At 50.7% G+C, this 281,994-nt stretch overlaps 11 protein-coding genes and 1 non-coding gene across 18 annotated transcripts in view; 4 read left to right on the top strand and 8 right to left on the bottom strand.

Moving 5' to 3' along the window:
* The window catches only part of LOC128847515 (zinc finger protein 436-like), a 4,864-nt gene extending 3,603 nt beyond the window's left edge, over nucleotides 1–1,261 (bottom strand). Inside the window, exons 1-2 of the mRNA XM_054047001.1 lie at nucleotides 968–1,261; nucleotides 128–215 (exon numbers count right to left, since the gene is read on the bottom strand). Of these exons, the coding sequence (XP_053902976.1) occupies nucleotides 128–184 (57 nt within the window). The 5' untranslated portion in view covers nucleotides 185–215; nucleotides 968–1,261. The remainder of the gene's footprint in view (nucleotides 1–127; nucleotides 216–967) is intronic.
* A 20,226-nt stretch (nucleotides 1,262–21,487) lies between these two features.
* Nucleotides 21,488–26,241, bottom strand: LOC128847517 (zinc finger protein 436-like). 2 transcript variants are annotated; one of them, XM_054047003.1, is made up of 5 exons: nucleotides 25,974–26,241; nucleotides 25,134–25,221; nucleotides 24,512–24,638; nucleotides 23,775–23,888; nucleotides 21,488–23,461 (listed from the first exon to the last, which is right to left on the bottom strand). In XM_054047003.1, exons 2-5 carry the CDS (start codon nucleotides 25,188–25,190, stop codon nucleotides 22,005–22,007), a joined length of 1,755 nt encoding a protein of 584 aa, XP_053902978.1. In that variant the 5' UTR covers nucleotides 25,191–25,221; nucleotides 25,974–26,241; the 3' UTR covers nucleotides 21,488–22,004. The 2 variants fall into 2 exon arrangements, with proteins under 2 accessions (XP_053902978.1, XP_053902979.1); XM_054047004.1 differs by having other exon boundaries at nucleotides 21,488–23,458.
* Nucleotides 26,242–45,439: 19,198 nt separating this feature from the next.
* LOC128847510 (zinc finger protein 436-like) lies at nucleotides 45,440–52,280 on the bottom strand. Its single transcript, XM_054046988.1, has 5 exons — nucleotides 52,019–52,280; nucleotides 51,159–51,246; nucleotides 50,537–50,663; nucleotides 49,815–49,928; nucleotides 45,440–49,498 (listed from the first exon to the last, which is right to left on the bottom strand). The coding sequence occupies exons 2-5, from the start codon at nucleotides 51,213–51,215 to the stop codon at nucleotides 47,709–47,711; spliced, it is 2,088 nt and encodes a 695-aa protein (XP_053902963.1). The 5' UTR covers nucleotides 51,216–51,246; nucleotides 52,019–52,280; the 3' UTR covers nucleotides 45,440–47,708.
* A 13,645-nt stretch (nucleotides 52,281–65,925) lies between these two features.
* LOC128847523 (zinc finger protein 436-like) lies at nucleotides 65,926–76,505 on the bottom strand. Its single transcript, XM_054047014.1, has 5 exons — nucleotides 76,243–76,505; nucleotides 75,391–75,478; nucleotides 74,769–74,895; nucleotides 74,032–74,145; nucleotides 65,926–73,715 (listed from the first exon to the last, which is right to left on the bottom strand). Exons 2-5 carry the CDS (start codon nucleotides 75,445–75,447, stop codon nucleotides 72,430–72,432), a joined length of 1,584 nt encoding a protein of 527 aa, XP_053902989.1. The 5' UTR covers nucleotides 75,448–75,478; nucleotides 76,243–76,505; the 3' UTR covers nucleotides 65,926–72,429.
* A 9,694-nt stretch (nucleotides 76,506–86,199) lies between these two features.
* On the bottom strand, nucleotides 86,200–213,737 carry LOC128847386 (zinc finger protein 850-like). Its single transcript, XM_054046777.1, has 10 exons — nucleotides 213,519–213,737; nucleotides 108,245–108,332; nucleotides 107,591–107,717; nucleotides 106,852–106,965; nucleotides 105,179–106,539; nucleotides 95,360–95,565; nucleotides 94,502–94,589; nucleotides 93,848–93,974; nucleotides 93,110–93,223; nucleotides 86,200–92,796 (listed from the first exon to the last, which is right to left on the bottom strand). Exons 2-10 carry the CDS (start codon nucleotides 108,299–108,301, stop codon nucleotides 90,389–90,391), a joined length of 4,602 nt encoding a protein of 1,533 aa, XP_053902752.1. The 5' UTR covers nucleotides 108,302–108,332; nucleotides 213,519–213,737; the 3' UTR covers nucleotides 86,200–90,388.
* Nucleotides 111,861–264,158, top strand: LOC128847528 (zinc finger protein 34-like). 2 transcript variants are annotated; one of them, XM_054047021.1, is made up of 5 exons: nucleotides 111,861–112,090; nucleotides 256,875–260,780; nucleotides 261,237–261,363; nucleotides 261,964–262,077; nucleotides 262,403–264,158. In XM_054047021.1, the coding sequence occupies exons 2-5, from the start codon at nucleotides 260,766–260,768 to the stop codon at nucleotides 263,401–263,403; spliced, it is 1,257 nt and encodes a 418-aa protein (XP_053902996.1). In that variant the 5' UTR covers nucleotides 111,861–112,090; nucleotides 256,875–260,765; the 3' UTR covers nucleotides 263,404–264,158. The 2 variants fall into 2 exon arrangements, with proteins under 2 accessions (XP_053902996.1, XP_053902995.1); XM_054047020.1 differs by lacking the exon at nucleotides 111,861–112,090 and having other exon boundaries at nucleotides 256,896–260,780; nucleotides 262,400–264,158.
* On the top strand, nucleotides 150,667–154,864 carry LOC128847522 (zinc finger protein OZF-like). Of its 2 annotated transcripts, XM_054047012.1 has the most exons (5): nucleotides 150,667–150,891; nucleotides 151,516–151,712; nucleotides 152,214–152,340; nucleotides 152,965–153,078; nucleotides 153,392–154,864. In XM_054047012.1, the coding sequence occupies exons 2-5, from the start codon at nucleotides 151,656–151,658 to the stop codon at nucleotides 154,705–154,707; spliced, it is 1,614 nt and encodes a 537-aa protein (XP_053902987.1). In that variant the 5' UTR covers nucleotides 150,667–150,891; nucleotides 151,516–151,655; the 3' UTR covers nucleotides 154,708–154,864. The 2 variants fall into 2 exon arrangements, with proteins under 2 accessions (XP_053902987.1, XP_053902988.1); XM_054047013.1 differs by lacking the exon at nucleotides 150,667–150,891 and having other exon boundaries at nucleotides 151,110–151,712; nucleotides 153,395–154,864.
* LOC128847514 (zinc finger protein 585A-like) lies at nucleotides 180,386–186,824 on the top strand. Of its 2 annotated transcripts, none has more exons than XM_054047000.1 (3): nucleotides 180,386–180,713; nucleotides 182,060–182,173; nucleotides 182,489–186,824. In XM_054047000.1, exons 1-3 carry the CDS (start codon nucleotides 180,587–180,589, stop codon nucleotides 184,108–184,110), a joined length of 1,863 nt encoding a protein of 620 aa, XP_053902975.1. In that variant the 5' UTR covers nucleotides 180,386–180,586; the 3' UTR covers nucleotides 184,111–186,824. The 2 variants fall into 2 exon arrangements, with proteins under 2 accessions (XP_053902975.1, XP_053902974.1); XM_054046999.1 differs by having other exon boundaries at nucleotides 182,486–186,824.
* Nucleotides 202,991–209,104, bottom strand: LOC128847497 (zinc finger protein 585A-like). Its single transcript, XM_054046957.1, has 2 exons — nucleotides 205,015–209,104; nucleotides 202,991–204,930 (listed from the first exon to the last, which is right to left on the bottom strand). The coding sequence occupies exon 1, from the start codon at nucleotides 208,958–208,960 to the stop codon at nucleotides 205,688–205,690; it is 3,273 nt and encodes a 1,090-aa protein (XP_053902932.1). The 5' UTR covers nucleotides 208,961–209,104; the 3' UTR covers nucleotides 202,991–204,930; nucleotides 205,015–205,687.
* LOC128847507 (zinc finger protein 436-like) lies at nucleotides 217,913–226,473 on the bottom strand. The gene is made up of 5 exons (XM_054046985.1): nucleotides 226,394–226,473; nucleotides 224,120–224,207; nucleotides 223,588–223,714; nucleotides 222,153–222,266; nucleotides 217,913–221,839 (listed from the first exon to the last, which is right to left on the bottom strand). The coding sequence occupies exons 2-5, from the start codon at nucleotides 224,174–224,176 to the stop codon at nucleotides 219,852–219,854; spliced, it is 2,286 nt and encodes a 761-aa protein (XP_053902960.1). The 5' UTR covers nucleotides 224,177–224,207; nucleotides 226,394–226,473; the 3' UTR covers nucleotides 217,913–219,851.
* Nucleotides 264,159–267,473: 3,315 nt separating the features above from the next.
* Nucleotides 267,474–275,326, bottom strand: LOC128847518 (zinc finger protein 436-like). Of its 3 annotated transcripts, XM_054047006.1 has the most exons (5): nucleotides 275,063–275,326; nucleotides 273,421–273,625; nucleotides 272,796–272,922; nucleotides 272,081–272,194; nucleotides 267,474–271,769 (listed from the first exon to the last, which is right to left on the bottom strand). In XM_054047006.1, the coding sequence occupies exons 2-5, from the start codon at nucleotides 273,559–273,561 to the stop codon at nucleotides 270,421–270,423; spliced, it is 1,731 nt and encodes a 576-aa protein (XP_053902981.1). In that variant the 5' UTR covers nucleotides 273,562–273,625; nucleotides 275,063–275,326; the 3' UTR covers nucleotides 267,474–270,420. The 3 variants fall into 3 exon arrangements, with proteins under 3 accessions (XP_053902981.1, XP_053902980.1, XP_053902982.1); XM_054047005.1 differs by lacking the exon at nucleotides 275,063–275,326 and having other exon boundaries at nucleotides 273,421–273,800; XM_054047007.1 differs by lacking the exon at nucleotides 275,063–275,326 and having other exon boundaries at nucleotides 267,474–271,766; nucleotides 273,421–273,800.
* A 149-nt stretch (nucleotides 275,327–275,475) lies between these two features.
* TRNAD-GUC (transfer RNA aspartic acid (anticodon GUC)) lies at nucleotides 275,476–275,547 on the top strand. The gene has a single exon. It is a non-coding gene; the product is annotated as a tRNA-Asp (tRNA).
* Nucleotides 275,548–281,994: the final 6,447 nt, after the last annotated feature.

Genomic DNA, 281,994 nt, shown 5'->3' with positions numbered 1-281,994 from the left:
TTGAGAAATAGGGGAATGTCCCGTCTCCCCTCCCCCATCACCAATGGGCCCACTCAGAAAATCAGCAGGTTTATCACACCCTGTCTCCTCCCTGCCCCTGCCCAGGAGCTCCCTGATAATCCCCTACCGGAGCTGGCTCCATCACAGACATTTCCCTTCCCTGTCTCCTGGAAGATGGGCCCATCTGGAGCAAAACGTGGACGTGATTCCTCAGCCTGTCAGGGCAAGAGGGGCGATGGGGGAGGTTACAGAAGGGGCTTCAGTCCATGTAACACCGTGATTCCCTCCCAGACTCTTCAGACCCTCCCAGTAACAGTATCTCTGAGTCAAATGCTAGAAAAAAAGTAGAACTAAAGGGGCCACTTTGGGGGATTTTCACACACTTCCGTGTAAACTCCTCTCCCTTAGGAGCAGCAGGAGCCCTCTGATGGCATCACCTAAAGAATGAGCTGCTCTGGACTCCCCCAGCAGTCCCCAGGGACAGGCAGGCAGAGGCTGATCCCATTGGCCCATCCACACTCCCTGCCTGCCCAAAGCAGCAGTGACTCCGGTGTGGCTGAGATGTGAATCCTGCCCAGAAATCAGACCAGGGCCCTGGGCGACCCCAAAACTCATGAGACACAAACCCCACCAGCACGGGTGTGTCTGACAATAACACACTGGGAGCAGGGTGTGGGTGTGGAGGGATGGGTTTTTGCCTCTGTCCCCCGCCAGTCTCCCCACACCCCCCCTTCCCTCGCAGTGCCCCCAACTGACAACTTCCCCCATTCCAGCCTCGCTCCCCTCAGCCCCACAACCCCCCCGATCGCCCCATCTTCCCTTCAGTGCATCCCCGCCCCCATCCCAGCCTGCCCCCCGCATCCCCAGCACCCGCCTCCTGCGCCCTCCCTGCCTGCCCTCACCCCCTGCCCCTCTTTATCCTCCTCCCCCTGCAGCCCGGGGGTGACGGGGGGCGGATCTCTCTCACCTTCCCTCCGAGCGGGGCCCCCTGGGGCAGGGGCCGGGCCGGGAAGGGGCCTGGCCGGGCTGGGGGCTCTGCCCTGGGAGAGGCTCCTGGGGAGCAGCGGGAAGGGCCCTGCTGGAGATTCCCCTCTCCCGGCTGCAGCCCGGGCTCCGGGCTCCCAGCACCAGCCGCCGGGGCTCGGGGATCTCGCCAGGAGCCTGGAGCCAGAGTCCCCGCAGCGGCTGCGAGTCACTTCCTGCTGCCGGGCCTGAGCCCAGCGATCGCTCCCCCCAGAGCCGCCTCCCAGCTGCTCCTGGGTCCTAGCGATCAACCCATCGCGCTGCAGCATCTCTGTGTCCGGCTCCTGTTCCACTCACAGGCTCTATGGTCAGAAGGCCCCATCATGAACATCTAGCCCAGGGATTCTCACGACCAAATTTGGTGGCCTCAGAGTGTGGCCAGCAACTCTCACTGGTGGCCACTCTGACACTTTCCCCTATAATCCTAACTAACTTTACGAGAAACCAATAAATATGCAGAGGTAAGCAGGGGGAACGGTCTTAGTATTGTGGGGAACTCTTCTGGCTTATACACCACCCTGATAGAATCGAATAGCAAAAGGAGCTGAGTCCTCGCTCCCACTCCCTTTACCTTGAGACCTGCCTGACTTCAAGGACTCCCCTTCTACTCTGGTGTCTGAAACCCCGACAAGGCTGGCCCCAAGATTCCTGCGGGGTCTGCAGCCCCAATTTTGTTGCGATCAGTCAGGACAGAGGCTAGGATGTCGTATCCGCACTCTGGGGTGCTCTTTTCACTCCGGACGCATCCCCGATGCCGCTCTTCAGCATTGCGTAAAGTTCAGAACAAATACGATTTATTAAACAGCAAGTAATAAAAAAAAATTAAGGAAAAATGGGAAAGGGGAAAGGAAAATATGATGTCATCCCACGCTGCCCAGGGTCCCTCCCTCGCTCTCCCCAGCTGTTCACCACACCCAGCTCCAGACTGCTCCAGACCCAACTCCCCTCTGCATCAGTGCTTCTACTCCTCTGCCTCCAACCCAGCTCTGGCTGCTCCTCTCCCCTTAGCTCTGCCCTTCTCTGGCAGGCAGCTCCAGCTCACACAGAGAACTGGCACCTGACTCCCTCATTGGCCTGCCTGCCTCAGGGTTTTCTTTTCTCATTGGATCTTCCTGTCTTTTGGTACTGGGAGAAGCCAACCAACCCCTCCCCTGTGCACTGTTTCAGTAAGGGGCCAACAGTCATGGGGTCAGGCAACTTCCTGGTGTGTGTGAGCTCCAAAGCATCCTTCAGGTGAATTATAAATTTCTTTGTTTACCCCTTTCTTCCTGTTGGTGATGGACGGCCAGATAAGGGTTTTCTAACACCCACAGTCGGTCCTTTGTCATCTCTCAGGACTTTGAGTGGGACAATCCCTTGAACTATGACATATTTCAGTAACAAAAACTTTGACATATGTCTGGGTCCTTATGGACAGATCCTCTTGTTTGAGGCTGCTGATGGGTTTTGCCATAACAACAAATGTCCGGGGGTGTTTGCAGAGCACAAGTGCTGAAACTCAGAAACATCCCTGATTATTCACCTTCCCAACTAGCCAATTGCCCTGCATCCACAGCTGATTGATTGCTGCGAGATCCCACTCACCCAGGCCCAGACTCCCAGTCCTGGGGGAGTGTCCCGCAGGTTGGCGCTGACTGACAGCTGTTGCCAGCACTCTGCCACTGTGACAGCTGCCAACACTGCCCTCACCTCATGAGTATCCCCACCGCACCCCTTCCAGCACCTCTAACTCTACAACCCCCCATCAGCTCCCACCCCCCATCAGCTCCCACCCCCCATCAGTGTCCTCTTTTGGGGCACCTGGAATATGGTCAGCCTAGCAACAAACATACATTAAAATCTCACCATTCTACATGCACTGGTGTCACACGCATTTCAACGGCACAATATTCAGCAGATCATGAGTTTTCCAATGATCCCTCACCAGGCACACTTTGCACACAAAATATCATAACCCTACACAAGTGGTGAACATGGGGTGCAGAGGTTATCACAAGAGGGATCAGTGTGGGGTGAGTGGGGCAACTCTCTGTCATGCCAACGCAGGACACGGTGGGACAGGGGGAGGGCATGACCAGCTGGCTATCGAGGGCCGTGAAGGAAGGCAAGGAGAGGAGCCCCTCCCCAGGCTTGGTCCAGGTCCACTGGAGCTGCTGGGGAGAGGAACTCCTCCCTCACCCCAGCCACAGGAGCTGCCACGGCTGGGGAGAGGTGCCTCTCACCCAGTCCCAAGCAGCTGTGGTGAGAGAGGGCTGGGGGGAGTCCTCTCCCCACCGCAGTCTGCACCCCAAACTCCTCATCTGCAGCCCCATCCCACAGTCTGCACACCTGGCCAGAGCCCTCACCCCTCTGCACACCATCCCTCTGTCCCAGCCCGGAGTCCCCCCACACTCTCCAAACCTCTTGGCCCCACCCCCATATGAACTAGTATGGAGATGATGTGTCACATACTGGTGCATAGAACCAAATTCATTCCACACATGGATGTAAAAAATGAGGCAACACTGGTCACAGCACATAAGATGCTCAGAGTGAGTTTACACTAGGAAATCTGGTGGAGGGTCACAGAGATCTGCTGGCTAATCCGGACCACACCTCCTAGCCTAGCCAGAACTTCAGAGGCTGATGCTGCGGAGGCAGAGGTGGGATCTCCAGGCCTCTGACAAAAGGTCCTGTGGGAATCAGTGCCTCTCAGTGGTGCTGTCTGAATGCGCTTATCCTATGATCCCCAAACACGCGATACCCCCGCACCCAGTTCCCCCTGATATCAAGCTGCACCAGCCCCAGCCATTCAATCCCCAGAGACATCTTCAGAACCCGAAGTCCTGATCCCTTAACATTTGATTCCCCCAGAGCCCAGCACCCTGGGGGATTTGGGGAGGGGAGGAGTTACCAGCCCCCAGGGACACTTGCCCAAAAGGGAACAGCTCAAGTCAGTGGGGAAGCCCAGCTCAGGGGCTGGTGGAAGATGGGGGTTGGGGACAGGTGTCTAGAGTGAAGGTGGGGTCTGGCCCAAGTGTCCTTCTCCTCATCTCCATGGCAGGGGGATCCTGGCTGGCAGGGATGGGGAGAGGGGGGAACTTGGGCCAGGGAGAGGGAGCGGCTGGTGGTGTTTCTTTCTCTCCCTTCCCCGACCTGTGGCCCATCAGCTCAGCAGCCAGGGCTGCCGCAGGGAGGAGGGGCTGATCGGGGCGTCTCCTTCTCTGCCTGGGGTTTGCTTAGACCAGGCAGAGCCAGTGGGTCACTGACCAGCTGATGCTTGGCTGCTGCTGGATCCTCATCCCAGTCATGGGCAGCTGGATGCTTGGGAGCCAAAAGCCCCTGACGTGTGTGGGAACGAGGAAATGGGGTTGTTCCTATGGCCTAGTCAGGGCCCTGAGAGAATTTTTCTGCTGTGTGGGGAAGTCTCGGATGTCCAACATGGTGTTAGCTCCACTTGGAGCGTTTTCCGCACTGAGAACATCTCAGCGGTTTCTTCCCTGTACAGATTTCTAGATGCTTGATACTCCGGGAGCACCTAATGCTTCCCCCGCATTCAAGGCCTCTCTGCTGTGTGGGTCACTGAGGTGTGAAGTCAAATTGAATCTTTTTCTGCAGTCTGGCTATTCCTAGGCTCTCTCATACCTCTGTGGATTCTCTGACTTTTAATGAGGGGTGATCGCTGAATGAAGCTTTCCCCACAGTCCAAGCACCGATGAGGTCTCTCTCCTGTGTGGATCCTTTGATGTGTTATAACGGCTGACTTTTACAGGAAACATTTCCGACAGTCGAGGCAATTCTGAGGTTTGTCTTAAGAAGGAATGTGAGGTGTGCAATAAGACGAGAGCTCCAATTAAACTTTTCCTACTTTCAAAATATTTATAGTGTCTTTCTCACATGTGGGTTTTCTCATGTTGAGTGAGTTTTGAGCTACAGTTACAATTTTCCCCACATTCCAAGCATATATAAGGTCTCGCTCTTGTGTGGATTCTCTGATGTCTAATACGTTGTGAGCTTAGTATGAAACCTTTCCCACAGTCCAAGAACTTATGAGGACCCTCTCCTGTGTGAAGTGTCTGATGTGTAAGAAGTGCTGATCTCTCTGTGAAACCTTTCCCACAGTCCAAACACTTATGGGGTCTCTCTCGTGTGTTTATTTTCTGATGCTTGTTAAGGGCAGTAAACGATCTAAACTCCTACATGCCACAGGGGGCTTCAACAAGGGTACCCTTAACTCACCCAGCAATATTGTTAATCTATCCAAACACACACTTAACCCGGCAGAAGAGTCTGTCCTATCTCGGGGACTCTCTTTCTGCCCCACCACCCGCCCGCACATGATACAATTCTGTGGTGATCTGGAAGCCTACTTTTGTCGTCTCCGACTCAAGGAATATTTTCAACATGCCATTGAACAGCTCACTCACCCAAAGGAACCCTCCTATCAACACTACGAGAAGAAGAATTCTGCGTGGACTCCTTCTGATGGTCGAAATGACAGAGTGGACTTCTACACAGAGTGCTTCCGCAGACTTGCACAGGCTCAGATTGTGAACAAACAGCATCACTTGCCCCATAACCTCAGCCGCACAGAACGCAACGCCTTCCACGGCCTCAGAAACAAGCCTGACATTCTTATCAAAGGGGCTGACAAAGGAGGTGCTGCAGTCATCATGAACAGGTTGGATTATGAACAGGAGGCTGCCAAGCAACTCTCCAACACCACTTTCTACAGGCCACTATCCTCCGATCCCACTGAGAGGTACCAAAAGAAACTACACCAACTGCTCAAGAAACTCCCTGCTATAGCACGGGAACAAATCTACGCAGACACACCCCTAGAGCCCCGACCAGGGGTATTCTATCTGCTACCCAAGATCCATAAACCTGGAAATCCTGGACGCCCCATTATCTCAGGCATTAGCACTCTTACAGCAGGATTATCTGGCTACGTGGACTCTCTCCTCAGACCCTATGCTAGCAGCATTCCTAGCTATTGTGAAAGTTACTAGTGACCCCCCCCCCCTTAACAGAGCAGCCTTTATGTCAACCAGTGGCCATTAGGAGGAAGCAGACACTTCAAGTACACAGTAGCCTGAACTTTTCAACTGTTTTCCCTTCAAGTAGGGTTACCATTCGTCCGGATTCCCCCGGACATGTCCGGCTTTTTTGGGTTAAAAATAGCGTCCGGGGGGAATTTGTTAATGTCCGGACGTCCCCTCCTCCCCCCCCCCCCATGCAGAGCGTGTGCGCGGCTTACAGAGCAGCCGGTGCTCCAACAGCCAGAGCCAGAGCCCTTCCTTCACTTCCCCCTCCTCCCTCCTGAAACTTGACACCCCCCCTCCTCCCCCTCCCTTCCCCCGCCCTGCATTCACACATCACCGGCTGTTCGTCTGGAGCTCCGACCCTGCTGCCCTCCCCCACTGCCGAGCGCGCTGCTCTGCAGCACAGTAAGGGGGCCGGGGGCCAGAGAAGCGGCAGGGAGGTTCTGGGGGAGGGGGTAATCAAGAGACAGGGAGCAGGGGGGAGGGTTGGATGGGTCAGGGAGTTCGGGGGGGGCTGTCTGGAGGTTGGGGGTGTAAGGTTTTGGGCAGAGTACAGGTGGGGGGTCTCAGGAGGGGGCAGTTAGGGGACAAGGAGCGGGGGGGTGTTTGGGAGTTCTGGGGGGGGCTGTCTGGGGGTTGGGGGTGTAAGGTTTTGGGCAGTCAGGGTACAGGTGGGGGGGCTCAGGAGGGGGCAGTTAGGGGACAAGGAGCGGGGAGGCTTAGGTAAGGGGTGGGGTTCTGAAGGGCAGTTAGGAGCAGGGGTCCCAGGAGGGGGCAGTCAGGGGACAAGGAGCGGGGGGGGTCGGGAGTTCGGGGCGGGCTTTCTGGGGGAGGGTGGATAAGGTTTTGGGCAGTCAGGGTACAGGTAGGGGGTAGGGTCCTGGGGGGCAGTTAGGGAGAGGGGTCTTAGGAAGGGGCAGTTAGGGGATAAGGAACAGGGAGGCTTAGGTAGGGGGGGGTTCTGGGGGGCAGTTAGGGGAGAAGGAGTGGGGGGGAGGGTTGGGGGTTCTGAGGGGGCAGGAAGTGGGAGGGAGTGGAAGGGGCAGGGGCGGGGCTAGGACAGGACGGGGGCGGGGCTAGGACAGGGGCGGGGCTAGGGCGGGGCTCCTCCCGTCCTCTTTTTTGATTGTTGAAATATGGTAACCCTACTTCAAGGCCTTAAGGTAGTTGGAGCTGGTCCCAAGCCGGTTTTCACCGACCAGATAGCAAAAGCACGGGTCTGAGCACCACCAATCAAGTGTTAACACTGCAAGGACCTTGGTCTGAATGTGTATAAAGAATCTGTAAAATGTGTGTAAGACAGAGTTTTTGTATCAAGGTGCAAAGCTCTCCTTTCTTCTGCAGAATAAAGCAACTCTTCCTTATCCCTGTCTGGCTGTTATTGGCTCTCAGCTAGGTGGACCCGATATTTCGGTAACAGTTACTGGTGACTCCGCCGGGACTCTCCTAGCTCGGACATTGGACTCCGGACGGCTGCGGCGAACTGGGAATGGCGGCAATGGGGTGTTTCGCCCCTTTTCTCTGCTTCACCGCAGCCCCTGGGGTTCGTGTACCAATAAGGTGAGTCCTAATAGGATAAGGAGACACTATCTGGTTCTGGTTTTGGTTAACCGGTTAATGAATTTCTGTCTTATACATTTGGGCGTTAGGTGTGTGGATGGAACTGAGCCTCCCATTCGTAATTCCTCAGGGAAGCCATCACGTGCGATGAAGCCTTGAGGTCGAATTGGGATCCTTCTGTCCCGTCCCCTGTAGCGGTCAGTATTAGTAGAAATTCCTGTAATAGGATCCTATTAGGCCATAATTCCCTCTGTTTTCTGTGTAATTCTCTGTTAGAGTGTCAGCAGGCAGATGGGTGGGTCTCTGGTAAAACCCTCTGAGGATAGCCCTTCAGATTATATGTTAAGTAAATGGTCTTTACCCGGTGTTCAAAAAGAAAGAGTTACACCTTGTGTAGAAATTGATGTGGCTAGTGTTGTGGAAATTGAATTGTGGAGAGGAGGTGCATTTTCCCCAGAACATGTGCAGTGTATATTGTAGCAGAGGTAAAAGAAATGCAAACCTACCAATATAGGTTGTGTTGTCTTTTTCAGATCACTGGGTGTTTGAAAGCAGGAGTTAGAAGTAAAAGGCAATCAAAAGTCTGGGAAAGTTAATTGTGTCCTTTTCTTTTTAAATAAGAATCTTTAAGCTGTGGATAGCTTTGGATCTGGAAGCAAGCCAGAAAGCATCTGTATTAATGCAATTTTCTAACAAATGAGGTAGAAGCCACTGAAACCTGGGCTGCCTATGAAACAAATACAAGGAAATATGGGGTAATTCTGTTTTGCCTTAAATCAACAAGAGTATGTGTATATAAAGGAAATATTTTAAGCAATGACTGACTGCTCAGAAGGGGTAGACCTCTGTTCTTTTGTCTTTCAGATCATCAGAGAAAATGGATGCCAGCTGAATAGCATTCAACGTACCATGCATTCACTGGTACAATAGGAATTATTTTTGTGTTCTATGGCCAAAATTGTTGTTAAAATTTGCATACAACAGTCTTTGGAAGCAAGGACATGGAAGGTTAACCCATTCCCCATATTGCCCATGGGATCCTTCTGGCTACCTCAGATTTCTAGCCAGAGGGCTGGGGAGGGAGGAAAGCTATTGGACACCAGAGGTTGTACCGAGTGGACTCCTCAAAAGTGGGTGTGCTTGTCCTGGTTTGTTGCTCCAAAGCTCTGTAATAAAGTTCTTTTACTGGAAGGGTGTACATGGCATACATTGAATAATAAGACTAATGTACTGTATAATAGCAATGTGTATGTGTTCATTGTTGGGAAAAGGTGTATGAATGAAGACTGGAAGTTTCCTTTGTAGGTTAAAAGAACCCAAGAAGGGGAGAAGGAAAAAGAAAAGAACGAGTTAACTGGAAAAAAAATAGCTAGCAAGCTCCGTCCAAAGATAAGATGCTGGCCCCATCCCAGGACAATGCCCACAGCTAAGACTTGGCTGACAGCCAAGAACAGGGGGGCCTGAATGTGCCCAAGCAACTATGAGATCTGCAAAACACTGCCAGGCATTAATGAAATGCGTTAGGTTTCTTTTCTCACAGATAAAAGAAGTGCTACCCAAAGACCCTAGCAGCCCTGCTGTTCATTGAAACAAGGAGACTGAGTCTATGTAAAGTCCATCAACAAAAGACTGCTTTGGCTCCATGCTGGAAAGGCCCTTTCCAAGTGCTGTTAACCACCAACACTGCTGTGAAGTGCCAAGGACTGCCTACCTGGACCCATGCTTCTCACTGTAAAAAGACCCCTCCACCTCGGGAGGGCTCTCCGACTGATAAGCCTATTTCTCCTTCTAGCTCTGCTGTGTCTTCTGGACAGCAGGAAAAAGGAAAAAAAGACAAGGTGAAGTGCTAGTAACCTCTCCCTTGTCCACTGACAGACCTACTGTGCCTTTGAATTTTTTTAGAAGACGCAAAACCATTACAGGGTGATGTGCTAGTAACCTCTCCCCTGTATAATGCTGAACCATGACTGAATGATCTAGAGCATCAGGCTTGGCCCACTGCCCTTACAGACACATCAGGAGTACCATCTGATCTGTGGCCATGGAGACATACTTGGAAACTTTCTGGGTGGAAGTGCAAACATTCTCAATGCTCCTTCCAAGCATATGAACCAATTAGGGGGGGACTTGTGCTCGCATCGGGAAAAAATATTGTTTCTATGTTAATCATTCTGGCTTAATTGAGCAGGATTTACAAGCCATTAAGAATGCTGCTGTTGTTTTCCATGCTGTATCTCTTGATCACACCTTTAGTTTTGAGAACCTGCTTCTAGACGTTGGGTCATGGTTTACGGGGCTCTTTCGAACAATTGTTAAATGGATTCTTTTCTTTCTTTTTTTCTGTGTGTTATTTGGACAATGATACAATGTGCCAAATGTCTGTGTAATGCTATGATCAAAAGCTCTGTTATCCATAAGAAAACCCAGTATCTGTCCCTCCAGCTTGATCGCAAATTGCGTAACGGGCCTGACAATTTTTGAATTTGTCAGGCTCGAAGGGGGGACTGTGAAAGTTACTAGTCACCCCCCCTTAACAGAGCAGCCTTTATGTCAACCAGTGGCCATTAGGGGGAAGCAGACACTTCAAGTACACAGTAGCCTGAACTTTTCAACTGTTTTCCCTTCAAGGCCTTAAGGTAGTTGGAGCTGGTCCCAAGCTGGTTTTCACCGACCAGATAGCAAAAGCACGGGTCTGACCACCACCAATCAAGTGTTAACACTGCAAGGACCTTTGTCTGAATGTGTATAAAGGATCTGTAAAATGTGTGTAAGACAGAGTTTTTGTACCAAGGTGCAAAGCTCTCTTTTCTTCTGCAGAATAAAGCAACTCTTCCTTATCCCTGTCTGGCTGTTATTGGCTCTCAGCTAGGTGGACCTGATATTTCGGTAACACTATCTTCAAGACACCACCGACTTCCTGAGGAAACTACAATGCATTGGTGATCTTCCTGAAAACACCATCCTGGCCACCATGGATGTAGAAGCTCCCTACACCAATATGACACATGACGATGGGCTACAAACCGCCAGGAACAGTATCCCTGATGAGGCCACAGCACACCTGCTGGCTGAGCTTTGTGACTTTGTCCTCACCCACAACCATTTCAGATTTGGGGACAACTTATACCTTCAAGTCAGCGGGTATCCACATGGCCCCACAGCATGCCCACATTTTATGGCCAACTTAGAACAACGCTTCCTCGGCTCTCATCCCTTAGAGCCCCCTCCTCTACTTGCGCTACATTGATGACATCTTCATCATATGGACCCATGGGAAGGAGGCCCTTGAAGAATTCCACCAGGATTTCAACGATTTCCACCCCACCATCCACCTCAGCCTGGACTAGTCCACACAAGAGATCCTGCACACCACAGCAAATAAGTGATGGTCACATAAACACCACCCTATACCGGAAACCTACTGACCCTAAAGTTTACCTACCTGCCTCCAGCTTCCATCCAGATCTTGGGAGGCAGACCAGTCCTCGCTTACAGACAGCCCCTAATCTGAAGCAAATACTCACCAGCAACTACACACCACACCACAGAAACACTAACCCAGGAACCAATCCCTGCAACAAACCCCGTTGCCAACTCTGTCCCCATATCTACTCTAGCGACACCATCACAGGACCCAACCATATCAGCCACACTATCAGGGGCACATTCAGGTGCACATCTACTAACGTAATATATGTCATCATGTGCCAGCAATGCCCCTCTGCCATGTACATTGGCCAAACCGGACAGTCTTTACGTAAAAGAATAAATGGACACAAATCAGGATTGGTAACATACAAAAGCCAGTAGGAGAACACTTCAATCTCCCTGGACATTCAATAACAGATTTAAAAGTAGCCATCCTTCAACCAAAAAACTTCAGAAACAGACTTCAGAGAGAAACTGCAGAGCTACAATTCATTTGCAAACTTAACACGGTGAATTTGGGCCTCAATAGGGACTGGGAGTGGCTGGCTCACTACAAAAGCAATTTTCCCTCTCTTGGTATTGACCACTCCTCATCAGTCATTGAGAGTGGACCACATCCACCCTGACTGAATTGGCTTTGTCAACACTGGTTCTCCATTTGTAAGGTAACTCCCTTCTCCTCATGGGCCAGTATATTTATGTCTCTCTGTAATTTTCACTCCATGCATCTGAAGAAGTGTTGTTTTTTTTACCCACGAAAGCTTATGCCGAAATAAATCTGTTAGTCTTTAAGGTGCCATCTGACTCCTCCTTTTCTTATTAAGGGCTGATTTCCAATGGAAACCATTCCCGCAGTCCAGACATTTATAGCGTCTCTCTTCTATGTGCATTCTTCAATGATTATTAAGATTTCTGCTGTTACTGAAGCTGTTTGCACATCCCAAGCATTAATAAAGTCTCTGTCCTCTTTGGCTTGCCTGATGTGTAACAAGGCCTGATCTGAGTCAATTACATGCAAGCTCCTTAATCCTTTCTTGTCATGTGTCACAGAAGTTTAGATCCTGTATGGATTCTCCCATGTTTAATGAGGTGTGATGTCTGTCTGAAAAATTTCCCACAATCCAAGCTCTTATTGGGATCTCTCTCCTGTGTGGATTCTCTGATGTTTAACCTAGGCTGATCTCCATGTGAAACTTTTCCCACAGTCCAAGCACTTGTGGAGTCTCTCTACTGTTTGGATTGCCTGATGATAAACAACTTCTGACTTCCACTTGAAACTTTTCCCACAGTCCAAGCACTTGTGGAGTCTCTCTACTGTTTGGATTGCCTGATATTATTTAACAAGCTGTGATCTGTCTTTGAAACTTTTCCCACAGTCCAAGCACTTCGGATGTCTCTCTCCTGTGTGGATTGCCTGATGACAAACAAGGTCTGACCGCGTGGGCAGCGCTCTGGGGGTGGAGCTGTGCGCTTCCGCGGAGCAGTGTGTCTAGATCTGCGTGGAGCCAGACACACTGCTCTGAGTAGCATGGTAGGGGAGACAGGGACGTGGGGTGGGATAAGTGGCAGCAGCTCCCGGGAGGCAGTCAGGGAACAGGGATCAGGGTGGGTTGCATAGTGGTTGGGGTTCCGGGGAGGTGGTTGGGGGGGGGGTCTCTGGAGGGGCCGGTCAGGGAGCAGGGGGGGTTGGATGGGGTGTGGGAGTCCCGTGGGTCTGTCAGGGGGTAGGGGGATGGATAGGGGTTGGGGCTCTCAGGGGACAGGGAGCAAGGGGGGTTGGGTGGGAGGGTTTTGGGCGGCGCAGTTAGGGTGGGGAGTCTCCGGAGGGGGTGGTCAGGAGACAAGGAGTGGGGGTGGTTGGATGGGGTTGGGGATTCTGAGGGGGGCAGTCAGGAGGTGGGAAGTGGGAGGGAGTGGATAGGGGGCGGGGCCAGGCTGTTTGCGGAGGCACAGTTTTCCCTACCTCGCCCTCCATACAATTTTACAACCCTCATGTGGCCCTCGGGCCAAAAAGTTTGCTCACCCCTGGGCTAAGTCCTTTAAGCTACTTGCACCCCTGACCATTAGGAAGGAAACAGACGCATGAGGGGAAGGCTGGCAGCAGAACCTCAAGTCTCCCATGACAGGGGGAGTTCAGGATTTAGCCAAAACCAACGTCGGTGGAGTTGAGGATGTCGGCTGGTTCCTCTTCTTTGGTTTGTCCAGCTTAGCTTCCCTTTCAGGCTCAGGATGATGAAGGCGCAATGGTCCGAGGAGACAGCGGGTGTGAGACATTCCCCAGGGTACAATCTGGATTGTTGAACTGCTTAATTCTCCATCCCAGGGCATGTTTTACACTGCTTCCCAGTGTTATTAAATCAATAATTTAAAAAAAAAAATCAAGAAAATCAGATTTTTGTTATTTAAATTGGATTTTTTTGATAATTTTTTTCCTCAAAAACCATTTTATCTAAAGATAGTTTTAATTAAGATATATTGTAGCTCAAAGATCTCTCATCATGGAATAGGGATTATAAATTCCAATTCTATAGTATGAGACAATATAGACATGTCATGTTTAAAAAAAGTTTTGTAAATTAGTTCCTCTAGTTCATGCATTAAGGACCCAGTCATATTGGGTTCCACAGGCTTCTATATAGATTACTTAGGTTAATCTCTCTATTTACCCAATGGGACTCAGTGCTCAGTCTAGAAGATACCATCAGAGATGCTTAGTTTGCCAGTTCTTAAACTGTGGCTTTGTGTCTCCAAAGGTAACATGCTTGTTAACAGTAAAAATGTTTTAAAATAAATTAAAATATAGAGGTGAGAAATAACAGACCTCACCTCTATTGTCCCTCTGCAAATTTGTGTACAGAGTTAATCCCTTACAGCTCTCCAAAATTGCAAAGTTTCAAATGAATACAAGACGGTTGGAGGCAGAACAGATCTGGACGAGGAGAAGTCTGGAGACAAATGTGAGAAGAGAGGGACATTCGCTTTTCTGTTAAAATATTATATGTTTGCTGTTGAAGAAACAAATCCAGAATACAGAACGTTGTTGTTTTAGTTAAATAAAACAATTTAAATGTCTGTCTGGTGATGTTCTCCTCCTAATACAGCATGGCAAGAAAATCCTCCAACTATTAATGATTAACCTGTTGAATTGGAGATAGTTCACTCCTAATGACTTCATAAATATCTGCTTCAATTACCTTTGGTAATGAAATAACCAAACAAACATTCATTGTCTGATATAGCTGTAAAACTCATCTGAAAAGTTTTCAAAATAAATCACTGTTTAAAAATGTACAGTGTGGACCTTCTAAAAATGAAACCTACAGCTATCTCTGCGTTGTGAACAGGGCCGGTGCAACCATTTAGGCGACCGCTAGGGCACTAGGATTTGGGGGGCGCCATTTTCTTCGGCAGCGACCGTGGCAGCCGTATCTTTGGCCGCCCCAGTCGCTGCTGGCATTTAGGCAGAGGAAGCTGGGGCAGTGGAGGGCGGAGTGGGCCGCCTGCAGCAAGGGGGGTGGGGCGGCATGCAGGGGAACTCCCCAACCCATCTCCTCCCCAATCAGCTCAGGCACCGCAAGCCTGGGAGGTGGGTAAGTGAAGCAGCGACTGTGTGCTCGGGGAGGAGGCGGGGCGGGCGGCACGCAGAGGAACTCCCCGCCCCAGCTCACCCCTGCCCCACCTCCTCCCCGAGCACGCTGTGGCTGCTTCACTTCTCCAGCCTCCCAGGCTTGCGGCGCATAAGCTCATTGGCGCCGCAAGCCTGGGAGGCAGGAGAAGTGAAGCAGCGACGGTGTGCTCGGGGAGGAGGCGGGGCAGGGGTGAGCTGGGGCGGGTGGGTGCCTCAGGGTGGGAGGTGGGGAGCTGCCGCAGGGGCATGCCTCAGGGCGGAGCTGCCATGGGGGGGGGCGCCTCAAGGCGGCGGAGGGGAGCTGCCACGGGGAGAGGGCGCCTCAGGGCAGGGGGCTCAGGGACGGGGGGGTGCAAAGTGGAAGTTTCACATAGGGCGCGAAACATCCTTCCACTGGCCCTGGTTGTGAAGAATATGTATTAAGATTATAACAGCCAACAAGAATACATTTTTATGTAGAAAACCATGATTAAATCGAGTCTTCCTGACTAGTGATTTAAATCAAATCCACCCTGCTGCTTCCCTGTGTGAACAACAAACCCCTCCACGCTCTGCTCCCACACAGCCACCAGCCTTCAAAGTCACTCCTGGCTGCACTGTACTGAGTGCGACTAGCCAGACACTCAGGAATGTACCAAAAAACACAGCAACATCAACCAGTTTTCTACTCCCAGCTTTGCACCCTGGGAATGTGCATCTTGGACTGCTCAGTCTGTCCACTGTGATGGACAAACTCAATAATTAGTGGGTCGTCCCCATAAAGGGGCCGGATTAGGCCAAAGCCTTGTTCTCTCCAGTCAAATCCCCAAACACTTCAATGAAAACACACAGATCCAGACAAAACACTAAAACCAGTTTATGAACTGGAGCAAGGGGGTTTTCAGGGATTACAAGAGAGAAAGATGTAAAAGGTCAGAACCGGATAAAACTATAAAATTAAAACATGCATTTTAAATCCTAAATTTTACCAATCTAAGTCCTTGGAACACTTGCGAGTTACAGCGCTGTAAAGCCGCTCCCAGCGCTGTAACTCACTCCCCGTCCACACTGGCAAGGCATTTGCAGCGCTGTATCTCCGTGGTTGCAGCGCTGCATGTACTCCACCTCCCCAAGAGGAATAGCGTCTATTGCACTGCTGCTGCAGTGCTGCGGCGCCAGCGTGGCCGTCCAATGCACTGTGACTGGCCTCCAGAAGTATTCGGCAGTATCCCACAATGCCTGTTCTAGCCACTCTGGTCATCAGTTCAAACTCTATTGCCCTGGCCTCAGGTAACCAATCATGTGACCCACCCTTTACATTCCCCGGGAATTTTAAAAATCCCCTTCCTGTTTGCTCAGCCCGGCATGGTGTGGAGAGCTATCAGCGAATCTTTCCAGGTGACCATGCCTCCACGCGCCAAGCGAGCCCCAGCATGGAGCAATGGCGACTTGCTGGACCTCACCAGTGTACGGGGGGAGGAAGCTGTCCAGTCCCAGCTGCGCTCCAGCATAGGAATTCCGATACCTTCGGGAAGGTATCAAAGGACATGATGGAAAGGGGCCATGACTGGGATGCCCTGCAGTGCAGGATTAAAGTGAAGGAGCTGCCGAGGGCCTACCGCAGCCCGCAACACAAACGGCCGCTCAGGTGCTCCCGCCATGACCTGCCGATTCTACAAAGAGCTGGATGCGATACTTGGGGTTAACCCCACCTCCACTCCGAGCACTTCCATGGACACTTCAGAGCCGGTGGGGGGGGGAGGAGGAGGAGGAAAATGGGAGTGAGGGTGGTGGGGCGGATGGAGACACCCCAGAGTCCCTGGAGCCATGCAGCCAGGAGCTCTTCTTGAGCCAGGAGGAAGGTAGCCAGTCGCAGCAGATGGTACTTGGTGGAGGACAAACAGAAGGGCAGGTTCCAGGTAAGCGGGTTTTTTTCTGGGAAGGAATTTTTTCCGTGCGGGCTCTTTGGGAGAGGAGGGTTAGGCATGCATGCCTAGATGCGGAATACTGCATTGATGTGGTTTATCACATCACGGTAATCGGCCTCGGTAACGTCCTCGGATGTCTCATCCAGAACGTGTGCAATGCGCTTGCGCAGCTTTATCGGGAGAGCCACCGTGGTCCTTGTCCCAGCCAGGCTAACGTGTCCGTGCCACTGTGCCGCGAGGGGCAGGGGGACCATTGCTGCACACAGGCAAGCTGCATATGGGCAAGGGCAGAAGCTGCATTGCAGTAGAAGACCCTCCCTTGCTTCCCAGGTCACCCTCAGCTGGAAGATATCGTCCGGGACGAACTCCTGTGGAAAATGTTGGGACAGTGTTCAGTGTAGGTGCCCCCTGAAGCTGTTGGCTCTCCCCAAGGCACAGACACCCAGAGGACAGTGCAGCCCAGCCCTCAAACAAAGCACCGGCGGCAAAGCATGGAGCACTGGCAGCAAAGCACGGATCATCTCATAAGCATCCTGGAGCGCCAAGCACACGCTATCCAGGAGCTCGTAGCCATGCAGAAGGAGCAGTACCAGAAATGCAAACGCGACCCCCCCCGACAGCTCTTGTCCCAAAACTCTTTCCGTTGTGCCCCACTGTCACCTCCAACCCACTTTCCCCAACTTCCGTGTTTTTCACACCACCAGCTGCCTCCAGAACCAGTATCTTCACCACGCAGCTCTGAAAACCATGACCCTTACCCTCTGCACTCAACCCCCAGCACCATGCAGTATAGCTATCCTGAAGTGCAGCACTCACTGCACAGCACACCAGACAGGACATATGCGCATCTGTGATTGTACCGTTCCCCACTCCACCCCCTTGTTTCTTTTCAATAAATAAATTTGTTTTCTTTTTAATAAATGCATTTTTTGGCTTTGAAAACATTTTTTATTATTGCATAAGGTAAAAGACTCCTTAGCCCAGGAAGTAGACAGGCACTGCAAGTCTGATTGTCTGCTTAGCAAACACTGATTCTTAAAGATTGGAACTACTGCACTTCACTCCCATGCAGGACACCAGATATCACTGCTGGTTTTCAGCCTCAAATTGCTCCCTCAAGGCATCCCTAATCCTTTCAACACCGCGCTGGGACACTGTAATAGCCCTGATCTCTGGCTGTGCAAATTCAGCCTCCAGGTGTTGAACCTCGGAGGTCCATGCCTGAGTGAAGCTTTCACCCTTCCCTTCACAAATATTATGGAGGGCACAGCACGCGGATATAACCGCGGGGATGCTGTTTTCGGCCAAGTCCAGCTTCTCATACAGAGATCATCAGCGGGCCTTTAAACGGCCAAAGGCACACTCCACAGTCATTCGGCACCGGCTCAGCCTGTAGTTGAACCGTTCCTTGCTGCTGTCAAGGCTCCCTGTGTAGGGTTTCATGAGCCATGGCATTAACGGGTAAGCGGCATCTCCAAGGATCACAATGGGCATTTCGACTTCCCCACCGTGATCTTCCGCTCTGGGAAAAAAGTCCCGGCCTGCATCTTCCTGAACAGCCAAGTGCTCCGAAAGATGCATGCGTCATGCACCTTTCTGGGCCAGGCTGTGTTAATGTCAATGAAACGCCCACGGTGATCTACAAGCGCCTGGAGAACCATAGAGAAATACCCCTTCCGATTAACATACTCGGATCCTAGGTGGGGTGGTCCCAGAATAGGAATGTGTGTCCCATCTATCGCCCCTCCACAGTTAGGGAACCCCATTTGTGCAAAGCCATCCACTATTTCCTGCACGTTACCCAGAGTCACGGTTCTTCTAAGTAGGATGCGATTAATGGCCTTGCAAACTTGCATCAACACGATTCCCACGGTCGACTTTCCCACTCCAAACTGGTTTGCGACCGACCGGTAGCAGTCTGGAGTTGCCAGCTTCCGGATTGCAATAGCCACCTGCTTCTCTACTGGCAGGGCAGCTCTCAATCTCGTGTCCTTACGCCGCAGGGTGGGAGCGAGATCCTCACACAGTCCCATGAAAGTGGCTTTTCTCATCCGAAAGTTCTGCAGCCACTGCTCGTCATCCCAGACACCCATGACGATGTGATCCCACCACTCGGTGCTTGTTTCCCGAGCCCAAAAGCGGTGTTCCACGGTGCTGAGCATGTTCGTGGCTGACACAAGCAATTTTGTGTCGTACGCGTTACGCGGCTCGATAGCATCGTCGGACTCCTCACTCTCACTGTCACTTTGGATCTTAAGGAATAGTTCGACAGCCAAACGTAACGTGCTCATGAGATAAGTCAGCATAAGCCTCACCAGTTCGGGCTCCATTTCCCGCAGACAGATCACGCTGCACAGAAACCGCTGAAAGATGCTGCTAAAGGTGGATGGAAACAAAGGGATTTCTGGGATGCGAAGAGATGCATAACGGGGCGTTGGGACCAGACCCAGAATCCCCTGCACCCATGCCTCCTTCCGCCAACCCACGGCGCCAGAATGGGAAGAAGTGCTCTGTGGGATAGCTGCCCATAATCTACCGCTCCCAATGGCGCAGCAAATGCTGCAAATGTGGCCACGACAGTGCGCTGGGCAGCTGTCAGTGTGGACAGACTGCAGCGCTTTCCCTACTCAGCTGTACAAAGTCAGGTTTAACTCTCAGCGCTGTACATCTGCAAGTGTAGCCAAGGCCTAAGGAAAATACGAAGCAAGCACGTTTTCTCACCCCACCTGCTGTTGCAGGCAGTTCATAGCTTTTAGTACACAGCCTGGATTTCCTTCCAGCCCTGGTCCATCCTCCCCACTCCAAGGCCCCTGTTGCCTTTCAAGCCATCTTGTTGCCTTCTGTAAAGATGGGAGAGGAGAGGTAAAAATGGAGGCAATTCTCCCTTGTGCTTTTATACCACTCTCCTCTTTGAGGTTCATCCCCCAGTCGGGGGGCAGGCGACAATCAGTCTGTGGCCTAAGTGAGCGTGCAGCCGTCCTTCCGGAGAATTGTAACTCTCCTGTTCCCAGCTCCACAGCTGGTGAATGGCCGGCTGAGCAATTACTGGCCACGTAGCACCTAGCTGGTGTGCAGGTGACATTGTCTCGGAGGAGCTCGTCTGTGGGCGTTTTCCAGCTTTACAGCATGTAACAAACATACAGCAAACTCTCAGAGCTCCATGGACAGTGCTGATAGACACATTTTAATGGGACAATAATATTCAGCAGATGATGACTTTTCCCATGATACCTCGCAAGCCATACTTTGCAGAAGATTTATCATTTTATAAACGTGGTGCCCATAAGAGTGTACACCAGTGGTTCTCAGATGTGTTTCATTGCCACCCCCACCTTGGTGTCTGTGGTCATTTACGCCCCCACCCTCAAAAGCACATATATCACCACTCAGCTCTAAAGGCAGAGTAGTCGTTGGCGATGTGCACAGCTCTGAAGGCCTCCAACAGCAGCACAGAAGTTAGGGTGGCCACGTGAAGAGTGATATTCCTCAATATCGCTGTTCACAGCAGACTTATCACCCCATTGCCACCCCGACTTCTGTGCTGCTGCTCCACCTGGGTTTGAGAGCCTGAGCATTTATCCCCACCTCCCAGATAGGCCTGTTCCTTCCTCATGAGCCGCAGCCAACTGGGGCTGAAAGCCAGTGCTCTTTAAAAAAAAAAACCCAACAACCCACACTGATTGCGCCTCCCCTGACACATTCCTGTGCCTCCATTGGGATGCTCTGCCCACATTTTCATAATTGATAGTGTAGAGAGTCACCATGAGGATGCGGACTCAAGATAGTAACACCTGCTCCTTTCCGTCTCTGGGATCCCCAGAGAAAATGTCCGAGCAGGAAAGCGGAACAGATCCGATTAACACTAAACTTGCAAAATTTCAGCTATAAACTTTCCCTCCATCCCTCAGCCCCTACCCCCAGGGAATTCAAAGAGACTGAGCTGGAATTGGGCAAGTGGCATGGGACATGGGCATAATCACTGAATTATTGATCCCTGATTTAACAGAATACAGGAACACTTTGGATAGCTAAACATAGACTACTACAGTTACCCCTCTTAGAATCATAGAATATCAGGGTTGGAAGGGACCTCAGGAGGTCATTTACTCCAACCCCCTGCTTAAAGCAGGACCACTCCCCAACTAAACCATCCCAGACAGGGCTTTGTCAAGCCTGACCTTAAAAACCTCTAAGAAAGGAGATTCCACCACCTCTCCAGGTAACCGATTCCAGTGCTTCACCACCCTCCTAGTGAAAAAGTGTTTCCTGATATCCAACCTAAACTATCCCCACTGCAACTGGAGACCATTGCTCCTTGTTCTGTCATCTGGTACCACTGAGAACAGTCTAGATCCATCCTCTTTGGAACCCACTTTCAGGTAGTTGAAAGTAGCTACCAGATATCCCATCATTCTTCTCTTCCGTAGACTAAACAATCCCCGTTGTCTCAGCCTTTCCTCATAAGTCACGTGCTCCAGCCCCCTAATCATTTTTGTTGCCCTCCGCTGGACTCTTTCCAATTTTTCCACATCCTTCTTTTAGTGTGGGGCCCAAACCTGAACACAATACTCCAGATAAGGCCTCACCAATGTTGAATAGAGGGGAACGATCACGTCCCTTGATTTGCTGGCAATGTTCCTACTTATACAGCCCAAAATGCCGTTAGCCTTCTTGGCAACAAGGGCACACTGTTGACTTATATCCAGCTTCTCATCCACTGTAACTCCTAAGTCCTTTTCTGCAGAACTGCTGCCTAGCCAGTCGGTCCCTAGTCTGTAGCAGTGAATGGGATTCTTTCATCCTAAGTGAAGGACTCTGCACTTGTTCTTGTTGAACCTCATCAGATTTATTTTGGCCCAATCCTCTAATTTGTCTACGTCCCTCTGTATCCTATCCCTACCCTCCAACGTATCTACCAGTTCTCCCAGTTTAGTGTCATCGGCAAACTTGCTGAGGGTGCAGTCCACATCATCCTCCAGATCATTAATGAAGATACTGAACAAAACCGGCCCCAGGATCGACCCTTGGGGCATTCCTCTTGATACCGGCTGCCAACTAGACATGGAGCCATTGGTCACTACCAGTTGAGCCAGTCGATCTACCCAGCTTTCTATCCACTTTATGGCCCATTCATCCAGGCCACACTTCTTTAACTTGCTGGCAAGAATTCTGTAGGAGATCATATAAAAGCTTTGCTAAAATCAAGGAATAACACATCCACTGCTTTTCCCTCATCCACAGAGCCAGTTATCTCGTCATAGAAGGCAATTAGGTTACTCAGACATGACTTGCCCTCTTCTTCCAAGTCTTTGAAAATACACATTTACATTTCAATCTCTAGCTATCTAAGGTGGACACACTTTTAAAATCTCTCTCTAAACGTTGACCCTGAGTCAATTACATGCAAGTTGCTTAAACCTTTCTTGCCACGTGTCACAGAAGTTTAGATCCTGTGTGGATTCTTCCATGTTTAATAAGGTCAGACCTCCATATGAAACACTTTCCGCAGTCCAAGCACTTGTGGGATCTCTCTCCTGTATGGATTGCCTGATGTTGAACAAGGTTTGACCTTCTTATGAAACTTTTCCCACAGTCCAAGCACTTGTGGGGTCTTTCTCCTGTGTGGATTGCCTGATGTTGAACAAGGTCTGACCTTCTTATGAAACTTTTCCCACAGTCCAAGCACTTGTGGGGTCTTTCTCCTGTGTGGATTGCCTGATGTTTAACAAGGTCTGACCGCTCTATGAAACTTTTCCCACAGTCCAAGCACTTGTGGGGTCTCTCTCCTGTGTGTAATGCCTGATGACGAAATAGGCGTGACCTCTGTATGAAACTTTTCCCACAGTCCAAGCACTTGTGGGGTCTCTCTCCTGTGTGTAATGCCTGATGTTTAACAAGGTCTGACCTCTGTATGAAACTTTTCCCACAGTCCAAGCACTTGTGGGGTTTTTCTCCTGTGTGGATTGCCTGATGTTTAACAAGGTCTGACCGCTCTATGAAACTTTTCCCACAGTCCAAGCACTTGTGGGGTTTTTCTCCTGTGTGGATTGCCTGATGTTTAACAAGGTCTGACCTCTGTATGAAACTTTTCCCACAGTCCAAGCACTTGTGGGGTTTTTCTCCTGTGTGGATTGCCTGATGTTTAACAAGGTCTGACCGCTCTATGAAACTTTTCCCACAGTCCAAGCACTTGTGGGGTCTCTCTCCTGTGTGTAATGCCTGATGGCGAACTAGGTGTGACCTCTGTATGAAACTTTTCCCACAGTCCAAGCACTTGTGGGGTTTTTCTCCTGTGTGGATTGCCTGATGTTTAACAAGGTGTGACCTTCTTATGAAACTTTTCCCACAGTCCAAGCACTTGTGGGGTCTCGCTCCTGTGTGTAATGCCTGATGGCGAACTAGGTGTGACCTCTGTATGAAACTTTTCCCACAGTCCAAGCACTTGTGGGGTCTCTCTCCTGTTTGTAATGCCTGATGTTTAACAAGGTTTGACTTTCTTATGAAACTTTTTCCACAGTCCAAGCAGTTGTGGGGTCTCTCCCCTGTGTGGCTTAACTGATGTCTAATTATTTGTGTCTTTGATATGAAACATTTCCCGCACTCGAGAGACTGAAGGTAGTGCCAGGGTGTCTCTTTCTTGGGATTTGTCTGCGGCGCTGTGGGATCCTCCTCTCCTCCCCCACCGTTAACAGATTCATCCACTTTCTTCCCTGGGAGGTGTCCCAGAAGCCTCTCTGACCTGTGCCAACTTCCCAAGGCTTCTGCCTGCTCCAAGCACTGGGAAAAATTTCCTTCAGCTCTTCCCAAGAAGGTCCCCTGCGGTTCCACTTCCCCAGGAACTTCCTCATGATGATTCCCCGCCTCATTCTCACTCCCTCGCTCAGCACCTGCTGGGAGAGACACAATCCAGACAGGAGTCATTGTGCTGGGGAGAAAGAGGAATAGCACAAAGGGAAAACCCAACACAAAGACTGAGCAACGGGACTCCGCCTCCACATCCCACCCAAACACTCACAGAGAAGGAAAGCTGCAAAGCAAACACCTGCAGAGAAGAGGCTGGGTGGAATGGCGTGAGCTATATCTGATGAGTGAAGCCCTGTCCTGACTGAGATGAGGAAGAAATGAGGGTGCTTACTCACACCATATTTTGGGATCCTAACCTTTTTCCTTCATTCCCTAGATGGTTTCTGTGTCAGTCCTCACCTGTACGGGTGCTTCTCAGAAGCCTTCTTTCCTCGCAGACTTGGAGATCAGAAACCCATGGCTCTTCCCCTCGTTCCAGCCGGGCGATCAGCTCAGGTTTGGGAAGGGGGAATCCTGTGCAGAGGGTGAAATCAGACCAGATTAGGGTGCATGGAGCACTGGTGGAGTATTTGTCAGAAAGGACATGCCGTGAGTGGAACCTGTCCCTGCGCTCTGCTGGAGGAACGTGGAAGCCAAGAGGACGGGAAAATGGTCACTGAGTCTCTTGCGCAGAGGAAGTTATCTGGGGAGGTGAGTTGAATTATTACTACACTCTCACTAGGCTTTCCCAAGATCTGTGCACTCTGGGGGCCTTGCTGACTCACACACAGCTCTGGACTTAAACCCCTGCCTCTTTCTAAACCTGTAGACCCCAGAGCCCTCCCCATGGCTGGAGCTATTCCCAAGGAGGGAGGTGAACAGGGATTGTTCGTGCAGCTGTGAAACAACACAGACAGGACAATGATGGATTTATGCCCCTTTGAAAGCTGGAGGGTGGGGATGGTTTAGCTTGTCCATTGTGTTTTGACACCCATGTCCCACAGGAGAGGGCACAGAGATGCAAGTCTCTCTCACATGGCAGCTGTGCATTATGGAACCCATTTACGTCTGATCTAACGGACATGGGAAGAACCTGACCAGATTCAGACACACAGACCCCACGACTTCGAATAACCGAGGGGACAAGAATCCCTTACCCAGCGAGGTCACCGTCTCGTAGTTCTCCTGCATGACGTTCCTGTAGAGGGCTCTCTGAGCAGGGTCCAGGAGAGCCCCCTGCCCCTGGGTGAAATACACAGCCACCTCCTCGAAGGTCACCGGCATCTGGAACACCAAAAGCCCCCACTCATTACCTGCTGCTCCAGCCACAATCCCACTAGTTATCTGTGAGGACAGATAAAGATATAGAAGCTCTGGGAGCGACAGAGTAGCAGAATCCCACCCCCACCCTGCTCAGAGCAGCCAGGAGGCTTCAGGGGATGGGGAGAAGGTGAGAGCTACTTGTCTCCCCCCAGCACACGGAGCAGGGCAGGGTCTCCTCATTTCCCACACACCTGCGAGACACAGGCTGATACGGGAAGCAGAGCTCTGAGCCAGGGACAGGAATCCCAACAGCTTCCCTTCATATTTCACAGCAGCCTGTGGCTAGTGGGGTCTCACTCCCAGCCCTGTGCAATGGTGTTATATCCTGTTTGAGAAATAGGGGAATGTCCCGTCTCCCCTCCCCCATCACCAATGGGCCCACTCAGAAAATCAGCAGGTTTATCACACCCTGTCTCCTCCCTGCCCCTGCCCAGGAGCTCCCTGATAATCCCCTACCGGAGCTGGCTCCATCACAGACATTTCCCTTCCCTGTCTCCTGGAAGATGGGCCCATCTGGAGCAAAACGTGGACGTGATTCCTCAGCCTGTCAGGGCAAGAGGGGCGATGGGGGAGGTTACAGAAGGGGCTTCAGTCCATGTAACACCGTGATTCCCTCCCAGACTCTTCAGACCCTCCCAGTAACAGTATCTCTGAGTCAAATGCTAGAAAAAAAGTAGAACTAAAGGGGCCACTTTGGGGGATTTTCCCACACTTCCGTGTAAACTCCTCTCCCTTAGGAGCAGCAGGAGCCCTCTGATGGCATCACCTAAAGAATGAGCTGCTCTGGACTCCCCCAGCAGTCCCCAGGGACAGGCAGGCAGAGGCTGATCCCATTGGCCCATCCACACTCCCTGCCTGCCCAAAGCAGCAGTGACTCCGGGGTGGCTGAGATGTGAATCCTGCCCAGAAATCAGACCAGGGCCCTGGGCGACCCCAAAACTCATGAGACACAAACCCCACCAGCACGGGTGTGTCTGACAATAACACACTGGGAGCAGGGTGTGGGTGTGGAGGGATGGGTTTTTGCCTCTGTCCCCCGCCAGTCTCCCCACACCCCCCCTTCCCTCGCAGTGCCCCCAACTGACAACTTCCCCCATTCCAGCCTCGCTCCCCTCAGCCCCACAACCCCCCCGATCGCCCCATCTTCTCTTCAGTGCATCCCCGCCCCCATCCCAGCCTGCCCCCCGCATCCCCAGCACCCGCCTCCTGCGCCCTCCCTGCCTGCCCTCACCCCCCCGCCCCTCTTTATCCTCCTCCCCCTGCAGCCCGGGGGTGACGGGGGGGGGTCTCTCTCACCTTCCCTCCGAGCGGGGCCCCCTGGGGCAGGGGCCGGGCCGGGAAGGGGCCTGGCCGGGCTGGGGGCTCTGCCCTGGGAGAGGCTCCTGGGGAGCAGCGGGAAGGGCCCTGCTGGAGATTCCCCTCTCCCGGCTGCAGCCCGGGCTCCGGGCTCCGGGCTCCCAGCACCAGCCGCCGGGGCTCGGGGATCTCGCCAGGAGCCTGGAGCCAGAGTCCCCGCAGCGGCTGCGAGTCACTTCCTGCTGCCGGGCCTGAGCCCAGCGATCGCTCCCCCCAGAGCCGCCTCCCAGCTGCTCCTGGGTCCTAGCGATCAACCCATCGCGCTGCAGCATCTCTGTGTCCGGCTCCTGTTCCACTCACAGGCTCTATGGTCAGAAGGCCCCATCATGAACATCTAGCCCAGGGATTCTCACGACCAAATTTGGTGGCCTCAGAGTGTGGCCAGCAACTCTCACTGGTGGCCACTCTGACACTTTCCCCTATAATCCTAACTAACTTTACGAGAAACCAATAAATATGCAGAGGTAAGCAGGGGGAACGGTCTTAGTATTGTGGGGAACTCTTCTGGCTTATACACCACCCTGATAGAATCGAATAGCAAAAGGAGCTGAGTCCTCGCTCCCACTCCCTTTACCTTGAGACCTGCCTGACTTCAAGGACTCCCCTTCTACTCTGGTGTCTGAAACCCCGACAAGGCTGGCCCCAAGATTCCTGCGGGGTCTGCAGCCCCAATTTTGTTGCGATCAGTCAGGACAGAGGCTAGGATGTCGTATCCGCACTCTGGGGTGCTCTTTTCACTCCGGACGCATCCCCGATGCCGCTCTTCAGCATTGCGTAAAGTTCAGAACAAATACGATTTATTAAACAGCAAGTAATAAAAAAAAATTAAGGAAAAATGGGAAAGGGGAAAGGAAAATATGATGTCATCCCACGCTGCCCAGGGTCCCTCCCTCGCTCTCCCCAGCTGTTCACCACACCCAGCTCCAGACTGCTCCAGACCCAACTCCCCTCTGCATCAGTGCTTCTACTCCTCTGCCTCCAACCCAGCTCTGGCTGCTCCTCTCCCCTTAGCTCTGCCCTTCTCTGGCAGGCAGCTCCAGCTCACACAGAGAACTGGCACCTGACTCCCTCATTGGCCTGCCTGCCTCAGGGTTTTCTTTTCTCATTGGATCTTCCTGTCTTTTGGTACTGGGAGAAGCCAACCAACCCCTCCCCTGTGCACTGTTTCAGTAAGGGGCCAACAGTCATGGGGTCAGGCAACTTCCTGGTGTGTGTGAGCTCCAAAGCATCCTTCAGGTGAATTATAAATTTCTTTGTTTACCCCTTTCTTCCTGTTGGTGATGGACGGCCAGATAAGGGTTTTCTAACACCCACAGTCGGTCCTTTGTCATCTCTCAGGACTTTGAGTGGGACAATCCCTTGAACTATGACATATTTCAGTAACAAAAACTTTGACATATGTCTGGGTCCTTATGGACAGATCCTCTTGTTTGAGGCTGCTGATGGGTTTTGCCATAACAACAAATGTCCGGGGGTGTTTGCAGAGCACAAGTGCTGAAACTCAGAAACATCCCTGATTATTCACCTTCCCAACTAGCCAATTGCCCTGCATCCACAGCTGATTGATTGCTGCGAGATCCCACTCACCCAGGCCCAGACTCCCAGTCCTGGGGGAGTGTCCCGCAGGTTGGCGCTGACTGACAGCTGTTGCCAGCACTCTGCCACTGTGACAGCTGCCAACACTGCCCTCACCTCATGAGTATCCCCACCGCACCCCTTCCAGCACCTCTAACTCTACAACCCCCCATCAGCTCCCACCCCCCATCAGCTCCCACCCCCCATCAGTGTCCTCTTTTGGGGCACCTGGAATATGGTCAGCCTAGCAACAAACATACATTAAAATCTCACCATTCTACATGCACTGGTGTCACACGCATTTCAACGGCACAATATTCAGCAGATCATGAGTTTTCCAATGATCCCTCACCAGGCACACTTTGCACACAAAATATCATAACCCTACACAAGTGGTGAACATGGGGTGCAGAGGTTATCACAAGAGGGATCAGTGTGGGGTGAGTGGGGCAACTCTCTGTCATGCCAACGCAGGACACGGTGGGACAGGGGGAGGGCATGACCAGCTGGCTATCGAGGGCCGTGAAGGAAGGCAAGGAGAGGAGCCCCTCCCCAGGCTTGGTCCAGGTCCACTGGAGCTGCTGGGGAGAGGAACTCCTCCCTCACCCCAGCCACAGGAGCTGCCACGGCTGGGGAGAGGTGCCTCTCACCCAGTCCCAAGCAGCTGTGGTGAGAGAGGGCTGGGGGGAGTCCTCTCCCCACCGCAGTCTGCACCCCAAACTCCTCATCTGCAGCCCCATCCCACAGTCTGCACACCTGGCCAGAGCCCTCACCCCTCTGCACACCATCCCTCTGTCCCAGCCCGGAGTCCCCCCACACTCTCCAAACCTCTTGGCCCCACCCCCATATGAACTAGTATGGAGATGATGTGTCACATACTGGTGCATAGAACCAAATTCATTCCACACATGGATGTAAAAAATGAGGCAACACTGGTCACAGCACATAAGATGCTCAGAGTGAGTTTACACTAGGAAATCTGGTGGAGGGTCACAGAGATCTGCTGGCTAATCCGGACCACACCTCCTAGCCTAGCCAGAACTTCAGAGGCTGATGCTGCGGAGGCAGAGGTGGGATCTCCAGGCCTCTGACAAAAGGTCCTGTGGGAATCAGTGCCTCTCAGTGGTGCTGTCTGAATGCGCTTATCCTATGATCCCCAAACACGCGATACCCCCGCACCCAGTTCCCCCTGATATCAAGCTGCACCAGCCCCAGCCATTCAATCCCCAGAGACATCTTCAGAACCCGAAGTCCTGATCCCTTAACATTTGATTCCCCCAGAGCCCAGCACCCTGGGGGATTTGGGGAGGGGAGGAGTTACCAGCCCCCAGGGACACTTGCCCAAAAGGGAACAGCTCAAGTCAGTGGGGAAGCCCAGCTCAGGGGCTGGTGGAAGATGGGGGTTGGGGACAGGTGTCTAGAGTGAAGGTGGGGTCTGGCCCAAGTGTCCTTCTCCTCATCTCCATGGCAGGGGGATCCTGGCTGGCAGGGATGGGGAGAGGGGGGAACTTCAGCCAGGGAGAGGGAGCGGCTGGTGGTGTTTCTTTCTCTCCCTTCCCCGACCTGTGGCCCATCAGCTCAGCAGCCAGGGCTGCAGCAGGGAGGAGGGGCTGATCGGGGCGTCTCCTTCTCTGCCTGGGGTTTGCTTAGACCAGGCAGAGCCAGTGGGTCACTGACCAGCTGATGCTTGGCTGCTGCTGGATCCTCATCCCAGTCATGGGCAGCTGGATGCTTGGGAGCCAAAAGCCCCTGACGTGTGTGGGAACGAGGAAATGGGGTTGTTCCTATGGCCTAGTCAGGGCCCTGAGAGAATTTTTCTGCTGTGTGGGGAAGTCTCGGATGTCCAACATGGTGTTAGCTCCACTTGGAGCGTTTTCCGCACTGAGAACATCTCAGCGGTTTCTTCCCTGTACAGATTTCTAGATGCTTGATACTCCGGGAGCACCTAATGCTTCCCCCGCATTCAAGGCCTCTCTGCTGTGTGGGTCACTGAGGTGTGAAGTCAAATTGAATCTTTTTCTGCAGTCTGGCTATTCCTAGGCTCTCTCATACCTCTGTGGATTCTCTGACTTTTAATGAGGGGTGATCGCTGAATGAAGCTTTCCCCACAGTCCAAGCACCGATGAGGTCTCTCTCCTGTGTGGATCCTTTGATGTGTTATAACGGCTGACTTTTACAGGAAACATTTCCGACAGTCGAGGCAATTCTGAGGTTTGTCTTAAGAAGGAATGTGAGGTGTGCAATAAGACGAGAGCTCCAATTAAACTTTTCCTACTTTCAAAATATTTATAGTGTCTTTCTCACATGTGGGTTTTCTCATGTTGAGTGAGTTTTGAGCTACAGTTACAATTTTCCCCACATTCCAAGCATATATAAGGTCTCGCTCTTGTGTGGATTCTCTGATGTCTAATACGTTGTGAGCTTAGTATGAAACCTTTCCCACAGTCCAAGAACTTATGAGGACCCTCTCCTGTGTGAAGTGTCTGATGTGTAAGAAGTGCTGATCTCTCTGTGAAACCTTTCCCACAGTCCAAACACTTATGGGGTCTCTCTCGTGTGTTTATTTTCTGATGCTTGTTAAGGGCAGTAAACGATCTAAACTCCTACATGCCACAGGGGGCTTCAACAAGGGTACCCTTAACTCACCCAGCAATATTGTTAATCTATCCAAACACACACTTAACCCGGCAGAAGAGTCTGTCCTATCTCGGGGACTCTCTTTCTGCCCCACCACCCGCCCGCACATGATACAATTCTGTGGTGATCTGGAAGCCTACTTTTGTCGTCTCCGACTCAAGGAATATTTTCAACATGCCATTGAACAGCTCACTCACCCAAAGGAACCCTCCTATCAACACTACGAGAAGAAGAATTCTGCGTGGACTCCTTCTGATGGTCGAAATGACAGAGTGGACTTCTACACAGAGTGCTTCCGCAGACTTGCACAGGCTCAGATTGTGAACAAACAGCATCACTTGCCCCATAACCTCAGCCGCACAGAACGCAACGCCTTCCACGGCCTCAGAAACAAGCCTGACATTCTTATCAAAGGGGCTGACAAAGGAGGTGCTGCAGTCATCATGAACAGGTTGGATTATGAACAGGAGGCTGCCAAGCAACTCTCCAACACCACTTTCTACAGGCCACTATCCTCCGATCCCACTGAGAGGTACCAAAAGAAACTACACCAACTGCTCAAGAAACTCCCTGCTATAGCACGGGAACAAATCTACGCAGACACACCCCTAGAGCCCCGACCAGGGGTATTCTATCTGCTACCCAAGATCCATAAACCTGGAAATCCTGGACGCCCCATTATCTCAGGCATTAGCACTCTTACAGCAGGATTATCTGGCTACGTGGACTCTCTCCTCAGACCCTATGCTAGCAGCATTCCTAGCTATTGTGAAAGTTACTAGTGACCCCCCCCCCCTTAACAGAGCAGCCTTTATGTCAACCAGTGGCCATTAGGGGGAAGCAGACACTTCAAGTACACAGTAGCCTGAACTTTTCAACTGTTTTCCCTTCAAGTAGGGTTACCATTCGTCCGGATTCCCCCGGACATGTCCGGCTTTTTTGGGTTAAAAATAGCGTCCGGGGGGAATTTGTTAATGTCCGGACGTCCCCTCCTCCCCCCCCCCCCATGCAGAGCGTGTGCGCGGCTTACAGAGCAGCCGGTGCTCCAACAGCCAGAGCCAGAGCCCTTCCTTCACTTCCCCCTCCTCCCTCCTGAAACTTGACACCCCCCCTCCTCCCCCTCCCTTCCCCCGCCCTGCATTCACACATCACCGGCTGTTCGTCTGGAGCTCCGACCCTGCTGCCCTCCCCCACTGCCGAGCGCGCTGCTCTGCAGCACAGTAAGGGGGCCGGGGGCCAGAGAAGCGGCAGGGAGGTTCTGGGGGAGGGGGTAATCAAGAGACAGGGAGCAGGGGGGAGGGTTGGATGGGTCAGGGAGTTCGGGGGGGGCTGTCTGGAGGTTGGGGGTGTAAGGTTTTGGGCAGAGTACAGGTGGGGGGTCTCAGGAGGGGGCAGTTAGGGGACAAGGAGCGGGGGGGTGTTTGGGAGTTCTGGGGGGGGCTGTCTGGGGGTTGGGGGTGTAAGGTTTTGGGCAGTCAGGGTACAGGTGGGGGGGCTCAGGAGGGGGCAGTTAGGGGACAAGGAGCGGGGAGGCTTAGGTAAGGGGTGGGGTTCTGAAGGGCAGTTAGGAGCAGGGGTCCCAGGAGGGGGCAGTCAGGGGACAAGGAGCGGGGGGGGGTCGGGAGTTCGGGGCGGGCTTTCTGGGGGAGGGTGGATAAGGTTTTGGGCAGTCAGGGTACAGGTAGGGGGTAGGGTCCTGGGGGGCAGTTAGGGAGAGGGGTCTTAGGAAGGGGCAGTTAGGGGATAAGGAACAGGGAGGCTTAGGTAGGGGGGGGTTCTGGGGGGCAGTTAGGGGAGAAGGAGTGGGGGGGAGGGTTGGGGGTTCTGAGGGGGCAGGAAGTGGGAGGGAGTGGAAGGGGCAGGGGCGGGGCTAGGACAGGACGGGGGCGGGGCTAGGACAGGGGCGGGGCTAGGGCGGGGCTCCTCCCGTCCTCTTTTTTGATTGTTGAAATATGGTAACCCTACTTCAAGGCCTTAAGGTAGTTGGAGCTGGTCCCAAGCCGGTTTTCACCGACCAGATAGCAAAAGCACGGGTCTGAGCACCACCAATCAAGTGTTAACACTGCAAGGACCTTGGTCTGAATGTGTATAAAGAATCTGTAAAATGTGTGTAAGACAGAGTTTTTGTATCAAGGTGCAAAGCTCTCCTTTCTTCTGCAGAATAAAGCAACTCTTCCTTATCCCTGTCTGGCTGTTATTGGCTCTCAGCTAGGTGGACCCGATATTTCGGTAACAGTTACTGGTGACTCCGCCGGGACTCTCCTAGCTCGGACATTGGACTCCGGACGGCTGCGGCGAACTGGGAATGGCGGCAATGGGGTGTTTCGCCCCTTTTCTCTGCTTCACCGCAGCCCCTGGGGTTCGTGTACCAATAAGGTGAGTCCTAATAGGATAAGGAGACACTATCTGGTTCTGGTTTTGGTTAACCGGTTAATGAATTTCTGTCTTATACATTTGGGCGTTAGGTGTGTGGATGGAACTGAGCCTCCCATTCGTAATTCCTCAGGGAAGCCATCACGTGCGATGAAGCCTTGAGGTCGAATTGGGATCCTTCTGTCCCGTCCCCTGTAGCGGTCAGTATTAGTAGAAATTCCTGTAATAGGATCCTATTAGGCCATAATTCCCTCTGTTCTCTGTGTAATTCTCTGTTAGAGTGTCAGCAGGCAGATGGGTGGGTCTCTGGTAAAACCCTCTGAGGATAGCCCTTCAGATTATATGTTAAGTAAATGGTCTTTACCCGGTGTACAAAAAGAAAGAGTTACACCTTGTGTAGAAATTGATGTGGCTAGTGTTGTGGAAATTGAATTGTGGAGAGGAGGTGCATTTTCCCCAGAACATGTGCAGTGTATATTGTAGCAGAGGTAAAAGAAATGCAAACCTACCAATATAGGTTGTGTTGTCTTTTTCAGATCACTGGGTGTTTGAAAGCAGGAGTTAGAAGTAAAAGGCAATCAAAAGTCTGGGAAAGTTAATTGTGTCCTTTTATTTTTAAATAAGAATCTTTAAGCTGTGGATAGCTTTGGATCTGGAAGCAAGCCAGAAAGCATCTGTATTAATGCAATTTTCTAACTAATAAGGTAGAAGCCACTGAAACCTGGGCTGCCTATGAAACAAATACAAGGAAATATGGGGTAATTCTGTTTTGCCTTAAATCAACAAGAGTATGTGTATATAAAGGAAATATTTTAAGCAATGACTGACTGCTCAGAAGGGGTAGACCTCTGTTCTTATGTCTTTCAGATCATCAGAGAAAATGGATGCCAGCTGAATAGCATTCAACGTACCATGCATTTACTGGCACAATAGGAATTATTTTTGTGTTCTATGGCCAAAATTGTTGTTAAAATTTGCATACCAACAGTCTTTCGAAGCAAGGACATGGAAGGTTAACCCACTCCCCATATTGCCCATGGGATCCTTCTGGCTACCTCAGATTTCTAGCCAGAGGGCTGGGAAGGGAGCAAAGCTATTGGACACCAGAGGTTGTACCGAGTGGACTCCTCAAAAGTGGGTGTGCTTGTCCTGGTTTGTTGCTCCAAAGCTCTGTAATAAAGTTATTTTACTGGAAGGGTGTACATGGCATACATAGAATAATAAGACTAATGTACTGTATAATAGCAATGTGTATGTGTTCATTGTTGGGAAAAGGTGTATGAATGAAGACTGGAAGTTTCCTTTGTAGGCTAAAAGAACCCAAGAAGGGGAGAAGGAAAAAGAACAGAACGAGTTAACTGGAAAAAAATAACTAGCAAGCTCAGTCCAAAGATAAGATGCTGGCCCCATCCCAGGACACTGCCCACAGCTAAGACTTGGCTGACAGCCAAGAACAGGGGGGCCTGAATGTGCCCAAGCAACTATGAGATCTGCAAAACACTGCCAGGCATTAATGAAATGCGTTAGGTTTCTTTTCTCACAGATAAAAGAAGTGCTACCCAAAGACCCTAGCAGCCCTGCTGTTCATTGAAACAAGGAGACTGAGTCTATGTAAAGTCCATCAACAAAAGACTGCTTTGGCTCCATGCTGGAAAGACCCTTTCCAAGTGCTGTTAACCACCAACACTGCTGTGAAGTGCCAAGGACTGCCTACCTGGACCCATGCTTCTCACTGTAAAAAGACCCCTCCACCTCGGGAGGGCTCTCCGACTGATAAGCCTATTCCTCCTTCTAGCTCTGCTGTGTCTTCTGGACAGCAGGAAAAAGGAAAAAAAGACAAGGTGAAGTGCTAGTAACCTCTCCCTTGTCCACTAACAGACCTACTGTGCCTTTGAATTTTTTTAGAAGACGCAAAACCATTACAGGGTGATGTGCTAGTAACCTCTCCCCTGTATAATGCTGAACCATGACTGTTTCAGGAAAAGAGAAGAAGGAACACTTGCTTCATTGGAACCACCAAAGTCCAGGGATTCCTGCCTACAAGAGACATTAAGAACTGACCCTGGTGAAGAAACAAAGAATTATACACTGGCAGGAAGAAACTTCTGGGAACCATGCTTGGGAATGTGGTATAGTACTACACCAAAAAGAAATGTATTAGGATATCAATGAACTGTGATTAACACTACACTAGGGACTGTTAAATTTTCATTACCCTTATCCAATTTCCAGATCACCTCTACATACCCAAATTGCTCACAGGGGGCTGCCATTAGATTAGCACAACAGAGGGCTTGAGTTATTTCCTCTAGAAAGAAAAGTGACTTGACCGGATCCCTATGAGATGGGGCCAATAGTGCAGCAGCAGTTTGGAATATTTTTAAGAACCAAAACATGATGAGAAATTGGGGCACAGCTAACCCAGGTACAGGCTGGAATTGGTGAGTTACAGATTATCTCCGCCCTTAGTTCTATGACCCAGAAGTTGCTGACAGAAACGGTATTGAATATCACTGAGGCTGGGAAGGCATTGCAGTGGGATCTAGCATGTTCAGAAATTCAGGATTTCCTGAATGACCAGCTAATGGCCATTCGGAATGATCTAGAGCATCAGGCTTGGCCCACTGCCCTTACAGACACATCAGGAGTACCATCTGATCTGTGGCCATGGAGACATACTTGGAAACTTTCTGGGTGGAAGTGCAAACATTCTCAATGCTCCTTCCAAGCATATGAACCAATTAGGGGGGAACTTGTGCTCGCATCGGGCGAAAATATTGTTTCTATGTTAATCATTCTGGCTTAATTGAGCAGGATTTACAAGCCATTAAGAATGCTGCTGTTGTTTTCCATGCTGTATCTCTTGATCACACCTTTAGTTTTGAGAACCTGCTTCTAGACCTTGGGTCATGGTTTACGGGGCTCTTTCGAACAATTGTTAAATGGATTCTTTTCTTTCTTTTTTTCTGTGTGTTATTTGGACAATGATACAATGTGCCAAATGCCTATGTAATGCTATGATCAAAAGCTCTGCTGTCCATAAGAAAACCCAGTATCTGTCCCTCCAGCTTGATCGCAAATTGCGTAATGGGCCTGACAATTTTTGAATTTGTCAGGCTCGAAGGGGGGACTGTGAAAGTTACTAGTCACCCCCCCTTAACAGAGCAGCCTTTATGTCAACTAGTGGCCATTAGGGGGAAGCAGACACTTCAAGTACACAGTAGCCTGAACTTTTCAACTCTTTTCCCTTCAAGGCCTTAAGGTAGTTGGAGCTGGTCCCAAGCTGGTTTTCACCGACCAGATAGCAAAAGCAGGGGTCTGACCACCACAAATCAAGTGTTAACACTGCAAGGACCTTGGTCTGAATGTGTATAAAGGATCTGGAAAATGTGTGTAAGACAGAGTTTTTGTACCAAGGTGCAAAGCTCTCTTTTCTTCTGCAGAATAAAGCAACTCTTCCTTATCCCTGTCCGGCTGTTATTGGCTCTCAGCTAGGTGGACCTGATATTTCGGTAAAACTATCTTCAAGACACCACCGACTTCCTGAGGAAACTACAATGCATTGGTGATCTTCCTGAAACACCATCCTGGCCACCATGGATGTAGAAGCTCCCTACACCAATATGACACATGACGATGGGCTACAAACTGCCAGGAAAAGTATCCCTGATGAGGCCACAGCACACCTGCTGGCTGAGCTTTGTGACTTTGTCCTCACCCACAACCATTTCAGATTTGGGGACAACTTATACCTTCAAGTCAGCGGGTATCCATATGGCCCCACAGCATGCCAACATTTTATGGCCAACTTAGAACAACGCTTCCTCGGCTCTCATCCCTTAGAGCCCCCTCCTCTACTTGCGCTACATTGATGACATCTTCATCATCTGGACCCATGGGAAGGAGGCCCTTGAAGAATTCCACCAGGATTTCAACGATTTCCACCCCACCATCCACCTCAGCCTGGACTAGTCCACACAAGAGATCCTGGACACCACAGCAAATAAGTGATGGTCACATAAACACCACCCTATACCGGAAACCTACTGACCGCAAAGTTTACCTACCTGCCTCCAGCTTCCATCCAGATCTTGGGAGGCAGACCAGTCCTCGCTTACAGACAGCCCCTAATCTGAAGCAAATACTCACCAGCAACTACACACCACACCACAGAAACACTAACCCAGGAACCAATCCCTGCAACAAACCCCGTTGCCAACTCTGTCCCCATATCTACTCTAGCGACACCATCACAGGACCCAACCATATCAGCCACACTATCAGGGGCACATTCAGGTGCACATCTATTAACGTAATATATGTCATCATGTGCCAGCAATGCCCCTCTGCCATGTATATTGGCCAAACCGGACAGTCTTTACGTAAAAGAATAAATGGACACAAATCAGGATTGGTAACATACAAAAGCCAGTAGGAGAACACTTCAATCTCCCTGGACATTCAATAACAGATTTAAAAGTAGCCATCCTTCAACCAAAAAACTTCAGAAACAGACTTCAGAGAAACTGCAGAGCTACAATTCATTTGCAACTTAACACGGTCAATTTGGGCCTCAATAGGGACTGGGAGTGGCTGGCTCACTACAAAAGCAATTTTCCCTCTCTTGGTATTGACCCCTCCTCATCAGTCATTGAGAGTGGACCACATCCACCCTGACTGAATTGGCCTTGTCAACACTGGTTCTCCACTTGTAAGGTAACTCCCTTCTCCTCATGGGCCAGTATATTTATGCCTCTATCTGTAATTTTCACTGAAGAAGTGGGGGTTTTTTTACCCATGAAAGCTTATGCCGAAATAAATCTGTTAGTCTTTAAGGTGCCATCTGACTCCCCCTTTTCTTATTAAGGGCTGATTTCCAATGGAAACCATTCCCGCAGTCCAGACATTTATAGCGTCTCTCTTCTATGTGCATTCTTCAATGATTATTAAGATTTCTGCTGTTACTGAAGCTGTTCCCACATCCCAAGCATTAATCAAGTCTCTGTCCTCTTTGGCTTGCCTGATGTGTAACAAGGCCTGATCTGAGTCAATTACATGCAAGTTCCTTAATCCTTTCTTGTCATGTGTCACAGAAGTTTAGATCCTGTATGGATTCTCCCATGTTTAATGAGGTGTGATGTCTGTCTGAAAAATTTCCCACAATCCAAGCTCTTATTGGGATCTCTCTCCTGTGTGGATTCTCTGATGTTTAACCTAGGCTGATCTCCATGTGAAACTTTTCCCATAGTCCAAGCACTTGTGGGGTCTCCCTCCTGTGTGGATTGCCTGATGTTGAACAAGCTTTGACCTCTTTATGAAACTTTTCCCACAGTCCAATCACTTGTGGAGTCTCTCTCCTGTGTGGATTGCCTGATGATAAACAAGGTCTGTCCTTCGTATGAAAGTTTTCCCACATTCCAAGCACTTGTGGAGTCTCTCTCCTGTGTGGATTGCCTGATGACAAACAAGGTCTGACCGCGTGGGCAGCGCTCTGGGGGTGGAGCTGTGCGCTTCCGCGGAGCAGTGTGTCTAGATCTGTGTGGAGCCAGACACACTGCTCTGAGTAGCATGGTAGGGGAGACAGGGACGTGGGTTGGGATAAGTGGCAGCAGCTCCCAGGGGGCAGTCAGGGAACAGGGAGCAGGGTGGGTTGCATAGTGGTTGGGGTTCTGGGGTGGTGGTTAGGGGCGGGTGGGTCTCTGGAGGGGGCGGTCAGGGAGCAGGGGGGGTTGGATGGGGAGTGGGAGTCCCGTGGGTCCGTCAGGGGATAGGGGGATGGATAGGGGTTGGGGCTCTTAGGGGACAGGGAGCAAGGGGGATTGGGTGGGAGGGTTTTGGGCGGCGCAGTTAGGGTGGGGAGTCTCCGGAGGGGGTGGTCAGGAGACAAGGAGTGGGGGTGGTTGGATGGGGTTTGGGATTCTGAGGGGGGCAGTCAGGAGGTGGGAAGTGGGAGGGAGTGGATAGGGGGCGGGGCCAGGCTGTTTGCGGAGGCACAGTTTTCCCTACCTCGCCCTCCATACAATTTTACAACCCTCATGTGGCCCTCGGGCCAAAAAGTTTGCTCACCCCTGGGCTAAGTCCTTTAAGCTACTTGCACCCCTGACCCTTAGGAAGGAAACAGACGCATGAGGGGAAGGCTGGCAGCAGAACCTCAAGTCTCCCATGCCAGGGGGAGTTCAGGATTTAGCCAAAACCAACGTCGGTGGAGTTGAGGATGTCGGCTGGTTCCTCTTCTTTGGTTTGTCCAGCTTAGCTTCCCTTTCAGGCTCAGGATGATGAAGGCGCAATGGTCTGAGGAGACAGCGGGTGTGAGACATTCCCCAGGGTACAATCTGGATTGTTGAACTGCTTAATTCTACATCCCAGGGCATGTTTTACACTGCTTCCCAGGGTCAATAAAAATCAATAATTTAAAAAAAAAAATCAAGAAAATCAGATTTTTGTTATTTAAATTGGATTTTTTTGATAATTTTTTTCCTCAAAACCCATTTTATCTAAAGATAGTTTTAATTAAGATATATTGTAGCTCAAAGATCTCTCATCATGGAATAGGGATTATAAATTCCAATTCTATAGTATGAGACAATATAGACATGTCATGTTTAAAAAAAGTTTTGTACATGAGTTCCTCTAGTTCATGCATTAAGGACCCAGTCGTATTGGGTTCCACAGGCTTCTATATAGATTACTTAGGTTAATCTCTCTATTTACCCAATGGGACTCAGTGCTCTGTCTAGAAGATACCATCAGAGATGCTTAGTTTGCCAGTTCTCAAACTGTGGCTTTGTGTCTCCAAAGGTAACATGCTTGTTAACAGTAAAAATGTTTTAAAATAAATTAAAATATAGAGGTGAGAAATAACAGACCTCACCTCTATTGTCCCTCTGCAAATTTGTGTACAGAGTTAATACCTTACAGCTCTCCAAAATTGCAAAGTTTCAAATGAATACAAGACGGTTGGAGGCAGAACACATCTGGACGAGGAGAAGTCTGGAGACAAATGTGAGAAGAGAGGGACATTCGCTTTTCTGTTAAAATATTATATGTTTGCTGTTGAAGAAACAAATCCAGAATACAGAACGTTGTTGTTTTAGTTAAATAAAACAATTTAAATGTCTGTCTGGTGATGTTCTCCTCCTAATACAGCATGGCAAGAAAATCCTCCAACTATTAATGATTAACCTGTTGAATTGGAGATACTTCACTCCTAATGACTTCATAAATATCTGCTTCAATTACCTTTGGTAATGAAATAACCAAACAAACATTCATTGTCTGATATAGCTGTAAAACTCATTTGAAAAGTTTTCAAAATAAATCACTGTTTAAAAATGTACAGTGTGTACCTTCTAAAAATGAAACCTACAGCTATCTCTGTTTGTGAACAGGGCCGGTGCAACCATTTAGGCGACCGCTAGGGCACTAGGATTTGGGGGGCGCCATTTTCTTCGGCAGCGACCGTGGCAGCCGTATCTTTGGCCGCCCCAGTCGCTGCTGGCATTTAGGCGGAGGAAGCTGGGGCAGTGGAGGGCGGAGTGGGCCGCCTGCAGCAAGGGGGGTGGGGCGGCATGCAGGGGAACTCCCCAACCCACCTCCTCCCCAATCAGCTCAGGCACCGCAAGCCTGGGAGGTGGGTAAGTGAAGCAGCGACTGTGTGCTCGGGGAGCAGGCGGGGCGGGCGGCACACAGAGGAACTCCCCGCCCCAGCTCACCCCTGCCCCACCTCCTCCCCGAGCACGCTGTGGCTGCTTCACTTCTCCAGCCTCCCAGGCTTGCGGCGCATAAGCTCATTGGCGCCGCAAGCCTGGGAGGCAGGAGAAGTGAAGCAGCGACGGTGTGCTCGGGGAGGAGGCGGGGCAGGGGTGAGCTGGGGCGGGGGGGTGCCTCAGGGTGGGAGGTGGGGAGCTGCCACAGGGGCATGCCTCAGGGCGGAGCTGCCATGGGGGGGGGGGCGCCTCAAGGCGGCGGAGGGGAGCTGCCACGGGGAGAGGGCGCCTCAGGGCAGGGGGCTCAGGGACGGGGGGGTGCAAAGTGGAAGTTTCACATAGGGCGCGAAACATCCTTCCACTGGTCCTGGTTGTGAAGAATATGTATTAAGATTATAACAGCCAACAAGAATACATTTTTATGTAGAAAACCATGATTAAATCGAGTCTTCCTGACTAGTGATTTAAATCAAATCCACCCTGCTGCTTCCCTGTGTGAACAACAAACCCCTCCACGCTCTGCTCCCACACAGCCACCAGCCTTCAAAGTCACTCCTGTCTACACTGTACTGAGTGCGACTAGCCAGACACTCAGGAACGTACCAAACGACACAGCACCATCAGCCAGTTCTCTACTCCCAGCCTTGCACCCCGGGAATGTGCATCTTGGACTGCTCAGTCTGTCCACTGCACTGGACAAACTCAGTAATTAGTGGGTCGCCCCCATAAAGGGGCCGGATTAGGCCATAACCTTGTTCTCTCCAGTCAAATCCCCCAAACACTTCAATGAAAACACACAGGTCCAGACAAAACACTAAAACCAGTTTATTAACTGGAGCAAGGGGGTTTTCAGGGATTACAAGAGAGAAAGATGTAAAAGGTCAGAACCGGTTAAAACTATAAAATTAAAACATGCATTTTAAATCCTAAATTTTACCAATCTAAGTCCTTGGTACACTTGCGAGTTGCAGCGCTGTAAAGCCGCTCCCAGCGCTGTAACTCACTCCCCGTCCACACTGGCAAGGCATTTGCAGCGCTGTATCTCCGTGGTTGCAGCGCTGCATGTACTCCACCTCCCCAAGAGGAATAGCGAGTATTGCGCTGCTGCTGCAGTGCTGCGGCGCCAGTGTGGCCGTCCAGTGCGCTGTGACTGGCCTCCAGAAGTATTCGGCAGTATCCCACAATGCCTGTTCTAGCCACTCTGGTCATCAGATCAAACTCTATTGCCCTGGCCTCAGGTAACCAATCATGTGACCCACCGTTTACATTCCCCGGGAATTTTAAAAATCCCCTTCCTGTTTGCTCAGCCCGGCATGGTGTGGAGTGCGATCAGCGAATCTTTCTAGGTGACCATGCCTCCACGCGCCAAGCGAGTCCCAGCATGGAGCAATGACGAGTTGCTGGACCTCACCAGTGTACGGGGGGAGGAAGCTGTCCAGTCCCAGCTGCGCTCCAGAAAATGGGAGTGAGGGTGGTGGGGCGGATGGAGACACCCCGGAGTCCCTGGAGCCATGCAGCCAGGAGCTCTTCTCAAGCCAGGAGGAAGGTAGCCAGTCACAGCGGCTGGTACTTGGTGGAGGACAAACAGAAGGGCAGGTTCCCGGTAAGCAGGTTTTTTTCAGGGAAGGAATATTTTCCGTGCGGGCTCTTTGGGAGAGGAGGGTTAGGCATGCATGCCTAGATGCGGAATAGTGCATTGATGTGGTTTATCACATCACGGTAATCGGCCTCGGTAACGTCCTCGGATGTCTCATTCAGAACGTGTGCAATGCGCTTGCGCAGGTTTATCGGGAGAGCCACCGTGGTCCTTGTCCCAGGCAGGGTAATGTGTCCGCGCCACTATGCCGCGAGGGGCAGGGGGACCATTGCTGCACATAGGCAAGCTGTATATGGGCCAAGGCAGAGGCCCCATTGCAGTAGAAGACCCTCCCTTGCTTCCCAGGTCACCCTCAGCAGCAAGATATCGTCCAGGACGAACTCCTGTGGAAAATCTTTGGACAGTGTTCAGTCTAGGTGCCCCCTGAAGCTGTTGGCTCTCCCCAAGGTACAGACACCCAGAGGACAGTGCAGCCCTGAAACAATCAGTCCCCCTTACTCACCATTTTGAGGCTCCCGTGGGATATGTGTGCTCTGTTTCGGACGGGAAAATTATGCTATTGTGTAGACCCTGTGTGTTTTCTACTCCTTAAGTGCGGGGGGAATCACTACTCTGTCTGGTATAAACAATGCTGCCTCTGTTAAATGTTGCATTTTGCCTATACAGCTGCATCAACCTTGAGACCTCAGCCGTCCCTCTTATCGCCTGCTCAAAGGCTGCAAAGACTCAGGAAGAGACGGCGAAAAAGCAAAGACATGCTGCAAGAAGTGATGTGGCAATCTATTAAAGAGAATGAGAAAGCACAGAACTGGAGAGAGAGAGAAAGCAGGATCCGCCAGGAAAACGTAGCGCACTGGAGGCAAAGCACGGATCGTCTCATAAGCATCCTGGAGCGCCAAGCACACGCTATCCAGGAGCTCGTAGCCATGCAGAAGGAGCAGTACCAGAAATGCAAACGCGACCCACCCTCGACAGCCCGTGTCCCAAAACTCTTTCCATTGTGCGCCACTGTCACCTACAACCCACTTTCCCCAACTTCCGTGTTTTTCACACCACCAGCTGCCTCCAGCACCAGTATCTTCACCACGCAGCTCTGAAAACCATGACCCTTACCCTCTGCACTCAACCCCCATCACCATGCAGTATAGCTATCCTGAAGTGCAGCACTCACTGCACAGCACACCAGACAGGACATACGCGAATCTGTGATTGTACCGTTCCCCACTCCACCCCATTGTTTCTTTTCAATAAATAAATTTGTTTTCTTTTTAATAAATGCATTTTTTGGCTTTGAAAACATTCTTTATTATTGCATAAAGTAAAAGACTCTTTAGCCCAGGAAATAAACAGGCACTGCAAGTCTGCTTGTCTGCTTAGCAAACACTGATTCCTAAAGATTGGAACTACTGCACTTCACTCCCGTGCAGGGCACCAGATATCACTGCTGGTTTTCAGCCTCAAATTGCTCCCTCAAGGCATCCCTAATCCTTGCAACCCCATGCTGGGACACTGTAATAGCCCTGACCTCTGGCTGTGCAAATTCAGCCTCCAGGTGTTGAACCTCGGAGGTCTATGCCTGAGTGAAGCTTTCACCCTTCCCTTCACAAATATTATGGAGGGCACAGCACGCGGATATAACCGCGGGGATGCTGTTTTCGGCCAAGTCCAGCTTCTCATACAGAGATCCTCAGCGGGCCTTTAAACGGCCAAAGGCACACTCCACAGTCATTCGGCACCGGCTCAGCCTGTAGTTGAACCGTTCCTTCCTGCTGTCAAGGCTCCCTGTGTAGGGTTTCATGAGCCATGGCATTAACGGGTAAGCGGGATCTCCAAGGATCACAATGGGCATTTCGACTTCCCCACCGTGATCTTCCGCTCTGGGAAAAAAGTCCCGGCCTGCATCTTCCTGAACAGCCAAGTGTTCCGAAAGATGCGTGCGTCATGCACCTTTCCGGGCCAGCCTATGTTAATGTCAATGAAACGCCCACGGTGATCTACAAGCGCCTGGAGAACCATAGAGAAATACCCCTTCCGATTAACATACTCGGATCCTAGGTGGGGTGGTCCCAGAATAGGAATGTGTGTCCCATCTATCGCCCCTCCACAGTTAGGGAACCCCATTTGTGCAAAGCCATCCACTATTTCCTGCACGTTACCCAGAGTCACGGTTCTTCTAAGTAGGATGCGATTAATGGCCTTGCAAACTTGCATCAACACGATTCCAACGGTCGACTTTCCCACTCCAAACTGGTTTGCGACCGACCGGTAGCAGTCTGGAGTTGCCAGCTTCCGGATTGCAATAGCCACCCGCTTCTCCACTGGCAGGGCAGCTCTCAATCTCGTGTCCTTGTGCCGCAGGGTGGGAGCGAGATCCTCACACAGTCCCATGAAAGTGGCTTTTCTCATCCGAAAGTTCTGCAGCCACTGCTCGTCATCCCAGACATCCATGACGATGTGATCCCACCACTCGGTGCTTGTTTCCCAAGCCCAAAAGCGGTGTTCCACGGTGCTGAGCATGTTTGTGGATGACACAAGCAATTTTGTGTCGTACACGTTACGCGGCTCGATAGCATCGTCGGACTCCTCACTCTCACTGTCACTTTGGATCTTAAGGAATAGTTCGACAGCCAAACGTAACGTGCTGATGAGATAAGTCAGCATAAGCCTCACCAGTTCGGGCTCCATTTCCCGCAGACAGATCACGCTGCACAGAAACCGCTGAAAGATGCTGCTAAAGGTGGATGGAAACAAAGGGATTTCTGGGATGCGAAGCGATGCATAACGGGGCGTTGGGACCGGACCCAGAGTCCCCTGCACCCACGCCTCCTTCCCCCAACCCATGGCGCAAGAATGGGAAGAAGTGCTCTGTGGGATAGCTGCCCATAATCTACCGCTCCCAATGGCGCAGCAAAGGCTCCAAATGTGGCCACAACAGTGCGCTGGGCAGCTGTCAGTGTGGACAGACTGCAGCGCTTTCCCTACTCAGCTGTACAAAGTCAGGTTTAACTCTCAGCGCTGTACATCTGCAAGTGTAGCCAAGGCCTAAGGAAAATACGAAGCAAGCACGTTTTCTCACCCCACCTGCTGTTGCAGGCAGTTCATAGTTTTTAGTACACAGCCTGGATTTCCTTCCAGCCCTGGTCCATCCTCCCCACTCCAAGGCCCCTGTTGCCTTTCAAGCCATCTTGTTGCCTTCTGTAAAGATGGGAGAGGAGAGGTAAAAATGGAGGCAATTCTCCCTTGTGCTTTTATACCACTCTCCTCTTTGAGGTTCATCCCCCAGCCGGGGGGCAGGCGACAATCAGTCTGTGGCCTAAGTGAGCGTGCAGCCATCCTTCCGGAGAATTGTAACTCTCCTGTTCCCAGCTCCACAGCTGGTGAATGGCCGGCTGAGCAATTACTGGCCACGTAGCACCTAGCTGGTGTGCAGGTGACATTGTCTCTGCGGAGCTCGTCTGTGGGCGTTTTCCAGCTTTACAGCATGTAACAAACATACAGCAAACTCTCAGAGCTCCATGGACAGTGCTGATAGACACATTTTAATGGGACAATAATATTCAGCAGATGATGACTTTTCCCATGATACCTCACAAGCCATACTTTGGGGAAGATTCATCATTTTATAAACGTGGTGCCCATAAGCGTGTAGACCAGTGGTTCTCAGATGTGTTTCATTGCCACCCCCACCTTGGTGTCTGTGGTCATTTACGCCCCCACCCTCAAAAGCACATGTATCACCACCCAGCTCTAAAGGCAGAGTAGTCGTTGGCGATGTGCACAGCTCTGAAGGCCTCCAACAGCAGCACAGAAGTTAGGGTGGCCACGTGAAGAGTGATATTCCTCAATATCGCTGTTCACAGCAGACTTATCACCCCATTGCCACCCCGACTTCTGTGCTGCTGCTCCACCTGGGTTTGAGAGCCTGAGCATTTATCCCCACCTCCCAGATAGGCCTGTTCCTTCCTCATGAGCCCCAGCCAACTGGGGCTGAAAGCCAGTGCTCTTTAAAAAAAAAACCCAACAACCCACACTGATCGCGCCTCCCCTGACACATTCCTGTGCCTCCATTGGGATGCTCTGCCCACATTTTCATAATTGATAGCGTAGAGAGTCACCATGGGGATGCGGACTCAAGATAGTAACACCTGCTCCTTTCCGTCTCTGGGATCCCCAGAGAAAATGTCCGAGCAGGAAAGCGGAACAGATCCGATTAACACTAACCTTGCAAAATTTCAGCTATAAACTTTCCCTCCGTCCTTCAGCCCCTACCCCCAGTGAATTCAAAGAGACTGAGCTGGAATTGGGCAAGTGGCATGGGACATGGGCATAATCACTGAATTATTGATCCCTGATTTAACAGAATACAGGAACACTTTGGATAGCTAAACATAGACTACTACAATTACCCCTCTTAGAATCATAGAATATCAGGGTTGGAAGGGACCTCAGGAGGTCATCTACTCCAACCCCCTGCTTAAAGCAGGACCACTCCCCAACTAAACCATCCAAGACAGGGCTTTGTCAAGCCTGACCTTAAAAACCTCTAAGAAAGGAGATTCCACCACCTCTCCAGGTAACCGATTCCAGTGCTTCACCACCCTCCTAGTGAAAAAGTGTTTCCTGATATCCAACCTAAACGATACCCACTGCAACTGGAGACCATTGCTCCTTGTTCTGTCATCTGGTACCACTGAGAACAGTCTAGATCCATCCTCTTTGGAACCCCCTTTCAGGTAGTTGAAAGTAGCTACCAGATATCCCATCATTCTTCTCTTCTGTAGACTAAACAATCCCCGTTCTCTCAGCCTTTCCTCATAAGTCATGTGCTCCAGCCCCCTAATCATTTTTGTTGCCCTCCGCTGGACTCTTTCCAATTTTTCCACATCCTTCTTTTAGTGTGGGGCCCAAACCTGAACACAATACTCCAGATGAGGCCTCACCAATGTTGAATAGAGGGGAACGATCACGTCCCTCGATCTGCTGGCAATGTTCCTACTTATACAGCCCAAAATGCCGTTCGCCTTCTTGGCAACAAGGGCACACTGTTGACTTATATCCAGCTTCTCATCCACTGTAACTCCTAGGTCCTTTTCTGCAGAACTACTGCCTAGCCAGTCGGTCCCTAGTCTGTAGCAGTGAATGGGATTCTTTCATCCTAAGTGCAGGACTCTGCACTTGTTCTTGTTGAACCTCATCAGATTTATTTTGGCCCAATCCTCTAATTTGTCTACGTCCCTCTGTATCCTATCCCTACCCTCCAGCGTATCTACCAGTTCTCCCAGTTTAGTGTCATCGGCAAACTTGCTGAGGGTGCAGTCCACATCATCCTCCAGATCATTAATGAAGATACTGAACAAAACCGGCCCCAGGATCGACCCTTGGGGCACTCCTCTTGATACCGGCTGCCAACTAGACATGGAGCCATTGGTCACTACCAGTTGAGCCCGTCGATCTACCCAGCTTTCTATCCACTTTATGGTCCATTCATCCAGCCCACACTTCTTTAACTTGCTGGCAAGAATTCTGTAGGAGATCATATAAAAGCTTTGCTAAAATCAAGGAATAACACATCCACTGCTTTTCCCTCATCCACAGAGCCAGTTATCTCGTCATAGAAGGCAATTAGGTTACTCAGACATGACTTGCCCTCTTCTTCCAAGTCTTTGAAAATACACATTTACATTTCAATCTCTAGCTATCTAAGGTGGACACACTTTTAAAATCTCTCTCTAAACGTTGACCATGAGTCAATTATATGCAAGTTGCTTAAACCTTTCTTGCCACGTGTCACAGAAATTTAGATCCTGTGTGGATTCTTCCATGTTTAATAAGGTCAGACCTCCATATGAAACACTTTCCGCAGTCCAAGCACTTGTGGGGTCTCTTTCCTGTATGGATTGCCTGATGTTGAACAAGGTGTGACCTTCTTATGAAACTTTTCCCACAGTCCAAGCACTTGTGGGGTCTCCCTCCTGTGTGTAATGCCTGATGTTTAACAAGGTCTGACCTTCTTATGAAACTTTTCCCACAGTCCAAGCACTTGTGGGGTCTCTCTGCTGTGTGTAATGCCTGATGTTTAACAAGGTGTGACCTTCTTATGAAACTTTTCCCACAGTCCAAGCACTTGTGGGGTCTCTCTTCTGTGTGGATTGCCTGATGTTGAACAAGGCTTGATCTTTGTAAATAACTTTTCCCACAGTCCAAGCACTTGTGGGGTTTTTCTCCTGTGTGGATTGCCTGATGTTTAACAAGGTCTGACCTCTGTATGAAACATTTCCCACAGTCCAAGCACTTGTGGGGTCTCTCTCCTGTGTGTAATGCCTGATGGCGAACTAGGTGTGACCTCTGTGTGAAACTTTTCCCACAGTCCAAGCACTTGTGGGGTCTCTCTTCTGTGTGGATTGTCTGATGCTTAACAAGTTCTGACCGCTCTATGAAACTTTTCCCACAGTCCAAGCACTTGTGGGGTCTCTCTCCTGTGTGTAATGCCTGATGGCGAACTAGGTGTGACCTCTGTATGAAACTTTTCCCACAGTCCAAGCACTTGTGGGGTCTCTCTCCTGTGTGTAATGACTGATGTTTAACAAGGTCTGACCTCTGTATGAAACTTTTCCCACAGTCCAAGCACTTGTGGGGTTTTTCTCCTGTGTGGATTGCCTGATGTCTAACAAGGTCTGACCGCTCTATGAAACTTTTCCCACAGTCCAAGCACTTGTGGGGTCTCTCTCCTGTGTGGATTGCCTGATGATAAACAAGGTGTGACCTTCTTATGAAACTTTTCCCACAGTCCAAGCACTTGTGGGGTCTCGCTCCTGTGTGTAATGCCTGATGGCGAATTAGGTGTGACCTCTGTATGAAACTTTTCCCACAGTCCAAGCACTTGTGGGGTCTCTCTCCTGTGTGTAATGCCTGATGTTTAACAAGGTCTGACCTCTGTATGAAACTTTTCCCACAGTCCAAGCACTTGTGGGGTCTTACTCCTGTGTGGATTGCCTGATGATAAACAAGGTTTGACCGCTCTATGAAACTTTTCCCACAATCCAAGCACTTGTGGGGTCTCTCTCCTGTGTGGATTGCCTGATGATAAACAAGGTGTGACCTTCTTATGAAACTTTTCCCACAGTCCAAGCACTTGTGGGGTCTCGCTCCTGTTTGTAATGCCTGATGTTTAACAAGGTTTGCCCTCTCTGTGAAACTTTTCCCACAGTCCAAGCAGTTGTGGGGTCTCTCCCCTGTGTGGCTTAACTGATGTCTAATTATTTGTGTCTTTGATATGAAACATTTCCCGCACTCGAGAGACTGAAGGTAGTGCCAGGGTGGCTCTTTCTTGGCATTTGTCTGCGGCGCTGTGGGATCCTCCTCTCCTCCCCCACCGTTAACAGATTCATCCACTTTCTTCCCTGGGAGGTGTCCCAGAAGCCTCTTTGACCTGTGCCAACTTCCCCAGGCTTCTGCCTGGTCCAAGTACTGGGAAAAATTCCCTTCAGCTCTTCCCACAAAGGTCCCCTGCGGTTCCACTTCCCCAGGAACTTCCTCATGATGATTCCCCGCCTCATTCTCACTCCCTCGCTCAGCACCTGCTGGGAGAGACACAATCCAGACAGGAGTCATTGTGCTGGGGAGAAAGAGGAATAGCACAAAGGGAAAACCCAACACAAAGACTGAGCAACGGGACTCCGCCTCCACATCCCACCCAAACACTCACAGAGAGGGAAAGCTGGAAAGCAAACTCCTGCAGATTAGAGGCTGGGTGGAATGGCGTTAGCTATATCTGATGACTGAAGCCCTGTCCTGACTGAGATGAGGAAGAACTGAGGGCGCTTACTCACACCATATTTTGGGATTCTCAGCTTTTTCCTTCATTCCCTAGATGGTTTCTGTGTCAGTCCTCACCTGTACGGGTGCTTCTCAGAAGCCTTCTTTCCTTGCAGACTTGGAGATCAGAAACCCAGGGCTCTTCCCCTCGTTCCAGCCGGGCGATCAGCTCAGGTTTGGGAAGGGGGAATCCTGTGCAGAGGGTGAAATCAGACCAGATTAGGGTGCATGGAGCACTGGTGGAGTATTTGTCAGAAAGGACATTCCGTGAGTGGAACCTGTCCCTGCGCTCTGCTGGAGGAACGTGGAAGCCAAGAGGACTGAAAAATGGTCACTGAGTCCATTGCGCAGAGGAAGTTATCTGCGGAGGTGAGTTGAATTATAGGCTTTCCCAAGATCTGTGCACTCTGGGGGCCTTGCTGACTCACACACAGCTCTGGACTTAAACCCCTGCCTCTTTCTAAACCTGCAGAGCCCAGAGCCCTCCTCATGGCTGGAGCTATTCCCAAGGAGGGAGGTGAACAGGGATTGTTTGTGCAGCTGTGAAACAACACAGACAGGACAATGATGGATTTATCCCCCTTTGAAAGCTGGAGGGTGGGGATGGTTTAGCTTGTCCATTGTGTTTTGACACCCATGTCCCACTGGAGAGGGCACAGAGATGCAAGTCTCTCTCACACGGCAGCTGTGCATTATGGAACCCATTCGCTTCTGATCTAACTGACCAGGGAAGAACCTGACCAGAGTTAGACATGCAGACCCCACGACTTCGAATAACCGAGGGGACAAGAATCCCTTACCCAGTGAGGTCACCATCTCGTAGTTCTCCTGCATGACATCCCTGTAGAGGGCTCTCTGAGCGGGGTCCAGCAGAGCCCCCTGCCCCTGGGTGAAATACACAGCCACCTCCTCGAACGTCACCGGCATCTGGAACACCAAAAGCCCCCATTCATTACCTGATGCTTCAGCCACAATCCCACTAGTCATCTGTGAGGACAGATAAAGAAATGGAAGCTCTGGGAGCGACAGAGTACCAGAATCCCACCCCCACCCTGCTCAGAGCAGCCAGGAGGCTTCAGGGGATGGGGAGAAGGTGAGAGCTACTTGTCTCCCCACAGCACACGGAGCAGGGCAGGGTCTCCTCATTTCCCACACACCTGCGAGACACAGGCTGATACGGGAAGCAGAGCTCTGAGCCAGGGACAGGAATCCCAACAGCTTCCCTTCATATTTCACAGCAGCCTGTGGCTAGCTGGGTCTCACTCCCAGCCCTGTGCAAGGGGGTTATATCCTGTTTGAGAAATGGGGGAATGTCCCATCTCCCCTCCCCCATCACCAATGGGCCCACTCAGAAAATCAGCAGGTTTATCACACCCTGTCTCCTCCCTGCCCCTGCCCAGGAGCTCCCTGATAATCCCCTACCTGAGCTGGCTCCATCACAGACATTTCCCTTCCCTGTCTCCTGGAAGATGGGCCCATCTGGAGCAAAACGTGGACGTGATTCCTCAGCCTGTCAGGGCAAGAGGGGCGATGGGGGAGGTTACAGAAGGGGCTTCAGTCCATGTAACACCGTGATTCCCTCCCAGACTCTTCAGACCCTCCCAGTAACAGTATCTCTGAGCCAAATGCTAGAAAAAAAGTAGAACTAAAGGGGCCACTTTGGGGGATGTCCCCACACTGCCGTGTAAACTCCTCTCCCTTAGGAGCAGCAGGAGCTCTCTGATGGCATCACCTAAAAAGAATGAGCCGCCCTGGACTCCCCCAGCAGCCCCCAGGGACAGGCAGCCAGAGGCTGATCCCATTGGCCCATCCACACTCCCTGCCTGCCCAAAGCAGCAGTGACTCCGGGGTGGCTGAGATGTGAATCCTGCCCAGAAATCAGACCAGGGCCCTGGGCGACCCCAAAACTCATGAGACACAGACCCCACCAGCACGGGTGTGTCTGACAGTAACACACTGGGAGCAGGGTGTGGGTGTGGGGGGATGGGTTTTTGCCTCTGTCCCCCGCCAGTCTCCCCACACCCCCCCTTCCCTCGCAGTGCCCCCGACTCACATCTTCCCCAATTCCAGCATCGCTCCCCTCAGCCCCACAATCTCCCCGCATCGCCCCATGTTCCCTTCAGTGCACCCCCGCCCCCATCCCAGCCTGCCCCCCCGCATCCCCAGCACCCGCCTCCTGCCCCCACCCCGCTCCCCCCGCCTGCCCTCACCCCCTGCCCCTCTTTATCCTCCTCCCCCTGCAGCCCGGGGGTGACGGGGGGGGCGGGGCGGGTCTCTCTCACCTTCCCTCCGAGCGGGGCCCCCTGGGGCAGGGGCCGGGCCGGGAAGGGGCCTGGCCGGGCTGGGGGCTCTGCCCTGGGAGAGGCTCCTGGGGAGCAGCGGGAAGGGCCCTGCTGGAGATTCCCCTCTCCCGGCTGCAGCCCGGGCTCCGGGCTCCCAGCACCAGCCGCCGGGGCTCGGGGATCTCGCCAGGAGCCTGGAGCCAGAGTCCCCGCAGCGGCTGCGAGTCACTTCCTGCTGCCGGGCCTGAGCCCAGCGATCGCTCCCCCCAGAGCCGCCTCCCAGCTGCTCCTGGGTCCTAGCGATAAACCCATCGCGCTGCAGCATCTCTGTGTCCGGCTCCTGTTCCACTCACAGGCTCTATGGTCAGAAGGGCCCATCATGAGCAACTAGCCCAGGGATTCTCACGACCAAATGTGGTGGCCTCAGAGTGTGGCCAGCAACTCTCACTGGTGGCCACTCTGACACTTTCCCCTGTAATCCTAACTAACTTTACGAGAAACCAATAAATATGCAGAGGTAAGCAGGGGGAACGGTCTTAGTATTGTGGGGAACTCTTCTGGCTTATACACCACCCTGATAGAATCGAATAGCAAAAGGAGCTGAGTCCTCGCTCCCACTCCCTTTACCTGGAGACCTGCCTGACTTCAAGGACTCCCCTTCTACTCTGGTGTCTGAAACCCCGACAAGGCTGGCCCCAAGATTCCTGCGGGGTCTGCAGCCCCAATTTTGTTGCGATCAGTCAGGACAGAGGCTAGGATGTCGTATCCACACTCTGGGGTGCTCTTTTCACTCCGGACGCATCCCAGATGCCGCTCTTCAGCATTGCGTAAAGTTCAGAACAAATACGATTTATTAAACAACAAGTAATAAAAAAAAATTAAGGAAAAAATGGGAAAGGGGAAAGGAAAATATGATGTCATCCCACGCTGCCCAGGGTCCCCCCTCGCTCTGCCCAGCTGCTCACCACTCCCAGCTCCAGACTGCTCCAGACCCAACTCCCCTCTGCATCAGTGCTTCTACTCCTCTGCCTCCAACCCAGCTCTGGCTGCTCCTCTCCCCTTAGCTCTGCCCTTCTCTGGCAGGCAGCTCCAGCTCACACAGAGAACTGGCACCTGACTCCCTTATTTGCCTGCCTGCCTCAGCGTTTTCTTTTCTCATTGGATCTTCCTGTCTTTTGGTACTGGGAGAAGCCAACCAACCCCTCCCCTGTGCACTAAGTTTCAGTAAGGGGCCAACAGTCATGGGGTCAGGCAACTTCCTGGTGTGTGTGAGCTCCAAAGCATCCTTCAGGTGAATTATAAATTTCTTTGTTTACCCCTTTCTTCCTGTTGGTGATGGACGGCCAGATAAGAGTTTTCTAATACCCATAGTCGGTCCTTTGTCATCTCTCAGGACTTTGAGTGGGACAATCCCTTGAACTATGACATATTTCAGTAACAAAAACTTTGACATATGTCTGGGTCTTTATGGACAGAGCCTCTTGTTTGAGGCTGCTGATGGGTTTTGCCATAACAACAAATGTCCGGGGGTGTTTGCAGAGCACAAGTGCTGAAACTCAGAAACATCCCTGATTATTCACCTTCCCAACTAGCCAATTGCCCTGCATCCACAGCTGATTGATTGCTGCAAGATCCCACTCACCCAGGCCCAGACTCCCAGTCCTGGGGGAGTGTCCCGCAGGTCGGCGCTGACTGACAGCTGTTGCCAGCACTCTGCCACTGTGACAGCTGCCAACACTGCCCTCACCTCATGAGTATCCCCACCGCACCCCCTCCAGCACCTCTAACTCTACAACCCCCCGTCAGTTCCCACCCCCCATCAGCTCCCACCCCAAATCAGTGTCCTCTTTTGGGGCACCTGGAATATGGTCAGCCTAGCAACAAACATACATTAAAATCTCACCATTCTACATTCACTGGTGTCACACGCATTTCAACGGCACAATATTCAGCAGATCATGAGTTTTCCAATGATCCCTCACCAGGCACACTTTGCACACAAAATATCATAACCCTACACAAGTGGTGAACATGGGGTGCAGAGGTTATCACAAGAGGGATCAGTGTGGGGTGAGTGGGGGAACTCTCTGTCATGCCAACGCAGGACACGGTGGGACATGAGGAGGGCGTGACCAGCTGGCTATCGAGGGCCGTGAAGGAAGGCAAGGAGAAGAGCACCTCCCCAGGCTTGGTCCAGGTCCACTGCTGGGAGGAACTCCTCCCTCACCCCAGCCACAGGAGCTGCCACGGCTGGGGAGAGGTGCCTCTCACCCAGTCCCAAGCAGCTGTGGTGAGAGAGGGCTGGGGGGAGTCCTCTCCGCACCGCAGTCTGCACCCCAAACTCCTCATCTGCAGCCCCATCCCACAGTCTGCACACCTGGCCAGATCCCTCACCCCTCTGCACACCATCCCTCTGTCCCAGCCCAGAGCCCCCCCACACTCTCCAAACCTCTTGGCCCCACCCCCATATGAACTAGTATGGAGATGATGCACATGTAAGCAGAGTCAGGATGAGCTCTACCCTGATATCTGGTGGTGAATTATGGCGAGTGTGGAAAAGAACTCCAGGGGCTGATCTTGTTTGCATAGGCACACCCACTCGCCTGGCATGAAACAACAGCAGCTCAAAGTGGTTACTTTAGCTGGTGTGGGATCCCCAGTTTCTCTATTATTGGGGCAGGAAGAATAAAGTTTTGTTACCCTGATTCTGTGAATCAAGGCCAGTGGAACTGTTGTATGACAGAAGGACTGAGTGAGTCCTTCACCATTACCTAAGTAGCACTTGCTTGACAAGGGGCATGGGTTACCAAACGCAGTGAATTGAGTGCGGATGGGGTCAGGTATTTATATGTGATGGTATGGGTCCTCTTTGGGGGTTTGAAATACCAATTGCACTACCTTCTCTCTCCACCGTTGAAAGTCAGAGCTAGCTTTCATTCCATTAGGAGTCTAATTATAGGCTGCTGAGCTGAATTCACTTTGGGCTAATGGTGCATTAGCAAGAGTTGAAATCACAAAAGAGCTAAAGTTATTAAGAGCTGAGATCACTGAGGCTGTGTTAACTAGTGGGGGAGCCTGAAGCTATATTGCTAAGCGGCTGGTGGAGCAGCTAGCAGAGTGGAGCCGCACAGGGACGGTTGGAGTGGAGCTGAGCGACTCACAGGTCGGTGAGCAGAGCGGAGCAGCTGCCAGAGCAGTTCGTGGACGGCGGGAGCGGCTCACAGGACAGCTGGTGGTGTGGAGCGGAGCAGCTCGTGGAGAAGGCTGCGGCGGAACCCCACAGAGAGGCAGCCAGTCGGCCTCGGATCACCTAAGGTGCCCCTTAACACCCTGCGTGCCTCCCCCCCCCCCTTGAACTCTGGGGCTGCACTGACCAGGGACAGAGACTTTGGGGTTGTTGGACTTTTGGGACCTTGGTGATTCTTGGGTTGCTGGTTTCAAGAACCAAAGGGAAAGGACACAGCCCAATTTGCTGGGGTGGGTTTTTTGCTCATGAAGCCTGTTTGTGTTGTTTTTCCAATTTAATGCTGATGTTGTTTACCTCATGTTATTAAACATTTTCTGTTACACTCAGACTCCGTGCTTGCGAGAGGAGAAGTATTGCCTCCTAGAGGCGCCCAGGGGGTGGTATGTAATTGTCCCAGGTCACTGGGTGGGGGCTTGAGCCAGTTTTGCATTGCGTTATTGAAACGGAACCCCTAGATACAGAACCCAGCCCTTGTTGCTGCCAACTTAGATGGGCAGAAGGGTTACACACATACTGGTGCATAGAACCAAATTCATTCCACACATGGATGTAAAAAATGAGGCAACACTGGTCACAGCACATAAGATGCTCAGAGTGAGTTTACACTAGGAAATCTGGTGGAGGGTCACAGAGATCTGCTGGCTAATCCCGACCACACCTCCTAGCCTAGCCAGAACTTCAGAGGCTGATGCTGCGGAGGCAGAGGTGGGATCTCCAGGCCTCTGACAAAAGGTCCTGTGGGAATCAGTGCCTCTCAGTGGTGCTGTCTGAATGCGCTTATCCTATGATCCCCAAACACGCGATACCCCCGCACCCAGTTCCCCCTGATCTCAAGCTCCACCAGCCCCAGCCATTCAATCCCCAGAGACATCTTCAGAACCCGAAGTCCTGATCCCTTAACATTTGATTCCCCCAGAGCCCAGCATCCTGGGGGATTTGGGGAGGGGAGGAGTTACCAGCCCCCAGGGACACTTGCCCAAAAGGGAACAGCTCAAGTCAGTGGGGAAGCCCAGCTCAGGGGCTGGTGGAAGATGGGGGTTGGGGACAGGTGTCTAGAGTGAAGGTGGGGTCTGGCCCAAGTGTCCTTCTCCTCATCTCCATGGCAGGGGGATCCTGGCTGGCAGGGGTGGGGAGAGGGGGGAACTTCAGCCAGGCAGAGGGAGCGGCTGGAGGAGTTTCTCTCTCTCTCTTCCCCGACCTGTGGCCCATCAGCTCAGCAGCCAGGGCTGCAGCAGGGAGGAGGGGCTGATCGGGGCATCTCCTCCTCTGCCTGGGGTTTGCTTAGACCAGGCAGAGCCAGTGGGTCACTGACCAGCTGATGCTCGGCTGCTGCTGGATCCTCACCCCAGTCATGGGCAGCTGGATGCTTGGGAGCCAAAAGCCCCTGACGTGTGTGGGAACGAGGAAATGGGGTTGTTCCTATGGCCTAGTCAGGGCCCTGAGAGAATTTCCCTGCTGTGTGGGGGAGTCTCGGATGTCCAACATGGTGTTAGCTCCACTTGGAGCGTTTTCCGCACTGAGAACATCTCAGCGGTTTCTTCCCTGTACAGATTTCTAGATGCTTGATACTCCGGGAGCACCTAATGCTTCCCCCGCATTCAAGGCCACTCTGCTGTGCGGGTCACTGAGGTGTGAAGTCAAATTGAATCTTTTTCTGCAGTCCGGCTATTCCTAGGCTCTCTCATACCTCTGTGGATTCTCTGACTTTTAATGAGGGGTGGTCGTTGAATGAAGCTTTCCCCACAGTCCAAGCACTGATGAGGTCTCTCTCCTGTGTGGATCCTTTGATGTGTTATAATGGCTGACTTTTACAGGAAACATTTCCGACAGTCGAGGCAATTCTGAGGTTTGTCTTAAGAAGGAATGTGAGGTGTGCAATAAGACGAGAGCTCCAATTAAACTTTTCCTACTTTCAAAATATTTATAGTGTCTTTCTCACATGTGGGTTTTCTCATGTTGAGTGAGTTTTGAGCTACAGTTACAATTTTCCCCACATTCCAAGCATATATAAGGTCTCGCTCTTGTGTGGATTCTCTGATGTCTAATAAGTTGTGAGCTTAGTATGAAACCTTTCCCACAGTCCAAGAACTTATGAGGACCCTCTCCTGTGTGAAGTGTCTGATGTGTAAGAAGTGCTGATCTCTCTGTGAAACCTTTCCCACAGTCCAAACACTTATGGGTTCTCTCTCCTGTGTTTATTTTCTGATGCTTATTAAGGGCAGTAAACGATCTAAACTCCTACACGCCACAGGGGACTTCAACAAGGGTACCCTTAACTCACCCAGCAATATTGTTAATCTATCCAAACACACACTTAACCCGGCAGAAGAGTCTGTCCTATCTCAGGGATTCTCTTTCTGCCCCACCACCCGCCCGCACATGATACAATTCTGTGGTGATCTGGAAGCCTACTTTTGTCGTCTCCGACTCAAGGAATATTTTCAACACGCCATTGAACAGCGCACTGACCCAAAGGAACCCTCCTATCAACAATACGAGAAGAAGAATTCTGCGTGGACTCCTTCTGACGGTCGAAATGACAGAGTGGACTTCTACACAGAGTGCTTCCACAGACTTGCACAGGCTCAGATTGTGAACAAACAGCATCACTTGCCCCATAACCTCAGCCGCACAGAACGCAACGCCTTCCACGGCCTCAGAAACAAGCCTGACATTCTAATCAAAGGGGCTGACAAAGGAGGTGCTGCAGTCATCATGAATAGGTTGGATTATGAACAGGAGGCTGCCAAGCAACTCTCCAACACCACTTTCTACAGGCCACTATCCTCCGATCCCACTGAGACATACCAAAAGAAACTACACCAACTGCTCAAGAAACTCCCTGCTATAGCACAGGAACAAATCTACGCAGACATACCCCTGACTGACTGCTCAGAAGGGGTAGACCTCTGTTCTTATGTCTTTCAGATCATCAGAGAAAATGGATGCCAGCTGAATAGCATTCAACGTACCATGCATTTACTGGCACAATAGGAATTAGTTTTGTGTTCTATGGCCAAAATTGTTGTTAAAATTTGCATACCAACAGTCTTTGGAAGCAAGGACATGGAAGGTTAACCCATTCCCCATATTGCCCATGGGATCCTTCTGGCAACCTCAGATTTCTAGCCAGAGGGCTGGGGAGGGAGGAAAGCTATTGGACACCAGAGATTGTACCAAGTGGACTCCTCAAAAGTGGGTGTGCTTGTCCTGGTTTGTTGCTCCAAAGCTCTGTAATAAAGTTCTTTTACTGGAAGGGTGTACATGGCATACATTGAATAATAAGACTAATGTACTGTATAATAGCAATGTGTATGTGTTCATTGTTGGGAAAAGGTGTATGAATGAAGACTGGAAGTTTCCTTTGTAGGTTAAAAGAACCCAAGAAGGGGAGAAGGAAAAAGAACAGAACGAGTTAACTGGAAAAAAAATAACTAGCAAGCTCCGTCCAAAGATAAGATGCTGGCCCCATCCCAGGACACTGCCCACAGCTAAGACTTGGCTGACAGCCAAGAACAGGGGGGCCTGAATGTGCCCAAGCAACTATGAGATCTGCAAAACACTGCCAGGCATTAATGAAATGTGTTAGGTTTCTTTTCTCACAGATAAAAGAAGTGCTACCCAAAGACCCTAGCAGCCCTGCTGTTCATTGAAACAAGGAGACTGAGTCTATGTAATGTCCATCAACAAAAGACTGCTTTGGCTCCATGCTGGAAAGGCCCTTTCCAAGTGCTGTTAACCACCAACACCGCTGTGAAGTGCCAAGGACTGCCTACCTGGAATGGACCCATGCTTCTCACTGTAAAAAGACCCCTCCACCTCGGGAGGGCTCTCCGACTGATAAGCCTATTTCTCCTTTTAGCTCTGCTGTGCCTTCTGGACAGCAGGAAAAAGGAAAAAAAGACAAGGTGAAGTGCTAGTAAGCTCTCCCTTGTCCACTGACAGATCTACTGTGCCTTTGAATTTTTTTAGAAGACGCAAAACCATTACAGGGTGATGTGCTAGTAACCTCTCCCCTGTATAATGCTGAACCATGACTGTTTCAGGAAAAGAGAAGAAGGAACACTTGCTTCATTGGAACCACCAAAGTCCAGGAATTCCTGCCTACAAGAGACATTAAGAACTGACCCTGGTGAAGAAACAAAGAATTATACACTGGCAGGAAGAAACTTGTGGGACCCATGCTTGGGAATGTGGTATAGTACTACGCCAAAAAGAAATGTATTAGGTATCAATGAACTGTGATTAACACTACACTAGGGACTGTTAAATTTTCATTACCCGTATCCAATTTCCAGATCACCTCTACATACCCAAATTGCTCACAGGGGGCTGCCATTAGATTAGCACAACAGAGGGCTTGGGTTATTTCCTCTAGAAAGAAAAGTGACTTGACCGGATCCCTATGAGATGGGGCCAATAGTGCAGCAGCAGTTTGGAATATTTTTAAGAACCAAAACATGATGAGAAATTGGGGCACAGCTAACCCAGGTACAGGCTGGAATTGGTGAGTTACAGATTATCTCCGCCCTTAGTTCTATGACCCAGAAGTTGCTGACAGAAACGGTATTGAATATCACTGAGGCTGGGAAGGCATTGCAGTGGGATCTAGCATGTTCAGAAATTCAGGATTTCCTGAATGACCAGCTAATGGCCATTCGGAATGATCTAGAGCATCAGGCTTGGCCCACTGCCCTTACAGACACATCAGGAGTACCATCTGATCTGTGGCCATGGAGACATACTTGGAAACTTTCTGGGTGGAAGTGCAAACATTCTCAATGCTCCTTCCAAGCATATGAACCAATTAGGGGGGGACTTGTGCTCACATCGGGGAAAAATATTTTTCTATGTTAATCATTCTGGCTTAATTGAGCAGGATTTACAAGCCATTAAGAATGCTGCTGTTGTTTTCCATGCTGTATCTCTTGATCACACCTTTAGTTTTGAAAACCTGCTTCTAGACCTTGGGTCATGGTTTACGGGGCTCTTTCGAACAATTGATAAATGGATTCTTTTCTTTCTTTTTTTCTATGTGTTATTTGGACAATGATACAATGTGCCAAATGCCTATGTAATGCTATCATCAAAAGCTCTGCTGTCCATAAGAAAACCCAGTATCTGTCCCTCCAGCTTGATCGCAAATTGCGTAACGGGCCTGACAATTTTTGAATTTGTCAGGCTCGAAGGGGGGACTGTGAAAGTTACTAGTCACCCCCCCTTAACAGAGCAGCCTTTATGTCAACTAGTGGCCATTAGGGGGAAGCAGACACTTCAAGTACACAAAAAGAAGAACAGGAGGACTTGTGGCACCTTAGAGACTAACAAATTTATTAGAGCCTAAGTTTTCGTGGACTACAGCCCACTTCTTCAGTCCACGAAAGCTTATGCTCTAATAAATTTGTTAGTCTCTAAGGTGCCACAAGTCCTCCTGTTCTTCTTTTTGCGGATACAGACTAACACGGCTGCTACTCTGAAACTTTTCAAGTACACAGTAGCCTGAACTTTTCAACTCTTTTCCTTCAAGGCCTTAAGGTAGTTGGAGCTGGTCCCAAGCTGGTTTTCACTGACCAGATAGCAAAAGCAGGGGTCTGACCACCACCAATCAAGTGTTAACACTGCAAGGACCTTGGTCTGAATGTGTATAAAGGATCTGTAAAATGTGTGTAAGACAGAGTTTTTGTACCAAGGTGCAAAGCTCTCTTTTCTTCTGCAGAATAAAGCAACTCTTCCTTATCCCTGTCCGGCTGTTATTGGCTCTCAGCTAGGTGGACCTGATATTTCGGTAACACTATCTTCAAGACACCACCAACTTCCTGAGGAAACTACAATGCATTGGTGATCTTCCTGAAAACATCATCCTGGCCACCATGGATGTAGAAGTTCCCTACACCAATATGACACATGACGATGGGCTACAAACCGCCAGGAACAGTATCCCTGATGAGGCCACAGCACACCTGCTGGCTGAGCTTTGTGACTTTGTCCTCACCCACAACCATTTCAGATTTGGGGACAACTTATACCTTCAAGTAAGCGGGTATCCACATGGCCCCACAGCATGCCAACATTTTATGGCCAACTTAGAACAACACTTCCTCGGCTCTCATCCCTTAGAGCCCCCTCCTCTACTTGCGCTACATTGATGACATCTTCATCATATGGACCCATGGGAAGGAGGCCCTAGAAGAATTCCACCAGGATTTCAACGATTTCCACCCCACCATCCACCTCAGCCTGGACTAGTCCACACAAGAGATCCTGGACACCACAGCAAATAAGTGATGGTCACATAAACACCACCCTATACCGGAAACCTACTGACCGCAAAGTTTACCTACCTGCCTCCAGCTTCCATCCAGATCTTGGGAGGCAGACCAGTCCTCGCTTACAGACAGCCCTTAATCTGAAGCAAATACTCACCAGCAACTACACACCACACCACAGAAACACTAACCCAGGAACCAATCCCTGCAACAAACCCCGTTGCCAACTCTGTCCCCATATCTACTTTAGCGACACCATCACAGGACCCAACCATATCAGCCACACTATCAGGGGCACATTCAGGTGCACATCTACTAACGTAATATATGTCATCATGTGCCAGCAATGCCCCTCTGCCATGTACATTGGCCAAACCGGACAGTCTCTACGTAAAAGAATAAATGGACACAAATCAGGATTGGTAACATACAAAAGCCAGTAGGAGAACACTTCAATCTCCCTGGACATTCAATAACAGATTGAAAAGTAGCCATCCTTCAACCAAAAAACTTCAGAAACAGACTTCAGAGAGAAACTGCAGAGCTACAATTCATTTGCAATCGTAACACTGTCAATTTGGGCCTCAACAGGGACTGGGAGTGGCTGGCTCACTACAAAAGCAATTTTCCCTCTCTTGGTATTGACCCCTCCTCATCAATCATTGAGAGTGGACCACATCCACCCTGACTGAATTGGCCTTGTCAACACTGGTTCTCCACTTGTAAGGTAACTCCCTTCTCCTCATGGGCCAGTATATTTATGCCTCTATCTGTAATTTTCACTCCATGCATCTGAAGAAGTGTTGTTATTTTTTTTACCCACGAAAGCTTATGCCGAAATAAATCTGTTAGTCTTTAAGGTGCCATCTGACTCCCCCTTTTCTTATTAAGGGCTGATTTCCAATGGAAACCATTCCCGCAGTCCAGACATTTATAGCGTCTCTCTTCTATGTGCATTCTTCAATGATTATTAAGATTTCTGCTGTTACTGAAGCTGTTCCCACATCCCAAGCATTAATCAAGTCTCTGTCCTCTTTGGCTTGCCTGATGTGTAACAAGGCCTGATCTGAGTCAATTACATGCAAGTTCCTTAATCCTTTCTTGTCATGTGTCACAGAAGTTTAGATCCTGTATGGATTCTCCCATGTTTAATGAGGTGTGATGTCTGTCTGAAAAATTTCCCACAATCCAAGCTCTTATTGGGATCTCTCTCCTGTGTGGATTCTCTGATGTTTAACCTAGGCTGATCTCCATGTGAAACTTTTCCCACAGTCCAAGCACTTGTGGAGTCTCTCTACTGTTTGGATTGCCTGATGATAAACAAGGTCTGTCCTTCGTATGAAAGTTTTCCCACATTCCAAGCACTTGTGGGGTCTCTCTCCTGTGTGGATTGCCTGATGACAAACAAGGTCTGACCGCGTGGGCAGCGCTCTGGGGGTGGAGCTGTGCACTTCCGCGGAGCAGTGTGTCTAGATCTGCGTGGAGCCAGACACGCTGCTCTGAGTAGCATGGTAGGGGAGACAGGGACGTGGGGTGGGATAAGTGGCAGCAGCTCCCGGGAGGCAGTCAGGGAACAGGGAGCAGGGTGGGTTGCATAGTGGTTGGGGTTCCAGGGTGGTGGTTAGGGACGGGTGGGTCTCTGGAGGGGGCGGTCAGGGAGCAGGGGGGGTTGGATGGGGAGTGGGAGTCCCGGGGGTCTGTCAGGGGGTAGGGGGATGGATAGGGGTTGGGGCTCTCAGGGGACAGGGAGCAAGGGGAGTTGGGTGGGAGGGTTTTGGGCGGCGCAGTTAGGGTGGGGAGTCTCCGGAGGGGGTGGTCAGGAGACAAGGAGTGGGGGTGGTTGGATGGGGTTTGGGATTCTGAGGGGGGCAGTCAGGAGGTGGGAAGTGGGAGGGAGTGGATAGGGGGCGGGGCCAGGCTGTTTGCGGAGGCACAGTTTTCCCTACCTCGCCCTCCACACAATTTTACAACCCTCATGTGGCCCTTGGGCCAAAAAGTTTGCTCACCCCTGGGCTAAGTCCTTTAAGCTACTTGCACCCCTGACCATTAGGAAGGAAACAGACGCATGAGGGGAAGGCTGGCAGCAGAACCTCAAGTCTCCCATGCCAGGGGGAGTTCAGGATTTAGCCAAAACCAACGTCGGTGGAGTTGAGGATGTCGGCTGGTTCCTCTTCTTTGGTTTGTCCTGCTTAGCTTCCCTTTCAGGCTCAGGATGATGAAGGCGCAATGGTCCGAAGAGACAGCGGGTGTGAGACATTCCCCAGGGTACAATCTGGACTGCTGAACTGCTTAATTCTCCATCCCAGGGCATGTTTTACACTGCTTCCCAGGGTCAATAAAAAACAATGATTTAAAAAAAAAATCAAGAAAATCAGATTTTTGTTATTTAAATTGGATTTTTTTGATAATTTTTTTCCTCAAAAAACATTTTATCTAAAAATAGTTTTAATTAAGATATATTGTAGCTCAAAGATCTCTCATCATGGAATAGGGATTATACATTCCAATTCTATAGTATGAGACAATATAGACATGTCATGTTTAAAAAAAGTTTTGTAAAAGAGTTCCTCTAGTTCATGCATTAAGGACCCAGTCGTATTGGGTTCCACAGGCTTCTGTATAGATTACTTAGGTTAATCTCTCTATTTACCCAATGGGACTCAGTGCTCAGTCTAGAAGATACCATCAGAGATGCTTAGTTTGCCAGTTCTCAAACTGTGGCTTTGTGTCTCCAAAGGTAACATGCTTGTTAACAGTAAAAATGTTTTTAAATAAATTAAAATATAGAGGTGAGAAATAACAGACCTCACCTCTATTGTCCCTCTGCAAATTTGTGTACACAGAGTCAATCCCTTACCGCTCTCAAAAATTGCAAAGTTTCAAAAAGTTCAATGAATACAAGACTGTTGGAGGCAGAATAGATCTGGAGAAGGAGAAGTCTGGAGACAAATGTGAGAAGAGAGGGACATACACCTTTCTGTTAAAATATTATATGTTTGCTGTTGAAGCAACAAATCCAGAATACTGAACGTTGTTGTTTTAGTTAAATAAAACAATTTAAATGTCTGTCTGGTGATGTTCTCCTCCTAATACAGCATGGCAAGAAAGTCGTCCAACTATTAATGATTAACCTGTTGAATTGGAGATAGTTCACTCCTAATGACTTCATAAATATCTGCTTCAATTACCTTTGGTAATGAAATAACCAAACAAACATCCATTGTCTGATATAGCTGTAAAACTAATCTGAAAAGTTTTCAAAATAAATCACTGTTTAAAAATGTACAGTGTGTACCTTCTAAAAATGAAACCTACAGCTATCTCTGTTTGTGAACAGGGCTGGTGCAACCATTTAGGCGACCGCTAGGGCACTAGGATTTGGGGGGCGCCATTTTCTTCGGCAGCGACCGTGGCAGCCGGACCTTTGGCCGCGCAAATCGCTGCTGGCATTTAGGCGGAGGAAGCTGGGGCAGTGGAGGGCGGAGTGGGCCGCCTGCAGCAAGGCGGGTGGGGCGGCATGCAGGGGAACTCCCGGTCCCACCTCCTCCCCAATCAGCTTAGGCACCGCAAGCCTGGGAGGTGGGAGAAGTGAAGCAGCGACTGTGTGCTCGGGGAGGAGGCGGGGCGGGTGGCACGCAGAGGAACTCCCCGCCCCAGCTCACCCTAACCCACCTCCTCCCCGAGCACGCTGTGGCTGCTTCACTTCTCCCGCCTCCCAGGCTTGCGGCGCATAAGCTCATTGGTGCCGCAAGCCTGGGAGGCGGGAGAAGTGAAGCAGCGACGGTGTGCTCGGGGAGGAGGCGGGGCAGGGGTGAGCTGGGGCGGGGGTGCGCCTCAAGGCGGCGGAGGGGAGCTGCCACGGGGAGAGGGCGCCTCAGGGCAGGGGGCTCAGGGACGGGGGGGGTGCAAAGTGGAAGTTTCACATAGGGCGCGAAACATCCTTCCACTGGCCCTGGTTGTGAAGAATATGTATTAAGGTTATAACAACCAACAAGAATACATTTTTATGTAGAAAACCATGATTAAATCGAGTCTTCCTGACTAGTGATTTAAATCAAATCCACCCTGCTGCTTCCCTGTGTGAACAACAAACCCCTCCACGCTCTGCTCCCACACAGCCACCAGCCTTCAAAGTCACTCCTGGCTACACTGTACTGAGTGCGACCAGCCAGACACTCAGGAACGTACCAAACGACACAGCAACATCAGCCAGTTTTCTACTCCCAGCTTTGCATGCCGGGAATGTGCAACTTGGACTGCTCAGTCTGCCCACTGCACTGGACAAACTCAGTAATTAGTGGGTCGCCCCCATAAAGGGGCCGGATTAGGCCAAAGCCTTGTTCTCTCCAGTCAAATCCCCCAAACACTTCAATGAAAACACACAGGTCCAGACAAAACACTAAAACCAGTTTATGAACTGGAGCAAGGGGGTTTTCAGGGATTACAAGAGAGAAAGATGTAAAAGGTCAGAACCGGTTAAAACTATAAAATTAAAACATGCATTTTAAATCCTAAATTTTACCAATCTAAGTCCTTGGTACACTTGCGAGTTGCAGCGCTGTAAAGCCGCTCCCAGCGCTGTAACTCACTCCCCGTCCACACTGGCAAGGCATTTGCAGCGCTGTATCTCCGTGGTTGCAGCGCTGCATGTACTCCACCTCCCCGAGAGGAATAGCGTCTATTGCACTGCTGCTGCAGTGCTGCGGCGCCAGCGTGGCCATCCAGTGCGCTGTGACTGGCCTCCAGAAGTATTCGGCAGTATCCCACAATGCCTGTTCTAGCCACTCTGGTCATCAGTTCAAACTCTACTGCCCTGGCCTCAGGTAACCAATCATGTGACCCACCCTTTACATTCCCCGGGAATTTTAAAAATCCCCTTCCTGTTTGCTCAGCCCGGCATGGTGTGGAGAGCTATCAGCGAATCTTTCCAGGTGACCATGCCTCCACGCGCAACGCGAGCCCCAGCATGGAGCAATGGCGACTTGCTGGACCTCACCAGTGTACGGGGGGAGGAAGCTGTCCAGTCCCAGCTGCGCTCCAGCATAGGAATTCCGATACCTTCGGGAAGGTATCAAAGGACATGATGGAAAGTGGCCATGACTGGGATGCCCTGCAGTGCAGGATTAAAGTGAAGGAGCTGCCGAGGGCCTACCGCAGCCCGCGACACAAACGGCCGCTCAGGTGCTCCCGCCATGACCTGCCGATTCTACAAAGAGCTGGATGCGATACTTGGGGTTAACCCCACCTAAACTCCGAGCACTTCCATGGACACTTCAGAGCCGGTGGGGGGGGGAGGAGGAGGAGGAAAATGGGAGTGAGGGTGGTGGGGCGGATGGAGACACCCCAGAGTCCCTGGAGCCATGCAGCCAGGAGCTCTTCTTGAGCCAGGAGGAAGGTAGCCAGTCGCAGCAGATGGTACTTGGTGGAGGACAAACAGAAGGGCAGGTTCCAGGTAAGCGGGTTTTTTTCTGGGAAGGAATTTTTTCCGTGCGGGCTCTTTGGGAGAGGAGGGTTAGGCATACATGCCTAGATGCGGAATACTGCATTGATGTGGTTTATCACATCACGGTAATCGGCCTCGGTAACGTCCTCGGATGTCTCATCCAGAACGTGTGCAATGCGCTTGCGCAGCTTTATCAGGAGAGCCACCGTGGTCCTTGTCCCAGCCAGGCTAACGTGTCCGTGCCACTGTGCCGCGAGGGGCAGGGGGACCATTGCTGCACACAGGCAAGCTGCATATGGGCCAGGGCAGAAGCTGCATTGCAGTAGAAGACCCTCCCTTGCTTCCCAGGTCACCCTCAGCTGGAAGATATCGTCCGGGACGAACTCCTGTGGAAAATGTTGGGACAGTGTTCAGTGTAGGTGCCCCCTGAAGCTGTTGGCTCTCCCCAAGGCACAGACACCCAGAGGACAGTGCAGCCCAGCCCTCAAACAAAGCACCGGCGGCAAAGAATGGAGCACTGGCAGCAAAGCACGGATCATCTCATAAGCATCCTGGAGCGCCAAGCACACGCTATCCAGGAGCTCGTAGCCATGCAGAAGGAGCAGTACCAGAAATGCAAACGCGACCCCCCCCCCCCCGACAGCTCTTGTCCCAAAACTCTTTCCGTTGTGCCCCACTGTCACCTCCAACCCACTTTCCCCAACTTCCGTGTTTTTCACACCACCAGCTGCCTCCAGAACCAGTATCTTCACCACGCAGCTCTGAAAACCATGACCCTTACCCTCTGCACTCAACCCCCATCACCATGCAGTATAGCTATCCTGAAGTGCAGCACTCACTGCACAGCACACCAGACAGGACATACGCGCATCTGTGATTGTACCGTTCCCCACTCCACCCCCTTGTTTCTTTTCAATAAATAAATTTGTTTTCTTTTTAATAAATGCATTTTTTGGCTTTGAAAACATTTTTTATTATTGTATAAGGTAAAAGACTCTTTAGCCCAGGAAATAAACAGGCACTGCAAGTCTGCTTGTCTGCTTAGCAAACACTGATTCCTAAAGATTGGAACTACTGCACTTCACTCCCATGCAGGGCACCAGATATCACTGCTGGTTTTCAGCCTCAAATTGCTCCCTCAAGGCATCCTTAATCTTTGCAGCCCTGCGCTTGGACACTGTAATAGCCCTGATCTCTGGCTGTGCAAATTCAGCCTCCAGGTGTTGAACCTCGGAGGTCTATGCCTGAGTGAAGCTTTCACCCTTCCCTTCACAAATATTATGGAGGGCACAGCATGCGGATATAACCGCGGGGATGCTGTTTTCGGCCAAGTCCAGCTTCTCATACAGAGATCCTCAGCGGGCCTTTAAACGGCCAAAGGCACACTCCACAGTCATTCGGCACCGGCTCAGCCTGTAGTTGAACCGTTCCTTCCTGCTGTCAAGGCTCCCTGTGTAGGGTTTCATGAGCCATGGCATTAACGGGTAAGCGGGATCTCCAAGGATCACAATGGGCATTTCGACTTCCCCACCGTGATCTTCCGCTCTGGGAAAAAAGTCCCGGCCTGCATCTTCCTGAACAGCCAAGTGTTCCGAAAGATGCGTGCGTCATGCACCTTTCCGGGCCAGACTATGTTAATGTCAATGAAATGCCCACGGTGATCTACAAGCGCCTGGAGAACCATAGAGAAATACCCCTTCCGATTAACATACTCGGATCCTAGGTGGGGTGGTCCCAGAATAGGAATGTGTGTCCCATCTATCGCCCCTCCACAGTTAGGGAACCCCATTTGTGCAAAGCCATCCACTATTTCCTGCACGTTACCCAGAGTCACGGTTCTTCTAAGTAGGATGCGATTAATGGCCTTGCAAACTTGCATCAACACGATTCCAACGGTCGACTTTCCCACTCCAAACTGGTTTGCGACCGACCGGTAGCAGTCTGGAGTTGCCAGCTTCCGGATTGCAATAGCCACCCGCTTCTCCACTGGCAGGGCAGCTCTCAATCTCATGTCCTTGTGCCGCAGGGTGGGAGCGAGATCCTCACACAGTCCCATGAAAGTGGCTTTTCTCATCCGAAAGTTCTGCAGCCACTGCTCGTCATCCCAGACATCCATGACGATGTGATCCCACCACTCGGTGCTTGTTTCCCAAGCCCAAAAGCGGTGTTCCACGGTGCTGAGCATGTTTGTGGATGACACAAGCAATTTTGTGTCGTACACGTTACGCGGCTCGATAGCATCGTCGGACTCCTCACTCTCACTGTCACTTTGGATCTTAAGGAATAGTTCGACAGCCAAACGTAACGTGCTGATGAGATAAGTCAGCATAAGCCTCACCAGTTCGGGCTCCATTTCCCGCAGACAGATCACGCTGCACAGAAACCGCTGAAAGATGCTGCTAAAGGTGGATGGAAACAAAGGGATTTCTGGGATGCGAAGCGATGCATAACGGGGCGTTGGGACCGGACCCAGAGTCCCCTGCACCCACGCCTCCTTCCCCCAACCCATGGCGCAAGAATGGGAAGAAGTGCTCTGTGGGATAGCTGCCCATAATCTACCGCTCCCAATGGCGCAGCAAAGGCTCCAAATGTGGCCACAACAGTGCGCTGGGCAGCTGTCAGTGTGGACAGACTGCAGCGCTTTCCCTACTTAGCTGTACAAAGTCAGGTTTAACTCTCAGCGCTGTACATCTGCAAGTGTAGCCAAGGCCTAAGGAAAATACGAAGCAAGCACGTTTTCTCACCCCACCTGCTGTTGCAGGCAGTTCATAGTTTTTAGTACACAGCCTGGATTTCCTTCCAGCCCTGGTCCATCCTCCCCACTCCAAGGCCCCTGTTGCCTTTCAAGCCATCTTGTTGCCTTCTGTAAAGATGGGAGAGGAGAGGTAAAAATGGAGGCAATTCTCCCTTGTGCTTTTATACCACTCTCCTCTTTGAGGTTCATCCCCCAGCCGGGGGGCAGGCGACAATCAGTCTGTGGCCTAAGTGAGCGTACAGCCATCCTTCCGGAGAATTGTAACTCTCCTGTTCCCAGCTCCACAGCTGGTGAATGGCCGGCTGAGCAATTACTGGCCACGTAGCACCTAGCTGGTGTGCAGGTGACATTGTCTCTGCGGAGCTCGTCTGTGGGCGTTTTCCAGCTTTACAGCATGTAACAAACATACAGCAAACTCTCAGAGCTCCATGGACAGTGCTGATAGACACATTTTAATGGGACAATAATATTCAGCAGATGATGACTTTTCCCATGATACCTCACAAGCCATACTTTGGGGAAGATTCATCATTTTATAAACGTGGTGCCCATAAGCGTGTAGACCAGTGGTTCTCAGATGTGTTTCATTGCCACCCCCACCTTGGTGTCTGTGGTCATTTACGCCCACACCCTCAAAAGCACATGTATCACCACCCAGCTCTAAAGGCAGAGTAGTCGTTGGCGATGTGCACAGCTCTGAAGGCCTCCAACAGCAGCACAGAAGTTAGGGTGGCCACGTGAAGAGTGATATTCCTCAATATCGCTGTTCACAGCAGACTTATCACCCCATTGCCACCCCGACTTCTGTGCTGCTGCTCCACCTGGGTTTGAGAGCCTGAGCATTTATCCCCACCTCCCAGATAGGCCTGTTCCTTCCTCATGAGCCCCAGCCAACTGGGGCTGAAAGCCAGTGCTCTTTAAAAAAAAAACCCAACAACCCACACTGATCGCGCCTCCCCTGACACATTCCTGTGCCTCCATTGGGATGCTCTGCCCACATTTTCATAATTGATAGCGTAGAGAGTCACCATGGGGATGCGGACTCAAGATAGTAACACCTGCTCCTTTCCGTCTCTGGGATCCCCAGAGAAAATGTCCGAGCAGGAAAGCGGAACAGATCCGATTAACACTAACCTTGCAAAATTTCAGCTATAAACTTTCCCTCCGTCCTTCAGCCCCTACCCCCAGTGAATTCAAAGAGACTGAGCTGGAATTGGGCAAGTGGCATGGGACATGGGCATAATCACTGAATTATTGATCCCTGATTTAACAGAATACAGGAACACTTTGGATAGCTAAACATAGACTACTACAATTACCCCTCTTAGAATCATAGAATATCAGGGTTGGAAGGGACCTCAGGAGGTCATCTACTCCAACCCCCTGCTTAAAGCAGGACCACTCCCCAACTAAACCATCCCAGACAGGGCTTTGTCAAGCCTGACCTTAAAAACCTCTAAGAAAGGAGATTCCACCACCTCTCCAGGTAACCGATTCCAGTGCTTCACCACCCTCCTAGTGAAAAAGTGTTTCCTGATATCCAACCTAAACGATCCCCACTGCAACTGGAGACCATTGCTCCTTGTTCTGTCATCTGGTACCACTGAGAACAGTCTAGATCCATCCTCTTTGGAACCCCCTTTCAGGTAGTTGAAAGTAGCTACCAGATATCCCATCATTCTTCTCTTCTGTAGACTAAACAATCCCCGTTCTCTCAGCCTTTCCTCATAAGTCACGTGCTCCAGCCCCCTAATCATTTTTGTTGCCCTCCGCTGGACTCTTTCCAATTTTTCCACATCCTTCTTTTAGTGTGGGGCCCAAACCTGAACACAATACTCCAGATGAGGCCTCACCAATGTTGAATAGAGGGGAACGATCACGTCCCTTGATTTGCTGGCAATGTTCCTACTTATACAGCCCAAAATGCCGTTCGCCTTCTTGGCAACAAGGGCACACTGTTGACTTATATCCAGCTTCTCATCCACTGTAACTCCTAAGTCCTTTTCTGCAGAACTGCTGCCTAGCCAGTCGGTCCCTAGTCTGTAGCAGTGAATGGGATTCTTTCATCCTAAGTGCAGGACTCTGCACTTGTTCTTGTTGAACCTCATCAGATTTATTTTGGCCCAATCCTCTAATTTGTCTACGTCCCTCTGTATCCTATCCCTACCCTCCAGCGTATCTACCAGTTCTCCCAGTTTAGTGTCATCGGCAAACTTGCTGAGGGTGCAGTCCACATCATCCTCCAGATCATTAATGAAGATACTGAACAAAACCGGCCCCAGGATCGACCCTTGGGGCATTCCTCTTGATACCGGCTGCCAACTAGACATGGAGCCATTGGTCACTACCAGTTGAGCCAGTCGATCTACCCAGCTTTCTATCCACTTTATGGCCCATTCATCCAGGCCACACTTCTTTAACTTGCTGGCAAGAATTCTGTAGGAGATCATATAAAAGCTTTGCTAAAATCAAGGAATAACACATCCACTGCTTTTCCCTCATCCACAGAGCCAGTTATCTCGTCATAGAAGGCAATTAGGTTACTCAGACATGACTTGCCCTCTTCTTCCAAGTCTTTGAAAATACACATTTACATTTCAATCTCTAGCTATCTAAGGTGGACACACTTTTAAAATCTCTCTCTAAACGTTGACCCTGAGTCAATTACATGCAAGTTGCTTAAACCTTTCTTGCCACGTGTCACAGAAGCTTAGATCCTGTGTGGATTCTTCCATGTTTAATAAGGTCAGACCTCCATATGAAACACTTTCCGCAGTCCAAGCACTTGTGGGGTCTCTCTCCTGTATGGATTGCCTGATGTTGAACAAGGTTTGACCTTCTTATGAAACTTTTCCCACAGTCCAAGCACTTGTGGGGTCTTTCTCCTGTGTGGATTGCCTGATGTTGAACAAGGTCTGACCTTCTTATGAAACTTTTCCCACAGTCCAAGCATTTGTGGGGTCTTTCTCCTGTGTGGATTGCCTGATGTTTAACAAGGTCTGACCGCTCTATGAAACTTTTCCCACAGTCCAAGCACTTGTGGGGTCTCTCTCCTGTGTGTAATGCCTGATGACGAAATAGGCGTGACCTCTGTATGAAACTTTTCCCACAGTCCAAGCACTTGTGGGGTCTCTCTCCTGTGTGTAATGCCTGATGTTTAACAAGGTCTGACCTCTGTATGAAACTTTTCCCACAGTCCAAGCACTTGTGGGGTCTCTCTCCTGTGTGTAATGCCTGATGACGAAATAGGCGTGACCTCTGTATGAAACTTTTCCCACAGTCCAAGCACTTGTGGGGTCTCTCTCCTGTGTGTAATGCCTGATGGTGAACTAGGTGTGACCTCTGTATGAAACTTTTCCCACAGTCCAAGCACTTGTGGGGTCTCTCTCCTGTGTGTAATGCCTGATGTTTAACAAGGTCTGACCGCCCTATGAAACTTTTCCCACAATCCAAGCACTTGTGGGGTCTCTCTCCTGTGTGGATTGCCTGATGATAAACAAGGTGTGACCTTCTTGTGAAACTTTTCCCACAGTCCAAGCACATGTGGGGTCTCGCTCCTGTTTGTAATGCCTGATGTTTAACAAGGTTTGACTTTCTTATGAAACTTTTTCCACAGTCCAAGCAGTTGTGGGGTCTCTCCCCTGTGTGGCTTAACTGATGTCTAATTATTTGTGTCTTTGATATGAAACATTTCCCGCACTCGAGAGACTGAAGGTAGTGCCAGGGTGGCTCTTTCTTGGCATTTGTCTGCGGCGCTGTGGGATCCTCCTCTCCTCCCCCACCGTTAACAGATTCATCCACTTTCTTCCCTGGGAGGTGTCCCAGAAGCCTCTCTGACCTGTGCCAACTTCCCAAGGCTTCTGCCTGCTCCAAGCACTGGGAAAAATTCCCTTCAGCTCTTCCCAAGAAGGTCCCCTGCGGTTCCAGTTCCCCAGGAACTTCCTCATGATGATTCCCCGCCTCATTCTCACTCCCTCGCTCAGCACCTGCTGGGAGAGACACAATCCAGACAGGAGTCATTGTGCTGGGGAGAAAGAGGAATAGCACAAAGGGAAAACCCAACACAAAGACTGAGCAACGGGACTCCGCCTCCACATCCCACCCAAACACTCACAGAGAAGGAAAGCTGCAAAGCAAACACCTGCAGAGAAGAGGCTGGGTGGAATGGCATGAGCTATATCTGATGAGTGAAGCCCTGTCCTGACTGAGATGAGGAAGAACTGAGGGTGCTTACTCACACCATATTTTGGGATCCTAACCTTTTTCCTTCATTCCCTAGATGGTTTCTGTGTCAGTACTCACCTGTACGGGTGCTTCTAAGAAGCCTTCTTTCCTCGCAGACTTGGAGATCAGAAACCCAGGGCTCTTCCCCTCGTTCTAGCCGGGCGATCAGCTCAGGTTTGGGAAGGGGGAATCCTGTGAAGAGGGTGAAATCAGACCAGATTAGGGTGCATGGAGCACTGGTGGAGTATTTGTCAGAAAGGACATTCCGTGAGTGGAACCTGTCCCTGCGCTCTGCTGGAGGAACGTGGAAGCCAAGAGGACGGGAAAATGGTCACTGAGTCTCTTGCGCAGAGGAAGTTATCTGGGGAGGTGAGTTGAATTATTACTACACTCTCACTAGGCTTTCCCAAGATCTGTGCACTCTGGGGGCCTTGCTGACTCACACACAGCTCTGGACTTAAACCCCTGCCTCTTTCTAAACCTGCAGAGCCCAGAGCCCTCCTCATGGCTGGAGCTATTCCCAAGGAGGGAGGTGAACAGGGATTGTTCGTGCAGCTGTGAAACAACACAGACAGGACAATGATGGATTTATGCCCCTTTGAAAGCTGGAGGGTGGGGATGGTTTAGCTTGTCCATTGTGTTTTGACACCCATGTCCCACTGGAGAGGGCACAGAGATGCAAGTCTCTCTCACACGGCAGCTGTGCATTATGGAACCCATTCGCCTCTGAGCTAACTGACCAGGGAAGAACCTGAACAGAGTTAGACATGCAGACCCCACGACTTTGAATAACCGAGGGGACAAGAATCCCTTACCCAGTGAGGTCACCGTCTCGTAGTTCTCCTGCATGACGTCCCTGTAGAGAGCTCTCTGAGCAGGGTCCAGGAGAGCCCCCTGCCCCTGGGTGAAATACACAGCCACCTCCTCGAAGGTCACCGGCATCTGGAACACCAAAAGCCCCCACTCAGCACCTGATGCTCCAGCCACAATCCCACTAGTTATCTGTGAGGACAGATAAAGGTATGGAAGCTCTGGGAGCGACAGAGTAGCAGAATCCCACCCCCACCCTGCTCAGAACAGCCAGGAGGCTTCAGGGGATGGGGAGAAGGTGAGAGCTACTTGTCTCCCCACAGCACACGGAGCAGGGCAGGGTCTCCACATTTCCCACACACCTGCGAGACACAGGCTGATACGGGAAGCAGAGCTCTGAGCCAGGGACAGGAATCCCAACAGCTTCCCTTCATATTTCACAGCAGCCTGTGGCTAGTGGGGTCTCACTCCCAGCCCTGTGCAATGGTGTTATATCCTGTTTGAGAAATAGGGGAATGTCCCATCTCCCCTCCCCCATCACCAATGGGCCCACTCAGAAAATCAGCAGGTTTATCACACCCTGTCTCCTCCCTGCCCCTGCCCAGGAGCTCCCTGATAATCCCCTACCGGAGCTGGCTCCATCACAGACATTTCCCTTCCCTGTCTCCTGGAAGATGGGCCCATCTGGAGCAAAACGTGGACGTGATTCCTCAGCCTGTCAGGGCAAGAGGGGCGATGGGGGAGGTTACAGAAGGGGCTTCAGTCCATGTAACACCGTGATTCCCTCCCAGACTCTTCAGACCCTCCCAGTAACAGTATCTCTGAAGCAAATGCTAGAAAAAAAGTAGAACTAAAGGGGCCACTTTGGGGGATTTTCACACACTTCCGTGTAAACTCCTCTCCCTTAGGAGCAGCAGGAGCCCTCTGATGGCATCACCTAAAGAATGAGCTGCTCTGGACTCCCCCAGCAGCCCCCAGGGACAGGCAGGCAGAGGCTGATCCCATTGGCCCATCCACACTCCCTGCCTGCCCAAAGCAGCAGTGACTCCGGGGTGGCTGAGATGTGAATCCTGCCCAGAAATCAGACCAGGGCCCTGGGCGACCCCAAAACTCATGAGACACAGACCCCACCAGCACGGGTGTGTCTGACAGTAACACACTGGGAGCAGGGTGTGGGTGTGGGGGGATGGGTTTTTGCCTCAGTCCCCCGCCAGTCTCCCCACACACCCCTTCCCTCAGAGTGCCCCCCACTGACAACTTCCCCCATTCCAGCCTCGCTCCCCTCAGCCCCACAATCCCACCGCATCGCCCCATGTTCCCTTCAGTGCACCCCCGCCCCGATCCCAGCCTGCCCCCCCGCATCCCCAGCACCCGCCTCCTGCCCCCACCCCGCTCCCCCCGCCTGCCCTCACCCCCTGCCCCTCTTTATCCTCCTCCCCCTGCAGCCCGGGGGTGACGGGGGGGGCGGGTCTCTCTCACCTTCCCTCCGAGCGGGGCCCCCCTGGGGCAGGGGCCGGGCCGGGAAGGGGCCTGGCCGGGCTGGGGGCTCTGCCCTGGGAGAGGCTCCTGGGGAGCAGCGGGAAGGGCCCTGCTGGAGATTCCCCTCTCCCGGCTGCAGCCCGGGCTCCGGGCTCCCAGCACCAGCCGCCGGGGCTCGGGGATCTCGCCAGGAGCCTGGAGCCAGAGTCCCCGCAGCGGCTGCGAGTCACTTCCTGCTGCCGGGCCTGAGCCCAGCGATCGCTCCCCCCAGAGCCGCCTCCCAGCTGCTCCTGGGTCCTAGCGATCAACCCATCGCTCTGCAGCATCTCTGTGTCCGGCTCCTGTTCCACTCACAGGCTCTATGATCAGAAGGGTCCATCATGAGCATCTAGCCCAGGGATTCTCACGACCAAATGTGGTGGCCTCAGAGTGTGGCCAGAAACTCTCACTGGTGGCCGCTCTGACACTTTCCCCTGTAATCCTAACTAACTTTATGAGAAACCAATAAATATGCAGAGGTAAGCAGGGGAAACGGTCTTAGTATTGTGGGGAACTCTTCTGGCTTATACACCACCCTGATAGAATCGAATAGCAAAAGGAGCTGAGTCCTCGCTCCCACTCCCTTTACCTGGAGACCTGCCTGACCTCAAGGACTCCCCTTCCACTCTGGTGTCTGAAACCCCGACAACGCTGGCCCCAAGATTCCTGCGGGGTCTGCAGCCCCAATTTTGTTGCGATCACTCAGGACAGAGGCTAGGATGTCGTATCCCCACTCTGGGGTGCTCTCTTCACTCCGGACGCATCCCTGATGTCGCCATTCTGAAATGCATTGAGTTCAGAACAAATATGATTTATTAAGCAGCAAGTAATAAAAAAAATTAAGTAAAAAATGGGAAAGGGGAATGGAAAACATGATGTCATCCCACGCTGCCCAGGGTCCCCCCCTTGCTCTCCCCAGTTGCTCACCACCCCCAGCTCCAGACTGCTCCAGACCCAGCTTCCCTCTGCATCAGTGCTTCTGCTGCTCTGCCTCCAACCCAGCTCTGGCTGCTCCTCTCCCCTTAGCTCTGCCCTTCTCTGGCAGACAGCTCCAGCTCACACAGAGAACTGGCACCTGACTCCCTCATTGGCCTGCCTGCCCTGTCAATGAGGTTGACCTAGTGCCTTGGCCTCTCTCCATTCGCCCTGGGGACTAGTCTCAGGGTTTTCATTTCTCTTTGGCACTTCCTGTGTTTTGGTACTGGGAGAAGCCAACCAACCCCCCCCACACACACACACACTAAGTTTCAGTAAGGGGCCAACAGTCATGGGGTCAGGCAACTTCATGGTGTGTGTGAGCTCCAAAGCATCCTTCAGGTGAATTATAAATTTCTTTGTTTACCCCTTTCTTCCTCTTGGTGATGGACGGCCAGATAAGAGTTTTCTAATACCCATAGTTGGTCCTTTGTCGTCTCTGAGGAGTTTGAGTGGGACAATCCCCAGAACTATGACATATTTCAGTAACAAAAACTTTGACATATGTCTGGGTCTTTATGGACAGATCCTCGTCTTTGAGCCTGCTGAGGGGTTTTGCCATAACAGCAAATGTCCAGGGGTGTTTGCAGAGCACAAGTGCTGAAACTCAGAAACATCCCTGATTATTCACCTTCCCAACTAGCCAATTGACCTGCATCCATAGCTGATTGATTTCTGCCAGATCCCGCCCACCCAGGCCCAGACTCCCAGCCCTGGGGAGAAAGGGTGGCGTTCTGCAGATCAATGCTGACTTACAGCTGTTGCCAGTACCCTGCCACTGTGACAGCGGCCAACACTGCCCTCACCTTATGAGTACCCTCACAGCACCCCCTCCAGCACTCCTAACTCTACACCCCCTGTCAGCCCCACCCCCCATTAGTGTCCTCTTTTGGGGCACCTGGAATATGGTCAGCCTAGCAACAAACATACATTAAAATCTCACCATTCTACATGCACTGGTGTCACACGCATTTCAATGGCACAATATTCAGCAGATCATGAGATTTCCAATGATCCCTCACCAGGCACACTTTGCACACAAACTATCATAACCATACACAAGTGGTGAACATGGGGTGCAGAGGTTATCACAAGAGGGATCAGTGTGGGGCGAGTGGGGCTAAGAAACTCTCTGTCATCCCAACAAAGGACACGGCGGGACATGGGGAGGGCGTGACTGGCTGGCTATCGAGGACCGTGAAGGCAGGCAGGGAGAGGAGCCCCTCTGCAGGCGTGGCCCAGGTGCACTTGAGCTGCTGGGGAGAGGAACCCCTTCCTCAGCCCAGCCCAGCACCACTGCAGCTGCCACGGCTGGGGAGAGGTGCCTCTCACCCAGTCCCAAGCTGCTGTGGTGAGAGAGGGCTGGGGGGTGTCTTCTCCCCAATGCAGTCTGCACCCCAAAGCCCTCAGGTGCAGCCCCACCCCACAGCCTGCACACCTGGCCAGAGCCCTCATCGCTCCGCACCCCATCCCTCTGTCCCAGCCCTGAGCCCCCTCCCACACTCTCTTGGCCCCAACCCCACCCCCACCACATGAATTAAGTGCTGTGCACCAGTATGGAGATGATGTGTCACATACCGGTGCATAGAACCAAATTCATTCCACACATGGATGTAAAAAATGAGAGAACACTGGTCAGAACACATAAGAAGGAATGTGAGGTGTGCAATAAGACGAGAGCTCTAATTAAACTTTTCCCACTTTCAAAATATTTATAGTGTCTTTCTCACAAGTGGGTTTTCTCATGTTGAGTGAGTTTTGAGCTAAAGTTACAATTTTTCTCACATTCCAAGCATTTAAAAGGTCTCTCTCTCTCCTGTGTGGATTCTCTGATGTCTAATAAATTGTGAGCTTAGTATGAAACCTTTCCCACAGTCCAAGAACTTATGAGGTCCCTCTCCTGTGTGAAGTGTCTGATGGGTAAGAAGTGCTGATCTCTCTGTGAAACCTTTCCCACAGTCCAAACACTTATGGGGTCTCTCTCCTGTGTTTATTTTCTGATGCCTATTAAGGGCAGTAAACTATCTAAACTCCTACATGCCACAGGGGGCTTCAACAGTGGTCCCCTTAACTCATCCACCAATATTGTTAATCTACCCAACCACACACTTAACACGGCAGAAGAGTCTGTCCTATCTCGGGGACTCTCTTTCTGCCACACCACCTGCCCGCACATGATACAATTCTGTGGTGATCTGAAAGCCTACTTTTGTCAACTCAAGGAATATTTTCAACACGCCATTGAACAGCGCACTCACCCAAAGGAACCCTCCTATCAACACTACAAGAAGAAGAATTCTGCGTGGACTCCTTCTGATGGTCAAAATGACAGACTGGACTTCTACACGGAGTGCTTCTGCAGAGGTGCACAGGCTCAGATTGTGAACAAACAGCATCACTTGCCCCATAACCTCAGCTGCACAGAACGCAACGCCATCCACAGCCTCAGAAACAAGCCTGACATTCTAATCAAAGGGGCTGACAAAGGAGGTGCTGCAGTCATCATGAACAGGTTGGATTATGAACAGGAGGCTGCCAGGCAACTCTCCAACACCACATTCTAGAGGCCACTATCCTCAGATCCCACTGAGACGTACCAAAAGAAACTACACCAACTGCTCAAGAAACTCCCTGCTATAGCACGGGAGCAAATCTACGCAGACACACCCCTAGAGCCCCGACCAGGGGTATTCTATCTGCTACCCAAGATCCATAAACATGGAAATCCTGGACGCCCCATCATCTCAGGCATTGGCACTCTTACAGCAGGATTATCTGGCTACGTGGACTCTCTTCTCAGACCCTACGCTACCAGCACTCCTAGCTATCTTCGAGACACCACTGACTTCCTGAGGAAACCACAATGCATTGGTGATCTTCCTGAAAACACCATCCTGGCCACCATGGATGTAGAAGCTCCCTACACAAATATTACACACGAGGATGGGCTACAAGCTGTCAGGAACAGTATCCCTGATGAGGCCGCAGCACACCTGCTGCCTGAGCTTTGTGACTTTGTCCTCACCCACAACCATTTCAGATTTGGGGACCTTCAAGTCAGCGGGTATCCACATGGCCCCACAGCATGCCAACATTTGATGGCCAACTTAGAACAACACTTCCTCGTCTCTCGTCCCTTAGTGCCCCCTCCTCTACTTGCGCTACATTGATGACATCTTCATCATATGGACCCATGGGAAGGAGGCCCTTGAAGAATTCCACCAGGATTTCAACAATTTCCACCCCACCATCCACCTCAGCCTGGACCACTCCACACAAGAGATCCTGGACACCACAGCAAATAAGTGATGGTCACATAAACACCTCCCTATACCGGAAACCTACTGACCGCAAAGTTTACCTACCTGCCTCCAGCTTCCCTCCAGACCTTGGGAGACAGGCCAGTCCTCCCTTACAGACAGCCCCCAATCTAAAGCAAATACTCACCAGCAACTACACACCACACCACAGAAACACTAACCCAGGAACCAATCCCTGCAATAAACCCCGTTGCCAACTCTGTCCCCATATCTACTCTAGCGTCACCATCATAGGACCCAACCATATCAGCCACACTATCAGGGGCACATTCAGGTGCACATCTACTAACATAATATATGCCATCATGTGCCAGCAATGCCCCTCTGCCACGGTTTTTTGGTTGAAGAATGGCAACCTCCTGGACATTCAATAACCGATTTAAAGGTTGCCATCCTTCAACCAAAAAACTTCAAAAACAGACTTCAGACAGAAACTGCAGAGCTACAATTCATTTGCAAACTTAAAACCATCAATGTGGGCCTCAATAGGGACTGGGAGTGGCTGGCTCACTACAAAAGCAATTTTCCCCTCTCTTGCTATTGACCCTTCCTCATCAGTCATTGGGAGTGGACCACATCCACCCTGACTGAATTGGCCTTGTCAACACTGGTTCTCCACTTGTAAGGTAACTCCCTTCTCCTCATGGGCCAGTATATTTATGCCTCTATCTGTAATTTTCACTCCATGCATCTGAAGAAGTGGGTTTTTTTTACCCACGAAAGCTTATGCTGAAATAAATCTGTTAGATGCCCCCGGACTCCTCCTTTTCTTATTAAGGGCTGATTTCCAATGGAAACCATTCCCGCAGTCCAGGCATTTATAAGGTCTCTCTTCTATGTGCATTCTTCAATGATTATTAAGATTTCTGCTGTTATTGAAGCTGTTCCCACATCCCAAGCATTAATAAAGTCCCGGTCCAGTTTGGCTTGCCTGATGTGTAACAAGGCCTGATCTGAGTCAATTACATGCAAGCTCCTTAATCCTTTCTTGTCATGTGTCACAGAAATTTAGATCCTGTATGGATTCTCCCATGTTTAATGAGGTGTGATCTCTGTCTGAAAATTTTGCCACAGTCCAAGGGCTTATTGGGGTCTCTCTCCTGTGTGGATTCTCTGATGTTTAACCAGGGCTGATCTCCGCTTGAAACTTTTCCCACAGTCGAAGCACTTGTGGGATCTCTCTCCTGTGTGGAGTGCCTGATGACAAACAAGGTCTGACCTTCTTATGAAACTTTTCCCACAGTCCAAGCACTTGTGGGGTCTCTCTGCTATGTGGATTGCCTGATGTTGAACAAGGTGTGACCTCTTTATGAAACTTTTCCCACAGTCCACACACTTATGTGGTCTCTCTCCTGTGTGGCTTTTCTTAAGTGACTTTAGTGCTGACTTTGAACTGAAACATTTCCCGCACTTGAGGCATTGAATGGGCTTTTCTCCAATGTGGCTTCTCCCATGGTTATTAAGATCTGTGCGCTTTTCCCACAGTCCAAGCATTGAAGGGGTTTCTCTCCAGTATGGATTGTCTGATGTGTCAACAAGCTGTGATCTCACAATGAATCCTTTCCCGCACTGAAGGTAGTGCCACGGTGTCTCTTCCTTGGGATTTGTCTGCTGCGTTCTGGGATCCTAGTCACCTCCCCCACCGCTAACAGATTCATCCACTTTCTTCCCTAGGTGGTTTCCCAGAAGCCCCTCTCACCTGTGCCAATGTCCCCAGGCTTCTGCCTGCTCCAAGCACTGGGAAAAATTCCCTTCAGCTCTTCCCACAAAGGTCCCTGTGGTTCCACTTCCCCAGGAAGTTCCTCATGTTGATTCCCCTCCTAGTTCTCACTCCCTCACTTAGCACCTGCTGGGAGAGAGAAACAATCCAGACAGGAGTCATTGTGCTGGGGAGAAAGAGGAATAGCACAAAGGGAAAACCCAAAACAAAGACAGACCAATTGCATTCTGCCTCCACATCCCACCCAAACACTCACAGGGAAGGAAAGCTGGGAAGAAAACTCCTGCAGATAAGAGGCTGGGTGGAATGGAGTGAGTGATATCAGCTGACTACAGCCCTGTCCTGGCTGAGATGAGGAAGAACTGAGGGCGCTTACTCACACCATATTTTGGGATTCTCAACTTCTTCCTTCATTCCCCAGATGGTTCCTATGTCATTCCTCACCTGTACGGGTGCATCTCGGAAGCTTTCTTTCCTTGCAGACCTGGAGATCGGGCACCCATGGCTCTTCCCCTCGTTCCAGCCGGGCGATGAGCTTCGGTTTCGGAATGGCAAATCCTGTGCAGAGGGTCGAATTAGACCAGATCAGGGTGCATGGAGCATTGGTGGAGTATTTGTCACAAAGGACATTCCGTGAGTGGAACCTTACCCTGCGCTCTGCTGGAGCAACGTGGAATCCAAGAGGACGGGAACATGGTCACTGAGTCCCTTGCGCAGAGGAAGTTGTCTGGGGAGGTGAGTTGAATTATTACTACACCCTCACTAGGCGTTCCCAGGATCTGTGCGCTCTGGGGGCCTTGCTGACTCACACACAGCTCTGCACTTAAACCCTTGCCTCTTTCTAAACCTGCAGAGCCCAGGGCCCTCCCCGTGGCTGGAGCTATTCCCAATGAGGGAGGTGAACAGGGATTGTGTGTGCAGCCGAGAAACGACACAGACAGGACAATGCTGGATTTATGCCCCTTTGAAAGCTGGAGGGGTGGGTATGGTTTAACTTGTCCATTGGGTTTTGACACCGATGTCCCACTGGAGAGGGCACAGAGATGCAAGTATTTCTCACATGGCAGCTCTGCATTATGGAACCCATTCCCCTCTGATCTAACTGACTGGGGAAGAACCTGACCAGAGTCTGACACGCAGGTTCCACGGCTTCTAATAACTGAGGGGACGGGAATCCCTTACCCAGCAAGGTCACCGTCTTGTAGTTCTCCTGCATGACGTCCCTGTAGAGGGCTCTCTGAGCGGGGTCCAGCAGAGCCCCCTGCCCCTGGGTGAAATACACAGCCATCTCCTCAAAGGTCACCGGCATCTGAAAAACCAAGAGTCCCTCACTCAGCACCTGCTGACCCAGATACAATCCCACTCATCATGGGAAAGGAAAAAAAAAAAGAAGCTCTGGGAGGGTCAGAGTAGCAGAATCCCACCCCCACCCTGCTCAGAGCAGCCAGGAGGCTTCAGGGTGGGGAGAAGTTGAGTGCTCCTGTCCCCCCAGCACACGGAGCAGGGCAGGGACTTCTCATTTCCCACACGCCTGCCAGCCACATGCTGATATGAGAAGCCAAGCTCTGAGTTGGGGACAGGGACAGGAATCCCAACAGCTTCTCTTCTTATTTCACAGCAGCCTCAGGCTAGTGGGGTCAGGCTCCAGCACTGGGAGTCTGGAAAATGTTCCCAGCCCTGCCAAGGGGTGTTATATCATGTTTGAGAAATGGGAGAATGTCCCCTCTCGCCTCCCCCGCCACCAATGGGCCTACTCAGAAAATCAGCAGGTTTATCACACCCTGTCTCCTCCCTGCCTCTCCCTCCCCCTGCCCAGCACCTCCCTGAAAATCGCCTACCTGAGTTGGCTCCATCACAGCCATTCCCTTTTCCCGTCTCCTGGAAGACGGAACGATCTGGAGCAAAACATGGATGTGATTCCTCAGCCTGTTGGGGCGATGTGGGAGGTTACAGAAGGGGCTTCAGTCCATGTCACCCCCAGATTCCTGTGGAAGAAACTGAGTCTTCACTCTTGTGTTTGTTAGCAGCAAGTCAGAGGCAGTTTATTTCAAGCAATTGCAGGGGGAGCCTACGGACAGGGGGTTCCCCTTCCTTAGGCAGGTCTCCAAAGTACAACAGTTTAAAGCACATATTTATAGGTTCCCCTCAGTATATCAACGGATACAGCTGAATCTTGTTTATACATTTTCCTTCCCATTATCTTAGTCAGCAGTCCATTCTCCTCTTCAAGCAAGGTTAGAAAACAGCTTCCCATGTAGTTTTCCCATCCGCCTGACACAATCCCCGCTTCTACAAATCTCGAGATGTTAAGGTTAGCCTGTCTTCTGCTCTGTCTCTTAACAACACTAAGATGGCTGCTGCAAATCCCCTCTTCCGTTTTCACACTTCCACATCCCCCCCAGGCTCTTCAGACCCTTCCAGTAACAGCAACTCTGAGCCAAATGCTAGAAAAAGGGCAGAAACAAAGGGGTCACTTTGGGGGATTGTTCCCCATTTCAGTGTAAACCCCTCCCTTAGCAACAGCAGGAGCCCTCTGGTGGCATCACCTAAAGAATGAGCTGCCCTGGACTCCCCAGGCAGCCCTCAGGGACAGGCAGGCAGAAGCTGGTCCCATTGGCCCATCCGCACTCACCGTCCCCCCCCCCGCCCCCCCCCCCCCCGCTCCCCGAGCCAGCAGTGACTCCGGTCTGACTCCGGTGTGGCTGAGATTTGAACCCTGCAGTGAAATCAGATCAGGGCCCCGGGCAGACCCCAAAACTCATGAGACACAGACCCCACCAGCACGGGTGTGTCTGACAATAACACACTGGGAGCTCTGTGTGTGGGTGTCTGGGGGCGGGGGTTGCCTTGTAGCCTCTGTGCCCTGAGGGATTTGTCCCCTGATCACTCCTAAACCTGGCTTGACCAGTTCCAGGAGAAGAAGAGCTTCTCTCCGCCCCTCCCCTCTCGGGTCCCATGCGGCAGAGAAGCTGCCTTGGCATCTCTCCCCCTTCCCCCGCCAGCCTCCCCACATCCCCCCTTCCGTCGCAGTTCCCCACACTCACATCTTCCGCCATTCCAGCCTCGCTCCCCTCAGCCCCACAATCCCCCCGAACCCCCTGCATTGCCCCATCTTCCCTTCAGTGCACCCTCGCCCCCATCCCAGCCCCAGCACCCGCCTTCTGCGCCCCGCCCACCTCTTTATCCTCCTCCCCCTGCAGCCGGTATGTGACAGGGGTGTGGGAGGGTCTCTCTTACCTTCCCTCCGAGCAGGGCCTGCCCTTGGGCAGGGGCTGGCCGGGAAGGTGCCCTGGCCAGACTGGGGGCTCTGCCCTGGGAGAGGCTCCTAGGGATTCTGAGGGGGGCAGTCAGGGCATGGGAAATGGGAGGGGGTGGATAGGGGGCAGGGCCAGGCTGTTTGGGGAGGCACAGCCTTCCCTACCTGGCCCTCCATACAATTTTACTACCCCGATATGGCCGTCGGGCCAAAAAGTTTGCTCACCCCTGTGCTAAGTCCTTTAAGTTACTTTCACCCCTGACCATTGGGAAGGAAACAGACGCATGAGGGGAAGGCTGGCAGCAGAACCTCAAGTCTCCCATGCCAGGGGGAGTTCAGGATTTAGCCAAAACCAACGTCGGTGGAGTTGAGGATGTCGGCTGGTTCCTCTTTTCTGGTTTGCCCTGCGTAACTTGCCTTTCAGGATCAGGATGATGAAAGCCCAATGGTGCCATGCTGGGTCCCAGGAGACAGTGGGTGTGAGACATAGCCCAGGGTACAATCTGGACTGCTGAACTGCTTAATTCTCCATCCCAGGACATGTTTTACACTGCTTCCCAGGGTCAATAAAAATCAATGATTTTTTTTTTAAATCAAGAAAATCAGATTTTTGTTATTTAAATTGGATTTTTTTTATTGGTTTTTGAGGAAATTTTTATCTAAAGATAGTTTTAATTAAGATACATTATAGCTCAAAGATCTCTCATCATGGAATAGGGATTATACATTCCAATTCTATAGTATGAGACAATATAGTCATGTCATGTTTAAGAAAAGTTTTGTAAATGAGTTCCTATATTCATGCATTAAGGACCCAGTCTTATGGGGTTCCAGAGGCTTCTGTATAGATTACTTAGGTTAATCTTTCTATCTACCCAATGGGACTCAGTGCTTAGTCTAGAAGATACCATCAGAGATGCTTAGTTTTCCAGTTCTCAAACTGTGGCTTTGTGTCTCCAAAGGTAACATACTTGTTAACTGTAAAAAGGTTTTAAAATAAATGAATATTTGGAGGTGAGAAATAACAGACCTCACCTCTATTGTCCCTCTGCAACTTTGTGTACACAGAGTCAATCCCTTACCTCAGAATACTGAACATTTTTGTTTTAGTTAAATAAAACAATTTAAATGTCTGTCTGGTGATGTTCTCCTCCTAATACAGCATGGCAAGAAAATCCTACAACTATTAATGATTAACCTCTTGAATTGGAGATAGTTCACCTCCTAATGACTTCATAAATATCTGCTTCAATTACCTTTGGTAATGAAATAACCAAACAAACATGCATTGTCTGATTTAGCTGTAAAACTAATCTGAAAAGTTTTCAAAATAAATCACTGTTTAAAAATGTACAGTGTGTACCTTCTAAAAATGAAACCTACATAGAATCATAGAATATCAGGGTTGGAAGGGACCTCAGGAGGTCATCTAGTCCAACCCCCTCCTCAAAGCTCTATCTCTGCGTTGTGAAGAATATGTATTAAAGGTTATAACAACCAACAAGAATACATTTTTATGTAGAAACCCATGATTAAATCGAGTCTTCCTGACTAGTGATTTAAATGAAATCCACCCTGCTGCTTCCCTGTGTGAACAACAAACCCCCCCACGCTCTGCTCCCACACAGCCACCAGCCTTCAAAGTCACTCCTGGCTGCACTGCACTGAGTGCGACCAGCCAGACACTCAGGAATGTACCAAACGACACAGCAACATCAGCCAGTTCTCTATTCCCAGCCTTGCACCCCGGGAATGTGCATCTTGGACTGCTCAGTCTGTTCACTGTGATGGACAAACTCAGTAATTAGTGGGTCACCCCCACAAAGGGGCCGGATTAGGCCACAGCCTTGTTCTCCCCAGTCAAATCCTCCAAATACTTCCCTGAAAACACACAGGTCCAGACAAAACACTAAAACCAGTTTATTAACTGGAGCAAGGAGGTTTTCAGGGATTACAGGGGAGAAAGATGTAAAAGGTCAGAATGGGTTAAAACTATAAAATTAAAACATGCATTTTAAATCCTAAATTTTACCAAACTAAGGAAGATGTGAAGAAAACAGGATTTCCCACCCCACCCACTCTTGCAGGCAGTTCGCAGCTCTTAGTACCCAGCCTGGATTTCCTTCCAGCCTTGATCCACCCTCCGCAATCCAAGGCTCCTGTTGCCTTTCAAGCCATCTTGTTGCCTTCTGTAAAGATGGGAGAGGAGAGAGAAAAATGGAGGCAATTCTCCCTTGTGCTTTTGTACCACTCTCCTCTTTGAGGTTCGCCCCCCACCCGGGGAGCAGCCGACAATCAGTCTGTGGCCTAAGTGAGCGTCCAGCCGTCCTTCCGGTGAATTGTAACTGTCTTGTTCACAGCTCCACAGCTGGAGAATGGCCGGCTAAGCAATTACTGGCCACTTAGCACCTAGCTGGTGTGCAGGTACCATTGACTGTGGGGAGCTCATCTGTTGGTGTTTTCCAGCTTTTCAGCATGTAACAAACATACAGCAAACTCTCAGAGCTCCATGGACAGTGCTGATAGACATATTTTAATGGGACAATAATATTCAGCAGGCGATGACCTTCCCTATGATACCTCACAAGACATACTTTGGAGAAGAATTATCATTTTGTAAACGTGGTGCCCATAAGAGTGTAGACCAGAGGTTCTCAAATGCATTTCATCAGCCCCCCCCCACCACTTCTTTGTGTCTTTGGTCATTTACACTCCAACCCTCAAAAGCACATATATCACCACCCAGCTCTAATGGCAGAGTGGTTGCTGGCGATGTGCACAGCTTTGAAGGACTCCAATAGCAGCACAGAAGTTAGGGTGGCCACGTGAAAAGTGATATTCCTCCATATAGCTGTTCACAGCAGACTTATCACCCCATTGCCACCCCGACTTCTGTGCTGCTGCTCCAGCTGGGTTTGAGAACCTGAGCATTTATCCCCATCTCCCAGATAGGCCTGTTCCTTCCTCATGAGCCAAGGCCAACTGGGGCCAACAGCCAGTGCTCTTTAAAAAAACAAACAAACAGCCCACACTGATCACGCCTCCCTTGACACATTCCTGTGCCTCTACTGTGCCTCTACTGGGAGGCTCTGCCCACAGTTTGAGAATTGCTAGTGTAGAGAGTCACCGTGGGGATTGGTAGCCAAGATGGCAACACCTGCTCCTTTCCGTCTCCGGGATCCCCAGAGAAAATGTCCGAGCAGGAGAGCGGAACAGATCCGATTAACATTAACCTTGCAAAACACATTTTGGCGATTTCAGCTATAAACATTCCCTCCTTCAGCCCCTACCCCCAGCGAATTCAATGAGACTGAGATAGAATAGGGCAGGTGGTATGGGCGACGGGTATAATCGCTGAATTATTGATCCCTGATTTAACAGAATACAGGAACCCTTTGGATAGCTAAACATAGATTACTACAGTTACCCCTCTTAGAATCATAGAATATCAGAGTTGGAAGGGACCTCAGGAGGTCATCTACTCCAACCCCCTGCTTAAAGCAGGACCAATCCCCAACTAAATCATCCCAGACAGGGCTTTGTCAAGCCTGACCTTAAAAACCTTTAAGGAAGGAAATTAACCTCCCTAGGTAACCCATTCCAGTGCTTCACCACCCTCCTAGTGAAAAAGTTTTTCCTAATATCCAACCTAAACCTACCCACTGCAACTTGAGACCATTACTCCTTGTTCTGTCATCTGGTACCACTGAGAACAGTCTAGATCCACCCTCTTTGGAACCCCCTTTCAGATAGTTGAAAGCAGCTACCAAATCCCCCCCTCTTTCTTCTCTCCTGTAGACTAAACAATCCCCGTTCTCTCAGCCTCTCCTCATAAGTCATGTGCTCCAGCCCCCTAATCATTTTTGTTGCCCTCCGCTGGACTCTTTCCAATTTTTCTACATCCTTCTTGTAGTGTGGGGCCCAAAACAGGACACAATACTCCAGATGAGGCCTCACCAATGTTGAATAGAGGGGAACGATAACGTCCCTCGATCTGCTGGCAATGCCCCTACTTATACAGCCCAAAATGCCATTAGCCTTCTTGGCAACAAGGGAACACTGTTGACTCATATCCAGTTTCTCATCCACTGTAACCCCTAGGTTCTTTTCTGCAGAACTCCTGCCTAGCCATTCGGTCCCTAGTCTCTAGCAGTGAATGGGACTCTTCTGTCCTAAGTGCAGGACTCTGCACTTGTCCTTGTTGAATGTCATCAGATTTATTTTGGTCCAATCCTCTAATTTGTCTACGTCCCTCTGTATCCTATCCCTACCCTCCAGCGCATCTGGTAGTGATCAATGGCTCCATGTCTAGCTAGCAGGCGGTATCAAGCAGAGTGCCCCAAGGGTCGGTCCTGGGGCCGGTTTTGTTCAGTATCTTCATTAATGATCTGGAGGATGTTTAGTGTCATATGCAAACTTGCTGAAGGTGCAATCCACACCATCCTCCAGATCATTAATGAAGATACTGAACAAAACTGCTTGATACCGGCTGCCAACTAGACATGGAACCATTGATCACTACGCGTTGAGCCCGACAATCTAGCCAGCTTTCTATCCACTTTATGGTCCACTCATCCAGCCCATACATTTTTAACTTGCTGGCAAGAATACTGTAGGAGATCATATCAAAAGCTTTGCTAAAGTCAAGGAATAACACATCCACTGCTTTCCCCTCATCCATAGGGCCAGTTATCTCGTCATAGAAGGCAATTACGTTACTCAGACTTGACTTGACCTCTTCTTCCAAGTCTTCAAAAATACACATTTACAGTTCAAACTCTAGCTTATCTAAGGTGGACAAACTTTTAAAATCTCTCTCTAAAAGTTGAATCTGAGTCAATTACATGCAAGTTGCTTAACCCTTTCTTGCCATGTGTCACAGAAGTTTACATCTTGTGTGGATTCTTCAATGTTTAATGAGGTCTGACCTCCGTATGAAACTTTTCCTAGTCCAAGCACCTGTGGAGTCTCTTCTGTGTGGACTGCCTGATGTTGAACAAGGTGTGACATCTGTATGAAACTTTTCCCACAGTGCAAGCACTTATAGGATCTCTCTCCTGTGTGGATTGCCTGATGTTGAACAAGGTGTGACATCTGTATGAAACTTTTCCCACAGTCCAAGCACTTGTGCAGTCTGGCTCCTGTGTGGATTGCCTGATGTTGAACAAGGTGTGACCTCTGTATGAAACATTTTCCACAGTCCAAGCACATGTGGGGTCTCACTCCTGTGTGGATTGCCTGATGTTGAACAAGGTGTGACCTCTGTATGAAACTTTTCCCACAGTCCAAGCACTTGTGAGGTCTCTCTCCTGTGTGTAATGCCTGATGTTTAACAAGGTCTGACCTTTGTATGAAACTTTTCCCACAGTCCAAGCATTTGTGGGGTCTCTCTCCTGTGTGGATTGCCTGATGTTGAACAAGGCATGACCTTCTTATGAAACTTTTCCCACAGTCCAAGCACTTGTGGGGTCTCTGTCCTGTATGGATTGCCTGATGTTCAACAAGGTTTGACTTTCTTCTGAAACTTTTCCCACACTCCAAGCACTTGTGGGGTCTCTCTCCTGTGTGGATTGTCTGATGTTGAACAAGGTTTGACCTCTCTATGAAACTTTTCCCAAACTCCAAGCACTTGTGGGGTCTCTCTTCTGTGTGGAGTGCCTGATGTTGAACAAGGTCTGACCCTTGTATGAAACTTTTCCCACAGTCCAAGCACCAGTGGGGTCTCTCTCCTGTGTGGAGTGCCTGATGTTGAATAAGGTGTGACCTTCTTATGAAACTTTTCCCACAGTCCAAGCACTTGTGCGGTCTCTCTCCTGTGTGGATTGCCTGATGTTGAACAAGGTGTGACCTCTGTATGAAAATTTTCCCACAGTCCAAGCACTTGTGGGGTCTTTCTCCTGTGTGTAATGCCTGATGTTTGACAAGATCTGACCTTTTCATGAACCTTTTCCCACAGTCCAAGCACTTGTGGGGTCTCTCTCCTGTGTGGATTGTCTGATGATAAAGAAGGTGTGACCTTCTTATGAAACTTTTCCCACAGTCCAAGCACTTGTGGGGTCTCTCTCCTGTGTGGATTGCCTGATGTTCAACAAGGGTTGACTTTCTTCTGAAACTTTTCCCACACTCAAAGCACTTGTGGGGTCTCTCTCCTGTGTGGATTGTCTGATGTTGAACAAGGTCTGCCCTTTGTATGAAACTTTTCCCACAGTCCAAGCACTTGTGGGGTCTCTCTCCTGTGTGGATTGCCTGATGATGTACTAGGTGTGACCTCTGTATGAAACTTTTCCCACAGTCCAAGCACCTGTGGGGTCTTTCTCCTGTGTGTAATGCCTGATGTTTAACAAGGTCTGACCTTTTCATGAAACTTTTCCCACAGTTCAAGCACTTGTGGGGTCTCTCTCCGGTGTGGATTGCCTGATGATAAACAAGGTGTGACCTTCTTATGAAACTTTTCCCACAGTCCAAGCACTTGTGGGGTCTCTCTCCTGTGTGGATTGCCTGATGTTCAACAAGGTTTGACTTTCTTATGAAACTCTTCCCACAGTCCAAGCACTTGTGGGGTCTTTCTCCTATGTGGATTGCCTGATGTTTAACAAGGTTTGACCTCTCTGTGAAACTTTTCCCACAGTCCAAGCACGTGTGGGGTTTCTCTCCCATGTGGATTGCCTGATGTTTAACAAGATCTGACCTCTGTATGAAACTTTTCCCACAATCCAAGCATTTATGGGGCTTCTCCCCTGTGTGGCTTAACTGATGTCTAATTATTTGTGTCTTCGAAATGAAACATTTCCCGCACTCGAGGGATTGAGAGGGTTTCTCTCCAGTGTGGCTTCTCCCATGGTTATTAAGATCTGAGAGCTTATTGAAGCTTTCCCCATGGTCCAAGCATCGAAGGGGTTTCTCTTCAGTATGGTTTGTCTGATCTGTCACAAGCTGTGATCTCACAGTGAATTCTTTCCCACACTGAAGGTAGTGCCAGGTTGTCTTTTCCTTGGGGTTTGTCTGCTGCGCTCTGGTATCCTCATCTCCTCCCCCACCATTAATAGATTCATCCACTTTCTTCCCTGGGTGGTTTCCCAGAAGCCTCTCTGACCTGTGCCAACTTCCCCAGGCTTCCGCCTGCTCTAAGTACTGGGAAAAATTCCCTTCAGCTCTTCCCACAAAGGTCCCCTGCGGTTCCGCTTCCCCGGGAACTTCCTCATGATGATTCCCCTCCTCATTCTCACTCCCTCGCTCAGCACCTGCTGGGAGAGACACAATCCGGACAGGAGTCATTGTGCTGGGGAGAAAGAGGAATAGCACAGAGGGAAAAACCAACACAAAGACTGAGCAATTGGACTCCGCCTCCACATCCCACCCAAACACTCACAGGGAAGGAAAGCTGGGAAGCAAATTCCTGCAGATAAGAGGGTGGGTGGAATGGCGTGAGCTATATCTGATGACTGCAGCCCTGTCCTGGCTGAGATGAGGAAGAACTGAGGGCGCTTACTCACACCATATTTTGGGATTCTCATCTTTTTCCTTCATTCCCCAAATGGTTTGTGTGTCAATCCTCACCTGCCCAGGTGCTTCTCGGAAGCCTTCTTTCCTTGCAGGCCTGGAGATCGGGTACCCACGGCTCTTCCCCTCGTTCCATCCAGGCAATCAGCTCAGGTTTGGGAATGGGAAATCCTGTGCAGAGGGTGGAATCAGACCAGATCAGGGTACATGGAGCATTGGTGGAGTATTTGTCAGAAAGGACATGCCGTGAATGGAACCTGTCCCTGCGCTCTGCTGCAGGAATGTGGAATCCAAGAGGATGGGAACAGAGTCACTGAGCCCCCTTGCACAGCGGAATTTGTCTGTGGAGGTGAGTTGAATTATTACTACACTGTCATTAGGTGTTCCCAGGATCTGTGATCTCTGGGGGCATTGCTGACTCACACACAGCTCTGGACTTAAACCCCTGCCTCCTTCTAAACCTGGAGAACCCAGAGCCCTCCCCATGGCTGGAGCTAGTCCCAAAGAGGGAGGTGAACAGGGATTGTATGTGCAGCTAAGAAACAACACAGACAGGACAGTGCTCGATTTATGTCACTTTGAAAGCTGGAGGGGTGGGGATGGTTTAGCTTGAACATTGGGTATTGACACTCATGCCCAATGGAGAAGGCACAGAGGTGCAAATCTCTCTTACACGGCAGCTGTGCATTACGGAACTCACTCCCCTCTGATCTAACTGACATGGGAAGAACATGAGCAGATTCAGACACGCAGACCCCATGGCTTCTAGTATCTGAGGGGACGGGAATCCCTTACCCAGTGTGGTCACCATCTCATAGTTCTCCTGCATGACGTCCCTGTAGAGGGCTCTCTGAGCGGGGTCCAGCAGAGCCCCCTGCCCCTGGGTGAAATACACAGCCACCTCCTCGAAGGTCACCGGCATCTGGAACAGCAAAAGTCCCCCACCCATTACCTGCTGGGGCTCCAGCCACAATCCCACTAGTCACGCAGGAGGAAGGATAAAGAAATGGAAGCTCTGGGAGCGCCAGAGTAGCAGAATCCCACCCCCACCCTGCTCAGAGCAGCCAGGAGGCTTCAGGGGGTGAGAAGAAGGTGAGAGATCCTTGTCCTCCCCAGGACACAGAGCAGGGCAGTATATTCTCATTTCTCACACACCTGCAGACACAGGCTGATATGGGAAGCAGAGCTCTGAGGTAGAGACAGGGACAGGAATCCCAACAGCTTCCCTTCATAATTCACAGCAGCCTCAGGCTAGTGGGGTCTCACTCCAGCACTGGGAGCCTTGAAAATGTTCTCAGTCCTGTGCAAGGGGTTGTATCCTGTTTGAGAAATGGGGGAATGTCCCATCTCCCCTCCCCCATCACCAGTGGACCCACTCAGAAAATCAGCAGGTTTATCACACCCTGTCTCCTCCCTGCCACTCCCCTACCTGAGCTGAAAATCCCCTACCTGAGCTGGTTCCATCACAGACATTTCCCTTCCCTGCATCCTGGAAGATGGGCCAATCTGGAGCGAAACATGGACGTGATTCCTCTGCCTGTTGGGGCAAGAGGGGCGATGGGGGAGGTTACAGAAGGGGCTTCAGTCCATGTCACACCCCGATTCCCCCCCAGACTCTTCAGACCCTCCCAGTAACAGTATCTCTGAGCCAAATGCTAGAAAAAAAACAGAACTAAAGGGGCCACTTTGGGGGATTTTCCCACACTGCCGTGTAAACTCCTCTCCCTTAGGAGCAGCAGGAGCCCTCTGGTGGCATCACATAAAGAATGAGCTGCCCTGGACTCCCCCAGCAGCCCCCAGGGACAGGCAGGCAGAGGCTGATCCCATTGGCCCATCCACACTCCCTGCCTGCCCAAAGCAGCAGTGACTCCGGTGTGGCTGAGATGTGAATCCTGCCCAGAAATCAGACCAGGACCCTGGGCGACCCCAAAACTCATGAGACACAGACCCCACCAGCACGGGTGTGTCTGACAGTAACACCCTGGGAGCAGGGTGTGGGTGTGGGTGTGGGTGTGGAGGGATGGGTTTTGCCTCAGTTCCCCGCCAGTCTCCCCACACCCCCCTTCCCTCGCAGTGCCCCCCCCACATCATCCCCCATTCCAGCCTCGCTCCCCTCAGCCCCACAATCCCCCCGATCCCTCCGCATCGCCCCATGTTCCCTTCAGTGCGCCCCCGCCCCCATCCCAGCCTGCCCCCCCGCATCCCCAGCACCCGCCTCCTGCGCCCTCACTGCCTGCCCTCACCCCCTGCACCTCTTTATCCTCCTCCCCCTGCAGCCCGGGTGTTCTGGGGGCGGGTCTCTCTCACCTTCCCTCCGAGCGGGGCCCCCTGGGGCAGGGGCCGGGCCGGGAAGGGGCCTGGCCGGGCTGGGGGCTCTGCCCTGGGAGAGGCTCCTGGGGAGCAGCGGGAAGGGCCCTGCTGGAGATTCCCCTCTCCCGGCTGCAGCCCGGGCTCCGGGCTCCCAGCACCAGCCGCCGGGGCTCGGGGATCTCGCCAGGAGCCTGGAGCCAGAGTCACCGCAGCGGCTGCGAGTCACTTCCTGCTGCCGGGCCTGAGCCCAGCGATCGCTCCCCCAGAGCCGCCTCCCAGCTGCTCCTGGGTCCTAGCGATCAACCCATCGCGCTGCAGCATCTCTGTGTCCGGCTCCTGTTACACTCACAGGCTCTATGGTCAGAAGGGCCCATCATGAGCTTCTAGCCCAGGGATTCTCACGACCAAATTTGGTGGCCTCAGAGTGTGGCCAGCAACTCTCACTGGTGGCCACTCTGACACTTTCCCTATAATCCTAACTAACTTTACGGGAAACCAATAAGTCTGCTGATTATCTAGAGGTCCTTATCATCCTAGATTGAGCATGTTTCCTAGAAGTAAAATAGGGAATAAACAAAAAAGTTTTCAGTCGGATTGGTATGAAAAGTACAGGTGATTAGAATATAACACCTCAAAGGACGCAGCATTTTGCTTTTACTGCCGTTTCTTCTCCTCTAATGATGCAGCAAACAAAGGTCACACTGATCCAGCATTTATTGATAAGGGATTCAGAAACTGGCTAACGAATGTTTTAAAAACCACCAACTGTCAAAATCTCATGTGTTGAGCTGTTCTTCATGGTCAAGTTTTAATGAAGGGAAAGCTATTGATGTATTGTTGGATGAGGGCAAGCAGGCTTATCTGTCTAAACAAGAAGAATGGTGCCATAACCGAAGTGTAATGGAGTGACTGATTGACATTGTTCTGTGTTTGGCGAAAGGCGGGAGACCATTCAGGGGTCACAATGAAAAAGCTGACAGTTTTGAGAAAGGTTTATTTCTAAATCTTGTCAATATGCTCCAAAAACATGATCCCGTAATGGCAAAGCATGTGCAACAATCTCCTCGAAACGCTACCTATCTGAGTAATCGCATCCAAAATGATTTAATTGTGGTCTTGCACAACGTTGTGCCACAAAAGATTGTGTCTTCACTATATGAAAAAATGGTCTCAATAATTGCTGACAACACTACTGACTGTGGACACCATGAACAGATGTCCGTTGTGGTGCGGTATTTTGACAATGAAAAACATAGTCCAGTTGAACATTTTGTGTCTGTTCAGAGACTATTAACAGTTGATGCTCAGTCTATTTTTGACCAGTTAAATGACGTCCTTGGCAGTCTTAAAATTGACTGGTCATCAGTGATGTCTGTCTGTTTTGATGGTGCATCTACTATGTCTGGATGTACTGCAGGAGTTCAAATGAAATATAAAGAAAGAAACAGTGAAATACTCTATGTACACTGCTATGCGCATTGTTTGAACCTCGTCCTAGTAGATGCATGCACTTCAAGTAAACAAAACAGAACTGTCTTTGATTTTTTTAGTGTTATTCAGACTCTTTATGCCTTCATGGAGGGGAGTCCTGTGCGACATGCAGTAATGGAGAAGATTTCACAAGAAGAAGGATCCCAGTTGAAGACTTTGAAGTCACTGTCAAACACAAGATGGGCATGCAGAGCAGAAGCAGTGGCTGCTGTAAAACAAAACTACTCCATCATTTTACAAGCTTTACAAGAGATTATCGAAACAACTCACCTTGCTGATGTTAAAATAAAAGCCAGGGGCCTTATCCATGAACTAAATTCATTCAAGTTCATCTTTGCCTTTCACATGATGCACCCTATTCTCCAGATGGTGGTAAAAGTGAGCAAGGCTATTCAAGAACCAGATCTCAACTTACTTACTGCAATGACAGGGGTGAAAAGCTTGCGTAACTATTTGGCTGTGATGAGAAGTAGTCCATAATATTTTCAATCTATTTTCAATGACAGTGTGAAAAGGTGTGTAGAGACTGATATATCGATTCCCCCAGTTAAGAAGAGAAAAACGTCCACTCGTATTGATGACGCGTTTGAGTCCCAGCATCACTTTGATACAAAAGAGGAGCAGGAGAGAATAACTTCATTTTACCCACTCCTAGACTCAATGATTACCGGCATTGACCAGTGATTTGAACAGGAGACGTGTAAAATTGTGACTGCAATGGGAAAACTGCTGAGCTTAGACATTGGCAGGGATGATATGAGAATCATTGCCAACAAATTTAAAGTGTCCTTGGATGAGTTGGAAGCTGAAGTCGGATTGCTTCGGGGTTATAACGGATCTGTTCCTAAAGGTAGCACTACGAACACCACCAGACAGTGGCTTGACTGGCTAAAGGAATCGGATCAGTCTTCCATGTTCCAGGCTTTTTATAAATCTATTCAATGCTTTGCAGCTTACCTGTTACAAGTTGTTCACGTGAAAGAGCCTTTTCGAAACTAGCACATGTAAAAAACAAACTAAGGCCTTTGCTACACTTGCAGATGTACAGCGCTGTGAGTTAAACCTGACTTCGTACAGCTGAGTAGGGAAAGCACTGCAGTCTGTCCACACTGACAGCTGCCCAGCGCACTGTCATGGCCACATTTGCGGCAATTGCAGCGCTATTGGGAGCGGTGCATTATGGGCAGCTATCCCACAGAGCACCTTTTCCCATTCTGGCGCCGTGGGTTGTGGGAAGGGTGTGTGGGTGCGGGGGATTCTGGGTACTGTCCCAATGCCCCGTGATGCATTGCTTCACATCCCAGAAATCCCTTTGTTTCCGTCCACCTTTGGCGCCATCTTTCAACGGTTTCTGTGCAGCGCGATCTGTCTGCGGGAAATGGAGTCCAAACTGCCAAGGCGTATGCTGACGAGTCTCGCCAGCACGTCACGTTTGGCTGTTGAACTATTCCTTAAGATCCAAAGTGACAGTGAGAGTGAGGGTGAGGAGTCTGACGATGCTGTCGAGCCGCGTAACGCATATGACACGAAATTGCTTGTGGCATTCACGGACATGCTCAGCACCGTGGAACGCCGCTTTTGGGCTCAGGAAACAAGCACCGAGTGGTGGGATCACATCGTCATGGAAGTCTGGGATGATGAGCAGTGGCTGCAGAACTTTCGGATGAGAAAAGCCACTTTCATGGGACTGTGTGAGGAGCTCGCCCCCACCCTGCGGCGCAAGGACACGAGATTGAGAACTGCCCTGCCAGTGGAGAAGCGGGTAGCTATTGCAATCTGGAAGCTGGCAACTCCAGACTGCTACCGGTCGGTCGCAAACCAGTTTGGAGTGGGAAAGTCGACCGTTGGAATCGTGTTGATGCAAGTTTGCAAGGCCATTAATGGCATCCTACTCAGAAGAACCGTGACTCTGGGTAACGTGCAGGAAATAGTGGATGGCTTTGCACAAATGGGGTTCCCTAACTGTGGAGGGGCGATAGATGGGACGCACATTCCTATTCTGGCACCACCCCACCTAGGATCCGAGTATGTTAATCGGAAGGGGTATTTCTCTATGGTTCTCCAGGCACTTGTGGATCACCGTGGGCGTTTCATTGACATTAACACAGGCTGGCCCGGAAAGATGCATGACGCACGCATCTTTCGGAACACTTGGCTGTTCAGGAAGATGCAGGCCGGGACTTTTTTCCCAGAGCGGAAGATCATGGTAGGGGAAGTTGAAATGCCCATTGTGATCCTTGGAGATCCCGCTTACCCTCTAATGCCATGGCTCATGAAACCCTACACAGGGAGCCTTGACAGCAGCAAGGAACGGATCAACTACAGGCTGAGCCGGTGCCGAATGACTGTGGAGTGTGCCTTTGGCCGTTTAAAGGTCCGCTGGCGATCTCTGTATGGGAAGCTGGACTTGTCTGAAAACAGCATCCCCGCGGTTATATCCGCGTGCTGTGCCCTCCATAATATTTGTGAAGGGAAGGCTGAAAGCTTCACTCAGGCATGGACCTCTGAGGTTGAACACCTGGAGGCTGAATTTGCACAGCCAGAGAGCAGGGCTATTACAGGGTCCCAGCGCGGGGCTGCAAGGATTAGGGATGCCTTGAGGGAATAATTTGAGGCTGAAAACCAGCAGTGATATCTGGTGCCCTGCACGTGAGTGAAGTGCAGTAGTTCCAATCTTTAGGAATCAGTGTCTGCTACGCAGACAAGCAGACTTGCAGTGCCTGTTTATTTCCTGGGCTAAGGAGTCTTTTACTTTATGCAATAATAAAAAATGTTTTCAAAGCCAAAGAATCCATTTATTGAAAAGAAAAAAAAATTTATTGAAAAGAAACAATGGGGTGGAGTGGGGAACGGTACAATCACAGATTCACGTATGTCCTGTCTGGTGTGGTGTGCAGTGAGTGCTGCACTTCAGGACAGCTATACTGCATGGTACTGGGGGTTGAGTACACAGGGTAAGGGTCGTGGTTTTCAGGGCTAGGTGGTGAAGATACTGGTGTTGGGGGCAGCGTGTGGCGTTAAGAACACGGAAGTTGGGGAAAGTGGGTTGGAGGTGACAGTGGGACACAACGGAAAGAGTTTTGGGACAATGGCTGTAGTGGGGGGGAGGCGTTTGCGTTTGTGGTAGTGCTCCTCTTTCTGCATGGCTACTAGCTCCTGGATAGCATCTGCTTGGCGCTCCAGGATGCTTATGAGCCTATCAGTGCTTTGCTGCCGGTGCGCTGCGTTTTCCTGGCGGATCCTGCTTTCTCTCTCCTTCTTTCTCATTCTCTTTAATAGATTGCCGCATAACTTCTTGCAGCATGTCTTCTTTGCTTTTTCGCGGTCTCTTCCTGAGTCTTTGCAGTCTCTGAGCAGGTGATAAGAGGGACGGCTGAGGTCTCAAGGTTGATGCAGCTGTATAGGCAAAATACAACATTTAACAGAGGCAGCATTGTTTATACCAGACAGAGTAATGATTCCCCCTGCACTTAAGGAGTAGAAAACACACAGGGTCTACACAATAGCATAATTTTCCCGTCCGAAACAAAGCACACATATCCCACGGGAGCCTCAAAATGGTGAGTAAGGGGGACTGATTGTTTGAGGGCTGGGCTGCACTGTCCTCTGGGTGTCTGTGCCTTGGGGACAGTCAACAGCTTCAGGGGGCACCTACAGTGAACACTGTCCCAACATTTTCCACAGTAGTGCGTCCTGGACGATATCTCGCTGCTGAGAGTGACCTGGGAAGCAAGGGAGGGTCTTCTACTGCAATGCGGCTTCTGCCCTGGCCCATATGCAGCTTGCCTGTGTGCAGCAATGGTCCCCACGCCCCTCGCGGCACAGTGGCGCGGACACGTTAGCCTGGCTGGGACAAGGACCACGGTGGCTCTCCTGATAAACCTGCGCAAGCGCATTGCACACGTTCTGGATGAGACATTCGAGGAGATTACCGAGGCCGATTACCGCGATGTGATAAACCACATCAATGCACTATTCCGCATCTAGGCATGCATGCCTAACCCTCCTCTCCCAAAGAGCCCGCACAGAAAAAATTCCTTCCCGAAAAAAAAAACCACTTACCGGGAACCTGCTCTTCTGTTTGTCCTCCACCAAGTACCGGCTGCTGCGACTGGCTACCTTCCTCCAGGCTCGAGAAGAGCTCCTGGCTGCATGGCTCCAGGGATTCCAGGGTGTCTCCACCCGGCCCACCAGCATCACTTGCGTTTTCCTCCTCCTCCTCCTCCCCCCCCCCCACCGGCTCGGAAGTGTCCATGGTGGTGCTCGGAGTGGAGGTGGGGTTAACCCCAAGTACCGCATCCAGCTCTTTGTAGAATCGGCAGGTCACTGGGGGAGCAAACGAGCGGCCGTTTGCGTTGCTGACTTTGCGGTAGGCACTCCGCAGCTCCTTCACTTTAATCCTGCACTGCAGGGCATCCCGGTCATGGCCCCTTTCCATCATGTCCTTTGATACCTTCCCGAAGGTATCGTAATTCCTACAGCTGGAGCGCACCTGGTACTGGACAGCTTCCTCCCCCCAAACTCTGATGAGGTCCAGCAACTCGCCATTGCTCCATGCTGGGGCTCGCTTGGCGCATGGAGGGATGGTCACCTGGAAAGATTCGCTGATAGCACTCCACACCACGCCGGGCTGAGCAAACAGGAAGGAGATTTTTACAATTCCCGGGGAATGTAAAGGGTGGGTCACATGATTGGTTACCTGAGGCCAGGGCAGTAGAGTTTGAACTGATGACCAGAGTGGCTAGAACAGGCATTGTGGGATACTGCTGAATAATTCTGGAGGCCATTCACAGTGCATTGGGCGGCCACACTGGCGCCGCAGCGCTACAGCGGCAGCGCAATAGTTGCTATTCCTCTCAGAGAGGTGGCGTACATGCAGCGCTGCAAATGCCTTGCCAGTGTGGACGGGGAGTGAGTTACAGCGCTGGGAGAGCCTTTACAGCGCTGTAACTCGCAAGTGTAGCCAAGGCCTAAGAAGTACAATGTCCCAACAGCGCCTCAACTCACTCATGATTTTGTACATTGAACAAGAATTGGCTTCGTCAGTTAATTACAATGATGTGATTGACGAATTTAAGTCCATAACACCTGGTGAGTGACATCTCATTCTCTAGGACAGGAAGATGAAGAAACCTTAATCTGTTTTGGTCAATTTGGGTTAGCTCATTATCTGGTTAAAGATAAAGATCATGAAAATTGACTATATCTTTGTATAAACCTGGTTATCACTACAGCAAAAATTTGGTATTTTGTGTCTAATATTTAAGTTTGTATTTTTAAGTAAAGTTTAGTTGTTAATTTAGAAAAGTTAAGTTTTAGTTTCTTTAGTTTGTTTGATGAATAAAAATAATGTCCTTTATGACTGAGTATTCAATAAATGTTCGCCTTTAAAAAAAAAAATCCCTGGGTGCACATCCTAATGAAATGTGCTGTGCATGCCTATGGTCTTCTGTGTGGCATCTCCCATGGTTATTAAGGTCTAAGCAGTTCCTGAAACTTGCCCACGGTCCAAGCATTGAAGGGGTTTCTCTCCAGTATGGACTGTCTGATGTGTAACAAGCTGTGATCTCACAATGAATCTTTTCCCACACTGCAGGCAGTGCCAGGGTGTCTCTTTCTTGGGGTTTGTCAGCTGCGCTCTGGGATCCTCCTCTCCTCCCCCACCGTTAATAGATCCATCCACTTTCTGCCCTGGGTGGTTTCTCAGCAGCCTCTCTGGGTGTTACTCTGTATAAAGGTTATACAGGGTAATTTCCTAAGTGTTCGCCCTCTTTATCACTAAGAGAGATATGCACAAACTGTTTGCCCCGCCCATCAGTAACAATTACTCATACTAGGTTTATTAATAAGCAAAAGTGATTTTATTAAGTATAAAAAGTAGTGGTTTTAAGTAATAAAAGACAGAACAAAGAAAGTCACGAAGCAAAATAAAACAACATGCAAGGCTAAGCTTAATACACTAAGAAACTGGTTACAAATAATAGTTGGGGGCCCTGAGATCAGTCTCTCTAGCCTGAGACACCCTTGTTTCTATGATCTTGGAGGACTCATGTCTACCCAACCCTCTGGCTCCTCATCTCTATGACCTGTGGAAGCCCTTCCCCCTCACTGCAGCTCCAGGGGTAGGTTGGGGAGGAAGAATTCTTGGGGCTGCAAGAGGAGCAGAGGGGCCCTGAGGGGCATATGTGGGGTCTGGGCAGGGGGTAGAACTAACAGCCGGGCTGGGGACAGGCAGAGGTGGAGGTGGCAGGGACACAGCGTGAGGCCATGTAAATCAGGAATTCCTCAGCTGGGCTCTCTGAACACGCAGTGCTGACTCTCCTCTGTTTTCTGAGGTGCTGAATTTATTCAAAGATGGTTAAAGGTGTGTGAAATGTGTTGTTCGCATTTCTTCTGCCCATCAGCAATTGCTGTGGTGTGCAAGGAGGTGTTTGTGGGATGGGACCTGCTCCGAGAGACAGTCTCTGGGCATGTATCTACACTAGGATGCAGGTTTCTTACTCTGTATACAATCTGTGTGTAGACAAGGCAAGTGGTGGTTTTACCTCAGTGTAACTGGTCAGAAGAATCTGTCTGCTGGGGGGTGTATAGGAGGGTTACCGGTCACCTTGATTAGCTACACTGAGGTGAAAGCATCACCTGCCTCATCCCCACTAGGACTGTATAATGAGATCAATGCCTCATATCTGGTACTGCATTGAAATAAACCTTTCTCCTAGGGTGCACATGACCTAAAAGATGGGATCTAAATGCTGAGGAAGGAGACATCCCATCTCGGCCAGGGCTGTGACTTTTTTTTCTGTGAGCTTCTAATTTAAATGAGTGGGGTGGGATCCATGAAGGGACTCAGGCGTTGCAATGCTGAGGGTCATTGGACCACATTTTTAGGTGTCTAGAACATCACAAGAACAACACTGCAACCCACAAAGCCTGACATAGGTGCTTAGTCTCACTATACGATGAACAGAGACAGACAGGTGCCTTAAAATGCCATCCACAAGAGCCAGCATGCTAAGTGGGGAGCCATCTAGACTAGCCAACGGGGATTGCTAACAACAGGGTGCATCCTAAGCCCCGCCCCTTTCTCAAAGATAAGCCCCTGAGGCTATGTCTACACTACAGTTTATGTCAGCAGAGGATGATCTGATGAATGGAAAATCCATCTTCTAAGAGGAGATGCAAAGAGCTTGACTTGTTTAGTCTAACCACTAGAAGGCTGAGGGGAGATATGATTACTCTGTAGAAATACGTCGGTGGCGGGATAAATACCAGGGAGGGAGAAGAGTTATTTAAGTTAAACATCAACATGGATCCCAGAACAAATGGATATAAACTGGCCATCAACAAGTTTAGGCTTAGTTTAGACTCACAAGCACATATATCACCACCCAGCTCTAACGGCAGAGTAGTTGCTTGTGAGACACCCAGCTCTGAAGGCCTCCAATAGCAGCACAGAAGTTAGGGTGGTCACGTGAAAAGTGATATTCGTCAATATCGCTGTTCACAACACTTATCACCCCATTGCCACTCTTATTTCTGTGCTGCTGCTCCACCTGGGTTCGAGAGCCTGAGCATTTATCCCCACCTCCCAGCTAGGCCTGTTCCTTCTTCATGAGCCCCAGCCAACTAGGAGCGGCGCCAGGGTTTTTGGCGCCCTAGGCGGGGGTACTTCCGCGCTCACAGTCGTTGTCGGCAATTCTGCGGCGGGGGGGTCCTTCCACGCTCCGGTCTTTGGGGCACTTCGGCAGCGAGTCCTGGAACGAGTGAAGGACCCTCCGCGGAATTGCCGCCGAAGACCTGGAGCGCGGAAGGACCCCTCGCCACCGAATTGCCGCCGATGGTGGCAAAATGCCGCCCCCCCAAATCCTGGCACCCTAGGGGACCACTTAGGTCGCCTAAATGGAAGTGCCGGCCCTGCAGCCAACTGGGGCTGACAGCCAGTGCTCTTTAAAAAAAACCAACCAACCCACACTGACCACGCCTCCCTTGACACATTCCTGTGCCTCCACTGGGATGCTCTGCCCACAGTTTGAGAATTGCTAGTGTAGAGAGTCACCATGGAGATTGGTAGCCAAGATGGTAACATCTGCTCCTTTCCGTCTCCGGGATCCCCAGAGAAAATGTCCGAGCAGGAGAGCAGAACAGATCCGATTAACAATAACATTGCAAAACACATTTTGGTGGTTTCAACTATAAACATTCCCTCCATCCTTCAGCCCCAGCGAATTCAATGAGACTGAGCAAGAATTGGGCAGGTGGCATGGGCGACGGGTATATTTAATGAAGTCAGACCTCCATATGAAGCTTTTCCCGCAGTCAAAGCACCTCTGGAGTCTCTCCTGTGTGGATTGCCTGATGTTGAACAAGGTCTGACCTTTGTATAAAACTTTTTCCACAGTCCAAACACTTGTGGGGTCTCTCTCCTGTGTGGATTGCCTGATGTTTAACAAGGTTTGACCTCACTGTGAAACATTTCCCACAGTCCAAGCACTTGTGGGGTCTCTCTCCAGTGTGGATTGCCTGATGTTGAACAAGGTTTGACTTTTTTATGAAACTTTTCCCACAGTCCAAGCACTTGTGAGGTCTTTCTCCTGTGTGTAATGCCTGATGTTGAACAAGGTCTGACCTTTGTATGAAACTTTTCCCACAGTCCAAGCACTTGTGGGGTCTCACTCCTGTGTGGATTGCCTGATGTTTAACAAGGTTTGACCTCACTGTGAAACATTTCCCACAGTCCAAGCACTTGTGGGGTCTCTCTCCAGTGTGGACTGCCTGATGTTGAACAAGATGTGACCTTCTTATGAAACTTTTCCCACAGTCCAAGCACTTGTGGGGTCTCTCTCCTGTGTGTAATGCCTGATGATAAAGAAGGTGTGACCTTCTTATGAATCTTTTCCCAGAGTCCAAGCACTTGTGGGGTCTCTCTCCTGTCTGTAATGCCTGATGACGAACTAGGTGTGACCTCTGTATGAAACTTTTCCCACAGTCCAAGCACTTGTGGGGTCTTTCTCCTGTGTGTAATGCCTGATGTTTAACAAGGTGTGACCTTCTTATGAAACTTTTCCCACAGTCCAAGCACTTGTGGGGTCTCTCTCCTGTGTGTAATGCCTGATGACGAACTAGGTGTGACCTCCGTATGAAGCTTTTCCCACAGCCCAAGCACTTGTGAGGTCTTTCTCCTGTGTGTAATGCCTGATGTTTAACAAGGTGTGACCTCTGTATGAAACTTTTCCCACAGTCCAAGCACTTGTGCGGTTTCACTCCTGTGTGGATTGCCTGATGTCTAACAAGGTCTGACCTTTGTATGAAACTTTTCCCACAGTCCAAGCACTTGTATGGTCGCACTCGTGTGTGGATTGCCTGATGTTGAACAAGGTGTGATCTCACAATGAATCCTTTCCCACACTGAAGGTAGTGCCAGGGAGTCTCTTCCTTGGGATTTGTCTGCTGCGCTCTGGGATCCTCCTCTCTTCCCCCACCGCTAACACATTCATCCACTTTCTTCCCTGGGTGGTTTCCCAGAATCCTCTCTGACCTGTGCCAACTTCCCCAGGCTTCTGCCTGCTCCAAGGACTGGGAAAAATTCCCTTCAGCTCTTCCCACAAAGGTCCCCTGCGGTTCCACTTCCCCGGGAACTTCCTCATGATGATTCCCCTCCTCGTTCTCACTCCCTTGCTCAGCACCTGCTGGGAGAGACACAATCCAGACAGCAGTCCTTGTGCTGGGGAGAAAGAGGAATAGCATAAAGGGAAAACACAACACAAAGAATGAGCAATTTGGCTCCTCCTCCACATCCCACCCAAACACTCACAGGGAAGGAAAGCTGGAAAGCGAACTCCTGCAGCTAAAAGGCTGGGTGGAATGACGTGAGCTATATCTGATGACTGCAGCCCTGTCCTGGCTGAGATGAGGAAGAACTGAGGACATTATTCACACCATATTTTGGGATTTTCAACTTGTTCCTTCATTCCTTAGATTGTTTCTGTGTCAGTCCTCACCTGTACGGGTGCATCTCGGAAGCCTTCTTTCCTTGCAGGCCTGGAGATCGGGCACCCACGGGTCTTCCCCTCTTTCCAGCCAGGCAATCAGTTCAGGTTTGGGAATGGGAAATCCTGTGCAGAGGGTGAAATCAGACCAGATCAGGGTGCTTGGAGCATTGGTCAGTATTTGTCACAAAGGACATTCTGTGAGTGGAACATTTCCCTGTGCTCTGCTGCAGGAACGTGGAATCCAAGAGGATGGGAATAATGGTCACTGAGTCCCCTTGCGCAGAGGAATTTGTCTGGGGAGGTGAGTTAAATTATTACTACACTCTCACTAGGCGTTCCCAGGATCTGTGATCTCTGGGGGTCTTCCTGACTCACACACAGCTCTGGACTTAAACCCCTGCCTCTTTCTAAACCCTGCAGAGCCCAGAGCCCTCCCCATGGCTGGAGCTATTCCCAAGGAGGGAGGTGAACAGGGATTGTGTGTGCAGCCAAGAAACAACACAGACAGGACAATGATGGATTTATGCCCCTTTGAAAGCTGGAGGCGTGGGGATGGTTTAGTTTGTCCATTGGATTTTGACACCCATGTCCCACTGGAGAGGGCAGGGAGATGCAAGTCTCTCTCACACGGCAGCTGTGCATTATGGAACCACTCACCTCTGATCTATCTGACATAGGAAGAACATGACCAGATTCAGACATGCAGACCCCACAGCTTCTACTATCTGAGGGGATGGGAATCCCTTACCCAGTGAGGTCACTGTCTCGTAGTTCTCCTGCATGACATCCCTGTAGAGGGCTCTCTGAGCGGGGTTCAGCAGAGCCCCCTGCCCCTGGGTGAAATACACAGCCACCTCTTCGAAGGTCACCGGCATCTGGAACACCAAAAGTCCCCCACTCAGCACCTGCTGCCCCAGCCACAATTCCACGAGTCACGCGGGTGGAAGGATAAAGAAATGGAAGATCTGGGATCACCGGAGTATCAGAATCCCACCCCCACCCTGCTCAGAGGATGCAGGAGTCTTCAGGGGGTGGGGAGAAGCTGAGAGCTCCTTGTGTCCCCCAGCACACGGAGCAGGGCAGGGTCTTCTCGTTTCCCTCATGCCTGCCAGACATAGGCTGATACGGGAAGCAGAGTTCTGAGACAGAGACAGGGACAGGAATACCAACAGCTTCCCTGCGTATTTCACAGCAGCCTCAGGCTAGTGGGGTCTCACTCCAGCACTGGGAGCCTTGAAAATGTTCCCAGCTCTGTGCAGGGGGGTTGTATCGTCTGTGAGAAAGGGGGGAATGTCCCTACTCCCCTCCCCCGTCACCAATGGGCCCACTCAGAAAATCAGCAGGTTTATCACATCCTGTCTCCTCCCTGCCCCCGCCCAGGAGCTCCCTGAAAATCCCCTACCTGAGCTGGCTCCATCACAGACATTTCCCTTCCCTGTCTCATGGAAGACGGGCCCATCTGGAGCGAAACATGGACGTGATTCTTCAGCCTGTCAGGGCGAGAGGGGCGATGGGGGAGGCTACAGAAGGGGCTTCAGTCCATGTCACCCCCCAATTGCCCCCCAGACTCTTCAGACCCTCCCAGTAACAGTATCTCTGAGCCAAATGCTAGAAAAAAAAGCAGAACTAAAGGGGCCACTTTGGGGGATTTCCCCACACTGCCGTGTAAACTCCTCTCCCTTAGGAGCAGCAGGAGCTCTCTGATGGCATCACCTAAAGAATGAGCTGCCCTGGACTCCCCCAGCAGCCCCCAGGGACAGGCAGGCAGAGGCTGATCCTATTGGTCCAGCCACACTCCCTGCCTGCCCAAAGCAGCAGTGACTCCGGTGTGGCTGAGATGTGAATCCTGCCCAGAAATCACACCAGGGCCCTGGGCGACCCCAAAACTCATGAGACACAAACCCCACCAGCACGGGTGTGTCTGACAATAACACACTGGGAGCAGGGTGTGGGTGTGGGGGCTGGGTTTTTTAGGGTTACCATCCGTCCGTATTTCCCCGGACACGTCCGGCTTTTGCGTCTCTAAATAGCCGTCCGGGAGGAATTGGTAACAAGGTTAAAATGTCCGGGGTTTTTTTCTCCCTCGCCTCCCTCCCTCCCTTCCATGCAGAGCGTGGCTGCTGATTGGGCGGCTAGGCCGATTGACCCACTCCTATTGGCCTCCAGCAGCCAGAGCCCTCCCCTGCTCCCCCCTCCCTCTGTCTGTAGTCCTGTGTAACACACAAACCGACCCACGTGGAGCCAGAATGGTAAGGGGAGTGGGGGTGGGCAGTTAGGGAGCGGGGGAGTGTTGGATGGGTCCCCAGCCTCCACCTGCCACCCCCCCTCCGTGCATTCCCCCCTTCGTGGGTCCCCCCCCCCCCCGTCCCTGTCTGCCTCTCCCTTGTCTGCATGTGCTGGCTCTGAGAGTACACGCAGACAACTGCTGTCTGCTGCCCCCGGGTCCTAGTGCCCCCATCCACTAATGGGAAGACAGGCTGCCCTTACCCTGCCCTTCCACCCTAGCCCTGAGCCTCTCCAACACCCCAAACCCCCCAGCCTTCATCCCCACACACCCTAATCCTCTGCTCCATCCCTGAGCCCCCTCCTGCATCATGAACCCCTCATCCCCAGACCCACAGCCCTCACCCCTGCATCCCCTCCTATCCCCAAACTCCCTCCCAATCCCCCTCCCCCCTTCCCACACACCCCCTCCTGCCCTCAAACTTCCTCCTAAAGCCTGCACCCCCTCCCTTTGCACCGCCTCTCACCCCCAAACTCCATCCCAGAGCCTGCACCCCTCACCCCCTAGTGCACACCCACCCCCTGCCCCAGCCCAGAGCCTGCACCCAGCACCCAAACTCTATCCCAGAACCTGCACCCCTCCTGCACCCTAATCCCCAGCCCAGGACCTGCACCCCAGACCTCCTCCCCCCACCCAACCCCCCTCCCAGAGCCTTAGGCAGGTGGGGTGGGCGGTTCTGGGCACCACCAAAATTTCTACAACCCTGCCACCCATGCGAGTGGATAAAGGTCAGGGCAGTCAGGGGACAGGTAGGGTCCTGGGGGGGGCAGTTAGGGTAGGGGGTTCTCAGCAGGGGACAGTCAGGGGACAAGAAGCAGGGGGGGTTGGGGTTCTGAGGGGAGCAGTCAGGGGGTGGGAAGTGGGAGGGAGTGGATGGGGCGGGGCGGGGCTAGGGCGGGGCTTCCCCCCCCCCCAGTGTCCTCTTTTTTGTTTGTGGAAATATGGTAACCCTACTTGAAAGTATTCTTTGAGTCGTAGATGGCGAAAGTAGGCTTCCAGATCACCGCAGAACTGTATCATGTTCGTGGGGGTGCTGGGGCAAAAAGAGAGTCCCCGAGATAGGACAGACTCTTCTGCTGGGTTGAGTGTGTAGCTGGATAAATTGACGATATTGCTGGGTGAGTTAGGGGTACCCCTGTTGTGGCCCCATGTGGCAGGTAGGATTTTAGACAGCTTACGGTCCTTTTTCCTTTGTAGAGAGCTGAAGTGTGTAATGTAGATCTCCTGTCTTATTTTAGTAAAGTCCATTTGTGTGGAGGGTTGGTTATTTATGAAAATCTCCAGGTTGGAGAGCTCTTTCTTGATGTTGTTCTGTTTGCTGTATAGGATGCTGATCAGGTGGTTCCTCAGTTTCTTTGATAGTATATGGCATCATCTATCACTGTGGTCTGTGCAGTATGTAGATAGCAATGGATTTTTCACCTTCAGTCCATTTGGTATGATGTCCATCCGTTTGCATTTGGAAAGGAAGATGATATCTGTCTGTATTTGTGCAAGTTTTTTCATGAGGTTGATAGATTTCCATTCCATACAGCTAAATGCAGTGCCTTGCATGGTGTCAAGTATCAGAGGGGTAGCTGTGTTAGTCTGAATCTGTAAAAAGCAACAGAGGGTCCTGTGGCACCTTTAAGACTAACAGAAGTATAGGGAGCATAAAGAAATTTATAATTCACCTGAAGGATGCTTTAGAGCTCACACACACCATGAAGTTGCCTGACCCCATGACTGTTGGCCCCTTACTGAAACTTACTGGGGGGGGGGGGGTTGGTTGGCTTCTCCCAGTACCAAAAGACAGGAAGATCCAATGAGAAAAGAAAACCCTGAGGCAGGCAGGCCAATGAGGGAGTCAGGTGCCTGTTCCCTGTGTGAGATGGAGCTGCCTGCCAGAGAAGGGCAGAGCTAAGGGGAGAGGAGCAGACAGAGCTGGGTTGGAGGCAGAGGAGTAGAAGCACTGATGCAGAGGGAAGCTGGGTCTGGAGCAGTCTGGAGCTGGGTGTGGTGAGCAGCTGGGGAGAGCAACGGGGGGACCCTGGGCAGCGTGGGATGACATCATGTTTTCAATTTCCCTTTCCCATTTTTTCCTTAATTTTTTTTATTACTTGCTGTTTAATAAATCGTATTTGTTCTGAACTCAATGCAATGCAGAATGGCGACATCAGGGATGCATCCGGAGTGAAGAGAGCACCCCAGAGTGGGGATACGACACCCTAGCCTCTGTCCTGAGTGATCGCAACAAAATTGGGGCTGCAGACCCTGCAGGAATCTTGGGCCAGCCTTGTCGGGGTTTCAGACACCAGAATGGAAAGGGAGTCCTCGAGGTCAGGCAGGTCTCCAGGTAAAGGGAGTTGGAGTGAGGACTCAGCTCCTTTTGCTATTCCATACTATCAGGGTGGTGTATAAACCAGTAAAGTTCCCCACAATAGTAAGACCGTTTCCCCCGCTTACCTCTGTGCATATGTTTGGTTTCTCCTAAAGTTAGTTAGGATTATAGGGAAAAGTGTCACAGCAGCCACTAGTAAGAGTTGCTGGCCACACTCTGAGGCCACCAAATTTGGTCGTGAGAATCCCTGGGCTAGATGTTCATGATGGGGCCTTCTGACCATAGAGCCTGTGAGTGGAACAGGAGCCAGACACAGAGATGCTGCAGCGCGCTGGGTTGATCGCTAGGACCCAGGAGCAGCTGGGAGGCGGCTCTGGGGGGAGCGATCGCTGGGCTCAGGCCCGGCAGCAGGAAGTGACTCGCAGCCGCTGCGGGGACTCTGGCTCCAGGCTCCTGGCGAGATCCCCGAGCCCCGGCGGCTGGTGCTGGGAGCCCGGAGCCCGGGCTGCAGCCGGGAGAGGGGAATCTCCAGCAGGGCCCTTCCCGCTGCTCCCCAGGAGCCTCTCCCAGGGCAGAGCCCCCAGCCCGGCCAGGCCCCTTCCCGGCCCGGCCCCTGCCCCAGGGGGGCCCCGCTCGGAGGGAAGGTGAGAGAGACCCGACCCCCCCCCGTCACCCCCGGGCTGCAGGGGGAGGAGGATAAAGAGGGGCGGGGGGTGAGGGCAGGCGGGGGGAGCGGGGTGGGGGCAGGAGGCGGGTGCTGGGGATGCGGGGGGGCAGGCTGGGATGGGGGCGGGGGTGCACTGAAGGGAACATGGGGCGATGCGGGGGGATTGTGGGGCTGAGGGGAGCGAGGCTGGAATGGGGAACATGTGAGTCGGGGGCACTGCGAGGGAAGGGGGTGTGGGGAGACTGGCGGGGGACAGAGGCAAAAACCCATCCCCCCACACCCTGTTCCCAGTGTGTTATTGTCAGACACACCCGTGCTGGTGGGGTCTGTATCTCATGAGTTTTGGGGTCGCCCAGGGCCCTGGTCTGATTTCTGGGCAGGATTCACATCTCAGCCACCCCGGAGTCACTGCTGCTTTGGGCAGGCAGGGAGTGTGGATGGGCCAATGGGATCAGCCTCTGCCTGCCTGTCCCTGGGGGCTGCTGGGGGAGTCCAGAGCAGCTCATTCTTTAGGTGATGCCATCAGAGGGCTCCTGCTGCTCCTAATTGAGAGGGGTTTACATGGCAGTGTGGGGAAATCCCCTAATGTGGCCCCTTTAGTTCTCCTTTTTTCCTAGCATATGGCTCAGAGATACTGTTACTTGGAGGGTCTGAAGAGTCTGGGGGGGAACCGGGGTGTGACATGGACTCCAGCCCCTTTTGTAACTTGTAAACTCAGGTAGGAGATTTTCAGGGAGCGCCTGGGCAGGGGCAGAGAGGAGAGAAGGTGTGATAAACCCGCTGATTTTTAGAGTAGGCCCATGGGTGATGGGGGAGGAGAGATGGGACATTCCCCCATTTCTCAAACAGGATACAACCCCCTTGCACAGGGCTGGGAACATTTTCAAGGCTCCCAGTGCTGGAGTGAGACCCCACTAGCCTGAGGCTGCTGTGAAATATGAAGGGAAGTGATCCCTGTCCCTGTCCCTGTCTTAGAACTCTGCTTCCCGTATCAGCCTGTGGCTGGCAGGTGCGTGGGAAATGAGAAGACCCTGCCCTGCTTTGTGTTCTGGAGAGGACAAGTAGCTCTCACCTTCTTCCCACCCCCTGAATCCCCATGACTGCTCTAAGCAGGGTGGGGGTGGGATTCTGCTACTCTGGCGCTCCCAGAGCTTCCATTTCTTTATCCTTCCTCCCTCGTGACTAGTGGGATTGTGGCTGGAGCAGCAGGTGCTGAGTGGGGGCTTTTGGTGTTCCAGATGCCGGTGACCTTCGAGGAGGTGGCTGTGTATTTCACCCAGGGTCAGGGGGCTCTGCTGGACCCCACTCAGAGAGCTCTCTACAGGGACGTCATGCAGGAGAACTATGAGATGGTAACCTCGCTGGGTAAGGGATTCCCATACCCTCAGATACTAGACGCCGTGGGGTCTGCGTGTCTGAATCTGGTCAGGTTCCTCCCATGTCAGTTAGATCAGAGGCGAATGTGTTCCATAACGCACAGCTGCCGGGTGAGAGAGACTTGCATCTCCATGCCCTTTCCAGTGGGACATGGGTGTCAAAACCCAATGGGACAAGCTAAACCATCCCCACCCCTCCAGCTTTCAAAGGGGCATAAATCCAGCATTGTCCTGTCTGTGGTGTTTCTCGGCTGCACAAACAATCGCTGCTCACCTCCCTCCTTGGGAATACCTCCAGCCATGGGGAGGGCTCTGGGCTCTGCAGGTTTAGAAAGAGGCAGGGGTTTAAGTGCAGAGCTGTGTGTGAGTCAGCAAAGCCCCCAGAGCGCACAGATCCTGGGAACGCCTAGTGAGGGTGTAGTAATCATTCAACTCACCTCCCCAGACAACTTCCTCTGTGCGAGGGGGCTCAGTTACCATTTCCACATCCTCTTGGATTCCACGTTCCTCCAGCAGAGCACAGGGACAGGTTCCACTCACGGAATGTCCTTTCTGACAAATACTCCACCCTGATCTGGTCTGATTTCACCCTCTGCACAGGATTTCCCATTCCTAAACCTGAGCTGATCGCCCGGCTGGAACAAGGGGAGGAGCCGTGGGTGCCTGATCTCCAGGCCTACAAAGAAAGAAGGCTTCTGAGATCCACCCGTATAGGTGAGGACTGACACAGAAACCATCTAGGGAATGAAGGAAAAAGATGAGAATCCCAAAATATGATATGAGTAAGTGCCCTCAGTTCTTCCTTATCTCAGCCAGGACAGAGCTGCAGTAATCAGATATAGCCCACTCCATTCCATCCAGCCTCTTAGCTGCAGGAGTTTCCTTCCCAGCTTTCCTTCCCTGTGAGTGTTTGGGTGGGATCTGGAGGCGGAGTCCAAATGCTCAGTCTTTGTGTTGGGTTTTCCCTTTGTGCTATTCCTCTTTCTCCCCAGCACAATGACTCCTGTCCGGATTGTGTCTCTCCCAGCAGGTGCTGATAGAGGCAGTGAGAATGAGGCGAGGAATCATCATGAGAAAGTTCCCGGGGAAGTGGAACCGCAGGGGACCTTTACAGGAAGAGCTGAAGGAAATTTTTCCCAGTGCTTAGAGCAGGGAGAAGCCTGGGGAAGTTGGCACAGGTCAGAGAGGCTTCTGGGAAACCACCCAGGGAAGAAAGTGGATGAATCTTTTAACGGTGGGGGAGGAGAGGAGGATCCCAGAGCGCAGCAGACAAATCCCAAGGAAGAGACACCCTGGCACTACCTTCAGTGTGGGAAACGATTCATTTTGAGATCACAGTTTGTGACACATCAGACAATCCATACTGGAGAGAAACCCCTTCAGTGCTTGGACAATGGGGAAAGCTTCAGTAAGCTCTCAGATCTTAATAACCATGGGACAAGCCACACTGGAGAGAAACCTGCTCAATCCCTCGAGTGCGGGAAATGTTTAATTTCAAAGACACAAATAATTAGATATCAGTTAAGCCACACAGGGGAGAGACCACGTAAGTGCTTGGACTGTGAGAAAAGTTTCATACAAAGGTCAGACCTTGTTAAACATCAGGAAATCCACACAGGAGAGAAACCCCACAAGTGCTTGGACTGTGGGAAAAGTTTCATACAAAGGTCAGACCTTGTTAAACATCAGGCAATCCACACAGGAGAGAAACCCCACAAGTGCTTGGACTGTGGGAAAAGTTTCATACAAAGGTCAGACCTTGTTAAACATCAGGCAATCCACACAGGAGAAAGACCCCACAAGTGCTTGGACTGTGGGAAAAGTTTCATAAGAAAGTCAACTCTTGTTGAACATCAGGCAATCCACGCAGGAGAAAGACCCCACAAGTGCTTGGACTGTGGGAAAAGTTTCATAAGAAAGTCAAACCTTGTTAAACATGAGGCAATTCACACAGGAGAAAGACCCCACAAGTGCTTGGACTGTGGGAAAAGTTTCATAAGAAAGTCAACCCTTGTTGAACATCAGGCAATTCACACAGGAGAAAGACCCCACAAGTGCTTGGACTGTGGGAAAAGTTTCATACAAAGGTCACACCTAGTTCATCATAAGGCAATCCACACAGGAGAGAGATCCCACAAGTGCTTGGACTGTGGGAAAAATTTCATAAGAAGGTCGTACCTTGTTAAACATCAGGCATTACACACAGGAGAAAGACCCCACAAGTGCTTGGACTGTGGGAAAAGTTTCATACAAAGGACACACCTAGTTCATCATCAGGCAATCCACACAGGAGAGAGACCCCACAAGTGCTTGGACTGTGGGAAAAGTTTCATAAGAAGGTCACACCTTGTTCAACATCAGGCACTCCACACAGGAGAGACTCCAGAGGTGCTTGGAGTGTGGAAAAAGTCTCATAAGAAAGTCAAACCTTGTTGAACATCAGGCAATCCACACAGGAGCGAGACCCCACAAGTGCTTGTACTGTGGGAAATGTTTCATAATGAGGTCAAAGCTTGTTAAACATCAGGCATTACACACAGGAGAGAAACCCCACAAGTGCTTGGACTTAGGGGAAAGTTTCATATGGAGGTCTGACCTCATTAAACATGGAAGAATCCACAAAAGATCTAATCTTCTGTGACACATGGCATGAAAGCAACTTGTATTCAACTTTTAGATTCAGCTTTTAGAGAGAGATTTTAAAAATGTGTGCACCTTAGATAAGCGAGAGTTTGAAATGTAAATGTGTAATTTTAAAGACTTGGAAGAAGAAGGCACGTCATTTCTGAGTAACCTAATTGCCTTCTATGATGAGATAAGTGGCTCTGTGAATGAAGGGAAAGCAGTGGATGTGTTATTCCTTGACTTTAGCAATGCTTTTGGTATGATCTCCTACAGTATTCTTGCCAGCAAGTCAAAGAAGTATGGGGTGGATGAATGGACCATAAAGTGGATAGAAAGCTGGCTAGATCGTCGGGCTCAATGCGTTATGATCAATGGCTCCATGTCTTGTTGGCAGCCGATATCAAGTGAAGTGCCCCAAGGGTCGGTCCTGGGGCCGGTTTTGTTCAGTATCTTCATTAATGATCTGGAGGATGACGTGAACTGCACCCTCAAGAAGTTTGCAGATGACACTAAACTGGCAGGAGTGGTAGATGCGCTGGAGGGTAAGGATAGGATACAGAGGGACGTAGACAAATGAGAGGATTGGTCCAAAATAAATCTGATGAGGTTCAACAAGGACAAGTGCAGAGTCCTGCATTTAGGGTGAAAGAATCCCATTCTCTGCTACAGACTAGGGACCAAATGGCTAGGCAGCAGTTCTGCAGAAAAGGACCTAGGGCTTATAGTGGATGAGAAGCTGGATATAAGTCAACAGTGTGGCATTGTTGCCAAGAAGGCTAACGGCATTTTGGGCTGTATAAGTAGGGGCATTGCCAGCAGATCGAGGGACGTGATCGTTCCCCTCTGTTGGACATTGGTGAGGCCTCATCTGGAGTATTGTGTTCAGTTTTGGGCCCCACACTACAAGAAGGATGTGAAAAAAATGGAAAGAGTCCAGCGGAGGGTAACAAAAATGATTAGGGGTCTGGAGCACATGACTTATGAGAAGAGGCTGAAATAAATGGAATTGTTTAGTCTACAGAAGAGAAGAAAGAGGAGGGATTTGGTAGCTGCTTTCAACTACCTGAAAGGCGGTTCCAAAGAGGATGAATCTAGACTGTTCTCATTGGTACCAGATGCAGTGCGGAAAGTTTAGGTTGGATATTAGGAAAATCTTTTTCACTAGGCGAGTGGTGAAGCACTGGAATGGGTTACCTAGGGAGGTGGTGGAATCTCCTTCCTTAGAGATATTTAAGGTGAGGCTTGACAAAGCCCTATCTGGGATGATTTAGTTGGGGATTAGTCCTGCTTTAAGCACAGGGTTGGAATAGATGACCCCTGAGGTCCCTTCCAACCCGGATAGTCTATGATTCTAAGAGGGGTAACTGTGTAGTAATCTATGTTTAGCTATCCAAAGGGTTCCTGTATTCTTTTAAATCAGGGATCAATAATTCAGCGATTATACCCATCGCCCATGCCACCTGCCCAATTTTAGCTCAGTCTCATTGAATTCACTGGGGATAGGGGCTGAGGGACGGAGGGAATGTTTATAGCTGAAATCATCAAAATGTGTTTTACAAGGTTAACATGCATTGGATCTGTTCCGCTCTCCTGCTCGGACATTTTCTCTGGGGATCCCGGAGACGGAAAGGAGCAGGTGTTACCATCTTGGCTACCAATCCCCACGATGACTCTCTACAGTAGCAATTCTCAAAGTGTGGGCAGAACATCCCAGTGGAGTCACAGGAATGTGTCAAGGGAGGTGTGATCAGTGGGGTTGTTTGGTTTTTTTTTAAAGAGCACTGGCTGTTGGCCCCAGTTGGCTGGGGCTCATGAAGAAGGAACAGGCCTAGCTGGGAGGTGGGGATAAATGCTCAGGTTCTCAAACCCAGGTGGAGCAGCAGCACAGAAGTTAGGTTGTCAATGGGGTGATAAGTCTGCTGTGAACAGCTGTATGGAGGAATATCACTTTTCACGTGGCCACCCTAACTTTTGTGCTGCTATTGGAGGCCTTCAGAGCTGGGCGCCTCACCAGCAACTACTCTGCCTTTAGAGCTGGGTGGTGATATATGTGGTTTGGTGGGGGCGTAAATGACCACAGACACAAAGAAGGGATTGGAGGGGAAGGGGAGGGCAATGAAACCACTGGTCTACACTCAGGATCATCACATTTACAAAATGATAAATCTTCTCCAAAGTATGTCTTGTGAGGTATCATAGGGAAGGTCATCGCCTACCGAATATTATTGTCCCATTAAAATGTCTATCAGCACTGTCCATGGAGTTCTGAGAGTTTGCTGTATGTTTGTTACATGCTGTAAAGCTGGAAAACGCCCACAGACGAACTCCCCAGAGACAATGGCACCTGCACACCAGCTAGGTTCTACGTGGCCAGTAATTGCTCAGCCGGCCATTCACCAGCTGTGGAGCTGGGAACAGGAGAGTTACAATTCACCGGAAGGACGGCTGGACGCTCACTTAGGCCACAGACTGATTGTCGCCTGCCCCCCAGCTGGGGGATGAACCTCAAAGAGGAGAGTGGTCCAAAAGCACAAGGGAGAATTGCTTCCATTTTTATCTCTCCTCTCCTATCTTTGCAGAAGGGAACAAGATGGCTTCAAAGGGAACAGGGGCCTTGGACTGGGGAGGGTGGATCAAGGCTGGAAGGAAATCCAGGCTGGGTAGAAGAACTGTGAACTGCCTGCAACAGCGGATGGGGTGGGAAATCCTGTTTTCTTCACATCTTCCTTAGTTTGGTAATATTTAGGATTTAAAATGCATGTTTTAATTTTATAGTTTTAACCCATTCTGACTTTTACATCTTTCTCCTTTGTAATCCCTGAAAACCCCCTTGCTCCAGTTACTAAACTGGTTTTAGTGTTTTGTCTGGACCTGTGTGTTTTCACTGAAGTGTTTGGGGGATTTGACTGGAGAGAACAAGGCTGTGGCCTAATCCAGCCCCTTTGTTGTGGTGACCCACTAATTACTGAGTTTGTCCATCACAGTGAACAGACTGAGCAGTCCAAGATGCACATTCCCGGGGTGAAAGGCTGTGAGTAGAAAACTGATGTTTGCTGATGTTGCTGTGTCGATTGGTAAGTTCCTGAGTGTCTGGCTAATCGCACTCAGTACAGTGCAACCAGGAGTGACTTCGAAGGCTGGTGGCTGTGTGTGAGCAGAGCGTGGAGGGGTTTGTTGTTCACACAGGGAAGCAGCAGGGTGGATTTCATTTAAATCACTAGTCAGGAAGACTCAGTTTAATCATGGTTTCCTACATAAAAATGTATTCTTGTTGGTTGTTATAACCTTAATACATATTCTTCACAATGCAGAGATAGCTGTAGGTTTCATTTTTGGAAGGTACACACTATACATTTTTAAACAGTGATTTATTTTGAATACTTTTCAGAGTAGTTTTACAGCTATATCAGACAATGGATGTTTGTTTGGTTATTTCATTACCAAAGGTAATTGAAGCAGATATTTATGAAGTCATTAGGAGGTGAAGTATCTCCAATTCAACAGGTTAATCATTAATAGTTGTAGGATTTTCTTGCCATGCTGTATTAGGAGGAGAACATCACCACACAGACATTTAAATTGTTTTATTTAACTAAAAGAACAGCGATCAGTATTCTGAGGTAAGGGATTGACTCTGTGTACACAGATTTGCAGAGGGACAATAGAGGTGAGGTCTGTTATATTAATTTATTTTAAAACATTTTTGGTGTTAACAAGTATGTTACCTTTGGAGACACAAAACCACAGTTTGAGAACTGGAAAACTAAGCATCTCTGATGGTATCTTCTAGACTGAGCACTGAGTCCCATTGGGTAAATAGAGAGATTAACCTAAGTAATCTATACAGAAGCCTGTGGAACCGAATACGACTGGGTCCTTAATGCATGAACTAGATTAACTCATTTACAAAACTTTTCTTAAACATGACATGACTATATTGTCTCATACTGTAGAATTGGAATGTATAATCCCTATTCCATGATGAGAGATCTTTGAGCTATAATGTATCTTAATTAAAACTATCTTTAGATAAAATGGTTTTTAAGGGAAAAATTATCAAAATAATCGATTTAAATAAGAAAAATCTGATTTTCTTGATTTAAAAAAAAAAAAAAACACATTGACTTTTATTCACCCTGGGAAACAGTGTAAACCATGCCCTGGGATGGAGAATTAAGCAGTTCAACAGTCCAGATTGTAGTCTGGGGTACGTCTCACACCTGCTGTCTCCTGGGACCCAGCATGGCACCCTTGGGCTTTCATCATCCTGATCCTGAAAGGCAAGTTACGCAGGGCAGACCAGAGAAGGGGAACCAGCCGACATCCTCAACTCCACTGACTTTGATTTTGGTGTAGGGCTTGGCTACACTTGCAGCTGTGCAGCGCTGTGAGTTAAACCTGACTTCGTGCAGTTGAGTAGGGAAAGCGCTGCAGTTTGTCCACACTGACAGCTGCCCAGCGCACTGTCGTGGCCACATTTGCAGCATTTGCTGCGCCACTGGGAGCAGTGCATTATGGGCAGCTATCCCACAGAGCACCTCTTCCCATTCTGGTGCCGTGGGTTGTGGGAAGGGGGCGTGGGTGTGGGACATTCTGGGTCCTGTCCCAATGCCCCGTGATGCATCGCTTCGCATCCCAGAAATCCCTTTGTTTCCGCACCTTTGGCGCCAACTTTCAACGGTTTCTGTGCAGCACTATCTCCTTGCGAGAAATGGAGCCCAAACTGCTGAGGCGTATGCTGACTTATCTCGCCAGCACATCACGTTTGGCTGTCGAACAATTCCTTAAGATCGAAAGTGACAGTGAGGGTGAGGGTGAGGAGTCAGACGATGCTTTCGAGCCTCGTAACGCATACAACACAAAATTGCTTGTGGCATTCACGGACATGCTCAGCACCGTGGAACGCCGCTTTTGGGCTTGGAAGACAAGCACCGAGTGGTGGGATCACATTGTCATGGAAGTCTGGGATGACGAGCAGTGGCTGCAGAACTTTTGGATGTCCTGTCTGCTGTGCTGTGCAGTGAGTGCTGCACTTCAGGACAGCTATACAGCATGGTGATGGGGGTTGAGTGCAGAGGGTAAGGGTTGTGGTTTTCAGGGCTGGGTGGTGAAGATATTGGTGTTGGTGGCAGCTGGTGGCGTGAAGAACAAGGAAGTTGGGGAAAGTCGGTTTGAGGTGACAGTGGGGCACAACGGAAAGAGTTTTGAGACAAGGGCTTAATGGGGGGGTGGCGTTTGCATTTCCGGTACTGCTCCTTCTGCATGGCTACGAGCTCCTGGATAGAGTCTGCTTGACGCTCCAGGTTGCTTATGAGCCGATCCGTGCTTTGCTGCCAGTGCTCCGTGCTTTGCCGCCGATGCTCTGTGTTTTCCTGGTGGATCCTGCTTTCTCTCTCCCTCCAGTTCTGTGCTTTCTCATTCTCTTTAATAGATTGCCACATCACTTTTTGCAGCATGTCTTCTTTGCTTTTTCACGGTCTCTTCCTGAGTCTTTGCAGTCTCTGACTAGGTAATAAGAGGGACGGCTGAGGTCTCAAGGTTGTTGCAGCTGTATAGGCAAAATGCAACATTTAACAGAGGCAGCATTGTTTATACCAGACAGAGTAATGATTTCCCCCGCACTTAAGGAGGGCGCACATAGGGTCTACACAATAGCATAATTTTCCCGTCCCAAACAGAGCACACATATCCCACGGGAACCTCACAATGGTGAGTAAGGGGGACTGATTGTTTGAGGGCTGGGCTGCACTGTCCTCTGGGTTTCTGTGCCTTGGGGAGAGCCAACAGCTTCAGGGGGCACCTACACTGAACACTGTCCCAACATTTTCCACAGGAGTGCGTCCTGGAGGATATCTCGCTGCTGAGGGTGACCTGGGAGGCAAGGGAGGGTCTTCTACTGCAATGCGGCTTCTGCCCTGGCCCACAGGCAGCTTGCCAGTGTGCAGGAATGGTCCCCCCGTCCCTCGCGGCACAGTGGCGCGGACATGTTAACCTGGCTGGGACAAGGACCATGGTGGCTCTCCCGATAAACCTGCGCAAGCGCATTGCACACGTTCTGGATGAGACATTCGAGGAGATTACTGAGGCCAATTACGGCGATGTGATAAACCACATCAATGCACTATTCCGCATCTAGACATGCATGCCTAACCCTCCTCTCCCAAAGAGCCCGCACTGAAAAAATTGCTTCCCGAAAAAGTAAACGCTTACCGGGAACCTGCTCTTCTGTTTGTTCTCCACCAAGTACCGGCCGCTGCGACTGGCTACCTTCCTCCTGGCTCGAGAAGAGCCCCTGGCAGCATGGCTCCAGGGATTCAGTAGTGTCTTCATCTGGCCCAACACCCTCACTCCCATTTCCCTCCTCCTCCTCCTCACCCCTCCACACCGGCTCTGAAATGTCCATGGTGGTGCTCGGAGTGGAGGTGGGGTTAACCCCAAGTATCGCATCCAGCTCTTTGTAGAATCGGCAGGTCGCGGGAGGAGCACCCTAGTGACCATTTGCGTCGCGGGCTTTGCGGTAGGCGCCCCGCAACTCCTTCACCTTAATCCTGCACTGCAGGGCATCCCAGTCATGGCCCCTTTCCATCATGTCCTTTGATACCTTCCCGAAGGTATCGTAATTCTTATGGCTGGAGCGCAGCTGGGACTGGACAGCTTCCTCCCCCCAAACACTGATGGGGTCCAGCAACTCGCCATTGCTCCATGCTGGGGCTCGCTTGGCGCGTGGAGGCATGGTCACCTGGAAAGATTCGCTGATAGCACTCCACGCCATGCCAGGCTGAGCAAACAGGAAGGGGATTTTTGAAATTCCCGAGGAATCATAGAATCATAGAATATCAGGGTTGGAAGGGACCTCAGGAGGTCATCTAGTCCAACCCCCTGCTCAAAGCAGGACCAATTCCCACCTAAATCATCCCAGCCAGGGCTTTGTCAAGCCTGACCTTTAAAACCTCTAAAGAAGGAGATTCCACCACCTCCCTAGGTAACGTATTCCAGTGCTTCACCACCCTCCTAGTGAAAAAGTTTTTCCTAATATCCAACCTAAACCTCCCCAACTGCAACTTGAGACCATTACTTCTTGTTCTATCATCTGGTACCACCGAGAACAGCCTAGATCCATCCTCTTTGGAACCCCCCTTCAGGTAGTTGAAAGCAGCTATCAAATCCCCCCTCATTTTTCTCTTCTGCAGACTAAACAATCCCAGTTCCCTCAGCCTCTCCTCATAAGTCATGTGCTCCAGACCCCTAATCATTTTTGTTGCTCTCCGCTGGACTCTTTCCATTTTTTCCACATCCTTCTTGTAGTGTGGGGCCCAAAACTGAACACAATACTCCAGATGAGGCCTCACCAAAGTCCAATAGAGGGGAACGATCACGTCCCTCGATCTGCTGGCAATGCCCCTACTTATACAGCCCAAAATGCCATTAGCCTTCTTGGCAACAATGCCACACTGTTGACTCATATCCAGGTTCTCGTCCACTGTAACTCCTAGGTCCTTTTCTGCAGAACTGCTTCCTAGCCATTCGGTCCCTAGTCTGTAACAGTGCATGGGATTCCTCCGTACTAAGTGCAGGACACTGCACTTGTCCTTGTTGAACCTCATTCGGTTTCTTTTGGCCCAGTCCTCTCTTTTGTCTAGGTCCCTACCCTCCAGCGTATCTACCACTCCTCCCAGTTTAGTGTCATCTGCAAACTTGCTGAGAGTGCAGTCCACGCCATCCTCCAGATCATTAATGAAGATATTGAACAAAACCAGCCCCAGGGGCACTCCACTTGAAACCGGCTGCCAACTAGACTTGGAGCCATTGATCACTACCCATTGAACCTGACGATCTAGACAGCTTTCTATCCACCTTATAGTCGTTTCATCCCCCTGGTCTGGTGGTCTATAGCAGACTCCCACCACAACATCACCCTTGTTGCTCACACTTCTAAACTTAATCCAGATACTCTCAGGTTTTTCTGCAGTTTCATACCGCAGCTCTAAGCAGTCATACTCCTCTCTTACATACAATGCAACTCCCCCACCTTTTCTGCCCTGCCTGTCCTTCCCTTCCAAAATTGCAATTGCCTTTCTACTTCTGAATTAAACCAATCTTTATAAGGTTTGGGGCACTGCCTTGGCATGGTCATACTGCCAGAATTAAGTGTCAGTGGCACATAAACCCATCCTACATTTTTTACCATATATTCTGCAGTAGGGTGTAGGAAGATACCTGAGCTAGGCCATGGCTGCATGGTGGGACATCCACTCCTTTGAGTAGGGTCAATGTGCGGAGGGATGGGAGGAGGTGGTGTTGGGATTGGTGTTAGACAGACCTCTTCACAGACCTGCACATGCTAGATACATTTACTGGTGCTTGGGGTTATAGACCAAGTCCCTGTATATGTTCCTGTATCTTTTTCTTGAATGTTACGAATGCGAATAGACGCACTCCACTTATTCTGCAAGTCAACAAATTCCACCCTGTCAGTCCAATCTCCATATGTTGTTACATTTCCCTCTATATAACTAATAACGGTGTCTGTTTCTCGAAACCAGTCCAAGTCTATTGCGTCAGTTTCGAGTTGATGTGTTTGGACAACACACCCCGAGAGTCAGATCCTCTCCCACCATTCCTGTGAGATATCGCTCCAGCATTCGCCTTGGTGCCACTAGAGCACGCTCCCTCTTTGGAGTGGCTCGTTTCTTTTTCTTACTTTATATGTGCACATGTTTATGTGATGAGCTATGGTTAAGAGTATTAATGGAGCCTGGGTGAGGAAGTGCAGTGATAACGATAGCCTGATTACAATTAACAATACTATCCACCTTCCAGCAACATACATATTCCCCCTCTGAGGTTCTTACCCACGAAAGCTTATGCTCCCAATACTTCTGTTAGTCTTAAAGGTGCCACAGGACCCTCTGTTGCTTTTTACAGATTCAGACTAACACGGCTACCCCTCTGATACTCAGACTTAGTTCTTTTTCAATCCGTCATCGGGCACTCACGACTTCTGGGACAGGAAAAACATTCAGTCTCACGGCGGTTTCCAACAGTCCACCCCCAAGTCATCAAAATCTCAAAGGGTGACACCCTGAGGATGTTTTCCTTTTGGCACCTTCCTTCAGTTTCACATACTACTTTTAAAACAGTTCCGGTAGGCTGCTCCTGCTTTACGGCATCCCATCTTGTGGTGTTGTTACCAGTTTCTGTCCAAAAGGTTCTAGTCACCAAGTGTGTTCGGTTGATCTCTGTAACGTCAATCAATCCCTTCACGCTGTGGGTCACCACCAGGACACTCAACAAGATCCATGTCCAAATTGGCATCATATCCTGCAAAAATATAAAGTCACACTCGCCTCTCTCCCCTTTGGGTAAATGTGTAGTTAATAATATTTTTTTTAAAGCAGCAGGCATACAGGTAGCAGCAACAATATTAGAATTGCATGGTTGCAGGACTAGGGTATATCTTTATTCGTCCCACTGTGGTTTCCTATTGGACTGCTCCCCGGCAATGTAATCCTGATTCAATATTTGCAGAATCATTTGATCAGTTTGGGGGACTATAAACAGAATCTTGTTCCCAAAGGAACGGTGGGTGTGTTATTGGCCCAGGAGATTCCTGGTCCCAGCATCCACAAAGGCTGATTTCCAACCTTTTCCAGTATCCACAAGGAAGTATCTTTGTCATTCCACCAAATGGTGATTACATTTCTAATACTCCATGTAAATTGTCCTTTTGCCCTCAACTGTCTGACAGGGTAAGGCCTAGACATTTCAAATCGCTTTAACTGACCCCAGGTATAATACAGTAATAAATGGGGTGCAGAAGGGGCCTGAAGATTAAAGCTTATTAAATTTCCATTGTTCATCTGGAAGGTTTCCATTGTGCTTACCTTAATTGTTTATCCTGTGTATTTTTCTGTAAAATAATCACAGACATGTAATATGCATGTTTAACCCTTATATTCCTTCAATTGCATGGCACGCTTCCACCGAGGTTGTTCCTTGGTTTGGACCAAGTACAGGGAGGGCCCTAATTTCTCTCTGATTGGCCAGTGGCCTGACCATTCTACTTTAGGACATTTTTTCTTGGGAGCCGGTTCAGCTTTAACCATAACATGGCTTCTGATTTGCCACTGTTCGATATCACTGTTTTCGTCAAATACCTGATTCATTTTTTGCTGTTCTGCAGCTTGTTGTGCTGCGGCTGCTCCCTGAGCTGTGCCAGGCCAGTATTTAAAGCTATTCATCCAGGTGGTGGTTGCCAATGGTGTACGTGTCTCCCAATCTGGGGGGTACAGCAAGTTTTCCCAACCGGGCATAGGTCTACCAAAAAGTGTCTCATAAGGGCTAAATCCTGTCATGCGATTTGGTCGGCTTCGGATCCTCATCAGAACCCACATGTCCCATGTCCCAATTTGTTCCCAGTTCATTACACACTTTAGACAGTTCAATTTTTAGAGATTTATTCATCCTTTCCACCTGTCCCCCAGCTTGAGGGTGGTAGGGGATGTGTAGCAGTAGGGGAATACTGGCCCAGGTACCCATACTTCGGTACACCTGTCTGATAAAAGTGGGGCCATTATCAGAATCAATGCTATGTGGCAATCCCCATCTTGGAAAAATTTCAGTTATTAACATTTTTGCTGCAGCCCAGCTGGTCTCTTTTCTAGTCCAAAATGCTTCCACCCACTTACTGAAGCTATCCACAATCATAAACAAGAATCTATTTTTTCTAGGGGTGTTAGGGAAGGGCCCTACAAAGTCCACCTGTAAGCGTTGGAGGGGTCCCTTTAACGCTTGGTGCATTAACTCTCCACGTCTTTTCCTTCTAGCAGGGTCTTGCTTAGCACATATCAAACAGCCATGAATAGGCAGGTTTAAATCCTCTTTCATTCCTAGCCACCATCCTAATTTTTTAAGTTTTTCCAATGCCTATTCCTGTTTCGGGTGACCTCCCACAGTTGAACCATGTACCCATCCTAAAAGGAGGTACTGCATTTGCTGAGGGATTACTAAAAAACATTCATTTTCTGGTTTTGCCAGAATCAAATCTCCCTCCTTTCTTAACGGGACACTCTGCCACTGTGAGGGACATTCCCTTATCCACTGCTGTATCATGTCCTCTTTTGCCTGCAAGTCCTGTAAAAGCTGAATCTCTTTCTGGTTGTTTCCTTCAATTTCTTGTTTTTGTTTTGCTTGTGCCCACGTGGTTACTGCTACGGGAGTCGGCTCCCCCAATGTTCCAATAAGGGCTGTTTCTTTAGCCAATTTATCTGCTTGTTCATTTCCCCACTGTAAGGTATCCTTTCCTCTATGGGCTTTTATTTTAACCATCCAGATCCTCTGATACTGCCCTGCCAATTTTTCCATTTGCTGCCACAAAAGTTTGTGTTTAATTTCAGATCCATCGGTTCCTGTAAAACCTATACTATTCCACCATGGCAAATAAATAGTGATTCCCTTGTAAACATAATCTGAATCGGTTCCTATTATTATTTCTGTTTATCTTTCATTCTGGCTAAGACTTCTAAAACTGCTGACCCTTCTGCAGACCGTGTTCCTCCTTTAGTCAATTTGTACTGGAAAGAGTTAACTGTCTGCAGGTCTCCAGTTAAACATATCCCTGCAAAGCCAGTAACTCGCTTTCCTCCGGTATAATAAGAACTACCGTCTACAAACCAAATTGTTTTCCCAATCACCTGTTCAATTGGGGTTGCTTTAAAAATAGGGTGTGTTTTGGATTCTTGCTGGGGTTCACAGACATGTTCTCGACCGTTTATAGTCAGTCCCCACACAGATATTTCAGGTTCTTTTAGCGGGACTAATTGCGCATTTTCGGACATGAGAGCAAAGACCCACTGAATGGCTTGATCTACTCTCACATGTCCTTTAGACAGATTTTCCTTACTGAGTAGTTTTCCCAGTGCGTGGTGACTTTTTACAATCACCTTGCTTGCTCCGATGATTGCCTGAGCTTTTTGTAGTGTCCAGTATGCAGCTAGGGCAGTTTGCTCACAGATTCCCAGTTTGTTTTCTGGAGCTGTTAATGCTCTACTATACTAAGCTACAGGTCTTTCCCCAGCACCAGTATCCTGTGTAAGCACACTAACAATACAGAAATTCTTAACGCTAGGGTACAAAACAAAGGGGAATTCGTTATTAGGGGCGGCTAAGGTAGGTGCTTCCATTAACCCTTTTTTCAGGCTTTCCCATGCGTTAGTTGCCTCCTCTGTCCAAGTCCACTGCGGTCTTTTAAATACCTCGTACAGAGGACCTGCTTTCTCTGCATAACCAACCATAAATTCTCTGCAGAAGTTAGTGAGTCCCAAGAAAGACTGCAAAGATTTAGGCCTGGTCCCCACTTAGTCCGGACTTCGGACTAAGGTACGCAAATTCAGCTACGTTAATAACGTAGCTGAATTCGAAGTACCTTAGTCCGGACTTACCGCGGTCCAGACGCGGCAGGAAGTCTCCCCCTGTCGACGCCGCGTACTCCTCTCGGCGAGCTGGAGTACCGGCGCCGACTGTGAGCACTTCCGGGATCGATCCGGGATCGATTTATCGCGTCTTAACCAGACGCGATAAATCGATCACAGAACATCGATGGCGTGCCGCCGGACCAGCTGGTAAGTGAAGACTAGGCCTTAGTATCCACTGGCATAGGGAGGTTAACGATACACTTAACCTTTCCTTATCTACAGATCTTCCCCCTGCACTGAGCCAAATTCTGAGGTATTGCACTTCTCTTTGTTTGAGCTGGGATTTAGAGGGGTTAAGTTTCAAGCCCTACTTTCTGCAGCTAGTCAGCAACCGCTGCATTAACGCTTCGTGTTCTTGCTCTGTTTCACTGACTATTAAAATGTCCTCTACATACTGGACTATTCTTCCCTTTTGTAACAATTCCTCCTTTTCTAGCATATTTCTCACTACAGTATGAAATATTGTGGGTGCGTCACAGTACCCCATAGGCAAAACATTCCAACAGTATTGTACACCCTGTATTTGTACAGAACACAAAAGCTGTTCTGTATTGGGACTCTGGGTTTAAAGGTAAACTCCAAAAGCCATTTGCCACATCGAGTACTGAGAATCACTTCAAATCAGGGGTTACCACCGCCAATAGTTCTGGGTAGGCAGCCACCACTGGTGCTCCTCGTTTTGGCAGTTCTGTTTAACCCCCGATAGTCAATAGTTAATCTCCATGTTCCATCAGGTTTTCTAACTGGCCAGATTGGTGCCGCATTAGGTGCCGAACACCTTCTAATCAATTTTCGTTTTTCCAATTCTTCTATTACTTGTCTTCGAGATTCTTGTGCTTCCTGAGGGATTGGGTATTGTTTTATGTAGGGGGGTGTATCCCCTTCTAAAGTGACGGAGGTCTGCATTTTTCCCGTATCTAGGGAGTCTGCTGCCCAGACAGCATGAATCTCAGCCCACCAACCTTCCCAGCCTTTCGGCGAAGGAGGTGGCTGTTTAGAGTTTATTGCTTTTACTGTCTGCGTAGCAAGCCCCATAGGGATCAAGTTAGTGTCATTTGAATCCTCGGTTATAGTGAGAGTTTGTCTAATACACATATTTGGAAAATCTAGAATTAATCCCAGTCACTTAATAGTTTCTGCCCCAATTAAGTTTTCTCTCCCTGCGATAAAAGTTTTCTCTCCCTTCTCTCCCACCCCAGGCAAAAAAGCCTCCCGCCGCCCACCCCCCGAGCACGGCACGGGAGAGTGCCGAGCCCGGCCGTGGCTCCGCTCTCCCTGGCGGCCAGAGCACCGGGGGGAGGGCGGAGAGCCCGGCCGTGGCTCCACTCTCCCTGGCGGCCAGAGCGCCGGGGGGAGGGCGGCGAGCCCACTGCGGCTCCGCTCTCCCCGGCGGCCAGAGCGGCAGGGGGAGGGCGGCGAGCCGGCCGGGGCTCCGCTCTCCCTGGCGGCCGGAGTGCTGTGGGGAGGGCGGCGAGCCCGCCGCAGCTCCACTCTCCTCGGCAGCCAGAGCACCGGAGGAGGGCGACGAGCCCACTGCGGCTCCGCTCTCCCCGGCGGCCGGAGCCGGATCACCACGCTGTGCCACCTCCCTCCAGGTGCCGCCCCAAGCACAAGCTTGGTGGGCTGGTGCCTGGAGCCGGCCCTGGATAGCACACTTTTCCTGAATGGTATGTACACCAAACTGGAGAGGGAGGGTTTTAACATTATATGTTTGCTTAGTTCCTGATATGCCCTGGATCTGAACAGAATCCCCAATTGGATATACATTAAATTCATCTTTTACTATTGGAATTCCAGCCTGTGTCCAACAGAAAATCTACAAGCCCATCCCCAACTCGGATGCTTAAGTGGGGGCATCCCCAGACATCTATTGTCATGGGTTGCTGGAAAATGCATTCCGAGTTACAGGGAGGGCTGTCCTATTCTGTTGAATTAGTGACAATCGGGTCATTCAGTCCAGATGCCAAGACCGTCACCTGAGCTACCTTCATCCCTGTCTTATCTTCCTCCTTTCGAGACTCCTTGCCAATCATACGTGCCTGCAACTGTGCCCACAGCTTCTCAATCTCTCCCTTAAGATCTAAGTTCTCCTGTTTCAAAACTCCAGGCGCTACCCGTTCACTCTCTCCATTTCTTCCTCTGCCTTTATTCATTCCGTGACCTCTCCAACCCCAGCCACAGCCGCGGGGAGAGTATCCAGGACCCTCTGTTTTCCACTGTCCTAACTGTGTTCGCCACTCATTGACAGGAGTTCCTTCCTATTGTTTAACTGCAGTTTCCACTTTTTCAATCCATTCATTCCAGGGTATATCTCTACCTCCATTCTCGCACCAAGCCTTCATCCAATCTAACACCCCAGAAGGCATTGCCTCTAACACAAGTTGCTTCAAATCCTCAAGATTTGTAGCTGCCGCTGTTAACCTAGTGTATGTTTGTATTCTATCAGCCAGCTTTGCCGGAGCTTCCCCTGGCATTCTTGTAATTCCTTTAAGTATCGCTAACTCACTAGATAGCTTAAAATGCTTTTGAACCACAAGTTTAACCATTTGCATAACATTATCATCAAAACCAAGGGTATAACAGTTCAGTGGTCCCAAAAGCATTTGTACCAGGATTGGTTCCTGTAACATGTCAATTCCCACAGCTTTTAATAACTATGAGCATTTATGGAGCCATGCCATAAATTCGTTAAAATTCTCGGAAGGCGAGGGACCAATGGCTCCAGCTACCGCAGTTAGCTCATTAATTTTTAAAGCAACGAGTCTGGCAGTTAAGCCGCTTACTCGAGGCGGGTGAGGTGTGTATGTACTTTTAGATGCCTGATATCTTTCCCTCTGTATATAATTAGGTGCCTGATTTATTTCTCTTTCTGCATAATTGCCATGGGACCATGGGTCTCTTAAATTATCAGTTAGGGCAGGTCTTCACTACGGGGGGCGTTGATTTAAGATACGCAAATTCAGCTACGCGAATAGCGTAGCTGAATTCGACCTATCGGAGCCGACTTACCCCGCTGTGAGGACGGCGGCAAAATCAACCTCCACGGCTCCCTGTCGACAGCGCTTACTCCCACCTCCGCTGGTGGAGTAAGAGCGTCGATTCGGGGATCGATTGTCGCGTCCCGACGAGACGCGATAATTCGATCCCCGAGAGATCGATTTCTACCCGCCGATTCAGGCGGGTATTGTAGACCTAGCCTGAGTATTTGTTGCCGTTTCCACTGCATTCCATGGCCTCAATGACAGTGGACCCTCAGTGCGTGGGGTAATATCAAGGGTAAATTGGGGTGTATGTGGAGTATTGGGGTCCGGTTCTTCGGCAAGGGTTTCTCCCTCAATTTCTCCCATTTCTCCTGTTTTAACTGGAATTGATCTAGGTTTTGGGGAGGGTTTGCCCATAACCTGGTTCTCATCATAAGCTGGTGGATGTGGTGCTGTAGCCCCTGCCCATGGGTCAATAGAGGATAATTCAACTGGGTCATTCCACATGTCCCCACGGCAGCATCCATTCCAATTGTCCCATGTCCCATCTTTTAATTTAGCTAGGGCTACCTGTTTCCATTTCTGTCCCCACACTTCAGGTACAGTAAAAGCACTTGAAGCCTGCTGAGCTAAGGGGGACGGTACCTTTTGCTTTTGCAGGTTTTCTACAGCTATCTCTAATCTCTTATTTTCCTGCTGTGTTTGCTCGAGCATATCATGAGCTTGAACTGCCTGTTGCCCTGTTAAAAGGGCTTGGGCTTTCCAGTGCTCGACTGCCTGGGTTGCTTCCTCCAAAGCTTTAGTTACCTCTTCTACTTCCCTGGTCTTTTCCATTACCTGTCTGGCTAGCATAGTGGCGTGCTGTTTAAGCCATCGTACTGCTATAGACATTAATTGCAAAATTATTGCTTTTTTACTTTTATTATTATTCTTTAAAGCTTCTGTTTCTGCCATTGCTTTACATATGCCAGTCCATGTTTCCCCACTTTCTTTTTTAAATTCATATGGACCCCCCTTTACTGGCAATCCAGGAGTTATGAAACTCCATGGGGATTTGAAGGGAGGGGAAAAGGGGGTTCCCTAGCTCATGGTTTTCTGCCATGTTAGATCACGATTCCTACAGTGGACAGCTCGCTTACTCACCAGATCAGAGGTCGGGGTCACCAGTGTTGTCAGTAGCTACCAGTGTGGTGCTCTACTCTTGTTCGATGATGATAACAGTCGGCTGCGTGCGTGTTCCCTCTGAGTGCTGCCCCAGCTCTGCGCAGATCGCTGACACAGCAGACCCCGAGAGAACCCCCAATGACGGCACACTCTAGTAAGGTATGAAGGAACCCGAGCCAGGTTTATTGTCAAAGGAAACACAGTAATAGTTTCCTATAGACTCTACAGGACAATCTACGAATATGTGCCCCCTGGCAATGGACGCAGCTCAGTCAGTGGTGGGACTTTCCACTGCCCCCTAGGCTGGCCAAAAATACATACTCCGGTACCTACTTATATACAGTTACAGGACAAATTACTCATCTCTCCTGACGTATTGAGGTACAGCCTCTTGGCTCATTAGGGTGCTGTCTCCCCTTTGATCATATTGTTCCAGACATACAGATCTAGCCATCATGCTGTCCTGTCTTTAAGAGGCACCTGCCTGTTCTTTGTTATGTCTATGGAGTGTCCTTGTATCGGGCTATGCAGGTGCCATCTTGGCACAAGTTCCTCTTATTAGCACTTATATGATAAGCACCTGCTTCTAACAACCTTCTTCTTGCCAGTGTCTGTGAGCAGGGCCTGCTTCTGGCTCACAGCCCAGCTTTTGCTTAGCAGTGCCTGGAAGTACTTTGGTTCAGGCTTCAGGCCTCAGACTAGGCCTCTGACACAAGAATTTATATTTCAGGGCCTCATCTTACTACACCCCCATGACTGTTGGCCCCTTACTGAAACTTAGTGGGGGTGGGAGGGGTTGGTTGGCTTCTCCCAGTACCAAAAGACAGGAAGGGCTAATGAGAAAAGAAAACGCTGAGGCAGGCAGGCCAATGAGGGAGTCAGGTGCCAGTTCTTTGTGTGAGCTGGAGCTGCCTGCCAGAGAAGGGCAGAGGAGCAGCCTGAGCTGGGTTGGAGGCAGAGTTGCAGAACCACTGATGCTGAGGGTTGCTGGGTCTGGAGCAGTCTGGAGCTGGGTGTGGTGAGCAGCTGGGGAGAGCGAGGGGGGACACTGGGCAGCGTGGGATGACATCATGTTTTCCTTTCCCCTTTCCCATTTTTTACTTATTTTTTTATTACTTGCTGTTTAATAAATCGTATTTCTTCTGAACTCTATGCAATGCTGAATGGCGACATCAGGGATGCATCCGGAGTGAAGAGAGGACCCCAGAGTGGGGATACGACACCCTAGTCTCTGTCCTGAGTGATCGCAACAAAATTGGGGATGCAGACCCCGCAGGAATCTTGGGGCCAGCCTTGTCGGGGTTTCAGACACCAGAGTGGAAGGGGAGTCCTCGAGGTCAGGCAGGTCTCCAGGTAAAGGGAGTGGGAACGAAGATTCAGCTCCTTTTGCTATTCGATTCTATCAGGGTGGTGTATAAGCCAGAAGAGTTCCCCACAATAGTAAGACCATTTCCCCTGCTTACCTCTGCATATTTACTGGTTTCTTGTAAAGTTAGTTAGGATTATAGGGGAAAGTGTCAGAGCGGCCACCAGTGAGAGTTGCTGGCCACACTCTGAGGCCACCACATTTGGTTGTGAGAATCCCTGGGCTAGATGCTCACGATGGGCCCTTCTGACCATAGAGCCTGTGAGTGGAACAGGAGCCGGACACAGAGATGCTGCAGCGCGGTGGGTTGATCGCTAGGACCCAGGAGCAGCTGGGAGGCGGCTCTGGGGGAGCGATCGCTGGGCTCAGGCCCGGCAGCAGGAAGTGACTCGCAGCCGCTGCGGGGACTCTGGCTCCAGGCTCCTGGCGAGATCCCCGAGCCCCGGCGGCTGGTGCTGGGAGCCCGGAGCCCGGGCTGCAGCCGGGAGAGGGGAATCTCCAGCAGGGCCCTTCCCGCTGCTCCCCAGGAGCCTCTCCCAGGGCAGAGCCCCCAGCCCGGCCAGGCCCCTTCCCGGCCCGGCCCCTGCCCCAGGGGGCCCCGCTCGGAGGGAAGGTGAGAGAGACCCGCCCCCGCCCCCGTCACCCCCGGGCTGCAGGGGGAGGAGGATAAAGAGGGGCAGGGGGGGTGTGGGCAGGTGGGTGCTGGGGATGCGGGGGGCAGGCTGGAATGTGGGCGGGGGGGGGAACTGAAGGGAAAATGGGGCGATGCGGTGGAATTGGGGAGATGGGGAGCTGAGTGGTGCGAGGCTGGAATGGGGGGAAGATGTGAGTGGGGGGCACTGCGAGGGAAGGGAGTGTGTGGGGAGACTGGCGTGGGACAGAGGCAAAACCCAGCCCCCACACCCACACCCACACCCACACCCACACCCTGCTCCCAGTGTGTTACTGTCAGACACACCCGTGCTGGTGGGGTCTGTGTCTCATGAGTTTTTGGGTAGCCCAGGGCCCTGGTCTGATTTCTGGGCAGGATAAACATCTCAGCCACACCGGAGTCACTGCTGCTTTGGGAGGCAGGGAGTGTGGATGGGCCAATGGGATCAGCCTCTGCCTGCCCGTCCCTGGGGACTGCTGCAGGAGTCCAGGGCAGCTCATTCTTTAGGTGATGCCATCAGAGGGCTCCTGCTGCTCCTAAGGGAGAGGAGTTTACACGACAGTGTGGGGAAATCCCCCAAAGTGGCCCCTTTTTTTCTAACATTTGGCTCAGAGATACTGTTATTTGGAGGATCTGAAGAGTCTGGGGGGGAATCGGGGTGTGACATGGACTGAAGCCCCTTCTCTAACCTCCCCCATCGCCCCTCTCGCCCCGACAGGCTGACGAATCACGTCCACGTTTTGGTCCAGATGGGCCCGTCTTCCAGGACACAGGGAAGGGAAATGTCTGTGATGGAGCCGGCTCAGGTGGGGGATTTTCAGGGAGCTCCTGGGCAGGGGCAGGGGCAGGGAGGAGACAGGGTGTGATAAACCTGCTGATTTTCTGTTTGGGCCCATTGGTGATGGGGGAGGGGAGACAGGACATTCTCCCATTTCTCAAACAGGATAGAACCCCATTACACAGGGCTGGGAGTGAGACCACACTAGCCTGAGGCTGCTGTGAAATATGAAGGAAAGCTGTCTGGATTCCTGTCCCTGGCTCAGAGCTCTGCTTCCCGTATCAGCCTGTGTCTCGCAGGTGTGTGGGAAATGAGAAGACCCTGCAATTCTCCGTGTGCTGGGGGAGACAAGGAGCTCTCACCTTCTCCCCACCCCCTGAAGCCTCCTGCCTTCTCTGAGCAGGATTGGGGAGGGAGTCTGCTACTCTGTCACTCCCAGAGCTTCCATTTCTTTATCCGTCCTCCCGCGTGACTAGTGGGATTGTGGCTGGAGCAGCAGGTGCTGAGTGGGGGCTTTTGGTGTTCCAGATGCCGGTGACCTTCGAGGAGGTAGCTGTGTATTTCACCCAGGGGCAGGGGGCTCTCCTGGACCCCGCTCAGAGAGCCCTCTACAGGGACGTCATGCAGGAGAACTACAAGATGGTGACCTCGCTGGGTAAGGGATTCCCATTCCCTCGGTTATTTGAAGTCATCGGGTCTGCGTATCTGAATCTGGTCAGGTTCTTCCCTTGTCAATCAGATAGGAGGTGAATGGGTTCCATAATGCACAGCTGCCATGTGAGAGAGACTTGCATCTCCATGCCCTCTCTAGTGGGACATGGGTGTCAAAACCCAATGGACAAGATAAACGATCCCCACCCCTCCAGCTTTCAAAGGGGCATAAATCCATCATTGTCCTGTCTGTGTTGTTTGTCAGCTGCACACACAGTCCCTGTTCACCTCCCTCCTTAGGAATAGATCCAGCCATGGGGAGGGCTCTAGTCTCTGTAGGTTTAGAAAGAGACAAGGGTTTAAGTCCAGAGCTGTGTGTGAGTCAGCAAGGCCCCAAGAGCGCACAGATCCTGGGAACGCCTAGTGAGGGTGTAGTAATAATTCAACTCACATCCCCAGACAACTTCCTCTGCGTGAGGGGGCTCAGTGACGATTTTCCCGTCTTCTTGGATTCCACGTTCCTCCACCAGAGCACAGGGACAGGTTCCTTTCATGGAATGTCCTTTCTGACAAATACTCCACCCTGATCTGGTCTGATTTCACCCTCTGCACAGGATTCCCCCTTCCCAAACCTGAGCTGATCGCCCGGCTGGAACAAGGGGAGGAGCCCTGGGTGCCCGATCTCCAGGCCTGCAAGGAAAGAAGGCTTCTGAGATGCACCCGTACAGGTGAGGTTTGACACAGAAACCATCTAGGGAATGAAGGAAAAAGCTGAGAATCCCAAAATATGGTGTGAGTAAGCACCCTCAGTTCTTCCTCATCTCAGCCAGGACAAGGCTGCAGTCAGCAGATATAGCTCACGCCATTCCACCCAGCCTCTTAGCTGCAGGAGTTTGCTTCCCAGCTTTCCTTCCCTGTGAGTGTTTGGGTGGGATGTGGAGGCGGAGTCGAATTGCTCAGTCTTTGTGTTGGGTTTTCCCTTTGTGCTATTCCTCTTTTTCCCCAGCAGAATTACTCCTGTCTCGATTGTGTCTCTCCCAGCAGGTCCTGACCGAGGGAGTGAGAATGAGGTGGGGAATCATCATGAGGAAGTTCCTGGGGAAGTGGAACCAGAGGGGACCTTTGTGGGAAGAGCTGAAGGGAATTTTTCCCAGTGCTTGGAGCAGGCAGAAGCCTGGGGAAGTTGGCACAGGTCAGAGAGACTGCTGGGAAACAACCCAGGGAAGAAAGTGGATGAATCTATTAACGGTGAGGGAGGAGAGGAGGATCCCAGAGCGCCGCAGCCAAATCCCAAGGAAGAGACACCCTGGCACTACCTTCAGTGTGGGAAAGGATTCACTGTGAGATCACAGCTTGTGACACATCAGCCAATCCATACTGGAGAGAAACCCCTTCAATGCTTAGACCATGGGGAAAGCTTCAATAAGCACACAGAACTTAATAACCATGGGAGATGCCACACTGGAGAGAAACCCGCTCAATCCCACGAGTGTGGGAAATGTTTCATTTCGAAGACACAAATAATTAGACATCAGTTAAGCCACACAGGGGAGAGACCCCACAAGTGCTTGGACTGTGGGAAAAGTTTCACAGAGAGGGCAAACCTTGTTAAACATCAGGCAATCCACACAGGAGAAAGGCCCCACAGGTGCTTGGATTGTGGGAAAAGTTTCATACAGAGGTCACACCTTGTTAAACATCAGGCAATCCACACAGGAGAAAGACCCCATAAGTGCTTGGACTGTGGGAAAAGTTTCATAAGAAGGTCAGACCTTGTTAAACATCAGACAATCCACACAGGAGAAAGACCCCACAGGTGCTTGGACTGTGGGAAAAGTTTCATACAGAGGTCACACCTTGTTAAACATCAGGCAATGCACACAGAAGAAAGACCCCATACGTGCTTGGATTGTGGGAAAAGTTTCATAAGAAAGTCAAACCTTGTTAAACATCAGGCATTATATACAGAAGCAAGACCCCACAGGTGCTTGGACTGTGGGAAAAGTTTCGTACAGAGGTCAAACCTAGTTCGTCATCAGGCAATCCACACGGGAGAGAGACCCCACAAGTGCTTGGACTGTGGGAAAAGTTTCATGAGAAGGTCACACCTTCTTAAACATCAGGCAAGGCACACAGGAGAGAGACCCCACAAGTGCTTGGACTGTGGGAAAAGTTTCATAAGAAGGTCAGACCTTGTTAAACATCAGGCATTACACAGAGGAGAAAGACCACACAAATGCTTGGACTGTGGGAAATGTTTCATACAGCGGTCACACCTAGTTCGTCATCAGGCAATCCACACAGGAGAGAGACCCCACAAGTGCTTGGACTGTGGGAAAAGTTTCATAAGAAGGTCAGACCTTGTTAAACATCAGGCATTACACACAGGAGAAAGACCACACAAGTGCTTGGACTGTGGTAAATGCTTCATACAGAGGTCACACCTAGTTCGTCATCAGGCAATCCACACAGGAGAGAGACCCCACAAGTGCTTGGACTGTGGGAAAAGTTTCATACAGAGGTCACAACTAGTTCACCATCAGGCATTACACACCGGAGAGAGACCCCACAGGTGCTTGGATTGTGGGAAAAGTTTCATAGAGAGGTCAAACCTTGTTCAACATCAGGCAATCCACACAGGAGAAAAACCCCACAAGTGCTTGGACTGTGGGATAAGTTTTTTACAAAGATCAAACCTTGTTCAACATCAGGCAATCCATGCAGAAGAGAGACCCCACAAGTGCTTGGACTGTGGGAAAAGTTTCATAAGAAGGTCACACCTTGTTTATCATCAGACAATCCACAGAGGAGTAAGACCCCACAAGTGCTTGGACTGTGGGAATGGTTACATACACAGGTCAGACCTTGTTAAACATCAAGCTTTACACACAGGAGAGAGACCTCACAAGTGCTTGGACTGTGGGAAATGTTTCATACAGATGTCACACCTTGTTCAACATCAGGCAATCCACACAGGAGAGACTCCAGAGGTGCTTGGACTGCGGAAAAAGTTTCATATGGAGGTCTGACCTTATTAAACATTGAAGAATCCTCACAGAATCTAAATTTCTGTGACACATGGCAAGAAAGGGTTAAGCAACTTGCATGTAATTGACTCAGGGTCAACATTTAGATTGAGATTTTAAAAGTGTGTCCACCTTAGATAAGCTAGAGTATGAAATGTAAATGTGTATTTTTAAAGACTTGGAAGAAGAGGGCAAGTCATGTCTGAGTAACCTAATTGCCTTCTCTGACGAGATAACTGGCTCTGTGGATGAGGGAAAAGCAGTGGATGTGTTATTCCTTGATTTTAGCAAAGCTTTTGATATGATCTCCTACAGTATTCTTGCCAGCAAGTTAAAGAAGTATGGGCTGGATGAATGGACCAAAAAGTGGATAGAAAGCTGGCTAGATCGACGGGCTCAACTGGTAGTGATCAATGGCTCCATGTCTATTTGGCAGCCAGTATCAAGAGGAACAACAAGGAGTCTGGTGGCACCTTAAAGAGTAACAGATTTATTTGGGCATAAGCTTTGATGGGTAAAAACCTCACTTCTTCAGATGCAACAGGTTTCGAGGTTTTTACCCACGAAAGCTTATGCCCAAATAAATCTGTTAGTCTTTAAGGTGCCACCAGACTCCTTGTTGTTTTTGTAGATACAGACTAATATGGCTACCCCCTGATACTTGGTATCAAAAGGAGTGCCCAAGGGTCGATCCTGGGGCCGGTTTTGTACAGTACCTTCATTAATGATCTGGAGGATGATGTGGACCTCACCCTCAGTAAGTTTGCAGATGACACTAAACTGGGAGGAGTGGTAGATACGCTGGACGTTAGGGATATGATACAGAGTGACGTAGACAAATTAGAGGATTGGGCCTAAATAAATCTGATGAGGTTCAACAAAGACAAGTGGAGAGTCCTGCATTTAGGATTCAAGAATTGCATTCACTCCTACAGACTAGGGACCGAATGGCTAGGCAGCAGTTCTGCAGAAAAGGACCTAGGGTTTACGGTGGATGAGAAGCTGGATATAAATCAACAGTGTGCCCTTGTTACCAAGAAGGCTAACGGCATTTTGAGCTGTATAAGCAGGGGCATTGCCAGCAGATCGAGGGATGTGATCATTCCCCTCTATTCAACATTGGTGAGGCCTCATCTGGAGTATTGTGTCCAGTTTTGAGCCCCACACTACAAGAAGGATGTTGAAAAATTGGAAAGAGTCCAGCGGAGGGTAAAAAATTGATTAGGGGTCTGGAGCACATGACTTACGAGGAGAGGCTGAGAGAACGGGGATTGTTTAATCTATTGAAGAGAAGAATGATGAGGGATTTGTTAGCTGCTTTCAACTACCTGAAAGGGGGTTCCAAAGAGGATGGATCTAGACTGTTCTCAGTCGTACCAGATGACAGAACAAGGAGTAATGGTCTCTAGTTGCAGTGGGGAAAGTTTAGGTTGGATAGGAGGAAACACTATTTCACTAGGAAGATGGTGAAGCCCTGGAATGGGTTACCTAGCGAGGTGGTGGAATCTCCTTCCTTAGAGGTTTTTAAGGTCAGGCTTGACAAACCCCTGTCTGGGATGATTTAGTTGGTGATTGGTCCTGCTTTAAGCCGGGGGTTGAACTAGATGACCTCCTGAGGTCCCTTCCATCCCTAATACTCTATGATTCTAAGAGGGGTAACTGTAGTAGTCTATGTTTAGCTATCCAAACGGTTCCTGTATTCTGTTATTTCAGGGATCAATAATTCTGCGATTATACCCATCACCCATGCCACTTACCCAATTCCAGCTCAGTCTCATTGAATTCGCTGGGGGTAGATGCTGAAGGATGGAGGGAATATTTATAGCTGAAATCACCAAAATGTGTTTTGCAAGTTTAATGTTAATCGGATCTGTTCCTCTCTCCTGCTCGGACATTTTCTCTGGGGATCCTGGAGGCGGAAAGGAGCAGGTGTTACCATCTTGGCTACCAATCGCAACGGTGACTCTCTACACTAACAATTCTTAAACTATGGGGCAGAGCCTCCCAGTGGAGGCACAGGAATGTGTCAGGGGAGGCGCGATCAGTGTGGGTTGTTGGGTTTTTTTTTTAAAGAGCACTGGCTTTCAGCACCAGTTGGCTGGGGCTCATGAGGAAGGAACAGGCCTATCTGGGAGGTGGGGATAAATGCTCAGGCTCTCAAACCCAGGTGGAGCAGCAGCACAGAAGTCGGGGTGGCAATGGGGTGATAAGTCTGCTGTGAACAGCGATATTGAGGAATATCACTCTTCACGTGGCCACCCTAACTTCTGTGCTGCTGTTGGAGGCCTTCAGAGCTGTGCACATCGCCAGCAACCACTCTGCCTTTAGAGCTGGGTGGTGATATATGTGCTTTTGAGGGTGGGGGCGTAAATGACCACAGACACCATGGGGGGTGGCAATGAAACACATTTGAGAACCACTGGTCTATACTATTATGGTCACCACACTTACAAAATGATAAATCTTCTCCAAAGTATGTCTTGTGAGGTATCATAGAAAAAGTAATTGCTTGCTGAATATTAGTGTCCCGTTAAAATGTGTCTATCAGCACTGTCCATGGAGCTCTCAGAGTTTGCTGTATGTGTGTTACATGTTGTAAAGCTGAAAAACGCCCACAGATGAGCTGCTCAGAGACAATGGCACCTGCACACCAGCTAGGTGCTACATGGCCAGTAATTGCTCAGCCAGCCATTCAGCAGCTGTGGAGCTGGGAACAGGAGAGTTACAATTCACCGGAAGGACAGCTGGACGCTCACTTAGGCCACAAACTGATTGTCGCCTGCCCCCCGACTGGGGGATGAACCTCAAAGAGGAGAGTGGTATAAAAGCACAAGGGAGAATTGTCTCCATTTTTACCTCTCGTCTCCCATTTTTACAGAAGGCAACAAGATGGCTTGAAAGGCAACAGGGGCCTTGGAGTGGGGAGGACTGACCAAGGCTGGAAGGAAATTCAGGCTGGGTACTAAAAACTATGAACTGCCTGCAACAGTGGGTGGGGTGAGAAAACGTGCTTGCTTTGCATTTTCCTTAGCCCTTGGCTACACTTGCAGATGGACAGCGTTGTGAGTTAAACCTGAGTTTGTACAGCTGAGTAGGGAAAGCACTCCAGTCTGTCCACACTGACAGCTGTCCAGCACACTGTCGTGGCCACATTTGCAGCATTTGCTGTGCCATTGGGAGCGGTGCACAATGGGCAGCTATCCCACAGAGCACCTCTTACCATTCTGGAGCCGAGGGTTGTGGGAAGGGGGCGTGGGTGTGGGCCATTCTGGGTCCTGTCCCAACGCCCTGTGATGCATCGCTTCTCATCCCAGAAATCCCTTTGTTTCCGTCCACCTTTGGTACCATCTTTCAACGGTTTCTGTGCAGCGTGATCTGTCTGCGGGAAATGGAGTCCGAACTGCTGAGGCGTATCCTGACTTATCTCGTCAGCACATCACGTTTGGCTGTCGAACTATTCTTTAAGATCCAAAGTGACAGTGAGGAGTCCGACGATGCTGTCGAGCCGCGTAACGCGTATGACACGAAATTGCTTGTGGCATCCACGAACATTCTCAGCACCGTGGAACGCCGCTTTTGGGCTCGGGAAACAAGCACCGAGTGGTGGGATCACATCGTCATGGAAGTCTGGGATGACGTGCAGTGGCTGCAGAACTTTCGGATGAGAGAAGCCACTTTCATGGGAACAGGCCCCCACCCTGCGGCGCAAGGAGACGAGATTGAGAGCTGCCCTGCCAGTGGAGAAGTGAGTGGCTATTGCTATCTGGGAGCTGGCAACTCCAGTCTGCTACCCGTCGGTCGCAAACCAGTTGGAATAGTGTTGATGCAAGTTTGCAAAGCCATTAATCGCATCTTACTCAGAAGAACCGTGACTCTGGTTAACTTGCAGGAAGTAGTGGATTGCTTTGCACAAATGGGGTTCTCTAACTGTGGAGGGGCAATAGATGGGACACACATTCCTATTCTGGCACCACCCCACCTACGATCCGAGTTCGTTAATCGGAAGGGGTATTTCTCTATGGTTCTCCAGGCGCTTGTGGATCACCGTGGGCATTTCATTGACATTAACACAGGCTGACCCGGAAAGGTGCATGACGCACGCATCTTTTCGAACACTTGGCTGTTCAGGAAGATGCAGTCCGGGACTTTTTTCCCCAGAGCAGAAGGTCACGGTAGGGGAAGTTGAAATGCCTATTGTGATCCTTGGAGATCCCGCTTACCCGTTAATGCCCTGGCTCATGAAACCCTACACAGGGAGCCTTGAAAGCAGCAAGGAATGGTTCAACTATAGGCTGAGGCGGTGCCGAATGACTGTGGAGTGTGCCTTTGCCGTTTAAAGGTCCGCTGGTGATCTCTGTATGGGAAGCTGGACTTGGCCGAAAACAGCATCCCCGCGGTCATATCTGCGTGCTGTACCCTCCATAATATTTGTGAAGGGAAGGGTGAAAGCTTCACTCAGGCATGGACCTCTGAGGTTCAAGACCTGGAGGCTGAATTTGCACAGGCAGAGAGCAGGGCTATTACAGGGGCCCAGCGCGGGGCTGCAAGGATTAGGGATGCCTTGAGGGAGCAATTTGAGGCTGAAAACCAGCAGTGATATCTGGTGCCCTGCACAGGAGTGAAGTGCAGTAGTTCCAATCTTTAGGAATCAGTGTTTGCTAAGCAGACAAGCAGACTTGCAGTGCCTGTTTATTTCCTGGGCTAAGGAGTCTTTTACTTTATGCAATAATAAAGAATGTTTTCAAAGCCAAAAAATCCATTTATTGAAAAGAAAAAAAAATATTTATTGAAAAGAAACAAGGGGGTGGAGTGGGGAACGGTACAATCACAGATTCGCGTATGTCCTGGCTGGTGTGGTGTGCAGTGAGTGCTGCACTTCAGGGTAGCTATACTGCATGGTGATGGGTTTAAAGTGCAGAGGGTAAGGGTTGTGGTTTTCAGGGTTGGGTGGTGAAGATACTGTTGTTGGAGGCAGCTGGTGGCGGGAAGAACACGGAAGTTGGGGAAAGTGGGTTCGAGGTGACAGTGGGGCACAATGGAAAGAGTTTTGGTTAAAGACTGTAGGGGGGAGTGGCGTTTGCATTTGCGGTACTGCTCCAACTGCAAGGCTACAAGCTCCTTGATAGCGTCTCCTTGGAGCTCCAGGATGCTTATGAGCCGATCCGTGCTTTGCTGCCGATGCTCCTTGCTTTCCAGCCGGTGCGCTGCATTTTCCTGGTGGACCCTGCTATCTCTCTCCCTCCAGTCTTGTGCTTTCTCATTCTCTAATAGATTGCCGCATCACTTCTTGCAGTATGTCTTCTTTGCTTTTTCGCGGTCTCTTCCTGAGTCTTTGCAGTCTCTGAGCAGGCGATAAGAAGGACGGCTGAGGTCTCAAGGTTGTTGCAGCTGTATAGGCAAAATGCAACATTTAACAGAGGCAGCATTGTTTCTACCGGACAGAGTAATGATTCCCCCCCCCCCCACTAAAGGAATAGAAAACACACAGTGTCTACACAATGGCATAATTTTCCCATCCGAAACACAGCACTCACTCACCATTTTGAGGCTTCCGTGGGATATAAGGGGGACTGGTTGTTTCAGGGCTCACTGTTCTCTGGGTTTCTGTGCCTTGGGGAGAGCCAACAGCTTCAGGGGGCACCTCCACTGAACACTGTCCCAACATTTTCCGCAGGAGTTTGTCCTGGACGATATCTCGCTGCTGAGAGTGACCAGGGAAGCAAGGAAGGGTCTTCTACTGCAATGCGGCTTCCACCCTGGCCCATATGCAGCTTGCCTGTCTGCAGCAATGGTCCCCCCAACCCCTGATGTCACAGTGGCGCGGCCACGTTAGCCTGGCTGGGACAAGGACCACGGTGGCTCTCCCGATAAACCTGCGTAAGCGCATTGCACACGTTCTGAATGAGACATTCGAGGAGATTACCGAGGCCGATTACCGCGATGTCATAAACCATATCAATGCACTATTCCGCATCTACACATGCACGCTTAACCCTCCTCTCCCAAAGAGCCCGCATCGAAAAAATTCCTTCCCGAAACAAAACCCATTTACCAGGAACCTGCTCTTCTGTTCGTTCTCCACCAAGTACCGGCCGCTACAACTGGCTACCTTCCTCCTAGCTTGAGAAGAGGTCCTGGCTGCATGGCTCCAGGGATTCCGGGGGTTCTCCATCCGGCTCACCACCCTCACTCCTGTTTTCTCCCTCCTCTTCCTCCTCCTCCCCCCTCCCCCACTGGTTGTGAAGTGTCCATGGTGGTGCTCGGAGTGGAGGTGGGGTTAACCCCAAGTATCGCATGCAGCTCTTTGTAGAAATGTAGAAAAACTGTTTCCTTCCAATCTTCCTTTGCTTGGTAATGTTTGGGATTTAAAATGTGTGTTTTACCTTTTATTTTTATTGTAACTAATTCAAACCTTTTACGCCTTTCTCATTTGTGATCCCTTAAAACAGGGGTCTCAAACACGTGGGCCGCATGTGGCCCACAGGGTTATTTTCTGCGGCCCACCAGCACCCCACGGCCCCCTAACCCCCAATGTTTACCTAGAGCAGTTCCGGCCTGGCATGCACTGGGGGCAGGGCATGCTCTCTGCCTGCCTGCCCTGCTCCCGCGCCACTCCGGGAAGCGGCCAGAACCTGGGGAAGGAGGAGCATGGGGGGTCTGTGTATTGCCCTTGCTTCCAGGCACTGCCCCCCGCAGTTCCCATTGGCCAGGAATGGGGAACAGTGGCCAATGGGAGCTTCGGGGGAGGTACCCAGAGGAGCAGCCAGGGCAACACACCCAGTGCCCCTCCCCCGCAGTTTCCAGCCGCTTCCCGTAGCAGCGCGGGGGCAGGGTAGGCAGGGAGCCTGCCCTGCTCCTAGTGCGTGCTGGGCTGGAGCCCACCCCTGGTCGCCTCCTGCAGCCAACCCCCCTGCCCTGAACCCTAAGGCCGGTGCAAGGATATTTTGCACCCTAGGCGAAACTTCCACTTTGCACCCCCCCGAGCATGTATGTAGTAGGCCCCCAAAAAGGGGCTACAGAATTGGACCCCACAAGTATACACAAGAAGAGAGTTTGAGCGCAGCTATCATCCAACTTTCAGCGTGCCTGAAATTTACCAACCAGTGGCTAAACTTCCTATCTTCTTCCATACTGGCTGATTGCTGAAATCCATTTGAAACAGAGCGCATGGAGGCGGCTGTCATTAGAGAAAGCAACGTCTTGGAGATGATGTGGAGGCGATGTGCCATTTTAGTTTGTATCCAGTTCAAAGGCTGCTCAGCATGTGTTACACGCGCACACACATATATACTGCGAATATCTGTATATGAACTTATCAGAAGTGCAGTTATTGCAGCAAACTCCTTTGAGGAGGTAATGAAGTAGGTAGTTTAGATCAGCTTGTGAAAACCCTGACAATCTCCTTTATAGAAACTCCCCAGGCGATCCTCCATCTATACCCTAAACTCCCATTCAACTCAACAAGACTCTGGAATGCAGGATCGGGTCCTGTATTAAGCAGATTCATGTCTTCCTGCACAAGACCAAACATTGCACAGGGTCAGTTTTCCCCATTTCTTGTTCCAGATACGTTTTAAATGGAACTAATCCTGTCTGTCAGTAAATGCCTTCTTCATTTTTTAACAAGATATCAGCATATTACTCTTTGGCTGCAAAGCTATCATTGATTAAGGCACAATAAACAGATGATATATTTAGGTCCCCCAGAATAAAAAAAAGAGCTTGCAATTGTACATTTCTGTGATCCAATCACTTCAAATTAGAGTCTGTTCTAACAACAGGAAACAAACGTATTTCTATCCAAATGAGCTACAGATTTGCTCAGTGTGACAAAGTTCCTCCTCTATCTTGGTGGGTCCTGCACTTATTGGTGGATTTTCTTGTCTCAGAGATTCACCATGTGGGTTGGGGAACAGCCCAGAGACCTTCCCATCTGGAAGAATCTACTGCCCAGGTCAATTGGGAGGTTTGGGGGGAAGCCGGGCCCGCCCTCTACTCCGGGTTCCAGCCCAGGGACCTGTGGACTACAGCCAGGGCTGGCTCCAGGCACCAGCTTCTCAAGCAGGTGCTTGGGGCGGCCGCTCCGGAGAGGGGGCGGCAGGTCTAGGTATTTGGCGGTAATTCGGTGGACAGTCCTTCACTCCGTGAAGCAGATCGCGATCACAGCTTTTTTTAGATCGCGATCCCAGCTTTTTTTGTTTGTTTGTTTGTTTTGGCTGCTTGGGGCGGCCAAAACCCTGGAGCCGGCCCTGACTGCAGCTGTCTAAAGTGCCTCCTGTAACAGCTGCATGACAGCTACAACTCCCTGGGCTACTTCCCCATGGCCTCCTTCAAACATCTTCCTTATTCTCACCACAGGACCTTCCTCCTGGTGTCTGATAATGCTTGTGCTCCTCAGTCCTCCAGCAGCACACCCTCTCCCTCTCAGCTCCTTGTGCCTCTTGCTCCCAGTTCCTCACACTCACACCACAAACTGAAGTGAGCTCCTTTTCAAACCCAGGTGCTCTGATTAGCCTGCCTTAATTGATTCTAACAGCTTCTTCTAAATTGGCTCCAGGTGTCCTAATTAGCCTGCCTGCCTTAACTGGTTCTAGCAGGTTCCTGATTACTCTAGTGAAGCTCCTGCTCTGTTCACTCAGGGAACAGAAAACTACTCATCCAGTGACCAGTATATTTGCCCTCTACCAGACTCCTGTACCCCACTGGTCTGGGTCTGTCACACCAGGCACAATTAAAATGAAATAAACCATACAAAGAACAAGCAAGCAGGAACAAATATAATCTAAATGTATCCAGATCTATCTCTCTATAGTTATCCATAACTAACATCCACATCTGCATTTATCTATACCTAAATATATCTAGATTTTTAGATTAAATTTATGAAGGGCTCTGAACAATCTAAACTCTGGGTTTTTGCCTGGAGGAAGATCTATTCCTGAAAGGTACAACTAAATGCGATGCGGGGGGGGGGGGGGGGTTTTATTATACACCTAAACACTTGTTTTAGGAAGGGGTTACCCCGCACACCTTTGCTTCCTACTTCATAATTTGGGGAAGATTTCCCAAACCACCCAAGGAATGTAGGAGTTCTTTTTATGTATAAGCCCTTTCTGGACAATTTCACTACTAGGATCTCCCTCACCAGCAATGCTCGCGTTGCAAATGGTGGGCCTGATTCTGCCCCCCCAAACAGCTCCCTGTCCCCCTTGATGTCAAAGACACCCTGCTGTGCTGAGATTATTACCCTGCCATGGGAAGGGAGGGATAGCTCAGGAGTTTGTGCATTGGCCTGCTAAAAACAGGGTTGTGAGCTCAATCCTTGAGGAAGCCATTTAGGAAACCGGGGTAAAAATCTATCTGGGGATTGGTCCTGTTTTGAGCAGGGGGGTTGGACTAGATGACCTCCTGAGGTCCCATCCAACCCTGATATTCTTTGAAGAGGGGCTAAGCTTTTGAAGCAACAACAGGTTAATCCTGATTTTGGACAAAGGTATAAATGTCTCATTTGATGGCCAAGGGTAGTCAAGGAGTGGCGCCAGTCAAATTCTGCACTGGAGTTAGTTTCCATGGGTAAATGTTCTCTAATTATGGGAACAATTGCATAGCAAAAAATATTTCTTTTCACCTCCTATCAACTCACCAAACGGCAATGTTACCAGAACACCTTTGGGTATATGTGTAACTGCACAGGCTGCGTGGTGCTTTTCCTTTCGGCCAGCTAAAAGCTCTTCTCTTAATGACTTACTGAGTTAAAATTGGACAGCAGGCTTAATTCAAGTGTAGAGGCAACATGTTTACCACATTCTAATTGAACTCATTAGGGCTATGCCTTTTTGCTTTTTAAGCAGCCGCCTTTTTCTGCGCGTCAAATAATGTATGGAAGAGGTTTATTAGGAAAGGGAAAAGATATTGTAAATCAATTCTTCAGATGAAAAACGTGACTTTGGGGGGAAATAAAACACTGAATGATTTCTCTGCTGTTTCCTAGGCGGGGAGCAGGGATGAACCGCGCTCCGCATTGTAAGCGGTGCTTGATAGATGCGCAGGAGGCTGGAAAGTTTGGGGGGGACTTTTGAGTTGTGTTCTTGCCACGAGAAATGTGATGGGAGAGACGTCAAGGGGGGAGAAGTATTCTTAGCAAGGAGTTGAGGTTGTGGCTCCAATACCACTGTAGTTTAGGCAACCCTGGGCTCTTCTGAGAGTTATTAGTGGAGGTGGGTGGGGATGCTTGTTTTAAAGAAAAGCATATTTCAAGTCTAGCCCCCATGGAGGGATCGTTTGTAGGGAGAGTGCTGCCAAGGGGTCTGCCAGCCTGCTGAGACTCCTAGCCCCCCTTAGAATTGCTTGTGTGGTGGAGAAACCGATTGTGCGATTAACTTTTCTATTCACTTAAACTAGGGAAGGGGGCATGGAGAGCAGGGTCAGGAAATTGGGAAGAGGACAAGGCTAGGGTGCGGGGAGGTGGAAGGGAGTTTGGGGGCTGAGGGAGGGCAAGGACAGGGATATAGGGTGGGTGGGGGTGAAGTGGGGAGCGGAAATATCAGGAGATATACCTATCTCATAGAACTGGAAGGGACCCCAAGAGGTCATCGAGTCCAACCTCCTGCCTTCACTAGCAGGACAAATACTGATTTTGCCCCAGATCCCTAAGTGGAACCCTGAAGGACTGAGGTCACAACTCTCAGTTTAGCAAACCAATGCACAAACCACTGAGCTAGTAGTAATAATTCAACTCAGCTCCCCAGACAACTTCCTCTGCGCAAGGGGACTCAGTGACCATGTTCCCATTCTCTTGGATTCCACGTTCCTCCATCAGAGCACAGGGACAGGTTCCACTCACGGAATGTCCTTTCTGACAAATACTCAACCAATGCTCCACGCACCCTGATCTGGTCTGATTCCACACTCTGTGCAGGATTTCCCATTCCCAAACCTAAGCTAAGCGCACAAATTTCCATTCATACTGATAGCTGGAGGAAACAGGCCCAAGCTTGTTGGGGTTTCAGAGACCGTAGTGGAAGGGGAGTCCTCGAGGTCAGGCAGGCCTATGGGTAAAGGGAGTGGGAGCGAGGACTCAGCACATTTTGCTATTTGATTCCATCTGGGTAGTGAATAAGCCAGAAAAGTTCCCCACACTAGTAGGAGCGTTTCCCCACCTGCTTATCTCTGTGCATATTTAATGGCTTCTGGTAAAGTTAGTTAGGATTATAGGGGAAAGTGTCAGAGCGGCCACCAGTGAGAGTTGCTGGCCACACTCTGATGCCACCAAATTTGGTCGTGAGAATCCCTGGGCTAGTTGCTCACGATGGGCCCTTCTGACCATAGAGCCTGTGAGTGGAACAGGAGCCGGACACAGAGATGCTGCAGCGCGGTGGGTTGATCGCTAGGACCCAGGAGCAGCTGGGAGGCGGCTCTGGGGGGAGCGATCGCTGGGCTCAGGCCCGGCAGCAGGAAGTGACTCGCAGCCGCTGCGGGGACTCTGGCTCCAGGCTCCTGGCGAGATCCCCGAGCCCCGGCGGCTGGTGCTGGGAGCCCGGAGCCCGGGCTGCAGCCGGGAGAGGGGAATCTTCAGCAGGGCCCTTCCCGCTGCTCCCCAGGAGCCTCTCCCAGGGCAGAGCCCCCAGCCCGGCCAGGCCCCTTCCCGGCCCGGCCCCTGCCCCAGGGGGCCCCGCTCGGAGGAAAGGTGAGAGAAACACCTGAGCCCCGAGGGAGCGGTGCCCCCCCGTCCCACGCGGGATGCAGGGGGAGGAGACTAAAGAGGTGCAGGGAGGCGGGTGCTGGGGATGCGGGGGGCAGGCTGGGATGGGGGCGGGGGTGCACTGAAGGGAACATGGGGCGATCGGGGGAATTGTGGGGCTGAGGGGAGCGAGGCTGGAATGCGGGAAGATGTGAGTGGGGGGCACTGCGAGGAAAGGGGGTGTGTGGGGAGACTGGGACAGAGGCAAAAACCCATCCACCCACACCACACCCTGCTCCCAGTGTGTTATTGTCAGACACACCCGTGCTGGTGGGGTCTGTGTCTCATGAGTTTTGGGGTCGCCCAGGGCCCTGGTCTGATTTCTGGGCAGGATTCACATCTCAGCCACACCGGAGTCACTGCTGCTTTGGGCAGGCAGGGAGTGTGGATGGACCAATGGGATCAGCCTCTGCCTGCCTGTCCCTGGGGGCTGCTGCAGGAGACCAGGGCAGCTCATTCTTTTTAGGTGATGCCATCAGAGGGCTCCTGCTGTTCCTAAGGGAGAGGGGTTTAAACGGCAGTGTGGAGAAATCCCCCAAAGTGGCCTCTTTAGTTCTGCTTTTTTCCTAGTATTTGGATCAGAGATACTGTTACTGGGAGGTTCTGAAGAGTCTGGGGGGGAATCGGGGTATGACATGGACTGAAGCCCCTTCTGTAACCTTCCCAATCGCCCCGACAAGCTGAAGAATCACGTCCACATTTCACTCCAGATGGGCCCTTCTTCCAGGAGACAGGGAAAGGAAATGTCTGTGATGGAGCCAGCTCAGGTAGGGGATTTTCAGTGAGCTCCTGGGCAGAGGCAGGGAGGAGATAGGGTGTGATTTTCTGAGCGGGCCCATTGGTGACGGGGGAAGGGAGACGGGACATTCCCCCATTTCTCAAACAGGATTGCACAGGGCTGGGAACATTTTCAAGGCTCCCAGTGCTGGAGTGACACCCCACTAGCCTGAGGCTGCTGTGAAATACGAAGGGAAGCTGTTGGGATTCCTGTCCCTGTCCCCGGCTCAGAGCTCTGCTTCCCATATCAGCCTGTGGCTGGCAGATGTGTGGGAAATGAGAAGACCATGCCCTGCTCGGTCTTCTGGGGGAAAAGGAGCTCTCACCTTCTCCCCACCCCCGAAGCCTCCTGGCTGCTCTGAGCAGGGTGGGGGTGGGATTCTGCTACTCTGGCTCTCACAGAGCTTCCATTTCTTTATTCTTCTTCCCGTATGACTAGTGGGATTGTTGCTGGAGCAGCAGGTAATGAGTGGGGGCTTTTTGCGTTCCAGATGCCGGTGACCTTCGAGGAGGTGGCTGTGTATTTCACCCAGAGGCAGGGGGCTCTCCTGGACCCCACTCAGAGAGCCCTCTACAGGGATGTCATGCAGGAGAACTATGAGATGGTGACCTCGCTAGGTAAGGGATTCGCATCCCCTCAGATACTAGAAGCCGTTGGGTCTGCATGTCTGAATCTGGTCAGGTTCTTCCCAAGTCAGTTAGATCAGAGTTGAGTGAGTTCCATAATGCACAGCTGCCGTGTGAGAGAGATTTGCATTTCTGTGCCGTCTCCAGTGCCACATGTGTGTGAAAACCCAATGGACAAGCTAAACCATCCCCACCCCTCCAGCTTTCAAAGGGGCGTAAATCCAGCATTGTCCTGTTTGTGTTGTTTCTCGCTGCACACACAATCCCTGTTCACCTTCCTCCTTGGGAATAGCTCCAGCCATGGGGAGGGCTCTGGGCTCTGCAGGTTTAGAAAGAGGCAGGGGTTTAAGTCCAGAGCTGTATGTGAGTCAGTAAGGCCCCCAGAGTGCACAGGTCTTGGGAACGCCTAGTGAGGGTGTAGTAATAATTTCACTCACGTCCCCAGACAAGTTCCTTTGCGCAAGCGGGCTCAGTGACCATTTTCCCGTCCTCTTGGATTCCACGTTCCTCCAGCAGAGCACAGGGACAGGTTCCACTCACGGAATGTCCTTTCTGACAAATACTCCACCAATGCTCCATTTATCCTGATCTGGTCTGATTCCACTCTCTGCGCAGGATTTCCCATTCCCAAACCTGAGCTGATCACCCGGCTGGAACGAGGGAAAGAGCCATGGGTGCCCGATCTCCGGCCCTGCAATGAAAGAAGGCTTCCGAGATGCACCCATACAGGTGAGGACTGACACAGAAACAATCTAGGGAATGAATGAAAAAGCTGAGAATCCCAAAATATGGTGTGAGTAAGCACCCTCAGTTCTTCCTGGTCTCAGCCAGGATAGGGCTACAGTCATCAGATATAGCTCACACCATTCCACCCAGCCTCTTCTCTGCAGGAGTTTGCTTCCCAGCTTTCCTTCCCTGTGAGTGATTGGGTGGGATGTGGAGGCAGAGTCCAATTGCTCAGTCTTTGGGTTGGGTTTTCCCTTTGTGCTATTCCTCTTTCTCCCCAGCACAATGACTCCTGTCCGAATTGTGTCTCTCCCAGCAGATGCTGAGCGACGGAGTGAGAATGACGAGGGGAGTCCTCATGAGGAAGTTCCCAGGGAAGTGGAAGGGCAGGGGACCTTTGTGGGAAGAGCTGAAGGGAATTTTTCCCAGTGCTTAGAGCAGGCAGAAGCCTGGGGAAGTTCACACAGGTCGGAGAGGCTTCTGGGAAACCACCGAGGGAAGAAAGTGGATGAATCTATTAATGGTGAGGGAAGAGAGGAGGATTCCAGAGCACTGCAGACAAATCCCAAGGAAGAGACACCCTGGCACTACCTTCAGTGTGGGAAAGGATTCATTGTGAGATCACAGCTTGTGACAGTTCAGACGATCCATAGTAGAGAGAAACCCCTTCAATGCTTATACCATGGGGAAAGCTTCAATAAGCTCTCAGATCTTAATAACCATGGGAGAAGCCACACTGGAGAGAGAACCTGTCAATCCCTTGAGTGTGGGAAATGTTTCATTTCGAAGACACAAATAATTAGACATCAGTTAAGCCACACAAGGGAGAGACCACATAAGTGCTTGGACTGTGGGAAAAGATTCATACAAAGGTCAGACCTTGTTAGACATCAGGCAATCCACACGGGAAAGAAACCCCACAAGTGCTTGGACTGTGGGAAATGTTTCACAGACAGGTCAACCCTTGTTAAACATCAGGCAATCCACACAGGAGAAAGACTCCACAAGTGCTTGGACTGTGGGAAAAGTTTCATACAAAGGTCAGACCTTGTTAGACATCAGGCAATCCACACAGGAAAGAAACCCCACAAGTGCTTGGACTGTGGAAAATGTTTCACAGACAGGTCAAACCTTGTTCAACATCAGGCAATCCACACAGGAGAAAGACCCCACAAGTGTTTGGACTGTGGGAAAAGTTTCATAAGAAAGTCAAACCTTGTTAAACATCAGGCAATCCACACAGGAGAGAGACCCCACAAGTGCCTGGACTCTGGGAAAAGTTTCATACAGAGGTCACACCTAGCTCGTCATCAGGCAATCCATCCAGGAGAGAGACGCCACAAGTGCTTGGACTGTGGCAAAAGCTTCATAAGAAGTTCACACCTTGTTCAACATCAGGCAATCCACACAGGAGAGAGACCCCACAATTGCTTGTATTGTGGGAAAAGTTTCATACAGAGGTCACACCTAGTTCGTCATCAGGCAATCCACACAGGAGAGAGACCCCACAAGTGCTTGGATTGTGGAAAAAGTTTCATACAGATGTCACACCTTGTTAAACATCAGGCAATCCACGCACGAGAGACTCCAGAGGTGCTTGGACTGCTGAAAAAGATTCATATGGAGGTCTGACCTCATTAAATATGGAAGAATCCCCACAGGATCTAAACTTCTGTGTCACATGGCATGAAAGGGTTAAGCAACTTGCATGTAATTGACTGAGATTCAATTTTTAGAGAGAGATTTAACAGTGTGTCGACCTTAGATAAAGTAGAGTTTGAAATGTAAATGTGTATTTTTAAAGACTTGGAAGAAGAGGGCAAGTCACGGCTCAGTAACCAAATTGCCTTCTATAACGAGATAACTGGCTCTGTGGATGAGGGAAAAGCACTTAATGTGTTATTCCTTCATTTTAGCAAAGCTTTTGACATGATCTCCTACAGTATTCTTGCCAGCAAGTTAAAGAAGTATGGGTTAGATGAATGGACCATAAAGTGGATAGAAAGCTGGCTAGATCATCGGGCTCAACGCGTATTGATCAATGGCTCCATGTCTAGTTGGCACCCAGTATCAAGTGGAGTGCCGCAGGGGTCGGTCCTGGTGCTGGTTTTATTCAGTATCTTCATTAATGATCTGGAGGATGATGTGGACTGTACCCTCAGCAAGTTTGCAGATGACACTAAACTGGGAGGAGTGGTAGATACGCTGGAGTGTAGAGATAGGATACAGAGATACCTAGACAAATTAGAGGATTGGGCCAAAATAAATCTGATGAGGCTCAACAAGGGTAAGTGCAGAGTCTTGCATTTAGGATGAAAGAATCCCATTCACTGTTACAGACTAGGGACCAAATAGCTAGGCAGCAGTTCTGCAGAAAAGGACCTGGGGTTACAGTGGATGACAAGCTGGCTGTAAGTCAACAGTGTGCCCTTGTTGGGAAGAAGACTAACGGCATTTTGGGCTGTACATGTAGGGGCATTGCCAGCAGATCGAGGGACGTGATCGTTCCTCTCTATTCAACATTGGTGAGGCCTCATCTGGAGTATTGTGTCCAGTTTTGGGCCCCACACTACAAGAAGGATGTGGAAAAATTGGAAAGAGTCCAGCGGAGGGCAACAAAAATGACTAGGGGGTGGAGCACATGACTTATGAGTAGAGGCTGAGAGAACGGGGATTGTTTAGTCTGAAGAAGAGAAGAATGATTGGGTATTTGGTAGCTGCTTTCAACTACCTGAAAGGGGGCTCCAAAGAGGATGGATCTAGACTGTTCTCTGTGGTACCAGATGACAGAACAAGGAGTAATGGTGTCCAGTTGCAGTGGGGAAAGTTTAAGTTGGATATCAGGAAAAACTATTTCACTAGGAGGGTGGTGAAGCACTGGAATGGGTTACCGAGGGAGGTGGTGGAATCTCCTTCCTTAGAAGTTTTTAAGGTCAGGCTTGACAAATACCTGGCTGGATGATTTAGTTGGGGATTAGTCCTTCTTTAAGCAGGGGGTCGGACTAGATGACCTCCTGAGGTCCCTTCCAACCCTGATATTCTATGATTTTAAGAGGGGTAACTGTAGTAATCTCTGTTTAGCTATCTAAAGGGTTCCTGTATTCATTTAAATCAGGGATCAATAATTCAGCGATTATACCCGTCACCCATACCACCTGCCCTATTCTAGCTCAGTCTCATTGAATTCGCTGGGGGTAGGGGCTGAAGGATGGAGGGAATGTTTATAGCTGAAATCACCAAAATGTGTTTTGCAAGGTTAGTGTTAATCGGATCTGTTCTGTGGATCCCGGAGACGGAAAGGAGCAGGTGTTACCATCTTGGCTACCAATCCCAACGGTGACTCTCTACACTAACAATTCTCAAACTGTGGTCAGAGCATCCTAGTGGAGGCTGAGCCTTCCGCTTTGCCCCCAGGTGGGTTTTGTCCACCATTACCGGCTAGGGAAGACGTGGCAGCATTGGAGGATAGCACTACCCCTCCTCTGGAGTACCTTCCTATGGAAGCCCCTGATGGAGCCCCTCTCGCCCCCGTACAATCTGAAGCCCCCGCACGCACCAAGGCGAGCGTCGCTTCGGGTGCAGGCGGGGAGAGCCCTGGGGTGGTGGAAGGTGATCTCCCTTCCATTTATGAGATGACCGAGGCCCTGGGTCTGACCCCGGTTACCCAGGGAGAGGACGACCCTCTGCCAGCGGGCTTCGATCTGAGTGACCTCGCCTCGGCTCCCCTTTCCCCATGTTCCGTCCCCCTACCCACTGCTTCCGCTCCCGCCTCCGAGGAGCTCCTGGACTCTTCCTCCAACCCGGCCGCAGATGGCACCCCACTAGCGGCCGCCGAGCCTCTTGAGGCAACGGCCAGTGCCATGCAACCGGGACCCGAGTCGCCAGGGGACTCCCTCATGGCTGAGGGGCAGCCGACCTCCTTCCCGGGTGAGGGCCCCATCATTGATTCTCCACCTACGGATGCCGTGGCCTTACCATCTGCCTTGGAGCACGAGTCCGGCATTGCCGAGGGCCCACCTCCCTCACCGCAAATCCCTGAGCCCCTTTGTGGGGTGCCACCCCCCCCACCCAGTGGCCTGGCTGCTGGGGCCCCCGATCCCACTATCGCCCCTTCCCCTGTCCCTATTCCTGACTCCGACCCTGCCCCTGACACCGACCCCGTCCCTGTCCCCTCCACTTCTCATGATGCTATTGCCGCCCCTGGGGCTGTCTCCTTCCATATCCCAGAGGATGACCCCCAAGGAGCGGCCTTTGTTTTTCCCTGTCCCAACCCACCAGGGGCTGCTATTTTCCCTCCGCCGCCCCCCATTGAGCCAGGGTCTGAGGCGGGCCACGTGGCGCCAGCCCATCAGACGCCACGTCGAGGGTCTACCCCCTGCTTGCCTGTCTTGGTGGGCCACGGGGCTGTGACAGGGGCCCCGCTGGGGGATAGCCATAGATCTGTAACCCCACCCCCCCATATGCTGAGAGAGGAGCTACGGGGGTTCCTTGAGGACGTCCGTGGCTCCCGCAACAAGGTACAGCTTGCACTCCAGCGATGGGGGAATTTCCATCGGATCCTCCGGGCCGCGAGGGCCCTCATGGGGGAGGGTAAGAGGACCGGGAGGCAGGCCGCTGCGGCCTACCAATGGGTCCGTCTCTTCCATGACTCCTTAATCGCCTACGGGGTAGGTCACGGATTGTTGTGCGGCTCGACGGAGGCCGTGGGCGTCTCTGCCTGCGAGGATCCCCCGCAACCCTCCTCATGGCACCGATCATCTTTGCAACATTGAACACCCGGGGCTGTAGGATGGGTCTCCGCAGGAGCCAGGAGCTCTCCTTCCTTCGGGAGCGGGGGTACTCTGTGATTTTCCTGCAGGAGACTTTAACGCCACCCTCGAAGAACGTGTCCGCTCAGGGACTGAGCAGCACCCGGCCACCGTGGACGTCCTCCGGGAGATGATCGAATATCACTCCCTGGCGGACATCTGGTGCGACCACCACCCGGATGATGTTTCGACGTTCACTTTTGTCTGGGTGGAGGTCCATTGGTCGTGCACTCCCGGTCGGACCGCATCTATTTGTCACGCTTCCATCTTTCACGGGCTCACTCCTCCAGCGTCCGGCCGGCCCCTTTTTCAGATCATCATTTGGCCACCGTGACAGCCTCTCTCTGCGCGGAGAGGCCGGGGCTGGCCTATTTGAACTTTAATAATAGCTTGTTGGAGGATGTGGGCTTCGTGGCATCCTTCCGGGAGTTCTGGCTGGCCTGGCGAGGGCAGCGGCGTGCCTTTCCCTCGGCGCGGCGGTGGTGGGACCTGGGGAAGGTGCGTGCCCGGCTCTTCTGCCATGACTACACCTGGGGCGCCAGCCGACAGAGGGATGCGGCGATAGGGCAGTTGGAATGGGAGGTCTTAGAGCTGGAGAGGCGTCTGGCTGCCAGCCCCAGTGATCCATCCCTCTGCGGAGCATGCCGGGAGAAGCGGGAGGAGCTCCGGACCCTCGAGGACCATCGGGCCCGAGGTGCCTTTGTTCGATCCCGCATCTGCCTCCTTCGGGAGATGGATCGCGGCTCCCGCTTCTTCTAGGCCCTGGAGAAAAAGAGGGGGGCCAAGAAGCACGTCACCTGCCTTCTAGCAGAGGATGGTACCCCCCCTCACGGATCCGGCGGAGATGTGCGGGAGGGCCAGGGCCTTCTACGCACACCTTTTCTCCCCGGATCCGACTGATCCTAACGCTTGCAGAATGCTCTGGGATGAACTCCCGACAGTCAGCGCGGGCGACTGAGACCGGCTGGAGCTGCCTCTCACTCTGGCCGAGTTCTCGGAAGCCCTCCACCGCATGCCCACCAATAAATCTCCTGGCATGGACCGGCTGACCGTGGAGTTCTACCGTGTGTTTTCAGACGTCCTCGGCCCGGACCTTGTCACTGTCTGGGCCGAGTGCTTGCAGGGCGGGGTCCTCCCTCTTTCGTGCAGGCGAGCCGTGCTCGCCTTATTGCCGAAGAAGGGGGACCTCCGCGATTTATGGAATTGGCGTCCCATCTCGCTCCTCAGCACGGACTAAACACGCATGTTTACCTAGAGTAGCCACTAGTCAGATGAGTTTTACAGCTATATCAGACAATGAATGTTTGTTTGGTTATTTCATTACCAAAGGTAATTGAAGCAGATATTTATGAAGTCATTAGGAGGTGAACTAGCTCCAATTCAACAGGTTAATCATTAATAGTTGGAGGATTTTCTTGCCATGCTGTATTAGGAGGAGAACATCACCACACAGACATTTAAATTGTTTTATTTAACTAAAACAACAACGTTCAGTATTCTGGATTTGTTTCTTCAACAGCAAACATATAATAGTTTATCAGAAAAGCGTATGTCCCTCTCTTCTCACATTTGTCTCCAGACTTCTCCTTGTCCAGATCTATTCCGCCTTCAACAGTCTTGTATTCATTCAACTTTTTGAAACTTTGCATTTTTTGAGATCGGTAAGGGATTGACTCTTTGTACCCAAATGTGCAGAGGGAGCATAGAGGTGAGGTCTGTTATTTCTCACCTCTATATATTAATTTATTTTAAAACATTTTTGCTGTTAACAAGCATGTTACCTTTGGAGACACAAAGCCACAGTTTGAGAACTGGAAAACTAAGCATCTCTAATGGTATCTTCTAGCCTGAGCACTGAGTCCCATTGGGTAGATAGAAAGATTAACTTAAGTAATCTATACAGAAGCCTGTGGAACCCCATAAGACTGGGTCCTTAATGCATGAACTAGAGGAACTCATTTACAAAACTTTTTTTAAACATGACATGACTATATTGTCTCATACTATAGAATTGGAATTTATAATCCCTGTTCCATGATGAGAGATTTTTGAGCTATAATGTATCTTAATTAAAACCATCTTTAGATAAAATGGTTTTTGAGGAAAAAAATATCAAAAAAATCCGATTTAATTAACAAAAATCTGATTTTTTTTTTAAATCATGGATTTTATTCACCCTGGGAAACATTGTAAAACATGCCCTGGGATGGAGAATTAAGCAGTTCAACAGTCCAGATTGTACCCTGGGGTATGCCTCACACCTGCTCTCTCCTGGGACCCAGCATGGCACCATTGGGCTTTCATCATCCTGATCCTGAAAGGCAAGCTGAGCATTGCAAACCAGAGAAGAGGAACTCGTCGACATCCTCAACTCCACCGATGTTGGTTTTGGCTAAATCCTGAAGTCCCCCTGGCATGGGAGACTTGAGGTTCTGCTGTCAGCCTTCTCCTCGTACGTCTTTTTCCTTCCCAATGGTCAGAGGTGAAAGTAACTTAAAGGACTTAGCACAGGGGTGAGGAAAGTTTTTGGCCTGAGGGCCACATCGGGGTTGTAAAATTCTATGGAGGGGCAAATAGGAAAGGCTGTGCCTCCCCAAACAGCCTGTCCCTGCTCCCTATCTGCCCCCTTCCACTTCCCACCCCCTGATTGCCCCCCTCAGAATCCCGAGGAGTGTCTCCCAGGGCAGAGCCCCCAGTCTGGCCAAGGCCCCTTCTCAGCCCTGCCCCAGGGGGGGCCTGCTCGGAGGGAAGGTAAGAGAGACCTCTCCACACCCCCGTCACACCTGGGCTGCAGCGGGAGTAGGATAAAGAGGTATAGGGGGTGAGGGCAGGTGGGGGGGCAGAAGGCGAGTGCTCGGGATGTGGGGGGCAGGCTGGGATGTGGGCGGGGGTGCACTGAAGGGAACATGGGGCGATGCAGGGGGATCGCGGGGATTGTGGAGCTGAGGGGAGTGAGGCTGGAATGGGAGAAGATGTGAGTGTGGAGCACTGCAATGGAAGGGGGGATGTGGGGAGGCTTGCGGGAGAAGAGGGAGAGATGTGATATAAAATTATTCTACTTAACTGACAAGGGGGCAAATTTATCACATACATACAGGGTCAGCTATAGGTTGTCTTAACTCAGGAAGATTACCACCCAAAGGTCAGGGACGACCCAGAATCTGTACAGAGGACATTTGTAACTATTTTTGCCACTCATAACCCTACGTGGCAAGATATCCAAGTTCTTTTAAAAACTCAACTTTCTGAGAAAGAAAGGAAACAAGTGCTCAGTCGAGCTCAGGATTCTATAGGTGATTTACCCCCTCCGCCACCAGGACGGAATGCCCTGAAAGCAGGAGATGTAACCGGGGGTGATCCTAACTGAGATTACAACAATGCTGGAGATCAATGTAAGTTAACCTCTTTCAAGACTGTAATTTTAGACGGAATCAAGAAGGCTGGGCAAAGAACTACTAATTGGAGGAAAGTAACTTCTGTCCATCAAGGCCCAGATGAACACCCCTCAGATTATTATGAAAGACTAATGAAAGCTCCTAGGTTGTTTGGGGGTTTAGATCCTGAGGCAGAAGCAAACGTGCCAGTGATAAGAGGATTGTTTGAAGACCAGGCTGTGGAAGATATAAGGAGGAGATTAAATGATGTGGAAGGATTTGCAGGGATGCCTCTCTCTCAGGCCTGGTATACACTACGGGTTTAGGTCGACTTTAGCAGCGTTAAATCGAATTAAGCCTGGACACGTTCACACGACGAAGCCCTTTCTTTCGACTTAAAGGGCCCTTTAAACTGGTTTCTTTACACCACCTTCGACGAGGGGATTAGCGATAAAATCGGCCTTTGCGGGTCGGAATTGGGGTAGTGTGGACAGAATTCGACGTTATTGGCCTCCGGGAGCTATCCCACAGTGCTTCATTGTGACCGCTCTGGACAGCACTCTCAACTCAGATGCACTGACCAGGTAGACAGGAAAAGACCCGCGAATGTTTGATTTTCATTTCCTGTTTGTCCAGCGTGGAGAGCACAGGTAACCATGCAGAGCTCATCAGCACAGTAACCGAGATGGAGTTCCAGGATCACAAAAGAGCTCCAGCATGGACCGAACGGGAGGTATGGGATCTGCTCGCCATATGGGGAGATGAATCAGTGCTAGCTGAACTCCGTAGCAGTAAAAGAAATGGCAAAGTATTAGAAAAGGTCTCCAAGGCCATGAAGGACTGAGGCCATAACAGGGACACACAGCAGTGCCGTGTGAAAATTAAGGAGCTACGGCAAGCCTACCACAAAGCCAGAGAAGCAAATGGAAGGTCCGGGGCAGAGCCGCAAACTTGCCGCTTCTACGCGGAGCTGCATGCCATTCTAGGGGGTGCAGCCACCACTACCCCAACAGTGTGCTATGACTCCGTCAATGGAGAAACACACAGGGAAGAGGGTTTGGGGAACAAGGAAGATGAGGATGGAGGTAATGTAGGTAGCTCACAGCAGCAAGGAAGCAGAGAAACCGGTTTCCCCAACAGCCAGGATATGTTTGTCACCCTGGACCTGGAACCAGTAACCCCGAACTCACCCAAGACCCTGAGGGCACACAGGAGACCTCTGGTGAGTGTACCTTTGTAAATATTACACATGGTTTAAAAGCAAGCGTGTTTAATGATTAATGATTAATTTGCCCTGGCAATCACGGCCAGTACAGCTACTGGAAAAGTCTGTTAACGTGTATGGGGATGGAGCGGAAATCCTCCAGGGACATCTCCAGAAAGCTCTCCTTCATGTACTCCCAAAGCCTTTGCAAAAGGTTTCTGGGGAGGGCTGCCTTATCCCGTCCGCCCTGGTAGGACACTTTACCACGCCAGGCCAGTAGCACGTAGTCTGGAATCATTGCATAACAAAGCATGGCAGTGTATGGTCCCAGTGTTTGCTGGCATGCAGACAACATCCATTCCTTATCTCTCTTTGTTATCCTCAGGAGAGTGATATCATTCACGGTCACCTGGTTGAAATGGGGTGATTTTATTAAGGGGACATTCAGAGGTGCCCGTTCCTGCTCTTCTGAACAGAAATGTTCCCCGCTGTTAACCACGCGGTGGGGGGAGGGGTGAAGTGATCATCCCAGAGAATCGGGTGTGTGTGTGTTGGGGTGGTTTACTTGGGTTTGTGCTGCATGTTAACCCAGAAACCGCAGCCCCTCCTTTTACATTGAAAACCCATTTTAAATGGCCAACCCAATTCATCCTTGATATGGGAAATGAGGGCGCTGCTGTTTGAAACCATTCCCACATGTTAAGAAGGTTAAAAAAGCCAAAAGACTGTGGCTTACCATGGCTGTCTGCAAGCCAAAATCTGTTGCCTGGCACTGCGTGAGTGATCTCTCATACCAAACCGGTAGACCCTCACTATAAGAGGAAAAATGCGACCTTGTAATGAAAGAGTGTACCCATTGTTCTCTAAAATGTGTCTTTTTTAACCACCTCTCTCTTCTCCTCCACCAGCTGCAAATGTTTCTCCTTCGCAGAGGCTAGTGAACATTAGAAAGAGAAAACGGAGGACGCGGGACGATATGTTCACGGAGCTCCAGATGTCCTCCCACGCTGATAGAGCACAGCAGAATGCGTGTAGGCAGTCAATGTCAGACATGAGAAAAGCACAATATGAACGAGAGGAGAGGTGGCTGGCTGAATGGCGGGATGAACAGAGCAAGTGGCGGGCTGAAGATGATAGGTGGCGTCAGCTTGCAGACAGAAGGCAAGAGTCAATGCTCCGTCTGCTGGAGCATCAAAGTGATATGCTCCAGCGTATGGTTGAGCTGCAGGAAAGGCAGCAGGAGCAGAGACCGCCGCTACAGCCCCTGTGTAACCAACAGCCCTCCTCCCCAAGTTCCATAGCCTCCTCACCCAGACACCCAAGAACACGGTGAGGGGGCCTCCGGCCACCCAGTCACTCCACCCCAGACGATTGCCTAAGCATCAGAAGGCCAATTATCCCCGTACTTGTGTGAGGAATTAATAAAGAATGCATGAATGTGAAATAACAATGACTTTATTGCCTCTGCAAGCGGTGCTCGAAGTGGGGAGGGGAGGGTGGGGTGGTTGGTTTACAGGGAAGTAGAGTGAACCGGGTAGGGGGGGCGGAGGGTTCATCAAGGAGAAACAAACAGAAGTTTCACACCGTAGCCTGGCCAGTCACAAAACTCGTTTTCAAAGCTTCTCTGATGCGCACCGCGCCCTGCTGTGCTCTTCTAACCGCCCTGGTGTCTGGCTGCGCGTAATCAGCGGCCAGGCGAGTTGCCTCAACCTCCCACCCCGCCATAAATGTCTCCCCCTTACTCTCACAGATATTGTGGAGCGCACAGCAAGCAGCAATAACAATGGGGATATTCTTTTCGCTGAGGTCTGAGCGAGTCAGTAAGCTGCGCCAGCGCGCTTTTAAACGTCCAAATGCACATTCCACCACCATTGGGCACTTGCTCAGCCTATAGTTGAACAGGTCCTGACTCCTGTCCAGGCTGCCTGTGTACGGCTTCATGAGCCATGGCATTAAGGGGTAGGCTGGGTCCCCAAGGATCACGATAGGCATTTCAACATCCCCAACGGTTACTTTCTGGTCCGGGAAGAAAGTCCCTTCCTCCAGCTTTCGAAACAGACCAGCGTGCCTGAAGACGCGAGCATCATGTACCTTTCCTGGCCATCCTACGTTGATGTTGGTGAAACGTCCCTTGTGATCCACCAGGGCTTGCAGCAGCATTGAAAAGTACCCCTTGCGGTTTATGTACTCGGTGGCTTGGTGCTCCAGTGCCAAGATAGGGATATAGGTTCCGTCTATGGCCCCACCACAGTTTGGGAATCCCATTGCAGCAAAACCATCCACTATTGCCTGCACGTTGCCCAGAATCACTACCCTTGATATTATCAGGTCTTTCATTGCCCTGGGAACTTGGATCACAGCAGCCCCCACCGTAGATTTGCCCACTCCAAATTGATTCCCGACTGACCGGTAGCTGTCTGGCTTTGCAAGCTTCCACAGGGCTATCACCACTCGCTTCTCAACTGTGAGGGCTGCTCTCATCCTGGTATTCTGGCACTTCAGGGCAGGGGAAAGCAAGTCACAAAGTTCCATGAAAGTGCCCTTATGCATGCGAAAGTTTCGCAGCCACGGGAATCGTCCCACACCTGCAGCACGATGCGGTCCCACCAGTCTGTGCTTGTTTCCCGTGCCCAGAGTCGGCGTTCCACGGCATGAACCTGCCCCAGTAACACCATGATTTCCACATTGCTGGGGCCTGTGCCTTGTGAGAGGTCTATGTCCATGTCAATTTCCTCATCACTCTCTTCGCCGTGCTGGAATCGTCTCCTCGGCTGGTCCGGGTTTCGCCTTGGCATGTCCTGGCTCTGCACATACTCCAGGACAATGCGTGTGGAGTTCATAGTGCTCATAATTGCCACGGTGATCTAAGCGGGCTCCATGATCCCAGTGCTAGCTATGGCGCCTGGTCTGAAAAAAGGCGTGAAACTAGTATCTGATGGACCAAGAGAAGGAGGGAGGGCGGGAGGGCCGAGTGACGACATGGCGTACAGGTACAGGGAATTAAAATCAAGAAAGGTGGCTGTGCATCAGGGACAAACACTAACAACTGTCACACAGAATGGTCTCCCCAAAGATTAAACTGAAAACCCTGGGTTTAGCAGGCCGTTGATTTCCCGGAGGGAGGGGAAGCAAATGAATACAGAACAAATCTATTTTTTACATCTTAAGCTGGCAGTCGACGGTGCAGCATGACTGATAGCCTCTGCAGTACGATGACGATGGATACCAGTTGTAATATACCATCTTCTACCAAAAGGCAAGGGGCTGCTGCTGTGTAGCAATGCAGCCCCATGTCTGCCAGCCCCATGTCTGCCAGCACCCAGATCACCCTCAGCCTCTTCTGGGTGCTTAGCAGACAATATTGGGCAATTGGCAGAAAATAGCATACTACGACTGATAGCCATCATCATCGAGACAGTAGCATGTCTGCCCAGGTGCCCATGATTGACAGCCACTCCAGTACAACGATGATGGTTACCAATCATAATATACCATCTTCTACCAAAAGGCAAGGGGCTGGTGCAATGCAGCCTTACGGCTGCCAGCCCCACAACTATTAGTCATGCTACACCGCCAAAAGGCAGTTAGCAGCTGTTGCTGTGTAGCAATACAGTCCCACGTCTGCCGGCACCCAGATGACATATGGTGACGGTGAGCTGAGCTGAGCGGGCTCCATGCTTGCCGTGGTATGTTGTCTGCACAGGTAACCCAGGTAAAAAGGCGCGAATCTATTGTCTGCCGTTGCTCTGACGGAGGGGGAGGGGCCTGACGACATGTACCCAGAACCTCCCGCGACACTGTTTTGCATCATCCGGGCATTGGGATCTCAACCCAGAATTCCAATGGGCGGCGGAGACTGCGGGAACTGTGGGATAGCTACCCATAGTGCAATGCTCCGGAAGTCGATGCTAGCCTCGGTACTGTGGACGCGGTCCGCCGACTAGAGCACTTAGAGCATTTTATGTGGGGACACACACAATCGGCTGTATACAACCGATTTCTATAAAACCGCCTTCTATAAATTTGACCTAATTTCGTAGTGTAGACATACCCTCAGATAGTGGCTATTGCCACCAGAGTGTTTAATGGGAGAGAAGCCCAACAAAAGGCTGAGAGTGTGAAGGAAGAAAAGGGGAATATAAGAATGTTGGTGGTTGTATTGAAGAGAGCAGAGCCTGGCGTCGGCAGAGGCTGAGGAAGAGGACAAGGGTTCGTTAGTAGAGCGGACCCCGTAAAGGGGGGGTCCAGAGGACTTTTAATTTATTTTTACTGTCATCAAGAAGGGCACATGAAGAGAAATTGTAAACTGAGAGCCCAGGAACAACCTAAACCTCCCCAAGATGTCAATATGGACCAAAGTCCAGTTTCGACACCGCCCAATCAACCCTTCCAGGGGGTGATGCAGGATGGGGCACTTTATGACTGACTGGATGAAGGGGGTTCCACTTGTTATGTTGCCCAGTACTTTCCTTATTCCACAATGATCCCCTAATTCCTTTGATGATTGGAGGAAAACAGTATGATTGCTTATTAGATACAGGAGCCACCCTCTCCACCCTTACTGATTTGGATCTTCCTAAGAGTGACAAAATCGAACGTGTTATGGGACTCGAAGGATAGAACAGGGCATTTTACTTCCCTGCCACTCACCCTGTAACATGCCCATCTTGCCAGTAAAAAAAGCTTAAACCTGAGGCCCAAAGGAACAGTGTTTGGAGAGTTATACAGGACCTCAAAGCTATAAACAATTACATAATCCCTAGACATCCTGTAGGTCCTAATCCCCTGCTATATTTTCAGCTGCCTTGCATAAAGATTTGTAAGATATAATTCTCCCAGGACAGTCCATGTTGCTTTTGTACGTGGATGATCTTTTATTATGCCCAGAAACACAAGAGACTAATAAGGAGGACTCGATAGAGCTTTTATGTGCCTTAGCAATGAAAGGACACAAGGTGTCACCCTCAAAGATTCAATATTGCTCAGAGGAGGTGAAATATTTAGGGCACATACTAAACCAGGAAAGAGAAGCCTTGCTCAGGAAAGTATAAGTGCCATTTTAAATGTACCCCAGCCCAAGACAAAGAGACAGTTAAGAGGGTTCCTCGGCATGGCAGGATTCTGTAGGTCCTGGATTCCTGGGTATGGGGAAATGTCAAAACCACTAGTGCAGATAACCACCAAGGATAAACCTGACCCAGTGAAATGGACTAAAGATGCTACCAAATCCTTTGAGAGCATCAAAACAGCCCTTCCATCGGCACCTGCCATGGGACTCCTGGATTATAGGAAACCTTTTACCTTATTCATTCAATAAAGGGCAGGGGTGGCCTCTGGTGTTCTTACACAAGCTTTAGGATCACAGCAACGGCCTGTGGCCTATTTTTTAGCACTACTGGATCCCTTTGCAAGAGAAGCAGTAGAAGGTCTTAAAGCTCTAGCTGCTGCAGCTTTGTTAGTTGAGAAAGCTCAAGAGTGGGTACAAAGACACCACCTAGTGGGAAAAGTTCCACATGCTGTTACTGTCCTTTTAAATCAACCAAATACCCAACATTTCACTAATGAAAGATTGACTAGAGGATTAGTGGATGGTGCAGACCTTGCCTGGACTGAAACTTACATTCACTCGGAAGGGACCCCTGGATAAGGTCCCCAGCGAGGGAGTGACGCTTGTTGGCCGACTGGCAAGGCCAACCCAAAGTAGATGACTACGGGGCAGCCAAGGCCCTAAACAACTGATATCAGAGTTTTCAACGGATATAGAAGATTGGACTGTATTATTTGGATTAGCATTTATTGCTCCTTTTTTCTTTTATTTGTTGGTATTTTAACCTATTGTGAAAATGTTTCCTCTGTTAATTTTGTTGACTTCTCCTTCCCTTTCTTATGAGCATAATAATTTCATTAGATTTAGCCATATAGTGAGGAATAGAATCCCAGAACGGAGGAATAACTCATGTTGGGTGTGCACCTTGGTGCCTCCCGATGCGGAACGAGGACTTTCTTTCCTTCCTATCCCTTTGACGGCTGCAAATATTACTCGTTCAAAGGTGTATGTTACTCCCCATCGGGCTACGACTCATACCTAGCAACAAGAAGGTATAAGCCCTAATTCCGGGTATTTGTTAACCTTCAAGGCGCAGGGTGAGTGGTGTCTCCTGGGGAATGGGCCAGGCCTGTTTTTAGGAAACAGTACTTGCAAATACTATGTGGGCCCGGGTGGTGATGGAGAGTGGGTCACTCCCCTCGTTTATTGTTTTGACACCACTGACGACGTTAACCGTAAGAGTGTCTGCGCCAATAGTGTCTGCTATGAAAGCTGCACCATGGTATGGGAAAACTTCAATGGAAAAATGTCTGTATGCAGACAGAAATATAGAGACAGAGACAACTCCTCGGAACACGGGCCTATTGGGTTTACGGGACGTTATACTTCCCTGTTACAAAAGCATTGGGAGTGACACGGGATGCTCCTCCTGGCCCTGTTCCCGCTCAGATACCTCCTCTATCAGCTCCTTGAGTATTCTAGGATGCATTTCATCAGGCCCTGCTGACTTGCAGGTATCTAACTTTTCTAAGTGATTTTTAACTTGTTCTTTTTTTATTTTATCTGCTAAACCTACCCCCTTCCCATTAGCATTCACTATGTTAGGCACTCCTTCAGACTTCTCGGTGAAGGGTTTGGTTCTTACTGGGTGTGTGGGAATAAAGCCTATCATACCCGTCCAATACACTTCTCAGGTTCTTGTTATCTTGCCTGGTTGTTACCCCCCTCTCGTATTGTAAAACAACTACATGAAGGCAAGATTAGAAATGTAAGGGATACTAGCAAACCTCAAGCTGAAGGGGATGCAGCCCTTGAACCAATGACGTGGGCAACATTCCCTAGTAATCGCAGACTTAGGAGAGGGGTTATAAGACTCCAGGGTATTTTAGAAATTATGGCTAATGAAACTGCTACCAGAGTTGCAAATCAAGCCACTGAGCTTAAGCAACTTAGACAGTTACCTTTACGAAATCGTATAGCTTTAGATATTATTTTGGCAGCTCAAGGAGGAACTTGTGCCCTCATAGGTCAAGAGTGTTGTGTATTTGTGAATGACACCTATAAAGACACCTTTGACAGAGGAGCCCACTTAAGAGACATCACCCGAGACAGGTCTCATGAAGGTAGCTGGACACATGATCGGTTTGATGGTTTATTTTCCTGGTTCCCTTCTCTAACAGGCTGGCTAAAGGGACTCCTGAAAGGAGGTGTTATGATTTTACTGATGATTGTGTTTATTTTGTTTTTCATGTTTCAATTGTCCATGTGCATAATATCTAAATGTGCTAGGGCAACTAGCAAATCGAAGGGAATATTTCTCTCTGTACAAGGAAGACAGGTTTTGGCAAAGGCAGGAACCACGCCATATGCCAATATTCTGACCCCTACGTATTTGCTGTAACGCTCCTACTGCTGGGAAAAATATGATCATGAGCCCATTATATGGGTCATGATCAAAGGGGGGAAATTGATATAAAATTATTCTACTTAACTGCCAGGGGGCAAATTTGCCACATACACACAGGGTCAGCTATAGGTTGTCTTAACTCAGGAAGTTCCTTCGAGAGGAAATGTAGCCAAACTCCAAACCTACAGATAGTGGAACTCCCTGTACCTGTGTCCTGTAGATAACTAACTGCTTGGTTTGCAAAACAAGCAAGGAGGAAGGGGCAAGTAGATGAACAATAAGGGGTCACAAGAGGGTCAGATATATGTAACTTGCTAATTATGTATGGTGATGATAGGAAATTTTGGCCAACCATAGAGTGATGGATTATCATAGTCAACTGCATATAATGCTTTGGTGTAAGTTTTTTCTTTGTTCTTGCTGACTTATGAGCTCGAACCCAAATGCAATTGAAATAAACGGATCGCCCCTCCCGGGGCTTCTTGCTTCGCTAGCTGTGTCCATCTCTTCTTATTCCTCAGCTAGAACGGACAGAGATTTCTACCACAGATGCAAAGGCAGCTTCTCCGCCCCATGGGACACAATGGGGGATGGGTGGAGAGAAGCTTTCCTCCTCCTGGAACTAGTCAAACCATCTTTGGGAGTGATCAGGGGACAAACCCCTCAGGACACAGAAGGTACAAGGCAAACCCCCCACCCCCAGACACACACAAACCCAGCTCCCAGTGTGTTATGGTCAGACACACCTGTGCTGGTGGGGTCTGTGTCTCATGAGTTTTGGGGTTTGCCCGGGACCCTGATCTGATTTCACGGCAAGATAAAGACCTCAGCCACACTGGAATCAGACCAGAGTCACTGCTGGGTCGGGGAGGCGGGGGGAGGATGAGTGCAGATGGACCAATGGGATCAGCCTCTGCCTGCCTGTCCCTGGGGGCTGCAGGGGGAGTCCAGGGCAGCTCATTCTTCAGGTGTTGCCACCAGAGGGCTCCGGCTGTTGCTAAGGGAGAGGGGTTTACACTGCAATGGGGAACAATCCCCCAAAGGGCCCCTTTGATTCTTCAATTTTTCTAGTGTTTGGCTCAGAGTTGCTGTTACTGGAAGGGTCTGAAGAGCCTGGGGGGGATGTGGAAGTGTGAAAATGGAAAAGGGGATTTGCAGGAGCCATCTTAGTGTTGTTAAGAGACAGAGCAGAAGAAAGGCTAACCTTAACCCTAACATCTCGAGATTTGTAGAAACTGGGATTGTGCGAGGCGGATGGGAAACTACGTGGGAACCTGTTTTCTAACCTTGCTTTAAGATGAGAATGGACTGCTGACTAAGATAATGGGAAGGACAATGTATAAACAAGATTCAGCTGTATCCAATGACATATGTGACCTGCCTAAGGAAGGAGACCCCCCCATCCGTAGCCTTCCCCTGAAATTGCTTGAAATAAACTGCCTCTGACTTGCTGATAAGAAGCACGAAGAGTGAAGACTCTGTTTCTTCAACAGGAATCTGGGGATGACATGGAATGAAGCCCCTTCTGTAACCTTCCCTCTCCCCCTGACAGGCTGAGGAATCACATCCACATTTTGTTCCAGATTGTCCTGTCTTCCAAGAAACGGGGAAAGGGAATGGCTGTGATTCAGCCAGATCAGGTAGGGGATTTTCAAGGAGCTGCTGGGCAGAGGGAGGGAGAGGAAGGGCAGAGACTAGGTGTGATAAACCTGCTGATTTTCTGAGTAGGCCCATTGGTGGCGGGGGAGGCGAGAGGGGACATACTCCCATTTCTCAAAAAGGATATAACCCCCCTCGGCAGATTACAATGTCAGAGTTATTTCTGAGGCTGTGGATGGCGTTGCATTCTATACGGCTGAGGTTATGGGGCAAGTGATGATGTATGTTCACAATTTAAGCCTGTGCACGTCTGTGGAAGCACTCTGTGTAGAAGTCCAGTCTGTCATTTCGACCATCAGAAGGAGTCCACACAGAATTCTTCTTCTTCTAGTGTTGGTAGGAGAGTTGCTTTGGGTCAGTGCGCTGTTCCATGGTGTGTTGAAAATATTCCTTGAGTCGGAGACAACAAAAGTAGGCTTCCAGATCACCACAGAATTGTATCATATGTGGGCGGGTGGTGGGGCAGAAAGAGAGTCCCCGAGATAGGACAGACTCTTCTGCTGGGTTAAGTGTGTGGTTGGATAGATTAACAGTATTGTTGGGTGAGTTAAGGGTACCCTTGTTGAAGCCCCTGTGGCAGGTAGGAGTTTAGATCCTTTACTGCCCTTAATAGACGTCAGAAAATAAACACAGGAGAGAGACCCCATAAGTTTTTGGACTGTGGGAAAGGTAAGGGCATCAGAAAATAAACACAGGAGAGAGACCCCATAAGTGTTTGGACTGTGGGAAAGGATTCACAGAGAGATCAGCACTTCTTACACTTATAACAAATCAAAGGATCCACACAGGTGAGAGACCTCATCAGTGCTTGGACTGTGGGAAAAGCTTCATTCAGCGATCACTCCTCATTAAAAGTCAGAGAATCCACAGAGGTATGAGAGACTCTAGGAATAGCCTGATTGCAGGATTCAATTTGACTTCACACCTCAGTGACCCACACAGTAGAGAGGCCTTGAATGTGCAGGATGCTTCATTAGGTGCTCCTGGAGTATCAAGCATCTAGAAATCCGTACAGGTAAGAAACCGCTGAGATGTTCTCAGTGCTGAAAATGCTCCAAGTGGAGCTAACACCATGTTGGACATCAGAGACTCCCCCATACAGCAGAGAAATTCTCTCAGGGCCCTGACTAGGCCATAGTAACAACCCCATTTCCTCGTTCCCACACACGTACGGGGCTTTTGGCTCCCAAGCATCCAGTTGACAGTCGCTGGGGTGAGGGTCTAGCAACAGCCGAGCATCAGCTGGTCAGTAACGCACTGGCTCTGCCTGGTCTAAGCAAACCCCAGACAAAGGAGGAGAAGATCCGATCAGCCCCTCCTCCCTGCTGCAGCCCTGGCTGCTGAGCTGATGGGCCACAGGTCGGGGAAGAGAGAGAGAGAAACTCCTCCAGCAGCTCTCTCTGCCTGGCTGAAGTTACCCCCTCTCCCTTTCCCTCCCAACCAGGATCCCCCTGCCATGGAGATGAGGAGAAGAACACTTGGGCTAGGCCCCACCTTCACTCTGGACACCTGTACCCATCCCCTCTTTTCCACCGCCCCTGAGCTGGGTTCCCCCTCTGACTTGAGCTGTTCCCTTTTGGGCAAGTGTCCCTGGGGGCTGGTAATTCCTCCCCTCCCCAAATCCCCCAGGGTGCTGGGCTCTGGGGGAATCAAATGTTAAGGGACAAGGACTTTGGGTTCTGTGGATGTCAACCTAGGTCAACCTTGTTGACAGGGCAGGCAGGCCAATGACGGAGTCAGGGGCCATTCTCTGTGGGAGCTGGAACTGCCTGCCAGAGAAGGGCAGAGCTAAGGGCAGAGGAGCAGCCAGAGCTGGGTTGGAGGCAGATCAGCAGAAGCACTGATTCAGAGGGTTTCTGGGTCTGGAGCAGTCTGGGTGTGGTGAGCAGCTGGGGAGAGCAAGGGGGGACCCTGGGCAGCATCGGATGACAGTCCTTCAGTGAGAGTGCCTCCAGGACTGTCTGGATATGTGTACTCCTACTCAGACCATACGCCACCAGCACTCCCAGCTATCTCCGTGACACCACAGATTTCCTGAGAAAACTACAATTCATTGGTGACCTCCCAGAAAACACCATCCTAGCCACCATGGATGTCGAGGCTCTCTACACAAACATCCCACACACAGATGGAATACAAGCTGTCAGGAACAGTATCCCTGATGATGACACAGCACAACTTATTGCTGAGCTCTGTGACTTTATCCTCACGCACAATTATTTCAAATTTGGTGACAATATATACCTCCAGACCAGTGGCACTGCTATGGGCTCCCGCATGGCCCCACAATATGCCAACATTTTTATGGCTGACCTGGAACAACACTTCCTTAGCTCTCGTCCATTCATGCCCCTTCTCTACCTATGCTACATGGATGACATCTTCATCATCTGGACCTATGGGAAGGAGACCCTGGAAGAATTCCACCATGATTTCAACAGCTTCTACCCCACCATCAACCTCAGCATGGACCAATCTACACAGGAGGTCCACTTCCTAGACACCACCGTACAAATAAGCGATGGCCACATTAACACCACCCTATACCGAAAACCCACTGACCGCTACGCCTACCTTCATGCCTCCAGCTTCCACCCTGGTCACACCACACGATCCATCGTCTACAGCCAAGCACTGAGGTACGATCGCATCTGCTCCAACCCCTCAGACAGAGACCAACACCTACAAGATCTTCACCAAGCATTCTCAAAACTACGATACCCACACAAGGAAATAAAGAAACAAATCAACAGAGTAAGACGTGTACCCAGAAGCCTCCTACTACAAGACAGGCCCAAAAAAGAAACCAACAGAACTCCACTGGCCATCACCTACAGTCCTCAGCTTAAACCTCTCCAACGCATCATCAGTGATCGACAACCCACCCTGGACAATGATCCCTCACTTTCACAGACCTTGGGAGGCAGGCCAGTCCTCGCCCACAGACAACCCGTCAACCTTAAGCATATTCTCACCAGCAACCACGCACCGCACCATAACAACTCTAACTCAGGAACCAACCCATGCAACAAACCTCGATGCCAACTCTGCCCACATATCTACACCAGCAACACCATCACAGGACCTAACCAGATCAGCTACAACATCAGCGGCTCATTCACCTGCACGTCCACCAATGTTATATATGCCATCATGTGCCAGCAATGCCCCTCTGCTATGTACATTGGCCAAACTGGACAATCACTACACAAGAGGATAAATGGACACAAGTCAGATATCAGGAATGGCAATATACAAAAACCTGTAGGAGAACACTTCAACCTCCCTGGCCACACAATAGCAGATGTAAAAGTAGCCATCTTGCAGCAAAAAAACTTCAGGACCAGACTCCAAAGAGAAACTGCTGAGCTCCAGTTCATTTGCAAATTTGACACCATCAGATCAGGATTAAACAAAGACTGTGAATAGCTTTCCAACTACAGAAGCAGTTTCTCCTCCCTTGGTGTTCACACCTCAACTGCTAGCAGAGAACCTCACCCTCCCTGATTGAACAAACCTCGTTATCTCCATACTGATTTATACCTGCCTCTGGAGATTTCCATTACTTGCATCTGAAGAAGTGAGGTTCTTACCCACGAAAGCTTATACTCCCAATACTTCTGTTAGTCTTAAAGGTGCCACAGGATCCTCTGTTGCTTTTTGTCAGTAGACAGGATACTGGGCTAGATGGACCTTTGGTCTGACCCGGTACGGCCTTTCTTATTTTCTTATGTTCTTATGTTCATGTTTTCCTTTCTCCTTTCCCATTTTTTCCTTAATTTTTTTTATTACTTGCTGTTTAATAAACCATATTTGTTCTGAACTCTATGCAGTGCTGAATGGCCACATCAGGGATCAGATTTCAGAACAGCAGCCGTGTTAGTCTGTATCCGCAAAAAGAACAGGAGTACTTGTGGCACCTTAGAGACTAACAAGTTTATTAGCGCATAAGCTTTCGTGGACTACAGCCCACTTCTTCGGATGCATATAGAGTGGAATAAATATTGAGGAGATATATATACACACATACAGAGAGCATAAACAGGTGGGAGTTGTCTTACCAACTCTGAGAGGCCAATTAAGTAAGAGAAGAAAAAAAACTTTTGAAGTGATAATCAAGATAGCCCAGTACAGACAGTTTGATAAGAAGTGTGAGAATACTTACAAGGGGAGATAGATTCAATCTTTGTAATGGCTCAGCCATTCCCAGTCTTTATTCAATCCTGAGTTGATTGTGTCTAGTTTGCATATCAATTCTGGCTCAGCAGTCTCTCATTGGAGTGTGTTTTTGAAGTTTTTCTGTTGTAATATAGCCACCCGCAGGTCTGTCACTGAATGACCAGACAGGTTAAAGTGTTCTCTTACTGGTTTTTGAGTATTATGATTCCTGATGTCAGATTTGCGTCCATTAATTCTTTTGCGTAGAAACTGTCCGGTTTGGCCAATGTACATGGCAGAGGGGCATTGCTGGCACATGATGGCATATATCACATTGGTAGATGTGCAGGTGAACGAGCCCCTGATGGTATGGCTGCTGTGATTAGGTCCTATGATGATGTCACTTGAATAGATATGTGGACAGAGTTGGCATCGGGCTTTGTTACAAGGATAGGTTCCTGGGTCAGTGGTTTTGTTCAGTGATGTGTGGTTGCTGGTGAGTATTTGCTTTAGGTTGGGGGGTTGTCTGTAAGCGAGGACATGTCTGTCTCCCAAGATCTGTGAGAGTAAAGGATCATCTTTCAGGATAGGTTGTAGATCTCTGATGATGCGCTGGAGAGGTTTTAGTTGGGGGCTGAAGGTGACAGCTACTGGTGTTCTGTTATTTTCTTTGTTGGGCCTGTCTTGTAGGAGGTGACTTCTGGGTACTCATCTGGCTCTATCAATCTGTTTTTTCACTTCAGCAGGTGGGTATTGTAGTTTTAAGAATGCTTGATAGAGGTCTTCTAGGTGCTTGTCTCTATCTGAGGGATTGGAGCAAATGCGGTTATATCTTAAAGCTTGGCTGTAGACAATGGATCATGTGGTGTGTCCTGGATGGAAGCTGGAGGCATGTAGGTAAGTGTAGCGGTCAGTAGGTTTCCGGTATAGGGTGGTATTTATGTGACCATCGCTTATTAGCACAGTAGTGTCAGGGATGCGTCCGGAGTGAAGAGAGTCCCTAGGGCGAATGGAGAGAGGCAAAGGCACTAGGTCAGCCTCGTTGACCGGGCAGGCAGGCCAATGAGGGAGTCAGGTGCTAATTCTCTGTGTGAGCTGGAGCTGCCTGCCAAAGAAGGGCAGACCTAAGGGGAGAGGAGCAGCCAGAGCTGGGTTGGAGGCAGAGCAGCAGAAGCACTGATGCAGAGGGAGGCTGGGTCTGGAGCAGTCTGGAGCTGGGGGTGGTGAGCAACTGGGGAGAACGAGTGGGGACCCTGGGCAGCGTGGGTTGACATCATGTTTTCCATTTCCCCTTTCCCATTTTTTCCTTAATTTTTTGTATTACTTGCTGTTTAATAAATCATATTTGTTCTGAACTCAATGCAGTGCTGAATGGTGACATCAGGGATGCGTCCGGAGTGAAGAGAGCACCCCAGAGTGGAGATACGACACCCTAGCCTCTGTCCTGAGTGATCGCAACAAAATTGGGGATAAAGACCCCGCAGGAACCTTGGGGCCAGCCTTGTCGGGGTTTCAGACACCATAGTGGAACGGGAGTCCTCGAGGTCAGGCAGGTCTCCAGGTAAAGGGAGTGGGAGCGAGGACTCAGCTCCTTTTGCTATTCCATACTATCAGGGTGGTGTATAAACCAGTAAAGTTCCCCACAATAGTAAGACCGTTTCCCCCGCTTACCTCTGTGCATATGTTTGGTTTCTCCTAAAGTTAGTTAGGATGTTAGAGGAAAGTGTCAGAGCAGCCACCAGTGAGAGTTGCTGGCCACACTCTGAGGCCACCAAATTTGGTTGTGAGAATCCCTGGGCTAGATGCTCATGCTGGGGCCTTCTGACCATAGAGCCTGTGAGTGGAACAGGAGCCGGACACAGAGATGCTGCAGCGCGGTGGGTTGATCGCTAGGACCCAGGAGCAGCTGGGAGGCGGCTCTGGGGGGAGCGATCGCTGGGCTCAGGCCCGGCAGCAGGAAGTGACTCGCAGCCGCTGCGGGGACTCTGGCTCCAGGCTCCTGGCGAGATCCCCGAGCCCCGGCGGCTGGTGCTGGGAGCCCGGAGCCCGGGCTGCAGCCGGGAGAGGGGAATCTCCAGCAGGGCCCTTCCCGCTGCTCCCCAGGAGCCTCTCCCAGGGCAGAGCCCCCAGCCCGGCCAGGCCCCTTCCCGGCCCGGCCCCTGCCCCAGGGGGCCCCGCTCGGAGGGAAGGTGAGAGAGACTCGCCCCCCCCGTCACCCCCGGGCTGCAGGGGGAGGAGGATAAAGAGTTGCAGGCGGGGTGCGGGGGCGGGTGTTGGGGTTGCGGGGGGCAGGCTGGGATGGGGGCGGGGGCGCACTGAAGGGAACATGGGGCGACGCGGTGGGATTGGGGGGCTGAGGGGAGCGAGGCTGGAATGGGGGGAAGATGTGTGTCGGGGGCACTGCGAGGGAAGGGGTGTGTGGGAAGACTGGAGGGGGACAGAGGCAAAAACCCAGGACCCACACTCACACCCTGCTCCCAATGTGTTACTGTCAGACACACCCGTGCTGGTTGGGTCTGTGCAGGTCCGGCTCTATGTTTTTTGCTGCCCCAAGCAAGAAAAAATGTGGTTGCCTCCACCCCGGAGCCCTGGACTCCCCCCCCCCCCCCCCGCACCCTCCTGCTGCCCCAACCCTGGGTTCTCCCCCCCACCTGCTCCCCGTGCCGCCACAGCTCTTGGCGTCCCCCGACGTGCACCCCACTGCCGCCCCGGCCCTGGGCTCTCTCCCGCCTCCACCTGCACCCTCCTTCCACCCCAGCCCTGGGTCACTGGTAATTGCTACCAGGACGGGTCATTCAGCAGGAATTTTGGATGTGCACAGAACACAGACAGGATTGGTTCCCATATGGTTACAGAACTGCAGTAAAGTGGAACCATTTTCAGCTTGTGTGATTGGAGGATATCTGGATGCATATTATAAGACTGTCCTACATAAATGAGGAAAAGTTGAGGTGCCTTTATTATTCCTTTGTTCCACTCTTTGTTTCTATGGGGATTTGCCAATGCGATATCACTGTCTTCCTTTCACACAAATAAAACTAAAAAAAAAAAAAAAAGAAAAGGCAATGGCTGTTGAAAATAGCAATTCCAGTCCTAAAAACCACTGGGAATCATTTCTTGCTCAATTTTATCCTACTTTTTCTTCAGTAAATTACAGTGGATCAGTATATTTGATTTGGGAGAAATGAAGTAACAGCTGCCCAAATTGAGCTTGAGCACTCCTGAATTTTGAGGTGTTCAGATCTGGAAGGCAGGTGCTAGATTCCCTTTCTGAATATTAGCTAAATCTGCTTCCATGGCTCAGAAGTGGAAATCCTCCTACGGGCCTGATACTGTATCTGAAGCTGCCCAGGTCCAGAGCCTCCCCTCCCTTACTTTTCATTTTAAATTCTAGTGGGATCCACGTACCTCCCTTGCTAGGCTTCAGATAGAGAGGTGCACTGTCCATTTAGTCCACCCAATTCCTTCTTTGGGGGCTGCAAGGTGAGGTCACACCAGTATCTCTAATCCAGTCTGGGGAAGTCTTCTGAAGGGAATATGTGGGCCAAAGCCTTCTACTCCTTGGGCACACTTGTTCCCCATTCACAGGGCCACCCTGCTCAAGCAGTGAGCTCTCCCTTCACAACAAGCTGTAGCATGAGGTTTCAGCTACCATACTCCCTCCCCGTTCCTTTCCTGCTAATAGTGGCCAAGAGAATGCTGGGAAATGTAGTTTTTTTCCTCTTCCAGGGCTGGCTCATAGGCAGGGAACTAACCAAGGAACTACAGCTCCCAGGGCCCCCTGTTGGTTCTCAGCTCCCAGGCTACCCCAAGCAGCTGCTTGCTTTGCTGGTGCCTAGAGGCACCCCTGGGTCTGTGTCTCATGAGTTTTGGGGTCTCCCAGGGCCCTGGTCTGATTTCTGGGCAGGATTCACATCTCAGCCCCACCGGAGTCACTGCTGCTTTGGGCAGGCTGGGAGTGTGGATGGGCCAATGGGATCAGCCTCTGCCTGCCTGTCCCTGGGGGCTGCTGGGGGAGTCCAGGGCAGCTCATTCTTTAGGTGATGCCATCAGAGGGCTCCTGCTGCTCCTAAGGGAGTTTACATGGCAGTGTGGGGAAATCCCCTAAAGTGGCCCCTTTAGTTCTGCTTTTTTTCTAGCATTTGGCTCAGAGATACTGTTACTGGGACGGTCTGAAGAGCCTGGGGGGAAACCGGGGTGTGACATGGACTCCACCCCCTTCTGTAACCTCCCCCATCACCCCTCTCGCCACGACAGGCTGAAGAATCACATCCACCTTTTGCCTCACATGGGTCTCTCTTCCAGGAGACAGGGAAGGGAAATGTCTGTGATGGAGCCAGCTCAGGTAGGGGATTTTCAGGGAGCTCCTGGGCAGGGGCAGGAAGGAGACAGTGTGTGATAAACCTGCTGATTTTCTGAGTGGGCCCATTGGTGACGGGGGAGGGGAGACGGGACATTCCTCAATTTCTCAAAAATGATATAACCCCCTTGCACAAGGCTCCCAGTGCTGGAGTGAGACCCCACTAGTCTGAGGCGGCTGTGAAATACAAACGGAAGCTGTTTTGATTCCTGTCCCTGTCCCTGACTCAGAGCTCTGCTTTCCGTATCAGCCTGTGGCTGGCAGGTGTGTGGGAAATGAGAAGACCCTGCCCTGCTCCGTGTGCTGGGTAGGACAAGGAGCTCTCACCTTCTCCCCACCCCCTGAAGCCTCTTGGTTGCTCTAAGGAGGATGCGGGTGGGATTCTGCTACTCTGGCCCTCCCAGAGCTTCCATTTCTTCATCCTTCCTCTCTTGTGACTAGCGAGATTGTGGCTGGAGCAGCAGGTGCTGAGTGGGGGACTTTTGGTGTTTCAGATGCTGGTGACCTTCGAGGAGGTGGCTGTGTATTTCACCCAGGGGCAGGGGGCTCTGCTGGACCCCGCTCAGAGAGCCCTCTACAGGGATGTCATGCAGGAGAACTACGAGACGGTGACCTCGCTGGGTAAGGGATTCCTGTCCCCTCAGATATTAGAAGTAGGGTTACCAGATGACAGAGGTGAAGTATCAGGACACGGGGCGGGCGGAGCAAAAAAACAAACAAACAAAAAAGCCGGCTGTGGAGCAAAACAAAGAAAACCGCCAGAGCACAGGAAAAATTGGTGGGGGCGGAGAACCCACCTGGAGCTCCATACCCTGCCCCCCTCCCCCACACCAGCTTTCCTCCATTCTGTCTCTACCTCCCACTCTCAGGGAGGGAGGGGGCAGCATGCAGAGCCCCTCCCACAGCCAGAGGGACCCACCAGGGGGCCAGGTGAGTCCCAGCAGTGCTAGCCTTACCTAGAGCTGCTCCTAGGAAGCATCGAGCAGGCAGGTCCCGTCCCTCTGGCTCCTAAGGTCGCTCGGGTTGGGTTGAGGGGGGCAGGGGCAGATGGGCTCTCTGCCGGCTGCCGGCGCCTACAAGCCCCGCCCCTGCAGCACGCAGCGGAGACCTCCACGCCGCCTCTGTGCATTCCTGGGGAGTGGTGCTGCAGCACTCTGCAGGCTCCTGCCGGCCGGCAGGTGAGTGCTGGGAGTTCAGCTGTGCTGCCCAGGGCCCAGGAAGAAGAGGTGAGTGGCGCCGGCTTGCGTCCTCCACCAGATGGTCCCCAGATATCGGGAGAAAGTGCTTCCTGACCGATGTAAGTTCAGGGCATGGGACAAATCTCCTAAAATCGGGACTGTCCCGATAATATCGGGACGTCTGGTCACCCTAAGAAGAAGCAGTGGGGTCTGTGTGTCTGAATCTGGTCATGTTCTTCCCTGGTCAGTTAGATCAGAGGTGAGTGGTTCCATAATTCACAGCTGCCGTGTGAGAGAGACTTGCATCTCCGTGCCCTCTCCAGTGGGACATGGGTGTCAAAACCCAATGGACAAGCTAAACCATCCACACCCCTCCAGCATTCAAAGGGGCATAAATCCAGCATTGTCCTGTCTGTGTTGTTTCTCGGCTGCACATACAATCCCTGTTCACCTCCCTCCTTGGGACTAGCTCCAGCTAGAGAGGGCTCTGGGTTCTGCAAGTTTAGAAAGAGGCAGGGGTTTAACTCCAGAGCTGTGTCTGAATCAGCAAAGCCCCCAGAGTGCACAGATCTTGGGAAAGCCTAGTGAGGGTGTAGTAATAATTCAACCTACCTCCCCAGACAACTTCCTCTGCTCAAGGAGGAAGTGACCATTTACCCATCCTCTTGGATTCCACGTTCCTCCACAAGAGCACAGGGACAGTTTCCACTCACGGAATGTCCTTTCTGACAAGTATTCCACCAATGCTCCATGGATCCCTGATCTGGTCTGATTCCACCCTCTGCACAGGATTCCCCTTTCCCAAACCTGAGCTGATTGCCCGGCTGGAACGAGGGGAAGAGCCGTGGGTGTCCGATCTCCAGGACTGCAAGGAAAGAAGGCTTCCGAGATGCACCCGTACAGGTGAGGACTGACACAGAAACAATCTAGGGAATGAAGGAAGAAGTTGAGAATCCCAAAATATGGTGTGAGTGACGCCCTCAGTTCTTCCTCATCTCAGTCAGGACAGGGCTGCAGTCATGAGATATAGCTCACACCATTCCACCCAGCCTCTTAGCTGCAGGAGTTTGCTTCCCAGCTTTCCTTCCCTGTGAGTGTTTGGGTGGGATGTGGAGGCAGAATGCAATTGGTCAGTCTTCGTGTTGGGTTTGCCCTCGTTGCTATTCCTCTTTCTCCCAAGCATAATGACTCCTGTCTGGATTGTGTTTCTCCCAGCAGATGCTGAGCGAGGGAGTGAGAATGAGGAGGGGAATCATTATGAGGAAGTTCCCGGGGAAGTGGAACTGCAGGGAACCTTTGTGGGAAGAGCTGAAGGGAATTTTTCCCAGTGCTTGGAGCAGGAAGAAGGCTGGGGAAACTGGCAGAGGTCAGAGAGGCTTCTGGAAAACCACCGAGGGAAGAGAGTGGATGAATCTATTAATGTCGGGGAAGGAGACAAGGATCCCAGAGCACAGCAGACAAATCCCAAGGAAGAGACACCTGGGCACTACCCTCAGTGTGGGAAAGAATTCATTGTGAGATCACAGCTTGTGACACATCAGAAAATCTGTGCTGGAGAGAAACCCTTTCAATGCTTGGATGATGGGAAAAGCTTCAATGAGCTCTCAGATCTTAATAACCATGGCAGCAGCCACACTGGAGAGAAAACCTGTCAATCCCTTGAGTGGGGGAAATGTTTCATTTCGAAGACACAAATAATTAGACATCAGGCAATCCACACAGGAGAGAGACCCCACAAGTGCTTGGACTGTGGGAAAAGTTTCATAGAAAGGTCAGACCTTGCTCAACATCAGGCAATCCACACAGGAGAAAGGCCCCACAAGTGCTTGGACTGTGGTAAAAGTTACATAAGAAAGTCAAACCTTGTTAAACATCAGGCATTCCACACAGGAGCGAGACCCCATAAGTGCTTGGACTGTGGGAAAAGTTTCACGGAGAGGTCGAACCTTGTTCAACATCAGGCAATCCACACACGAGAGAGACCCCACACATGCTTGGACTGTGGGAAAAGTTTCATAAGAAGGTCACACCTAGTTCGTCATCAGGCAATCCACACAGGAGAGAGACCCCACAAGTGCTTGGATTGTGGGAAAAGTTTCATAAGAAGGTCACACCTAGTTCGTCATCAGGCAATCCACACAGGAGTGAGACCCCATAAGTGCTTGGACTGTGGGAAAAGTTTCATACAAAGGTCAGACCTTGTTCAACATCAGGCAATCCACACAGGAGAAAGATCCCACAAGTGCTTGAACTGTGGGAAAAGTTTCATACAAAGGTCAGACCTTGTTCAACATCAGGCAATCCACACAGGAGAAAGACCCCACAAGTGCTTGAACTGTGGGAAAAGCTTTGTACAGAGGTCACACCTAGTTCGCCATCAGGCAATCCACACAGGAGAAAGACCCCACAAGTGCTTGGACTGTGAGAAAAGTTTCATAGAAAGGTCAGACCTTGCTCAACATCAGGCAATCCACACAGGAGAAAGGCCCCACAAGTGCTTGGACTGTGGGAAATGTTTCATACAGAGGTCACACCTAGTTCGCCATCAGGCATTACACACAGGATCGAGACCCCATAAGTGCTTGGACTGTGGGAAAAGTTTCATACAAATGTCAAACCTTGTCGAACATCAGGCTGTCCACACAGGAGAAAGACCCCACAAGTGCTTGGACTGTGGGAAAAGTTTTATAAGAAGGTCACACCTTGTTAAACATCAGGCATTTCACACAGGAGAGAGACCCCATATGTGCTTGGACTGTGGGAAAAGTTTCATACAAAGGTCAGACCTTGTTCAGCATCAGGCAATCCACACAGGAGAGAGACCCCCACAAGTGCTTTGACTGTGGGAAAAGTTTCATACAAAGGTCAGACCTTGTTAATCATCAGGCATTACACACAGGAGAAAGACCTCACAAGTGGTTGGGCTGTGGGAAAAGTTTCATATGGAGCTCTGTCCTCATTAAGCATGGAAGAATCCACATAGGATCTAGACTTCTTTGACACATGGCAAAGAAGGGTTAAGCAATTTACATGTAATTGATTCAGGGTCAAAATTATAGAGAGATTTTAAAAGTGTGTCCACTTTAGATAAGCTAGAGTTTGAAATGTAAATGTGTATTTTTAAAGACTTGGAAGAAGAGGGCAAGTCACGTATGAGTAACCTAATTGCCGTCTATGATGAGATAACTGGCTCTGTCGAAGAGGGAAAAGTAGTGGATGTGTTATTCCTTAATTTTAGCAAAGCTTTTGATATGATCTCCTACAATATACTTGCCAGCAAGTTAAAGAAGTATAGGCTGGATGAATGGACTATAAGGTGGGTGGAATGCTGGCTAGATGACTGGCTCAAGGGGTAGTGATGAATGGCTCCATGTCTAGTTGGCAGCTGGTATCAAGCAGAGTGCCCCAGGGGTCAGTCCTGAGTCCGGTTTTGTTCAGTATCTTCATTAATGATTTGGAGGATGAGGTGGACTGCACCCTCAGCAAGTTTGCAGATGACACTAAACTGGGAGGAGTGGTAGATATGCTGGAGGGTAGGGATAGGATACAGAGGGACGAAGACAAATTAGAGGATTGGGCCAAAATAAATCTGTACAGGTTCAACAAGGATAAGTGCAGATTCATGCTCTTAGGATGAAAGAATCTCATTCACTGCTACAGACTAGGGACTGAAGCACCCAGCAGCTGTTCTGCAAAAAAGGACCTGGGGTTACAGTGGATGAGAAGTGGATATAAGTCAACAGTGTCCCCTTGTTGCCAAGAAAGCTAACGTCATTTTGGGCTGTACAAGTAGGGGCATTGCCAGCAGATCGAGGGACATAATCATTCCACTCTATTCAAAATTGGTGAGGCCTCATCTATAATATTGTGTTCAGTTTGTGGCCCCACACTATAAGAAGGATGTGGAAAAATTGGAAAAAGTCCAGTGGAGGGCAACAAAAATGATTAGGGGGCTGGAGCACATGACTTAGGAGGAGAGGCTGAGAGAACGGGGTTTGTTTAGACTACAGAAGAGAAGAATGATGGGGTATTTGGTAGCTGCTTTCAACTACCTGAAAGGGGGTTCCAAAGAGCATGGACCTAGACTGTTCTCAGTGGTACCAGATGACAGAACAAGGAGTAATGGTCTCCAGTTGCAGTTGGGAAAGTTTAGGTTGGATATTAGGAAAAACTTTTTCACTAGGAGGGTGGTGATGCACTGTAATGGGTTACCTAGGGAGGTGGTGGAATCTCCTTTCTTAGAGGTTTTTAAGGTCAGGCTTGACAAAGCCCTGTCTGGGATGATTTATTTGGGGATTGGTCATTCTTTAAGCAGGGGATTGGACTAGATGACCTCCTGAGGTCTCTTCCAACCCTGATATTCTATGATTCTAAGAGGGGTAAGTGTAGTAGTCTCTATTTAGCTATCCAAAGTGTTCCTGTATTCTGTTAATTCATGGATTAATAATTCAGTGATTATACCTGTCGCCCATGCCACCTGCCCAATTCCAGCTCAATCTCATTGAATTCGCTCGGGGTAGGGGCTGAAGGATGGAGGGAATGTTTATAGCTGAAATTATCAAAATGTGTTTTGAAAGGCTAATGTTAATCGGATCTGTTCCGCTCTCCTTCTCGGACATTTTCTCTGGGGATCCCGGAGGCAGAAAGGAGCAGGTGTTACCATCTTGGCTACCAATCCCCACGGTGACTCTATGCACTAGTAATTCTCCAAGTGTGGGTAGAGCTCCCAAAGTAGGCACAGGAATGTGTCAAGGGAGGCATGATCAGTGTGGGTTGTTTGGGTTTTTTTTAAAGAGCACTGGCTGTCGGCCCCAGTTGGCTGGGGCTCATGAGGAAGGAACAGGCCTAGCTGGGAGTTGTGGATCAATGCTCAGGCTCTCAAACCCAGGTGGAGCAGCAGCACAGAAGTAGGGGTGGCAATGGGGTGATAAGTCTGTTGTGAACAGCGATATTGACGAATATCACTTTTCACGTGGCCACCCTAACTTCTGTGCTGCTATTGGAGACCTTCAGAGCTGTGCACATCGCCAGCAACTACTCTGCCTTTAGAGCTGGGTGGTGAGATATGTTCTTTTAAGGGTGGGGGCCTATATAACCACAGACACAAAGAAGGGAAGGGAAATGAAACACATCTGAGAACCACTGGTCTACACTCTTATGGGCACCACTGTGTCGAACTGGGACTGTTCTTACTGTGGTCTGTGAATGCTGACAGGGGAGTGTGGCTAAGATAGTCTGCATTGGGGGATGGTAGACTGCCCGGAGGGAATACCTGAGCGTGTAACATTAGAACCCAGGAAGGGGTTGGAGGCCAGGTGACACCTTGGCCCGGGAAACTGAACAAAGGCTGTGGGAGGGGTCGCTGAAGGCAGAGTGCTGGAAGCGGGCTGGAAAGATGGCTGGGAGGCAGAGATGGCTCTGACCCCCCAAAGGGGGGTGGGCTGGGATGCCCTGGGACCCTAAGCTGGACCTAACTGAGGGGGGCCCTGTTGTCTGTGCCTGCAAGACCTGTCTTGTACTGTATTCCTGTCATCCAAATAAACCTTCTGCTTTACTGGCTGGCTGAGAGTCATGGTGAATCGCAGGAAGCCGGGGGTGCAGGGCCCTGAGTCCCCCCAATACTCCATGACAACTGGTGGCAGTGGCGGGATCTACTGCACCCCGTGGACGGCGCTTCCTGCAGTAAGTTACTGGGAAGCAGTAAAACGAAGGGGGATTGACGGGGACCAGGTGTGCTGAAGAGTGAGAGAGAGACGGTTATTACCCCTGAGAGTGTGTGACCAGCGAGAAGGACTTTTGCAGTAACAAGGTCCCACGGGGGGATCGCAGCGAGTGGTCCCAGGGGCGGAGGAGTCTGCAGCTCGACCCTGGCAGAGAGGTGGTGACCTAGAGAAGGGCTGGCACACTAGGGGTCCCCCTGGGAACTGTGGGGAGCTGTGAGCACACAGGCCGGTGAGTGGCCAGCAGGAAGATGTATGCCAAGCGGCTTAAGAGCGACCTGGTGGAGCTGTGCAAGCAGAGGGGGCTGCGCATTGGGAGGCTCACCAAAGAACAGCTCATTGCCTGGCTGGAGGTGGAAGATCGCGCGAATGAACTGATCCCTGTGTCTCAGGGAAGCAGCCTGGCAAATGCAGCGCAGGCACCAGTGTCTGTCCCAGCTGGGAGTGGTCAGCCGGCTGCTGAGGGCTTCCCGAGACCCCTCCTTCCTATGCCTAGGGGAAGGGTGGGGAGGAGCCCAGCAAATACCGAGGGCACCGTGACCCCCCCGGCCAGCAGGGGATCCTCCCGGCGAAGCTCGCCGGCCAGCAGAGGATCCTCCCGGCGACGTTCGGCATCCGTGGAGCGGAATTGGCTGGAATGGGAGAGAGAGCTAAAACTGAGAGAGCTGGAGGATCGTGAACAACAGAGACAGCATGAACGGGAGGAGAAAGAGAAACGGAGGCAGCATGATCGGGAGGAGAATGAGAGACAGAGACAGCATGAAGAGAGACAGAGACAGCATGAACTGGAACTGGCGAGACTGAAGGGCAGTGAACCCCCGGCTGCGGTGAGTGAGGGGGGACCCAGGACTGCACGGAGCTTTGATAAGTGTATCCTGGCCCCACGCAAGGAGGGGGAGGACATGGATGACTTCCTGGATGCCTTTGAGACGGCCTGTGAGCTGCACCGGGTTGATCCCGCGTACAGACTCCGGGTCCTTACCCCCTTACTGGACCCCAAAGCCGTGGCATTGTACCGCCAACTGGAAGAGGCAGAGAAAGGGGACTACGAACTATTCAAAAAGGCCCTGCTACGTGAGTTTGGGCTGACTCCTGAGATGTACCGGGAAAGGTTCCGGAGTCAGGATAAAACCCCTGAGATCTCATATCTGCAACTAGCCGTCCGCATGGAAGGATACGCCAGCAAGTGGGCTGATGGGGCCCAGACGAAGGAGGACCTGATCAAACTGCTGGTACTGGAGCAACTGTATGAGCGGTGCCCATCTGACCTGAGGCTGTGGTTGGTGGACAGACAGCCAGAGAACCCACGACATGCAGGCCGGCTGGCCGATGAGTTTGTAAAGAGCCGGTCAGGAGATAACAGGGAGGAGTCCCAAAGGAACAGTCCCACCACAACGCAGAGAGAGAGTCACCCTGGGACCTCCCCGTGGGAAAATACAGAAAAACCCCATCAAAAGGGAACATCCGGTGTCAGGACCATCCGACCCACTCAAGGGGACCCATGGGACATGGGCTGCTACCACTGTGGCCAGAAAGGCCACATACGGGCCCAGTGCCCCAGGCTCAGGGACAGACTGAGCAGACCGAACCCACAGAGGGTTGACTGGGTAGAGACCCAGCCCGGCGAGAGGCAGCATTCCCAGGGAAGGGGGGCTGGCAGAGTACCACCTGCTAAGGAGGGAGGAGAGCTCCAGGCCAGCTCCTCTGGGGGGCTGGATGCTCCAGAGTCAGGGTTTTTGGTTTATACGGTAGGCGCGGGGCTGTCCCTCAGGAGAGAGTACCTTGTTCCCCTGGAGGTGGATGGGAGGAAGGTCAATGGATACTGGGATACGGGCGCAGAGGTGACGCTGGCCCGGCCCGAGGTGGTGGCCCCAGATCAGGTGGTGCCCAACACCTACCTGACACTGACAGGGGTGGGCGGGACACCAGTCAAAGTGCCCGTGGCAAGGGTGCACCTGAAGTGGGGGGCCAAGGAGGGCCCCAAGGATGTGGGGGTACACCCGTATTTGCCCACTGAGGTGTTGTTGGGGGGGGACTTGGAGGACTGGCCAAGCAACCCCCAAAGGGCACTGGTTGTGACCCGCAGTCAGAGCCGGCGAGGGGCACCGCGCCCTGGCCTTGGGGGGGGTGCCTTGCCTGAGGCGCAGGACCCTAACCTGGTGGGGAGGGAACGCCCAGGGACACGGCTCAGGGAGGCTGCAGCTTCAGACCCAGCCGGCGAGAAAGAGCAGGTGGCCATCCCTGTCCCAGCTGCTGAGTTCCAGGCCGAGTTGCAGAGAGATCCCTCCTTGCGGAAGATAAGGGACCTGGCCAACCTCGATGCGGTACAGACCATGGGACAAGGTGGCCGGAAAAGGTTCCTGTGGGAAAAGGGGTTCCTGTACCGAGAACGGGCTCCCCCAGGGAAAATGGAGTCGGGGGGATCAGGAGGCAGCTGGTGGTACCCCAGAAGTATCGCCGCCAGCTGCTGTGCCGGGCCCATGACATTCCTCTCTCAGGGCACCAGGGAACCTGGTGTACCCAGCAGAAGCTGCTACGGAGCTTTTACTGGCCTGGGGTCTTTGTTACTGTCCGACAGTACTGCGGATCCTGTGACCCCTGTCAGAGGAGGAGGAAGGCCCGGGACAAGGGGAAAACAGCTTTAGGACCCTTGCCCAGCATAAAGGATCCTTTCCGGAGGGTGGCCAAGGTTAAAAGGGCGGCTCTAAACCAAGAGAGCCCAAAGCACAGACCTCCAGACTGGAGCGCTGGGAGAAGACCACAGCCCAGTTGGAACCCCAGGGGTATAGGGGTGGGAAAAGGGCACAGGCCGCATAAACCTCCCCACATGCGAACTGCGAGTGCCATCAAGCACCCCCGACCTAAGGGGGGGCGTGAAACTGGAGGGGCCTGGTGTAATTCTCACCAAGGAATGGGAGGGATGCGGGGGCATCCATGGGAACGGGGGTAGGTTCGAACTTCCCCGGGTCACTGGCTAAAGTGACCCCGCTCAGTTCGGTCTCGAAGGGGGGAGATGTGACGAACTGGGACTATTCTTACTGTGGTCTGTGAATGCTGACAGGGGAGTGTGGCTAGGATAGTCTGCATTGGGGGATGGTAGACTGCCCAGAAGGAATACCTGAGCGTGTAACATGAGAACCCAGGAAGGGGTTGGAGGCCAGGTGACACCTTGGCCCGGGAAACTGAACAAAGGCTGTGGGAGGGGTCGCTGAAGGCAGAGTGCTGGAAGCGGGCTGGAGAGATGGCTGGGAGGCAGAAATGGCTCTGACCCCCCAAAGGGGGGTGGGCTGGGATGCCCTGGGACCCCAAGCTGGACCTAACTGAGGGGGGCCCTGTTGTCTGTGCCTGCAAGACCTGTCTTGGACTGTATTCCTGTCATCCAAATAAACCTTCTGCTTTACTGGCTGGCTGAGAGTCATGGTGAATCGCAGGAAGCCGGGGGTGCAGGGCCCTGAGTCCCCCAATACTCCGTGACAACCACGTTTACAAAATGATAAATCTTTTCCAAAGTATGTTTTGTGACGTATCATAGGAAAAGTCATCGCCTGCTGAATATTAGTGTCCCATTAATATATGTCTATCAGCACTGTCCATGGAGCTCTGAGAGTTTGCTGTGTGTTTGTTAGATGCTGTAAAGCAGGAAAATGGCCACAGATGAGCTCCACAGAGACAATGGCACCTGCACACCAGCTAAATGCTAACTGGCCAGTATTTGCTTAGGGTATGTCTACACTATGAAATTAGGTCGAATTTATAGAAGGCGGTTTTATAGAAATCATTTTCATACAGTCGATTGTGTGTGTCCCTACATAAAATGCTCTAAGTGCATTAAGTCGGCGGACCACATCCACAGTACCGAGACTACCGAGTCTTGCGTCGACTTCCGGCGGATTGCACTGTGAGTAGCTATCCCACAGTTCCCGCAGTCTCTGCCTCGCATTGGAATTCTGGGTTGAGATCCCAGTGCCTGATGATGGAAAAACAGTGTCGCGGGGGGGTTCGGGTACATGTGGTCAGGCACCTCCCCCTCCGTCAGAGCAACAGCAGACTATCAATTTGCTCCTTTTTACCTGGATTACCTGTGAAGACGACTTACCACGGCAGCGTGGAGCCTGCTCAGCTCAGCTCACCATCACCATGTGTCATCTGGGTGCTGGCAGACGTGGTACTGCATTGCTGCACAGCAGCAGCTAATTGCCTTTTGGCAGTAGACGGTGCAGTATGACTGGTAGCTGTCATCGGCTATCTGCGTGCTGATAGACGTGGGGCTACATTGCTATACAGCAGCAGCTCCTTGCCTTTTGGCAGCTGATGGTGTATTACAACTGATATTCATCGTCGTCATACTCCTCAGTGAGTTCGGTCAGAGGTGCCTGGGCAGACATGTTTTGTCTCCTGGAGACTCAGTCCTGCCGGCAGTCCTATTGCACCGTCTTGACGATCATGGCTGCTAGTCGTAGTACAGCATCTTCTGCCAAGCACCCAGACGATGCCGACGGCTATCAGTCATGCTGCACCATCTGCTGCCAGCCTAAGATGTAAAAGATAGATGGAGTGGATGCAAACAGTAAATGGACCAGATTTGTTCTGTATTCATTTGCTTCCCCCTCCCTCCATGAAATCCAGGGCCTCCTAAACCCAGGGTTTTGAGTTCAATCTGGGGGGGGGCATTCTGTGTGACAGTTGTTATTGTTTCTTCCTGATGCACAGCCACCCTTGTTGATTTTAATTATCTGTAAGCCACGTCCTCACTTGCCCCTCCCTTCCTCCTTCCCTCCATCAGACAATAGTTTTGCGCCTTTTTTCAAGCCCAGACACCATAGCACTGGGATCATGGAGCCCGCTCAGATCACTGTGGCAATTATGAGCACTATTAACACCACGTGCATTGTCTTGTAGTATATGCAGAGCCAGAACATGCCAAAGCAAAACCAGGTGAAAAGGCGATTGCAGCGCGGCAACGAGAATGATGAAGAAATTGACATGGACATAGACCTCCCCAGCAATGTGTAAATCATGGTGTTACTGGGCCAGGTTGATGTTGTGGAACGCCGATTCTGGGCTCGGGAAACAAGCACAGACTGGTGGAACCGCAAAGTGTTGCAGGTGTGGGACGATTCCCAGTGGCTGCGAAACTTTCACATGCGTAAGGGCACTTCCATGGAACTTTGTGACTTGCTTTCCCTTGCCCTGAACCACCATAATACCAGGATGAGAGCAGCCCTCACAGTTGAGAAGCGAGTGGCGATAGCCCTGTGGAAGCTTGCAACGCCAGACAGCTACCGGTCAGTCGGGAATCAATTTGGAGTGAGCAAATCTACTGTGGTGGCTGCTGTGATCCAAGTAGCCAATGCAATCATAAACCTGCTGATATCAAGGGTAGTGACACTGGGAAACGTGCAGGTCATAGTGGATGGCTTTGCTGCAATGGGCTTCCCAAACTGTGGTGGGGTGATAGACGGAACCCATATACCTATCTTGGCACCAGAGCACCAAGCCACCGAGTACATAAACTGCAAGGGGTACTTTTCCAGGTGTGGCAAGCCCTGGAGGATCACAAGGGACGATTCACTAACATCAACGTGGAGCGGCCGGGAAAGGTACATGATGCACGTGTATTCAGGAACTCTGGTCTGTTTCAAAAGCTGGAGGAAGGGACTTTCTTCCCGGACCAGAAAATAACCGTTGGGGATGTTGAAATGCCTATAGTTATCCTTGGGAACCCAGCCTACCCCTTAATGCCATGGCTCATGAAGCCGTACACAGGCAGCCTGGACAGTAGTCAGGTCCTGTTCAATTATAGGCTAAGCAAGTGCACAATGGTGGTAGAATGAGTATTTGGATGTTTAAAAGCGCGCTGGCGCAGCTTACTGACTCAGACCTCAGCAAAACCAATATTCCAATTGTTATTGCTGCTTCCTGTGTGCACCACAATATCTTTGAGAGTAAGGGGGAGACACTTATGGCGGGGTGGGAGGTTGAGGCAAATCACCTGGCCGCTGATTACGTGCAGCCAGACACCAGGGCGGTTAGAAGAGTACAGCAGGGTGTGGTGCGCATCAGAGAAGCTTTGAAAACCAGTTTTGTTACTGGCCAGGCTACTATGTGAAACTTCCATTTGTTTCTCCTTGATGAACCCCCCCGCCACCCGTTTCACTCTACTTCCCTGTAAGCTAACAACCCTCCCCTCCCCCCTTCGAGCACCGCTTGCAGAGGCAATAAAGTCATTGTTACTTCACATTCATGCATTCTTTATTAAGTCATCACACAACTAGGGGGATAACTGCCAAGGTAGTCCAGGAGGGGTGGGGGAGGAGGGAAGCACCCATTGGGGTGGGGGAGGAGGGAAGGACAAGGACACACTGCAATTTAAAACTTTATCACTTATTGAAGGCCAGCCTTCTGATGCTTGGGTAATCATCTGGATTGGAGTGACTGGGTGGCCGGAGGCCCCCCCACCGTGTTCTTGGGCGTCTGGGTGAGGAGGCTATGGAACTTGGAGAGGAGGGCTGTTGGTTACACAGGGGCTGTAGCGGTGATCTCTGCTCCTGCTGCCTTTCTTGCAGCTCAACCATACGCTGGAGCATATCAGTTTGATGCTCCAGCAGCCGGAACATCGACTCTTGCCTTCTATCAGCAATCTGATGCCACCTATCCTCTTCAGCCCGCCACTTGCTCTCTTCAGCCCGCGATTCAGCGCGCCACCTCTCCTCTCGTTCATATTGTGCTTTTTTGCACTCTGACATTGACTGCCTCCACGCATTCTGCTGTACTCTGTTAGCGTGGGAGGACATCTGGAGCTCCGAGAACATCTCATCCCGAGTCCGCCGCTTTCTCCTTCTAATCTTCACTAGCTTCTGTGAAGGAGATACATTTGCAGCTGGTGGAGGAAAAGGGAGAGGTGGTTAAAAAGACACATTTTAGAGAACAATGGGTACACTCTTTCACGTTAAATTTTGCTGTTCACATTACACAGCAATGTGCTTTCGTTACAAGGTCACATTTTTCCTCTTATATTGAGGGCCTGCCGGTTTGGTGTGAGAGATCACTCACGCAGTGCCAGGCAACAGAATTCGGCTTGCAGGCAGCCATGGTAAGCCACAGTCTTTTGGTTTTTTTAACCTTCATAACATGTGGGAATGGTTTCAAACAGCAGTGCCCTCATTTCCCATACCAAGCACCCTTTGGGTTGGCCATTTAAAATGGGTTTGCAGTGTAAAAAGAAGGGGCTGCGGTTTCCGGGTTAACGTGCAGCACAAACCCAACTAAGCCCCCTCCCCCCCACACCCAATTCTCTGGGATGATCACTTCACCCTTCCACCACCTCCCCCCACCGTGTGGCTAACAGCGGGGAATATTTCTGTGCAGCCGAGCAGGAATGGGCACCTCTGAATGTCCCCTTACTAAAATCACCCCATTTCAACCAGGTGACCGTGAATGATACCACTTTTCTGAGGATAACAAAGAGCGATAAGGAATGGATGCTGTCTGCATGCCAGCAAACACTGGGACCATACGCTGCCATGCTTTGTTATGAAATGATTCCAGACTATGTGCTACTGGCCTGGTGTGGTAAAGTGTCCTACAAATTAATCATTAATCATTAAGCACGCTTGCTTTTAAACCATGGGAGCACGCCTTGGGTTAGTTCAGGGGTTACTGGTTCCAGGTCCAGGGTGATATACATATCCTGGCTGTTGGGGAAACCGGTCTCTCCGCTTCCTTCCTGGGAGCTATCTTCCTCGCCCCCAAACCCGCTTCCCTGTTGTGTGATTCTGCATTGATGGAGTCAAAGCACAGGGTTCGGGTAGTGGTGGCTGCACCCCCTAGCATGGCATGCAGCTCTGCGTAGAAGCGGCATGTCTGCGGCTCTTACCCAGACCTTCCGTTTGCCTCTCTGGCTTTGTGGTAGTCTTGCCTTAGCTCCTTAATTTTCACGCGGCATTGCTGTGTGTCCCTGTTATGGCCTCTGTCCTTCATGGCCTTTGAGACTTTTTTTAATATTTTGCCATTTCGTTTACTGCAACCGAGTTCAGCTAGCACTGATTCATCTCCCCATAGGGTGAGCAGATCCTGAACCTCCTGTTCTGTCCATGCTGGAGCTCTTTTGCGATCCTGGGACTCCATCATGATTACCTGTGCTGATGAGCTCTGCGTGGTCACCTGTGCTCTCCACGCTGGGCAAACAGGAAATGAAATTCAAAAGTTTGCGGGGCTTTTCCTGTCTACCTGGTCAGTGCATCCGAGTTGAGAGTGCTGTCCAGAGAGGTCACAATGAAGCACTCTGGGATAGCTCCCGAAGGCCAATACTGTCAAATTCCGTCCACACTAACCCTAATTAGAAATGGCAATATCGATTTCGGTGCTACTCCCCTCGTCAGAGGTGGAGTAAATAAACCGGTTTAGAGGGCCTTTTAAGTCGAAAAAAAGGGCTTCATCATGTGGACATGTCCAGGCTTAATTCGATTTAATGCTGCTAAATTCTACATAAATTCGTAGTGTAGACCAGGGCTAAGTTGACAAAACAAGGTTCGTCATGAGGACGGATGGAGCATTAAATCGACCTAACCCTGCTAAATTTGACCTAATCCCATAGTGTAGACTAGGGCTAAGTATTGGAATATCCAACAGCCAGAATATGTTTATCACCCTGGTCCTGGAACTGATAGTCGTCGGCAACTTCTGGGTGCTTGGCAGAAGATGCTGTACTACGACTGTCAACCATGATCGTCAAGACGGTGCAATAGGACTGCCGGCAGGACTGAGTCTCCAGGAGACAAAACATGTCTGCCCAGGCACCTCTGACCGAACTCACTGAGGAGTATGACGACGATGGATATCAGTCATAATACACCATCAGCTGCCAAAAGGCAAGGAGCTGCTGTTGTATAGCAATGGAGCCCCACGTCTGCCAGCACCCAGATACTCGATGATAGCTACCAGTCATACTGCACTCTCTACTGCCAAAAGGCAATTAGCTGCTGCTGTGTAGCAATGCAGTACCACGTCTGCCGGCACCCAGATGACATATGGTGACGGTGAGCTGAGCTGAGCGGGCTCCATGCTTGCCGTGGTACGTCGTCTGCACAGGTAATCCAGGTAACCCAGGTAAAAAGACAGGAATTGATTGTCTGCCATTGCTCTGATGGCGGGGGGGGGGCCTGAAGACATGTACCCAGAACCCCCCGCGACACTGTTTTTGCATCATCAGAAACTGGGATCTCAACCCAGTATTCCAATGGGCGGCGGAGACTGCGGGAACTGTGGGCTAGCTACCCACAATGCAACGCACCGGAAGTCGATGTTAGCGTCGGTAGCCTCGCTACTGTGGACGCGGTCTGCTGACTTAATGCACTTAGTGCATTTTGTGTGGGGACACACACAATTGACTGTATAAAAACGATTTCTATAGAACCGGCTTCTATAAATTCGATCTAATTTCGTAGTGTAGACATACCCTTGAAGGGTCTTAAGATCGACTTCTGTACTCCTTCCCAGCAAGGGGATTAGCGCTAAAATTGACCTTGCTGGGTCGAATTTGTGGTAGTGTAGACGCAATTTGATGGTATTGGCCTCCAGGAGCTATCCCAGAGTCCTCCATTGTGACCGCTCTGGACAGCACTTGCAACTCAGATGCACTAGCCAGGTACACAGGAAAAGTCCTGTGAACTTTTGATTTCATTTCCTGTTTTGTCAGCGTGGCGAGCTCAGCAGCACAGGTGACCATTCAGTCCTAGAATTGCAAAAGAGCTCCATCATGGACTGAATGGGAGATAATGGATCTGATTAATGTAAGGGGAGAAGAATCTGTGCAGGCAGAACTCCATTCAAAAAGACGAATTGCTGATATGTATGCCAAATCGCACAGGGAATGGTGGACAGCGGCTACACCAGGGACACACAGCAGTGCCGTGTGAAAATTAAGGATCTCCTAAAAAACAAAGGAGGCAAATGGTCGCTCCAGGTCAGAGCCCCATACATGCGGCTACTTTCATCAGCTGCATGAAATTCTAGGGGGACATAGGTGGCGAGTTCTGTATCCACGTGTTGCTCAGGCACCAGCCATATTCAGAGCCAGGGGCCGAGCTCCACCAAAATTTGGGGCTGGGGTGCCCTCCCCCCAGCCTGTGGCCCAGCTGCACTGATGCCACTATAGCGCTTCGAAGGGGACACTACATAGAGCAATGAGAAGGGTTCTCCCACCGGTGTAGGTAATCCACCTCCCCAAGAGGCAGGGGCTACGTCGACGGGAGAAGCCCTCCTGTTGCCATAGTTCTGTCTGTACCAGAAGTTAGGTTGGTACAGCTGCGTCCCTTGCTGTGGGTGGAGTTTCACAACTGACATAGGTTGCGAGTGCAGACCAAGCCTCAGCGTCAGGAGGAGGAGAAGGTGGGAGGCGAGGAGAACAGAGCTGGGAAATGGCAGGGTTTGCTCTTCGGAGCCAGACGCCTGAGCCAGAGCACGACTAGACTTGGCCTGCGTCGTGTAAAGCTGGACCTGAAATCGAAAGGGCCACGAATGACACCTCAAAAATGATAGGGGGAGGGGACAGTGGCTCCTTAATTGCTGAGATGCTGAGGTTGGGCTCAGGCAAGAAGGGAGCTGGGGATGTCAAAAGACCTGGAGAGCTTTGGAACCAGGCCGACCCCCATCACTGAGGCCAGAGGGAAATGAGGAGCCCTAGAGCCCTGCCGGTCACCCCCTCCCCATCTACTGCAGTGTCCTGTGTGGGGACGATAGCGACTGTCTCTGTCCACTCACCCCACACTGCATCCCTCAAACCTGAGCTCTTTGGATTCCCTGCTTTCGGGGAGTTTCCTTTTGTGACTGGGTCCATAGGCGGTGACTGCGTGGGTGCTCAGGGGATGGAGCACCCATGGGGAAAAATTGGTGGGTGCTCTGCACCCACTGGCAGCTCCCCACCTCCCAGCCCAGCTCACCTCCGCTTCTCCTCGGCCTCCTCCCCAGAGTGCGCTGCGTGCCCGTTTTTTCCCCCTAGCTCCCAGTGCTTGCACCGCGAAACAGCTGTTTCGCGGGACTGGGATGTGGGGTGATACCAGACACCTCTCTGTTCTTGGGGAACCAGGGTGCAGTATCCAGCCTGATTCATGAAAGACACTCCCCCCCCCCAACCTCTGCTTAAACCAAAACCCATCAGAGGAAAAAACTTGCAGACAGTAGTGAAGAGCAATGGGAGACACACCTAGACCCCTCCTGACAAGGGTGACAAGATTAAGACATCTCTATTAGCATACAGAATGGAGAGCAGAGACAACTCCCCTAGCCTCATCTGCTTGAAAGATGGGACAGGAAGACATCTCAATTTACATACAGAATGGAGAACAGAGAACCACACTGAATTCTGGGACCAGAAAAAGCAGGGAAGCACTGCATCCTGGGAATCTCTGCTCCAGATGCTAATGAACCTATGGCCTTGGCTACACTGGCAATTCACAGCGCTGCACTTGCTGCGCTCAGGGGCGTGAAAAAACACCCCCCCCCTGAGCGCAGTGAGTGCAGAGCTTTAAAGCGCCAGTGTAATCAGCACCTGCAGCGCTGCACGCTCACTCGCAGCACTGCAAGCTATTCCCCTCGGAGAGGTGGAGTACTTGCAGCGCTGCGAGAGAGCTCTCGCTGGCGGCGCGACTACACTCTCGATTCACAGCGCTGCCGCGGCAGGGCTGTGAATCCCCAAGTGTAGCCAAGGCCTATATCTGCACAGACTCAGCTCAGCAGTTATCAGACCAATTCTAGTAATGAATCCTTAATTGATATCCAAATACTGAAGCAGCCCAGTTGCATTGTGAGCTCCCTGAAAGAAAACACCCCCCATAGCCAGGAGTGATCAGCTCCTATTGTCTAGTCTAAAGAAAACCCTTGAGTCATCAGCTTACCTATAAACAGATCTAGTGTTCTCCCTTAAACCATTGTAATTTCTCTACAAAAATCCCTACTCACCCTCCAGTCAGGGTTCTGATGCTTAGATCCAAACTAGGCATCAGTTCCACTGGAACTCCATCTCCTGACTGATCGTGCTGGGAGCTCTGCCTGTCTCCAGCATTCAGGACCCTCCGCTACCACCATCACCTGGGAACCCCAACCAGTTCAAGCCTCATGGAGTGGGTGAGATCCCCCCCTCTTTCTCTCTCTCTGTTTTCCTTTCTACCTTAGGTATTAACCTTTAATCATGTATGTTATGTTGGTTTAGTCCTCCTTGTGTAGTTATCACTATTATTCAATAAATAACTTTTATGGTTAACTTGGTTGCTTCTCTCGCTGTTGCTAAACTTTACTCTTTTGTGTTTTTAGCTTCCCCCACTCACTCTACAGCAACGTTTCTTTTACCTAAGCTAAAGATCCCTGCAGCGCCCAAAATACTGTGGGGTTTGTTCATCAAGTAGGTTACTGCCAGTACAATTGTGTTGGGGGAGTGGGGATAGGGACGTGCTGAATCTGGGATACATAAGGGTAACAGCTTGAAAGTGCTGCTTGACCCAGTCCATGGAGCCCAGGGGCATATAAGGAGAGGCAGCTTGAAAGTGCTGCTTCCTCCAGCCCAGTGAGTCCAGAGACATATATGGGGTCAGCTTGACAGTGCTGATTGACCCAGTCCGCTCAGACTCGCTTTGTTAATGTATGTGTGGGTGTGTTCATCCGGTTCTGGGGCTGGAGCAACCCAGCCCTAGGGAACCTAAGTCCTGCAGGATATCTCCATTGGGAGGGGACTTGCAGAAGGGAGAAGTAGAGCTCCATATGAAAACACAAGTGACACAAGCAGTACATTGATAGGATTACAGAATCCCCTTCCCCAGAAGAGTAACCCGAATAAATGAGCATACCCCAAAGTAATGGGCACATCTGGTAACAGGGGAAACACGGAACGCTCGGGGAGGAGGCAGGGCAGGGGCGGGGATTTGGGGAAGGGGCCCAATAGGTGCAGGGAGAGGGTGGAGTTGGGGTGAGGAGTTTGGGGAAGGGGTCGGGGTGCGGGGCGGAGGGCGCGAGCTCCCACCGGCACCAGGGAAAGTTGATACCTATGACAGGGTCTCAGCGCCTCTCACGAGTACAGAGTACAGAGAATCTTAAGACTCAAAATATAGAGAACAAATTTACCCATTTCCTTATGAACACGCCAAACCTGCTTTCCTCAGCACCGCTGTATTAATTGGCTGTGTTACTGACAAAAGTTTTAGCATCATTGTAATAAAAGAAGAAAGATAAAAAGTAGTACTGTTGATTAATTACACTGGTCTACAATTTTTGAGAAGTTGTCTGCTTCAGAGATAAAATGTGCTATTTATTATGTATTTTGATGTGCTGAATTCAAATATGACATTTAAAACAACTGATTGGCTACTACTTCTAAGATATTTAAGTTTTTACATTTTATGTCTATGTATATTGTGTAGATAGGAGAGTTTTAATCATAAATTGTAAACCTAGGTCTTTTCATGTGTTTATGGTTGCTTTACATGATAATATTTCACCTGTCCTGTTTATGTAACACTTTAAAAACCAGCAAAAGGGTTATATAAATAAAATTTATTATGAAAAAAAAGGCAAAAAACTATTATGTACATAGTTTAGTCCTATTCAGTGTCTACTCGGCACTTCTTGGCTTGTCTCTTATATTCATTAAATGGAGCATCCCTTGTCACTGTCCAGCAAAAGTCTGCAAGCATTGATGGGCTCCATTTGCCCTGATTGCGTTTCTCCATTGTTGCAATGTCCTGGTGAAATCGCTCGACGTGCTCGTCGCTCACTGCTCCACAGTTCGGTGCAAAAAAATCTAGATGAGCCTGGAAAGATGTATCTTTAGTGACATGTTGCAACCAAGGCTGTGGTATGCCTTGAGGAGGTTTTCCATCAACAACCTGTAGTTGTCTGCCTTGTTGTTTCCGATAAAATTTATTGCCACTAACTGGAAGGCTTTCCATGCCGTCTTTTCCTTGCCACGCAGTGCATGGTCAAATGCATCATCTGGAAGAAGTTCACGAATCTGAGGACCAACAAAGACACCTTCCTTTATCTTAGCTTCACTTAACCTTGGAAATTTTCCACGGAGGTACTTGAAAGCTGCTTGTGTTTTGTCAATGGCCTTGACAAAGTTCTTCATCAGACCCAGCTTGATGTGTAAGGGTGGTAACAAAATCTTCCTTGATTCAACAAGTGGTGGATGCTGAACACTTTTCCTCCCAGGCTCCAATGACTGTCGGAGTGGCCAATCTTTCTTGATGTAGTGGGAATCTCTTGCACAACTATCCCATTCGCAGAGAAAACAGCAGTACTTTGGGTATCCATTCTGCAGACCAAACAAGAGAGCAACAACCTTCAAATCACCACAGAGCTGCCACTGATGTTGGTCATAGTTTATGCACCTCAAAAGTTGTTTTATGTTGTCATAGGTTTCCTTCATATGGACTGCATGACCAACTGGAATTAATGGCAAAACATTGCCATTATGCAGTAAAACAGCTTTAAGACTTGTCTTCGATGAATCAATGAACAGTCTCCACTCATCTGGATCGTGAACGATGTTGAGGGCTGCCATCACACCATCGATGTTGTTGCAGGCTACAAGATCACCTTCCATGAAGAAGAATGGGACAAGATCCTTTTGACGGTCACGGAACATTGAAACCCTAACATCACCTGCCAGGAGATTCCACTGCTGTAGTCTGGAGCCCAACACCTCTGCCTTATTCTTGGGTAGTTCCAAATCCCTGACAAAGTCATTCAGTTCACCTTGTGTTATGAGGTGTGGTTCAGAGGAGGAGGATGGGAGAAAATGTGGGTCCTGTGACATTGATGGTTCAGGACCAGAAGTTTCATACTCTTCCTCTTCCTCGTCTGACTAAAGTGAGAATGATTCTGGTGCATCAGGAACCGGCAGTCCTTCTCCGTGGGGTACTGGTCGTATAGCTGATGGAATGTTTGGATAATGCACAGTTCACTTTTTCTTCTTTGACACACCTTTCCAAACTGGAGGCACCATGCAGAAGTAACAATTGCTGGTATGATCTGTTGGCTCTCTCCAAATCATTGGCACTGCAAAAGGCAGAGATTTCCTTTTCCTGTTCAACCACTGGCGAAGATTTGTTGCACAAGTGTTGCAGCATATGTGTGGGGCCCACCTCTTGTCCTGATCTCCAATTTTGCAGCCAAAATAAAAGTGATAGGCTTTCTTAACCATAGTGGTTATACTGCGCTTTTGTGATGCAAAAGTCACTTCACCACAAACATAGCAGAAGTTATCTGCACTGTTCACACAAGTACCAGGCATCTCTGCTCACTTTGGCTAAACAGAAATGTGTCCCTTTGCAAAATCAAACACTGACAAATAAAAGAGCATGACACTGTATGATTTCTAGAGCTGATATAGGGCAATTTGTTCACAGAGTGATGTAAGCTTCATTATGATTGCATCGTCCATGACTTCTAGGAATAACATGATGCAATTCATATCATGTATGACGCAATACCAGCTTCAGATTGCATCATTCATTGTTTTGCCTAAAAAGCAAGTACTGTCCAAACCCAGTCATAGATTTATTCATAGATCCAGTCAAAGATGCATTTTAGTCATTTCTAGTTTAAATTGAGATCCCTTCCCTTTAGAACTCACTTATCCTCCGCCATTCCCAAGTCAAGGGTCGTCTAGACAGTATTTGGTCCTGCCGTGTGGGCAGGGGACTGGACTCGATGACCTCTCGAGGTCCCTTCCAGTCCTAGAATCTATGAATCTATGAATCTATATACTGACCCAATAGCATAACTTGAAAGCTAGAGCCAATCAACAATTTTAAGCATCATTTTCATTCTCAGTGACCCAGAATTAGTAACGTTTGACTACATTTATTTCAGAAGCATTTTGGCTGTAGAGCAGTGTTACCGTTAACTGACACGATTAACTCAAACAAATTAATCATGACAAAAAATTGTAATTAATTTTAATCACACTGTTAAAAATAGAATATCTATTGACATTTATTAAATATTTTTGGATATTTTTCTACATTTCCAACCAAATATATCGATTTCAATTACAAAGCAAATATAAAGTATACAGTGTTCACTTTATATTATTATTTTTAATACAAATATTTCCACTGGAAAAATGATAAAAGAAATAGTATTTTTCAGTTCATCTCATACAAGGACCATAGTGCAATCTCTTTATCACGAAAGTGCAACTTAGAAATGTAGATTTTTTGTTATTACATAACTGCGCTGAAAAATAAAACAATGTACAACTTTAGAGCTGACAAGTCCACTCAGTCCTACTTCTTGTTCAGGCAATCACTTGGAGAAACAAGTTTGTTTACATTTATGGGAAATAATGTTGCTTACTTTTTATTTACAATGTCACCTGAAAGTGAAAACAGATGTTTACAACAGGGTGAGCTGCAGGAGATCCCCCACCTCCAGAGGACTGGGGAGCTCTGGGGGATGTCTTCCCCTAGGCTGGGGAACTGTGGGGGTTACCCTGCTGCCTGCAAGTGTTAGGGAGCATCAGGGATTCCCCCACATCCAGGGGGACTGGAGAGCTCTGGGGCTCCCCCACACTGGCAGTGACTGGGGAGCTGTGAGGGATCCCCCATCTGCTGGGGCTGGAGATCTGCGGGAATGCCCCCCAGGCTGGGGAACTGCAGCAGTTACCCTGACACCTGTGGTGCCTATTGAGCTCCATACATCCCCCTCATCCATGGACCCACCCTGGAGAGCTCCGGGAGATCCTGTGCAGAATGGGGAGCTGCAGAATGCCCCTGCCAGTGATGGCTGGGGAGCCACGGGACATTCCCCCATGCCCAGAGCTCCAGCAGTCCCCCACACTTACAGGCACTGGGCAGTCAGGGGGCTTCCTCACCACTTGGGGACTGGGGAACTCTGGGGGATTCCTCCCCAGGCTGGGAGCTGCGGCGGTTGCCCAGGTCCCTGCAGCGGCCAGGGAGCTGAATTGTGGGGACTGCAGAGCTGCAGGGTATCCCCGCCCCCCACTTGCTGCGATTGGGGAGTGCAGACCTGCTAGGAGATCCCCTCTGCCCGCAGAGATTGGATTCACCCACACAAAAGAAAGGATAATTTTTGCAGCGTCTCGACAGCACACAGTCATTGGATGAAGAATAGGCTTTTGAAGTAACCTTCTATTTCCTAAACATCACTGGTAACATGGATTAACATGTGATTCTCTATAAAGCAGTTCATAGACAGTTTACCACAAACTTTCAGGAGACAAACAATGACATTATTACAACCAAGTTTTGTCTAAATGTTAATATTCCCTTTTGATCTCTGAATTCACAGAATACAGCCCTAGACAGGAACCATTTACTTCCATTATTAACCTGTAACAAGATATAGCTAAACAAAGACTACTACAGTTACCATCTTCTTCCATGTCTTTAACAATAAACGTTTACCTTTCAAAGCTCTAGTTTTTCTAACGCAGGGGTCAGCAACCTTTCAGAATTGATGTGCCGAGTCTTCATTTATTCACTCTAATTTAAGGTTTCGTGTGCCGGTAATACATTTTAACATGTTTAGAAGGTCTCTTTCTCTAAGTCTATAATATATAACTAAACTATTTTTGTATGTAAAGTAAATACGTTTTTTAAAATGTTTAAGAAACTTAATTTCAAATTAAATTAAAATGCAGAGCTCCCCGGACCTGTGGCCAGGACCCGGGCAGTGAGAGTGCCACTGAAAATCAGCTCGCATACCGCCTTCAGCACGCGTGCCATAGGTTGCCTACCCCTGATCTAACGAGTACACACTTTTCTAACATGTCTCTAAAGCTTGAGTCTAGGTCAATTACATGCAATTTCCTTAACACCTTCTGTCCCTGCATCAGAGAAGTTTAGAAGTGAAATTTCCACACAGTCTAAACACTTATGAGGTCTCTCTCCTGTGTGGATTCTCTGGTGTTTAAGAAGGCGTGACCTCCATCTGAAACCTTTTCCACAGAATAAGCACCTGTGTGGTCTCTCTCCTGTGTGGATTGACTGATGTTTAACAAAGTCTGACCTCCGTATGAATCTTTTTCCACAATCTAAACATTTATGGGGTCTCTCTCCTGTGGGGAATAACTGATGTTTAACAAGGTCTGACCTCCATACAAAACTTTTTCCACAGTTCAGGCACTTGTGAGGTCTCTCTCCTGTGTGGATTCTCTGATGTTGAATAAGATCTGACCTTTGAATGAACCTTTTCCCACAGTCCAAGCACTTATGGGATCTCTCTCCTGTGTGGATTGCCTGATGATTAAAAAGATCTGATCTCTGTATGAAACTTTTCCCACGGTTGAAACACTTATGGGGTCTATCTCCTGTGTGGATTGCCTGATGTTTAAGAAGGTCGGACCTCTGTATGAAACTTTTCCCACAGTCCAAGCACTTATGGGGTCTCGAGCCTGTGTGTAATGCCTGATGTTTAACAAGATGTGACCTTCTTATGAAACTTTTCCCACAGTCCAAGCACTTGTGGGGTCTTTCTCCTGTGTGTAATGCCTGATGTTTAACAAGGTCTGACCTTGTATGAAACTTTTCCCATAGTCCAAGCACATGTGTGGTCTCTCTTCTGTGTGCAATGCCTGATGGCGAACTAGGTATAACCTCTCTATGAAACTTTTCCCACAGTCCAAGCACTTGTGTGGTCTTTCTCCTGTGTGCAATGCCTGATGTTTAACAAGGTGTGACCGCTATATGAAACTTTTCCCAGAGCCCACAAGTGCTTGGACTGTTTCTCCTGTGTGTAATGCCTGATGTTTAACAAGCTGTGACCTTCTTATGAAACTTTTCCCACAGTCCAAGCACTTGTGGCGTATCTCTCCTGTGTGGACTGCCTGATGACGAACTAGCTCTGAACTCTGTATGAAACTTTTCCCACAGTCCGAGCACCTGTGGGGTCTCTCTCCTGTGTGGATTGCCTGATGTTTACGAAGGTTTGACCTTTCTGTGAAACTTTTCCCACAGTCCAAGCACTTGTGGGGTTTCTCTCCTGTGTGGATTGTCTGATGTTGAACAAGTTTTAACTTTCTTCTGAAGCTTTTCCCACACTCTAAGCACTTGTGGGGTCTCTCTCCTGTGTGGATTGCCTGATGTTTAACAAGGTCGGACCTTTGTATGAAACTTTTCCCACAGTCTAAGCAGTTGTGAGGTCTGGCTCCTGTGTGGATTGCCTGATGTTTAACAAGGTCAGACCTTTGTATGAAACTTTTCCCACAGTCCAAGCACTTGTGGGGTCTCTCTCCTGTGTGGATTGCCTGATGTTCAACAAGTTTTGACTTTCTTCTGAAGCTTTTCCCACACTCCAAGCACTTGTGGGGTTTCTCTCCTTTGTGGATTGCCTGATGTTGAACAAGATTTGACTTTTTTATGAAACTTTTGCCACAGTCCAAGCACTTGTAAGGCCTCTCTCCTGTGTGGATTGCCTGATGTTCAATAAGGTGTGCCCTCCGTATGAAACTTTTCCCACAATCCAAGCACTTGTGAGGTCTCTCTCCTGTGTGGATTGCCTGATGTTGAACAAGGTTTGATCTTTGTCTAAAACTTTCCCCTAAGTCCAAGTTCCTGTGCGGTCTCACCCCTGTGTGGATTGCCTGATGGCGAACTAGTTGTGACCTTGTTATGAAACATTTCTCACAGTCTAAGCACTTGTGGGGTCTGTCTCCTGTGTGTAATGCCTGATGATAAACAAGGTGTGACCTTCTTATGAAACTTCTCCCACAGTCCAAGCACTTGTGGGGTCTCTCTCCTGTGTGGATTGCCTGATGTTGAAAAAGGTGTGCCCTCTGTATGAAAATTTTCCCACAGTCGAAGCACTTGTGGGGTCTTTCTTCTGTGTGGATTGCCCGATGTTGAACAAGGTTTGATCTCTCTATGAAACTTTTTCCACAGTCCACACACTTGTGGGGTCTCTCTCCTGTGTGGATTGCCTGATGTGTAACAAGGTGTGACCGCTGTATGAAACTTTTCCCACAGTACAAGCACTTGTGGGGTCTCTCTCCTGTGTGTAATGCCTGATGATAAAAAAGGTGTGACCTTCTTATGAAACTTCTCCCACAGTTCAAGCACTTGTGGGGTCTCTCTCCTGTGTGGATAGCCCGATGTTTAATAAGGTATGACCTTTTCATGAAACTTTTCCCACAGTCCAAGCACTTGTGGGGTTTCTCTCCTGTGTGCATTGACTGATGTTGAACAAGGTTTGACTTTCTTATAAAACTTTTCCCACAGTCCAAGCACTTGTGGGGTCTCTCTCCTGTGTGGATTGCCTGATGTTTAACAAGGTGTGACCTTCTTATAAAACTTTTCCCACAGTCCAAGCACTTGTGGGGTTTCTCTCCTGTGTGGATTGACTGATGTTGAACAAGGTGTGACCTTCTTATGAAACTTTTTCCACAGCTCAAGCACTTGTGAGGTCGTTCTCCTGTGTGTAAAGCCTGATGTTTAACAAGTTCTGTCCTTTCTATAAAACTTTTCCCACAGTCCAAGCACTTGTGGGGTCTCTCTCCTGTGTGGATTGCCTGATGTTTAACAAGGTGTGACCTTCTTTTGAAACTTTTCCCACAGTCCAAGCACTTGTGGGGTCTCTCTCCTGTGTGGATTGCCTGATGACGAACTAGGTGTGACCTTCTTTTGAAACTTTTCCCACAGTCCAAGCACTTGTGGAGTCTCTCTCCTGTGTGGATTGCCTGATGACGAACTAGGTGTGACCTCTGTTTGAAAAGTTTCCCACAGTCCAAGCACTTGTGGAGTCTCTCTCCTGTGTGGATTGCCTGATGTTTAACAAGCTCTGACCTCTGTATGAAACTTTTCCCACAGTCTAAACACCTGTGGGGTCTCGCTCCTGTGTGTAATGCCTGATGTTTAACAAGGTCTGACCTTTTCATGAAACTTTTCCCACAGTCCAAGCACTTGTGAGGTCTCTCTCCTGTGTGGATTGCCTGATGTTGAACAAGGTTTGACTTTCTTATGAAACTTTTCCCACAGTTCAAGCACTTGTAGGGTCTTTCTCCTGTGTGGATTGCCTGATGTTTAACAAGGTTTGACTTTCTTATGAAACTTTTCCCACAGTCCAAGCACTTGTGGGGTCTTTCTCCTGTGTGGATTGCCTGATGATGAACAAGGTCTGACCTTTGTATGAAATTTTTCCCACAGTCCAAGCACTTATGGGGTCTCGCTCCTGTGTGTAATGCCTGATGTTTAACAAGGTGTGACCTTCTTATGAAACTTTTCCCACAGTCCAAGCACTTGTGGCGTCTTTCTCCTGTGTGGATTGCCTGATGACGAACTAGGTTTGACTTCTGTATGAAACTTTTCCCACAGTCCAAGCACTTGTGGGGTCTCTCTCCTCTGTGGATTGCCTGATGTTTAACAAGGTTTGACTTTCTTATGAATCTTTTCCCACAGTCCAAGCACTTATAGGGTCTCTCCCTTGTGTGGCTTAACTGATGTCTAATTATTTGTGTCTTCGAAATGAAACATTTCCCCCACTGGAGGGATTGAGCGGGTTTCTCTTCAGTGTGGCTGCTCCCATGGTTATTAAGATCTGAGAGCTTATTAAAACTTTCCCCATTGTCCAAGCATTGAGGGGGTTTCCCTCCAGTATAGATTGTCTGATTTGTTACAAGCTGTGATCTCACAATGAATTCTTTCGCAAACTGAGGGTAGTGCCCGGGTGTCTCTTCCTTGGGATTTGCCTGCTGCGCTCTGGGATCCTTGTCTCCTCCCCCACCGTTAATAGATTCATCCACTTTCTTCCCTGCGTGGTTTTCCAGAAGCCTCTCTGACCTGTGCCAGTTTCCCCAGCCTTCTTCCTGCTCCAAGCACTGGGAAAAATTCCCTTCAGCTCTTCCTACAAAGGTCCCCTGCAGTTCCACTTCCCCGGGAACTTCCTCATGATGATTCCCCTCCTCATTCTCACTCCCTCGCTCAGCACCTGCTGGGAGAGACACAATCCAGACAGGAGTCATTGTGCTGGGGAGAAAGAGGAATAGCACCGAGGAAAAACCCAAAACAAAGAGTGAGTAATTGCACTCTGCCACCACAACCCACACAAACACTCACAGGGAAGGAAAGCTGGGAAGCAAACTCCTGCAGCTAAGAGGCTGGATGGAATGGCGTGAGCTATATCTGATGACTGCAGCCCTGTCCTGGCTGAGATGAGGAAGAACTGAGGGTGCTTACTCACACCATATTTTGGAATTCTCAACTTCTTCTTTCATTCCCTAGATTGTTTCTGTGTCAGTCCTCACCTGTACGGGTGCATCTCGGAAGCCTTCTTTCTTTGCAGGCCTGGAGATCGGGCACCCACGGCTCTTCCCCTCGTTCCAGCCGGGCGATCAGCTCAGGTTTGGGAATGGGAAATCCTGTGCAGAGGGTGAAATCAGACCAGATCAGGATGCATGGAGCATTGGTGGAGTATTTGTCAGAAAGAACATTCCGTGAGTGCAACCTGTCCCTGGGTTCTGCTGGAGGAGCGGTTAATCCAAGAGGATGGGGAAACGGTCAGTGAGCCCCCTTGTGCAGAGGGAGTTGTCTAGGGAGGTGAATTGAATTATTACTACACTCTCACTAGGCGTTCCCAGGATTGTGCACTCTGGGGGCCTTGCTGACTCTCACACAGCACTGCACTTAAACCCCTGCTTCTTTCTAAACCTGCAGAGCCCAGAGCACTCCCCATGGCTGGAGCTATTCCCAAGGAGGGAGGTGAACAGGGTTTGTGTGTGAAGCTGAGAAACAACACAGTCAGGACAATGCTGGATTTATGCCCCTTTGAAAGCTGGAGGGGTGGGGATGGTTTAGCTTGTCCATTGGGTTTTGACACCCATGACCCACTGGAGAGAGCACGGAGATGCAAGTCTCTCTCATACGGCAGCTGTGCATTATGGAACCACTCGCCTCTGATCTAACTGACCAAGGAAGAACCTGACCAGATTCAGACACGGAGACCCCACGGTTTCTAGTTAGGGTGACCAGATGACCCGATATTATCAGCACAGTCCCGATTTTAGGGTATTTGTCCCGTGTCCCGACCTTACATCGGCTGGGACGCACTATGTCCTGATATCAGGGGACCGTCTGGTGGAGGACGAAAGCCGTCGCCACTCACATCTTCTTCCTGGGCCTGGGGAAGCACAAATGAACTCCTGGCTCTTCCCCGGCGGCTGGCATGAGCCTGCAGAGTGCTGTAGCCCCACTCCCCAGGCACGCACAGAGGCAGTGAGAAGGTCTATGCTGAGTACTGCAGGTGTGGGGCTTGTAGGCGCCGGCAGCAAGCCCACCGCCCCCCACCCCCGTCGACCCTTCCTGACCCGCGCGACCTTAGGAGCCAGAGGGACGGGACCTGCCTGCTGGATGCTTCCTGGGAGCCGCTCCAGGTAAGGCTAGCACTGCTGGGACTCAACTGGCCCCCTGGTGGGTCCCTCTGGCTGGGGGTGGGGCTCTGCGTGCTGCCCACCTCCCTCCCCGAGGTGGGAGGTGGAGACGGAACGTAGGCAATCTGCTGCAGGCGGGACGGGGCGTGGAGCCGCCAGTGGGTTCTCAGCCCCCACCAATTTTTCCTGTGCTCCGGCGGTTTTTTTTTTTTTCCTTCACCGCCGGCTTGTTTTTTGTTTGGCTCCCCCCCGCGTCCTGATATTTCACCTCTCTCATCCAGTCACCCTACTTCTAGTATCTGAAGGAACGGGAATCCCTTACCCAGCGAGGTCACCGTCTCGTAGTTCTCCTGCATGACATCCCTGTAGAGGGCTCTCTGAGCGGGGTCCAGCAGAGCCCCCTGCCCCTGGGTGAAATACACAGCCACCTCCTCGAAGGTCACCGGCATCTGGAACACCAAAAGCCCCCACTCATTACCTGCTGCCCCAGCCACAATCCCACTAGTCACGCAGGAGGAAGGATAAAGAAATGGAAGCTCTGGGAGGGCCAGAGTAGCAGAATCCCACCCCCACCCTGCTGAGAGCAGCCAGGAGGCTTCAGGGCCTGGGGAGAAGGTCAGAGCTCCTTGTCCACCCCAGCACACAGAGCAGGGCAGGGTCGTTTCATTTCCCACACACGTGGCAGCCACAGGCTAATATGGGAAGCAGAGCCCTAAGCCAGAGACAGGGACCGGAATCCAAACAGCTTCCCTTCGTATTTCACAGCAGCCTCAGGCTAACGGGGTCTCACTCCAGCACTGGGAGCCTTGAAAATGTTCCCAGCCCTGTGCAAGGGGGTTGTATCCTGTTTGAGAAATGGGGGAATGTCCCGTCTCCCCTCCCCCGTCACCAATGGGCCCACTCAGAAAAACAGCAGGTTTATCACATCCTGTCTCCTCCCTGCCCCTGATAATCCCCTACCTGAGCTGGCTCCATCACAGACATTTCCCTTCCCTCTTTCTTGGAAGACGGGCCCATCTGGAGCAAAACGTGGATGTGATTCCTCAGCCTGTTGGGGCGAGAGGGGCGATGGGGGAGGTTACAGAAGGGGCTTCAGTCCATGTCACACCCCGATTACCCCCAGACTCTTCAGACCCTCCCAGTAACAGTATCTCTGAGCCAAATGCTAGGAAAAAAAGCAGAACTAAAGGGGCCACTTTGGGGGATATCCCCACACTGCCGTGTAAACTCCTCTCCCTTAGGAGCAGCAGGAGCCCTGTGATGGCATCACCTAAAGAATGAGCTGCCCTGGACTCCCTCAGCAGCCCCCAGGGACAGGCAGGCAGAGGCTGATCCCATTGGCCCATCCACACTCCCTGCCTGCCCAAAGCAGCAGTGACTCCGGTGTGGCTGAGATGTGAATCCTGCCCAGAAATCAGACCAGGGCCCTGGGCGACCCCAAAACTCATGAGACACAGACCCAGGGGCGGCTCTAGGCACCAGGAAAGCAAGCACCTTCTTGGGGCAGCCCATTTGCAGGGACACCAGCGGGCAGGGATCCAGCCTGGGAGCTGAGAGCCAACAGGGGTCCCTGGGAGCTGTAGTTCCTTGGTTAGTTCCCTGCCTATAGAGCCAGCCCTGGAGCAGGGAAAGAACTACATTTCCCAGCATTCCCTTGGCCTCTATTAACAGGAAAGGGAGGGGGAGGGAGTATGGTAGATGAAACCTTATGCTGCAGCTTGTTGTGAAGGGAGAGCTCACTGCTAGAGCGGGGTGGCCTGGGAAGTATGCCCAAGGAGTAGAAGGCTTTGGCCCAGATATCCCCTTCAGAAGACTTCCCCAGACTGGATTAGGGATACGGGTGTGACCTCACCTTGCAGCCCCCAAAGAAGGAATTGGGTGGACTAAATGGACAGTGCCCCGTCTATCTGAAGCCTCGTAAGGGAGGTACGTGGATCCCACTAGAATTTAAAATGAAAAGTAAGGGAGGGGAGGCTCTGCTAGAGGACCTGGGCAGCTTTAGATACAGTATCAGGCCCGTAGGAGGATTTCCACTTCTGAGCCATGGAAGCAGAAATTGACTTTTCCTTTCCAGATTTAGCTAATATTCAGAAAGGGAATCTAGCACCTGCCTTCCAGATTTGAACACCTCAACATTCAGGAGTGCTCAAGCTCAATTTGGGCAGCTGTCACTTCAATTCTCCCAGATCAAATATACTGATCCACTGTAACTTGCTGTAGAAAAAGTAGGATAAAATTGAGCAAGAAATGCTTCCCGGTGGATTTTAGGACTGGAATTGCTATTTTCAACAGCCATTGCCTTTTTTTTTTAGTTTAATTTGTTTGAAAGGAAGACAGTGATATCGCATTGGCAAATTCCCCATAGAAACTAAGAGTGGAACAAAGGAATAATAAAGGCACCTCAACTTTTCCTCATTTATGTAGGACAGTCTTATAATATGCATCCAGATATCCTCCAATCACACAAGCTGAAAATGGTTCCACTTTACTGCAGTTCTGTAACCATATGGGAACCAATCCTGTCTGTGTTCTGTGCACATCCAAAATTGCTGAATGACCCGCCCTGGGAGCAAGTTACCAGTGACCCAGGGCTGGGGCGGAAGAAGGGTGCAGGTGGATGGAGGGAAGAGCCCAGGGCTGGGGCAGCAAGGGGTGTGTGGGTGGGCGGGCACTGGTGGGGGGGAGAGCCCAGATCTGGGGTGGCAGGGGGTGTGGATGGGGCGTAGACCCCAGGGCTGGGGCAGCAGAAGGGTGCAGGGGGGGAGCCCAGGGCTCTGTGGTGGGGGCAGCCACATTTTTTTTCCTTGGGGTGGCAAAAAACCTAGAGCCGGCCCTGCACTGACCACACGAGCACAGGTGCGTCTGACAATAACACACTGGGAGCAGGGTGTGGGTGTGGGGCGATGGGTTTTTACCTCTGTCCACTGCCAGTCTCCACACACACACCCTTTCCCTCGCAGTGCCCCCCACTCACATCTTTCCCCATTCCAGCCACGCTCCTCTCCACCCCACAATCCCCTCGATCCCTCCATCTTCCCTTCAGTGCACCCCAGCCCCCATCACAGCCTGCCCCCCGCATCGCCAGCACCCTCCTCCTGCTCCATCCTCCCCCTGCAGCCCGGGGGTGACGGGGGCGGGGGCGGGTCCTTCTCACCTTCCCTCCGAGCGGGGCCCCCTGGGGCAGGGGCCGGGCCGGGAAGGGGCCTGGCCGGGCTGGGGGCTCTGCCCTGGGAGAGGCTCCTGGGGAGCAGCGGGAAGGGCCCTGCTGGAGATTCCCCTCTCCCGGCTGCAGCCCGGGCTCCGGGCTCCCAGCACCAGCCGCCGGGGCTCGGGGATCTCGCCAGGAGCCTGGAGCCAGAGTCCCCGCAGCGGCTGCGAGTCACTTCGTGCTGCCGGGACTGAGCCCAGCGATCGCTCCCCCCAGAGCCGCCTCCCAGCAGCTCCTGGGTCCTAGCGATCAACCCACCGCGCTGCAGCATCTCTGTGTCCGGCTCCTGTTCCACTCACAGGCTCTAAGATCAGAAGGGCCCATCATGAGCATCTAGCCCAGGGATTCTCACGACCAAATTTGGTGGCCTCAGAGTGTGGCCAGCAACTCTTACTAGTGGCTGCTCTGACACTTTCCCCTATAATCCTAACTAACTTTACGAGAAACCAATAAATATGCAGAGGTAAGTGGGGGAAATGGTCTTACTATTGTGGGGAACTTTTCTGGCTTATACACCACCCTGATTGTATGAAATAGCAAAAGGAGCTGAGTCCTCGCTCCCACTCCCTTTACCTGGAGACCTGACTGACCTCCAGGACTCCCCTCCCACTCCGGTGTCTGAAACCCTGACAAGGCTGGCCCCAAGTTTCCTGCAGGGTCTTCATCCCCAATTTTGTTGTGATCACTCAGGACAGAGGCTAGGGTGTTGTATCCCCACTCTGGGGTCCTCTCTTCACTCCGGACGCATCCCTGATGTCGCTATTCAGCATTGCATAGAGTTCAGAACAAATACGATTTATTAAACAGCAAGTAATAAAAAAAATTAAGGAAAAAATGGGAAAGAGGAATAGAAAACATGATGTCATCCCACGCTGCCCAGGGTCCCCCCTCGCTCTCCCCAGTTGCTCACCACACCCAGCTCCAGACTGCTCCAGACCCAGCTTCCCTCTGCATCAGTGCTTCTACTCCTCTGCCTCCAACCCAGCTCTGGCTGCTCCTCTACCCTTAGCTCTGCCCTTCTCTGGCAGGCAGCTCCAGCTCACACAGAGAATTGGCACCTGACTCCTTCATTGGCCTGCCAGCCCTGTCAACGAGGTTGACCTAGTGCCTTGGCCTCTCTCCATTCGCCCTGGGGACTAGTCTCAGGGTTTTCATTTCTCATTGGCCCTTCCTGACTTTTGGTACTGGGAGAAACCAACCAAAACCCCCCCACTAAGTTTCAGTAAGGGGCCAACAGTCATGGGGTCAGGCAACTTCATGGTGTGTGTGAGCTCCAAAGCATCCTTCAGGTGAATTATAAATGTCTTTGTTTACCCCTTTCTTCCTGTTGGTGATGGACGGCCCAATAAGGGTTTTCTAACACCCACAGTCGGTACTTTGTCATCTCTGAGGAGTTTGAGTGGGACAATCCCCAGAACTATGACATATTTCTGTAACAAAAACTTTGACATATGTCTGGGTCTTTATGGACAGATCCTCGTCTTTGAGCCTGCTGAGCGGGTTTTGCCATAACAGCAAATGTCCGGGGGTGTTTGCAGAGCACAAGGGCTGAAGCTCAGAAACATCCCTGATTAGTCACCTTCCCAACTATCCAATTGCCCTGCATCCATAGCTGATTGATTGCTGCCAGATCCCACCCACCCAGGCCCAGACTCCCAGAGTTAATCCCTTACCGCTCTCCAAAATTGCAGTTTCAAAAAGTTCAATGAATACAAGACTGTTGGAGGCAGAACAGATCTGGAGAAGGAAGAGTCTGGAGACAAATGTGAGAAGAGAGGGAAATATGCTTTTCTGTTAAAATATTATGTTTTCTGTTGAAGAAACAAATCCAGAATACTGAACGTTGTTGTTTTAGTTAAATAAAAGAATTTAAATGTCAGTCTGGTGATGTTCTCCTCCTAATACAGCATGGCAAGAAAATCCTCCAACTATTAATGATTAACCTCTTGAATTGGAGATAGTTCACTCCTAATGACTTCATAAATATCTGCTTCAATTACCTTTGGTAATGAAATAACCAAACAAACATTCATTGTCTGATATAGCTGTAAAACTCATCTGAAAAGTTTTCAAAATAAATCACTGTTTAAAAATGTATAGTGTGTACCTTCTAAAAATGAAACCTACATCTATCTCTGGGTTGTGAACGGGGCCGGTGGAATCATTTAGGCCATGTAGGCGGTAGCCTAGTGTGCTAGGATTTGGGGGGCACCATTTTCTTCAGCATCAACCACGGCGGACGCATCTTCAGCAGCCCCAGTCGCCACCGGCATTTAGGTGGAGGGAGCTGGGGCAGTGGAGAGCGGGGAGGGCCGCCTGCAGCAAGCGGGGTGGGGCGGCACGCAGGGGAACTCCCCGCCCCAGCTCACCCCTGCCCCACCTCCTCCCCGAGCACGCTGTGGCTCCTTCACTTCTCCTGCCTCCCAGGCTTGTGGAGCCTAAGCTGATTGGCCCTGCAAGCCTGGGAGGCGGGAGAAGTGAAGCAGGCACGGTGGGCTCAGGGAGGAGGTGGAGCAGGGGTGAGCTGCTTCACTTCTCCCCTGTCCCAGGCTTGTGGCGCCAATCAGCTTAGGCACTGCAAGCCTGGGAGGCGGGAGAACTGAAGTGGCGACGGTGTGCTCGGGGAGGAGGTGGGGCAGGGGTGAGCTGGGGTGGGGGGGTGCCTCAGGGTGGGGAGCCTCAGGGCGGAGCTGCTGTGCGGGGAGCCTCAGGGTGGGGAGCCTCAGGGCGGAGCTGCTGTGCGGGGAGCCTCAGGGCGGGGAGCCTCAGGGCGGAGCTGCTGTGTGGGGAGCCTCAGGGTGGAAGGGGAGAGCTGCAGGGAGGGGGGGCGTTCCAGGGTGGGGGCTCAGGGACGGGGGGGCACAAAGTGGAAGTTTCACATAGTGCGCAAAACATCCTTCCACCGGCCCTGGTTGTGAAGAATATGTATTAAGGTTATAACAACCAACAAGAATACATTTTTACGTAGAACACCATGATTAAATTGAGTCTTCCTGACTAGTGATTTAAATCATATCCACCCTGCTGCTTCCCTGTGTGAACAACAAACCCCCCCACGCTCTGCTCACACACAGCCACCAGCCTTCAAAGTCACTCCTGGCTGCACTGCACTGAGTGCGACCAGCCAGACACTCAGGAATGTACCAAACGACACAGCAACATCAGCCAGTTCTCTATTCCCAGACTTGCACCCCGGGAATGTGCATCTTGGACTGCTCAGTCTGTCCACTGCGCTGGACAAACTCAGTAATTAGTGGGTTGCCCCCATAAAGGGGCCGGATTAGGCCACAACCTTGTTCTCTCCAGTCAAATCCCCCAAACACTTCAATGAAAACACACAGGTCCAGACAAAACACTAAAACCAGTTTAGAAACTGGAGCAAGGGGGTTTTCAGGGATTACAAGGGAGAAAGATGTTAAAGGTCAGAAACGGTTAAAACTATAAATTTAAAACATGCATTTTAAATCCTAAATTATACCAAACTAAGGAAAATGAGAAGCAAGCAGGTTTTCGCATCCCACCCGCTGTTGCAGGCAGTTCACAATTCTTAAACCCAAGCTGGATTTCCTTCCAGCCTTGATCCACCCTCCCCAGTCCAAGGCCCCTGTTGCCATTCAAGCCATCTTGTTGCCTTCTGTAAAGATGGGGAAGGAGAGGTAAAAATGGAGGCAATTCTCCCTTGTGCTTTTATACCACTCTCCTCTTTGAGGTTCATCCCCCAGCCGGGGGGCAGGCGACAATCAGTCTGTGGCCTAGGTGAGCATCCAGCCGTCCTTCTGGTGAATTGTAACTCTCCTGTTCCCAGCTCCACAGCTGGTGAATGGCCGGCTGAGCAATTACTGGCCACGTAGCACCTAGCTGGTCTGCAGGTGCCATTGTCTAGGAGGAGCTTGTCTGTGGGCATTTTCCAGCTTTTCATTATGTAACAAACATACAGCAAACTCTCAGAGCTCCATGGACAGTGCTGATAGATATATTTTAATGGGACACTAATATTCAGCAGGTGATGGCTTTTCCTATGATACCGCACAAGACATACTTTGGGAAAGATTTATCATTTTGTAAACATGGTGCCCATAAGAGTGTAGACCAGTGGTTCTGAGATGTGTTTCATTGCCGCCCTCTCCCACTTGGTGTCGGTGGTCATTTACGCCCCCACCCTCAAAAGCAAATATATCACCACCCAGCTCTAAAGGCAGAGTAGTTGCTGGCAATGTGCACAGCTCTGAAGACCTCCAATAGCAGCACAGAAGTTAGGGTGGCCACGTGAAAAATAATATTCATCAATATCGCTGTTCACAACACTTATCACCCCATTGCCACTCTTACTTCTGTGATGCTGCACCTGGGTTTGAGAGCCTGAGCATTGATCCACAACTCCCAGCTAGGCCTGTTCCTTCTTCATGAGCCCCAGCCAACTGGGGCCGACAGCCAGTGCTCTTTAAAAAACAAACAAACAACCCACACTGTTCACGCCTCCCCTGACTCATTCCTGTGCCTTCATTGGGAGGCTCTGCCCACATTTGGAGAATTGCTAGTGTAGAGAGTCACCGTGGGGATTGGTAGCCAAGAAGGTAACACCAGCTCCTTTCCGACTCCGGGATCCCCAGAGAGAATGTCCGAGCAGGTGAGAGGAACAGATCCGATTAACATTAACCTTGTAAAACACATTTTGGTGATTTCAGCTATAAACATTCCCTCCATCCTTCAGCCCCTACCCCCAGCGAATTCAATGAGACTGAGCTAGAATAGGGCAGGTGGCACGGGCGACGGTTATAATGGCTGAATTATTGATCCCTGAAATAACAGAATACAGGAACCCTTTGGATAGCTAAACATAGACTACTACAGTTACCCCTCTTAGAATCATAGAATATCAGGTTTGGAAGGGAACTCCGGAGGTCATCTAGTCCAACCCCTGCTTAAAGCAGGACCAATCCCCAACTAAATCATCCCAGCCAGGGCTTTGTCAAGCCTGACCCTAAAAACCTCTAAGGAAGGAGATTCCACCACCTCCCTAGATAACCCATTCCAAGGCTTCACCACCCTCCTAATGAAATAGTGTTTCCTCATATCCAACCTAAACTTTCCCCACTGCAACTGGAGACCATTACTCCTTTTTCTGTCATCTGGTACCACTGAGAAGAGTCTAGATCCATCCTCTTTGGAAGCCCCTTTCAGGTAGTTGAAAGCTGCTACCAAATCCCCCATCATTCTTCTCTTCTATAGAGTGAACAATCCCCGTTCTTTCAGCCTCTCCTTCTAAGTCATGTGCTCCAGCCCCCTAATCATTTTTGTTGCCCTCCGCTGGACTCTTTCCAATTTTTCCACATCCTTCTTGTAGTTTGGGGCCCAAACTGGACACAGTACTCCAGATGAGGCCTCACCAATGTTGAATAGAAGGGAACGATCACGTCCCTCGATCTGCTGGCAACGCCCCTACTTGTACAGCCTAAAATGCCGTTAGCCTTCTCGGCAACAAAGGCACACTGTTAATATATCCAGTTTCTCATCCACCGTAAACCCTTAGTCCTTTTCTGCAGAACTGCTATCTAGCCATTCGGTCCCTAGTCTGTAGCAGTGAATGGGATTCTTTCATCCTAAGTGCAGGACTCTCCACTTGTCCTTGTTGAACCTCATCAGATTTATTTTGGCCCAATCCTCTAATTTGTCTATGTCCCTCTGTATCATATCCCCACCCTCCAGCGTATCTACCACTCCTCCCAGTTTAGTGTCATCTGCAAACTTGCTGAGGGTGCAGTCCACGTCATCCTCCAGATCATTATTGAAGATACTGAACAAAACTGGCCCCAGGACCAACCCCTGGGACACACACTTGATACCGGCTGCCAACTAAACATGGAGCCATTGATCACTACCCATTGAACCCGATGATCTAGCCAGCTTTCTATCCACTTTATGGTCCATTCATCCAGCCCATACTTCTTTAACTTGCTGGCAAGAATACTTTAGGAGATCATATCAGATGTTTTGCTAAAATCAAGGAATAACACATCCACTGCTCTCCCCTCATCCACAGAACCAGTTATCTCGTCATAGAAGGCAATTAGGTTACTCAGACATGATTTGCCCTCTTCTTCCAACTCTTTAAAAATACACATTTACATTTCAAACTCTAGCTTATCTAAGGTCGACACACTGTTAAAATCTCTCTCTAAATGTTGACCCTGAGTCAATTACATACAAGTTGCTTAACCCTTTTTTGCCATGAGTCACAGAAGTTTAGATCCTGTGTGGATTCTTCCATGTTTAATGAGACTAGACCTCTATATGAAACTTTTCCCGCAGTCCAAGCACCTCTGGATTCTCTCCTGTGTGGATTGACTGATGTTGAACAAGGTGTGACATCTTTATAAAACTTTTCCCACAGTCCAAGCACTTGTGGGGTCTCTCTCCTGTGTGTAATGCCTGATGTTTAACAAGGTCTGACCTTTGTACGTAACCTTTCCCACAGTCCAAGCACTTGTGGGCTCTTGCTCCTCTGTAGATTGCCTGATGTTGAACAAGGTTTGACCTCTCTGTGAAACTTTTCCCATAATCCAAGCACTTGTGGGGTCTCTCTCCTGTGTGTAATGCCTGATGTTTAACAAGCTGTAACCTTCTTATGAAACTTTTCTCACAGTCCAAGCATTTGTGGGGTCTCTCTCCTGTGTGTAATGCCTGATGTTTAACAAGGTTTGACCTCTCTGTGAAACTTTTCCCACAGTCCAAGCACTTGTGAGGTCTCTCTCCTGTGTGGATTGCCTGATGTTTAACAATGTCGGACCTTTGTATGAAACTTTTCCCACAGTCTAAGCAGTTGTGAGGTCTGTGTCCTGCGTGGATTGCCTGATGGCGAACTAGTTGTGAGCTTGTTATGAAACTTTTCTCACAGTCCAAGCACTTGTGGGGTCTCTCTCCTGTGTGTAATGCCTGATGATAAACAAGGAGTGACCTTCTTATGAAACTTCTCCCACAGACCAAGCACTTGTGGGGTCTCTCTCCTGTGTGGATTGCCTGATGTTGAACAAGGTGTGACCTCTGTATGAAAATTTTCCCACAGTCAAAGCACTTGTGGGGTCTTTCTTCTGTGTGGATTGCCTGATGTCGAACAAGGTGTGCCCTCTGTATGAAACTTTTCCCACAGTCCAAGCACTTGTGGGGTCTCTCTCCTGTATGGATTGCCTGATGTTGAACAAGGTCTGACCTTCTTTTGAAACTTTTCCCACAGTCCAAGCACTTGTGGGGTCTCTCTCCTGTGTGGATTGCTTGATGATGAACTAGGTGTGACTTTCTTATGAAACTTTTCCCACAGTCCAAGCACTTGTGGGGTCTCTCTCCTGTGTGGATTGCCTGATGTGTAACAAGGTTTGACTTTCTTATGAAACTTTTCCCACAGTCCAAGCACTTCTGGGGTCTTTTTCCTGTGTGGATTGCCTGATGTTTAACAAGGTCTGACCTTTGTATGAAACTTTTCCCACAGTCCAAGCACTTGTGGGGTCTCTCTCCTGTGTGGATTGCCTGATGTTGAACAAGGTCTGACCTTCTTTTGAAACTTTTCCCACAGTCCAAGCACTTGTGGGGTCTTTCTCCTGTGTGGATTGCCTGATGACGAACTAGGTGTGACCTCTGTATGAAACTTTTCCCACAGTCCAAGCACTTGTGGGGTCTCTCTCCTGTGTGGATTGCCTGATGTTTAACAAGGTTTGACTTTCTTATGAAACTTTTCCCACAGTCCAAGCACTTATGGGGTCTCTCCCTTGTGTGGCTTAACTGATGTCTGGTTATTTCTGTGTTCGAAATGAAACATTTCCCCCACTTGAGAGATTGAGAGGGTCTCTCTCCAGTGTGGCTTCTCCCATGGTTATTAAGATCTGAGAGCTTATTGAAGCTTTCCCCATGGTCCAAGCATTGAGGGGGTTTCTCTCCAGTGTAGATTGTCTGATGTTTCACAAGCTGTGATGTCACAATGAATTCTTTCCCACACTGAGGGTAGTGTCCGGGTGTCTCTTCCTTGGGATTTGTCTGCTGCTCTCTGGGATCCTTGTCTCCCCCTGCACCGTTAATAGATTCATCCACTCTCTTCCCTGCGTGGTTTTCCAGAAGCCTCTCTGACCTGTGCCACTTTCCCCAGCCTTCTTCCTGCTCCAAGCACTGGGAAAAATTCCCTTCACCTCTTCCCACAAAGGTCCCCTGTAGTTCCACTTCCCCGGTAACTTCCTCATGATGATTCTCCTCCTCATTCTCACTCCCTCGCTCAGCGCCTGCTGGGAGAGACACAATCCAGACAGGAGTCATTGTGCAGGGGAGAAAGAAGAAGAGCACCAAGCGAAAACCCAACACAAACACTGAGCAATTGGACTCCGCCTTCAAATCCCACCCAAACACTCACAGGGAAGGAAAGCTGGGAAGAAAACTCCTGCAGCTAATAGGCAGATTGGAATGGCGTGAGCTATATCTGATGACTGCAGCCCTGTCCTGGCTGAGATGAGGAAGAACTGAGGGCGCTTACTCACACCATATTTTGGGATTCTCAACTTCTTCTTTCATTCCCTAGATTGTTTCTGTGTCAGTCCTCACCTGTATGGGTGCATCTAGGAAGCCTTCTTTCATTGCAGTCCCAGAGATCGGGCACCCACGGCTCTTCCCCTCGTTCCAGCCAGGAGATGAGCTCAGGTTTGGGAATGGGAAATCCTGTGCAGAGAGTGAAATCAGACCAGATCAGGGTGCGTGGAGCATTGGTGGAGTATCTGTCAGAAAGGACATTCCGTGAGTGGAACCTGTCCCTGCGCTCTGCTGGAGGAACGTGGAATGCAATAGGATGGGGAAACGGTCACTGAGCCCCCTTGTGCAGAGGAAGTTGTCTGGGGAGGTGAGTTGAATTATTACTACACCCTCACTAGGCGTTCCCAGGATCTGTGCACTCTGGGGGCCTTGCTGACTCACACACAGCTCTGGACTTAAACCCCTGCCTCTTTCTAAACCTGCAGAGCCCAGAGCCCTCCTCATGGCTGGAGCTATTCCCAAGGAGGGAGGTGAACAGGGATTGTGTGTGCAGCCGAGAAAGAAAGCAGACAGGACAATGCTGGATTTATGCCCCTTTGAAAGCTGGAGGGGTGGGGATGGTTTAACTTGTCCATTGGGTTTTGACACCCATGACCCACTGGAGAGGGCACAGAGATGCAAGTCTCTCTCACACAGCAGCTGTGCATTATGGAACCACTTGCATATGATCTAACTGACATGGGAAGAACATGACCAGATTCAGACATGAAGACCCCACTGCTTCTAGTTAGGCTGACCAGACATCCCATATTATCAGGACAGTCCTGATTTTAGGGTATTTGTCTCGTGTCCCGACCTTATATCGGCCGGGACGCACTATTTCCCGATATCGGGGGACTGTCTGTTGGAGGATGCCAGCCGGCACCACTCACCTCTTCTTCCTGGGCCTGGGGAAGTGCAACTGAACTCCTGGTGCTTGCCTGCCGGCCGGCAGGAGCCTACAGAGTGCTGCAGTCCCACTCCCCAGGCACGCACGGAGGCTGCGTGCTGCAGGGGCGGGGCTTTTAGGCGCCGGCAGCCGGCAGAGAGCCCACCCGCCCCCGGCCCCCTTGACCCGACCCGAGCGACCTTAGGAGCCAGAGGGACGGGACCTGCCTGCTGGATGCTTCCTGGGAGCCGTTCCAGGTAAGGCTAGCACTGCTGGGACTCACCTGGCCCCCTGACGGGTCCCTCTGGCTGGGGGAGGGGCTCTGCGTGCTGCCCCCTCCCTCCCTGAGGGGGGAGGTGGAGACGGAACAGAGGCAAGCTGGTGTGGCGGGTGGGTGGGGCGTGGAGCTGCCGGTGGGTTCTCAGCTCCCATCAATTTTTCCTGTGCTCTGGTGGTTTTTTGAGTTTTGCTTCACCGCCGGCTTGTTTTGGGGTTTTTTTTGCTCCCCCCTGCATCCCAATATTTCTCCTCTCTCATCTAGTCACCCTACTTCTAGTATCTGAGGGAACGGGAATCCCTTACCCAGTGAGGTCACTGTCTCATAGTTCTCCTGCATGACATCCCTGTAGAGGGCTCTCTGAGCGGGTTCCAGCAGAGCCCCCTGCCCCTGGGTGAAATACACAGCCACCTCCTCGAAGGTCACCAGCATCTGAAACACCAAAAGTCCCCCACTCAGCACCTGCTGCTCCAGCCACAATCCCACTAGTCACGAGGGAGGAAGGATAAAGAAATGGAAGTTCTGGGAGGGTCAGAGTAGCAGAATCCCACCCCCACCCTGCTCAGAGCAGCCAGGAGGCTTCAGGGGGTGGGAGAAGGTGACAGCTCCTTGTCCTCCCCAGCACACGGAGCAGGGCAGGGTCTTCTCATTTCCCACACGCCTGCCAGCCACAGGCTGATATGGGAAGCAGAGCTCTGAGCCAAGGACAGGGACAGGAAACCCGACAGTCCCATTTCCCCTCCCCCGTCACAAATGGGCCCACTCAGAAAATCAGCAGGTTTATCACACCCTCTCTCCTCCCTGCCCCTGCCCAAGACCTCCCTGAAAATCCCCTACCTGAGCTGGCTCCATCACAGACATTTCCCTTCCCTGTCTCCTGGAAGACGGGCCCATCTGGAGCAAAAGGTGGATGTGATTCCTCAGCCTGTCGGAGCAAGAGGGGCAATGGGGGAGGTTACAGAAGGGGCTTCAGTCCATGTCACACCCCAGTTCCCCCCCAGACTCTTCAGACCCTCCCAGTAACAGTATCTCTGAGCCAAATGCTAGAAAAAAAGCAGAACTAAAGGGGCCACTTTGGGGGATTTCCCCACACTGCCGTGTAAACTCCTCTCCCTTAGGAGCAGCAGGAGCCCTCTGGTGGCATCACCTAAAGAATGAGCTGCCCTGGACTCCCCCAGCAGCCCCCAGGGACAGGCAGGCAGAGGCTGATCCCATTGGCCCATCCACACTCCCAGCCTGCCCAAAGCAGCAGTGACTCCGGTGTGGCTGAGATGTGAATCCTGCCCAGAAATCAGACCAGGGCCCTGGGCGACCCCAAAACTCATGAAACACAGACCCAGGGGCGGCTCTAGGCACCAGCAAAGCAAGCACCTGCTTGGGGCAGCCCATTTGCAGGGGCAGCAGCGGGCAATGATCCAGCCTGGGAGCTGAGAGCCAACAGGGGGCCCTGGGAGCTGTTGTTCCTTGGTTAGTTCCCTGCCTATAGAGCCAGCCCTAGAGAAGGGAAAGAACTACATTTCCCAGCATTCCCTTGACTGCTATTAACAGGAAAGGGAGGGGGAGGGAGTATGGTAGCAGAGACCTCATGCTGCAGCTTGCTGTGAGTTGAAAGGGGTGGCCCTGTGAACGGGGAACAAGTGTGCCCAAGGAGTAGAAGGCTTTGGCCCAGATATCCCCTTCAGAAGACTTCCCCAGACTGGATTAGGGATCCTGGTGTGACCTCACCTTGCAGCCCCCAAAGAAGGAATTGGGTGGACTAAATGGACAGTGCACCTCTCTATCTGAAGCCTCGTAAGGGAGGTACGTGGATCCCACTAGAATTTAAAATGAAAAGTAAGGGAGGGGAGGCTCTGCTAGAGGACCTGGGCAGCTTTAGATACAGTATCAGGCCCGTAGGAGGATTTCCACTTCTGAGCCATGGAAGCAGAAATTGACTTTTCCTTTCCAAATTTAGCTAATATTCAGAAAGGGAATCTAGCACCTGCCTTCCAGATTTGAACACCTCAACATTCAGGAGTGCTCAAACTCAATTTGGGCAGCTGTTACTTCATTTCTCCCAAATCTAATATACTGATCCACTGTAACTTGCTGTAGAAAAAGTAGGATAAAATTGAGCAAGAAATGCTTCCCAGTGGTTATTAGGACTGGAATTGCTATTTTCAACAGCCATTGCCTTTTTTTTTAGTTTTATTTGTGTGAAAGGAAGACAGTGATATCGCATTGGCAAATTCCCCATAGAAACAAAGAGTGGAACAAAAGAATAATAAAGGCACCTCAACTTTTCCTCATTGATGGAGGACAGGCTTATAATATACATCCAGATATCCTCCAATCACACAAGCTGAAAATGGTTCCACTTTACTGCAGTTCTGTAACCATATGGGAACCAATCCTGTCTGTGTTCTGTGCACATCCAAAATTCCTGCTGAATGACCCACCCTGGGAGCAAGTTACCAGTGACCCAAGGCTGGGGCGGAAGGAGGGTGCAGGTGGAGGGGCGGGGAGAACCCAGGGCTGGGATGGCAGGGGGTGCGGATGGGGGAGGAGAGCCCAGAGCTCGGGCCGCACGTGGTGAGGGGGGAGAGCCCCGGGCTGGGGTGGCAGTGGGTGCGGGTGGGTGGGAGAGCCCAAGGCTGGGGCGGCGGGGGGGTACGGGTCAGGGGAGACCAAGAGCTGGGGCGGCATGGGGTGCAGTTGGGGGAGGAGAGCCCAGGGCTGGGGCAGCAGAAGGAGCTCTGGGGTGGGGGCAGCCACATTTTTTTTCGCTTGGGGCTGCAAAAAACCTAGAGCTGGCCCTGCACAGACCCAACCAGCACGTGTGCGTCTGACAATAACACACTGGGAGCAGGGTGTGGTGTGGGGGGCTGGGTTTTTGCCGCTGTCCACCGCCAGTCTCCCCCCACACACCCTTCCCTCGCAGTGCCCCCCACTCACATCTTTCCCCATTCCAGCCTCGCTCCCCTCCACCCCACAATCCCCTCGATCCCTCCATCTTCCCTTCAGTGCATCCCAGCCCCCATCACAGCCTGCCCCCCGCATCGCCAGCACCCACCTCCTGTGCCCTCCTCCCTCTGCAGCCCGGGGGTGACGGGGGGGGCGGGTCTCTCTCACCTTCCCTCCGAGCGGGGCCCCCTGGGGCAGGGGCCGGGCCGGGAAGGGGCCTGGCCGGGCTGGGGGCTCTGCCCTGGGAGAGGCTCCTGGGGAGCAGCGGGAAGGGCCCTGCTGGAGATTCCCCTCTCCCGGCTGCAGCCCGGGCTCCGGGCTCCCAGCACCAGCCGCCGGGGCTCGGGGATCTCGCCAGGAGCCTGGAGCCAGAGTCCCCGCAGCGGCTGCGAGTCACTTCCTGCTGCCGGGCCTGAGCCCAGCGATCGCTGCCCCCAGAGCCGCCTCCCAGCTGCTCCTGGGTCCTAGCGATCAACCCACCGCGCTGCAGCATCTCTGTGTCCAGCTCCTGTTCCACTCACAGGCTCTAAGGTCAGAAGGGCCCATCATGAGCAATTAGCCCAGGGATTCTCACGACCAAATTTGGTGGCCTCAGAGTGTGGCCAGCAACTCTCACTGGTGGCCGCTCTGACACTTTCCAATATAATCCTAACTAACTTTACGAGAAACCAATAAATATTCACAGAGGTAAGTGGCAGGAACGGTCACCCCAGCACCCCTAACTCTACATCCCCTGTCAACTGCCACCCCACCATTCTACATGCACTGGTGTCACATGCATTTCAACGGCACAATATTCAGCAGATCATGAGTTTTCCAATGATCCCTCACCAGGCACACTTTGCACACAAAATATCATAACCATACACAAGTGGTGAACATGGGGTGCAGAGGTTATCACAAGAGGGATCTGTGTGGGGCGAGTGGGGCAAAGAAACTGTCTGTCATCCCAATGCAGGACAGGGTGGGACATGGGGAGGGCGGGACCTGCTGGCTATCGAGGGCTGTGAAGGCAGGCACGGAGAGGAGCCCCTCTGCAGGCTTGGCCCAGGTCCACCGGAGTTGCTGGGGAGAGGAAACCATCCCTCACTAGGATTTCAACGATTTCCACCCCACCATCGAGCTCAGCCTGGACCAGTCCACACAATAGATCCTGGACACCACAACAAATAAGTGATGGTCACATAAACACCACCCTATACCAGAAACCTACTGACCGCTATACTTACCTACCTGCCTCCAGCTTCCATCCAGACCTTGGGATGCAGGCCAGTCCTTGCTTACAGACAGCCCCCAATGTGAAGCAAATACTCACCAGCAACTACACACCACACCACAGAAACACTAACCCAGGAACCAATCGCTGCAACAAACCCCGTTGCCAACTCTGTCCCCATATCTACTCTAGCGTCACCATCATAAGACCCAACCATATCAGGCACACTATCAGGGACACATTCAGGTGCACATCTACTAACGTAATATATGCCATCATGTGCCAGCAATGCCCCTCTGCCATGTACATTGGCCAAACCGGACATTCTCTACGTAAAAGAATAAATGGACACAAATCAGGATTGGTAACATACAAAAGCCAGTAGGAGAACACTTCAATCTCCCTGGACATTCAATAACAGATTTAAAAGTAGCCATCCTTCAACCAAAAAACTTCTGTATGAAACTTTTCCCACAGTCCAAGCACTTGTGAGGTCTCTCTCCTTTGTGGATTGCCTGATGATAAACAAGGTCTGTCCTTCATATGAAACTTTTCCCACAGTCCAAGCACTTGTGGGGTCTCGCTCCTGTGTGGATTGCCTGATGACAAACAAGGTCTGACTGTGTGGGCAGCGCTCTGGGTGTGGGGCTGTGCGCTTCTGCGGAGCAGTGTGCCTAGATCCGCACCTAGCCAGACACTCTGCTCTGAGTAGCATGGTAGGGGAGACAGGGACGTGGGGTTGGATAAGTGGCAGCAACTCCCCGCGGGCAATCAGGGAACAGGGAGCAGGGTGGGTTGCATAGCAGTTGGGGTTCAGGGGTGATGGTTAGGTGCGGGTGGGTCTCTGGAGGGGGCGGTCAGGGATCAGGGGGGGTTGGATGGTGCGTGGGAGTCCCGGGAGTCTGTCAGAGGGCAGGGGGGTGGATAGGTGTTGGGGCTGTCATTGGACAGGGAGCAAGGGGGGGTTGGGTGGGACAGTTAGGGTGGGGGTCTCCGGAGAATGTGGTCATGAGACAAGGAGTGGGGGTGAGTTGGATGGGGTTGGGGCTTCTGAGGGGGGCAGTCAGGGGCTGGGAAGTCGGAGGGGGTGGATAGGGGGCAGGGCCAAGCTGTTTGCGGAGGCACAGCCTTCCCTATCTGGTCCTCCATACAATTTTACAACCCTCATGTGGCCCTCGAGCCCAAAAGTTTGCTCACCCCTGTGCTAAGTCCTTTAAGTTACTTTCACCCCTGACCATTGGGAAGGAAACAGATGCATGAGGGGAAGTCTGGCAGCAGAACAAGTCTCCCATGCCAGGGGGAGTTCAGGATTTAGCCAAAACCAACGTCGGTGGAGTTGAGGATGTCGGCTGGTTCCTCTTCTCTGATTTGCCCTGCGTAACTTCCCTTTCAGGCTCAGGATGATGAAGGCACAATGGTGCAAGGAGACAGCAGGTGTGAGACATTCCCCAGGGTACAATCTGGACTGTTGAACTGCTTAATTCTCCATCCCAGGGCATGTTTTACACTGCTTCCCAGAGTGAATAAAAATCAATGATTTAAAAAAAATCAATTTTGAGCAATTTGTTCAAAAAAGCTCAGACCTTGTTCAACATCTGGCAATCCACACAGGAGCGAGACCCCACAGGTGCTTGGACTGTGGGGGAAGTTTAATCCAGAGTTCAGACCTCATTAAACATTGAAAAATCCACTTAAGATGTAAACTTCTATGACACATTCAGATTCAACTTTTAGAGAGGCATTATAAAAGTGTGTCAACCTTAAATAAGCTAGAGTTTGAAATGTAAATGTGTATTTTTAAAGACTTGAAAGAAGAGGGCAAGTCATGTCTGACTAATTTAACTGCCTTCTATGACGAGATAACTGGCTCTGTGGATGAGGGGAAAGCAGTGGATGTGTTATTCCTTGACTTTAGCAAAGCTTTTCATATGGTCTACCACAGTATTCTTGCCAGCAAGTTAAAGAAGTATGGGCTGGATGAATGGACCATAAGGTGGATAGAAAGCTGGCTAGATCATTGGGCTCAATGGGTAGTGATCAATGGCTCCATTTCTAATTGGCAGCCGGTATCATGTGGAGTGCCCCAAGGGTTGGTCCTGGGGCCGGTTTTGTTCAATTTCTTCATTAATTATCTGGAGGATGGCGTGGACTGCACCCTCAGCAAGTTTGCAAATGACACTAAACTGGGAGGAGTGGTAGATATGCTCGAGGGTAGGGATAGGATACAGAGAGACGTAGACAAATTAGAGGATTGGGCCAAAATAAATCTGATGAGGTTCAACAAGGACAAGTGCAGAGTCCTGCACTTAGGATGAAAGAATCCCATTCACTGCTACAGACTAGGGACCGAATGGTTAGGCAGCAGTTCTGCAGAAAAGGACCTAGGTGTTACAGTGGATGAGAAGCTGGATATGAGTCAACAGTGTGCCCTTGTTGCCAAGAAGGCTAATGGCATGTTGGGTTGCATAAGTAGGGGCATTGCCAGCAGATCGAGGGACGTGATCATTCCCCTCTATTCGACATTGGTGAGCACTCATCTGGAGTATTGTGTCCAGTTTTGGGCCCCACACTACAAGAAGGATGTGGAAAAATTGGAAAGAGTCCAGCAGAGGGCAACAAAAATGAGTAGGGAGCTGGAGTATATGACTTATGCGGAGAGGCTGAAAGAACGGGGATTGTTTAGTCTGCAGAAGAGAAGAAAGAGGGGGGATTTGGTAGCTGCTTTCAACTACCTGAAAGGGGGTTCCAAAGAGGATGGTTCTAGACTGTTCTCAATGGTAGCTGATGATAGAACAAGGAGTAATGGTCTGAAGTTGCAGTGGGGAAAGTTTAGGTTGGATATTAGGAAAAACTTTTTCACTAGGAGGGTGGTGAAGCACTACTATGGGTTACCTAGGGAGGTGGTGGAATCTCCTTCCTTAGAGGTTTTTATGGTCAGGCTTGACAAAGCCCTGGCTAGGATGATTTATTTGGGGATTGGTCCTGCTTTGAGCAGGGGGTTGGACTAGATGACCTCCTGAGGTCCCTTCCACCCTTATATTCTATGATTCTAAGAGGGGTAACTGTAATATTCTATGTTTAGCTATCCAAAGGGTTCCTGTATTCTGTTAAAACAGGGATCAATAATTCAGCGATTATACCCGTCGCCCTTGCCACCTGCCCAATTCCCGGTCAGTCTCATTGAATTCACTGGGGGTGGGGGCTGAAGGATGGAGGGAATGTTTATAGCTGAAATCACCGATTAATTCTGAGCTCCGTCCCTCCCTTACTACCCAATGCCACCCTGCTGCCTGCCCTTTCTGCCCTCGGGTGACCTATCTCTGTCATCAGCTTTCTTCCATTGGGCTGCAAAGACCTCGCCCTCTGTCGCATCCTCTTGTTCCGCTGGCAAGTGCAGCTTCAACTGCTGCCGGCTGCGTGTGGCGGAGAGGTGCTCGAGGGATCCTTCCTCCTTCCCTACCAGGGAGCCCACTACTGGGTGCATTACTCCACAGGGGAGGCCCGGTGCTACCTCTGACGGGTGATGGGGCACTTCGAGAGGGACTGCCCCTTGGCCCGGCACGGAGGAGCGTCCAGGACCACCGAGCCCCGGCAAGACACCGGCCCTGTCATCGCCGGCGCCCCTGGCTGCCCGGCGCCCGGAGCTGCCCCTCCTCCTTCCCGGTCCACCACTGCTCCCGCTCGGGTCCAAGGGGTATTCCCACCAGCGTGCCCAGAAGAGCGGGAGAGCCCCGTCTCCGCTGTCTGTGATCCGGCCTGGCCTGTGGAGGAGGGTGCGGCAGAGATACCGCCGGGCATTGGTGAGGGCCCGCCCCAGGGGGAATCCTTCCTCCTACATGCTGCCCCACCATTGCCTCCCCGAGTCCCTGAGCCATCGCCCTTGCTCCCTGACACGACCCCTGTTAGCCAGCCCACAGATGATGCCATGGAGGGCTGGTCCTTAGGGCAGGGGAAGCGGGGCAAGTGGAAGGCTGGGGCTCCGATCCATTCTTCGGATTCGGATGCCCCCCGGAAGAGCAGGAAGGGGGGCACCAATGCTGAGCCTTCCACTTTGCCCCCTGACAACTCCCATTCAATGGTGCCGGCTGGGGACAACATGGCAGCACCGGAAGGTAACGTCGACCCTCCTCCGGAGTCCCTTCCTGTGGAAGCCTCCGATGGAGCCCCTCTCGCCCCCTTACCATCTGAAGCCCCTGTGAGCACCAAGGCGAGCGTCACTTTGGGTTCTGGCGGGGAGAGCCCTGGGGTGGTGGAAGGTGATCTCCCCTCCATTTATGAGGAGATCGAGGCCCTGGGTCTGACCCCGGTCACCCAGGGGGAGGACGACCCTCTGCCAGCGGGCCTCGATCTAAGCGACCTCACCCCAATTCACCTTTCCCTATGTTCCCTTCTCCTAACCGCTGCTTCTACTCCCGCCTCTGAGGGTTCCCTGGATTCTTCCATCTGCCTGGCTGCGGGTGGCACCCCGCTGACAGCCGCCGAACCTACTGAGGTGACAGCCGGTGCCACGCTGCCGGGACCCGATTCCCATGGAGTGTCCCTTTTAGGTGTGGGGCAACCGACCTACTTCCCGGGCTGGGACCCCATTAAAGACCGTCCATCTCTAGATGCCGTGACTGCCACACCGGCCATAGTGGCTGAGCCCGGCATCATTGAGGATCCCCTTCCCACGCCCCAGAATCCTGAGCCGGACCAAGGGGGACCACCATCCAGCGGCCCAACTACTAGGGCTCGGGATCCTGCCTTTATCCCCCTCCCTGATTCTGTTCCTGATCCCTGCCCTGACCCTTCTCCTGACCCCAGCCCTGTCCCTGATGCCAGCCCCGTCCTTATCCTCTCTACCTCCCGTGATGCCATTGCCGCCCCTGGGGTCGAATCCGTCCATATCCCAGAGGATAACCCCCAGGGAGCGGCCTTTGTTTTTCCCTGTCCCGACCCACCAGGGGCTGCTGTTTTCTCTCCGCCACCCCCTGTTGAACCAGGGAACAGGGCAGACCTCATGGCGTCAGCCCATCGGACACCACGTCAAGGGTCTGCCCCCTGCTTGCCCGTCTCGGTGGGCCACGGGGCTGTGACGGGCCCCACTGGGGGAAAGGCTTAGATTGGTAACCCCGCCCCCCATATGCTGAGAGAGGAGCTGCGGGAGATCCTTGAGGACGTCCATGGCTCCCGTAACAAGGTACAGCTTGCACTCCAGCGATGGGGGGGATTTCCATCAGATCCTCCAGGCTGAGAGGGCCCTTATGGGGGAGGGTAAGAGGACCGGGAGGCAGGCCACCGCAGCCTACCAGTGGGTCCGCCTCTTCCGTGACTCCTTACTCGCCTACAGGGTAGGTCACGGTTTGCTGCGTGGCCCAACAGAAGCCGTGGGTGTCTCTGCCTGCGAGGATCCCCCCAGCCCTCCTCATAGCATTGATCATCCTTGCAACATTGAACACCCGGGGCTGTAGGATGGGTCTCCGCAGGAGCTAGGTGCTCTCCTTCCTTCGGGAGTGGGGGTACTCTGTGGTTTTCCTGCAGGAGACCCATACGGATCCGGCTGCTGAAGCTAGCTGGCGGCTGGAGTGGGGGGACAGGGTCTACTTTACCCACCTCACAGTTCGTACGGCTGGAGTGGCAACCCTGTTCTCCCCCAACCTACGGCCCGAGGTGCTAGGGGTCATCAAGGCTGTGCCGGGCCGCCTGCTGCACCTCCGGGTCTGCATGGAGGGGCTTGTGGTCAATCTCGTCAACGTTTACGCCCCAACATCGGACCCAGAGAGGTTGCATTTTTATCAGCAGGCGTCCGCCTTCCTCGTCTCCTTGGATCCTCACAAGTGCCTGGTCCTGGGCGGGGACTTTAACACCACCCTCGAGGAACGGGACCGCTCAGGGACCAAGCAGTGCCCAGCCGCCGCGGACGTCCTCCGGGAGATCGTCGAACATTACTCCCTGGTGGACGTCTGGCACGACCACCACCCGGACAACGTCTCGACGTTCACCTTCGTCTAGATGGAGGCCCATCAGTCACGCCACTCCCGGCTGGACTGCATCTATTTGTGACATTTCCACCTTTCAAGGGCCCACTCCTCCAGCATTTGGCCGGCCCCTTTTTCAGATCGCCACCGTGATGGCCTCTCTCTGTGCGAAGAGGCCGGGGCTGGCCTTTTGGCACTTTAATAACAGTTTGCTGGAGGATGCGGGCTTCATAACGTCCTTCTGGGAATTCTGGCTGGCCTGGCGAGGGCAGAGGCGCGCCTTTCCCTTTGCACGGCGGTGGTGGGACCTGGGGAAGGTACGCACCCGGCTCTTCTGCCGTGACTACACCCGGGGCGCCAGCCGATGGAGGGATGCGGCGATAGAGCAGTTGGAACGGGAGGTCTTAGCACTGGACAGGCATCTGGCCTCCAGCCCCGAGGATCCATCCCTCTGCGGAGCATGCCGGGAGAAGCGGGAGGATCTCCAGGTCCTCGAAGACCATTGAGCCCAGGGTGCCTTTGTTCATTCCCGCATCCGCCTCCTTCGGGAGATGGATTGTGGCTCCTGCTTCTTCTATGCCCTGGAGAAAAAGAGGGGGACCAAGAAGCACGTCACCTATCTCCTGGTGGAGGACGGCACCCCCTTCACGGATCTAGCAGGGAGATGTGCGGGAAGGTCAGGGCATTCTAAGCAAATCTTTTCTCCCCGGATCCGACCGATCCTAACGCTTGCAGAGTGCTCTGGGACGGACTCCCGACGGTCAGTGCGGGTGACCGTAATTGGCTAGAGTTGTCTTTCGCTCTGGCCGAGTTCTCGGAAGCCCTCCGTCGGATGCCCACCAATAAATCTCTGGGCATGGACGGGCTGACCGTGGAGTTCTATTGCGTGTTCTGGGACGTCCTCGGCCCAGAACTAGTCACCGTCTGGGCCAAGTTTTTGCAGAGCGGGGTCCTCCCTCTTTCGTGCAGGTGAGCCATGCTTGCCTTATTGCCGAAGAAGGGGGACCTCCGCAACTTACGGAATTGGCGTCCCATCTCGCTCCTCAGCACGGACTACAGAATGGTGGCAAAGGCCATCTCGATGCGGCTAGGGTCCGTGCTGGCGGACGTGGTCCACCCAAACCAGACCTACACCGTCCCGGGCCACACAATATTTGATAACCTGTGTCTGGTCCGGGACCTCCTGGAATTAGGGTGTAGGGATGGTCTGTCATTCGCCCTCTTGTCGCTGGATCAGGAGAAGGCGTTCAACAGGGTGGACCATGGGTATCTCTGAGCACTCTGAGAGCATTTGGCTTCGGACCCCAGTGTGTGGGTTTTCTCCAGGTGCTGTACACTTCTACAGAGTGTCTGGTTAGGCTCAACTGGACCCTGACCGATCCAGTCAGCTTCGGGCGAGGAGTACGGCACGGGTGTCCCCTCTCGGGTCAGCTGTATGCTCTGGTGATCGAGCCCTTCCTCTGTCTCCTCCGTCGGAGGCTGACGGAGATGGTGCTCCGAGAGCTGAAGCTGCGGCTGGTCCTGTCGGCATATGCCAACAATGTGCTCCTTGTGGTCCAGGACCCGGGTGACTTGGTGCGGGTGGAGGCTTGCAAGGCCATCTACTTGGCAGCCTCCTCCGCCCAGGTCAACTGGGTCAAGAGCTCTGGCCTGGTGCTCGGGGACGGGTGGCAGGCGAGCTCCCTCCCACCCGCGCTTCAGGCCATCCGGTGGAGCGCGGGTCCTCTGCTTTATCTCGGTGTTTACCTTTTTGCCACTCATCCATCTCTGCCGGAGAACTGGCACGGCTTAGAGGGCAGGGTGACGGAGCAGCTCCGGAAATGGACAGGAATACTCTGGTGCCTCTCCCTCTGAGGGAGGGCATTGGTGCTCAATCAACTAGTCCTGTCCATGCTCTGGTACCGGCTCAACACCCTGGTCCCGGCTCCGGGTTTCCTGGCCAACCTCCGGACGGCGATTCTGGAGTTCTTTTGGCTAGGAATGCACTGGGTCTCTGCAGGGGTCCTCCATTTGCCCCTGGAAGAGTTGGGGCAGGGCCTGAAGTGCCTACGCCCTCAGGTCCATGTCTTCTGCCTCCAGGCCCTGCAGAGGCTCCTGTATGGTGCAGGTAGTCTGGCATGGAGAGTACTGGCAGACGCCTTCCTGCGCTGCTTCTGAGGGCTCTGATACAACCGGCAGCTCCTTTATCTCCATCCGAGAGGTCTTCTACGAGACCTCTCTGGGCTGCCGGTCTTCTACCAAGACCTCCTCCGGACCTGGAAGCTGTTTTCAATGACCAAGTCTGTGGCGGCCACCATGGGGGCTGATCTCCTCGCGGAGCCCCTGCTACACAACCCCCAGCTTCGTGCGCAGGTGGCAGAGTCCCCCGCGGTGCGCCAGAGGCTGGTCTTGGCAGAAGTCACCAGGGTCGGAGACCTCCTGGACTACGACCAGGGAGACTGGCTGGATCCCCTGATGCTCGCTCAGCGCATGGGGCTCTCCAGACCTCGCACTCCCCAGCGCGTACTTCAGAAGGTGAAGGCCGCTTTACTGCCCGCTGCTCGGGCCTACCTCGACTGGGTCCTGTGAGAGGGCACGCCCTGCCCACCCTCCACCCCAGGCCCTGTGGACCTTTTCATTGGGCCCCTGCCCTGTGGACCCAACCGCCTCCCCCGCCCTTTCACTGTGAGCTAGCTGCACGATCTGCAGCCGGTTCTTTTCCAGACCGCGCCAAAGAAGCATCTGTACACACTTGTGCTCCACACCCTTCACTTCCTCACCCTCGCGTCCCGCCCCAACACAAAGTAGCGGGACCTCCTGCCACCTCTCGAGGGTGAGAAGCCCCGGTGGGTCAGCCTATACTCCACCCTGGTTCCAAGGCCCACTGGAGATATCAGTTGGCAGCTCCTTCATAGGGCCGTGAGCACGGGTGTGTACTTGACGCGGTTTACCCCATCCGAAACACCTGCTCCTTTTGCGGCATGAAGGAAACGCTGGCACACATTTATCTAGAGTGCACCAGATTGCAGCCCCTATTAGATATATTATTACGTTTTTGGTTGCACTTTTCCTCTCACCTGTTCATCTATGCACTCCCCGTCTGTGGCCCCACAAAGTTGCAGGACCTCGTTATCAACCTCCACTTAGCCCTGGCCAAACTAGCCATCTACAAAACCAGGGAGAAGAGGTTGGCCGACGGGATTTCCTGCGACTGTGGGGCCTATTTCCGCTCCTCCGTCTGTTCATGCATCCGGGTAGAGTTCCTCTGGCAGCGTCTGCTGGCTCCCTTGATGCCTTCGAGGAGCAGTGGGCGCTGTCCAGGGTTCTCTGCTTGGTGTCCCCATCAGGTTCCCTTTGACCTCAGTCCCATTCCTGTTTTTTTCATTAGTTGTCCCCCGTATTTATTTGGTATCTCGAACCTTTGGATCCTCCCCTTAGGCTGGGGGGAGGTCCTTTCCTGGATACCAACAGGACTACTCTGCTGTTCCCAACTGGCCTGGGACTATCACATATCCATGTCTTCTGCCTTCAGGCCCTGCAGAGGCTCCTGTATGGTGCAGGTAGTCTGTTGAGCATCTTGGGACGCCAGACAGTGTACACGTGATAAGCCATTGGCATTGCCATGGCGACTCCCTGCTCTGTGCTGTACGCGGAACTGGAAAGGTTGGAGGGATAAGAACCAACTGGTTACCCTTGTGTTCTTTTCCTTTTTCTGTTGCATCTATTGAAGAGGGGCGTGATTGGTCAGGAGGACAAATCTGCACCCCAGAAGATAGTAATGCAACGTTTCATGGCCCATTTTATGGCGAGGCACTCTCCCTCTACCATTGTATATTTTTGTTCCCTTGGAAGGAGTTTCCTGCTGAGGTAGAGAATTGGGTGTTCCTCTTCCCCAACCATCTGTGACAGGACAGCCCCTAACCCCACCTCGGATGCATCTGTCTGAAGGATGAATTCCTTGGTGAAATCAGGGGCTATCAATACGGGGTTACTGCAGAGGGTAGTCCGTAGGTCTGTGAATACCCTCTCTGCTGCGTCAGACCATCTGACTCGATCCGGACCATGGGCCTTCACTAAGTCTGTTAGGGAACTTGCCCTTGTGGCAAAATGGGGGATGAAACGCAGGTAATACCCCACCACCCCTAGGAATGCTCGGACCTGCTTCTTACTACTTGGTCGTGGCCAATTTTGGATGGCCTCTAACTTGTTCAGTTGATGTTTTACCAGACCTTTTTCTACCATGTAGCCAAGATATTTGGCCTCCGTGAACCCCACAGCACACTTAACAGGGTTTGCTGTAAGGCCAGCTCGCCTGAAGCTATCAAGGACCACCCCCACCTTCTTCAAGTGGGTTTCCCAGTCTGGGGTATGAATCACCACATCATCCAAGTAGGCCGCAGCATAGCTGGCATGGGGGCATAATAACTTGTCCATGAGGCGCTGAAAGGTAGCTGGGGCCCCATGTAGTCCAAAAGGAAGGACGGTATACTGGAAAAGACCCTCTAGTGTAGAGAACGCCATCTTCTCCTTTACATCTTTGGCTAGGGGATTCTGCCAATACTCCTTTGTCAAGTCTAGGGTCGTCAAGTATCGGGCATTCCCCAGATGGTCCACTAATTCGTCTATGCGGGGTATAGGGTAGGCATCAAACTGGGATATCTCATTTAGTCGACGGAAGTCATTGCAGAACCTCGTGGTGCCATCAGGTTTGGGCACCAACACTATTGGGCTGGACCACTGACTGTGAGATTCTTAATGATCCCAATCTCCAGCATTTTCCTGACTCCCGCTTTTATTTCCTCCCTTTTCGCTGCTGGCACCTGGTAGAGCCTCATTGTTACTCTGGGCCCAGGGTTTGTGACGATGTGGTGATATGTCCCAGTTGTGCAACCCGGCTTTGTTGAGAATACGTCTTGATATTGGGCGATCATCTCAGTTACCTCTTTCTTCTGGGCTGTCGTTAGATCAGGAGACACCCTCACCTGTTCAGGGTTTTTGTTCCCTGGGTCGAGGTCTTCCCTAACTACTGTGCACGCCTCTCGGGTATGCCAGGGTTTCAGAAGGTTGACATGATATATCTGCTCTAGTTTTTGATGTCCCGGTTGTCGCACCTTGTAATTTACTTTCCCTACGGGTTCAACTATTTCGTAGGGCCCTTGCCACTGGGCCAACAGTTTACTTTCAGCTGTGGGTACCAGTACCATTACTCGGTCACCAGGCTGAAACTCATGAACCTTGGCTTGACGGTTGTAGTAGGTTTGCTGGGCCTCTTGGCCCTTCTCTAGGTGCTCCCTCACTATGGGAGTGACCCGGGCTATCCGGTCCCTCATCTGTAGACATGTTGTATTATGTTCTTCCACTCACTGGGTTCCTCCTCCCAAATTTCCTTGGCTATGTCCAGGATGCCTCGGGGGGTTGTGCCCATATAACAGCTCAAAGGGGGAGAATCCAGTTGAGGCCTGAGGTACCTCCCAGATAGCGAACATAAGGTAAGGTAGTAGGGTGTCCCAGTCCTTTCTGTCCCAACTTACGACCTTCCTTATCATAGCCTTGAGGGTTCGGTTAAACCGTTCTACCAACCCATCAGTCTGCAGATGATAGACTGAAGTTCTCAGGGTATGTATATGGAGCAGCATACAGAGGTCCTTCATTAGCTTTTTCATAAATGGGGTTCCTTGGTCTGTTAATATTTCCTTCGGTAGCCCTACTCGGGCAAAGATCCCCACCAGCTATTTGGCTGTCGTTTTAGAGGCCGTGTTCCGCAGGGGGGCGGCTCTGGGTTCAGATGAGTTTTACAGCTATATCAGACAATGAATGGTTGGTTATTTCATTTCATTTAATTTCATTTAGGTATTTCATTGTTTGGTTATTTCATTCATGCCATGTTGTATTAGGAGAAGAACATCACCAGACAGACATTTAAATTGTTTTATTTAACTACAATAACATTAAGTATTCTCGATTTTTTTCTTCAACAGCAAACATATAATATTTTAACAGAAAAGCATATGCCCCTCGCCTCTCAAATTTATCTCCAGACTCCTTCTCCTTGTCCAGATCTATTAGGCCTCCAACAGTCTTCTATTCATTCAACTTTGCACTTTTTGAGAGAGGTTAAGGATTGACTCTGTGTACACAAATTTGCAGAGGGACAATAGAGGTGAGGTCTGTTATTTCTCACCTCTATATTTTAATTTATTTTAGAACATTTTTGCTGTTAACAAGCATGTTACCTCTGCAGACACAAAACCACAGTTTGAGAACTGCAAAACTAAACATCTCTGATGGTATCTTCTAGACTGAGCACTGAGTCCCAGTGGGTAGATAGAAAGATTAACCTAAGTAATCTATACAGAAGCCTGTGGATCCCCGTAAGACTGGGTCCTTAATGCATGAACTAGAGGAACTCATTGACAAAACTTTTCTTAAACAAGACATGTTTATGTTGTCTCATACTATAGAATTAGAATGTATAATCCCTATTCCATGATGAGAGATCTTTGAGCTATAATGTATCTTAATTACAACTATCTTTAGATAAAATGTTTTTTTCCTCAAAAACCATCAAAAAATCTGATTTAAATAATACAAATTTGATTTTCTTGTTTTTTTTTTAAAAAGTAAGTGATTTTTATTCACCCTGAGAAGCAATATAAAACATGCCCTGGGATGGAGAATTAAGCACTTCAACAGTCCAGATTGTACCCTTGGGTATGTCTTACACGCACTGCCATCCTGATCCTGAAAGGGAAGCTGAGCAGGGCAAACCAGAGAATAGGAACCAGCCGACATCCTCAACTGCTTTGGCTTCGGCTAAATCCTGAACTCCCACTGAGATGTGAGACTTGAGGTTCTGCTGCCAGCCTTCCCAATGGTCAGGGGTGAAAGTAACTTAAAGGACTTAGTGATATGCCCAGGGCCGGCTTTAGGAAGTGCGGGGCCCGATTCGAACAGTTTCGACGGGACCCCGACAGGGATGACTAAAAAAAAAAAAAAAAAACCACGTTAAAAAAAACACGTGGGGCTTGTACTCACTGGGCCGCGCTCCTAGTCTTTGGCAGCGGGTCCTTCACTCGCTCTGGGCCTTCGGGGGCACTGAAGGATCCGCCGCCAAAGACCCGGAGCGAGTGAAGGACCCACTGCCAAAGACCTGGAGCGCCGCCGGGTGAGTAAAAATTAAAAAGGTGCCTCTAGCCAGGGAAGGGATTCTCTGCCACTTGCCCCCCACTCTGGGCAACCCTGCCACTGGGCGCGGGGCCCTCTTAAGCACGGGGCCCGATTCGGGGGAATTGGTGGAATTGGCCTAAAGCCGGCCCTGGATATGCCAGAGTCCTGAGCAGGGGGCGGGGCCTGAACTGGAATTGGTGGGGTCTTTAAATCCCTCGGCCCTTTATGTTGAGATTTAAAGGGCCCGGGACTCCGGCTGCTGTGGCAGTGGCTGGGAGCCCCAGGCTCTTTAAATCATGGCAGGAGCAGGAGCTGCGGCAGCGGCAGGGAGCCTTGGGGCTCCGGCAGCGATGTAAAGGGCCCAGGGTTCTGCTGCAGTAGCAGGGGCCAGAGCCCCTGGCCCTTTAAATCGTCCCCAGAGCCCCGCTGCCAGAGCCCTGAGGTAGTGGCAGTGGCCGGGAGCCCCGGTATTTGGGCAGTGATTTAAAGTGCCCAGGGCAATGGCCACTGCCAGGAGCCCCGATGTAGGGATATAAAAGAAGGTACGTTTAACAGTGATTCCCCCAAGTGACAGTGACCCCCTCATAATTTGTCCCCCACACTTTAAAATCCAACAGTTTCACCAAGTACAAAAATCTCTTGGGTCTTCTGTTAAAACTTGTATGCTACTGTCTGTAGAAACCATTGATTATATCTATCCTGTGAAAGATACTTTATTACTATGACAGGTTTCAGAGTAGCAGCCGTGTTAGTCTGTATCCGCAAAAAAGAACAGGAGTACTTGTGGCACCTTAGAGACTAACAAATTTATTAGAGCATAAGCTTTCGTGGACTACAGCCCACTTCTTCGGATGCATATAGAGTGGAATAAATATTGAGGAGATATATATACACACATACAGAGAGTATAAACAGGTGGGAGTTGTCTTACCAACTCTGAGAGGCCAATTAAGTAAGAGAAAAAAAAAACTTTTGAAGTGATAATCAAGATAGCCCAGTACAGACAGTTTGATAAGAAGTGTGAGAGTACTTACAAGGGGAGATAGATTCAATGTTTGTAATGGCTCAGCCATTCCCAGTCCTTATTCAATCCTGAGTTGATTGTATCTAGTTTGCATATCAATTCCAGCTCAGCAGTCTCTCGTTGGAGTCTGTTTTTGAAGTTTTTCTGTTGTAATATAGCCACCCACAGGTCTGTCATTGAATGACCAGACAGGTTAAAGTGTTCTCCCACTGGTTTTTGAGTATTATGATTCCTGATGTCAGATTTGTGTCCATTAATTCTTTTGCGTAGAGACTGTCCGCTTTGGCCAATGTACATGGCAGAGGGGCATTGCTGGCACATGATGGCATATATCACATTGGTAGATGTGCAGGTGAACGAGCCCCTGATGGTATGGCTGCTGTGATTAGGTCCTATGATGATGTCACTTGAATAGATATGTGGACAGAGTTGGCATCGGGCTTTGTTACAAGGATAGGTTCCTGGGTCAGTGGTTTTGTTCAGTGATGTGTGGTTGCTGGTGAGTATTTGCTTTAGGTTGGGGGGTTGTCTGTAAGCGAGGACAGGTCTGTCTCCCAAGATCTGTGAGAGTAAAGGATCATCTTTCAGGATAGGTTGTAGATCTCTGATGATGCGCTGGAGAGGTTTTAGTTGGGGGCTGAAGGTGACAGCTAGTGGTGTTCTGTTATTTTCTTTGTTGGGCCTGTCTTGTAGGAGGTGACTTCTGGGTACTCGTCTGGCTCTGTCAATCTGTTTTTTCACTTCAGCAGGTGGGTATTGTAGTTTTAAGAATGCTTGATAGAGATCTTGTAGGTGCTTGTCTCTATCCGAGGGATTGGAGCAAATGCAGTTATATCTTAGAGCTTGGCTGTAAACAATGGGTCATGTGATGTGTCCTGGATGGAAGCTGGAGGCATGTAGGTAAGTGTAGCAGTCAGTAGGTTTCCGATATAGGGTGGTATTTATGTGACCATCGCTTATTAGCACAGTAGTGTCCAGGAAATGGACCGCTTGTGTGGATTGATCTAGGCTGAGGTTGATGGTGGGATGGAAATTATTGAAATCATGGTGAAATTCCTCAAGGGCTTCTTTTCCATGGGTCCAGATGATGAAGATGTCATCAATGTAGCGCAAGTAGAGTAGGGGCATTAGGGGACAAGAGCTAAGGAAGTGTTGTTCTAAGTCAGCCATAAAAATGTTGGCATATTGTGGGGCCATGCGGGTACCCATAGCAGTGCCGCTGACTTGAAGGTATATATTGTCCCCAAATGTGAAATAGTTGTGGGTGAGGACAAAATCACAAAGTTCAGCCACCAGGTTAGCTGTGACATTATTGGGGATACTGTTCCTGATAGCTTGTAGTCAATCTTTAAGTGGAATATTGGTGTAGAGGGCTTCTACGTCCATACTGGCCAGGATGGTATTTTCTGGAAGATCTCCGATGGATTGTAGTTTCCTCAGGAAGTCAGCGGTGTCTCGAAGATAGCTGGGAGTGCTGGTAGCATAGGGTCTGAGGAGAGAGTCCACATAACCAGACACGCCTGATGTTAGGGTGCCAATGCCTGAGATGATGGGGCGTCCAGGATTTCCAGGTTTATGGATCTTGGGTAGCAAATAGAATACCCCTGGTCGGGGTTCTAGGCATGTGTCTGTACAGATTTGTTCCTGTGCTTTGTCAGGGAGTTTTTTTAGCAGATGGTGGTGTTTCTTTAGGTAATCCTCAGTGGGATCAGAGGATAATGGCCTGTAGAATGTGGTGTTAGAGAGCTGTCTAGCAGCCTCTTGGTCATATTCCAATTTATTCATGATGACGACAGCACCTCCTTTGTCAGCCTTTTTGATTATGATGTCAGGGTTGTTTCTGAGGCTGTAGATGGCGTTGTGTTCAGCATGGCTGAGGTTATGGGGCAAGCGATGTTGCTTTTCCACAATTTCAGCCTTTGCACGTTGACGGAAGCAATCTATGTAGAAATCCAGTCTGTTGTTTCGACCGTCCGGAGGAGTCCACGCAGAATCCCTTTTTTTGTAGTGCTGGTAGGGGGGATTCTGTGGGTTAGTATGCTGTTCAGAGGTATGTTGGAAATATTCTTTGAGTCGGAGACATCGAAAGTAGGATTCTAGGTCACCGCAGAACTGTATCATATTCATGGGTCTGGAGGGACAAAAGGAGAGGCCCCGAGATAGGACAGACTCTTCTGCTGGGCTAAGAGCATAGCTGGAAAGATTAACAATATTGCTGGGTGGGTTAAGGGAACTACTGTTGTGGCTGCTTGTGGCATGTAGCAGTTTAGATAGTTTAGTGTCCTTTTTCCTTTGTAGAGAGGCAAAGTTTGTCTTATAAATGGCTTGTCTAGTTTTTGTAAAGTCTATCCATGAGGAAGTTTGTGTGGAAGGTTGGTTTCTTATGAGAGTATCCAGTTTTGAGAGCTCATTCTTAATCTTTCCCTGTTTGCTGTATAGGATGCTGATCAGGTGGTTTCGCAGTTTCTTTGAGAGTGTGTGACAGTCTCTCAGCATAGTCTGTGTGATATGTAGATTGTAATGGATTTTTTATCTTTAGTCCTTTTGGTATGATGTCCATCTGCTTGCATTTGGAAAGGAAGATGATGTCTGTCTGTATCTGTACGAGTTTTTTCATGAGGTTGATGGATTTCCACTAACCCTAACCCTTCCCCAAGTGCAGCAAGTTTGCGCGCTGTAACGCGCCAGTGTAGACAGGTTCCCGGTGCTCTGAGCTATTCCCCTCGTTGAGGTGGGAGAGCTCTCTTCCAAATGCTCGCGGGTGGCCACACTGTCAGATCAAAGCACTGCTGTGGGAGCACTTCGAGGTTTTTAGTGTAGTCTTAGCCTTAGTGATCTGCTTAAACAGAAAAAAATAATGTTGCACTTTGCCTTTATGTCTACAGACGCTCCCCGACTTATGCAATCATTCCATTCCAGAAAGCCTTGCGTAACTTGAATTTTGTGTAGGTCAGAAACATATACCTGTACGTTATGCAAAAATTTCTGGACTCGAAAATCCTATTTCTTGCGTACGGAACTTTTTCTGTAAGTGCGAATTTGCGTAAGTCGGGTCTTGCGTAACCTGGGGAGCGTCTGTGTATGGATTCAGATTTTGTGGTACAGGGACTGTTACACTGGATTTGGAAAAAGAACCATAGCTGAAGGTGGAAATTTGGTCCAAAAGGAAAATTGGAACTGTATCTATGATTGGTTGAAAGAACACCTGGGAAAATTAAAGGTAAGACATACTAAAAGTCATCCAAAGGGAGAAGGGGATGAAAAATATCAGAAAGATAAAGTGGCTGCTTTAGCTAAATTAGCAAAAAAAGGAACCTTTGGGGGTTATGGTAATTACTAGAGCTCACGCCATAAAACAGGAGGCTGAAACTAAAGATGGGGAAACTGGAGTATGAAAGGGGGTTATTCAGTGAATAGGAAAACAGGAGAGGTAAAGTGGGTACCTGACAAACTTTACAGAGAAGAGATCATTAACCTGTGTCATTCTATGGCCCACTGAGGAATAGAAAATACTCTCTTTTAAGGTAAAAACAGATTGGAATACGGCTTAAGGTGTGAGAGGACGTAGAAAATTTGGTTAAAATCTGCATAAGATGTGCAGCAGATGGGAATAGACCACTGAATTTGGGACCCTTGTGGTACCAAAGACTTGTAGGGCCATGGAGTAGAATACAGGTTGATTATATTAAGATCCAAAGAGGGACTCAGTATTTATTAGTGATAATAGATTCTTTTTCTGGATGGGTGGAGGCAATTCCCACCAGGAATCATAATGCAGAGACCACCGCCAAGAAGTTGTGGAAAGTACTGTTTAGTAGATATGGGTCTCCAAAAGTCATTGGTTTATATGATGGACCACATTTTGTAGGAAAAGTAATTATAAAAATATTAAAAGCTTTAGGAGTAAAGCAACAACTGCGTATCCCCTACCATCCTCAATCGTCAGGGAGAGTAGAAAGGATGGATCAGACTATCAAGCAAGCCCTTCGCAAAGTGGTGCAAGAAACTGGCAAAGGTTGGGACAATAAATTACCAGTGGTGTTGGCAGCCATCCGAAGCAGTGATCGATTGGATACTGACTACCAGCCTTATCAAATTCTCTTTGGAAGGTCTATGAGAGTGTGGAACCCTTTATTATATGGAGGAGGAGGAGGAGTCTCTGTTGTCCTGGGCCTTCATCTGCAACTCCAATGAGACAGTCCTGGGCAGGCTGCCATGATCCAAAGGGTGCCATTTCCTCCAATTCTTACACAGTTTTAAAGCCATCCCGCTGGTGTCATTTCCTTTTTTGCTGATTCTTCATGTTTTCCAAGGACATGACAGATTTTTTTTTATAAACAGTTCTTTTTGACCAATTCAACTTTCAGTTCTTGCTTCGGTTGCCAAAATGCAAATCATGCACTCATGTCGAAACATACTCCAGCCACACTAGGCCCCAAGACCTATAATATATTATATGGATATATGGGTTATATATGTACATATCCCAACATTGCCTGCGTCTCCCAAGGGGGCTCAGTGACCTTGTTCCCATCCTCTGGATCTGAATTATCCCTCAGCACGGGGACAGGTTCCATTCATGGAATGCCCTTTGTGACAAATACTCTCTCAAGGCTCCAGGCACCCTGATCTGGTCTGATTTCACCTCCTGTGCAGGATTTCCCATTCCCAAACCTGACCTGATTGCACAGCTGGAACAAGGGGAAGGGCCGTCGGTGCCTGATCTCCAGGCCTGCAAGGAAACAGAGGTCCTGAGATGCACCTACACAGGTGAGAACTGACACAGAAACCATCTGGGGAATGAAGGAAAAAGTTGAGAATCCCAAAAATATTGTGTAAGTAAGAGCCCACAGTTCTTCCTCATCTCAACCAGGGAAGGGCTGCAGTCAGCAGATATCGCTCACTGCTTTCCACCCGTCCTGTTAGCTGCAGGAGTTTCCTTCACAGCTTTCTTCCCTGTGAGTGTTTGGGTGGGATCTGGAAGCAGAATCCAATTGCTGATTCTTCGCAACTTTAGTGTGCTAGGTTTTCTCTCAGCGCTATTCCTCTTTCTTCCCAGCACAATGACTACTGTTTGGACTGTGTCTCCCTCCCAGCAGGTGCTGAGAGAGTAATTGAGAAGAAGGACGGGAATCATGATGAGGAAGTTCCCTGGGAAGTGGTATCATGTCTTCAGCAGCATTTCAGCGGCGGGGGGCCCTTCAGTGTTGCCAAAGATGCGGAGCAACTGAAGGCCCCCCTCCCCCCGCTGCCGAAATGCTGCCAAAGACACAGACCACCGCCGGGTGAGTACAAGCGCAGCAGCTCCCCAGCTTTGCACCAGGCCCCCTGAATCCTCTGGGCAGCCCTGGCTGGGAGTGACTGAATGCTAGTGGCTGTATGGGAACAGAGCCTGGAGGGTCTCCTGGGACTCAGCATGGCACTGTTGGGCTTTTGTCATTCTGATCCTGAAAGACGACCTGAGCAGGGCTAACCAGGGCGGGGGATCCAGCCGACATCCTCAACTCCACCAGCTTCAGCTAAATCCTGAACACACCCTGGCAGGGCCAGTCCTAGAGCCAGGCAAACTGGGCCCACGGCCAGGGTGCCGTAGCCATGGGGGTTTCGCAAGGGGCTAAGGCTTCCCCTTGCTGGCTGCACCGCAGACTCCTCTGTGGAGTCTGGCCCCTTCCCCATGCTGGGCCAGCAGGCTTCTCCCTGCCCCTGCCCGCTCCCTCCTCAGCTGGGTGCCTGAGGGCTCTGGCTCCACCCAGTGCCCCCTTCACCCCCGGGAGCTCAGAGCTGTGTGGAGTCCCTCCCTGCCTGTGGCAGGGGCCGTATGAGACCAGCCAGAGCCAGGAGCAAAAGTTTCTAGCATGTGAGTGAGCAGGGCTGGGGGAGTCAGGCCCGGCAAGGGGGTTGAGCAAGGCTGGGAACAGACTCTGGATGCTGGGAAGATGGGGGGTGGAGCCGAGCTTGGTAGAGCCCGGCATGGGACTTTGTGGAGTGGAGGAGGAGGAACCGGGCTGTGGATGGCTGGGACGAGCCAGGCTGGGAAGGCAAAAGAGCAAGAGGTGTGTGTCTTTGTCTGACTCTGTGAGCTAGCAGCCATAGGCGCTGCCTCCGTGGGTGCTCTGGGGCTGGAGCACCCACAGGGAAAAATTGGAGGGTGCTCTCCACCCACCAGCAGCCAAGCTCCTTGCCCCACACCCCTGCCCCAGCTCATCCCACCTCCACCTCCTCCCCTGAGTGCGCCGTGTCTCCTCTTCTCCTCTCAGCTCTCACCGCCACAAAACAGCTGTTTCATGGTGTAACAAGCTCCGGGAGGGAGGGGGGAGGAGTGGCGTACTCAGGGGAGGAGGCGGGGAAGAGGCGGGGCTGGGACAGGGATTTGGGGAAGGGGTTGGAATAGGGGCAGGAAGGGGATGGAGTTGGGGCAGGGACTTTGGGGAAGGGGTTGGAATAGGGGTGGGGTGGGGGGTCGAGCACCCACTGGCGCCAGCAGAAGTCGGTGCCTATGCTACCAGGGAATGTGCTGGAGCTTCCTGGGGAGCAGGCTGGTGCCCCCGGAGGGAGCAGCTGTTCTGAGCTGCCCCACTCTGCATCTCCACCTCTCCCACCTGTGCACCCTGCCCTGCAGCAACTCCCTGCAATCTCCTTTTCACTCTGTCTCCCTCTGCTCTGAAGTTTAAGTCCAGACACCAAGGATCCCCTTTGGTCTTTTCCCTCCCCTCCCTTCTCCAGCAGGGATCAGCAGCAGATGTGGGCTGGGAGGAGGGAGAGGTACACACATAACCTGGCTGGGGAGGAGGGAAAGTTAAAGGAAAGTAAAATAAGGTGATGTTTGCTTTTCTTGCCCATGATTAACAATATGCCTGTGTCAACAGGAAACTGACACTAAAACAAAAGTGGGAGGGCGAATGTACCCATAGGGACCAACTTTTCCTGGTGCTGGTGGGTGCTCAACCCCCTGCCCCTGCCCCACCCCCATTCCAACCTCTTCCCCAAAGGCCCTGCCCCAACTCCGCCCCTAATAGACTCCTTCCCCCTCCCTCCCAGCACTTGCCACCGCGAAACAGCTGTTTTGTGGCAGCAAGAGCTGGGAGCTGGGGGGAGAAGCGGAGCAGCAGCACGCACAGGGGAGGAGGCAGAGGCCGAGCAGAGGTGGAGGTGAGCTGGGGCGGGGGTGCGGGCCAGGGAGCTGCCAGTGGGTGCAGAGCACCCACCAATTATTCCCCATGAGTGCTCCAGCCCCAGAGCACCCACGGAGTCGGCGTCTATGGCTGTACCTGGAGCAGAAAAGCAGCAATCAGGGCTGCAGAATGCAAGGGAGGGAGCGACCTCTTAGCTGGGGAAGAAGATGGACTCGCTCTTGACAAGGCTGGAGTAGCTGAAAACTTTTATTTAGGGGAAAGGGACATGGTTTTTTTTCTCTTGAGGATCCAAGTATCTGCAGGTCTGTCTCTCCACCTGGAAGCAGTCTGAACAAGGGAGAGTTCTAAACAGTGTACAGTCGAGTGGGATTTTAAAGGTCCCTTCAAGAATGCAACACATGCTTCCTCACCTATGGGAAAGACCTTTAAAAACTGCCTTAAATCATCCTAAACAAGAGCCACTGTTCAAATGAGGCTTGGCTGTGTGCTGAGTTATACCCAGTACAGTCCCACAGAGCCGTGTGTGGCAACCAGGCAACTAGTCTACACTGCCAAGTTGTTGACAAAGCTTTTGTCTTTCCCGGGTACTTTAAAAAGCCTCACCGCCCCATCCCAAGACAAAAGTTTTGCTGTGGCAAGTGGCAGTGTGAACACAGTTTTGTAGGCAGCGTGAACGCCGCTTGTGGGGCTGGAAGTATTTTTTCTGCAAAGTGCCGACAAAGTAGGGTTACCATATGTCCGGATTTTTCCGGACATGTCCGGCTTTTTGGGACTCAAATCCCCGTCCGGGGGGAAATCCCAAAAAGCCGAACATGTCCGGGAAAATACGGAGGTGCTGGGCCGGGCCGGGGCCGGCGGTGCTGGGCCGGAGGCGCTCGGCCGGGGGCTGGCCCGGGGCCCGGGATGCGGGGCCAGCAGTGCTGGGCCGGGGGCCGGGGCCGGGCCGGGGCTGGCAGTGCTGGGCTGGGGGTGCTGGGCCGGGGGCCAGGGCTGGCAGTGCTGGGATGGGGCTGCTCGGCCAGGGGCTGGCCTGGGGTGCGGGGCCGGGGCCGGGCCAGGGCCGGCGGTGCGGGGCTGGGGGCTGGGCCGGGGCCGGAGGTGCTGGGCTGGGGGTGCTCGGCCGGGGGCTGGCCCGGGGTGCGGGGCTGGGGGTGCTGAGCTGGGGGCTGGGGCCGGGCCGGGGGCTGCTTGGTTGCGGGGGGCAGACTGGGCCATGCCTCCTCCCCCCCCCCGCTTACCTGCTGCCTGCTTCAGGCTTCCCTGAATCAAATGTTCACGGGAAGCAGGGGAGGGGGTGGAGTTGGGGTGGGGACTTTGTAGGGTTACCATACGTCCGGATTTTCCCGGACATGTCCGGCTTTTTGGGCTCCAAATCCCCGTCCGGGGGGAAATCCCAAAAAGCCGGACATGTCCGGGAAAATCGGACATGCGGTCGGCGGCTCGGGTGCCGGGCCGGGGGCTCGGGGGCTCGGCCGGCGGTGCTCGGGGGGGCCCGGTGCCGGGCCGGGGGCTCGGGGGGCCTGGCCGGCAGTGCCGGGCCGGGGGCTCGGCCAGCGGTGCTCGGGGGGGCCCGGGGCGGGGGCTCGGGGGGCCTGGCCGGCAGTGCCGGGCCGGGGGCTCGGCCGGCGGTGCTCGGGGGGGCCCGGGGCCGGGCTGGGCCGCTCGGCCGGCGGCTCGGGTGCCGGGCCGGGTGCTGGGCCGGGGGCTCGGCCGGCAGTGCTCGGGGGGGCCGGGTGCCGGGCCGGGGGCTCGGGTGCCGGGCCGGGCCGGGGGCTCGGCCGGCGGTGCTCGGGGGGGCCCGGGGCCGGGCTGGGCCGCTCGGCCGGCGGCTCGGGTGCCGGGCCGGGTGCTGGGCCGGGGGCTCGGCCGGCGGTGCTCGGGGGGGCCGGGTGCCGGGCCGGGGGCTCGGGTGCCGGGCCGGGCCGGGGGCTCGGCCGGCGGTGCTCGGGGGGGCCCGGTGCGGGGCCGGGGGCTCGGGGGGCCTGGCTGGCAGTGCCGGGCTGGGGGCTCGGCCGGCGGTGCTCGGGGGGGCCCGGGGCCGGGCCGGGGGCTCGGGGGGCCTGGCCGGCAGTGCCGGGCCGGGGGCTCGGCCGGCGGTGCTCGGGGGGGCCCGGGGCCGGGCCGGGGGGCTCGGCCGGCGGCTCGGGTGCCGGGCCGGGTGCTGGGCCGGGGGCTCGGCCGGCGGTGCTCGGGGGGGGCCGGGTGCCGGGCCGGGGGCTCGGGTGCCGGGCCGGACCGGGGGGCTCGGCCGGCGGGTCGGGTGCCGGGTCGGGTGCCGGCGGTGCTCGGGGTGGCCGGGTGCCGGGCCGGGTGCTGGGCCGGGGGCTCGGCCGGCGGTGCTCGGGGGGGCCCGGTGCCGGGCCCGGCCGGGGACTGGGTGCCGGGTCGGGGGCTCGGCCGGCGGTGCCGGGCCGGGGGCTCGGGGGACGGGCTGGGGACCTGCGGTGCCGGGGGTGGGCCGCGCCTCCTCCCCCCCCCCACACCCCCCCTTACCTGCTTCAGGCTTCCCGCGACTCAAATGTTCGCGGGAAGCAGGGGAGGGGGCGGAGACTTTGGGGAGGGGGCGGGGTTGGGGCGGGCGCGGGGGCGGGGCTGGGGGCGGGGCTGGGGCCCCTTTAAAGTGTCCTCCTTTCGGAGGCACTAAATATGGTAACCCTAGACTTTGGGGAAGGGGTGGAGTTTGGGCGTGGGTGTGGGCGGGGCTGGGGGCAGAGCTGGGGCCCTGTGGAGTGTCCTCTTTTTGGACACTCAAAATATGGTAACCCTACGACAAAGAGCATTTACACACGCCGGCTTTTAGCCACAAGGGGAGGGGAGGGGGAAGGCTGCAGGGTGATCTCCCACCTCCATGCAGCCAGGAGCCAATGCTCGTCACTGCCATTCTGGAGCCTCCACATGTATGTACTGACCAGGGCCGTCTGCAAAGTACGCAGCTGCGTAGGGCACCAGGAAGTTTGTGGCACCAAATTTCCTGGTGCCCTGCGCAGCTGCATGTTGCTCCAGCCCCTGCTCCGCCTCTTCCCCAGGGCCCGTGCCCCTGCTCCGCCCCAGCCCCGCCCTCACTTCACCCCTTCCCCCAAACCCCTGCACCATGGGCATGGGGGTTGCTGGGCATAAAGGGGGAGGTGGACCTGGGCAGGGTGGCAGTGTGGCAGTGTGACAGGCACACGGGCAGCACAGGGCTGGGGGCGCAGGTGGGAGGGAAGTGCAGGGGTTAGTGTGAAGGTGGCACTTTGGAAAAGTTGGGTTGAAGGTGGCAAAATGTAGGGGTTAGGGTGCAGGAGGGGGCAAGGATTAGTGGCAAAACGGGTGCAGGAGGGGGAGCCCACGGGGCCAAGGGAAAAGGCCCCAAGGCCAGTCCTGCACCCTGGTGGATATGAGGGTGGGTTTCTGCTGTCACCCTTCCCCTCATGCATTATTTTCCTTCCCCCCTTACTTCTGCTCTTTCTCCTTTTGCTTCTCTTTCCCACAAGTCTGGCTCAGCCAGCCCAGACAGCTCCAACTTTAGCACCAGTGCTGGTAGGGTGATCAGATGTCCCAATTGAATAGGGACAGTCCCAATATTTGGGGCTTTGTCTTATATAGGCTCCTATTACCCCCTATCCCCTGTCCCGATTTTTCACACTTGCTGTCTGGTCCCTCTAAGTGCAGGTATGCTGCAGGCGATGGGTTGATCGGTAGGACCCAGGAGCAGCTGGGAGGCGGCTCTGGGGGGAGCGATCGCTGGGCTCAGGCCCGGCAGCAGGAAGTGACTCGCAGCCGCTGCGGGGACTCTGGCTCCAGGCTCCTGGCGAGATCCCCGAGCCCCGGCGGCTGGTGCTGGGAGCCCGGAGCCCGGGCTGCAGCCGGGAGAGGGGAATCTCCAGCAGGGCCCTTCCCGCTGCTCCCCAGGAGCCTCTCCCAGGGCAGAGCCCCCAGCCCGGCCAGGCCCCTTCCCGGCCCGGCCCCTGCCCCAGGGGGCCCCGCTCGGAGGGAAGGTGAGAGAGACCCGCCCCCCGTCACCCCCGGGCTGCAGGGGGAGGTTTGGCCCCAGGCTGCTCCATAGAATCATAGAATATCAGAGTTGGAAGGGACCTCAAGGGGTCATCTAGTCCAACCCCCTGCTCAAAGCAGGACCAATTCCCAATAAATCATCCCAGCCTAGCTGGCTGCGATTCCCCTCCTTGGGCCCAGGAAAGCTGCTGCCAGCTCCCAGTGTGTGCGGGGCGGGGGGAGCCAGCCAGGGCAGTGCTGGGGGCTGGGACAGCGGCATGTGGGGGAACTGAGGGAGGAGAACCGGGATACAGGCCCCGCCAGGCAGGTCGGAGGGGGAAACCCAGGAATAGAGAGGTTGCAAAAATAGGGCATTGGGGCTTTTCGTCCCCGCTTTCCTAGGATCTCAGCTCCTATTTCCCAGGGCCGTGTCCTTAAAGGCCCAGTGCATCGAAGAGTCCGGACAGAGCCGCTCTCCCCCTGTATAAGTTGTTACTGAGCTGCTAAAGGAGACTTGATCCAGTGAAATATTTACAGACCCCCCCCCACAAAGATCTCACTGTCACACCTGCTTCGAGTGTTTAAAGAATCCAGGTCTCAGTTCCTGTGTCTGCGTAAAGCCGCCCAGCGCTTCATCCGTGTGTCCCAGCCACTGACCCTGTTCCCCTGAGTTTCACTCCTCTTGGAATCCAGTCTGGGCAGTTTCACTCCTGTCCATTAGTTCCTTATAAAAACATTATTTTTATTACTCGGAGCTCTTCATCTTCAACTTCATTAGCATTGTGCGGAGGGATGTAATTGTGCCATGGAATTTATATTTGTAATAGCAAATCATCATGGGAAATATAAATAGTTGCGAGTAGCTTCAGAAATCACATCTCAGGGTGACACTGTAACAGTTCCTATTTCTATTGCAATGTTGTAATTTGAGTGCAGTGCTGACTGATTTCATGGGCTGGTCTGAAAACACCTTCAATTTCCTTTGCTGTAGCCAATTGTTATTTTGTCTCTCTATCCAGCACCCTAGTGCTTTATCCCATGTCCCATTTGTGTGTAGAACTTGGTTCCCAAATACTCACTAACTTCAGGTTGAAGGCACCTAGATACTTTGTAATATTTCACTAGTGGCTGAAATCCCTTTAAAAAATTTGTCCCTAAGGGCCGTAGAGTGTCTCCTATACAGGGCTTCTCAAAAGGAACTTTCTGTGGTTTTTTTTTGTTTTTTTTTTACTAAGCATAGATATACAATCCCAAGATAGATTGACAACCTCAAGCATTAAAACCTCATGAGTTATGAACCCAAGAGTCGAGAATTGAAAGAAAGAAAGAAAGAAAGAAAGAAAGAAAGAAAGGTTTTTCTTTTATTACCTTTTTGTGTGTGAGCCTTTGGGGTGTACTAGCTACATAGGTTTACTGCTACCCCTTCCAAAGGGTCCATACATCTAAAATGGTTGTACAATCCTGTAACATTCAATGCGATTTTACACTTCTGGGAACATGTGATTCCCCTCTCCCTCTTGCAGCTGAAAATTGATTTTAAAACCATATTTCTCTAAGTAACTCCCCATCCGGAACACTCTGAAGTGTCCACTTTACTTTCCTATGACTTCATTTATTGCATGCATTGATATGGATTTTTCTCCCACAGTGTTTATACTTCTAATGGCCTATGTTTGACAATTTTTGTTGTGATCCACTTCAGGGATAGTCTTCAATCTGACACATGTACTGATTTATACGGCCAAAGTCAAAGAATTTATAAAATGAATTGTTCTATGTGTCCTTCGCATTGGTCAGGCCGGGGGACGCAGTGTGCTGACCTCACCCTTTCGTTTATGTTTTCGCAGGGGGCACGCTAATGCAGGTTAGTTACTCCATGGGAAAAACACCCATTTTCTTATAGACACAGACTATGCTGCTGACTCTGATGTTAAATGACCCATTATTGTTCATGGGCTGAAAACTCTGATGCTGATGGTGTGTCTTCTGCTCCTGTGCCAGGCGCTGCATCTGAATGTCTGCGCCCATGTGTGGAGGTGTCATGGAAAACAAATTAAATCTTTTAAAACTAAAAGAAATAGCAGTCAACCCCAAGCCCCCCTCACCAATTTCTCTTATTCCCTTCCCTTTCCTTCTCCAGGGCTTGTCTCCGTGGCCTGATGTTAAAGGTGTGAAGTTAATGCACATGAATTCCAGAGCTTTAAACCCCTGTGTGGACGCTTTCATTCAGAAGTCAGGTGGCCTTAATTTTGACATTGGTAGTAGGACAGGCACAGACCAGGGCAGGAGACCTTCCCCCCAATGCTATAAATCAGTGGTCCCCAACCTTTTCCATGGGGCGGGCGCCAAGGACCGTGGCCGTCGGACAAGCAGCTGCTGAAATGCCGCCATGAAGCGGCAAAGTCAAGAGGGGTCACCGCCGAAATTGCAGAAAATAGGCGGCATTTCGGCGGCAGCACTTCTTGCCATTGCCGCTTCTCGGTGGCATTTTGGCGGCTGCTTGTCCGGTGGCCAGTAGGCGGGCGCACCGCATTGGGGACACCTGCTATAAATCATCAAGTCTTTGATCACTTCTTGAACATTTTTTAAGTATTGTATAGTCCAGGTGTAACCCACATGCGATTTTGCAAGTCCAAAGAGAAGCAGTGGGGTGCTCATCTCATCTTCCCTGAGTGTTGCCTTGTATAGAAACACCATTAAGATATTTCCCAGGTATCAGCTTTGGTCTGACAGAATTTCAGTAGATGGGTTGAGGTGGAAATGTAAGGTTATCGCGCTCATCTTCTCTCTCCTGCAAAGGACAGGACAGCCCTCATGAGCAGGAGAGCGATGGCCGGATAGTGTCATGGTAGATCCTGTTGTGCGCACGGAGAGCGTTGGCCTGTCAGCTCTTTGATCCCCTTTATAAGGAACACAGACCAAGTGGTGACACTCTTGTCCCATGGGAGTGAACTATAAAGATCCTTTGATCTCTTGCCCTGGTGAGAGTGCGCCCTGAGGGAGACACACTGCACCAAAGTCCAGCCTGGCTTCATTCAGAGCCGTTCCAGAGCATGGAGACGGTGATTGGGCTAAACAGCTATCTCCCATCCAAGCTCTGATTGCCTCAGCTCTCAGGTGAGTAAAGAGGGAGTGGCCGTGACATGTGCCCAATGAAAACCTCTGATGCAGCTTGGAAATACAGGCCAACTAGGCGGTTGCCTAGGGTGCCAAGTTAAATGGGGCGGCAAATTTGAGGAAAAAAATAAAATTAAAAAAAAAGAGAGAACCCCGAAAAAGATGAAAAAAATACAAATAAAATAACGAAGATGTCATTATTTCAATTCCCATTCGTCTATCGAGGGAATGTGAATTATAATTCATTTCTCTACATTTCTGAAAATTTATTAATATGTCCAAGCTTTTATTTACTTAAAAAATAATATTTTACTGAATTTTTTTTTCCAATTTGCGAGATAGGGTCAAGATGACCCACTCTGCAATTTTGATAAGCAATAACTCAGCCACAATGAAACACTTCTGCCAGCGGCAAGAGCTGCAATGCTAGTGACACCTAACTTGAACATACATCAAGGTCGCATAGCCAGAAATTCATGTAGAGCGGAGATACCAAGAGTTGATACTTGTAAAATGGTCATTTTAACACGTCATAGGTAGATAGTTAAGAATTGAGCAAATATTGTGGAAAATTGTGTTTCTTGGTGCCAAAGAATAAAGAATAACATCTTTTAGCATTATAAATCCAAAATGTGAGCATCTTTAAACATTATTAAACCTTAGTGTAATTCTCAGGCTGTATAATTATGAACTTTTCTTTGTTATAACTGGTTCACATATAATAAATAAGGTCCATAAAAGAAAAGTAACAGTGTTAATGCTTAATACACTACGAAAGTGATGACGTCACACTCCAAGCGGGTAACCGTGAGGAAGGGGATTACTTTCCAAACAACCAGTGTTGGGTTATAATGTCGAAAAAGGTCATTTTGTTTCCATGTAAACGCTGTAACTAACTGTTTTAATAGGTAAGTGAGTGTATGTTACTAATCATTGGACCTTTAAGCAGTGAAAAGATGTGTTGGGATGGCTGCAATGTGCTTTAAATCGCCAACCATGTGGTGGGTGTGTCAGCCATCCTGAACGGTATAATGCTTTTAGTCGGGAGCATAGTACATAACAATATTCAAATGTCCCATGGCAGAAAGAGGAAAAAGAAAACCCTCAGGAGGTGAGGATTGGAAATGAAAGGCTGAGAAAGAAAAGGACCAAGCAAAACAGCAGGGATCCTTCCAGAAATATCTTCTCTTTAATCCAAATAAAGATGGAAGTAGTTCACAGCATCCAGATGAAGGACTTTTACTTGGAGAGGAGGTTAGGTCACATCCGCATGGAAGTAGTTTGGAACATCAAGATGATGGAAACTTACTTCTAGATGAAGGGAGCTCACAGTATCAGACTCATATGGAAGTGGAGAAAATTTATTTACCTTCAGAGAGACATGCAGAAATTGAAGTAATGAAGAAGAAGGAAGAAAGGATGAGGAAGTTACAAACAATTTACAGTGTGTAGACCCAGCTTCATGTCTCAGATGTGATGACAGTGTGTGGCAAATTCTCGTGGAACATGGACCCGAAGAAATTCATGAATTTCCCTTCCGTAAGGGTGGAAATAAAAGAAAATTCTCTGCTCAGCATTACAAGAGGAAACTCATTAATGGGGAAGAAATTCATCGAAACTAGTTACAATATTCAGTGTTGAAGGACTCCATGTTTTGCTTTTGCTGAAAGTTGTTTAGAAATCAAGCAAGTGGTACACCACTTACTGAAAATGGTTTGAAGGACTGGAAAATAATATCTTCTATTCTCTCTTCACATGAAAGAAGTACAGAACATTTGCAATGTTTTCAAAATTGGAAAGAACTTGAATTATGATTGAAAAAAGGAAAAACTATCGATGAAGGAACTATATGTGATATCAAGGAAAAAGAAGAATATTGGCAACAAATATTAGAATGTCTCATTGCTTTAGTGAGATTTCTCAGTGGGAAAAATTTAGCATTCTGCGGCCCCAGTAGAAATGAAAAATTATAACTAAAGATAATGGAAACTTTTTAAAATTTGTTGAATACCTAGCTTTGTTTGATCCAGTCATGAAGGAGCGTCTACGTAAAATAACGGATCTTGAAACACAGGTTCATTACTTAGAAAAAAATATGCAGAATGAACTGATTCAAATCCTAGCAAATGCCATTAAAAAGAAAATTGTAGAAGCTGCCCATTCCGCAAAATACTTTTCATTAATAGTGGACTGTACACCAGATGTGAGTCATGTTGAACAAATGACAATGATCATTTGTGGATATGGAAAAGTCTGCAGATAAAGATAATGTTGAAGTGCTCAAAAAGGAACATTTTGGGGGTTTCGTACCACTGAAGAAGATGACTGGAGCATTTATCACTGAAACTATTCTACAAGATCTTGAATAAAGAAAATGATGGAAAGCAATCCTAGGGCCTTTTTCATTCCTTGCAATGCGCATTCTCTGAATTTGGTTGTCAGTGATGCTGCTAGATGCTGTTTGGAGACAAGCAGTTTCTTGGACCTGGTGCAACGTGTTTGTGTTTTTCTCAGGCTCAACACGCTGTTGGGAGATTCTGACTCGCCATATGAATTCTCTAACTGTGAAACCACTTAGACAAGATGGGAGAGTCGCATTGCTGCTTTGAAGCCTCTTCAGTATGAACTTGGAAACATTTATGATGCCCTAATTGAAATTTCTGATGACACTATCTTTACTGGATCATTTGGTAATACGGCACATTCAGATGCAGAAGCTCTTGCAAATGGCCTTTCCAAGTTCAAATTTGTGACTTCACTCATTTTGTGGTATAATATCCTTTTCGAGATTAACCTCGCTAGTAAGCAGCCTCAGGAAAAGAACCTGAGCATACAGTCTGCTATCAAAAACTGCAGAAAACTAAAAATATTCTGGAGGAATTCAGAAGTGATGAAGGGTTTGAAAGAACACTGGTAGATTCTCTTGAGCTTGCTGAAGAAATAGACTTTCCGACAGAATTTGAACCAGAGCCAGTTCGCATTCAGCAAAAGAAACAGCAATTTTCATATGAAGGATGAGACACACCCATGCAGAACCCAAAACAAAGGTTCAAAGTGAATTTCTACTTTGCAGTCCTTGGTACCGCTATTCACTCGGTTGACAAAAGATTTCAACAGATGCAGCAGCTAGAGTCAGTATTTGGCTTTCTATATGATATCCACAGCTTGCAAAAGAAAACAGCAAAACAGATAAGAGAATTTTATATAAAACTGGAGTTGGCATTGACTCATGAAAATTCAAAAGACATTGATGCTACAGATTTGTGTAGTGAGCTTCAGGCTTTTTCATGTTGACTTAAGAAACATTCCACTCCTGAAAAAGTACTGAAGTTTGTTTGTGAAAATAAACTCTGACAGTTTTCCAAACATTTTTATAGCTCTACGCATTCTTTTAATTTTGCCAGTCTCCGTAGCTAGTGGGGAAAGTAGCTTCTCAAAGTTAAAATTGATAAAAACTTATCTGCTTTAAAAATGGTGCAAGAGAGACTTGTTGGACTTGCAACAATGTCTATAGAGCATGAAATAGGTGGAAAACTGGATCTAAGGGTATGTCTACACTACCCACTGGATCGGCGGGTAGTGATCGATCTATTGGGGGTCAATTTATTGCGTCTAGTCTAGATGAGATAAATCAATCCCCAATCGCTCTGCCATTGACTCTGGTACTCCACCTCCACGAGAGGTGGAAGCGGAGTTGATGGGGGAGCAGCAGCAGTCGACCCCATGCCATGAAGACGCTGCGGTAAGTCGATCGAGGTATTCACGTAGCTGAAGTTGCGTCCCTTACTTCGAGACCTCCCCCTCCCCCTTCCCGTAGAGCAAGGCTAGAAGAACTAGTGTCTGAATTTTCAAAACTTAAAGCAAGAAAAGTCATGTTTTAAGAGCACAGCGTGTTTTTAATTGTGTGTTTTGTAAATACAGGTTAAAGTTCATTGAAGAGGTTTCTTATTTCTTTCAATATTGGAGGTGGTGGTAAAGCTGTTTAGTGTAATGGATGATTTTGGATTTGTAATAATAAAAATTATAATTAACATTTTAAAGACATTTATATTTGTAATTGGACTGAAATATCATCTAGCTCTTGTGTACAAATCTATTCTGAAAATTTCGTGTGTCTATTTTATCTGATCTCAGAAACATTAGTTGGACAGTAGTGTGGATGGACAAACCGAATGATTACGCCTCTGTTTAAAAGAAAATGCTTAAAAAATGATAAAAGGGAAAAGGGGCAAAATGTTTCCCAGTTTACGGAAATCCTCAGCCTACATCTGCCCTTGGGGTTTGGGGGCGCCGATTGCATGGTTTGCCTCGGGGACCTAGTCTAGGGCCGCCCCTGCATTCTGATGTATGACAGAGGTAACAGACAATGCTGTCTGTCTACGTTATATTTCCCTGGCAGTGCCTAGTTACAAGGGAACTATCCACAGGCACCCCCCTCCCTTCCCACAAACACACTGCTCCCAGGTTACATTGGATTTTTTAAAAAAGAGACAAACTCATGATTTTTGGGGCTCTGATTCCTGAATGTTCAGGGTGTCCTAGGTCTTGGTCTGATTTCCAGGCAGGCTTTAGACCTCAGCCACACTAGAGTCAGACCAGAGTCACTGCTGGCTCTGGCAGGGGGTGAGTGCAGATGGACCAATAGGATCAGTCTCTGCCTATCTGTCCCTGGGGGCTGCCGGAAGAGTCCAGAGCAGCTCGTTCTTCAGGTGTGGCCACTAGAGGGCTCCGGCTGTTGCTAAGGGAGAGGGGTTTACACTGCAATTTGGGGCAATCCCTCAAAATGGCCCCCTTGATTCTGCTCTTTTTCTAGCATTTGGCTCAGAGATGCTGTTACTGGGAGGGTCTGAAGAGCTTGGAGGGAACCGGGGTGTGACATGGACTGAAGTCCCTTCCGTAACCTCCCCCATCGCCCCGACAGGCTGAGGAATCACGTCCACATTTCGCTCCAGATTGGCTCATCTTCCAGGCTGTGATGGAGCCAGCTCAGGTACGGGATTTTCAGGGAGCTGCTTGGTAGGGGGAGGGAGAGGGAGGGAGGAGACAGGGTGTGAGAAACCTATTCATTTTCAGAGTAGGACCATTGGTGATGGGGAGGGAGGGACATTCACCCATTTCAAAAAGAGGACGCAACCACCGTGCACAGGGATGGAGCCTGAACCCACTAGCCAGAGGCTACTTAGAAATACGAAGGGAAGCTCTTGGGATTCCTGTCAGGTGTGTGGGAAATGAGAAGACACTGCCCTGCTCCGTGTGCTGGGGGGGACAGGGAGCTTTCACCTTCTCCCACCCCCTGAAGCCTCCTGGCTGCTATGAACAGGGTGGGGGTGGGATTCTGCCATTCTGGCCCTCCCAGAGCTTCCATTTCTTTATTCTTCCTCCCGCGTGACAAGTGAGATTGTGGCTGGGGCAGCAGGTGCTGAGTGAGGGATTTTTGGTGTTTCAGATGCCGGTAACCTTCGAGGAGGTGGCTGTGTATTTCACCCAGGGGCAGGGGGCTCTGCTGGACCCCGCTCAGAGAGCCCTCTACAGGGACGTCATGCAGCAGAACTACGAGATTGTGACCTCGCTGGGTAAGGGATTCCCGTCCCTTCGGTTATTAGAAGCCGTTGAGTTTGTATGTATGAATCTGGTCAGGTTCTTCCCTGATCAGTTAGATCTGAGGGGAATGTTTTGCATAATGAACAGTTGCCTTGTGAGAGAGACTTCCATCTCCGTGCCCTCTCCAGTGAGACACGGTGTCAAAACTTAATGGACATGTTAGCTCATCCCCACCCCTCTGGCTTTAAAAGGGACAGAATTCATTCGTTGTCCTCTCTGTATTGACTCCCATACACACCAAATCCTTATTTATCTCCCTTCTTGAGAATAGCTCCAGCCATTGGGAAGACAGAAATAGGCAGAGGTTTCACGCGAGAGCTGTGTGTGAGTCAGCAATGCCCCTAGGCTGCGCAGATCCTGGGAACACCTAATGAGAGTGTAAAAATTCCCCTCACCTCCCCAGAGGGCTGCCTCTCCCAAGAGGGCTCAGCGACCATGTTCCCGTCCTTTTGGGTTCCATGTTCCCCAGCAGAGCACAGGGACATGTTCCGCTCACACAATGTCCTTTGTGACAGATGCACTCTCAATCCTCCATGCACCCTGATCTGGTTTGACTTCCACCCCCTGCGCAGGATTCCCCATTCCCAAACCTGAGCTGATCTCCCGCCTGGAACGAGGGGAAGAGCCGTGGGTCCCAGATCTCCAGGCCTGTGAGGAAAGAGAGAGCCTGAGAGGCGACCACACAGGTAAGGACTGACACAGAAATCATCTGGGGAATGAAGAAAAAGTTGAGAATCCTAAAAATGTGGTGTGAGTAATGCCCTCGGTTCTTCCTCCTCTTACCCAGGGCAGCGCTATAGTCAGCAGATATTGCTCACGGCTTTCCACCTGTCCTGTTAGCTGCAGGAGTTTCCTTCCTGTTTCTCCTTCCTTCTGAGTGTTTGTGTGGGATGTGGAATCAGAATCCATTACTGATTCTTCCCAAATTTAGTGAGCTGGGTTTTCCCTTGGTGCTATTCCTCTTTCTCCACAGCAGAATGACTCCTGTCTGGATTGTGTCTCTCCCAGCAGGTGCTGAGCGAGGGAGTGAGAAGGAGGAAGGGGATCATCATGAGGAAGTCCCTGGGAAAGTAGAACCACAAAGGACATTTGTGGGAAGAGATGAAGGGAATTTTTCCCAGTGCTTCGAACAGGAAGAAGCCTGGGGAAATTGGGACAGGTCAGAGAGGCAGCGGGAAAACCACCCAAGGAAGAAGGTGGATGAATCTATTAAATGTGGGGGAGGAGACCAGGATCCCACAACCCAGCAGACAAATTTCAAGGAAGACAAACGCTATGAATACCTCGTGTATGGGGAAGGATTCATTCTGAGATCACAGCTTGTTACACATCAGACAATCCATACCGGAGAGAAACCCCTTCAATGCTTGGACTGTGGGGAAATCTTCAATAATCGCTCAGCCCTGAGTAATCATGGGAGAAGCCACAGAAGAGAGAAACCCTCTCAATGTCTCGAGTGCGGGAAATGTTTCATTTGGAAGTCAGAACTAATTAGACATCAGCTCAGCCACACAGGGGAGAGACCCCACAAGTGCGTGTACTGTGGGATAAGTTTCACATGGAGGTCAGACCTTGTTAGACATCAGGCAATCCACACAGGAGAGAGACCCCATAAGTGTTTAAACTGTGGGAAAAGTTTCACACAGAGGTCAGTCCTTGTTATACATCAGCGAATCCACACAGGAGAGAGACCTTACAAGTGCGTGGACTGTGGGAAAAGTTTCACATGTAGGTCAGACCTTGTTCGACATCAGTCAATCCACACAGGAGAGAGACCCCATAAGTGTTTAGACTGTGGGAAAAGTTTCACATGGAGGTCAGTCCTTGTTATACATCAGAGAATCCACACAGGAGAGAGACCTTACAAGTGCTTAGACTGTGGAAAAGGTTTAATGTGTAGGTCACACCTTGTTAGACATCAGTCAATCCACACAGGAGAGAGATCCCACAAGTGCTTGGACCCTGGGGAAATTTCACACAGAGATCCCACCTCATTAAACACGAGAGAATAGACACTGGAGCTAAACATCTCTGACACAGAGACAGAAGGTGTTAAGGAAATTGCATTTAATTGACCTAGATTCAATCTTTAGAGACACGTTAGAAAAGTGTGTCCTAGTTAGGTAAACTAGAGCTTCGAGAGGTAAACGTGTATTGTTAAAGACATGGAAGAAGATGGTAACTGTAGTGGTCTTTGTTTGTCTGTATCTTGTTAGAGGTTAACAATGGAAGTAAACAGTTCTTTTCTAGAGCTGTATTCTGTGAATTCAGAGATCAAAAGGGAATATTAACATTTAGACAAAACTTGGTTGTAATAATGTCATTGTCTCCTGAAAGTTTGTGGTAAACTGTCTATGAACTGCTTTATGGAGAATCACCTCATGCTAATCCATGTAATTACTTACCAGTGATGTTTAGGAAATAGAAGGTTACTTCAAAAGCCTATTGTTCAGCCAAGGACTGTGTGCTGTCGAGATACTGCAAAAATGATTTTCTTTTCTGATCTGCCTAACCTTTATACGGGGGGAGTGTGATTCGGAAGATGGGGATCTGCAGTCCTATCTGGACCGCCGTGACATTGAAATTGGACATTGGACTAAAACTTGTTTAAATGATTAAGAAAAGGACTCTTTGCAATTCTAAAGCACCATCTCTACAGTGAAACTAACCTAATGACACTATGCATGTCTGTATGTATAATGATCGTTTAACCAACACACACTCTCTATTTTCTTCTTTTAATAAATCTTAGTTGAGTTAATAAGAATTGGTTGTAAGCGTGCATTTGGGTAAGAACTGAAGTATTCCTTAACTTCGTGGATAATGTATAGGATCCTTTGGGATTGGTGGAACTTTTTAATATGGTGAATAAGATTTTCAGCAATTCCCATCATGTTGAAGTGGGCTGCCTGGGAGGGAGCCCAAGGCTGGGTTGCTGTAAGGGAGCTGTGCTTTGGCTTCTGTATAACAGTAAGGTATTGTAGAAGCTGTTTTGTTGCTGGCTTGAAGAATCTAAGTATTGGAATAGCCACCAGTTTTGAGGCTTGTCTGCTCCATTCTTCGCAGTTTGCCCTAATTGCGCAATCTCAGTGTGACCCTGGTCACAACTTCATAAATGCCTTGCCTGTGGGGAAAGTTTCATTCAGCCGTCATGAAACACCCCCCGCAGATTGCAAGCCACCATCAACGGAGGTGGGGGAGTCTGCCAATGGTCTCCAGTTCTTGCGGGCCCACGGCTCCCCACTCTTCCCAGGCACTGGGGAATGCCCTTCGGTTCCCCACTAACCACGGGCATTGTGGGATCCATCTCAGTTCTCCAGTCGCCATGCGTGCCTGGGACCACTGGAGTTCCCAAGGACCCTCGGATGTGGGGAAAATCCTGAGTAGCTCCCTAGGGGCCGGGGGCATAGGGAAATTTCCCCGGGGGCAGGGAGGAAATGGCTCCCCAGTTCCCCCTGGGCTTTGGGAAGTTCCCTGCAGCTCCCCAGGCCCTGCAGATGGGGGGAAATCCCCCTTAAACCTTTCCAGAGGTCATGGGGTTGGGAATCCCCCTTGGGAATCTGTCCCCAGCTTCACAGTGCAAGGTGCAGGGAGGATATCTTTTGATGCTCCCTGTTGCCCATGGGTGTGGGGGAATCCAGTCTCTGTGAGCATTGGAGATCCCCCTGTCATTCTCCTGGCCCCACAGACAAGAGCGTGGTGTCCCTCGCGGCTGCCTAGTGTCTGTGGCCTTGCATTATCCCCCGTGGCTCTGCAGTCGCAGATAACATGGCAGTCCCCACCGGTGGGGAAGCAATACCCCACACCTCCCCAGCCACCAAGTCCGGGGTGGGAAATGCTCCCCAGCTGCCATGGGAAGAGGGGAGCTACTCAGGATTCCCCTTGGATCCACGGGCCATTGGGAACTCCAGTGGTCCCAGGCACGCATGGCGACTGGGGAACTGAGATTGATCCCACAATGCCCATGGGCAGTGGGGAACCTCAGGGCATTCCCCAGCACCCAGGAAGAGTCGGGAGCCATGGGCCTGCGAGGACTGGGGACCATTGGAGGATTCAACACCTCTGTTGGTGGCAGCTTGTGAGCTGCGGGGGTGTTTCTCCACCACCTGAAGTGGCAGCGGAGCAGCATGGAATTCCCCCCCCCAACACCATGGGCTGGGGAAATGCAGGGCATCCCCCCCATCCACAGGGGGTTGGGGGCCACGACGGCGGAATGAAACTTTCCCCACAGGCCAGGCATTTATGAAGTTGTGACCAGGGTCCGGGGGGCCACACTGAGATTGCTCAACTAGGGCAAACTGCAAAGAATGGAGCCGACCATCCTCAAAACTGGTGGATATTCCAATATTTAGCCCTGATCTACACTACAGGGTTAGGTCAAATTTAGCAGCGTTGGGTCGATTTAATGCTCCATCCGTCCTCATGAGCAACCTTGTTTTGTCAACTTAAAGGGCTCTTAAAATCAACTTCTGTATTCCTCCCCAGCATGGGGATTAGTGCTAAAATCGGCCTTGCTGGGTTGAATTTGGGGTAATGTAGACACAATTCGACGGTATTAGCTTCTGGGAGCTATCCCAGAGTGCTCCATTGTGACCGCTCTGGACACCACTTTCAACTCTGATTCACTAGCCAGGTACATAGGAAAAGCCCCGTGAACTTTTGAATTTCATTTCCTGTTTTGCCAGCGCGGCGAGCTCAGCAGCACAGGTGACCATTCAGTCCCAGAATCGCAAACGAGCTCCAGCATGGACTGAATGGGAGACACTGGATCTGATCACTGTATAGGAAGAAGAATCTGTGCAGGCAGAACTCCATTCAAAAAGACAAAATGCTGATATATGTGCCAAAATCACACACGGCATGGTGGACAGGCTACACCAGGGACACACAGCAGTGCCACCCGAAAGTTAAGGAGCTCAGACAAGCTACCAAAGAACAAAGGAGATACATGGTTGCTCCAGGTCAGAGCCCCATACATGCCGCTACTTTGATCAGCTGCATGAAATTCTAGGGGGGGACGACCCTACCACTACCCCACCACTGTCCGTGGACACCTACAAGGGGGAGTCTCACACAAAAGGGAGGAGGATTTTGTGGATGAGGAGGAGGAGGAGAGTACACAGCAGGCAAGCGGAGAATCTGTTCTCCCCGGCAGCCAGGAACTTTTCATCACCCTGGAGCCATACCCTCCGAAGACATGCTCCTGGACCATGAAGCCGGAGAAGGCACCTCTGATGAGTGTACCTTTGTAAATACACTACAGCAGGGGTCCCCAATGCAGTGCCCGTGGGCACCATGGCGCTCACTGGGGCATCTATGTGCGCCCGCCTACTAGCCACCAGACAAGCAGCTGCCAAAATGCCGCCGAGAAGCTGCAAAATCAAGAAGTGCTGCTGCCGAAATGCCGCCGATTTTCTGTGACATTTCAGTGGCGACACCTCTTGACGTTGCCACTTCTCGGCGGCATTTCAGCGGCTACTTGTCCAGCGGCCACGGTCCTCAGTGGCTAGTCGTCTGGCGCCCGCCACACGGAAAAGGTTGGGGACCACTGAACTACAGGGTTTAAAAGCAAGTGTGTATAATGATTAATTTGCCCTGAAGACTTGGGATGCATTCACAGCCAGTACAGCTCCTGGAAAAGTCTGTTAACATGTCTGGGGATGGAGCAGGAATCCTCCAGGGACATCTCCATGAAGCTCTCCTGGAGGTACTCCAAAAGCCTTTGTAGAAGGTTTCTGGGTAGGGCTGCCTTATTCCATCATCCATGGTAGGACACTACCACGCCAAGCCAGTAGCAAGTAGTCTGGGATCATTGCAGCACAAAGCATGGCAGGGAATGGTCCTGGGCTTTGGTCGCATTCAAGCAACATTCGGTCTTTATCTCTCTGTGTTAGCCTCAGGAGAGTGATATCATTTATGGTCACCAGGTTGAAATAGGGGAATTTGTTTAAGGGGACAATTAGAGGAGCCTGTTCATGCTGAGCTGTTTGCGTTTGGTTGAAAGGGATCATCCCTGATAATAACCACGTGGTGGGGGGAGGGGTGAAGGGATCATCCCAGAGAATTGGGTGGGGGAGGATTTGTGCTGCACATCCACCCAAAAACCACAGCCCCTCCTTTTAAATGGCCAACCCAACAGGCATTGCTTGGTATGGGAAAGAAGGGCGCCGCAGTTCGAAAGCATGCCCACAGGTTATGAAGGCGGAAGAAGTCAACCCCGTGTACTCTCTGGCTTACCATGGCTGCCTGCAAACCGAATTCTGTTGCCCAGCCATGTGTGATGGCTCACACCATACCGGCAGGCACTCGATATAAAAGGCAAAATGCGACCTTGTACCTAAAGAACATGGGCTGCCTGCTGAGAATTGCTTGATTCACTGTGAAAGAGTCTCTTTTGTTTTCTGAAATGTATCTTTTAGAATTCTACTTTCCCCTTTTTTCCTCCTGCACGTGCAAATGTTTCTACACTCCCTCCATCATCTCCATCCCAGAGGTTATCACAGATTAGAAGGTGAAAAAAAACGCACTCACGATGACATGTTTTCCAAGCTCATGCAGTCCTCCTGCACTGATAGAGCACAGTTGAATGCGTGGAGGCAAACAATGGCAGAGTCCAGGAAAGCATTAAGTGAGTGCAACGAGAGGAGGCAGGATGCGATGCTCAAGCTAATGGGGGAGCAAACAGACATGCTCAGGTGTCTGGTGGAGCTGATGCGGGAAAGGCAGCAAGAGCACAGACCGCCGCTGCAGCCCCTGTATAACCACCTGCCCTCCTCCTCAAGTTCCATATCCTCCTCACCCAGATGCCCAAGAACGCTCCGGGCACCCAGCCACTCCACCCCAGAGGATTGCCCAAGAAACAGAAGGTTGGCATTCAATCAGTTTTGATTTGTAGTGTGGCCTTGTCCATTCCTCCTCCCCTCTTCCCCCACTCCACCCGGGCTACCTTGTGAGTTATCTCCCTATTTTTTAATCAATTAATAAAGAATACATGGTTTTGAAATGATAGTGACTTTATTTCCTTTGCAAGTGGTGATAGAATGGGGGAGGGTGGTTGGCTTACAGGGAATTAGAGTCAACCAAGGGGGTGGGTTTGAATCAAGGAGAAACAAACAGAACTGTCACACCGTAGCCTGGCCAGTCATGAAACTGGGTTTCAAAGCTTCTCTGATGTGCAGCGTGCCCAGCTGTGCTCTTCTAATTGCCCTGTTGTGAGAAATGGGCCACCAGGCAATTTGTCTCAACCTCCCACCTTGCCATAAATGTCTCCCCCTTATTCTCACATATATTATGGAGCACACAGCAAACAGCAATAACAGTGGGAATATTGGTTTTGCTGAGATCTAACCTAGTCAGCAAACAGCACCAGTGAGCTTTTAAACATCCAAATGCACATTCTACCACCATTCTGCACTTGCTCAGCCTATAGTTGAACTGCTCCTTATTACTGTCCAGGGTGCCTGTGTATGGCTTCATGAGCCATGGCATTAAGGGGTAGGCTGGGTCCCCAAGGATAACTATAGGCATTTCAACATCCCCAACAGTTATTTTCTGGTCTGGGAAGTAAGTCCCTTCCTGCAGCTGTTCAAACAGACCAGAGTTCCTGAAGATGTGAGCGTCATGCACCTTTCTCGCCCATCCCACGTTGATGTCGGTGAAATGTCCCTTGTGATCCACCAGTGCTTTCAGCACCATTCAAAAATACCACTTGCGGTTTACGTACTGGTTGCCAAGTTGGTCCAGTCCCAAGATAGAGATATGCGTTCCATCTATTGCCCCACCACAGATAGGGACTCCCATTGCAGCAAAGCCATCCACTATGACCTGCACATTTCCCAGAGTCACTACCCTTGATTTGGGAGCCATAGGGCCACGAGAAATGGGGACCATTGGCAGAGTCCCCCACCTCCGTTGGTGGTGGATTGTGATGGCCAAATTAAACTTTCCCCAGAGGCCAGGCATTTATGTAATTGTGACCTGGGTCCCGGGGGGGCATACTGAGATTGCTCAAATAGGGCAAAGTGCAAAGAACGGGACAACAATCCCCAAAACTAGTGGCTATTACAATACTTAGATTCTCCAAGCCAGCAACAAAACAGCTTCTACAATACCTTATTGGCTACACAGAGGCCAAAGCACAGCTCCCTTAAAGCAACCTGGCCTTGGGATCCCTCCCAGACAGCCCAGTTAAACATGATGGGGATTGCTGAAAATCTTATTCCTCATATTAAAAAGTTCCACCAATTCCAAAGGATCCAATACATTATCCACCAAGTTAAGGAATTCGTCAGTTCTGACCCAAATGCAGGCTTTACAGCCAATTCTTATTAACTCAACTAAGATGTATTAAAAGAAGAAAAGAGAGAGTGTTTTGGTTAAAAAATCATTATACATACAGAGATGCATAGAGTCCTTAGGTCTGTTTCACTGTAGAAATGATGCTTTAGAATTGCAAAGAGTCCTTTACAGAAACATTTCATCACGTTCTAGTCCAATGTCCAAATTTCAATGTCAGGGTGGTCCAGATGGGACTGGAGATCTCCATCTTCCAACTCACACTCCCTCTCCTCCCCCCGCAAAAAAATGCTTAAGCAGATAAGAGAAGAAAGGATCATTTTTGCAGCGTCTCGACAGCACACAGTCCTTGGCTGAACAATAGGCTTTTGAAGTAACCTTCTAGTTCCTAAACATCACTGGTAATTAATTACATGGATTAACATGAGGTGATTCTCCATAAAGCAATTCATAGACAGTTTACCATAAACTTTCAGGAGACAAACAATGACATTATTACAACCAAGTTTTACTTAATGGTAATATTCCCTTTTGATCTCTGAATTCACAGAATAGAGCCCTACACAGGAACCATTTATTTCCCTTGTTAACCTCTAACAAGATACAGCCAAACAAAGACTACTACTGTTACCATCTTCTTCCATGTCTTTAACAATACACGTTTACCTTTCAAAGCTCTAGTTTATCTAAGGAGGACACATTTTTCTAACATATCTCTAAAGGTTGAATCTAGGTCAATTACATGCAATTTCCTTAACACTTTCTGTCCCTGCATCAGAGAAGTTTAGAAGTGCAATTTCCACACAGTCTAAACACTTGTGAGGTCTCTCTCCTGTGTGGATTCTCTGATGTTTAAGAAGGCGTGACCTCCATAGGAAACCTTTTCCACAGAATAAACACTTGTGGGGTCTCTCTCCTGTGTGGATTCTCTGATGTACAAGAAGGTCTGACCTCCGTATGAAACTTTTTCCACATTCCATGCACTTCTGGGGTCTCTCTCCTGTGTGGATTGCCTGATGTTTAACAAGGTCTGACCTCTGTATGAATCTTTTCCCACAATCTAAACATTTATGGGGTCTCTCTCCTGTGTGGAATACCTGATGTTTAACAAGGTCAGACCTCCATACAAATCTTTTTCCACAGACTAAACACTTATGGGGTCCCTCTCCTCTGTGTAATGCCTGATGTTTAAAAAGAACTGACCTCCGTTTGAAACTTTTCCCACAGTCCAAGCACTTGTGAGGTCTCTCTCCTGTGTGGATTCTCTGATGTTGAATAAGATCTGACCTCTGTATGAAACTTTTCCCACAGTCCAAGCACTTGTGAGGTCTCTCTCCTGTGTGGATTCTTTGATGTTGAATAAGGTCTGACCGCCGTATGAAACTTTTCCCACAGTCCAAGCACTTATGGGGTCTCTCTCCTGTGTGGATCGCCTGATGATTAAAAAGGTCTGATCTCTGTATGAAACTTTTCCCACAGTTGAAACACTTATGGGGTCTATCTCCTGTGTGGATTGCCTGATGTTTAAGAAGGTCAGACCTCTGTATGAAACTTTTTCCACAGTTGAAGCACTTATGTGGTCTCTCTCCTGTGTGGCTTAGCTGATGTCTAATTACTTCTGACTTCCAAAGGAAACACTTCCCACACTGGAGGCATTGATAGGGTTTCTCTCCTGTGTGGCTTCTCCCATGGTTATTCAGGTCTGAGCGATTATTGAAGCTTTGTCCAAGGTCCAAGCATTGAAGGGGTTTCTCTCCAGTATGGATTGTCTGATGTGATCTCAGAATAAATCCTTTCTCAAAATCGAGGCATTCACAGCATTTGTCTTCCTTGGAATTTGCCTGCTGGGTTGTGGGATCCTTTTCTCCTCCCCCATATTTAATAGATTCATCCACTTTCTTCCTTGGTTGGTTTCCCTGCAGCTTTTCTGACCTGTGCCAATTTCCATAGGTTTCTCCCTGTTCCCAGCATTGGGAAAAATTCCCTTCAGCTCTTCCCACAAAGGTCCCCTGTGGTTGCACTTTCCCAGCAACTTCCTGATGATGATTCCCATTCTCGTTCTCACTCCTTTGCTCAGCACCTGCTGGGAGAGAGAGACGATCCAGACAGGAGTCATTGTGCTGCAGAGAAAGAGGAATAACACGGAGGGAAAACCCAAAACAAAGACTGAGCAATTGGATTGTGCCTCCACATCCCACCCAAACACTCAAAGGAAAGGAGAGATGGGAAGGAAACTCTTGTAGCCAATAGGACGGGTGGAAAGCCGTGAGTGATATCTGCTGACTACTGCGCTACCCTGGGTGAGAGGAGGAAGAACTAAGGGCATTTACTGACACCATATTTTTGGGATTCTCAACTTTTTCCTTCATTCCCCATTTCTGTGTCAGTCCTCACCTGTGCGGGCACATCTCAGGCTCTCACTTTCCTCGCAGGCCCGGAAATCCGGCACCCACGGTGCTTCCCCTCGTTCCAGGCGGGAGATCAGCTCAGGTTTGGGAATGGGGAATCCTGGAGGGGCGGGGGGAATCAAACAGATCAGGGTGCATGGAGGATTGAGAGAGCATCTGTCATAAAGAACAATCTGTGAGAGGAATCTGTCCCTGTGCTCTGCTGGGCAACGTGGAATGCAAGAGAACAGGAACATGGTCACTGAGCCCTCTTGGGAGAGGCAGACGTCTGGGGAGGTGAGGGGAATTTTTACACCCTCACTAGGAATTCCCAGGATCTGCACAGCCTAGGACCTTTGCTGACACACACACAGCTCTGGCATTAAACCCCTGCCTATTTCTAAGCCTTCCCAATGGGTGAAGCTATTCCCAAGAAGGGAGGTAAAAAAGGATTTGGTGTGAATGGGAATCAATACAAAAAGGACAATGAATGAATTCTGCCTCTTTCAAAGCAGGAGGGGTGGGGATGACCTAACATGTCCATTAAGTTTTGACACCGTGTCTCACTGGAGAGGGCACGGAGATGCAAGTCTCTCTCACAGGGCAGCTGTGCATTACGCAAAACATTTTCCTCTGATCTAACTGACGAGTGAAGAACCTGACCAGAGTCAGACATGAAGACTCCACGGCTTCTAATAACCAAGGGGACAGGAATCCCTTACCCAGTGAGGTCACTGTCTCGTAGTTCTCCTGCATGACATCCCTGTAGAGAGCTCTCTGAGCGGGGTCCAGCAGAGCACCCTGCCCCTGGGTGAAATACACAGCCACCTCCTCAAAGGTCACCGGCATCTGAAACAAGAGTCCCCCACTCAGCACCTGCTGCTCCAGCCCCAATCCCACTAGTCACAGGGAAAGGAAAAAAACCTCAAAGCTCTGGGAGGGCCAGAGTAACAAAATCAGACCCCTACTGTTCAGAGCAGCCAGGAGGCTTCAGGGGGTGGGAGAAGGTGAGAGCTCCTTGTCCCGCCCCAGCACACAGAGCAGGGCAGAGTCTTCTCATTTCCCACACACCTGCCAGCCACAGGCTGATCCAGGAAGCAGAGCTCTGAGTCGGGGACAGGGACAGGTATCTCAACAGCTTCCCTTCATATTTCCCAGCAGCCTCTGGCCAGTGGGTTCAGGCTCCAGTCCTGTGCAGGGGGTTGTGTCCTGTTTTCAAAATGGGCAAATGTCCCTCTCCCCCACTGCTGCCAGTGGTCCTACCCAGAAAATCGGCAGGTTTATCACACTCTGTCTCCTCCCTGCCTCTCCCTCCCCATGCCCAGAAGCTCCCTGAAAATCCCCTACCTGAGCTGGCTCCATCACAGCCATTTCCCTTACGTGTCTGCTGGAAGACGGGACGATCTGGAGTGAAATGTGGACGTGATTCCTCAGCCTGATGGAGTGAGAGGGACTATGGGGCATGTTACAGACAGGGCTGGAATCCATGTCACACCCTGAGTCCTCCCAGGCTCTTTAGACCCTCCCAGTAACAGCATCTCTGAGCAAAACACTAGGAAAAGAGCAGAATCAAAGGGGCCACTTTGGGGGATTGCCCCAATTTGCAGTGTAAGCCCCTCTCCCTTAGCAATAGCTGGAGCCCTCTGGTGGCAACACCTGAATAATGAGCTGCCCTGGACTCCCCCAGCAGCCCCCAGGGACAGGCAGGCAGAGGCTGATCCCATTGGCCCATCAGCTCTCCCCCTGCCAGAGCCCGCAGTGACTCCGGCAGCCCTGAACACTCAAGGATCAGAGCCCCCAAAATCATGAATTTGTTTCTTTTAAAAAAATCCAATGTAAGCTGGGAGGTGGGTGGGTGGGTGTGTGGGTGGGTGTGGGTGTGTGTGTGTGTAGGGGGCCGCGTGTGGATATTTGCCTTGTAACTAGGCACTGCTGGGGAAATGTAACTTGGACAGACGGCATTGTCTGCTACCCCTGTCGTACATGGGGATGGTCATATCGGTGAGTCTGTGACTGCCATGGTCACAAAGGTGTGAGGACACCGTCTGGCAGGTGTAACAAAACATACTAAGTTCACTTCACTCATGTGATGAGTTTTGAGACCAGCCCATGAAATCAGTCAGCTCTGCCCTTAAATTACATTATAATAGAAACAGGAACTGTTACAGTGTCACCCTGAGGTGTGATTGCTGAAGCTACTCGCAACTATTCATATTTCCCATGATGATTTGCCATTACAAATATGAATTCTATGGCCCAATGACGTCCCTCCGCACAAAGCTAATAAAGTTTAGGCTGAAGAGCTGAGAGTAATAAAAATAATGTTTTTATAAGGAACTAATGTACAGGAGTGAAACTGCCCAGACTGGATTCCAAGAGGAGTGAAACTCGGGGAACAGGGACAGTGGCTGGGACACACGGATGAAGCGCTGGGCGGCTTTACGCAGACACAGGAACTGAGACCCAGATTCTTTAAACACTCGAAGCAGGTGTGACAGTGAGATCTTTGGGGGGGGGGGTCTGTAAATATTTCACTGGATCAAGTCTCCTTTAGCAGCTCAGTAACATCTTATACAGGGGGAGAGCGGCTCTGTCCGGGCTCTGCGATGCACTGGGCCTTTAAGGACACGGCTCTGGGAAATGGGAGCTGAGATCCTGGGGAAGGGGGGAGGAAAAGCCCCAATGCCCTATTTTTGCAAACACTGCAGCTGGATCAACCCATCTGGGGACAATTTTTATTCCCTCTGCCCCTCCCTATTCCTGGGTTTCCCCCTCCGGCCTGCCTGGCAGGGTCTGTACCCGGCTCTCACCCCCCCCCGCTCCCCACGTGTCGCTGTCCCGGGCTCCCCCCGCCCCGCACACACCGGGAGCTGGCGGCAGCTTTCCCGGGCCCAGGGCGGGAATCGCAGCCAGCTCCGCTGGGAGCAGCCTGGGGCCAAACCTCCCCCTGCAGCCCGGGGGTGACGGGGGGGGGGCGGGTCTCTCTCACCTTCCCTCCGAGCGGGGCCCCCTGGGGCAGGGGCCGGGCCGGGAAGGGGCCTGGCCGGGCTGGGGGCTCTGCCCTGGGAGAGGCTCCTGGGGAGCAGCGGGAAGGGCCCTGCTGGAGATTCCCCTCTCCCGGCTGCAGCCCGGGCTCCGGGCTCCCAGCACCAGCCGCCGGGGCTCGGGGATCTCGCCAGGAGCCTGGAGCCAGAGTCCCCGCAGCGGCTGCGAGTCACTTCCTGCTGCCGGGCCTGAGCCCAGCGATCGCTCCCCCCAGAGCCGCCTCCCAGCTGCTCCTGGGTCCTAGCGATCAACCCACCGCGCTGCAGCATCTCTGTGTCCGGCTCCTGTTCCACTCACAGACGTTAAGGTCAGAAGGGCCCATCATGAGTATGTAACCCAGAGCACCCATCAACCACTTCCTCGTTAGTATAGTGGTGAGTATCCCTGCCTGTCACGCGGGAGACCGGGGTTCGATTCCCCGACGGGGAGTATAATCTATTTTTGACAGAACAAGGAGCAATGGTCTCAAGTTGCAGTGGGGGAGGTTTAGGTTGAATATTAGGAAACACTATTTCTAATGTAATGAATCACTCCAGTTCCATTGCATAGTGTTCAGAACAAATACAATTTATTAAACAGCAAGTAATAAAAAAATTAAGGAAAAAATGGGAAAGGTGAAAGGAAAACACATCACCCCACTCTGTGAGCAGGGCCAGATTAACCCTCCTGTGGGCCGGGGTTATTAGATTTTCTGGGGCCCTCTTGGCCAGGGGTGTCTCCCTGCACTGGGCCCTCTGCCCAGGGTCCCCCTCGCTCTCACCAGCTGCTCACTGCACCCAACTCCAGACTGCTCCAGCCTCCCTCTGGCTCAGCACTGCTGCCATAGGTGCCAACTTCCTCTCTGGCTGGTGGATGCTCGACCTCCCTCTGCCCCCATCCATTCCCCCAAGCCCCCACCCTGCCTCTCCCGTTTTCTGGCACACACAGAGGACGGACTCCTGACTCCCTCAGGGTATCTCTACACTACGAAATTAGGTTGATATTTTAGAAGTCAATTTTTCGGAACAGATTGTATAAAGTCGAATGCATGCATCCCAACTAAGCACAGTAAATTGGCGGCCACAGTACCGTGGCTAGCGTCAACTTTTGGGGCGGAGCACTGTGGGTAGCTATCCCACAGTTCCCACAGTCTCTGCTGCCCATTGAAATTCTGGGTTGAGCTCCCAATGCCTGATGGGGCAAAAAATTTGTCACGGGTGGTTTTGTGTACATGTCGTCAGTCACCCCTCCCTCCGTGAAAGCAACGGCAAAGAATCATTTTCCGCCCTTTTCCCTGGATTGCCCACGCAGATGTCATAGCACCACAAGCATGGAGCCCACTCAGATCACCACGGCAGTTTTGAGCATTGTAAACACCTCACACATTATTGTGCAGTATGTGCAGAACCAAAACCTGCAAAAGCAGGCGAGGAGGTGACGGCAGTGTGGTGACGAGAGTGATGAGGACATGGACACAAACTTCTCTCAAAGTGTGGGCCCCAACAGTTGGACATCCTGGTGGCAATGGGGCTGGCTCATTCCATGGATAGCCAATTCTGGGCCCGGGAAACAAGCACAGACTGGTGGGACTGCATAGTGTTACAGGTCTGGGATGATTCCCAGTGGCTGCAAAACTTTTGCATGTGTAAGGGCACTTTCATGGAACTTTTGACTTGCTTTCCCCTGCCCTGAGGCGCAAGAATACCAAGATGAGAGCAGCCCTTACAGTTCAGAAGCGAGTGGCAATAACCCTGTGGAAGATTGCAACGCCAGACAGCTACCGGTCAGTCAGGAATCAATTTGGAGTTGGCAAATCTACTGTGGGGGCTGCTGTGATCCAAGTAGCCAATGCAATCACTGAGCTGCTGCTACCAAGGGTAGTGACTCTGGGAAATGTGCAGGTCATAGTGGATGGCTTTGCTGCAATGGGATTCCCTGACTTTGGTGGGGCGATAGATGGAACGCAAATCCCTATCTTGGGACCGGACCACCTTGGCAGCCAATAAATAAACCGCAAGGGTACTTTTCAATGGTGCTGCAAGCACTGGTGGATCACAAGGGACATTTCACTGACATCAACGTGGGATGGCCGGGAAAGGTGCATGACGCTCGCATCTTCAGGAACTCTGGTCTGTTTGAACAGCTGCAGGAAGGGACTTACTTCCCAGACCAGAAAATAACTGTTGGGGATGTTGAAATGCCTATAGTTATCCTTGGGGACCCAGTCTACCCCTTAATGCCATGGCTCATGAAGCCATACACAGGCAGCCTGGACAGTAATAAGGAGCAGTTCAACTGTAGGCTGAGCAAGTGCAGAATGGTGGTAAAATGTGCATTTGGATGTATAAAAGTGCGCTGGTGCAGTTTACTGACTTGGCTAGACCTCAACAAAAACCAATATTCCCATTTTGATTGCTGCTTGCTGTGTGCTCCACAATTTCTGTGGGAGGAAGGGGGAGACGTTAATGGTGGGGAGGGAGGTTGAGGGAAATCGGCTGGCACTGATTACGTGCAGCCAGACACCAAGGTGTTTAGAAGAGCACAGCAGGACGCGCTGCGCATCAGAGAAGCCTTGAAAAACAATTTAATGACTGGCCAAGCTACGGTGTGACAGTTCTGTTTGTTTCTTCATGATGAAAACCCACCCCCTTGGTTCACTTTACTTCCTTGTAAGCCAACCACCCTCCTCCCTTCGATCACCACTTGCAGAGGCAATAAAGTCATTGTGGTTCAAAATTCATGCATTCTTTATTAATTCATCACACAAATAGAGGGATAACTGCCAAGGTAGCCCAGGAGGGATGGGGGAGGAGGGACGCACCAGGTGGGGTGGTGGATGAGGAAAGGAGGGAAGGACAAGGCCACACTGCACTTCAAAACTTATTGAATGATAGATTTCTGTTGCTTGGGCAGTCTTCTGGGGTGGAGTGGTTAGGTGCCCGGAGCCTCCCCCGCATTCTTGGGCTTCTGGGTGAGGAGGCTATGGAACTTGGAGAGGAGGGCGGGCGGTTACGCAGTGGCAGTCTGTGCTCCTGCTGCCTTTCCTACAGCTCCACCAGACACCGGAGCATGTCACTTTGACCCCCCAGTAGGTGTAGCATTGCATCCTGCCTCCTCTCATCGCGCTGCCCCACCTCTCATCTTGATCATCCCTCCTGTCCTCAAGTTCATTTACCACCTTCCTGGACTCTAATCTTGTTTTAGCCTCCATGCATTCTGCTGAGGTCTTTCAGTGCAGGAGGACTGCATGGGCTCAGAGAACATTTCATCGCACATGCATTTTTTTCACCTTCTTATCTGTGCTAGCCTCTGGGATGGAGATGATACGGGGAGCATTGAAGCATTTGCAGCTGCGGGAGGGAAAAAAGGGAGAATAGTATTTAAAAAGACACATTTTAGAGAACAATGGGTAGACTCTTTCATGGTGAACCAAACTATTCACATTACATAGCACATGTGCTTTCAATACAAGGTCGCATTTTGCCTCTTATATTGAGTGCCTGCTGGTTTGGTGTGTGAGATCACACATGCAGGACCGGGTAACAGAATTCAGCTTGCAGGCAGCCATGATAATCCATAGTCTTTCGGCTTCTTCAACCTTCATAACATGTGGGAATGGTTTCAAACAGCAGCGCCCTCCTTTCCCATACCAAGCAAAGCCCATTGAGTTAGCTATTTCGAAGGAGGTGCTGCAGTTTTGGGGTTAACGTGCAGCAGAAACCCAGCTAACCCTACCCCATCCAATTCTCTGGGATGATCGCTTCACCCCTCCCCGCACTGTGTGGCTGGTATCAGGGAAGATCCCTGCTAGCCAAACGCGAACAGCTCAGCGTGAACGGCCCCCTCCCCCACTGTATGGCTATCTGAGGGGAGGATTTCTTTTCAGCCACAGGCAAACAGCCTACTAGGAACAGCCACTGCTGAATGTCCCCTTAATAAAATTCCCCTATTTCAATCAGGTGGCCATGAATGATATCACTCTCCTGAGGATAACACAGAGAGATAAAGAACATATGTTGCTTGAATGCCAGCAAAGACCGGGACTATACGCTGCCAGGCTTCGTTATTCAATGATACCAGACTACTTGCTACTGGCCTGGTGTGGTAAAATGTCCTACCATGGAGGACGGAATAAGGCTGCTCTCCCCAGAAACCTTCTGCAAAGGCTTTTGGAGTACCTCCAGGAGAGTTTTATGGTGATGTCCCTGGAGGATTTCCACTCCATCCCCAGACATGTTAACAGACTTTTCCAGTAGCTGTAGTGGCCGCGAATGCATCCCCAGTCTTCAGGGCAAATTAATCATTAAACACTCTTGCTTTTGAACCATGTATTATATTTACAAAGGTACACTCACCAGAGGTGCCGTCTCTGGCTTCATGGTCCAGAAGCCCACCTTCGGAGGGTTGGGAGGGGATTGGGTCCAGGGTGATAAAAAGTTCCTGGCTGTCGGGGAGAATGGTCTCTCTGCTTGCCTGCTCTGCGCTATCCTCAACTCATCCTCCTCCTCCTCCTCATCTTCCTTGTCCCCAAATCCTCATCCCTGTTGCGTGAGATTCCCCCCTTACAGATGTCCAATGACAGGGGTGGGGTAGTGGTAGGGCCCCCCCCTCGAATTGCATGCAGCTCATAATAGAAGTGGCATGTCTGGGGCTCTGACCTGGAGTGTCCATTTGCCTCTTTGGTTTTCTGGTATGCTTGCCTGAGTTCCTTAAGTTTCACGTGGCACTGCTGTGTGTTCCTGTTGTAGCTTCTGTCCATCATGCCTTTGGAGACTTTGGCATATGTATTGGCATTTCATCTTTTGGAATGGAGTTCTGCCAGCATGGATTCGTCTCCCCATACAGCGATCAGATCCAGTATCTCCCGTTCGATCCATGCGCTTTTGAGATTCTGGGACTCCATGGTCACCTGTGCTGATGAGCTCGCCACACTGGCCAAACAGGAACGAAATTCAAAAGTTCCTGGGACTTTTCCTGTGTACCTGGCTAGTGCATCTGAGTTGAAAGTGCTGTCCAGAGTGGTTACAATGGAGCACTCTGAGATAGCTCCCGGAGGCCAATTCTGTTGAATTGCGTCCACACTACCCCAAATTCAACCTGGTGACGTCGGGGAGGAGTACAGAAATCGATTTTAGGAGCCCTTTAAGTCGAAAAAAATGGCTTCATTGTGTGGACTGGTGCAGGGCTAAATTGACCTAATGCTACTAAATTTGACCTAAACTCGTAGCGTAGACCAAGGCTTATTGGCCTGCCTGTCAACAAGGCTGACCTAGAGCATTGGCCTTTGCCCATTGGCCCTAGGGACTAGTCTCAGGTTCTTCATTTCTCATTGGCCCTTCCCCCGGGCTGGTACTGGGAGAGGGCCAATCAACCCCCCTCACACACACACACACTAAGTTTCAGTGAGGGGCCAACAGTCCCCTTACCCAGATACACATCAAAATCATTGTAATTTATTTATTGCTAGCCAGTAAGTCTGCTGCTGTGAAAAGTGATATTTGTATATTGGTTAATATTTTTCACAGCCTCTCAGCGAGCAACTTGGGTTGCCAACCAGGTAATATTTAAAACCAGACACTACAGCAGGAGTACCGGAACCTCCCCTTCCCCAACTCTTCCCCCCGAGGCCCCACACCTGCCCTGCCTCTTCCCCCAAGGTTCTCTTCACATCCATTCCTCCTACCCCTCCCTTCCCAGGTCAGGAGGGACTTGCCTGTGGAGTCAGGGCTGGGAGCTGCAGGTATCAGGCAGCCCCAGATGAGTAGGGTCTGGTGTGAGTGATGACCCAGTGCCTCCCCACCCACAGTAACTAGACTTCGGGTGTCCGGTCAATAGATCTGATCAGACACTGTCAGGTCCTCTTTTCGACTGGACTTTCTGGTCAAAAACTGGGCACCTGGCCACCCTAATAGCACCCAATGTGCAATAAGTGCTGGGAATGCATCAGGGACAACTTTGGTTTTCCAAAGGTGGGGGAAGTAAGCAGGGGGCAACCGGGTTAGACTCAGCTATGACCAGCAGGGACAAATTCATTGGTCTAGATGAAATTACTATAAGGTGGGTGCACAACTGGTTGAAAGACTATACTCAGAGACAGAGTAGTTATCAATGGTCTGGTGTCAAACTGGGAAGGGAATGGTGGGGGAGGGGAGAAGCCCCATGTGGCTTCCCTCGCTCTTTACAGGGAACAGGGAGCATAGGCGCCAACTTCCCCACTTTCCCCTGGGTGCTGCCCCATAGTTTGAGAATTGCTCACGTAGATAGTCACCATTAGGATTGGTAGCCAAGATGGTAACACCTGCTCCTTTCTGTGTCCGGGATCCCCAGAGAAAATGTCTGAGCAGGAGAGCAAAACAGATCCCATTAACATTAACCTTCCAAAACACATTTCGGTAATTTCAGCTATTAACATTCCCTCCATTCCTCAGCCCCTACCCCCGGCAAATTCACTGAGACTGATCTAGAATTAGGCAGGTGGCATGGGCGACAGGTATAATCTCTGAATGATTGATCTCTGAATTAACAGAATACAGGAACCTTTTGGATAAATTGTAAACCTCTAACAGGATACAGCTAAACATAGACCACTACAGTTACCCCTCTTCTTCCAAGTCTTTAACAATACACATTTACATTTCAAACTCTAGCTTATCTAAGGTGGACACACTTTTAAAATATCTCTCTAAAGGTTGAATCTGAGTCAATTACAAGCAAGCAGCTTAACCATGTGTGACAGAAGTTTAGATCCCATGTTTAATGAGGTGTGATCTCTGTCTGAAACTTTTGCCACAAATGTCCCAAGCACTTCTGGGGTCTTTCTCCTGTGTGGGTTCTCTGATGTGAAACAAGGGCTGTTGTCTGACCTCTGTATGAAACTTTTCCCTCAGTCCAAGCACT

Source organism: Malaclemys terrapin, chromosome 13 (assembly GCF_027887155.1).
Source record: "Malaclemys terrapin pileata isolate rMalTer1 chromosome 13, rMalTer1.hap1, whole genome shotgun sequence".
In the NCBI taxonomy this organism is placed as follows: domain Eukaryota; kingdom Metazoa; phylum Chordata; order Testudines; family Emydidae; genus Malaclemys; species Malaclemys terrapin.
The sequence above is the reverse complement of the archived record's forward strand: the minus strand, read 5'-3'. Positions and strand labels throughout refer to the sequence as shown.

What these genes read in the sequence shown, in the direction of transcription:
- LOC128847510 (XM_054046988.1), bottom strand. Translation starts at nt 51,215, where the DNA reads ATGGGCCCATCTTCCAGGAGACAGGGAAGGGAAATGTCTGTGATGGAG. An exon ending in CGAGATGGTGACCTCACTGG is followed by an intron (nt 49,929 to 50,536) that starts GTAAGGGATTCT and finishes CCCTCTGCACAG; the next exon opens with GATTCCCCCTTCCCAAACCT. An exon ending in TCTGAGAAGCACCCGTACAG is followed by an intron (nt 49,499 to 49,814) that starts GTGAGGACTGAC and finishes CTCTCCCAGCAG; the next exon opens with GTGCTGAGCGAGGGAGTGAG.
- LOC128847514 (XM_054046999.1), top strand. Translation starts at nt 180,587, where the DNA reads ATGCTGGTGACCTTCGAGGAGGTGGCTGTGTATTTCACCCAGGGGCAG. An exon ending in CGAGACGGTGACCTCGCTGG is followed by an intron (nt 180,714 to 182,059) that starts GTAAGGGATTCC and finishes CCCTCTGCACAG; the next exon opens with GATTCCCCTTTCCCAAACCT. An exon ending in TCCGAGATGCACCCGTACAG is followed by an intron (nt 182,174 to 182,485) that starts GTGAGGACTGAC and finishes TGTTTCTCCCAG; the next exon opens with CAGATGCTGAGCGAGGGAGT.
- LOC128847523 (XM_054047014.1), bottom strand. Translation starts at nt 75,447, where the DNA reads ATGGGCCCATCTTCCAGGAGACAGGGAAGGGAAATGTCTGTGATGGAG. An exon ending in CTGTGATGGAGCCAGCTCCG is followed by an intron (nt 74,896 to 75,390) that starts GTAGGGGATTAT and finishes TTGGTGTTCCAG; the next exon opens with ATGCCGGTGACCTTCGAGGA. An exon ending in TCTTAGAAGCACCCGTACAG is followed by an intron (nt 73,716 to 74,031) that starts GTGAGTACTGAC and finishes CTCTCCCAGCAG; the next exon opens with GTGCTGAGCGAGGGAGTGAG.
- LOC128847497 (XM_054046957.1), bottom strand. Translation starts at nt 208,960, where the DNA reads ATGACTCCTGTCTGGATTGTGTCTCTCCCAGCAGGTGCTGAGCGAGGG.
- LOC128847522 (XM_054047012.1), top strand. Translation starts at nt 151,656, where the DNA reads ATGGGCCCTTCTTCCAGGAGACAGGGAAAGGAAATGTCTGTGATGGAG. An exon ending in CTGTGATGGAGCCAGCTCAG is followed by an intron (nt 151,713 to 152,213) that starts GTAGGGGATTTT and finishes TTTGCGTTCCAG; the next exon opens with ATGCCGGTGACCTTCGAGGA. An exon ending in TGAGATGGTGACCTCGCTAG is followed by an intron (nt 152,341 to 152,964) that starts GTAAGGGATTCG and finishes CTCTCTGCGCAG; the next exon opens with GATTTCCCATTCCCAAACCT.
- LOC128847518 (XM_054047006.1), bottom strand. Translation starts at nt 273,561, where the DNA reads ATGGATTCCAGCCCTGTCTGTAACATGCCCCATAGTCCCTCTCACTCC. An exon ending in CGAGACAGTGACCTCACTGG is followed by an intron (nt 272,195 to 272,795) that starts GTAAGGGATTCC and finishes CCGCCCCTCCAG; the next exon opens with GATTCCCCATTCCCAAACCT. An exon ending in CCTGAGATGTGCCCGCACAG is followed by an intron (nt 271,770 to 272,080) that starts GTGAGGACTGAC and finishes TCTCTCTCCCAG; the next exon opens with CAGGTGCTGAGCAAAGGAGT.
- LOC128847528 (XM_054047020.1), top strand. An exon ending in CGAGATTGTGACCTCGCTGG is followed by an intron (nt 261,364 to 261,963) that starts GTAAGGGATTCC and finishes CCCCCTGCGCAG; the next exon opens with GATTCCCCATTCCCAAACCT. An exon ending in CCTGAGAGGCGACCACACAG is followed by an intron (nt 262,078 to 262,399) that starts GTAAGGACTGAC and finishes TGTCTCTCCCAG; the next exon opens with CAGGTGCTGAGCGAGGGAGT.
- LOC128847507 (XM_054046985.1), bottom strand. Translation starts at nt 224,176, where the DNA reads ATGGGCCCGTCTTCCAGGAGACAGGGAAGGGAAATGTCTGTGATGGAG. An exon ending in TGAGACAGTGACCTCACTGG is followed by an intron (nt 222,267 to 223,587) that starts GTAAGGGATTCC and finishes CTCTCTGCACAG; the next exon opens with GATTTCCCATTCCCAAACCT. An exon ending in TCCTAGATGCACCCATACAG is followed by an intron (nt 221,840 to 222,152) that starts GTGAGGACTGAC and finishes TGTCTCTCCCAG; the next exon opens with CAGGCGCTGAGCGAGGGAGT.
- LOC128847386 (XM_054046777.1), bottom strand. Translation starts at nt 108,301, where the DNA reads ATGGGCCCGTCTTCCATGAGACAGGGAAGGGAAATGTCTGTGATGGAG. An exon ending in GGGCCCCGCTCGGAGGGAAG is followed by an intron (nt 94,590 to 95,359) that starts GTGAGAGAGACC and finishes TTGCCCCAACAG; the next exon opens with GCAGAGGAATCACGTCCATG. An exon ending in TGAGATGGTGACCACACTGG is followed by an intron (nt 93,224 to 93,847) that starts GTAAGGGATTCC and finishes CCCTCTGCACAG; the next exon opens with GATTTCCCATTCCCAAACCT.
- LOC128847517 (XM_054047003.1), bottom strand. Translation starts at nt 25,190, where the DNA reads ATGGGCCCATCTTCCAGGAGACAGGGAAGGGAAATGTCTGTGATGGAG. An exon ending in CGAGACGGTGACCTCGCTGG is followed by an intron (nt 23,889 to 24,511) that starts GTAAGGGATTCT and finishes CCCTCTGCACAG; the next exon opens with GATTCCCCCTTCCCAAACCT. An exon ending in TCTGAGAAGCACCCGTACAG is followed by an intron (nt 23,462 to 23,774) that starts GTGAGGACTGAC and finishes TGTCTCTCCCAG; the next exon opens with CAGGTGCTGAGCGAGGGAGT.